General features: G+C 33.3%; 1 protein-coding gene across 1 annotated transcript; it reads right to left on the reverse strand.

Annotated features, from left to right (window-relative positions):
• Positions 1–91,105: 91,105 nt before the first annotated feature.
• On the reverse strand, positions 91,106–243,443 carry MYOM2 (myomesin 2). Its single transcript, XM_003757920.2, has 37 exons — positions 243,328–243,443; positions 231,723–231,841; positions 226,987–227,127; positions 218,597–218,735; positions 218,292–218,449; positions 214,492–214,584; positions 196,393–196,481; positions 196,257–196,307; positions 194,301–194,465; positions 186,407–186,568; positions 181,914–182,055; positions 175,141–175,340; positions 174,333–174,386; positions 163,637–163,764; positions 159,137–159,320; positions 157,719–157,893; positions 153,197–153,318; positions 150,144–150,331; positions 149,031–149,157; positions 140,694–140,872; positions 139,614–139,728; positions 137,520–137,676; positions 137,327–137,433; positions 135,282–135,326; positions 134,618–134,754; positions 127,396–127,540; positions 127,220–127,279; positions 124,026–124,093; positions 121,748–121,861; positions 120,979–121,066; positions 120,370–120,408; positions 109,815–109,920; positions 94,389–94,552; positions 93,848–93,884; positions 92,777–92,799; positions 92,571–92,626; positions 91,106–91,854 (listed from the first exon to the last, which is right to left on the reverse strand). The coding sequence occupies exons 2-37, from the start codon at positions 231,827–231,829 to the stop codon at positions 91,540–91,542; spliced, it is 4,380 nt and encodes a 1,459-aa protein (XP_003757968.1). The 5' UTR covers positions 231,830–231,841; positions 243,328–243,443; the 3' UTR covers positions 91,106–91,539.
• Between the last annotated feature and the right edge of the window lie 350 nt (positions 243,444–243,793).

Here is a 243,793-nt window from a genome sequence, read left to right on the forward strand (position 1 = left end):
GGGAGTTGTTTAATTGCCTGTTCTATTTCTTTTCTGAAATGGGACTATTCAACAATTTACTTTTCCTTGTTAGTCTGGGAAGTCTGTTTTTTTGAGGTAGTCATCCATTTCACTTAGGTTATAAATTTTCATAAAGTTGAGCAAAATAACTCCTTATTATTTCTTAATTTCTTTCATTGGTGGAAAGTTCTCCTTTTCATTTTTAAGACTACAATTTATTTTCTCCTCCTTTTCTAATAGATTTAAAAGGCTTATCTATTTTATTGGCTTTTTCATAGAACCAACTCTTAGTTTTATTAATTAGCTAAAGTTTTTTTACTTTCAATATTTTTAATTTCTCCTTTTTAATTTTGAATTTAAATTTAGTATTTGATTGGGGTTTTTAATTTGGTCTTTTTAGTTTTTTTAGTTGCAAGCCCAATTATTAATTTTTCTTTTCTGTTTTTTCAAGTAAGTCAAGGGATATAAAAATTCTCTTTTACGCTTGGCTGCATCCCCAAATTTTGAAAATGTCCATCATTTTTATCTTGAGGAAATTATTAATTGTATCTATAATTTGCTGCTTCACCCAATCATTCTTTAAGATGAGATTGTTTAGTTTCCAAATTACTTTTTGGTCATTTCCAACTTTTGTTAATGAGTTTTATTATCATGATTCGAAAAGAAAGTTTATTTTTGCTTTTTTTGCTTTAATTTTTGAGGTTTTATGTCTAAATATGGAATTTTTGAATAGGTTCCATGAATGCGAGAAGAAAGTTTTTATTCCTTCAATTTTTCCAAAGACCAAATATAATTTTTTTTATTATATTTTCTTTTAATTTTTTTCTTTTTTGTTTTGTGGTTTGATTTTTAATTTTGAGAGTGAAGGTTTTGAGATTTTCTTTGTTTTGTTGTTTTTTTTCTTGCAACTTTTAATTTTCCCTTTAGGAAGTTAAGGTAATTGGATATATGTTTAATATTAATTTTGTTGTTTATGATTTTTTAGAGGATGTTTTCCCATTTTTTAATTAGATCTTTTTTACTTTTTGTTGATTAGATAAGGATGGTACCCCTTTTTTTGATTACTAAATAAAGATTTTGTCCAGCCTTTTTATTTTACTTATATGATCCTGAAATTGTTTTTTGAAAAAATATTGTAGGTTCTGATTTTTGATCCAGTTGTTTTGTTTTCCCTTTTTGGGGAGTTTCCATTAATTAGGTTAGAATTATAAATTGTATTTCTGCCATCCAAAAGATTGTGTTTACTTATTCTTGCCTCCCAAATTTTCCCTTTTAAATTTTGATTTCTTGTATCCGGGATATTATCCTTTATAATCCCTCCTCCCCTTTGATTTTTTCCCTTCCTTCCCTTTTTCTTTTTTTTCTTTTCCCTTTTCTTGTTTTTAATGAGGGGGAGAGAATTTTTTCTAAAAAAATGTCAATTATTTTTTTTTTGAGTCTGATGAGAGTAAGATTCCAATTTTCCCTCCCCTTTCAAATTTTGAAGATAAGTTTTAGCTTTTGTATGTGGTTTCTTTATCCTTTCCCTTTTATTTTCGCCATCATCCCTTTTTCCATATTTCTTTTTTTCATGTTATATCAGTAAATCAAATTATAGATGTATTCTTTTTATATCCAAAAAGAAAAATTTAAGAGTTTTTTTACCTTTCTGCATCTCTTGAGTTCTATTCTTGGAGATCAAATTTTTTGTTTATTCTGTTTTTTTTTCGAAAAAAATGGAATTATTTGTTTCATTAAATGTCCATCTTTCCCTGAAGAAAATCAGTTAGTGGGTAGTTTATTTTGGCTGTATCTCGTTTTTGGCCTTTTTGAATTATAAGGCCCTTTCTTTTTCCTTTAATGTAGAGGCAGCGATCTTTGGGTGATCCTTTTGGGACTCGGTATTTAAATGGTTTTTTTTTGGCTGCTTGTTTTTTTTTAATTGATAGTTCAAATTTGGCCAAATATTCCTTGGGGTTTTTTATTTTGGATTTCTTTTCAGGTGTTGATGAATTTTTCAATTTATTTTACCTTCTGATTCTATTACATCTGGGCAGTTCTTTTGATGATTTCTTTGTAAAATAGTATCTAGGCTCTTTTTTTTCATCATAGTTTTGGAAAGTCCAATAATCCTCACATTATCTCTCCTAGACTATTTTCCAAGTCTGTCGTTTTAGAAGTAGATAATTCGTGGTTTTTTTCCAGTTTGTCATTTTTTTTGTTTTTGTTGATGATTTTGCCCAATGCATCATTAGTTTCAATTTGTTCAGTTCTAATTTTTTAAAGAATTATTTTCCTTAGCTTTTTTTACTTTTTCTGTATATGTCCAATTGAGTTTTTGAAGTATTGTTTTGGTCTGTGGAATTTTTTTCCATTTCCTATTTTTTTTTTTAGTGAATTATTTTTCTTTTTCCAATTACTAATTTTGTTTCCCTGCATTCCGGGAATTTTTAACTTTTCAATTGTTTTGGGTTGTTGCCCTTGTAAGGCTTTTTCCTTTTCCCATTTATCTTCTCTCCTTTTGAGACTTTTTAAGGCCTCTTCTATGAGAGCATTATGTAAAGGAGGACAGTCTAATTTTGTGTTTGAGGTCCTTCAGGTTTGCTGACCTGTCTTTTTCATAGAAGTGATTGTTCTTTTTTCTTTTTATTCATGTTTTAAAGCCTTTAGGGTAGTTCTCCAGGGGGGTTCCAGCCTCTGCAGAATAGGGAGAAAACCGTTTCGCCCAAAGGGAGTGCTTGGTGAGGTTTTCCCCCAACAGGAGGTGGATTCGAGGCTTCAAACGCTTAGGGGCTGGGGATTATCGCTTGCCCCTAGGCAGAGCGGAAAGTGCACCGCCCAGGCCGGGCCTTGGGACTGTGGAGTTTGCAGCTGAGGGACCGAAAGACAGACCCTGCCCAGTCCTGCCTGATGCAAATCGGCCCTGGAAAGTTTTGGCACCGCCGAGCTCCCCGCGCAGATTGGAGGCAACCAGGGCTGGGGTCCTGCCGGGCAGGATCACAACTGCCCCAAGGAAAAGCCCCTTTCGGGGGGCTGCGCGTGCTGAGATCTGTGCCTTCACCCTCAGTTTGAGACCTCCTGGGAACCAATTTTCTCCCAGTCCGGATCTCCCCCTCCCGAACCTTTTGGGAGACTGCAATTTTTTCGGCTGGTGATTGTTCTACCTTATCTTTAGAATTGTGCACAAGACTATTTTTGAGGCTCGATAATATTGATAAAGAGGGTGGAAAGGTTTGAAAGACGTTGCCTTCTCCCCATCTCTCCCCCTCACAACATTTCCTATACCCCCATTAGACTTGCACAAAGAGGCAGGAGCAATTTTTTTCCGCTAATATTAATAGAGTATGGTCCAAATACTATTTAGCCTCACATGCTTGGGACCTCAGTGCATCAATTCGAGCTTCAGCCCATTACAGTGAATGAGATGAATTCTCCTATAAAATAATAGCAGATAGCAGAGTGGAATAAAAACCAGTGTCCTACATTATGGTGCTTACAAAAATCCTATTTGAAGCAGAGAGATACACACAGAGTAAAGGTAAAAAGTTGAGGCAGAATGTATTATTCTTCAGCTGATGTAAAGATATCTGGTGAAGCAATCCTCATCTCAAACAAAGTAAAAACAAAAATAATTCTAATTAAAAGAGATAAGGAAGGAAATTATATCTTGCTAAAAATACCCTAAACATATATAGGAGCAGTTAGGTGGCACAGTGTATAGAGAAACCATATCTAGAATACAGAAAGACCTAATTTTAAATTTGGCCTCAAACAATTGACATTTACTAGTTTTGTGACTCAGAGCAAATCATTTAACTCCTATTGCCTCACCAAAAAAAAAAAAAAAAAAAATGCCAAACATATATGTACTAAATGGTATAGCAACCAAATTCTTAGATGAGAAGTTAAATGTATTAGAGTAAGAAATAGACAGCAAAACTATACTAGTGGGAGACTTCTATCTCCCCCTTCCAGAAATAGATAAATCTAATCGCAAAATAAACAGGACAGTTTTAAGGAGGTGAAAAAATTTTTTTAGAAAAGTTAGATATGACAACTCTGGAAAAAAATGATTGAGGATAGAAAGGAATATACCTTTTTATAGTGATATATGACACCTTACACAAAAAATGATGATGCATTTAACTATATATTAAGATATTAAAAACATCACCATAACATGCAGAAAGGCAAAATATTAATTCATCTTTTTCAGATGATGCAACAAAAATTTTGTGTAATAAACAGCCATTGAAAAATTAATTGGAAATTAAATAATCTAATCATAAAGATGAGTGTGTCAAAAAACAAACCAGAAAAACAATTATTTCATCAAAGATAAAAATAATAATGAGACAACATGCCAAAATATATAGGATATGGCCAAAGCTGTTCTTGGGGAAAATTTTACATCTCCAGATGCTTATGTGAATAAAATAGAGAAAGAGAAAATCAGTGAATTGGCTATGTAATTAAAAAGGCTAGAAAAAGAACAAATTAAAAATCCTTAAATTACATACCAAATCAGAAATTCTGAAAATCAAAGATGAGATTAATGAAATTGAAAACAAAAATATCCCCATAATTCAACTAATAAGAAACTAAAAGCTGGTTTTATGAAAACAACCAATAAAATAAATTTAATTTGATTTAAAGAAAGAAGAAAGCCAAATTATCAGAAATGAAAAGAGTAACTTCATCTCCAATGTAGAAGAATGTAAAAGAAAACATTGACTCCCCTCAGAAAAACCCTAAAAAATAATTTTTAAAAGTATGCTTCAATTTATACCCTTGTCTCAATTGCTCCACTGTAAAAGCTTTTTCTTTCCTCTTTTATGTGATATAATTATTCCATTCTATCACTCCCTTACATTTTTCCTAATACGTTTCTCAGCCCTTAATTTTTCATTTTTTTAGATATCATCCCTTTGCATTCAACTCACACTCATGTCCTCTGTCTATATATATTTTTTCTAAGTACTCTAATAATTAGAAGGTTCTTATAAGTTATAGGTATCATCTTCCCATATAGGATAGTAAATAGTTCAATATTATTAAGTCCTTTATGATTTCCTTTTCCTGTTTATCTTTTTATGCTTCTCTTGAGTCCTATATTTGAAAGTCAGATTTTTTATTCACTTCTGTTCTTTTCATCAATAATGCTCCAAGGTTTTCTATTTCATTGAATATCGATTTTTAAGCCATCTGATGGATTATACTCAATTTTGCTGATTAAGTGAATCTTGGTGGTAATTCTAGCTCTTTTGCCCTCTGAAATATCATATTTCAAGTCCTTTTATTCTTTAAGGTAGAAGGTGCTAAAATTTTGTGCAATGCTAACTGTAGCTTTACTATACTTGAATTATTTCTTTTTGGCTGTTTGCAATAATTTCTCCTTGATCTGGGAGTTCTGGAATTTGGCTATCATATTGCTGGGAGTTTTCATTTGGGGATCTCTTTGAGGAGGTGATTGACACATTCTTTCATTTTCTATTTTCTGATAGATTCTCTAATACTAGTATATCAAGAAAAAATATATTTTCGTTGAAAATTTCTTGAAAGATGCTGTCTAGGCTCTTTTTTTTTTATCATGGCTTTTAGGTAGTCCAAGTATTATCCACTTAAACTTGTGGGTGCTCTCTCAAAGGAATGAAAAATTTGATCACTGAAACCTAGAAAAATTTCTTGGGATTAATGGGCTAGATCTTTCTCAAGAACCATGCCTTAAACCAAAATCACTCTGGCTCTAATTGAGTGGCCAACAATAGATCCCTGATTTAACTCAAAGTGAATGAAAATAAAAAGTCATTTTGTTTGGGCCTAAAGTGATCAGTGTCTTCTCTCAGATTGATTTTTTTTTGACTAGGTAAAAAAAAAAATGTCATTCTTCCCTTCAATTCTTACTTTGCTTTCATCACTACTGGGTCATTTCCTCAGACTGAGAACTATTATAATTTTTATTTTTAAAAAGACAATGTCTCCCTCTGCATTCCAGAGGCATGTCCAGTAATATTGCTCTGTATCTGACAGATTGCTCTGGAGGACAACATGAGGCTGGATATTTTTGCACAGTCCTTTCTCACTTACCCAATTCACTTGTATATTATGGCACTCCCTTAAGACATGGTTTCTTTTCTCTTTTGGTTTGTTTTATTGTAGTAAGTTTATTTATTTTTAATATGCATTGCTTTATGCATCATGTTAGGAAAGAAAAATCAGAGCAAAAGGGAAAAAACCATAGAAGAGATTAAAAAAAAAAAAAAAACAGAAAAAAGAAGTGAAAATAGCATGTGTTGATTTACATTCAGTCTCCTTAGTTCTTTTTCTGTTGCAGAAGGCATTTTCTGTCCAAAGTCTATTGGGATTTCTTTAATCACTGAATTACTGAGAAAAACCAAGTCTTTCATCATTGATCATCACACACTGATATTGTGTATAATGTATTTCTGGTTCTAATTTTTTCACTCAGCTTCAGTTCATGTAAATCTTTCCAGGCCTTTCTATTTTCAGCTTGTTCATCATCTTTTATAAAACAATAATATTTCATATAGCACAACTTCATCCAATCCTTTTCCAATTCTTTACTACCACAAAAAGAGTTGTTAACAAACATTTTTGTGATGTAGGTACTTTTCCATCCTTTATGATTTCCTTGGGATATACACCCAGTAATGGCACTACTAGGTCAAAGGGGATGACCAGTTTTATAACCCTTTATACATAGTTCCAGATTGTTCTACAGAATGGTTGGATCATTTCACAATACCACCAACAATGTATCAGTGTCCCAGTTTTCCACATCCCCTCCAACATTTATCATTATCTTTTCCTGTCATATTAGCCAAACTGAAAAGTTCAAGGTGGTATCTCAGAGGTGTTTTAATTTTCATTTCTTTAATCAATAGTAATATAGAGCATTTTTTATGTTAATATCATCATTTGAAAATTGTTCATATCTTTTAGCCATTTATCAATTGGAGAATGAGTTGCATTCTTATAAATTTGATGTATTTCTTTATATATTTTAGAAATGAGATCTTTAGCAGAAAGACTGGTTATCAGAAAAATCGAAAGATTTTTTTCCCCTGCTTTGTGTTCCCTTTTAATCTTGTTTTTGTTGGTTTTGTTTTGCAAAAATTTTTTAATGTAATCAAAGTTGTCATTTTGCTTTTCATAATGTTCTCTAGTTCTTCTTTATTATAAATTTCTCGTTCTTCAAAGATCTGATGGATCAACTATCCCTTGTTCTCCTACTTTATTCATGGTATCATCCTTTATGTCCAAATCATGTATCCATTTTGACCTTATATTGGTATGGGATGAGAGACATTTTTTCCCAGTTTTCTCAGCAGTTTTTGTCACAAAGCATGAGTTCTTATTTTACAACCTGGAGTTTAGAGATTTATCAAACACTGGGTTGCTGTAGGGCTTAATTATTATGTTGTGTGTCTCTAATCTATTCTAGTGACCCACTACACTATTCTTAGGAAGTACCAAATGGCTTTGATGACCGCTGCTTTATAATATAGCTTTAGTTTGGTATTGCTAAGCCATCATTCTTTGCATGTTTTTCATTAATTCCCTTGATATTCTTGACATTTTGTTCTTCCAGATGAATTTTGCTATTATTATCATAAAATAATATTTTGGCAGTTTGGTTGATATGGCACTGAACAGGTAGACTAATTTCGGCAGAATTTTCATGTTTATTATATTAACTCAGGCTAGATATGAACAATTGATATTTTCCAATTGTTTAGACCTGATTTTATATGTGTGAGAAGTGTTTTGTAATTGTGTTTATAAAGTTCATAAAGTTCTTGGGTTTGTCTTGGCAAGTAGACTCCCAAGTATTTTATTTTGTCTATATTAATTTTGAATGTAATTTCTCTTTCTATCTCTTGCTAATGGGCTTTGTCAGTAATAGAAATGCTGATGATTTTTGTGAGGTTTATATATATATAATGGACATCCTTGTTTCACTTTTGATCTTATTGGGAATGCATCCAGGTTTTTTCCCATTACAAATAATATTTGCTGTATGTTTTAAATATATACTGCTTATTGTTTTAAGGAAAGCTCCCTCTATCCCTATGCTTTCTACTATTTTTATAGGAATGGGTACTGTATTTCATCATGTTTTTTCTGCATCTATTGAGATTATCATATGCTTTGTGTTGGTTTTTTATAGATCAATATTCATTAGGATGAATAGAGAGAGGCTTGGAGAGACTTACATGAACTGATGCTAAGTGAAATGAGCAGAACCAGGAGATCATTATACACTTCAACAACAATACTGTATGAGGATGTATTCTGATGGAAGTGGATTTCTTCAACAAAGAGACCTAACTCAGTTTTAATCAATGATGTACAGAAGCAGCTACACCAAGAAAGAACACTGGGAAATGAATGTAAACTGTTTGCATTTTTTTTTTCTTCCCAGGTTATTTTTACCTTCTGAATCCAATTCTTCCTGGGCAACAAGAGAACTATTTGGTTTTGCACACATATGTTGTATCTAGGATATACTGAGACATATTTAACATGTATAAGACTGCTTGCCATCTAAGGGAGGGGAAAAGTCGGAACAGAAGTGAGTGCAAGGGATAATGTTGTAAAAAATTACCCAGGCATGGATTCTGTCAATAAAAAGTTATAATCATGAAAAAAATATTCATTAGGGAGATTTGTTGGTAATTTTCTTTCTCTGTTTTGGCCCCTCCTGGTTTAGGTATTAGTGTTATATTTGTGTCATAGAAGAAATTTGGCAGTACTCCTTCTTTAGCTATTGCTCAAAACATTTTACATAGTATTGGAATTAATTATTCTTTAAATGTTTGGTAGAATTATCTTGTTAATCTAAGTGGCTGTAGAGATTTTTTCTTAGGAAGTTCATTAATGACTTGTTCAATTTTTTTTTCCTAAGATGGGACTATTTAAATATTTTATTTCCTCTTGTTAATCTGGGAAATTTATATTTTTTGTAAATATTCATCCATTTAGCTTATAGTGTCAGACATGCTGCCATAGAGTTGGGCAAAATAACTGCTAATTATTGCTTTACTTTCTTTTTCATTGGTGGTAAATTCATCTCTTTCATTTTTTATGCTGGTGATTTTATTTTTTTTTTCTTTCCTTTTTCTGATCAAAGCAATCAAAGATTTATCTATTTTGTTATTTTTTTTATAAAACCAATTCTTAGTTTTCTTTATTAGTTCAATAGTTTTCTTAGTTTCTATTTTATTAATCTCGCCTTTGAATTTCAAAATTGCTAATTTGGTATTTAATTGGCAGTTTAAAATTTGTTCTTTTTCTAGCTTTTTTTTAATTGCATGCCTAATACATTTAATTCCTCTTTCTCTATTTTATTTATATAACTATTTAGAGATATAAAATTTCCCCTAAGAACTGATTTGGCTGCATCCCACAGGGTTTGGTATGCTATCTCATTATTATCATTCTCTTGGTTGATATTATGTATTGTTTCTATGATTTGTTGTAGAATTAGATTATTTAATTTCAAATTAGTTTTTTCATCTATCTTTCTATAGCCTTTTATTGAATATATTTTTACATGTATATATTTTTTTTATTTTTCAAACTTTTTATTTTCAAAACATATGCATGGGTTATTTGACAACATTGACTCTTGTATAGCCTTGTGTTTCAGATTTTCTTCTCCTTCCTCCTATTCCTTCCTCTTGATAGCAAGCAATCCAATATATGTTAAACATGTTAAAATATATGTTAAATCCAATATGTATAAGCATATTCATACAATTGAATATAATTTTTATTTCACTGTGGACTGAATAGGAATCATTTACTTTCTGCCTTTTTGCAATTGATTGTAGGGGTTTTATGCCCTAACATTTGGCCAGTTTTTGTGTAGATGCCATGTACTGCTGAGAAAAAGGTGTGTGTATTCCTTTCTATCTCTATTCAGTTTTCCACATGTATCTATCATATCTAGTTTTCTAGGATTCTATTAGCCTCTTTAGCTTCTTTCTTGTTTATTTTATGATTAGAGCTGTCTGATTCTGAGAGGGAAAGGTTGAGGTCCTCCACTAGAATAGTTTTTTTGTATATTTCTTCCTGTAACTGGCTTAAAATCTTCTCTGGGAATTTGCCTGCTCTACCACTTGCTGCATATACATTTAGTATCATTGCTACTTCATTACTTAAGATACTCTTTATCAAGATGTCCTTTCCCTACCTATCTCTTTTAATAAGATCTATTTTTACTTTTGCTCATCCCATTCACATTTTCAGTTATGATTACCTGCTCTGTATTTCCCTTCATCCTCCTTTTTCCTCTGTATATACTTTTGTTCTCTCCTTCCACTTTGTTCTTAGTAGTGTTTTTTTTTTACCCACTTCACCCACTGTCTTATATCCTATCAACCTTTCCCCCCTTCTCTTACTTTTCTCCCTAATATTTCTGTCCTCTCTTCTATTCTTTCCCTCCCTTTTCTTTTCCTCTTTCTCCTCCTACTTTTTTTTATAGGGAATGATTAAATCATTCCCTCTTAGAGCCAAAATTGATGAGATCAAGTTTCAGAAAATGCTTATGCCCCTGCCCTTTTTCCCCCCATTGTAATGGGTCTTTTGAGTCTTCTACCCCAAAGAGTGATGTTAAATGGCTTCCTGTCCAGAGAAAATTTAAAGAAGAATGCAAAAATATTTTAAAAATCAAATGAGAGAGATTGAGAGAAAAAAAAAAAACGAAGACCATCTAAGAAAAGCAAGAATATTATGAAAAAATGTTAACTAACTAGAAAAAGAGATGCAGAGTTTTAAAGAAGAAAATAATCCTTTGGGGAAACAGAAGAACAAAGGACAAACAACAATTTTTATACTATCTCTCCTGGATCTATTTTCCAAGTTAATTTTTTAATGAGATATTTCACACTGTCTTCTTCTTTTTTGTTTTCTTTTTGTTGTTTTATTGCTTCTTGAAAATTCTGATTTCCAGTTCTAATTTTTATGGGCTTATTTTCTTTGGTGAGCTTTACTACCTCCCTTTTTTTTTTTTTAACCAATTCTACTTTTTAAGGTGTTTTTTTTTTTTTCTTCAGAGACTTTTTTGTGCTTTATTCCCTCATTTGGCCAATTCTGCTTTTCAAGGAATTCTTCTCTCCTTGTTGTCTCATTCCTTTTTTACCATCTGATTTAGTCTGTTTTTAAGATATTGTTTTCTTTGCTATTTTGTGTGTGTGTGTGTGTGTGTGTGTGTGTGTGTGTGTGTGTGTCTTTTACCACGGTATTGACTCATTTTTCATAATTTTCTTGCATCACTCTCATTTTTTTTCCTAATTTTTCTTCTCTCTCTTTTATTTGATTTTCGTAATCCTTTTGAGTCTTCCATGGCCTGAGACCAATTTTTTTTTTCTTATAACCTCTGGATATAGGAACTTTGAATATGTTATCTTCTTCTGAGTATGTGTTTTTATCTTCCTTGTCACCAAACTGTTTCTATGGTCAGATTTTTTTTTCTGTTGTTTGCTCTTTTTTCCAGTCTACTTTTAGACTTTTAATACTTTATTAAAATAAGACTTTGCTTCCATAGTGGAGTGTGCCCTGTCTCAAGCTTCAGCTTCTCTGTTTTCAAAGATGCTTTTAGGGATTGGTACATTTTCAATGCTTTCAAGTAAGTATGATCTAAGAAAAGTGGGTTTATCACTCTCCTACCTTGTGCTCTTGTCTGTAGCAACCACAAATACTCTTTTCTGCTCTGGAATTGTGAGTATGGTCCCTAGTCCACTATGGTTGCAAGCTTTGGTGTGCTAGTGCTTTTCTTCACCATGGGACGGCTACTCAGGACTGCAACCTAGTCTAAGGATGGGCAAAGCAAGAGACCTTCCTCAGTGCTATGAAAGAGACCCTTGTAGTCTCTTTCTGACCAGTTATTTGATCCTCTTACCATCTGTAGTTTGAGAGCTGTAGAAGCAGCTGCTATCACTGCACATACAGTGGCTCCCAAAGAGTGCTCCTGGTTTGCAGGTGCTGGGTCTGCACCGCGGCAGCCTGCTCAGGACTGTGCTCTATTCTCATTCAAGTGCTACAGGCCTTCTGATAACTTAAGTTGTCTTTGGTTGGAAAATTATTTTACACCACACTTTTGTAGAGTCTCCTGCTCCAGGAATTGTTTTATGGTATTGTTTAAAGGTATTCAAAGGGCTTACACAACTAGTGTAAACATTTCTCAATATGAAATAAGAGAGAAAGAAAGGGAAAAGAGAAGGGGAAGGGAAGGAAGAGGAAAGAAGGAGCATGAGGAAGATAATGTGGGATATTATGATATGATATGATTTGCTGGACAGGAGGAGAAGAATGATGACAACTAGAGGGGGACAATAACAAGAAGGAGAAGGAGGGAGAGAAAAGGAAAAGAGACAAGGAGAGAAAAAGTCACAGAGAGTAAAGAAAAAAGAGAAAGAAATAGGGAGGGAAAGAAAAAAGTGACAAAGAAACAAGAAAGAGCTCAGTTCTTGGCACATGGTAAGCAGTTAATTAAAGCTTTTTCTTTCTATCTATCTTGAACTTCTATATTATTCCTTAGATTAAGCCCATTTTCTCTGGATTCATAAATTGCATTCATGGATAAACATGCCCCATTGTGGGCATGGGGAGGTGGGGAAAGGAGGTGGAATTGTATCATGTATGTTTATTATAGCACTTTAATAAATATTCATTTCTAAAAACTAATCAAATTTAGCTGACTAATTTATATTAACTTATAATCATTGAGAAGAAGTATATTTGTGGAGGAACTATAAAACCAAAAGAACAACACCCTAAATCTTCAGGGAACCCTATTGTCCCAAGTCAATAAATAGCCAGTTTTGTTTTAGGGACCCAATCTGTTCCTGCAAGATGGATTAGAAGCAGTAGTTTCAGAGTTTGCTCTATATTAAAATCCACAGAATTAACAAAATAAGAAAAGAACAATGAAAAATGTACGACATGAAATTTGGCATTCAATTGATAGAGAGCTAAGTAAAGGTGTGTTATCCAACATATTTCAATTTCAGGTCAGGTTCAAATATTCTGAATACACATAAGATTATTAGAATTACATATGCCCACTGCTATCACAAAATAAAACTTTATCAAAAATGCTTTTTGTTCCAAATAATGTTTATACCATCAGGGTTGGCAATCAATTTTTGATTCCTAGAATCATATTCAACAAAATGCTTATGAATACCATGGTTAAAAATTCAGGCTCTGATATTAGTTTCCTTTATGATCTGGAGGCCTCAGTTTCCTTGTTTGCAAAACAAAGGGAATTGGCTAGTTATTTTCCAAGGTCCCTTTCACTGACAAATATTATAGTGTTATTTATTTGAAATCACTAAATACTTTGTTGGAGAGGGTTCATTCTTTTTTCGTTAAAGTTGTCCCAATTAGTACCTACTTGAATTATAACTGAATTAATACCATTTTCAATCTCTGCAGCTAGAGAAGAAGTTATTTTCACCTAGTGATTTTTTTCTTCCCTCTTCATTGAACACCAAGGTTACTTACTGGATAAGCAAAAGAGATATTATTGATGAAATGCTCTTGTACTACATCAGTTTGAGTTTGTCAGCTCAATCAATAATTTATGCTCTGGGGCCAAATAAAAAGAGAGAAATTTTCAAGTTTTCATAGACTATCAAACTTCAAACTGTCAGCAACTCCTGCTATAAATCTATTTTAATTTCCGTTTCTTCTGAATCACTTAGCTTCCCAACTGCTGCATTTAAAGACTTAAAAAGAGAATAAAAGGTTAGGAATAGCCCTCAAATATAAAATAGATATTTCAGAAACTCTGAAAATTATGAAATTACTGGATATGAATGTTTACTATTTCTCACCTTTCAATTGATATATGTTTAAGATCTACTTACCACAGCCATTAGCATCTCTCCATTTCTTAATCAATGAAATTTTAAAAAGCTTTTAATTTTGCCTGAAGAGACCAGATTATGAAAAACAAACCACTTACTCCCAGGCACTTAGAAAAAGATATTTACTAGCATTTAGAAAACTTTGCATTTGCTCTGTTCAAATATAGCATAGATAAAATTGTCATCTTCTATAATAATTATTGAATTGAACATTTACATATAAAATTGTATCTTTATGTACGCATATATAAATGTACATATTTGTGACTAGTTAGTTCAATGGCCAAGGAATAGTATGAGTAAGGACAAAGGCAAGGATTCACTACTCCTATGTTTAGCTCTACTGACACAAGCAAGCATTCATAATATTGGTTTGCTATCATGTATGAAGTTCACAAAGGATAATAAGAATATGAATGACTCTGGATAAATCCTCCTGAAAAAAAAATAAACTTGAGATAATGTTTTCTCTATAGGGCAATACCATCTATCCCAGCAGTCATTCAATCAATAAGCATTTTAAAGCACGCTAAATATCTCATTATGAGTACCTCCTTTCACGTTCTTCTGTAATGTTTCTTCATGATGCAAAAATATCCTTTTGTTGTTAGGTGCTATATTATTAAACTCGATTCCCATCTGCTCTCATGAAGCTTGGAAATTTTTCTTGATCAGCCTAGCTATATTGGGAGAGGTTTTACCCAGCCAAATGAGAGAAACAATGCCACAGAAGTATAGCAGTTTAAAATGTTTTATTGCTGCTCTGAAACTAGGAAAAAAGAAACCGATGCAGATGCATGAGTGTGCCTGCATTGCCCCTACTTCTACAAGCAACACATAGTGGCTAGTCCAGAGGGATGAATACTCCAATCAAAGGCTGAAAGCTAGTCAGGACTCCAACTTATTCTAGAATTTTAAACAAAGAGTAGCTATGACACTAATAGGACATTAACCTGTTAGCTAAGGCAGTCTGGACCACTGAGATGAGGATATTATATCAATTGACTTAAAAGGGCCAGTAGCCAAGAAATTTACTCCAACTATGCTATAACATAAAAGCATCTGTTGGGTGGGGAAGAGGGAACATGTCTTCATATTTAGGTTCATTTATTGATAAAAATGTAAGTGATTTACAAAATTACAAATGATGTAGAAAAGAGGATGACTAAAAAACAAGCTAAAATCATGCCATATACAACACTTTCCAATTCTCAAGAAGACAAATGATACAATGGAAAGAGTGCTAGATATAGTCAGTGAACTTGGGTAAAAATCCAGTTTCTGATCCTTACTATCTATGTGAATATGGGCATCTCCTGAGACCTCATGGAAAGCCAGAACAAATGTCTTAAATAATCTTCTTAGAAGAAGTTTTAATGTTTTAAAAGTGTGAGATGATATGGAAGTGTGAAGCTTCCAGGTATTTTATAATAGAAGTGACAAACACATGGTCCATGGCATTCTTGAGGGCTGTCCAAATCAGATTAAAATGTAATTGAGAAATATTAACAAAATACATAAAATACAATAAAACATGGATATTGATAATTTATTTTTCTAAGTCATATATACCTTACATGGGTCTTTTTGTCTGTATCAGAGGTTCCTGTTTCTATATGAAGTTCACAGTACTAGTCTATAAATCATTGCCTTTGTTCATTTTCTAATCTTGAGCCATAATGACATGATGTAGAAATGTAAAGTGATGACTTGAATGAACCATTCTTACCTTGTACTCTGTGATTCCCTTGAGGGTAAGAATTATTTCATTATTTACTTTGTATACACATAGCATAGCATAGTACCTTGTATATAGCTTTCAAAATTAGTTTATTTAAGATAAGTCAGTTTATAGAACTTTTTTACTTACTTGTGTGTTTCAACAATTGTTTCATTATGGTCCAATTATTCCTGTTCTTTGTGATACTGAAAGGTAATATGATTAAATGACAGGTAAAAAGCAATGTTTCTTGTTCTTTGAGAGGCATTATAAAACAAATTGCATTAATACTTTTATTTCTCTGAGGAGATTCTAAAGGCTGGCCTTCCATTTAGTTCCAATTCCTTATGTCTTTTGATTTAAATACATTAAGAATATAAATATTGAGGTCGTTCGATTAATCCATTAGTCACTGTTCAAAGACATTCCAGATTGTTGTTGTTCAGTTGTTTTTCATCATGTCCTACTCTTTTTGATTCCATTTGAGGTTTTCCTGACAAAGATACTAGAGTGGTTTGCCATTCTCTTCTCCAGCTAATTTTATTGATAAGGAAACTGAGGCAAACAAGATTAAGTGACTTGTTCAGGGCCATATAGTTAGTAAATGTCTGAGGCTAGATTTAAACTAAGGAGTCTTTCTAACTGCAAGTCTGTTTTCTATTCACTTCATCATTTAGCTGTCCCCTATTTGACATTGCCAAAGTTAAATTAATTCTTATAGATGGTATAAAAACTGTGATTCTTAGACTTTCTGCTTTTCCCACCATTCTATAATTGTCATTGCAGAAGCTTAAAGGAGTTACACTGAACAATGTTTTATTTTTATTCACATCATGTATCATCATGGCCTCAGGGTTCATCAGCTAGTGGCCAGCCTATCACACATTTCTGCTTTGAATTTCAGAACCTAACAGTAATAAAAGAGATACCACAATAAGAATCTTTTCTAGAACATAACGTGTGGTCATTCAGCCCTGCTTAGAAACCTTCAACGAAGAGAAGCCTTTTAAATTTAAAGACAACCAATTCCATACTGAGACAGTTCTAAATATGAATAGATTGTTTTATTTTCCCCCATATGCCAGGCTGAAATCTGCTCCTGTAATTTCCATTCATTGCTCATAATTTTACTTTATGGAATCTAACAGAATAAGCATTATTTCTCTTTAACATGAAGGTTGATCACATATTTGAAGATTTTTATCTTCCCATCCTATCTACTGTTCCTTACTGTTCCATTAATTCTCATACTGCACAATAGTCTTTCACCATCCTGGGAGCCCTCATCAGAATACAATCCAGTTTAACATTGTCTTCCTAAAATGACTTACAAGAACTGAATGTACTACTTTAGATACTGTCTAACCAGAAGAGATAGCAATAGAATTATCACCTCTCTAATTTGGGACTCCATGCCTCTTCTTGCTAGACTAATCCTTGGTTAATAAGTATATTCTAGAGATTTTTGTGTAAAATTGATAAACCTTTACAGAAATTGAACTTTGCTGGCTTAGAATTCAATTGTCAGGATCATCTCCATAAAACTTGGTGAGACATTGTGGAGGATTTCTTTGTAGGCAACCCAATGAAATATTGATTGTACGTCTTCTATGCACAAAGCATTGTGCCAGGACTGAGTAGGCTGTAAAGATAACATGTATTACTTTGTTCAGAAAACTTAAATCTAATATCAAAAATAGGAAATATATGCAAAATAAAATTTGCAAAAAGGTAGATTCCATATCAAACTATGTCAAAAAAAATGTCCTAATAATTAGTTATCCAAAAATGGAATAATCTGTTTTGGAAGGGAAGAAGTATACCTTCTACTAAATAAAGTCTTTAAGAAAGTCACAAATGACATTTCAAATGAGATATCTATGACGGCATCTTGGGTTAGATTCAAGATCCAGAGTTAATCTCTATGCTCCCTTCTGACTTCCATTGTTTGTGATTGTGTGAAATAATTATAAGGCAAAATAGCTTGAGACACTGTAATACAATAAAAGAAAAGCTGGAGTAAGAAGATCTGGATGTCTTGTTTTTATTATCTGTGTAACCTTGGGCAAGTTAGTTAAGCTTTTAGAGGTACTTCATCTATAAAATAAGAAAGCTGTACTAAATGGCATAACTAAGATTTGTTTCAGTTTTACATCTACTTTCCTATGATTATATTATCTTATAATAGTGCAAAATGCTTTGTGACCCTCAGCAAATCATTTAATCTTTCAGTGGCCTAGGTCTTGTAGAACCAGTGCTAATATGGATTAAAAGAAATTTCCTCATTGTTTCTAATCAGTTCCAGGTTGAGAGTATAAGCACTCAATGCATCACTGATTTATGGGACATATATCAAAAAAGTCTATCTCAAGGGAATGAATAGCCAATTTGTTTTAATAGCCATGAAGATGGTGGAAGCAGAAGCTGTGGAGTATCTAGAGCCAAAGTCAACTACTTGAAGCCATTACCAATCATCCTGACTTTTGTCTTGCCAATGGACTTTAATGATTCTGGAAGAAATAGGGAAACTGAAGACTTTGTACAATTCTGCTTCAATTAAATCCGATTCATTTGCAAGTCAAGAAATCACCCTTATGATATCATTAGTACTCTTGAAAAATGAGAGACAAATGTAGGGAAATCACAGCTCCACTCCACTACCACCACCATTACCACTCTGAAATGATATTATAAAGTGCTACAAGAGTTCAGAGAAAGAGACTATCTTCCCTTCTAGGGAAGACTTCCTGAAGTTAGCTGCATTTCAACTTGTACTTGAATGATATCAACTAGAAGGAATGGGCAGTAAGGAATGGGGAAAGGGATCAAATGAAAATACTGTAATAGAGAGAATGACTTGAGCAAAGAAAACAAAGTGTGTGATGATATGGTAAATAATCCGGAGCACAGGGTATACACAAGTAAATAGCAGAAGTCTAAAAAGGAAGATAGACAGGATTTAGGATGCCAGGTATACACACACACACACACACACACACACACGTAACATACATATATATATATATATATATATATATATATACATATATATGTATAAATTTATTTTGCTTTTAATTTATGGAATAAAACAAGCATTTTGATAACATTGAATAATAAAAAAGATAATTGCACATGAAACTGCAAATCTACCATGCGCAATTTGCTTTTCCCTCCAAACATAAAAGTCATCAAAGAAAATTTTTTTCTTTTTCTTTCTTCTTTTGGTAGGTATTTGACAGGCAGACATAAAAGCAGCAATTTGGGTAGAAATCTTCCAATTGGATTAGATGTAGAAACCACTCCCAAATATCTTGATTGCCAACCACATCATAGTTCAGCTGTTCCTTATCATCTTGGTAAAAGAATGTCAACGTAATTCAAATTCTCATCATTTACATATCTTTTTTACTTGTGAAATTTTTCATCACTCATTCAGAATTGATGGCTTCACAGAACCAAGATAGATGAGTGTGCCAAAGAGAATAGAAATCAAAACCATCAAAAATGTTACCAATAACTCTTTCAAGTTTGAAGTAGTTTTAATTTTGCCTGATACTGACTTGATGTTTGAAGAGACCAAATAAATATTTCATTCCCTTTTCCACTTTTCTTATTCTTTTGCTTTAAAAAACCATGTTGTGTGCATCTGAAGATTTCTTTACCTATATTGGATTTAAAGACCTCAGGCATAGACATTTCCAAAAGATCCTTTATGACAAAATAGGAAGCAGATCACTGAGCATTTGGAACATATATGCAAAAGTTCTAGAGCTACCAAATGACCAGACTTCATATTAATTACTAGGGTGGGGCAGTCATTGTAATAGGTATTGTAAGGAAACTGTAGTCAGTAAATTCACTGAGGAGGAAGAATTTGTTAGCACAGAATAATGATATGGATCCATAGATGCTTTCAGTAGTAAAATTAGTAAACATAGATCAGAGGAGGGAGAGATTTGTAGTGGTAATAAAGAGAGTAGTGACATATTGAAGGACACAAATTATGGTTGAAATGGAGAGCCTTTCAGGATTTTCACATTTGATGATCATTATCCATTTTTCTGGTGATGGGACATGGGGACAATTCCATTATCAGTAAACTCCACCATAAAAAAGTTAGCCAATTAAATATTGATTTGATCATTGATCTTGATTGAAGACAGAAACTTAGGTGAAAAAGGCATATTTGGGAAATAAATGACTAGTTGTGATTATGACATCAAAGAATAGAATGGAATTTTGGGAATATGACTTAAAACATGAGAATGAATAAAGGGAAATTCTTCAATAGATGGAGTACACTAAAGAAGGACAGGTTTTGAAATATAGATAGGCAGATAGATATTTGGATGGATAGATGGATAGATGGATAAATAAAAAGTACATGGATAGATGGATGGGTGGAGCTGGATTGTGATTTTCATTGTTGAATATCCATATTGGTAAAATTATAGTTCAATTTGAATATTTGATTGTAATAGAGAAATAACATGGTATAATGGATAAAAATCTAATCTTGGAGTAAGGAGGACCTAGGTTCATACTCTCCTTCTGACACATATGAGGAATGTGAACAAAGAAACAAACTTTACCTTTCATCCCAAAAAGATTACAAATTTCTGAGAAGTTTCTGATCTATATTAAATGGAGGGAGTTTTCACAAAAGGAATTCCTTACCAATGCAATCACAGGTCAGGACTAAAGTAAGCTTTTATATATATGTATGTATGTGTTATATATATGTATATATATATATATATATATATATATATATATACACATGTATGTATGTATGTATTAAAATGTGTGTCCATATATAACTTTAGCTAATATATATTTGGATTTGATATGACAATAAAGTCGTGGCAAAGTAAGACCACATTATATGATGAAGATGGCACTGATTTGGGAGAAAATATAACTATGCTCTATTACTAAGCTTGTCACATTTTGAGTGCCTTTGGGTGAGGTAGTTCTCCTTTCCAGGTCTCAGTTTCCTGCTTTGTAAAATGAAGAAATTGGACTAAATGATTTTTAGAGTTTCTTCAAAGACACTGTAACTAAATGTACCTTTATAAGATGCAGAAGAAATTTTGTTTGCTCAGTTTTCCTAGAACAAGATGGGGATGATCTTGGACAAGAATTAAACCACATCTTTTAGTAAACTCTAACTAAAATTTAGCATTTCCTACAATTATATTTTTAAACAACTATCACTTCAAGACTGAAAAGAGCCAATTCCTACATGAATTGATGCTAAGTGATTTGAATAGAACCAAAAGAATACTATTCATAGCAAAAGCAAGATTATATGATGATCAACTGTGATGGACTTGGCTCTTTTTAACAACTGGGTGATTCAGTCCAATTTCAATAGATTTGTGTTGGAGAGAGCCATATGCATTCATAAAGATGATTATGGGGACTGAATGTGGATTACAACATAGTATTTTTACCTTTTTGTTGCTGGTTGCTTGCTTTTTTTTTTCTTTTCTCTTTTTTTTTTCATTTTTGAGCTGATTTTTTTGTGCAGCATGATAAATGTGGAAATATGTTTAGAAGAACTGCACATGTTTAATCTAAATTGAGTTACTTGCTGTCTAGGGGAGGGAAATGGCGGGGGGGGGGGAGGGAGGGAGAAAAAATTGGAACATGTTTTGCAAGGGTGAATGTTGAAAACTATCTTTCTAAAAAAATAAATAAATAAAGTCGACTCCTCCAAAAAACTTACCAAGAAAAAAATAAAGTGAAAAACAATACATTTTGATAAAAAGAGTCAAGTCCATCACAATCAATCATCACATAATCCTATTGTTGCTGTATACAATGTTCTCTTCATCCTATTCATTTCACTTAGCATCAGTTCATGTAAGTCTCTCAATACTTTTCTTAAGCCAGCCTGCTGATCATTTCTTATGGAACAATAATATTCCATTATATTCATATAACATAACTTACTCAGACATTCCCCAACTGATAGACTTTCACTCCATTTCCAGTTCCTTGCCATTACAAAAAGAGACCCTACAAATATTTTTGGTATTTCTGGGTCCTTTTCCTTTTTTATGATATCTTTGGGATACACACCCAGTAGAGACATTGCTGGATCAAAAGGCATGCACAGTTTAATAGCCCTTTGGGCTTAGTTCCAAATTGCTGTCCAGAAGGGTTGATTCAGTTCACAACTCTTCCAACAATGTATTAGTGTCTAAGTTTTCCCACACTCTCTCCAACATGTATCATTATCTTTTCCTGTCATTTTAGCCAATCTGAGAGATTAAGAGGTACCTCAGAATTGTCTCAATTTACATTTCTCTAACCAATAATGATTTAGAACATTTTTTCATATGACTAGAAATATTTTCATTTTAACAGAATATTTTCCTACAATTATGATGTTTTTAAACAACTATCACTTCATGATTGAAAAGAGCCAATTCCTATATGAATTGATGCTAAGCGATTTGAGCAGAACCAAAAGAATACTGCACACAGCAAAAGCAAGATTAGATGATGATGAATTGTGATGGACTTGGCTCTTTTTTAACAATTGGGTGATTAAATTCAGTTTCAATAGACTTTTGTGTTGGAGAGAGCCATCTGTATTCAGAAAGAGGACTATGGGGACTGAATGTGGATTACAACATAGGGTTTTCACCTTTTTGTTGCTGAAAAGTGTCTATCATTATCCAATCATTATTTGTCATTTGGGGAATGGTTTGATTCTTCCCCATTGGGGAATGGAATTGATTCTTATAAATTTGAATCAATTCTCTATATACTTTAGAAATGAGACCTTTATCAGAAACACCAGATTTAAAAACTTTTCCCCAGCTTTCTGCTTCCCTTTTAATCTTGGTTTCATTGGTTTTGTTTGTACAAAAATCTTTGTAATTTAATATAATCAAAATTATCCATTTTGAATTTCATAATGTTCTTTAGTTCTTCTTTGGCCATAGATTTCTTCCTTCTCCCAAAATCTAAGAGGTAGACTATCCCTTATTCTCTTAATTTGCATATAGTATTACCCTTTATGTCCAAATCATGAACCCATTTCAGTCTTATGTTGGTATAGGATGTTGTTGGTTCAATATCTAGTTTCTGTTATACAGTTTTACCGGTTTCCCAGAAATTTTTGTCAAATAGTGAGTTCTCTTTGGTTTTATCAAATACCAGAACATTATAGTCATTGACTATTGTGTCTTATGAACCTAACCTATTCCACTCTATTTCTTAGCTAGTACCTAATGGTCACTGTTACTGTATATTATAATTTTTGGTCTGATACATCTAGTCCACTTTCCTTTGCATTTATTTTCATTAAGTTCTTTGAAATTTTTTACTTTTTCTTCTTCCAGATGGATTTTGTTAATTTTTTTTCTGGTTCTTAAAGTCTTAGCAGTTTAACTAGTATGGGACTGAATAGATTAATTTATGTAGAATTGTCTTTTTTATTATATTCGTTAAGCTTACTCACAGGCATTTGTTTTTTTTTTCCTGTTGTTTAGATCTAACTTTATTTGTGGGGAAAGCGTTTTATCATTGTATTTATATAGTTCCTGGCTTTGTTCTGTCAGATAGACACCTAAATACCTACAATTATTTTTAAATTGAATTTCTCTTTCTATCTCTTGCTGCTGGACTTTATTGGTAACATGTAGAAATGCTGATAATTTATGTGGGTTTATTTTATACCTGGAAAGTTTGCTGAAGTTTTTAATTGTTTCAAGTAGCTTTTTAATTCTCTAGCATTCTCTAATTATATCATCATATCATCTGCAAATACTATTAATTTTGTTTCCTCATTACCCACTCCAACTCCTTCAACCTTTTTTTCTTCTCTTATTGTAAAAGCTAATATTTCTAGTGCAATATTGAACAGTAATGGTGATAGTGGGCACTCTTATTTCACTTCTGGTTTTCTTGGGAATGCTTCTAGCTTATTCCCATGATGTATAATGCTTCCTGATGGTTTCAGATGGATGCAACTTATCATTTTAAAGAAAACCTCTTTAATTCCTATGCCTAAACCTCTTTAATTCCTATGTCTTCTAATGTTTTTAATAAGAAGGGGTGATGTATTTTGTCAAATTCTTTTTCTGCATCAATTGAGATAATCATATGATTTCTGTTTATTTGATTATTGATATGGTCAATAATACCAAATAAATCAGTTTTCCTGAATCAGCCCTGCATTCTTGGTATAAATTATACTTGGTCAAAGTGTATTATCCCGGTGATAACAGCTTTTTTTCTAATATTTATTTAAGATATTTGCATCAATATTCATTAGAGAAATTGGTCTATAATTTTCTTTCTCTCTTTTGGCCCTTCTTAATTTAAGCATCAGTACCATATATCTGTATGGCAAAAGAAATATGATAGGGCTCCTTCTTTTCCTATAGTTCCAAATAGTTTGTATAGTATTAAAATTAATTGTTCTATAAATGTTTGATAGGTTCACTTGTAAATATATCTGACCTTGGAGATTTATTCTTAGGGAGTTCATTAATTGCTTGTTCAATTTATTTTTCTAAAATTTTAGTAATTTATTTCCTTATCTGTTAACTGGGGAAATCTCTATTTTTGTAAGTATACATCCATTTTACTTAAATTATCAGATTTATTGGTACCCAACTGAGCAAAATAGCTCTTAAGTACTGTTTTAATTTCCTCTGCATTGGTGATGGGTTCACTCTCTTCATTTCTGGTACTAGTGAGTGTTTTTTTCTTTGCTTTTTTAAATCAAATTAACTAAAGATTTATCTATTTTGTTGGTTTTATTCATAAAGCCAATTCTTAGTTTTGTTTAATAGTTTTCTTTCAATGTTATTAATCTCTCCTTTGTTTTTCAGAATTTCTAGTTTGGTATTTGTGTGGGGGATGGTTAATTTGGTTTTTTTTTCCTAACTTTTTTAGTTGCATGCCCAATTTGTTGATCTTCTTTTTCTCTAGTTTATTCATGAAAGCAACTAAAGATAACACCATTTCCCCCTTAGCATCATTTTGGCTGCATCCCATAAATTTTGGCATATTCTCATTATTGTCATTCTTTTGGATGAAATTATCAATTGTTTCTATGATTTGTTGTTTCACCCACTCCTTCTTTAGGATTAGACTATTTAGTTCCCCATTAATTTTTGTTCTATTTTTCCAAAGTCCTTTATTATTATGTAATTTTTATTGCATCATGATCTGAAAAGAATGAATTTAGTATTTCTATCTTTCTGCATTTTGAGGTCTTTATGCCCTAATACATGGTCAGTGTTTATGTAGGTGCTATGTACCACTGAGAAAAAAAGGTATATTCCTTTCTATCTCCATTTAATTTTCTCCAAAGTCTATCATCACTAACTTTTCTAAAATTCTTTTTACCTTCTTAATTTCTTTCTTTTTATTTGGTGGTTAGATTTATAAGGTTCTGATAGAGGGAGGTGGAAATCTTCCTAGTTTTGCTGTCTATTGCAACTTGCAACTTGCTACTTACTAGAGAAGTTAAGTAATTGGATACTATAACACTTAGTGCTTTAATGTTTAGTATTGATGCTGTTTCATTATCTATGCTACTCTTTAGGAAGATGTGGTTTCCTTTCTTTTCTCTTTTAATTCAGATCTTGTCTGATCTGAGATCAGGGTTACTTTTTTTTTTTTAACTTCAATGGAAGCAGAATAGATTATCCTCCAGCTTTTTACCTTTACTCTGTATGTATCTCTCTGCTTCAAATGTGCTTCCTGTAAACAATATATTGTAGGATTCTGGTTTTTAATCTACTCTGCCATCCACTCCTGTTTTATAGGAGAGTTTATACTATTTGATTCACAATTAAAATTACAAGTGTATTTCCTGCCATCCTATTTTCCCCAGGTTATACTTTTCTCTCTCCTTTCAACCCTTCCCTCTTTTGCTTCTGACCATTACTTTCCTCAATCTGCCCTCCCTTTTTTCAGCTCCCCATTTCTTATCCCTTTTCCCTTCTACTTCTATCCTCCCTTCTATTAACCTCCTTCTTTTCCTTCCTGTCTTATTTTTCTATAAGGTGAGAAAATTTTTTACACTAAACTAAGTATATATGATATTCCCTCTTTGAGACAAAACCAATGAGATTAAAGTTCAAACAATTCTCATCCCTCTCCCTTTTTACCTTCAACTTTTTTACCTCAAGTGTAATAGGCCTTTTGCGGTTCTTCTCCCTTTCTTCTTCTCTCAGTACATTTCTTTTTCCACCCCTAATTTCTTTTATATATCATCACATTAAAGTCAACTTATTGTACATAGATACACTCCTTCTAAGTGCCGTGAGAAAACTATGGTTCTCACCAATTATACACATCATCTTCCTATGTAGCGATATAAACATTTTAACCTTGAAAAAAGTTTTATTTTCTTCACTTTCCTGAAGTCCTTCCAAGGACTTTTGCTGGAAAATTTAACATTCTACCACTTAGTGGTAACTAAGGAGATCTTATAGTGAATTAGAAAATACTATAAGAGAGATTTCATAATCCCCAAGAAATTATTCTTTCTAATGACAAAAAAATTCAGACAGTACGACAATTCAGTGGTGAGGGTCTCAGTTTCCTCATTCATAAAATGAGATGCTCAGACTAGAAAATTATATCTAAGATCCCTTCTAGCTCAAAATCTATGAACTTATCTACCAAAGAATCTCTAAGGCCCTTTTTCTTAAAACCCTATGAATTTGTTCCTAGCACTTCTTTTATCATACCCTTCCAAAAAAGTCAACTCTTTTTGTTTCTAGGCCACCAGGAACCCCAAAAAAATTAAAAGCTAGATTTCAAACAAAACCCAAATCAAATGGTCTTCTGTGGCAATTGGTCTTACTGGGAATGGGGGGGGGGGGAAAGAGGGAAGGTGAAATGAAGGAGAATGATAATTCTGAGGAAATTTTTTAGAATCAAAGGAGATAATCCAAATCCTGGTCCTAATGCTACTTAAATAACTTATTCACTACTCTGGGTCTCAGCTTCCTCATTTATAAAATGAGAGGAGTGGATTAGATGAATTCTTAGGTCTCTTTTATCTCTAAATCTATATTTAAACTGAGAGAGGTCATCCTATGACATGTGTACATTCTAGTCATCTGTGGAACCTAATACTAGAAAATTCAGAAATAAATACTTCCTATTAAGCCAAAATTATGAAGTAAGAAAAATTCATGAGTGACCATTTATGACCTTCCCTCACTACTGATATTCCTTCTCCAATCAAAACACTTCCATTAAGTCCCTTTCATAGAGGCTCTTAGAGAAAAAGAGAAACTTTCTTAAGGTCACATACTGCCTGGACTTGGTACTAGAAGGCAGGTCTCTTGAATTCCAATCCATTGGTCTTTCATTAAAAACCTGGTGATTAGCTCAGTGGAGCTAACCTGAACTATTTCAGAGAAATTGGAATAAAGTCTGGCTCTATATATAGGCTTTTATTGATTAACCTATATTGTTGTTCTTAACGTCCAAATCAATTTCATTTGTAATTTTCTGATGACTGAGTTCAGAAAGAGAAAAAACAGGATGTGGGACACATTTGAAATTTTAAATCTCTAAATATATTATCACATAGCTATTCTATGGAGATTTTTTACCTCAGGAACTATTGAAAAACATTGTCTGATTTCTAATAGTTGTTAGAGAATTTATCATAGATCCTTAATGCATTTATTTTTTTTAAAAAAGAAAACATGATATTTACAAAGTCCTGGTCTATACTGAGCTAAATATCATGATTGTTATTTCCCTCCTCATGAGATGTTGAAGGAATTAAAGTTTCCATTTGACAACAGGAAAAAGTTAGTGAGTCTGGTGAAAAAGAATTCCAGACTTTGGTTTGGCTTATTTTTAAATGTAGATGTATAATTTCTGTGGCATAAGTAATGGAGATTACAGTCTTAGAGATTTACCCTGGTCACCAAGTTTATTTAATAAAAACAGTTTATTAATTTTGTGTCAAAGGCACAAAATTTGGACTCGGGAAGTTCTGACTCTAAAAGCTTCACTCTAACCAGATGATCACTGATTTCTACAATAGCTCTCAAAAAAAGAGACCATTAGTATTTTTAGTCATTGGCTAACTATTTGCAGCTCTTCTTGGTTTTAACTCTATGATATCCTTCTACCTAGAGACAGTCTCCTTTTTCCAGTTACTTTTTCTGTATTATCTTCTCTCATTAAACTTTAAACTCCTGGAAGATACGGACTATCTTTTTTTTATTTGTATCCTCGGCACTTAATACAGTGTCTGGTATATAATAGGTGCTTAACAAATATTTATAGAATTGAATTGAAGACCGGATACTGTCCTGAATATTGTAGCAATATTCTTGCTTCAAGTACTATTCATCGCTGAGGTCCCTTCAGGTTTGATATTCTAGGGATCTATAGAATTGGGAAATAAGTAATATGGTGTCGTGACAAGGTATTAAACACATGGTTCACAATCCCAAGTGGTGGTGAATCAGATTAAAATGTAACTGGGAAATAACAAAATCAATAAAAAAAATTTTAAAACCATAGATAATGTGGTTTTCTAAGTCAATATAAGGCCCACTGAGATCCTTATGTTTAGTTTAGTGAATTCTGTTTCTATTTCAGTTAGGCACCACTAGTATAGCAGACAGAAGAAATATAGGCTCACTGTTGAGAATATCTGAGTTCAAGTTCTACCTTGAATTGCTATTGGTTCTGTGACCATGAATAAAACTTAATTTGACAATAAAGTAGGCAATTATCTAAGCCTAAAAATTATAAAGCAGTTTTGAAATGAGTAACTTCACTTGAGCTCACCTCATGGAGAATTTCTACATTTGAAGCTCCAAATCACAAATTTGGGAAAATAAATACTTAAATATCTCCAGAATACATGTTTGTCCTTCTATAGTACCACATTATATCATTTGACTTATTGAATTGTCTTTCTTATTTAGTTGTTTAAACATATGGAAAGAAGTTTCATATGTTGGAAAGAACAATGGACTAGGGATCTAGAGATGAGGGTTTTAGTTCCACTTTTATCCTTAAATAATTATGTTATTTTGTGCAAGTCATATGACTTGCCCAAGTCCAAGTTCCATCATCTCCAACAGTTTTACCTTTCAATTAAGGAAATAGGTAATTTTCAAGACCATTGTTAGGCCAAAAACTTTATGAATAATGTTAAGCTTAGAACTGAAAAAAGTAAGCTTAACTGAGTAGAATCATTTTTATATCAGCAGTAGTGGGAGACAAAACTAATACATATGTGGGTATCTTTCCATAAGATGGTAGATGTCAAATGTAATATTATACCACATGATTAGACTAAGGGTTCATTCTGTTTATGCAATTAATCAAGTAACAAAAAAGACCATAGAATCTTAGATTTGGAACAGCCATCAAGGATCAATTCACCTCTGCAGAAAGTAATCCTCTTTATAAATACACATCCCTGACAAATGTTAATCAGTCACTTACTTGATAAACACTTTCTAAATACTTACTATGTGCCAAGCATTGGATATAGAAAGAAAAACAAAAATATGAAAGAAGAAAATGGAAAGAGGAGGGGGAGGGGGGAACAGGGCACATGTCAAGAATTAGGCCTGGTTAGATATGCTTCTATCTGAATTCTATGACATTTCTATAGTGTCTATGTGACTATCACTCTAAAACAGAAGTCCTGACAGTCTAATGAAACCTATAGACCCAAAGAAAAATGTTTAATTTTTTATTCAAAATTGAAGAAAATTTTAGATTTTCAATAGAAGTTACTGAAAATTAAGATGTATTTTTCCCCATACAAACTCACTCATACCTTGTTTTTGAAAGACCTTGAACTTCTGTTCTGTTTTCCCAAACAGAAGCTCTATTGCTTTTGCTAATATGGAAGTTAGTTTTGAGTTTCAATTATTTTTCATTTTGAGAATTCGTATAATTTATAAGGATCACTAGAAGATTTTAGTCTGAATTTAGTTCTACCATTTAGAGCTGTGTAACTGAAGGCAGGTAGGTGGCACAGTGAATAGGATGCTGGGCTTGGAATCAGGAAGACCTGAGTTCAAATTCAACCTCAAACACTTAGTAACTATATGTCCTTGAGTAAATCACTTAACCTGTTTGCCTTAGTGTACTCATCTATAAAATGAAATGGAAAATTAAATGGAAAACCATTCCAGTATCACTGTCAAGAAAACCCCAAATGACATCAGAATCATATACAACTGAAACAAATGGACAAATCCTAAAGGCAAACTATCTTCAATTTTCTCATCTCTAATATGGGTACAATAGAGTACTTATACTCTGTAGCTTATAGTACTATTATGAAGAAAAGTGTTCTACAAATCATAAAATACTATGTAAATGTGAATTATTTGTGGGATTGTTTAAGCAACATATGTATGCATGATACCAGGAGAAATTGATAGAAGTTTTAATGATAAAAGTTTGCTATATATTGAAAAAGAGTGAAAATGAATTTTATATTCAAACATACTAAGTCTAGTTTGCTTTCTCTAAAAGGAGGAAGAGAAGAGTAAAAATAAAGATGCTGAATGAGGATTTTCTAAAGACTGGTGATATTTAGGCTCAATTTTAGAAAACTATACTTAGTTCTCTCCTGTTGTTTATGTTAAGTTGTTTTCACCTACATTAAAATACATTTCAAACTGTTTGGGAATTCCAATAATACTCAGAAATAAACTCAACAGCTCAGAAAATGCATTTCAGGTGAAATAACCCAAGCAGGCTACCTCAGTAGGGCTTTATAGAGGAATTACTTTAAAATTTAAAATACAATGAGCCAGTTTAGTACCTATGAAAGCCATTTACTCAATTAAGACATGGGGGAGAGAAATTGAACTTGGTTCTACTTAAATACAAAGATATAATTCATCAATTTCTTTTTTATTAACTGTATAAATAGAGAGTGAGCTTAATATAGTCAAGATCTTAGATAAAAAGGAATGTTCTCAAACTCTTGCAGAGGGCAGCTGATGATAAAGCCACAGGAGCTGGATAATGGGCTATAACAATTCCCTGAATTCTCAGAAAAAAACTTCCAGGCCTAGAAGTTAAGTGAATGTGAGCTTTTATTTAGTGGTCAGAATGAACTAGACACTCATCTCCTGCTGGTACCTGCTGGGATAGAGCAGAACAGCAAACACGATGCTCAGTGCCAACAAGCATGCCATGAGGAGTATAATAGCTTGGCTACCCTTCATAGAGGGGATGATTGACTTGGATTTTCCAGTGGAAGAAAAAAAATTGTCATTTTGTATAGTACAAACAGATATCAACAACAGTTTGTGGCTGTGGACAGGTTGTGGACACGATCCCTTTAAGAACATGACAATTGCAAAGGACAGAGGAAGGTCATTGTGATCACAGCTTTCTTTCCTGCTTTTATTTGTTCATTTTCCTCCCCTACCATTGCTAACAATACTTCAACTCTATCAGAACATTAAGTGTCTCTTGGAAACTTACCAAGAAGTCTGCCATGATATTTAATAGACCTCTTCAAAAAGGAGAGCCCTAAATTTCTCTTTGTCCTTTAAGTTGATTATTTAGAGTTTTCATATGTTGGGTGGCCCAAACACCAGTGAATTTTACTAGTGATTTGAGCATTTTGAGAAAAAAAAAACATCACTGGGATAGACTATGATGATCATGCATGGCTCTACATAGAAGATTTCTTCCTCAGCTTTTCAAAAATTTTAGACTGAGGGACAACTCTGGTATCTCAGACCTACATAATATTTATGGGGTTTATTTTAAAACATGTTCCTTCTACCATCAAAATGGATTTAAAAGCCCAAAGAATAAAATGTGAATGATTATAAGTCAGATAGGGACTTTGGATACAGGCTTTGATCTCAAGAAATAAATAGGACAGGAATATTCCAAGACAGATTTAATGTCTTCAGCAATGTATAGCTGTGTTCTGTAAGAGTTTGACCCTGAGAGATGAAGATTGTATAGAGGAGAAAAGTCAATAGACATACTCAATACTCTAGAGTAGTTATGCTGTATTGACTTTTGAAGTCAATGGAATTAATTTCAGGCCACACTTCTTTTTAAAATTTGTTTTAATGATAATAATAATAGCTTTTTTCTAAATATGTGCAAAGATAGTTTTCAACATTCATCCTTGCAAAACTTTGTACTCCAAATTTTTCTCCATCCCTTCCCCCTACTCCTACCCTCTCCTAAACAGCAAGAAATCCAATATATGTTAAACATGCACAATTCTTCTATACTTATTTTCACATTTATCATGCTGCACAAGAAAAATCAGATCAAAAAGGGAAAAAATGAGAAAGAAAATAAAAAGTGAGCAAACAATAACAATAAAAAGATGAAAATACTATGTTGTCTCCAGTCTCCATAATCCTCTTTCTGGATGCAGATGGCTCTCTCCATTGTAAGCCTCTTGGAATTGCCTTGAATCACCTCATTGTTGAAAAGAACCAAGTCTATCATGTTTCTGTGTACAATGTTCTCTTGGTTCTACTTACTTCACTTAGCATCAGTTCATGTAAGTCTCTCCAGGCCATCTGAAATCATCTCTCATTATATTCCATATCATTCATATACCAAAACTTATTCAGCCATTCCCCAACTGATGGGCACTTTTACTCAGTTTCCAGTTACTTGCCACTACAAAAAGGGGTGCTACAAACATTTTTGCACATGTGGGTCTCTTTTCCCTTTTTATGATATCTTTGGGATAGAGATCACCAGTAGAGACCAGTAGAGAGCTGGATCAAAAGTTACACACAATTTGATGGGCCTTTGGGCACAATTCCAAATTGCTCTCCAGAATGGTTGGATCAGTTCACAATTCTACCAACAATATATTGGTGTCTCAGTTTTCCATATCCCCTTCAATATTTATCATTATGTTGTCCTATCATCTTAGCCAATCTGAGAGATGTGTAGTGGTAACTCAGTTGTCCTAATTTGCATTTCTCTAAGCAATAGAGAGTTAAAGCATTTTTGTTTTGTATGACCAGAAATGGTTTTAATTTCTTTATCTTAAAATTATCTGTTCATATCCTTTGATCATTATCAATTGCTAGTATTATTATAGATTTTAGAAATGAGTCCTTTATCAGAACCCATGGATGTAATTTTTTTCCCCCAGTTTTCTACTTTTTTTCTAATCTTGGCTGCATTGGTTCTGTTTGTACAAAAAGCTTTTTAATTTAATATAATAAAAATTATCTATTAATATTCTCTAATTTTTTTTTACTTTTTCTTTGGCCATAAATTCCTTCCTTATCCACAGATCTGACAAAGGGACTATCCCTCTTTCTCTTATTTTGCTTATAGTATTACTTTTTATGTCTAAATCATGAACCCATTTCAAAGTATCTCAGTATAGAGTGTTAAGTGTGGGTGCCTAGTTTCTGCCATGTTATTTTTTAATTTTCCCAGCGATTTTTGTCAAATAATGAGTTCTTATCCCAGAAGCTGAAGTCTTTGGATTTATCAAACACCAGATTGCTATAGTAATTAACTATTGTGTCTTGTGAGCCTAACCTAATTCACTGATCAACTACTCTATTTTTTAGCCAGTACTAAATGGTTTTGATGACTACTGCTTTATAATATAGTTTTAGGTCTGGTACAGCTAGGCCACCTTCATTTGCATTTTTTCATTAATTCCTTTGAAATTCTTGAACTTTTGTTCTTGTCCTAGTTCTTTTATTGTTGGTCAGTCATTTTTCAATTATGTTTGAATTTATGATCTCATTTTGCATTTTCTTGGCTAAGATACTGGAGAGGTTTTCCATTTCCTTCTCTAACCATTTAATAGATAAGGAAACTAAGGCAAATAAGGTTTACTGATTGGCCCAGGGTCACACTGCTAGTAAATATCTGAGGCTATCTTTGAATTCAGGAAGATGTATCTTCTTGACTATAGACATAATGCTATATTCATTGCACCACCTAGCTGCCTTAAACCTACTTCTATCATATACTTAGTGGATGAGTTATTTATCTTTCCAGGACAGTTATCTCATAAAATGAAAAGATGGACTTGTTAGCCTCTGGGTTTCTAGCTCTAAATCTTTGATGCCATGATTCTATCATCCTCTGATAGATACCACATAAAAATGATATCTCCCTAACTGATCTGAAGGTTAAGGCTCAGTGGTTCAAGTTAAATGAGAGCTAATAGAGCCCTTTTTTTTTTTTCTCTTAGAGATAAGGGTAGAAGTACAGCTGAGGTCTCCAGCTAATGCAGGAAACTAAAAGTATAGATATATTTCACAATCACATGACCACTGAAAGCATAGAAGTCAGTGAGCATGAAATCAATGAGTGCTGCCTGGCAGAGAATATATGCCAGGTGCAACCAGTGGGCAATAAGCCAAGCAGGAACAGTGAGGTAGTGTGACCAGGAAATGTAAGAGGCCTTGCAAAATAAGAGGTGTGTTACATTTCTAATCATGGCTGCTGATCAGACATGTTAGCTACGGGTATCCACTCTTCTCTGATGGTTACCTATGTATTTGTATAAATTGTTATTCATATTAATGAAATAGTCTGTTGGCTTTTTTGTATGTTTTTTCATCAATAAAAAAAAAGCACACATATAACTAATAGTGCCCTTTAATTAGTAAATTAACAGGGCAATGTTATGGTTTTAATTTGATGAAGACTCATAGAGCACCTTTAAATTGAATAATTTGGCAAAGGGAAAACAGACATGCCAATTGAAAATACCCAGTAGTTAGACATAACCAACGTAATTTAAAACAGTGCTTCTACTAAACCCAAATAGAAATAGTGGCTACTCATCTCATAAGAATCTTTTTTTGGGCCACATATTAACTTACTTTTAAAATTTAACATCATGTATGTTTTATTATATTTATTAATTGATTTTACTAAATATTTCCTAATTATGTTTAATTTGGTTCTGGTCTCCCTTAATAATGCAGCCAGCATCATGACAGCCACATTTTTGTTACTTCTGGCATAAAAATCTCCCAGCTTCAAATGTATCCTCCACTCAACTATCAAAGTACATTTTTGACCAGAGTGGCATAGGTGTCACCCTCACAATCAGGAAATTCCAAAGGTTTCCTATTGCCTATAGGATTAAATTTGGCTTAAAAGTATATCGTCATCCGATGTATGTTCTTCCTTTCCAGTCTTGTTAAACTTTCTCTTACCAATCATTTCAGTTATATCTGATTCTTTATGAGATTTCATGGTATTTTCTTGGCAAATACACTGGGGTACTTTGCTATTTCCTTCTACAGCTCAGTTCAGATGAGGAACTGAAGCAAACAAGGTTAAATGACTTGCCCAGGTTTTACACATCTGATCTTTGAGGCTGGATTTGAACTTGGGCTTTCCTGACTCCAGGCCCAGCACTCTATCTCCTGTGCCATTTAGCTGTCTCTTTTAAATATTATTGCTTTCAATATAGTCTACAATCCATTAATTCCAGCTTCCTTTCTGATACTATCTCCTGAATCCATGCATTTTTCACTGACTGTATCTCCTGCCTAAATAAGCTTTGAAGTCTTCCCAATAAGAAAGGAGTAAAACAAGATTTTCTTTTATCACCATTATTTTAAGTAAGATACTAGAAATACTATCTATACCAATAAAACAAGAATAGTAAATGAAAGGAATAAAATTGGGCAATGAAAAAACAAAATGATCACTCTTTGCAGATGATATGGTAGAATACTTGGAGAGCTCTTAACTAAAAAAACTAGTTGAAGCAATAACAATTTCAGCTAAACTTGCAGGTTATAAAATAAATACACATAAATCTCAGGCACTATCAACAAAACCAAGGAGCAAGAGATAAAAAAAGAAATTTCATTTAAAATAACTATAGATAATATGAAATATTTGAGGTCTACCTACTAAGATAAATCTAGTAACTATTTAAATACAATTAGAAAACACTTCTCATAAAAATAAAGACAGATATAAATAATTGGAAAAGTATTAATTGCTCTTGGGTAGGCTAAGCCAATATTAAAAAAATAATAATTCTACCTAAATTTAATGATTTATTTAGTGGTTATTGTCCTTTATTCTTGAAGAGGACCAAAATGACATCTAACAATAGTATATCCAACTGTGGCTTATCAGATCACAATAAGAGCTTGAAATGCTCTACCACAAGGTGGACACAAATAGTACATAAGAAAATTTGGGGTGGATTATCTAACTTTGTGCATCTCATATTTCTTTTGAGCTACTTCAATTCTGCTTTGCTCATAGAGCATAGCATCTTCTCCTATGAGTTCATGCTGTGCTGTATTGTACCTTTGTTTTCCATGTCATTTAATCAATTCTAACGTTCTTAAGAGGGACCTTGAGATGTTCTTTGTATTGCTTTTTCTGATCACCACATAAGTGCTTGCCCTTTGTGAATTCTCCAAGAAATAGTCTCCATAAAATTGTAAGAAAACTTACATTTGGTATTCAAACAATGTGGTCAGCCCAACTGAATTGTTATCTCTGCAGTAGAGTTTAAATGCTTGGCAGTTTTGTTCAGGAAAGCAACTCAGTGTCTGGTATCTTATCCTCCCTGATGATCTTCAGAATCTTCCTAAGACAATTCAAATGAATATAATTTAATTTTCTGCCATAGTCTTATCCAGGTTTCACAGGCATACAACAATGAAAGAGATCAGCATAATGGCTCCAGTTTGGTAGTTAGTTTCAGTATGGAAATCTAAAACTTCTTTTCCACACTTTGCTTTGGAGCTTCCCAAACAACGAGCAAGCTGTGGGCTATGCATGTGTAAACTTTATTTAGTGGCATACCAATTAAATTACCAAATAATTATTTTATAAAGTTAGAAAAAAATTGTAACAAAATTTATTTGGGGAAGGGGAGAAAGGTCAATAATGCCAAGGGAATCAAATTTTTAAAAAATGTTAAGGAAGGCAGATTAGTAGTTCCAGATTTCAAAATTTATTACAAAGTAGTCATCAGAGTAGTTAAGAAACAAAGTAGTACTTGCCATCTAGAGGAGGGGTGGGGAAAGGGAGGGATTGGAACACAAGGTTTTACAAGGGTTAATGTTGAAAAATTATCCATGTATATGTTTTGAAAATAAAAAGCTTTAATTTTTAAAAAAAGAAAAAAGTGGTAAATAAATGAAATAGAGTCAGAATATAATATATAGTAATAAATGACCATAAGAATTTAATGTTTGATAAACCCAATGACCCAAGTTTGGGCAGTAAAGAACGCAAAAATTGCTAGGAAAATTTGAAATCCATTTACCAGAAATTATGCATAAACCAACATCCCATACTGTATACCAAAATTAGGTAAAAATGAATATATGATTTAGATATATTATAGGGTGACATAAGTAAATAAGGGAAAGATAGGAAAATGTACTTGTCAGATCTATGAATAAGAGAAGAGTTTGTGCCCAAATGAGATATGGAGAAGAACACAGGAAACAGTTAATTTTGATTACTTGAAATTAAAAAGTTTTTGCACAAACAAAATTAACACAGCTAAAATTAGAAGGAAGCTAAGAAAAATTTTACAGCAGGTTTCTCTGCTAAACAGACTTATTTCTCAAATACATAGGAAACTGAGCCAAATTTATAAAAGTAAGTGTTGCTAAATGGTCAAAGTATATGAACAGCCAGTTTTCAGGAAAAGAAATCAAAACTATCAACTATAGTCACTTGAAAATATATCCTATATCACTACTGCTCAGAGAAATGCAAATTAAAATAACTCTGAGATACCATATCATATTTATCTTATTAGCTAACATGATAAAAAAGAAAATGACAAATTTTAGGAACATGTGGAAAAATCAAAACATTAATGCAGAAAGATGATAAAAACATAGTCCCTGTCCTTAAGGTGCTTAAAATTTAATTAGAAGAGGAGAGCATTCTGGGAAAAAGGCGGAGTGGATGAGAAAATTCCAAGCCCTCCAGATTTCCCCCTAAACAAGACAAAATTGCAAGTCAGGGCTACTGTAAAACTATTAAACAAATGAGAGTTGGGGGCAGAATAGTGGTCCTCATGAGATAAGGAGAAGAAAGACACCAGGACAGAGGTTTGGCCCTAGTCTAAGTCCTCAATACAGCAAGCTCTGAGCCTGGTGGTTAACTGGATTATAAGAAAGTCAGCCCCAGATATAGGAAATTTCACCTTTTAAATAGTATGAGGAGTTCCATTACTAAAGTAGAGAAAGACTGAGGGAACTTCTGCTTACAAATAATGCCAGACCCAACTGTACTGCAGAGACACAGCTCTTGGTAAGAAGGAACTAGCACATACCCAGTTGTACAGAAGCAGTGGGGCAGGAAAACTTCTGGCTTCAGGCATTTACAAGAGAATGGAGCTCCTTTGGGGGTTCCAGACCAAAGAGAAGTGGAAGAGGACTTGAGACCAGAGGTACCATCTCCCATACCCCAGAGCTAGAGGCGATTACACCAACAATCTGCTACAAAATAAGCAAGCAAATGAAAAAGAACACAATCATGGAAAATTACTATGGGAATACTGGGATTAATCTTCAAAGGAGGATACTGAAATTTTTAAAAGCCTCTCTTGCCCCCAAAAGTAACATCAAATGGTCATCTGCACAAAAATAATTTATAAAAGAACTTCAAAAAAGGTTTCAAAAAGCAAATGGGAGAGTTTGAAGAAAAATTTATATAATATTACATAAATAAGAACAATCCAAGAAAAACCAAGATTACATGAAGAACATCAACCAACTAGAATAGAAGATCCAGAATCTTAAGGAAGAAAATGACTCCTTGAAAACTAGAATTGAGCAAGAAAAAACCAGTGAAATTGTAAGAGACCAAAAAATAATATAAAAATATATAACATAAACAATGAAAAGAAAAAAAGAGAGAATGTGAGACATAAGAAAAACCAGAGATCTTGGAGAACAGATTGTAGAAAGCCATACTTGAAACAAGGTGTTAACTTGGAGTAATTGATAATACAATGGTTATCTAGTTTAGCATGTGAGTTCTCTAGTTCAGTATGATTGATTTAATCTAACAGCAAATAATAGTTCCCTAGTGATATAATGATTGGTTTATACTCAGTATACTGTAATGATGTAATTGTAATAGAGCATATAAACTGGGACAAACACAGCCAGAGATGGACTCAGAGAAGACAGAGGGCCGGAGGCTGGAGCTCAAGCTCTCAGACTCAGGAGAAACTTCAAGACAGAGACCGTGTGGTGGCTCTCCTGCATTCCTCCATTAAAACAAAGACCCACCATAAAAGTAAAAAAAGAGGAAATACCAAAAGAAACGGAAAGAAAATGAGCAAGAAACAGAAAAGAACCTTGATCATAGAAAGCTACTATGGTGACAGGGCAGACCAAAATACAAACTCAGAGAAAGACAGAATGGTCACAGAAGAAATATCAAAGATGAGATAAATTGGTCTCAAGCCCAAAGAGGCTTCTTGGAAGTGCTTGTCAAAGACTTTAAAAGGCAAATGAGATATATAGAAGGAAAAATGAGAAAAGAAATGAGAGGTATGCAAGATAGTCAGCAGTTTGGAAAAGGAAAGGAAAAAATTGTCTGAAGAAAATAAATCCTTAAACAGTAGAATAAACCAAATGGAGAAAGAAATACAAAAGATAACTGATGAAAATGATACATTAAAAACTAGAACAGGGCAAATGGAAGTTAATGATTTTGTGAGACAGCAAGAATCAGTCAAACAAAATAAATGGAAGAAAATGTGAAATATTTCATTGGCAAAATAGCTGACCTGAAAAGGAGATCCAGAAGAGACAATTTAAAAATTATTGGCCTATCAATCTTCCAGAGATAGTAAATAGCAGAAGTAGGATTTGGTCCCATGTCTCTGACACCAAATCCAGTACTCTCCCCACTGTACCATAATGCTTCTTCAACAAAGGTTGTTGCCTAAAAGAGCTTATTGTTGCTGTTGCTGTTGTTGATATTATTGTTGCTTCTGCTGCTATTGTTGTTATTTGTACAATCTTGTTGGGTTGACTTTTTTTTTGGGGGGGGGGAGAGCAAGGAGCATAGCAACTCTTTTGCATTCGTAAAATAAATATTCATTTTGCTGAATCAAGCACCTTAAAAATAATTATTGGCCTACCTGAAGGTCATGAGCAAAAAAGAAGAATCTGGATAGCATTCTATAAGAGGTCATTAAGGAAAACTGCCCCAATATTCTAGAAACAGAGGGGGAGACACTCATTGAAAATATTCATCGATCACCTCTGCAAAGAGACCGCACAAGAAAAAGAACTGGGGTGATAAGTGAAACTATCTCACCAGTAAAGTTAAGCATACAACTGAATGGAAAAAAGGAATATTCAATGAACTGTCAGACTTTCAGAATTTTATTGCAAAAAGACCCAAACTTAATAGAAATTTTTATATTTAAGATCCATGAGAAATATAAGATAAACATGAAGTATTAATTTCAAGGGATTCAATAATGGCAAATTGTTTGTTTTATACATGAATATGTAAAACATTTGTCTAAGATTGTCATTAGCAAATGGGTAGCTCAAAAGAGGTAGAACTGAGTATGATTGGATTCTAAAAAGCAAGACCATGTAGGAAAAAGTAAAAAAGAGAAATTAGGTTATATGAATAAGATACAAAAGCAAGAACTGACAGGAAGCAATTATATGGGGGGAGGAGAGCTTTAGTTGTTCTGGAATCCTACTCATATTGAGAATGGGTTAAAGAGGGAACAATACATATATAACTAGAAAGATATCAAAGTCTTCTAAATTTATTAAGAAATAAGAAAGGGAGGAAATAGGATGGGGGTATGAATAGATTAATAGCAGTGAGATAAATATATATTATATACATTATATATTATGTATACATATGTATACATTAACAGAAAAAAGGGAGGGAAAGAAAAAGAGAGAGAGATCCTTAGAGATGGAGTAGGTTAAAGAATAGCAAAGCAAGATAGCAGATAGAAGAAGAGGAATAAGCATGGATAGTAAATAAGAGATGCACATAAACATAAGAATTATCAGGAATATAATTTATTAGAAAAAAAGTAGGAGTAGTAATCATTGATTTCAGACAAAGTTAAAGCTAAAATAGATTTAATCAAAAAAGAAAAATAGGGAAACTACACTGTATGTCAGCTGTATTCATCATTATTGTACTACTTAAAACACCTAGATAGTATAAGGTTGAAATATTGCTGAGGTGTAGGAAATGATGAGTGGGTGGATTTAGAAAAATATGGAGAGATTTGGACCTAAGAAGAATGATATACACCTTCAAAGAAACAGAGGACAAATCAGTGTAATAAAACATAAATATATAGGAATGTATATATATGTATGATCATAGACATCTGAGTATATGTATATAAATATGAATATGGATATGGATAAGGATATATACATATGTGTGCATATATGTCTATAATATGAATATATAAATCCATCTATGCTTAACTGTAGCCCTTTGGGGGGAGATGGGGGGGGGGTTGAAAAGGAATCTATTGCATGTGAGACCCAGTGCTGAGTAATAAGACTAGAAAGATAAGTCCCTATTTTCTAGATTTGCCTCTATACTAGAGAGAAGGCCAATGAGACATATGACACATAAGTCGCAAGGTTTCTTAAAACTTTTTTCCATTTACAACTCCTTTTTAACCAGAAAAAATTTTACATGACCCTGGATATATAGGTACATAAAATAGGTATACAAAGTGAACTTTTATTGATAAATAATAATTTCACAACCTCACCATTCAGTTACACAACCCCAGATGGAGTCACAATTCACAGTTTAAGAAATTTTGCACTATAATGTACTGTCTCTATGCCTCCAGCCTTCTTTAGCATTCAGCTTCTTAAACTCTGGGTTGCCCCTCCACATGGGTTAGCATAACTGAATGTGAGGGTCACAAATTTATTATCACTAGTAAATGTTGGATTTGTATGCCTATTTTATATACTCACATACCTGGGATCATATAAAAAATTTTCGGACAAAAATGTTTACAAAGGCCTGATGTAATACATAAAATGTTGGGTTTACAATTGGGAAGTCATGGGTTCAAACTCTGCTTCAGGTTTGAACTAATAGCCATGTAACCCTGGCAAATCAGTTAACTTCTCTGATGCTCAGGTTAATTCCTAGATTTATCTAGATTTTATCTACTACTTATCTACAGATTGTGATCTGTGTAAGCCATGGAAATTCCCATATCTGAAGCTTCCTATGATAAAAGAATCACTTATCCTTCCATATTCACATAAGAAAGCAGCAGAAAAGAATTCAAAGTACACTAAAGATAAAAGTACACTAAAAGTACACTAAGCTCTTTTGAGTTTAGGAGATTATGCCTTCTTTGAGGAAATGATCTTTTCCATGATTTATGCACTTTCTGAAGGAATGTCTGGTCCTAAATGACTGTAATAAGATGCAGAAAACAAAGTTCTTTTCAGAAGCTGTTCTATGTTGTTTTTGTTTCTGTTTTTGACAGATGCTGAGTCTTACTAATAAAACAGTAAGTAAATTCATAAAAGCAATAATAATAATAATGAAGGAACTGTTTACAAGCTGAACATATGGATCAGTTCAGGATACAGGTGAGAAACAGAATTTTGACACCAAGATCCTGTTGTTTTTATGATATTTTATCATAAGGTTTCAACCTGGACCCTCTCCCTCTGTGCAATCAATGGTGAGAGTCATATTCCAGTGGTCTTTGTGGGAGAATTACACCAAGAGAGAAATAACAAATGAAAGGCTGTGAAGTACAATTTGTAAAGACATAAAAGTGAGATGCTATGTGTCTAATTGAGCAGGGCAATAATACTATCTTAGACTCCTAACCATAGTGTCTTGAAAAGTAATGATAATTGATGATGATGATGATGATATAGTAATAATAAATTTATAAAGCACTTGACAATTTATAAAGTTATATATGTATATAAATATGTGTGTATATTTATCTAATCTCTTGTTTCTCACATGCATACAAGCTCCCAATTGTCAGAGAGCTTTAAAGTCTTGCCATTAACATCACTTCTTGGGTTAAGACACTTTCTCCAAGTGCTCCTACTTAAATGAACATGTATTGCCAAAAAGGAGCACCTCATCAGGAACCTGGGAAGATGACTCACAAATCTCTCCCCATTTCAACCCAATCTCTACAAAGTGATTTTTCTAAATCACAGGTCTTAACCATGTCTCCTCACAATTCCACAAGCATTAATGATGTCCTCTTACCTCCAAGACCAAAGATTTAACATTTAAAGTTCTTTACAATCCAGCTTGTTCCTTTTTTTAAGGTCTCTACATACACTATGATCCAATTGCATTTCCATTCTTGCTACTTCTCTCAACCAATCTCCCATCATTTGTCCTTTTGAATTGGCTGGACCTAGCACCTGTAATACTTTGCCTTTCAGCTTTCTTGGCTTCCTTTAAAACTCAGTTCAAAACACACATTCTACAGGAGGTTTTTGAGGGTTTTCCTGTCCACCCACACCTATCTCTGCTGGTGACTTCAGTTGTGATTACCTTTCAGCTACTCTGAATACTCTGAATAAACTTGAATTGGGTATTTATTCATATACCCCATTAGAATGTGAGCTACTTGAGGACTGGAACATGGAGGATGAAGGGAGTGGTCAGTTTCCCTTTAATCCCCATACTTGCTATATACTAAGCACTTTGGTAAATGCCTGTTGTAATACCTATTTGAGAACAGAACCCTGAACCTCCCTGATTTCTGAGCTATCCCTGATTTCTATTGATTGCTGATGTCTCCTGGCTGAGAACAGAACTCTGGAAGTCAATATAAAACATTAAAAGGAAGAAATGGGATGAGGCAATGGGAGAATGAAAGAGGGAATCCACACTACAAGTTCTGACAATTCAGTTCAATTTGAATGATGGAATTTCAGAGTTGGAAGAAATTTTAGACACCTAATCTGATCTCATCATTCTACAGATGATGAGAGTAAGAGAACCAAAAAGATATGTCCAAAGTTATACAGTGAGTGATCTGGACAAAAAACATAGAACCCAATTAATCCAGAAGAAGAATGTTACATAATTCTTCTCTTTTTGAGTGCATTGAAGAAGTATAATAAAGTAGGCCCAAGTAGAGTTTTAAGCAGGCATTCTGTGCAGGCAGAAAACATTTAGTGGATGAGGATTCCAAAAGAAGAAAAAAGTTCAAATGGAGAGAAATTGAAGGGAATCCCAAAGAAGGTTCACTTCTTTAATAATAAGATTGCCTTTGCATGTAATTTAAGAAAACATAATAATTTCCATTCGTATGATGCTTTGCAACTTCAAAAGTGATCTCATGTTCAGTGTTACATATTCTCAAAGTAAGTACTTGGCTAACATTTCTTGAATGAATAAATTAAGTACAAAAGTAATTAATTTTATATAAGTTCTGAAAAAGACCAAATCAGCTAAATCTTGAAAGGCTTTAACAGAGAAGCTGTCTTTAACATACTTGAAGACTATGCTAGTTACAAGCTATATTCCACCTCTTAGGGAGTTTTCCTCATCCATAAAATCACAATATTAAAAAAATACCATTATTTTTGTGGCCAGATTTCTAGGGTTATTTTGATCTTTATTCAAGCAAGTCTTCTAGTTTTCTTTCTGAATGATATTATTTAGAAATAGAATATAAGGATATTCTTCACATGACAACTTTTTCACTTGTATCAATAGGCTATGGAAATTGCTTTAGAAAATTTATATTTTCTGATTCTCAGATTCAATCCCCTCTGCTTCCTATCTATTCCCCAAATCAAGAGAATAGTGAAATAAATACCAACCTATGTCATTCTTAGGAAAATCACTGTTCCTTTGCAAATGATATAATTCACCAAAGAAAGGCTTTTGCAGACTGTTTGTAGTGAAAGTACTTTCTCAGTCTCATCAGGTATCAAGCAATTGCTGGGTGACCCAAATAATGCAATTTTAGAATCCTTGATCTAGAATTTGGTGATTATTCACATTTATTCAAAATGTGTAGAATACTGTTTAATGCATTTTAAAATATATTGAGTTTCTATTTAAAGGGTCATATTGGTAGTAGATTTATGGACAAATGTAATTGGAATGTCCTATTCCTGGTATTTATTGTATTGTTATACACATTCAGTTCAGTTAGAATGATGGAATTTCAGAGTTGGAAGAAATTTTAGACACCTAATCTGATCTCATCATTCTACAGATGGTGAGAGTAAGAGATGGAAAAAGATATGTCCAAAGTTATACAGTGAGTGATCTGGGCAAAAAACATAGAACCCAATTAATTTAGAAGAAGAATGTTACATAATTCTTCTCTTTTTAAGTGTATTGAAGAAGTATAGTTCTTGGGGTCAGGAGAATTAGGTTTTAATTGATGTTTGCTACTAATCTGCTCTATGATCTTGGAATTACACATCCTTTAAGTAAAAAGATACCTTAAATGCTATCCAATTTAACTTTGCCTTTTCTTGAATGTTTTCATTAAAGGGAGCTCACTGTTGTGGGGATTGGCCAGCCTTGGAGCTCTGACATTTTACCATATGATATATGGTAAATATATTCCCACAGCTGACCCTTCTCCATCCAGAATCCTAGAATCATAAATCACAGAATTTGGTAATAGAAATAAATCTTGACAATCATCTAAGCCCATCTATTCACAAAAGAAATTTCTTCTATGACACAAATAACAAGGGTCACGAAGCTTCTACCTGAAGACCTCTAAAAAGACTGTCCATTCCTTATTTGTAAAACATTAATTTGTGAGTAAGTTTTTCTTGACATCACTTTTATTTTATTTTTTTAATAACTTTTTATTGACAGAACCCATGCCAGGGTAATTTTTTACAACATTATCTCTTGCATTCACTTCTGTTCCGATTTTTCCCCTCCCTCCCTATTCCCCCTCCCCAAGATGGCAAGCAGTCCTATACATGTTAAATAGGTTACAGTAGATCTTAGATACAATATATGTGTGCAGAACCGAACAGTTCTCTTGTTGCTCAGGGAGAATTGGATTTAGAAGGTATAAATAACCCGGGAAGAAAAACAAAAATGCAAGCAGTTCACATTCATTTCCTAATGTTCTTTCTTTGGGTATAGCTGCTTCTGTCCATCCTTGATCAACTGAAACTGAGTTAGATCTTCTCTTTGTCAAAGAAATCCATTTCCATCAGAATACATCCTCATACAGTATCATTGTTGAGGTATATAATGATCTCCTGGTTCTGCTCATTTCACTCAGCATCAGTTCATGTAAGTCTCGCCAAGCCTCTCTGTATTCATCTTGCTGGTCGTTTCTTACAGAACAATAATATTCCATAACATTCATATACCACAATTTACTCAACCATTCTCCAATTGATGGGCATCCATCTGACATCACTTTTAAAATCTAGGACTTTGCAACTTGCAGCCATTCTTCCTATTTTTATCCCTCTGATTCAAAAGAAAGCAAGAATAATTCCTCTACCACATGGCAGCCTTTCAAATGTTAAAGCAAATTATCATGTCTCCTTTGAGTCTTGTTTTCTCTAGACTAAGCATCTCCATTTATATCAACTGATGGTCATATAATACAAATGTTTCATTCTTGTTTTCTTTCTTATTTTTAATATTTTTTGCTATATGGAATGGCTTTTTGAAGGAAAGAAGAAAAGATATATCAAAATAAATGCTGTTGATTAAAAAGCAAAAGATACCAATACAAATATTTGAAAATGTAGGACAAACATAAAATCCTTCAATATTTTAGAGATGATTGGATTTAGCTATCCTACCAGTTCTGAATATATATTATTGTGTTATCATATCCAGTACATATATTCTAATTTTTCTACAAGAATAATTCAAGATTCTTCATGAAAAGTTTTGCTTTTCTAGATAACATCTAGATAGACTATATCTAGATAATTCTCTTAATCTACTAATTTAGTAAACTTATCTAAAAAGCATGATTCTAACAATATCCTTATATTTCATAATTTGACATGATCTGCTCAGGAAAAGCTATGCTAGCTATCTGTAATTTCAATTTGCCTTTCTAGATATTTATCAACATCTATATGAACTATTTTAACTTTTTCCCAGAAATCCAAGGCAAGAACTTTGGTCTTTAATTTTCAGATACTCCTTTTATTGATCTTATCCTCTTTCTTGTTCTTCCTATTCTTTTTCTTCTTCCTCTTCTTTCTTTGTTTGTTTCTCTCTTTTTTTCCTCTTTCTCCCTTTCTTTTTTTTCCTTCTTTTTCTTTTCCTCCTTTTTCTCCTTTTTCTCTTTCTCCTTCTCCTTGTCCTTCTCCTTCATCTAAACTAGGTGAAAAAACTAGGTACTACCTATGACCTTACTTAGCTTGAATAATAACTTCCTCATATTTATTTTTGTTTGGTCATTTCCACTATCCTTGACAAAAAAAATAGAAGCAAAATAAGATTTGGGCAACTCATCTTTCTTTCTGTTGACTTCTCATTAACCCCTACACTTCAAGAAAAAGTCTAATCCTAACTTTAGTCCTCTATTCTTTCCTAACATAACAATAAAATGTTTAATTTAATTTTGTTCTTTTTAGGTTATCTACATTCACTTTTTACATATTCCAATATGAGTTATGTTGGAAGAAAAAACTCAGAACAAAAGGGAACAAGAATAAGAAAGAAAAAAATGAAATTAGTATGCTTTGATCTGCATTCAGTCTTCATGTCCTTTTTTCTGGATGTAGATGGTGTTTTCCATCCATAGTCTACTGGAATTGTCTTGTAGCACTGAATTGTTGAGAAAAGCCATGTCTACCATAGCTGCTCATCACACAATCTTGCTATTGCTATATACAATGCTTTTTGGTTCTTCTCACTTCATTCAGCATCAGTTTAGATATTTTTAATTGACCTTACCATCTCTAGCCAACTCATGTTTTTTCCTATCATTTCCACCCAAGCAACTATTTCTTTCCTATTGGTAATAAGATCAGATCCAAAAATAAAAATTCCTTTTTTGAGAACCAATAATTAAAAAAAAAAATAAAATTATCATTTCATGATAAAGTAAAAAATAAGGTGATCTAATTTTGGAAAAGAAAGATAGAATCCAGCATATGCCTAGATTTTTAAAGTCCCTGATCACTTTTATAATATGTTTCTGTATCAAGTTTGTGGTCTATTTTCCAAACTTCTCATCCTCTTTCTTGCAATGTGAAAAAATTTCAAGTAGATGACAATGACAATGGATGACAATCCATTTTAGTAAACCTTGAGAGATTCTCTATTATAACTTGAACACATGCCACAAGAAGACAACAGACCTCTTGATAACAAGTTAAGGAAGAGGTGTGTTCCAGAATACCAGCTACTATTATTTTTCTGCTCTTTGTTAAATCCATACTTCATGATCTCTCAGAATCTGATGTTTTCTATGGTAATACTATAGGAATATTTGGTGAACAGCAACTTTTTTTTCCTTTTCAGAGCACCAAACTTTTACTGGTTCTGAGGATCTCAAATCTGTGGTTATGTTTTAATTGTACAATATCATGTTCTTTCTCTTTCTTCTCTGTGTAACCTTCCTACATACTTCAACATTTTAACAAAAATCATCTTCCTTTCACCACCTCAGATACCATTTCCTTTCCCTCTGTCCATAAAAGCTTTGTTCCTACTTTTTTTTAAAAAAACACTTAGTTCTTCCTAACTAACAGAAGTAAAATTATGTATTCTAAAATCCCTTCACCTCCACCAACTGAAAAATCAGCCTAAACTTGGGACACAGATAACCAGCAATGTGGCTTTGACAGAATTATAAAGTCATTGCAACAATTTACTCTACTCTCTGTTCTATTTGAGATTTTCAACCTTGCTTTCAAAAAGTACAATTAGTATATATTTATCTTTCAAACCTATGCGCTTAGGAAAGACTTTCACATGGAATTTTCATCTACCAATAACATGCTATTCCTCTTATTATTTTGTATCAACAACTCCACAGCCATACTCATCTTACTTCAGTCTTCCAATATTCTTATTTTGCCACTTTTCCCTACTTACCAAACTTCTCTATCAATTTATTTTACACTCTTTCTCACCTTGTTGAATTGTGACAACTACCTTATTCTTTTCCTTTCTTGATTCTTCTTTTTCAGAATCTATTCCTTAATATTTATTGATATTCTTTAGTTATTCTTGATTTAGTTATTCTATTGAGAAATAGAATCTTTATCATAAATTAAGCCTAAATATGGTTCATATTTTTCTCAATTTTTCAAATATTTCATCTCTCCAAATTCAAATTCTATTATATTTCAACAGCTCAAAACTTTTCAATTTACTGATATGATTTTCTACTTATTATTTAATTAGTCTTTCTTTCTTCTCCTATTCCCTCTCTCACAATATCCTAAGCAAACTAGATGTCCCTCATCTGTGTTTACTGAAGTTCTACTCATTATATGATACAGCTGAAAAATCACTGGGTCTGAACTTAGGGACCCTAGACTCAAAGTCTGAAGCATTATTTGATAATCACATGACCTTTAAGCAAATTGCTTAATCTTTCTCAGACTGTTTTATCACATGTAAAATTAGTCAGATGGGTATTTCTGACCTGAAAGATCACTCACAGCTTTAAAAATATGAGCTTTTTAACTCATCAGGCCTTATCCAGGCTGAATTCCCTGATCTTTCAAGTCAAGAATAATACCCTAATCCTTCTGGAGTATTTAGTAAGTCACAAATGATGTACTAGGGATTAAAAATGTCTCTCTCTGCCTTGGGCACCAATATTTAGAGGCGTCAGCTCAGTCTCTCCCTCTTAGAAACCTTTCAAAAACACTTCAAAAATAATTTGCCCAGATGCCTTTCAAATAGACTGAAGATAGAAGAAAATTTGGGGAAAATATCCATATTTAGGTGGATGTGCTGGTATAGGCAAGAGATATCACCTAGTTGCTAGAGAGGAAAAGAGACAGTTGGACATAACACATCTTAGGTCTACAGGGGTTCTTGAAACAGAGACCCATTCAGACACACTCAAAAAATTCTTCTACCTTTTTTTCTAAGTAAGTAAATTGCATGAGGCTAAGGAACTACCAGAAGGGGAAAAATATAAGCTGAATGGCCTGCTTCCAAATAGACAATTAATGATCCTATTCTTTGAGAGGAACATCATCTCTTAGAAAGTAATCAAATCATAGTGAATAGTAACTAAAGAGCAGAAAGAAGGCCTCATTTACAAAATAAGTGGCTGGGTGATAATCTATAAGGTCACTTCCATCTTCAAATCTTATGTTAGGAGATGGAAATAGGAATGTTAGGAAATTCTAAATTAGCAAATCTGGTGAAAAAGAGATTAACTTCAAAAACAATAAAGCATTGTTGACTGATAAGCAGGTGCTACCGAGGGTGGAGGTGATGGTGAGAATACCATCACCTTCTAAGAGATGGGAAGAATAGAGAGAGAAGAGAATAGCACAGAACACTTCCAAGAAAGGACAGGAACTGATACCTGCTGAAAGCAGAGATCTGAATGAGGTAAGAATCACTATGTAGAAGATCAGAGTAATAACATAAGGAAACATATTCCTCAGTGGGTATAGTAGAAATATAGGGTACAGAGCACCAGGCCTGGAATAAGAAAAACCTCTATTCAGATAAGGTCTCAAATGCTCATTAGTTGTGCAACCCTGGGAAAATCACTTAACTCTGTTTGTCTACCACTTTCCTCAATTGTAAAATGAACTGGAGAAGGAAATGGCAAAACATTTCAGTATCTTTGTCAAAAAAAGCTCAAATGAGTTCACAAAAAGTCAGACCTGACTGAAATGACTAAACATCAGTAACATTCCTAACTGGATAACTGTTCAGAGGAATACTCTGAGTCATAGGGGTTTTATAGGTCTTTAGGAAAAAACTATCTCACTTTGTGGGAGCAAAAAGTAACCACATTGGTGGTTATATATATTTAGATCCCCCTTATAAAACTGGAAACTCCTTGTGGGAAAGTATATGGTTTTTAATATTTCTAAATAATACCCAGAGACTAACATATGCAGTGATTTAGCTAATAAGCAGGGAATGAGTGGGATGAATGATGGTATTTTAGGAACTGAGTTTGGAGAAATCACTGTGGGCTGTGATAGTCCCAGAAAGCTTCATATATAAGCTAAACTTTAAGTGAGGCCTTGAAAGGTCCTCAATCCCGTGTAACTTTGGGCATATATCTTCAACTTTTTAAGCATCAAATACCATATTTGTAAAAAGAGATTAAAAACATTTTTGCTATCACAATCATGATATCATAAGGTGCTATATGATCTCTTTGAACATGTGTGATAAGAAAAGTATGATAAAAGTTTGCTAAATAACGACTGTCTCCCTAAAAGTAAACTTTTCACCTCTAAAAGATGAGGTGAAAGATCCTATCGTGTTTATAATATTCATCCTCTTCCCCCTTTCTGGACACTGCTATGCCTAGTAAAATGCCTAGAACATAGTAGGTAGTTACATTCTGAGAAATATGCATTTTTACCCTCATACATGGCCTCTCATTTTGGCATTTCAGTGCATCATTGCAGAAGTAGCCTATAAATACAGCGGAAAATGGCACCTTTGAGAATGCTTAAAACAACAACCTAGTAATAATTCATTGTTGCTCCTGTAAATAGCTGATGTGTTACTGTTCCAGTTTGGTCAGAATTATGCCATAAAAAAAATCATAAGATGTGATTTGTGTATAGATAGGTTTTTTCCTCCCATTAATCATATAATATTATTTTTCTTATAGATAACTCCTCAGCTTCATGCTCAAAGAAATACATAAATCTGAAAGGAGTACAAACACTTAAGCAATCTTTGTGTGACAGGACAGAAAAACATGCATATTTATGGAGGAAAGATACAACAAACGAGATGTAAACATAGGTGTAAAAGGCATATAAAAATGTCTATATTTGGGGATTAAGTTTTGTAATTCCCTAAGTCTGTGATACACATACACACACAAGTGTTTTTGTTTTTGTTGTGTTTGTTGTTTGTTAAGATAATATGATTTTAATTAAATTTTGAGCTGATGAAAATCCATATAGGACAATACTTCCTGAAGGAATTGATAATGAGTTCCTCTCATAAAATTCTTCTTTTGAGGTCTTAATTATGACCCCTTTAAGGTAATGACATGAAAAACAGCATAGTGTGATGAATGGACTGTTGGACTTGGCATTATAGTCTTGGATTCAAATCCTACCACTGACATTTATTAGCAGTGTAAACTTGGGCAAGTTATTTAACCTGTTCTATTCTCAGGCAGCTATGACTTTGTTATATTTCCACTGACAGCAAGGTGTCTTCTCTCTTTCTCATCTTATATCCCTCTGATATCATCCTCCACTATTTCCTCCTTCATTCATTTCTAATAAAGAGACAATTCTTTTTGCCACATCCAGCCCCTTTACTTTTATTCTTGACTGAAATTCAATCAAGAATTTCATTTCATCTCCAGCATATGGCCACCACTCCAATTCTTCCTTCCTCCTTCTTTCTACCCCACATACATACCACTATCCTTTCTATCTATAATTTTTAATCACTCCATTATTTAGTGGTTCTTTTTCTACTGTCTACAGTCTTACCCATATCTCCTCTATTGTAAAAACAAAAACTAAATAACTTTTCATTGGATCCTAGCACCTTGGTTATATTTTTCTTCTCCTTCTCAATCATACTCTTGGAAGAAAGCAAATACTATTTTATCTCTTTTTACTCTACCCTAACACTTTTATAGTCTGTCTTCTAACTTTTTCATTCAGATAAAATGGATCTCTTTAAAGATACAAAAAATTTATGATTGCCTTTTATCAGTTCTTATCAATTTTAATATCTCTGTAGTATGATCACCTCACAGCTGTTTTCTCTTCTATGAGTTTTATGGCATTTTCTCTTAATTCTACTATCTATCTGAATACTTATCAAGTCTTTATAGCTAGATCTTCATCTACATCATGACTGGGTATATACCTCAAAGTTCTGATCTTGGTTTATTCTCTCTCTCTGTCTCTCTCTTTTCTGTCTCTGTCTCTGTCCATCTTTCTCTGTGTGTCTGTAAACACACACACACACAAACACACATATTCTTTCAATGATGTTATGAGCTATCATAATTTAATTATCATTTCTATGCAAAAGAATCTCTATTCTAATTGTTTCTTAAGTTTTTTGCCCTACATCATCAACTGCCTATTAGATATTTTAACTGTATTTTTTCATAAATAGATCAATTTCAAAATGCAAAAGAAAAAAGCATTATCATTCATACCCAAAATATTCTCCTATTTCAAACTTCCTTATTAATGGCAATGACATAATTATTCTTCCAGTTACCCAAGTTATCAACCTCAATGTCAGTCTCAACTCCTTACTCTGCCTTACTCCTTATCTGAAAGGTTGCCAAATCTTGCAATTTTTATTTCTATATTTTTGTTTATACCCATCCTCATTCTCTCTATTTTCAGAGCTCACCCTATATCAGACCCTCATCATAACTCATATGGACTATTATCATAACTTTCTAATCCCACTTCTCAAAAAATCAAATCCATCTTTCATATAAGCATCAAAAACCAGCAGTTTTTCTAAAGTACAAAACCTGACAGTATCACTGCTCTACTCCAGTGATTCTATTTTGCCTCTTATATCAAATATAAACTTTTCCATTTAACATTTAAAGTTTTGTAAATTGATCCTTTTCTAAAGCTTCATAACTGCCCTTTATATTTCGTTATACATGATTCAACTCCACAAATTATCCAGTTTAGGTATTTTGCTCTTTTTTGGTTTCAATTAAAGGGCACTCTGTTGCTGGCCACCGGGCCTTTGTACTTACTGTACCTAATATCTGAAATGTACTCCCTCTTCACCTCTACTTCTTAGAATGCCTGGTTTCCTAACATACTCCCTTGATGTACCATCTTCTAAAAAGGTCCTTTCCAATCCCACACTTCCATCTACCCCCAATTTTCAGTGTCTTTCACTCTAAGTATACTTGTAGTATCTCCTCTGAAAAATCTTATATATACATATTTGTCTGTATGTTGTTCACCATTAGGATGTAATTTGCTTGAATGTGTGAATGTTTCATTAGTGTTTAACACAAAGATTGGCACATGTTAAATACATTGTAAACACTGATTGATTATGTACACTAACACATACAATCCTTAACTAAATAAGCATGGCATATGTGGAAAGTGGATAGTAACACATGCAAATATTCAATACTGTGCATTAGAGAAATGATAGATTACAATAAGACAAGAAAAAAATTGAAGGAATTAGACTAGGCAATGAGTAAACACAACTACCACTCCTTGCAAATGATACGATGATATGCTAGAGAATCCTAGAGCATCAGTTTAAGAACTACTTGAAACAATTAAAAATTTAGTTAAGTTGCAAAAATCATCTGCATTTCTATTTTAATCAAGAAAGTTCAACAGGAAGAGATAGAAAAAGAATTGTAAACAATATAAAATACCTGGGACTCTACTTTCTAAGACAAATCTAGGAACTATATGAACACAATTACAAAACACATTTCATAAAAATAAAGTCAGATTAGACTTTAACAATTAGAGAACTATTGCTTATGGGTTGGCTGAGCCAGTATAATAAAAATGACAATTCTAACTAAATTAATTTATTTACTCAGTATTATACCAACAAATTACTTTGTAGAGCTGGAAAAAATAATAAAAGGTCAAAATAATAAAAGGACAAGAGGTGAAGAATGTAAAAGGAATCAATGAAAAAATATGTGAAGGAAAGTGGGTTAGCAGTACCAGATCACAAATTGCATAACAAAGTAGTTACCAAAATTATCAGGCACTGGCTAAGAAATAAAATGGTAAATCAATGGAATAGATTAAGTATATTATACAATACTCAATAGCAAATGACCAATGTAACCTAGTGTTTAAATAAGACAAAGAATCAAAATTTGGGGTTAGGAATTTACTATAGAACCAGGAGAACATTGTACATAGTAACAGTAATATTGTACAATGATCAGCTGTGAATGATTTAGATATTCCCTGCAAAACCTTGATCCAAGACAATTCCATAGGACTTATGACAAAAATTCTTTTGTGCTCTAAAGAAAGAACTGATATATTCTAAATGCACATTGAGACATACGTTTTCAAACTTTTATTATTCTTTTTCTAGCCTGCATTTATTTTTGCAACAAATCTAATATGGAATTTTTTTCAGGATTATGCATCTATAATCTATATCAAATTGATTGACTTCTCAAGGCCTATGATAGGGGAAGGAGAGAGAGGGGGAGACAATATGGAACACAAAATTCTTTTTAAAATTATTTTAAAATTATTATTTATATGGTAATAAAGAAAAAATTAGAAATTAAATGTAAAAAGAGAAAGATAAATGAGAAGCAGTTTGGGGTAAAGATAATAAGATAAAGGTTTGTGGATGAAATAGAACTTGAATTGAGCTATAAAAGATAGGCTAAATAAATAGAATCTTGGAAAAAGCATGCCAGGTATTGTTGGAACATTGTCACATAAGTGGAACTATATTATTACTTTTCATTTGTTCAATCATTTTCAGTTGTGTCTGACCATTTAGGGATTTTTTTTTTGGCAAAGATAATTGAGTGGTTTGCCATTTCTTTCTATACAGATAAGAAAACAGAGGTAAGTATCAGGCCAAGAAGATGAGTCTTCCTGACTCCAGACCTACTGTTTTATCCACTGAGTCACCTAGTTATCTCTCTCTTTCCATAGACCTTTATAAAAGTTAATATGTTTGAGAATGTTGAATTAGGAAAAAAGAAAGTAAAAGTAGGTAGTGTACAATCAATGTTCCCCCCGGGCATTAGTTACTCCCAAAGAACTCTCTTTCTGAAACAATGGCCACATCCACTAGAACAAAATAAATGAAAACAAATAGATTTTTATTCAAGCTGATGCCCATAGTAGAATGAAAGGAGTGGAGAAAATAGGACTCTTTGTGGATATATTGGGTCTGACTCTCTGGTGAGTAAACCTACCCTAGGAATAAATTGCCAGCCTCTTAGAAGTTTCTAATCATAACTCAGCTAAGCCATGAAAGTGGCATTCAGTAAGTATCCTTTTTCAGAGTAATAAATAACACCCTGTTGATATAGTGTTGGTTGTTATCCACATACAGGCATTCCTGAGGACACAAGAAGTGCTCTCAAAACTTGCCCATTGCAACTGCATTGCTGATAATTACATTTAAAATATATTCAGTACCCGATCTGAGCCCAAAACAGAATGGTGCAGAAAAAAGAGCACTTGACATATTAGAGAGTAGGCTTGGATTTCAATCCAGTCATTGAATAATTAGATAGCCCTAATGACTTTTGAGTAAAGGAATGGTGTGACCAAATTTATTATGCCTTAGGAAGATAATTTTGTCAACTGTGTGATTGAAATGGAAAGAAAGCAGGGAAACCGATAAGAAGGATGTTCTTTTCCTCCAAGATAAAGATGAAAGGGGAAATGACCTTTACCACATGTTCTCTCTAAACTTGAGCTCATTTCTATTTTTTTTCTTTTTTGGAGGGGAGAGTTAATGTTATACTGCTTGTTCCTATTCTGTCTCAGTAAATCGCTCTATGAAAAAGCTAATTGTCTAGCTAATTGATATAAATTGATAATTATGTGTATCACCAGTGGGAGATAATGAGCTACAGTATTAGAACACTTCCCTGGCCAATTCCTTTTAACTATCCAGAAACCTCAGGGGAAATCTAGCAGGTGACCACTGAAGACCTGACCTATGAGTAGGAGGTGGGAGAATGACATTGGCGCATGTTTTTCAATACTATAAAATATTAATATAGAGAAAATATCCAGATATTTACATTCAACTTCCTTTTGAGGCCATCATAGAACTAAACAGCCTCAGCTCTTCATGGTATTGTTTCTTGTCTTTTAATAAAAATGAAAGTAAAACCTTGCTATTAGACTGCATCCAACAACATACACATAACTCAAATTTTAATTGAAGTGAGACTAATTTTCCCCACTTATACAGTGAGGATAATGGGATATGTGTGCTGCCCTTTCTTAAAATGAAAGATTTATAGATCATTTTAATAGCATTTTAATCATTTCATTCTGTTTTTTAATTCTGCATATTAATTTAGCAGAGACATATTGGCAGCATTTAAAATCTCTATGAACTTAGAGAGAAACATAAAAACAGGCACTTTCATTATTCATTAAGCTCCAGAAGCTTGTTTGAAAGAATCAACCTGATGTATATGCCCTGAGTATAGAAAAGACTTTCATAATTGAGTCAATCAGAGAAACATTTTTTGAAGTCTTGATTTTATTTTCATTGTTAGTATTATCATTAGTTCCTGCAAAAAGAAAGGTCAAAATAAGTGTTTTCTTTCCTTCATTTTTCCTCAATGTGAATACAGTATCATTTGGTGCAAAGGGCAATAGATTGGAGTCAAGGGAATTATAGCTACTACTTACCTGTGTGATTTTAGGCAAATCACTTCAACAATGGGTTTCATCTGTAAAGGGGGGATTAAACTACAAGATCCTAACAATCTCTTCCTACTCTAAATCTTCCTCTAAATCTGTCTTAGCCTTGTAACAGAGCTTAATTGTTTTTGGAAAAAAAACAAATGAAAGTTTTAAATATCCAAAATTTATAGTCATAAAGACTCAGGCTCAGGAAAGACATGATTTAGCTCTGATCTCATAGCCAGTTAAGTGTCTAAAATAGGATTTGAATCCAAGTTTTCTTGACTCTAAATGCAGTGTATAATATGCCACATTCCACTGCTTCTGTGGCTAGTGAAATGCAAAAATATACAAAAGTGGACTAATAAGACTCAAATAAAGATTTGAATTCCTCCTCCAAAAAGAAAAGCAATCAAAATTTGCATTTACATTCTGCTTTCCTTCCAACAAATGTGTATCAAGTATTATTATCCTCATTTCACATTTAAGGAAACTGAGGCTTTGGACCACACAATAAGTATCTAAGTCAGAGAACACTCAGTAACCACACTACTCCTGCCCAGATTTATAAGCAGAATCTTTCTTCAAAATTGTGATCATTACTACTTATAGTAGGTATCTCTTAACTTAAGCAAGTCTCTTAACATCTCAGTTTCTTCATTTGTAAAATGAGGGGATTGGACTAGATGACTTCTGAGATACCTTTCACCTCCAAATCAATAATCTATGATTCAGAAGCTATTGAACTATTTGTAGTTCAAAGGCAATACTCTTTCCTTATAAAATCCAATCCAATAAAAATACTCATTAAATGCCAGACACTGTGCTAAGTATACTGGGGATACAATTAATTAAAAAAAAAAAAACCCTCTACATATACATATCACTGTCTCACTATAGCCTTTTATTATATCACAGAATACCAGACTTGAATTTAACCTTAAATACCATCTAGTCAAACCTGTCTACTTGATTGATGTAAGGAATAGATTTGTTCAAGGTCATAAATTGGCTCATCTAGGATTGGAAAACTAGTTTCTAACTCTCAGTCCACTGTTTTCTTTACTCCTTATGCCAATACTTCTAGAGGCAGGCTTAGGTTTTTACAGAAACCTAGGAAAGGAAAGAATTTCTACTGCTTAAGAGTCAATGCTAGATCCCTAGGGCCTAATGGGGAGATTCGTGTCACTGATAGTTCAGAGGCTAAAACAATAACTTGCTCCATGTCCCACACTATTCATATATCAATTCAAAACCATGTTTCTGGAAACAGCGTCTTAAATTCACACAGAGGCAAAAACATAATCTAGCGTTTCCTGTGTGTCTCAGATTTGATGTACAGTGCTTACTACTCATAGTTCTGGCAGGATTAGTGTAGCCACCCTGTGCTGAAAGCATAAAATATTCTTTATGGAAATATCTCTTTGGCTGGAGGGAAATGATTTAAATTCAAGAGGAAAATGAGCAAGCTGAACCCTAGGGGGGAAAAAAATCCCTTATCCAGGATATAAATATATAAAAATTCTCCCTGAGTCTCTGACTGGGTTTAACCTTGCTCAATCTCAAAGTAACTTCATGTCCATCTGCTTTACATGTTAGCATGATAAATGCAATAAGAAAAGGTTAGCTGTAATATGATCAAGGAGGAGAAATCTGCTTAGTCCCCCCCAAAAGGATTTTCATTTTATACACTGTGCTAGAGTAAACTAATTACATGCAACATAGTGGGATTTGATCCATTTAAATTTCAAAATCTATATATGTTACCAGTTTCTGTGAACAGCTCCATTTTTTTTTAACTAATAAAAAAGAGTGACAGTAAGTTCTAGTCCTCAAAAACAAAAATATAATTTGTAAATGTGTGCATTTTGACAGACACAAACCACTACCCCCTTTATTGTTTAATGTTCTTATCCTACTCTTTCCTCAAGTAGGTGGAAAAATCCTTGGAGTTCCTATAGATCCATAAAAATTCTTCAGAAAAGGAAATGTTTTCTTTTTTGTTTTGTATCCCTGATTCTCAACACAGTGCTTTATAATGATAAGTGCTTAATAAATTCATTGATTAATTGTTAATAGGGAAGGTTGTTTATAGAAAAGGATATCTTTACAATTGAAGCTATTCTCAACAGTTTTTCCCTTTGCCTGATAGATCCTCACTCAGTAGCCACTTTCAACAAGATTTAAAAAGAAGAAAGAAGGAAGGGGGAAAGGAAGGAAAGAAAGGGAAGAGAGAGAGGAAAGGAGGGAAGGAGGGAAGGAGGGAGGGGGGAAGGACAGAGAGGGGAAGGAAAGAAGGAAGGAAGAAAGAGAGGGAGGGAGGGAGGAAAAAAAGGGAACAAGGGAAGGAGAGAGGGAGGGATAGAGGGAGGGAAGAAGGAAGAAAGGAAGGAAGGAAGGAAAGAAGGAAGGAAGGAAGGAAGGAAGGAAGGAAGGAAGGAAGGAAGGAAGGAAGGAAGGAAGGAAGGAAGGAAGGGACAAGCAAGGGGCAGAATTGCAAAAAGGAAGTCATAACTAATTATTGTAGGCAACTGTTGCCCTTTCCGAGTTATCACAGTTGTTACCTTTCCTTCATTTTTCTTTTTAGTCAAAAAAATCACATTAATTCATTGTGGTGATTTCAGTGGTTATGTTGCTAGCTGTTTTCTCAGTCCCTTTAACCTTTTGTGCTCAATCCCACTAGCAGTTCATCACATCTTCCCTTAGTTCTGAAAATAAAGAAGTTAGACTAATTGATCTCTAAGGTCCTTTCAAATGATGATCTTTGTTTCCACGAACTTGCCCTTGGTTACAATAACATTGCAAGGTCTTTGCTTGCAGTACTCTAGTCATATGTTAATCATCTTTCAGGGTTAAAAGAAAGCAGGAATAGGCTGGTGATTTAAGAAAGTAGCTCCCAGCTCTTTAACTACACACACACACACACACAGAACTTTTGTTTATATGGGTTATATGTTAGTATTTATCAAATTAGAAATTAAAAATGGCTTCAAAACTTTATTAATAGATTTTAAAATAGCAATAAATCCATTACATGTTAACATAAAATAACAAGTTTTTATTCATAGAGAGGTAGTGTGGTGGAATGAATGAAGTTTTCAGTCTTGGAAGCAATGAGACCTGGATTCAAGTGCCATCTCTGATACATACTAGCTGTGTGACCATTCAATATTTCCAATATCTCAATGCTTCAAGCAATTCTTTTAAGACTGCAGTTTACTGACAAATTTTCCATATCACTAACAGCAACTAGCATACCTCAGATGTGGGTTTTTTAAAAAAACTTGTATATTAGTGCAGAACAACGCATAGCCAGATGGCTGAGTGGATAGAGTTCTGGGCCTCGAGTCAGGAAAACCTGAGGTTAAATCCAGCCTTGAAAATTTACTTGCTGTATAACTTTGGGTAAGTCAGTTTCCTTAACAATAAAATGGGGGTAACAACAATAATAATACCTTCCAGGGTTATTGGGAGAACAAAGCATGTAGCACAAGGTTTAGTATACAGTAGATATCTGACCAATCCTTATTTCCTTCCTCATATGTGTGTGACACTATGTCATTACAAAGCACTTTCACACACATTATCACATTTCATACTTTGAACTAAATGATCAATGAAAATACCAATTAAAACCTATGAAACACCACAAGATAAGTAATATAAGTATTTTTATTCCATTTTACTGAGAAAGAAATTTGGGGAAGTTACTCTCAATGACATCCAATTCTTAGTGGGAGAACTGAAATTTCAACCCATGGCTTTCTGACTACAAATACAGTGCTTTTGCTAATACACTATGATGAAAATTGAATTTACATAGTAACTTTTGGGTAATTAATGCATTAACTTAATTAGAATTAAATTCCTAATTCCCTTTCATTTGAGATAAAAGAATGCTGAATAATATTTACAACTGCACCTACAAAGGTCTTTTGAGAAACACACACATTCATAGATCATTGGCAGTACTTGTAGACAAATGAGTGTTCTGATATAACTGATTTTGGAGAACGAATATTCATGTAAGGATAAAATTGGCTAGGGAATACTCTTTGTGTGGGGGCTTTTTGTGTCTGTTCAATAAGGCACATTACACACAGCCTAAGAACTCCTGTACACAGCACTTTGGGGACATTATTAATTGCTATGTCAGGTCTAATAAGCATACCAAAGTCATACCTATCACTTCTCCTTCTCTTTGCATGACATCCTATATGTGTGAACACTTAATCACCACTCCTCTTAAGACTAAGCATCAGGTTACATGGCTTGACTGGAAAAGTCTGCCTAATTATAAAGAAGAAATTGTACAAAAATTCTTTGAGGTCACTTAAAAAGGGCTTAATATTCACCATTAGCAAACTTTGAGATATCAATATCTCAAAGGAATGATTTGCCTTTTCTTTTTTTAAAGCATTTTCTTTAGTTTTTATTTGTATTTACATTTAGAGATCCCTTTTCAAACGTAAAGATCTCCTATAGATCTCCAATCACAATCCCATCCATCCTTGTTCATCCTGTGTAAGTCTTCCTAATATTCTAATGAAACTAACGATGGGGAAATATTGCCCAATGCATTGAATTTATTCAAAGAATTTACCCAACATATTCAATTCACTCCAATAAATATTTACTCAGGGTCTACATCCATTATGAGAGGTCAGGTGGAGTAGTTGATATAGGGCTTACTTTGAAATCAGTAAGATTTGTGTTCAAGTCTTCCTTGTTCTCCAAAATACTTTTGTGAATGTGAACAAGTCTCAGCTTCTTAACAACACATGCAACTGTCCAAGGCTATAAATTATAGAAAAGTTACTGATTTGTAGCAATAGATGGGATTAAATCAAAAGAAATTCAATCTGCACATGTATACTAATATCACCAGAGATACTATCCTGGAAAAATGTGATAGAGAAAGAAATTGGATTTTGTCTTTGCAAGTTCAGATTATGTGCAAATTAGTAGACATGACAATTCTTTCTATACGATTACCTTTTTCACACTGTGTCCTGAAAAAAATGTTCTTTCTCTGCATATTTATCTTCTACAGGTGTCAACATACTAACATTTCTTACCTTGAATACAAGATATAATTATAAAATTAAATTTAAAATATTTATTAAGCCTTCATATAAAATGCAGTGTTTAATCTATTGATAGCTTAGAATTGGTATGAATAACAATGACTTTCTTTTCTGGCTCTGAGGGTCTTCCCCTCCCAGAATAATAATGTTGTGATGAAATACTCTTGTGTCAATTCTTACTTAGAACTTAGTCACTGAATGGGCGATTTGAGACCTGAGAAAGACCTTAATTTAGAAAGACCAAGGCCACTTACTGAAATGGGCCATCATCAGTAGTCGTGACCTTTGTCTAGCCACCAGTCTTTGGACTTCAATGATTCTACAGGAAAAAATGAAGCTGACAACATTACACAGCTCTGCCTCACATATCTAATTCACTCACCAGTCAAGATATCACTGTTGCAATGTCACTGTTCTTTTCAAGAATAGAGAAAAAACAACAACTCTGTTTCAGTTGAGCTTGGAAGGAAAAGATGGCCTCTAAGAAGCCAAGGTAATGAAGGTGTGCATTTCAGTCACTTTGGACAGCCTGTATCAAAGCAAAAAGATGGGAAATGTAGTATAATTTATAAGGAACAGCAAGAACAATCTGACTAGACCACAGAGTACATGAAAAGGAGTCTCCTTGCTCAAAAATCTTCTAGACCTCCTATTGCTATCAAAATATCTAATTTTTTTTATTACAACATTCAAAATCCCAATGCAATCATTATGTTTCACACATATTTATATACATCTTTATATTTTCCAAAGCATCTAATATAGTGTTTTATACAAAGGAAATAAATATTTAATTAAACAGAATCAAACAAAATAGAACCAAGTGATAATTGTTCATGACTTTTCTGTCCATGGGAATATATTCTAAAATCCCACAAACTTCACACACTGTTACTTTTATATTAAAGTTGTTTGGGTGTCATAGCTTGATTAAGGGATGGAGTAGTTTAGAAATAAGAGAGAAGAGGAAAAGGGAAGGCAAAATAATTAGAATTAGTTCCTCTTCTCTGCCCTTCCCCTATGCCATTGCCAGTCAAAATAGTATTTTTTAAAGTAAGTTGCAATACTATATTAGTATTTTTCTATGATTACATGAAGAATCATTGATTACATCAGCACTGAGAATTCCATAACATGAAGGAACTGATAAAATATGATTTACTTCCCTAGTCTGTGAGGGTTTTCTGGACACAGAAACTCAGGAATTTTCCTATGGTAGCACAGCCCAATGCATCAGAGACATAACCTGAGTTCATGTCTTCCCCATGCCAAATCGAATACGCCATCTTCTATGATGCATTCTTTCACATTAGCCTTATAAGTTTGTCAGAATGTGGAAGGAAAACATTGATCATAATTAAAATTTTAAAACATTGATGGACTGCAAAAATGATTTGAATTTAAATTAATTTTGATTTCTTGGTATCTTATCTATTGCAAATGTCCATTTTTTAAATTTAGTATTATATTCAACTTTGCTTGAGTTGGTTATAATCCCAGCTCTTTTGCTTTGCCAAATATAATTCCCAAGAATTGTAGTTTTTCAATGTGAAAGCTGCTAGGTCTTGTGAAATCCTGCTTGTATCTCCACAGGATTTTTTTTTCGTTTTGCTTTCAGTATTTTCTCCTTAAACTGGGAGTTTGAAACTTGGATATGCCATTCCTGTAAGTTTTCCTTCTGGGATTTCTTTCAGGTAATGAATGGTAGATTTTTTTTTTCTATTTCTACTTTACCCACTTGTTCTAGAACTTCAGCGCAATTTTTTTGTAATATTATGTCAAGATCCTTTTTTTTAAATCATAATTTTCAAGTGATCCAACAATTCTTATATTGTCTCTCCTCAATCTGTTCTCCAGATCAGTTATTTTTCTAAGAAGATGTTACTTTCCCCCTATTTTTATCATTTTTTTGGTGCTTTATAACATAATTTGATTCCTCTACTCAATTCTAGTTTTTAAGAAGTTATTATTAAAATATTGGGTCTCTCTCTTTTTTTAAATTGGTTAAAGTTTTTTTTTTTTCATAATTTTCTTGTATTGCTTTTTCCCCCCTGATTTTTTCCTAAATGTCTCTTATTTGATTTTTTAAAATTCTTTTCTAAGTTCTTCCAAAAACAGTTTTGGACTTGCAGCCACTTGTGATATGTGATATGTAATTGTGATAGAATATCAGTGTACCATAAGAAATGATTAATAAAACATAGACATAAAATGAAGAAGAGAAAGAACATAACCAAGAAAGCATTGCATATGGTAACAGCAATATTGTTTTACAAAAAAAACTTTGAGCAAATAAGTCATTTTGACTATTTTAAATACCCAAATTAATTACAAAGGACATATAAAGGAAGATGCTATCTGCATCCAGAGAAAGAACTGACAAATTGGATTATGTATAGAATGATTTTACACAGAAACACACACACATTTGTGTCTAATGGTGGCCACTGGGAGGGTAGGGAAGGCAAAAAGGGAAGAAAATCAGAGGGGAAATTTATATGATTTCATCATATATTTACAAAATGAAAATTTTTAATGAGTGGTCATTCACACAATGTCAAGTTTTACATAATACATTTTCAGTTTCAAGTGCAATTATCTTTTTTACTATAGTATATTATGGAAATAATTATCTTATTCCATAAGCTAAAAATAAAATATTTTTTTAAAAAAATCTCACTTATCCAGAAGGGAATGGAATATGGCAAAACAAGAATTATCTTTTGGTTTGTTTTGGGGGGGATTTGTCATTGTTGTTGTTTTTTCCCTAGCAACTGACACACTGAGTTCTGAGATTATCTAGGGATAATCTGTCCTGATTGGTGAGTGATTGAATAATTTTTTAATCACCTGACATCATAGATGTTTCCAGACAGTACTTCATATTATATCCAGTCATTACTCAAGATTTCAATCCCTACCACTGTCAACAGAAAGGATATGTCAATCTGTTGCCCTAAAACCCTCCTTATGATCCCTGTAACTACCTTGATGAAAAGTCCCTTCTTTGACTTCCACTCTACTATATGTGTTGTTAATTCCTGAGAGAGAGACAGAGAAGAAAGGAAAATGAGAAGGGAAAAGGGAGGGAGGGAGGGAAGGAGAGAGATGTAAATAGATTCTTTAATGGCAGAATCTCATGTGTCTGGAAATTAGTACAGTGACAAACCCATATTAAGGGTTTCTAAGTAGATGAATATTTATAATTATTAATCTGTTTCTTAGATTTAACTTTAAATTATAATTAAATCTTTCAGGAAAATTTTATTTTTCATGCAGGCACAGCTTTATTGACATAACTGAATAAGGAATGGCCCTTTCACACACTCTGCTCTTCAACTGACATCAAGCAAGAGCCATATCTGACATTCACAATACCTTCAAACCAGGTTTATACAGGCTTTGCTCCAGTGAGAATAGCACAACTACAACTGTTTTTGAATTTTGGGGGCCTCATACCCTATGTCCCCCAAAGAACTAGGGCTTCTCCCACTTGCAAACCATCATGAGGTAACCCCACCTGCCTACCTCTCCATCTTTTGTCCTCAGCCATACTTCATGCTTCCAGGAAGTTTTTAAGATCATAGCATTACCTTAAACCCCATGTGTCTTTTCTGGTGCACATTAAGGTTAGATAGATGACCAAAGGGCTTTATAGGATCTCTCTTCATGTGAGTTTGTTGATGGCTTATGAGCTTAGAGTTTTGAGCAAAGGCTTTACATACATAGGGCTTTTCCCCAGAGTGATGTCTCTGGTGTTGTTTCAGTTCTAAATTCCCTCAGAATGTCTTACCACATGCATTACATTCATAAAGTCTTTCTCTAGTATGAATTCTCTGATTCTGAACAAGGCCAGAACTCCCTTGAAGGTTTTCCACACCCTCTTTTCTCCAGTGTGTATTCTCTAGTAGCTGATGAGATTTGAACTTTGACTAGAGATTTCTCCACACTTGTAACATTCATGAGGTTTCTCTTCAGTGTGAATTCTCTGGTGTTCTGTATGATTTTAGATCAAGATGAAGGCTTTTCTACACTTCTGATATTCAAAGGGTCTCTCTCCAGTATGTACACTCTGGTGCTGACTGAGTTGGGAGCTCTCCCTGAAGGTCTTCCCATGCTCATTACATGGACAAAGTTTCTCTCCTATATGAGTTCTCTTATGTTTTTTAAAGCCTGAGTTCCTCTATGAAGACAATTTAAATTGTTTATAAGAAATGATTATTGAGATTAATAACAATATAGGGAAAACTACATATTTCTTTTCTCTTTTTTAATAAAAGCTTTTTATTTTCATAACATATGCACAGATTATTTGACATTGACTCTTGCATAGCCTTGTGTTTCAGATTTTCTCCTTCCCCCACCACCTCCCCTAGATGGCAAGCAATTCAATGTATGTTAAACATGTTAAAATATATGTTAAATCCAATATGTATAAACATATTTATACAATTCTCTTGCTGCACAAGAGAAATCAATCAAAAAAGAGAGTAAATGAGTAAGAAAACAAAATGCAAGCAAACAACAACAAAAAGAGTGAGAATGTTATGTTGTGATCCACATTCAGTTCCTACAGTCCAGTCTCTGGGTATGTAGATGGTTCTTTTCATCACAAGATCATTGGAACTAGCATCAGTCATTTCGTTGTTGGAAAGAGACACGTTCATCAGAATTGATTATCATATAATATTGATGTTGTCATGTATAATGACCTCCTGGTTCTGCTCATTTCACTTAGCATCAGGTCATGTAAGTCTCTCCAGGTCTCCCTGAAATCATCCTGCTGGTCATTTCTTATAGAACAATAATATTCCATAACATTCATATACCATAACTTATTCAGCCATTCTCCAATTAATTGGCATTCACTCAGTTTCCTGTTTTCTGCCACTACAAAAAATGCTGCCATAAACATTTTTGCACATGTGGGTCCCTTTCCCTCCTTTAAGATCTCTTTGGGGTATAAGCTCAGTAGGAACAATGCTGGATCAAAGGATACGCACAGTTTGGTAACTTTGTGAACATAGTTCCAAATTGTTCTCCATAATGGCTAAATCCATTCAGAACTCTACTAACAATGTATTAGTGTCCCAGTTTTCCCACATCCCTTTCTACATTCATCGTTCTTTTTTCCTGTCATCTTAGACAATCTTACAGGTATATAGTAGTATCACAGAGTTGTCTTAACTTACATTTTCTCTGCAAATAGTGATTTAGAACACCTTCTCCTGCAATTAGAAGTAGAAAACTACATATTTCTTTATCATTTATCTATAAATATGTACATAATATGTGAATATATAAATTATAAATGTACATAATCACATCCTTCACTTTTGTAAAAATGTAACATACAAGATGTGATGCAGCTAAGAGGAGAAATTTGAATGGTCTCCATTTCTTGCTCCTCTCTTTTCAAAAGGATTCAGTATTACTACTTTGAACTTCAAATATATGTTTATGACCAGTGATAAATCATGTGATTGTTACCTAAGAGTCAATCTAGAGAAGCTTAACACCACACAAGTCACAAGAAGAAATGGTCAATTTAGCTCCAAACAAATTATCTGAAGATCTTCTATTGTCATTGAAATATTGGAGTCAGAAGCAGTAGCAAGAATGTCCACATTGAGAAAAATTATATTTCTTTAAAATATTGAAGTATAAATGTACATATTATTGCAATTCCTACCAGTCTTCTCTCTCCCATGAATTATTTGATTAGGCCTTCCTTGCCAGAATCATAGTTATAAAATATTACTCCTAGAAAAAGAACCCTCAAATAAACTTTGTAGAAACAAATTCAGTCAAATAGGGGGCCCAAGATGAAGAGAAAGAAGAATCTCCTCATAAGATAGTGATCTTGGAGGATGAAGAAAAAGAAGAGATGTTGAAATTTCATGGTTTTGTAATTTAACTAACAATATCTTACTAATTAGATATTCAGTCCTATGCTGTCAAAGGACTATGAATGATGATAGTGATTTCTAAATATCAACACCAAATTCAACCCTGACTGTCTTATCTTTGTTATGGTCTTGCACTCAGACATAAACTCCAAGAATAATAATGGATTCCAAGAATCATTGAGTTTTGGAAAGTTCTTTGCAGGACAGCTAAAAGAACTTTAGAAGGAAGGCTCTTTAAGGAAGTCCTTTCCTTCTAAACTATAGAGGAGATAAAGGAAGGGCTTTTAAGTCACCAACTTGGCCTTTTGAAAAAGGCATTTGACTTTGATAGGTCTAACCACTCAGGGTCATGTAAGCTTAATGGAAGAGTTGTAACAGCACAAAGCATTAGGTCCAGGAGTAAGTTATTAGATCCAAAGTTGTTCAAGAGTATTTATAGGGTTTGTCAAGTTACATAAGGCACATAGACATAAATTTCATTAAAGGAAGAATGCTGACAGATATATTTCATCAGATAGAATGAGACAGGACACCTGGTGAGTGCTAAGATCTTTTATGTCATGTTGAATAAGTTCCTGTTAAAATTGTCAACCATACCCTTCACTTCTTTTTAGTATTTGCCATAAAGCTGACATAAATGTGGCTTGACACACAGCATTCTGTTCATTACCCTTGCTGACCTGGGACTATTACAGCAGCTAAAATCAAGCTCTCCCTCATTCCATATATTTAAATGTACAGGGAGACCACACAGGAGATGGGAACAAAGTGTCAAATGCCCAACCTTTTAAAAAATGAGAAATCAAATTTCCTCATACACGACCAGTTCTGCCCTTGGGAGAGTATTTAGTGCCAAGAATGACGTAGTTAGGAAGGAAAGCCAGTGTTTAATGGGAAGATGTACCTTTTTGTGGATGAATTTTCTCTTCATTTTTAGCTAAAGAAAGTGAGAGAAAAATGCTCCTTGATATTTACAAAATGAAAAATTTTAATGAGAAGTCATTCACACAATGTCAAGGAAGAAAAGATAGCTTGGAGGGACACCTTAAAGAAATGAAAAGTCAGGTTTTTAGGTATTCAAGATAATCATTATACATTGAAAATCTAGGATGTTAGTGTGAAAGAAAGCAATACTGCTGCAGAAATCTATGTATGACCTTTCCTTCTCCATTTTATGAAATACAGTATTGCTACTTTGTTCAAAACCTTTCAGTAGCTCCTCTTTGCCTACAGAATAAATAGCTAGCATTTATATATTACTTTAAACTTTATTAAGCATTTTACATTTGTTTTCTCACTCAAACTCTCAACAATTCTGTGTAATAGGTAGGATTTTTATCCCCATTTTATAGATAAGTAAGCAGATTGAGAGAGGGTCATATACATAGTAAATGTCTGAGGGAGAATTTGAACTCAGGTCTTCTTGATTCAAAGTTCAGCAACTCCATCCTACATGCCAAAATTATGTGTGTGTGTGTGAATTTTTTTTTAGGTGTATTCAATCCCATTTGGGGTTTTCTTGGCAGACAATAAAGACTCTTAAACCAAGCATTCAAGGTCCTCCATATTTAGCCAATTCTCAGCCTGTTAGTTCTTAGCTTTGTGCATGTCTCTGAAATGAGAGAAAGGTGGGGGAGGAAGAAAGAGAGGAGGGGGAGGGAGGAAGGAAGACAGAAGAAAACACCAAGACAGAGAAAGAAAGAAAGACAGAGACAGAATCAGAGACACAGAGATAGAGTGACAGAAACAAACAGAAACAGAGTGACAGAGAGACACAGAGACAGAAAGAGACAGCGAGAGACAGAGACAGAGACAGTGAGAGAGAGAGAGAGAGAGAGAATTAAAAAATTAAGTGCTTACTATGTGCCAGGTACTGCTAGTTACTAGGAAAAGAGATACAAGAAAACAGAGAGGCTCTGCCCTTAAAAAGATTATATTTTCATGAGGGAAGATGTATGTGTGTGTGTGTGTGTGTGTGTGTGTGTGTGTGTGTGTGTCTGTCTCTCTCTCTCTCTTTCTCTCTCTCAATTATCCCCAAATCTCAAATCTCATAATCTCATTCTATTTTAATCCATCTCTCTTTATAGCTACTAAGGTGAGTTTCCCAAAAGCACACATTTTGCCATATTAGTCTCCTACTCAAAAACAGCAATGGTTCCCCATTATCTCTAAGATGAAATATAATTTTTTAAACCTATTTAAGAGTTTCACAAATTTGCCTTGATCTACTTTTCCAACCTTAATCCAAATTCTTCCTCTTCCTATAGTATTCAGCCAAGCCAATTTAAACTTATTGTTGTTCCTCCTCTATAATATTCCATTTCCTTATATCTCTGTATCTTTCTACTCATTCTTGCCAGTACTTGGAATTATTACTTCTTTAGCTCTCACTTTTGGAATCTTTTATTTCCTACAAAACTTAGCTGAAAACCCAACTTCTACATGGAAACTTTATAAAACTTAGCAGAAAACCCAACTTCTACATGGAAACTTTACAGATCCCACAATACACCCCCCCCACACACACACACACAAATTTCCACGCATCTGGCACACATAAATGTATGCATACATATATGTTGCATATAGTTCAATATGCATGTGTTTTCCCCTCCCACAAATAGAATGTAGCTTTCTTGATGGCAGGTATTATCTAATTTTTGTCTTTTATAACCCCCTCCCCAGTGCTAAAGTAGTGCCTCACACATAATATAAATTAAAAAAAAAAATACTTGTTGATTGATTGCTTAATTAAAATCTACTACCACACACTGGCTCTTATGAATGAATGAATATAATTTGGGGTGCAAATTATACTGGAAAATGTTCATGCTTTAGTGGCATAAGAACTGAATTTGGTAATTGCAGGACTGAGTTCAAATCTGTGCTCAAGCGTCTAGTATTTTTTTGACTTTATATGGAAGTCACTTTCTTCTCTGAACTTTCATTTCTTCATTCACAGTGTAGAGAAAATAGTAGCTGCCCATTCTGCCTACCTCACTGCAGAATTAAATGAGATGATATATTTGAACTTGTTCTATGAACCTGACTGAGCTATACAAATGTAAGCTATTATTATTTTATTGATTTTTATCAAGACAGGATCTAGCTAATTTGAACTGATAAGGAGATAACCTGAAGAACAACTGTGGCAAATTAAAATAGTCAACATCTTAGCAACTGTATTAAGAAGCCAACTCCGCATGACCCCAAAGCAAATGAGAAATGAGATGTTCCGATAACAATTAGAAAAGGGAAGGAAGCTATCAGCACTTTGGTTTGAGGAAAGGCCAGCCAAATCACAGTGTTCGGGGAGGCTGTCCAAATGTAATCAACAAGACTGCTGAACCTGAGATATACCACTTTTTTATAACTAGTGAGCTAAAGCTCTAATTTTAGTTTGGCCTTGGAAAGGTAAGCCTTTATCATGCAGTGACAATGAAGTTTTATGTAACTTTTGAATGTCAGTGTTTGTCCATTACAGAATCACAGCCCAACTTTGAGAGAATTAGATTAACTAAATGTATCAGCAAATAGGATGTGTCATCCTAGCACTATCCTAGTGTCTTACCAATAACCAGTAAAAGTACAGCATATTATGACATTTGGGAGCAACCTCTGAGTATTTTTTTTCCTTACCTAAAAAGGTTTTGCTCCAATCCTATACCAATTTAAATCTGCTCAGAACAAATTACTAAATCCCAACCATATCAAGGTATATGAAAGTGTTACTAATCAGCTACTCAGTAGAAATGGCTTTACACTGAAATTTACAAAACTCTAGTAGAAGTGGAATTGATTAAACCATTTGTCCTAGCCAGCAAGCACTGCTAAAATGCTTCAATCATGGAGCAAACCTAAGCTCTAGAGTTGAGAATAATAATCTACTCAGAAATGTAACTAGACTTTCTGGTGCCCAGAACAAATTCAGCTGTGAATGGTATAAAAACCAGGGGTAAATAGGGAGCAGTGGGGAGAGCAATCTACTTTAGCTGCTGTACATTGATGTTTCTTATCTTAGCAGTGGGAAAATCCATTGCAAATCAATTCAGGGATAGGATGATATTAATTTATTCAAGTTTGTATGATTCAGTCATAAGATAGTATCATCCATATACTTCATTAAACATTTAGTAGCAATGCTATAAATATTGTGCATCCAAAACTATAGTGTTGTTGTGTTTTTGTTTTGTTTTTTTAACATGAGAAATCAATCTACAATTTCATTTTAAACCTTATTCCTTAATCTTTCTATATAAGGTAAATATCTAAAAAAGGGTTGAGAAAATATTGAATTTCTGACTGTATTTCATGCCCCACTCAAATGGTAAATTCAGTATAGTTCCACATTAGATATGATTGCCCTTTAATACTTCTGCAGAAAGGGGGTGTCAGCCTCTTGACATGGAATATGAGAATTGAAAACCTAAAAATAGAAAGTAGGGATTTCAATGAAGATGATAAAGGTATTCTGGGTGAAATGGAAAATACTAACTAATAAAAGCCTAAAAGTGGGAAATGATAGGATAGAGAATAGGAGAAGAAGAGTAATCCAGTATGGCTAAATCAGTTATGCCAATAAGAGTATTGTTAACTAATAATAGAACTTAGAGATCTTGGGTATATACAAAGATTTTTGCCATTATCTGTCTAGAGATAGTACTTGGAATCATTGAAGGGAAAGTGATTGCTAAAGGAAAATATATAAATAAAGAAGAAAAAAGCTAAGAAAAAAAGTTTTAGGAAACAGTCTCATTTAAGAGGCAGGAAAGAATAGAGATAGGAAAATAATGGTCAGACACAGGAAGAGAATCACAAAATTTCACTGTCAGAGGAGAGATTAAGAAAGAGAGACAATAGTCCAAATATTGAAGATAACTCAAATACACTAAAGAATGGGGCAGGCTATTATTTTTGTTGCATTTGGGTTAATAAAATACCTTCTAATTCATTTTGCTAATTACCCTCTTTTATTCCCCTCTCCAATCCTTTACAGTATTGCTAAAGTAGTCTTCTAATTTATTACTGCACTTATAGCTCTTTGCTTCTAAAAAATTTCAGAGAATACCTACCACCTAGCAAACAGAACATAAATACCTTGGTTTTTATTTAGTCATTGGCAATCTGGTCCTAACCATTTTTCTGGCCTTATATCATCCTATTCTTCTTTGTTGACTTTATAATTTTGCCAAATTTAATTCTTTGTAAGGTCATTGAACACCTTAAAGAAAGCCAGTTTAGTAATGTGGTAAAGATGGAAATCAATTTATAAGGGGCTAAGGAGGAATAGAAACTGAGGAAGGGTATAAAATGTGGAAGAGATGCCAACCTGCTTTATTAGAGCAAGATTCACAATGGGAGAATCCATAAATTTGAACCAAAAAAACCTATTTTTAATGTTTTTTTTTTTTTTTTTTTTTTTTTTTTTTTTTTTTTTTTTGCTGAGGCAATTAGGTTTAAGTGACTTGCCCAGGGTCACACCGCTAGGAAGTGTTAAGTGTCTGAAGTCAAATTTGAACTCAGGTCTTCCTAACTTCAGAGCTGCTGCTCTATCCACCATGTCACCTAGCTGTCCCCTTATTTTTCCACAAGATATTTTGTCTAATATGTATTATTTCCTAATGCCATGCATATATGCCATATATATATCACACCGTTTTCTCTTTTGCAAGGTTAAAGGAAAATACTTAACAATGAGTTATAGCAAGTGATTGAACACAATCCAAATTAATTAGAATAGACGGAGTCAGAACTTTCTCCCTAAAATGTATTTTTTGCTTTCTAATGGAAAAGATTTTAAGACAGTTTTTGAAAACTTTGAAATAATTTATTTTAATTTCTTAAGACCCAAGAATAGAAAACATATGAGTCATTGACTCAATAGCTATTTGCCCAATAGTAGGATGTAACTTTCACTAAAATAAATGCTATATCAATCCTCTCCTATCCCTGCCCTTCCTCTAAACTATACTACTTTTTTTTTTTGATAGCTCTGCTATTTTCTCAGGCATCTAGGTTAATAACCTATGAGTCATTTATAATAACAATTACCTCTACCTCACCTCAAATATCTTCTGAGTTACCAAGTCCTATTAATTAACCTACTTTTTGCTTTTATAGCCTTCTTGCTACCCATATGATACAGTACTCCCATGGTTCAGACTTCCATTATCTTTCATCTTGACTTTTCTCAGATATTACCTAGTTTTCCAGTATTCTTAACTCATTTTTGAATTTTTTGATCTCTTCACTATGGCCATAGGAAATTTATCACTAGGAAATATGATATTATTTACATGATCAACCAAGTTACTCAGAATTCTAACAGTATCCTCCGCCTCTCTGATTAGAAGTTGGAATCATAAACCTTTCTATTTAAGGAGAGGAAAGGGGTGAGACAAGATTGACATCCCCTCAGACATCTCATTTCCCACCCAACTCATTTTATATTTTTTTGGCTTCTCCAGCATGTGTGAATGTTGCTTTGGGTACCTTCTCTCCACCCAGATTTTCATCCTTTCTTTTTCTTCCCTAATAGATTATAAGCTCTTTGAGAGCAGGGGTTGTCTTTCTTTTTCATATTTGTATCCTCTGTGTTTATCACAGTGCTTGGCACATATTAGGTAATTAATAAATTTTCATTGATTATTTAGTAATCTCACCATTTCTCCATTTCTAGCTCTTCCCTCTCTGACTGTTTCTTCAAATAGTTGACAAAGAATCTTACTAAAACAGATCTGAAAATGTCATATCACTGCTCAAATAACTTCAATGACTTCCAAATGTTAATCAGATAAAAATACACATTTCTTGGCTTGTATCTTTGAGTCTACACAACTTGCTTCAACTTACCTTTCCAACTTTTTCCAATTCATCTCCTACATAATCTCTATGCTAAAGCCAAACTAAATGTTCTGTAATCCTCCAATACAAACTGCAAACTCCCATGCCTTGAAAATTCTCCACCTTCCCAACAAAACTGCAAGAAAGAGACCTTTTAGGGAAGGTCAAAGGAAATAGAATGTACATATAAATTTGGGATATTTATTATCCCCAAATCATCCATGGAGTCTGTGTATGTGTATGTGTGTATGTATCTGTGTGTGTGTGTATGTATGTGTCTGGGTTTTTTTTTTTTTTTAATATTCAATTTCAGTATCAAAAATGCAAGAGGAGTGGTATATATCTGACACATAGTAGGCACTTAATAAATGTATCTCAACTAAGAAATGGTTTGTTGGTCCCCATAGTAGAAGATGTATTCCTCACATCCATTTCTTAGAATTCCTAGCCTCCTACAAAGTTCAACTAAAGTCAACTAAGTGACACCTTTTAAATTAAACTCCCTTCATTTTGAATTCCTACTGTCAATTTCATGTCAAAGTTACTTTGTAATTACTTTACAAATATTTTTATCTGCCTATTTGGGTAATTATTTTTTCTAAATAGAATAAAAGCTTCTCAGAAGCAGAAATTGAATGTTCTTGTTTATTTTTCTATATACAATTCCTACTATAATATCTATGGGGATAATAATAGTACCTACCATGCCAGATTATTGAGAGGATCAAATGAGATAACATTTGTAAATCACTTAGCACAGTGACTGGAACATAGTAATTACTATATAAGTGCTAGAACTTATTATTATTACTTAATAAATTCTTAGTAATTAATTAGTGATCTATGTGTTCTAGAACTGGGGAAGAAGCGGGGAGAATGCTCGTGAAATTACCTCCTTTGGGCCTTTTGAGATTTCTGAACTCAAGAAATACTTTGAATAAGTAATAAAAATACTATTAAAATTAAATATGATCATAATGTTAAGATTGGAGATAGAAATATATAGATAGATGGAGGTATGGGGAAATCTGATTTAATTCTATCACAAATAGAATTGTGCAATTTATAAATAAAATTAAATAGCTAATTTGCTTCAAGTTTTTGCTAATTGCACTTCTCATATTCACTGAGAGAAGAGTAAAGGAGAATTCTACAAGATCAGTAGTCTAGTTAGGAATATTTATATCATTTGTGTGAAATGCTTTCTTAGACTGTTTCTCTAATTTGGGGAAATTATTTAACTTCCCATTTCCATAGAGTACAAAAGCAATGTCATTTACACAAGTAAATGCAAGACCATTGAGTAATCAAAAATTGAGATTCATTCAAATTTAAATCATGATGCTCCCTTAATTTTTTTCTTTTTTTTTCCTTTTGAAACATTTTAGCACTCAACTTTTAGTCTATATACTGAAACTAGAGAAATGCCATTAAAGGATAATGTAAATAGAAGAAACAAAAGTACTTTCATGTTTTAACATACATTTCCAAACCTCCAAAGGTATTGAAGTGCCATCTTTGTGGAAACTTATCAAACCAGAAAAAGACAGTGTTTTATATGTATATGTGCAAATATGCATTCACATATATGTATATATGACCATACTTAAGCTATTACATATGAACTTATATATTATATCTGTATCTATAAATAAACCAATTTATATATAACTCTTTGTGTATGTGTATGTGTGTTTATAACAAGATGAGCCTATAGCTTCACAGAGCAGAGATCATCTCATAAATGGATAAATCTTCAATAGCATTTCCATTAGCCAGAACTACCCTCTACCTCCATGAAACCCTTTTTCCTTATTTGCAAACTAGGAGTTTGTATTATGTCCTCTCTAAGACTACTTTCCATAAATCTATAAGTTTGTGACAGAAAGAAGAAGAAAGAAGAAGAAGGAGGAGGAGGAGGAGGAGCAGGAGCAGGAAGAGGAGAAGGAGAAGAAGAAGAAGAAGAAGAAGAAGAAGAAGAAGAAGAAGAAGAAGAAGAAGAAGAAGAAGAAGAAGAAGAAGAAGAAGAAGAAGAATGAAAGAGAGAGAGAAAGAAAGAAAGAAAGAAAGAAAGAAAGAAAGAAAGGAAGGAAGGAAGGAAGGAAGGAAGGAAGGAAGGAAGGAAGGAGGGAGGGAGGGAAGGAAGGAGGGGTGGAGAGAGGGAGAGAGAACCTTTTTGATGGAAAATATGAAATCTTGTCTATGACTTAAGAGGACAGGTAACATAGGCAGAGTAGTGCACCATACAGTAAGTAATGATGGATATTTTATTCTATAACTGTTATAATACTTACTCCTTGAGTAAGCTCAAGCTAAACTCAAAGGCAAAAATAGTTTCTTGTTTGTGTTGTTGTTGTTGTAAAAGAATCAAAGGATCATATATTTATTATCATATTATAATTTCAAGATTCAAAGAATCTTGAAGACTTTAGAAAAAGCCTGCTATGTTGTACAGATGAGAAATTGAGTCTAGATGACAAAAAACTTAGATGACTAGTTTAAGGTCACACTTGTAATAGATAGCAGAGGCTGGATTCAAATTCAGGTTCCTTGATTTTAAACCCAATATCATTTGTACTGCATTATGACCCTTGCTTTGCCTAAACTGTCAAGGGTCTATTATATACAAATAAGTGTTGCTTCTGTAGTATCTCTTATTAGTCATTCAGAATATACTTGGAAATTTATAGTAAGAGACAACTCACTACCCACCAATGACCAATTCCACTTTTTGATAACTATTAAACAGATCTTTTTTCCCTTTATTGAGCTTAACCTTTCTCTTGCCACTACTTCTAGAACAAGAAGAAAAGATTGAATATTCTTTTCATATAAAATTATTCATATATATCCCTCATCCTTCTGCTAAATCATCTCATTTCCATGTTAAATATCCCCAAGTTCTTCAAGTGGGTCTTATGTGACAATTTTACAAGGTCCTTCATTGTCTTTGTCGCCCTTTTTTATACACTTTTTCCAAATTTTCAATGTTCCTTCTAAAATGTGGTGCCCAGAACTGTTTATAATATTGCAAATATAGTCTGACTATGTCCAAATACAGCAGGATTATCACCTCTTTGTTTCTGGCCTCTGTCTCTCTCAATGCAGCGTAAATTTACAAGCAATTTTCTTTACTGACTATCTCAACCTATTTATTCAGATTAATCTTACAGTCTACTCAAAACCTATTCTATTTCACACGAATTGTCAATTCTTCCTCTCCAATTCAGTACTTGTCAAATAATTTTTATTTTATTTATTTTAACCTAAATATAGGATTTATATTTATCACAATTAAGTTTACATTTTTTATTATAACTTTTTATTGACAGAACATATGCCTGGGTAATTTTTTATAACATTATCCCTTGCACTCACTTCTGTTCTGACTTTTCCTTTCCCTCCCTTCACCCCCTCCCCTAGATGGCAAGCAGTCTTATACATGGTAAATATGTTATAATATATCCTAGATACAATATATGTGTGCAGAACCGAACAGTTCTCTTATTGCACAGGGAGAATTGGATTCAGAAGGTAAAAATAACCTGGGAAGAAAAACAAAAATGCACACAGTTTATACTTATTTCCCAGTGTTCCTTCTCTGTGTGTAGCAGATTCTGTCCATCATTGATCAATTAGAATTGAATTAGATCTTCTCTTTGTCAAAGAAATCCACTTCCATCAGAATACATCCTCATTCAGTATTGTTGTTGAATTATATAATGATTTCCTGGTTCTGCTCATTTCACTCAGCAACAGTTCATGTAAGTCTTTCCAAGCCTCTCTGATCATCCTGCTGGTCATTTCTTAAAGAACAATAATATTCCATAACATTCATATCCCATAATTTATTAATCCATTCTCCAATTGAAGGGCATCCATTCATTTTCCAGTTTCTAGCCACTACAAAAAGGACTGCCATAAACATTTTGGCACATACAGGGCCCTTTCCCTTCTTCAGTATCTCTTTGGGATATAAGCCCAATAGTAGCACTGCTGAGTCAAAGGGTCTGCACAGTTTGATAACTTTTTGGGCATAATTCCAGATTGCTCTCCAGAATGGTTGAATTCATTCATAACCCCACCATCAATGTCCCAGTTTTCCCACATCCCCTCCAACAATCATCATTATTTTTTCCTGTCATCTTAGCCAATCTGACAGGTGTGTTGTGGCATCTCAGAGTTGTCTTAATTTGCATTTCTCTGATCAATAGTGATTTGGAACACTTTCATATGAGTGGAAATAGTTTCAATTTCATCATCTGAAAATTGTGTTTACATTTTATCACAAATTTACATTTGCCACTGTTAAGTTTAATTTTCTAGATTGCTAAGATGTTTTAGACCTCAATGTTACTGTTCACAAAATCATCCAATCATGTTTAAGGGCTTGGAGCAAACAGAGCATTATGCTATGCAATTGGGGCTGTAAATTGGAGATAATGTTCCTGATCTCATGGAGTTTTCAGCCTTATAGTGAAACAAAGCACTAACACAAATAACTATGATATATAATGTTCTTAAGGAAAGCTAAGTGCTTCAATGGCTAAAGTACCAAGCCGAAGTCAGGAAGAGCTAAGTTCAAATCCAACCTCAGACATATATTAGATGTTTAAAGTGTAAGAAAGAGGATTAAGTTTAGAGTAAAAAATAATAATTTAGTTTTGGTTATATTGAATTTGGAGTGCCAGTGAGATATCCAAATATACATACATACATATGTATGTGTATGTATATATATAAAAATATATATACACATACATGTGTGTATGCATGTGCACACTAAGGGCAGTTAGAGATGAGTGTGGAATTAAAATGAAAGGTCAAGACTGGAGATAAAAATTTAGGATAGATGTTCACAGAAGTGGCATTTGAAGCCACAGTAATGAATGAGATTGCTAAAGGATAGGGTATAAAGATAGAAGAGAAGAGGGCCAAGGACAGATATTTAAAGAACAGACAGTTCTACTCAGTTTTATCCCCTTGAGGATTGGAAGCAACACCCTCCCTTCTTTGCAACCCAAGCACTAAGGGTATCTTTCAAAGGACAGGCTAATTTTGAATGAAAGGGGACTCTTTTCTATTAAGAAACAAAAAGTTGCTTTTCTCAATCTATTTCTAACTTATGTTGGAGATGTTTTTTCTTGAGACATACTATTCTAACTGAAGCTAAGTAAGAAAGGATTCTCCATTTCAAACAGCTAGAAGGTGACTTATTCTCAAGTGACAATTTATGGCAATCCCAAGGATGACTGATCAGGCAGGCCCTTAACAGTGAATAATGAGGAAGCAGAAAAATAAAAGATAGTCAATTTTTTTTAAGGAGTCCAACATCAAAAGAGAAGAAAGATGGTATAGGAGAATAATAATATAAAAATATCAGACTAAAGACTAATTCATTCAGGGAGACAAAACTGTTTATAGATAAAAGGAAAGAAATTAATAGCAAAAGGGATATACATGTATAAAAATGTATGAGAGAAAGAAGGTGACTATTGAATAAGATTCTGGAGGAGGCTAAAAAGAACCTGCTCAACAAAAGATACCTCTTCTGGGACTAAAGCATAAGAGAAGAGTAAAGCATATTTCTGAGAAGTTTGGAGGAAATATAAAATGAAGAAATGAAGAAGGTTAAGAAATTTAACCTTCTTTGATTTCAGTTTTCTCTTTGAAGTATAAATGAGATCTTATGCTACAAATATAGGTCAAGGTGCAAGTAAAGAGGAAGAAAGCAAACAGAACTATGGCTGATAGAAGAGAAAACCAGTAAGATTACAGAATAAAGATTGTTAAGCAGGAACAAGAATATAGCAGGAATTATTCATCACAAAAATATGATGAATAAAACTAACTAAATTTCATGATTTTCTCCAGCAATACTCAGTAGTCCCAGAGCAAGATCAAAAATGAAAAACCCAAATAAACCAAATCAAGTAAGAAACCAAAGATGAAGGTTACTCATAGATGAACATTTTACTTTTTTGGAATGATAGAAATTCCAGTGAAGGAGATATTCATTGACAAAACTGTTGAATAACAGAGAGACAAAGATAATGCGGTTTAGTTAGCTATTCATCCAAGTTTCCAATAATTCACCACCATTCGTTTTTCCAAATTATTCTTAGTCATTATGATATGATAGGGATAAGAACTGTGTCTTTAATATTCACTGATGTAAAGAACTCTCAGATGAAAAAACAAAACTCCATTTACTAGTGAAGATCAGAATCACATCTTAAAGACTTAAAAAGCTGCCTAAAACACTGAGAAGTTAAGTGATTGTTCAGAATATAGCTAGCATGTTTCAGAGGTTAGTAGATTTCAGAAGAACCCAAATCTTCATGATTCAAAGACCAGTTCTCTGTGTGCTATGCTATACTATCTCTCTTGCAATTTTAGAGCTTCCACTTAACCTCTTCTTGTCCAAAAGTATATTATGATTTAATTAAATGTCATGCTAAAAATCCATGCATATTTTATCTGTGACATTTCTTTAATCCTTAGTATGGTAATCTTGTCAAAAAGAGAAATGAAGTTAGTTTAGCATAATTTTTCCTTTATGAATCCATGATAGATTGTGACAATCACCATTTCCTTTTCTAAATGCTCCAAACTGCTATTTTAATAAAGAATTTCAGAGTATCCATTGTTTCCCTTGTTTTCCAACACAATTTTTCAGATGTCACAATCTCTTCATCCCAAGATTCCTGTCAACTTTACTTCAGCACCCTGTTCTTCCTTTCTGCTCAGAATATGGCACAAAACAATTGCACTTGATACTCTTGTTCTTTACTATAAAATCAACCATACTCTTGATCCACCTTCCTTATCCAATTATATTCCCAACTATCCCTACATAAATCCTTGCTTTTTTTTAGGTCAAGCTTTCTTTAATCTTCTACATGCTACAACTTTGTGTATGGTATTTTGACCAGCTTTAGCACTTTCCTTCCTCTTCTGTCCCTATTCAAATTTATCTATCCTTCAAGACCCAGCTCAAATCCCACAAAATCTTGCCTGGTTATTCCTGTTCACATTGATTACTCCATCACCAAAGTCCCACAGAAATGGTGCCTTACATAAATGTCAGGAATTTTATATAATCCCTTCATTTTAAAGATAAAAGGGCTGAAGCCCAGAAAGGTTAAATGAAATTTTCCTTCCTCTTTATTTTTTTCACTCATGTAATTTATTTTAACTCATCTTCATTTTTAAAAATATAAACAAATGAATGAATTCAACAGCACTAAATCTCCTATTTTGGCACACTTTTTAACACATATCTTTTTGTGTTAGTATTTTGAACTGGAGGCAGATTTGTAGAGTGAAAATAGAAGTGGACTTAGAATAAGGAGAAAGGTAGACTTAAATGTCCATTTCATATCAGGAAAGACCTTATCTATGTAATAGCTGCTGAGGAAAGTAAATTGTCATTGGCTAGTTTCCAAAATTAAATTATTCTTGCTAACTAAAGGCTTACAAGTACTATTAGTGCCCCTATTCCCAAATTTCAGTTCCCAAAGGTAACCACTCTTTTTATAGCTTGGGTTATATCTTTCTGATTCCTTTGTTCTCTAAATTAGTAATATAGACTATGTGATCTCTAACATCCCTTCTGGATTAAAATTTTTACAATCATATTGAAGATGTCTTCTACCTGACCTATTTCCCTACTTTTTAGCCTTATAGCACAGCTATTTCTGAAAAAAAAAAAATTAGCCATGTTAGCTTACAAATTGAAGTATATAATCTATCATCATTCTGTGTTGGCCACCAACCATGTGTCTTCAGAAAATTTATTTTTTAGTAGTTTCAGTTAGTTTCTTTCTTTTTTCTCTATGAAAATAATAGATAGATAAATAGATAACTGATGGCTATTGGAACCATCTTTACATCAAAATTGATTGTTGCTTTATTATCGGACAAAGAAGTTTTTAATGTTCCAAATCATCCTGAATAAGCATATCTGAATTGATAAACACACAGGAGTCCATGATGCCAACATTCTAATTTTTTCCTCTCCATCTCATTCTGGTAATATCCCATGGCCCACCTAAATGTCAAGAACTAAGAGGATAAAGTGCCTCATTAACAAACTGAAAAATAACAAAGCTAACATCATAGCATTCCAGAGCCAGATGAAACCATAATGTTAAGGTCATTTTTCCCCAAAATGTGCATTTTAAGATGACAAAAAATTAGACCAAAGAGGTGAAAACATTTGTACAAGGTTACATAGCTAATTAGAGTCAGACTAGAATAGAAAAACCACTGGACTTGGAGACATCAGAGCTTTAAAGATTTAAAAGGTTTAAATCCCTGCTCTGATATTACCTGTGTGACCTTGAATAAATTGTTTATTTTCTCTGGGTTTCAATTACCTCATCTATAAAATGAAGATTTGAACTAGATTATATCTAAGGTCTCTTTCAGCTCTGAAGCCTATGCTCTTAGAATCAATGTCAACTTCCATTTTTCCACTCCTTATAGACTCTAGGGTTAGAATAGTTCTTGGCTATTTCTAATTCCAATAATACTTTTCCATTAATACCCTTTCTGTTTTTATTTTAAGCAAAATATATTGCATATTTCCTTTTAAATAAATGAACATTGATTCAGCATCATTACTGATAAGTAATATATGCATTGATGAGAGGGGGAAGGGTAAAAACTAAAATAAGTAAAGAAAAAACAAGAATCAACAACAACTTATGATATTTATCTTACAAAATGCATATAAGATTTTTAAAAAATTGCTCTCTGGGCAAATTTCTTTTACCTTCCTCTTTAATATAAAAGTAATTTTTAAAAATTCTGTTTAAAAGTATTTGATTAAATACCAATGATTCAGAGTTATACCCCTCCTGACTAAAATGCCGTTTTTGAAGTAAGTGAAAAATGAGGCATGCATACTCAATTTCTAATTCCATCTATCAATTCATAGACTCAGAGAGCTAAAAGGCACCTTATTTTACAGATGAGAAAGCTGAGACTTGTAGAGATGAAGGCACTTGCCTAAGGTCACCAAGTTAGTTTATCAGATACAGACAAAACAAACAAACAAAAATCTGGTTATGAGCACCAAAAAACCTAGCTTTGAATCTTGTCTCTCCCACTTACTAGATTTACTAAACTAAGCCAAGACCCTACATCTCAATTTTCTCACCTGTAAAATGAGAGGGTTAATTTTAACAAATGTAGTTTTATTCAATCCAATAGACATATGTAAGGTTATTATTCTATAGAAAACACAGAACTAGGGCCTAGTGAGAAGGTACATGCCTAGAATTCTTGCTATTCAGAAGGCTGAGGCTAGGGAATCATTAACCTTGGGAGTTCTGAATTGCAGTCAGGGTTAAAAGGGGTGGAATAAGCATTTATATAGGGCTTACTCTGTCCAAGAACTCTTTAGGGGCTTCTTACTAATATTATCTCATTGGAATCTAACAAAAACCCTTATCTGCTTATCTGCACCAAGTCTGCAACAATATGTATGGACTCAGTCTGCCTAAGGTGGAATGAGCTATCTCAGATCAGAAACAAGAACTAATATAAATATCCATGTTGATCAACAGTTGATCAATAGTGGGCTCATCTTTCTATCTATCATACTAGGCTGCCTTCTGAAAAATTATACACTAAGAGTTGTGCTAAGTGATACAAGAGGATGTCTAAAAACAATAGCCCCTGACCTTGGAGAACTCTGTTCAGGGAAGATTAGATTGTGAGCTCCTTGAGGACAGGAAATTGACCTTTTTTTCTTCTTTCCTTGTATGTCCAGGGTTTGGCACAGTGCTTTAAACATAGCAGGCTATTAATGACTGCTGACTTCAAAGAATGAAGAATAAAATAAGAAATGATATGGCTTTATAACTAAAGGACCTTGGTTGGAAATAGTAGTTCTGAAGCCAACTATCAACTATACCATGGAACTTCTCCAACATAATAATAACTTTCAATTACATAATACTTTAAAATTTGGAAAGCATTTTACCCACACTATCTCATATGATTTAAATACATCATAGACCCTGGCTTCTTGGACTTCTAGTCTTCCAACTAAAAGTTGCATAATTAAATTTTCTGGCATTGTTGGACTAGATCTAGATACTACCCCAGCATTCTTCCTACTTGGATATGATTTCCTTATTAGAAAACATTCCCAAAAGAAAATGACAGAGTATAAGAAACTTCCTTCCTATGAAAATTACTAATTTAATATTCAAAGGAAGGAGACCTTGAGATTAATTTCAAGGACTAAAAAGTGCACCTGGGCATAAACCGTCTGAGGAAGGATGAGATCCCCCTCTGCTCAGTTCTGTGGTCTCTTCAGTTTAATGTGAAACTCTGCTATGATTTACTGCCTTGAAAAATGAGGAAGTCTGCTGCATTTGATATGCCTTTTTTGAAACATGGAATATTTAAAATTCATACCCCAAACTTAATATATAGATAGATCATATCTTTTTTTTATGACTTCACTGATGTAATAAGAGCCTTGTAATATCTCACAGGGTATGTTTTATTCCTCCTAATGTGTATCATGTGAAGATTAAGAGGCAATATTATTGCCTTCAAAATGACCTGCTATTTCCTGGAAACAGTAATTTGCTGGACTTGTCCTTGTCACTGGCATAAGTATAATGCCTTTAATAATCTCCTATTCACTAAGTGATGTGTTTGCATCAAAAAGATGGATCTGGTTTGGGCAAGCCTTAAAAACCTTAATAGCTTATTCTTTCAGCACCACCTAGAGGTCTCCTAGAACCAGTAGAAAACAATGAAGATATTTTTCCCCTTTCTTCACAAAATAAAAATAATTTTAAAAAATAACAGAGAAAGTGAGAGGTCTTGGATTAATACTACTAAAGGTATTATTACCTCTGAAGCCTTACTCTAAAAGCAAGGCAAGTAAAATACCACTTTTCTTTCTGAGCGGGCAGGAGTGAAACTGAACTCTGTGGACTGAGGAAAAGATGCTCACTAAAAACAAAGGAAGCTATTAAAAAGTCCAAACATTAAAAAGTGCCAGCCTTCAGTTGGCCTCAGGAAGGCTTTGATACTGAGTGCTCTTTCAAGCAAACAGGGCTTACATCAAAGATGATTCAAGGGAAGCAGGTGCTTAGAGAAAAAGCCAAGCCAGGCCAGTCCAGGCCAGCCTGGTCTATTATCCTGACAGCCAGAGAAGAAACTTTAGAACCTTCATTCAGCATGACCAACTGACATCTTATCTGGCCTTTGGAGAAGTCAGCCACACAGTGTGCTGTGAGGAGTGCCCAGAAAGGGAGGCTAAGGTTTATTTTAGTCCCTTTGGCATCTCTAGCTATGGTTTTAAGAGATTCCCCAATCACCATGTTAAGTATTTCAAAGCAAATAATGTCATGTATATTTGTGGCTGGTCACATGTATCAAATATCTGATAAATATAAACCAGGTATTAGTGGCAAATTTATACTGGAGCAATTAACATTATTTCATGTTTTATCAGGATAGTAAAACATGATAAAAAAAAAAGATACTGTAAACAAACAGGACAGAATGCTAATTTTATTATTTATAATATTTTAAATGTCTTCTTTCTTACAGGAAGTTTCTTTTTCTCTTAGATTGTTGTTGTTGTTGTTGTTTAAAAAGCAAGATTTTGAATGGAATAATAATTGTTAACATTTGCATGCCATCTTAAAGTTTGCAAAAATAATTTACATACATTTTCCCATTTGATCTGAATCTACTTAATCTCCTTTTCCATAGATATATGTACTAAAATAAATGTTTAGAAAATAAATGTCAGAAACAGGGAAGGAGAAACACACAGCACACACACATACAGAGCTACATGCAAATAGAACTGTTGAGTGAAATAAAAGGGAAATGAGAAATTACTAGATAGAGGCTGTCTTCCTAGAATCAATATACTCATAAGGGAATCTTGAGGAAGTGATTAAGAAGGAAGCCTCCTTGCGCTTTCTGTATAACTTTGGGGGAGGTGGGCAAGAAGTGCAGAAAATGTATGTGTGACCAGGGACTCATAGTCAGAAATTTTCTCTCAATCTGCCACCAAGTTGGTAGAGCTGATTGGTTATGACTTCTAAGCTGATGAGGGAAATAGTAAGTCTGATGGATTTTGTGGTATTCACTCTAGCTAACAATTTGAATGTTCAGCTGTTTGCCCTGAAGCCTTCTTGTCTGGACTCTTCATGGGTGTGAGGGTTGCAATAAAGTTCCAGAGCCCTCCATTTCTCCTAGTCATGTATTTGTCTATTGCTCAATCTGACATATCTAGTCCAAATAAATCAGATCATCTAATCCCTCTATTTTATATGAGAAGCAATGAAAGTCCAAAAATTTTGAAGTGAAGGTCACAAAGTTAGTTAGCAGCAAAGCTGGGACTTGTATTTCCGTCTCCTAATTCTCATGTACATCATTCCTGCATCTCTTATCACTGACTGGTTGAATTTAAACAGTATCAGCTCGGCCAATGACACAGTGTTTTGCAAAAATTGGGGGCATAGTTTATTAGACTGATTGCATGTAATTTTGTACGTGATTCACATTGAAAATAATATATGGGGAGAAGAATTAGAGAAAATGGAACGCTAACATAGATTTATCCCTAAATCTTTAAAAATATTTAGAAATGCATAATGATAAAAATATTCATATTCATATTCATTATAGTATTAAGATATTCCCTCTGCAGATATTTCAGAGACCCCCAAACACAGAATCTGTGGAAGACTTTCATTTGTAGATACAGAGCCCAATCAATTTCTCCTTAGTTAATAAATAGATTGAATAGATGAAATAAAAGCCCTTCTCACAATATGCATTTGTAATGAACTTTCCTTATTAGCCTTGTTGTCACAAGGCTACAAATATTCTTTTTTTTCCATGTTATCATCATTGTCAACATACTTGTTTTATGGAATCAATTTGTAAATCTATTTACCAATTTTACATAAGTCATTACAGTTTATGTGTGCATTTCTACTGCATTCCCAGTCCAAATCATTTCATAGAAAAAATATTTGTTTTTATGAAAGCTATATGCTAATTATTTTAAAACTTATTGTAATTGGTTTTAAAGCATGAGTTTCAAGAACAAATTGAAATTCTGGACTCTTGAGAAAAATATTTTAGAAGACTCTCCCTACTTTTTTTATTATAGTTGTAGCTAAAATTTTGTAAATAGTTACATTTTAAAATCATTTAGTCTATTTTAAAATTAACTAGTAGTAATATTTTTGTTAAATAACAACTCCTGAAAATCTCTAGATTTTTTTCATGCTAAGATCATTTAAAATGACAAATATCTACAGTTATAAAAGAAACAGATCACTATCCAAAAGATTCTTATGGCCCAAACATACTGCTGCAGTTATATCTAAGCCAATAGGTCCTTCCTATGCTGAAGAAAAGTAGTTCCTCCAAAATATCTGTCTATAGAAATATTGATCATTCTATAAGAACATGCACATTTCAGTCATAGCTAGTGGATAAAATAAAGATGTGGATGGAGTGACTTCAAAATGATTTTCTTCATGAATGATTAAAGATATCCTTAATGAATATACTTTTAAAAATACGAAATATTTAATTCAACTGAAAATTTTACAAAACTGTTTATGACTTATTGTAGCTGAAAGTGCTAAACTATGAACATAGTTAAAAATCTATGAGATTTCATGAATTTTAGCCATATTTATGAATCTAAGTGAGTCTGTCTGAGGAAGTAGCATAGGCATTTCAACAGACTTATTTCAGGCTGCTAAAGTGGCATAACAGAGTGCTAGATTTAGACTAAGAAAAACTTGAATTAAAATTCTACTTCAGACACTTACTAGCTATGTGGACTCTTCAAACTTCAATTTCCTCATCTATAAAATGAAGATATAAATAGAATGTACTTTCCAAGGTTGTTGTGAAGATCAATATAAAGAGTTTTGCAAATCTTAAGAAGCTATAAAAATTCTAGATATCATTTAATTTATATCTTAATTCACACATTTTAGTCCTCTCACAATTCTGAATCTGTTTGCTAAAACTAATTTACATAATTGATTTATTATAACTTTAAATTATCCTGTATTTTGAAGCAATAAAAATATTCTTTCTTTCTGTCTGTTTCTTTCTCTCTTTCTCTTTCTCTCTTTCACACACATAGACACAGACACACACACAGACACACACACAGACACACACACACACACACACACTGTTAACTTCATGTAACTCCTATGTGTACCACAATTAAATGTTAGGTTTCTTAATACTTAGCATGGCATACTGAATTCAGTAGACATGTAATAAATGTTGGTGGAAAGCAAAATCTCTTCAAATATGGACATGAATATCTAGGTCAGTCCAAGGAATGACCTAAGTTTTTCAGGGCATTGAAAGACTGAGATAGACCATTGTCAGAGTTGAGACCAACTACTAAAAAATAAAATTGAGGCCCACCTCAATGATTAGGTTTTATCTAGTCCATAGACTCAGTCATACACTTGGTGATAAATGATAGTCTTGCCATATGTAGATAAATGAGCAGTGAACTGGTACATTTATTGGTTTGTTCATTACTTACAAATAACACTAACTTAAATGTGCAGAGTCATAATATTTTTTCAAAGGGCTTTCACATATATTGTCTTTTATCATCTCTCCAAAGTCCCATGAGGAAGAGGATATAAATAGTATCATCCCCCCTTTTTTCCCATCCCATTGCATTCTATCCTACTAGTTCAGAGAAGTTAGGTAGCCTTGCTCAGAATCACACTATTTTTAATAGCAAAAATTGGACTAGAACCTCTTGACTGCCAATACAATATCCTTTTCCACTGTACCTGTTGTTCTATTATGTAAGAAAAGAGCAGACATTTATTCTTTGGGAATATTTTAAATGAAACATTGCCCAATGACAATGCAATGAATGAACTAATCAGATATTTTCCCTGTGCTTGATTTTTTTTTTTTGCTATATGCTAAATTTTAACTTTGTTGTCACAATAGTTATATGCCAACAACTCAACATTTAAAGTGATATGTATACAACAAAATATAACAGAGGGAAAATATGAAAATACAAAAAAACTTTAAGAGTTCTATAGTTTTGGGACTGAATTTCTAGTCAAACCTGCTATTTTTGCATTACTTTGCTTTAACAAAAAGAAAATTAGTAAAATTTATTTAGATCAAAAGGGGATCTACAATAAATATGACTCAAAAATTCTAACCTTGGCTGCTATGCCCAAGGAGACCCAGGAAAGTTGCTAACCTATGTAGCAGCAACAAACTCAGCTAAATTCAGCTCTTGCATTGAAGAAAGGAAGAATATGAGATTTTTGCTTATCCTCACATTACCTATAATGGAGCCCTGCTCAGCTGTTTGAGGAATAAAAAACAGATTTAGACCTTAGTATTGTTAAATATTACCTGAAGGAATTAGGGAGGAGTATGATAATCTCTAGGATTTTGATTGCATTTAAAGTTACAGCTATATGGAATATTCTCAGTCACTGGTATAATTGGCATTTTAAAAATAACAGGTTTATTGTGAAGTTTCCATTTAAATACAAGGCAGTTTTATATCTCAAAGGACAGTCTCTCCTGAAAGAGCAAAAAAATGATTCAAGGAAGATTTCACATCATATATATATTTTTAAAAATTCTCTGAAGAAGTTATAAAAAATGAATTCCTTCAATAATGATCATTTCAAATGAACTGAGCTATTCTCTTGATAAATTCTTCACTAAATTAACTGTCATGGCGAGTAGGAAGAATACAGCTATTGTTATGTTTGGCTAAACTACAGAAGTTCTTGACCTTATCTCTATTTGACATAGACATTTTTTTATCCTTCAAAATCTACAATGACATTAACATCTGTTGCTTTCTCAGAAAAATATGATTTGTCTGGATAATTTCTGGTGTCAGTTTCACTGCCTGATTCCAGTCCCTAAAGGGTGAAATGCTGTCTTTAGGTGCTATACAGTAAATGTGATTTACCATCATTTGCCTTCTGGATTGTAAGTGTACTGTCTGCATGCTACCAGCTGTGAAATTGCACAATAAGCCATAATTAAACAAGCAGAGAGAATAAACAGAAGTAGTTAGGTGTGATTTGGAATAGAGAGACCCACAACAAGGTGTGTTTTAAAGCTTTATTGGCCCAAAGCAAGAAAAACAATGTATTTCCAGGTAACTGGTGTTTCCAATGACTTTAAAGGCAAGATTTGGAACATACAATTGAAGACCCTAACTAGCATGGACTATGGGTCTCTACACAAACAAAACATGCTATTGGTGTTCTTAGATGATTGTTTCCAGTAGTAAAATTAAAGAAAAAGTTAATTTTCATTTCACATGACTTTCATTGTCAGGTACATGTCTCTTCCTATTATTTTTGTCAGTTGGTTGATTTTGAATGTGTATATAGAAGCAAGCAGAAACACTCTTCAAAGCATAATCCTAAATCACTTCTCTATCTGCACAGCACTCCACTACAACTTATTTATATACTACTCAGATAAAGCATTTTGCCTTTTGAGCATTCCCCCAGGCTAAGGAGAATGCTTCTCTTATTACTCTGGAATTGAGGAGGATGCTGGTATCAGCTTTGGTTTAGCTGCTTGGGGGGGAGAAATGTCAGGTATCTGTTCACCATGTTTATACACACTCACAGTGACATCTATTTTTTCCCCACCATATTTATTCTTAACATTGATGCTGTATTTTCCTGAGTCCTCGGAGGTCACCCCTTTGATGGATAAGCTGACATACTTGGCTTGTTCCACTTTGACCATAAAGTGTTCATTGAGTTCAATGTCCTTGTCATTCTTGAACCAGATAACTTCCGGATCAGGATTTCCAAATACAGTACAAGTCAAATTCAGACTCTTTTAAAGAGAATGGGTGAATAAAGAAAAGATAGAAAAAGACAAGTCAGATGATATGTCAGATAAATATAGAAATTTATTTTGATTCAAACTGTCCTGATTGGTGAGAGCCTGCTATATAGTTGATCACAGGCTCATCATGCTTCATCATGGCTTTCCATGCCCCATATCTAGTTTTCTAACTCTTGCCCTGGGAATAGTATTCAAAATAACATTAGACTCTAGAAAGGGCTTAACAATCAATAGCCCTCTGACTCTACATACTATATCTGCAATTTCTGACCACCCTAAACAAAAAACATATTCCTATTTCCATTTCATCGCCATTATCTCTCTCTTCCCTCCTCTCTCCCCACTTCTCTCTCCCACTTCTGTTTCTCTTTTTCTTCTGTCTCTCTTTATCTCTTTCTCTGTTTCTTCCTCTGTTTCTGTCTCTTTTCTTCCTTCCTTTTCTCTTTCCCCTTTCCCCTATTTCTCTCTCTCTCTCCTGTCATAGTGTTCTTTCAAATGTTTACTGAACACTCAGAACACCTTAGGCTAAGCTTTCCTATATATGAAGGAATGACAGTCACCATGCTACAACTTTTGAAGCACTCTTGTTACACAGCAAAAAGGAAGAAAAAGGTGGATTGCCTTTAGTATCTAAGTCATTTTCATGTATTCAGAATGGCAAAATGATGAACTCCTTCTGATTGAACAAAAATTATCATTCTTACCTTGCCTTCCATTATAGTTACCACGTCAGGCAACCCACCAATCACCTTGCCACGATCTATGAGATGAAAAGAGCAATTATTCAAATGTCATGAGGAGGAATACTTAAGATTCAACACAAATTCATGCATATGTTAAAATATTGATCTCTAATCAGTACTAACACAGACTAATAATTAGCCATTGCTGCCACTTGAAATGTACTTACTCTTTTCAGCAAATGCAGCTGCCCTAAAGATTGGTGGGGAGGAGAGAAGAAAGTTTTTTTTAAAAAGTTAGTATATTGGCAAAGAAAATGAATCTTCTATTGATTGAGTTTGACTAAGGAAAATGTGAAATTATAATTAAAAAAAATTAAACCTTTTATGATAATACTTTGTCAACTCATTGGCAAAAATATATTTTCCATTTCCTAATAACTCCCACTTCCTGGATTGATGATTCGAAAGCTTTGTCTATCTGATATAGATATATAAGTGAGATGTAGAAAAACTTGATCAATTGTTTGGTTAACAACATAATAATTTACATTTATAGACCAATTTACGATTAACATAGTACTTTATATGTAGTGTCTCAGCTAGTCCTCATAGAAACCCTACGATATGGGTAAGTAATGTAAGTCTTAATATCTCCATTTTATGGTTAAGAAAATGCGAGCTAAAGAACATGAAATGACTTGCTCCCAGAGGCAGAAATAGGCCTTAAACCTGGGTGCTCTGATACCATAGTCTTTATTCCTTCCTCTACCTCAATGAAAATCTCAGCAGAATACAGCTTCTACTATCCTTTACACAAGACTAACTAGAGGATCTTGTTTGCTTTGCAGCCCAAAGATCTCAATAAATTCTTTGAATCTGAAAGCTTGATCAGGCAAATACTTTATCTTTCACTGTTTGTTTTAGATTTAGAGCTTATGTCCTTAGAAACCTCTTAAAATAGAATAATTTCTCTCTTCTCTCACCCTATTCCTTAATCTGAGGAAATGCTTGCCACTCCTTTAAATCTTTAAAAAAAATTTTGAATGTGAATTTCCATAACCCTGTTCTTAAATGCATTTATATTTTAATAACATTTCTCTCTCGTAACAGATAAATCACTGATATACTTTTTCATTGCTATATCCATATTACAGAATTTTAAAACCTAAAAGTTCATAAGTATTTTCACAATCTGGAGGGTGGTTGGTGAGTAGTAAGGGATGAGAGATGAGGAATGGAGGAACCAGGAGTTGGAGAAACTAATTTTGTTTATAATTAATAAAATATACAAATCTTACTTGAGTTGTTGGAATTCTGCAAATGCTTCATCAAAAGCTGGAAAGAAATATTTCATCTTTTAGTGAATTGTTTCAATGTTATATTCTCTCAGCAAAGGTATTTAAAATCCTAAATAGTAAGTTTTCCTTTTTTTAAATCAAATAACAAATGAACAAAAAGATTACATAAATTTAATTTTATCAGTACAAGACCCAAAATTGGTGTGTTGTACATAAATGTCTTGGTAGACTGACTAAGTATTTAAGCATAACTTGCATTTATACTTTGATTTATTTGAGTATATGAGTTTACTGTACTTTAAGGCTTATAAAGTGCTTTAATACATCATCTCCTTTGATCTTTATTATTACCAATGATATAGGTATTATTAGCTCCATTTTATACATAAGAGATTGTGTATAGTTCAGGAAAATTAAATAATTAATCATTTATATGTAGTAAGTCAGAAGCAAGATCTGAACACAAGACTGTCGCTCATGTTGTCCTAAACGAGCCACTAAATATACAATGTTAATATGTTGAATTATTTTAATATCTTACCTTGCCCAGAGAGATCAAGGGACCTTTTATGATTATCTTTGCCATCAAATATCTCAAATGTATATTTCCCTTTGTCCTTTTCAGTAGGCTCACAGATCTGCATCCAGGCCATCTCTTCACTACCTCCAATTCTCATATGCTCACTGGAAGAAATCTTCGCATCTCTTCAGAAATGAATAGAAATACATCTTCAAATTTAATGTCTACTTAGACATGTGGTCTATATGATGTCATATGCAAAATAGCTTCAGAAGAAAAAACTAATTCTAAGCTACTACAAATTCAACCAGATACTTTCCTTCATTTTGGAGAGAAAAGGAGAGTCTGACCTAATTTTATCAGTGCATAGAACTCCTACTATAGAAACTCCTTCCAACAATTATAATCTCAGAGATTTACCTGGTGCTAAAAATTTAAGTGATATTCTGAGGGTCACACAATTAGTATGTGTCAGAAGTAAAACTTAAATATAGATCTTCCTGGTACCAAGAAAAGCCCCCTAATTATTATATCAGGCAAGATTTAATTATTCCTCATAATATTAAATAAAATAGGGGAATAGAGTTTGAATCTTATATCTAGTAGCTCTTTTTGAAAAACTTGTATAATAATTTATGTTAAGTAATGATAGTAATATGCCACAAATTTATATATATGTAAATGCACATATAAAGTGTGCACATATATGTACATATACATAAAGGTATTGTGCAGAGCTTACATTCTATGAGCTTCCATTTAAGTTAGCAAGACCAGCTTAACACATCTAATATTTCTTAAATATAATTTATTAGGAGATGTGACAGATTTGCTATCTTAATTTTTTTTTAATATAAGAGTTGCCTTATTATAGAAAGAAGTATGAGAGTTAGAGAGAAATTTAAAAGAAATATGTATCATCTTTCTGTTTCTGGTTTATGAACAAGATTAAATGATCTTTTAGCCAAAGTTACAATACATTTTTTTAATAAAATGTTAATCAGAATTTAGTATATAGAAGATTCTGGGAAGATGGCAGTGTAGATATGTAAATTTCAAGCTTGTCAGATTTCCCCCACAAATAGAATATCTTTGTGTCTCAGGACAAACATAGACTGATGAAAAATCAAGAAGACTTAAGACAGAACAGAAGTCCTCCAGGTACAACCTAAGAAGATCCAAAGAAAGACCCTATGCCAGGGATTAATCCAAGTGAAGTGCAAACACCTCCAGGCTAGCTCCACAGAAATATCCAATGGGGAGCCCTGGGGTGAGCTTGATTTGACTGGAGCCTCAGCAAGAACCATAGAAACTTTCATCTCTTCTACAGTTTGTGGAGTCAAGGTCTAAGTCTCAAAAGATTGAGGGAACATAGGCTTATTAGGATCATCAGGCTCAGCTGTGCTGCAGAGAAACAGTCCTGGGTGAAAAGGAACCAGCACATCTGTAAGTGCAAGGTAGTGGGGCAGTGGGACACTACTATCTATGGATAGTTGCTAGAGGGTGGAACTTTTGGTTTAGCATTTTAGGTCAGAGGGAAGAGCTCAAGTGAACCTCACAATTAGAAGTGCTTACACTAATACTTCTTATTAAAACAAAACAAAAACAAAAACCTGAACCAGAAAAGAATAAAGAACCTGCCATAAAAACTTTCTATAGGAACAGGGAAAATTGGACTTCATCATCAGAGGAAGACACTGAAGTAAAAAAAGCTTCTATCCCAAAGAATAACATGGCTCCCTGCCCAGAGAGAATTTATAGGAGAACTCATAAAAGAATTTAACAATCAAATGAGAGACATTGAGGAAAAACTTAAAAAACAAAAACCATCCATGAAAAACAAGAAGATTATGAAAAAAGTTTGCCAATAGAAAAGGAGATACAGAGTCTCAAAGATGAAAATAACTTTTTGAAAATTAGAATCAAGTAAAGGGAAGCCAGTAAAGCTATGGAGAACAGGAAAAAATAGAACAGAGTGTAAAAAATATTATAATAAAAACAACAGATTTGGAGAACAGATCAAGAAGAGAACATAAAAGAATAATTGGACTGCCTGAAAGTTGTGACCAGAAAAAAAACCTTGACACAATAATGCAAGAAATAATCCAAAAAATATTATCTATAATATTGATGAGAAAAAAATGGACATTCAATGAACTTGCAGATTTTCAAGACTTTCTATCAACCAAACCTGAACTAAATAGAAAATTTAACATAGAAGAATCAATATCAAAGATCAATTTTGAGGAATTCAAAATGGATAAATTGTTCATTTTTTTTAACTTGGAAAATGTGTACCATTTCTTTAAAAGTGACATCAGCAATAAGGTAGCTCAAAGGAAAGATTGAGGCAAAGTTAAAGTAAAAATAGTAATTATGTTATATAAATGAGTTGAAGATGAAAAATAGATACAGAAGCATTGGGGGGAAAGGAAAGAGGACTCATAGTTCTGAAAAATCTATTCACATCGGGAATGGGTTAAATAGTCAACACTACATATATACCGTGAAGAATATAGCGCTATCCAAAATCTATAAAGAAATAAGGGGAGAGGGATGAGCAGACAGGGGAAGCAAAGAGGAAGGAAAGATGAAGACAGAGGGATCCATGGGCTGAGGGAGATTAGGTAATAAGGCAAGTTAAGAAGCTAAATTAAAGCAGAGTCAGCAGGCATATGTAAGATATGTGTATATGTGTGTGTGGGGGGGTATGTCTGTATATATGTATATATCTATTTGTGTATATATAAATATATGTTTACATATTTATATATATTTAAATATATCCTTTCTTAACTATAGGCTGCTTAGGGCTGGTAGGAGGATGACAGGAAGAAAAAAAATAAAGTAAAAAATGTGTACGACAGAGAACAAAATAACAATTTACAAGGAACTGAAGCTGGACATACATGAATATAATTTCTTCTACTAACATATAGATTTTCTTGAACTGGTAATTTTTTGTTATATATTTTGAATCCTCCTTGATGTTCTGCTGAACACATGACAACATTCTCTTTTGTTTTATTTTGTTTTGCCTTTTCTATTTTTCTTTTTTACTTATTCTATTTGTTTTTAATAAAATTTTTTAAAAAAGAATTTAGTATGCAGAGTGATACGGAGCCAGGAAAATAAGTATTAAAATGATCTCAAAGAGAAATTTATAATTTATATAATGTTATTGTGGCTAGAATTTGAAATTAACCATAGCCTCATAGTTTGTTTAGTGATTAGTAAAATCTTTATGATTTCATGATTCAAATCAATATTACAATAACTACATAGACATCAAATTTAAATGTGTCTATTTCACTATTTTGCTAGAAATCATAGCAATAATGTATCATCTCTATATAGCATACTGTGGTTTACATAGTACTTTAAAATTTGTATTTCCTCATAAAAGTCCTATGGGGAGAAAGCAAGTATTGTTACCATTTTATAGATGTGAAAATTGAGAATCAGTAATGTATTGGCTTTCACAGGGTCACACAAATTGTGAGCGTCAGTGGTAGACTTTAAAAAGAAGTTGTTTGATTCTAAATGTAAAGCACACCAAGCTCATTCATTCAATCAACATCAACAATCTAGGCTCCCACAAAATTGCAAGAAACTATGCTACATTCTGGAATACAAAAGTCGATATGACACAAACCTTGTTTTTAGAGAATTTATGATTTAAAATGATAGAATACTGTAGTATTTTCCTACTAGAGATTGTTAAGTTGCCTCTTCAATAATAAAAATTTTCTAGTGAAAAATGGAAATAGAATATTATATACCATTTGGGATCTCTTTCCTGAAATCTTCTCCTTTCTAGTATCAACAAACTGTTTAACTGTATTAGCTGCCATTCACAAGTACTGATATAGTTCCCTAGTTTCACTATAAATACCAGACATATTTCTTTCCAAATTATCATTCATTTATTCATTCAGCAACCATTTATTAACAGCCCATTTTCTGCCAAGAATGATCAGGCATTAGATACTATGGTATATAGTGTTTAGAGATCCAGAGTCAGAAAGATCTGGTTCAAATCCCTCTTCACAGACACACATTAAGTCTGTCTCTAGACAAGTCAATTTTGTACTCAACATTTCACCTAACTTTAATGCTATAATCCCATGAATTCAATAAGCATTCATTAAGTAGCCATTATATTAATAATTATGCTAGGCATTCAGTATATAAGAATAAAAATGAAATAGTTTCAACCTTCTACTTTGGGAAAACAACATATACACAAGTAATTAAGTATAAAATATATGCAAATAAATACAAAGCAATTTCTCATTTCCAGATAGTGATGACTGGGGAGGTCAGAAATGGTTTTATATAGAAGACAGGATTCAAAGTGATATATGAAAAGAGTTATGACTCTTACAGGAGTCAGCAAGATGATTTAGTGAACAATCACTAGAGCCAAAGAAAGAAAGGACTGAGTTCAAATCCAGATTTAGACACTTATCAGCTTGTGTAGTCCAGACAAGATACTTAACCTCTTGTTTGCCTTAATCCACTAAAGAAGGTAATGGCAAATCACTCTAGTATCTTTGCCAAGAAAAGCCCATGGACAATCTTGGCATGCTATCATCCATAGGGTCCCAAAGAAACAGACTTGGCGGAACAACTTACCAACATGGCTCTTACATGTAGGATCACCTGATGGATGGAGGATGTCAGAGGGAGATAACATGATGTGAGACTAGGGAATGTTTACTTCATTCTAAAAGCATGTGGAATATCCTTAGGAGAATCTATTTGTCTTATATACAGCAAGAAAATCAGATGTAACAACACATATTTCCATTCACAGTTTTCAGAACTTCACAGAATTTAATATGCATCTGCTTTGCCAATTGATCTCAAATTGGTAGAAGATGCTAGGATATATACGATATTACACATAGATCCACACAAAATAAATTTGTGATTTGATAAGGGAATTATTAATACTTGGAGACTTTGGCTTATCAAAAATTTAATGGCAATTTAGGACAGAAATGAGTTAATTTAAAAGGGTATATATGCTAAATTATCATTTGTTTCCTAAAGGATAAGTGCAATAAGTGTTTTATATCCCCTACCCCAGAATAGTGCAAGAGGCTTTCTATTTCTGACACTGATCATCTTGGACTTCCTTCGTTCCTACCACTTTTCCCAAACTAATGGTAGCTGGGACAATTGCAATTTCTGATTATATATAATAGATAGATATGTGTGGATATACATATGTATTCATACATGCATACATCTAAGCACATATACTGGCTATGTGTGGGTTTATGTATGTGTTCATATGTGTATATATACATATATGTATACATTCATTATAGATAAATGACGATAGAGTGATATAGCATAGTTAATTCAGCTTACAAAGCAGACACAGATATTTTGGTGAGGTAGGGATTTCTGTATTAGCTGTCCAAAATTCATAAGGGTCTCAGCTCTGCCTACACCAACTAACTAGATAGTGTGATGGAAATGATGTTCCATTCCCTTCTGTGCAATGCCTGGATATTGCTTTGGGAGTTGTAATGTGGTCCCTGCTCTGCTGGAGAAGGAGATGATTTCAATCATGCCTGGGGATTTGCATTCTATTCTACATACTGAGCCCAGTGACAGTATGAAATACAAAGATTGCCTAAGCCCCCTGTGTTCAAGGTAAGGCTGGTCAGAGTTTCATTTAAAAGAAGAACCAATTACTTTGGTCTGTTTTATTTCATTGCCTCACTCTGAGAGGTTCTCGCTCAGTAAGGTTCTCTTGCTTATCTCACTTTGAATAGATCATAGTCCCAGGGCCAATCTATATCCCCAAACATGCTCTGCTATCAATGTCTACAGATTTTTTTTTAAGTTCATACAGCTGTTCTTTTGTATGTATCTAATATTCTAGAGCTGCCTTAGTAGAGGATGGATAAGGATGGGGAAAAAACAGCTTTGAAATTTTAAGCTGAGGTACACAGAATCATAGGGGAAAAGTTAATAGAGTTTCTATTTTATCACTCATATCTAACATAGCTTTGTTTGAAAGGTGAAACTCATTTGACCCTCAAATTCACCTAACAAATGCTTTTGGAAGAGCTGATAAGTCAAGTCTTTGAAGCACTTGTGTTCAATTTAACATGTATCCTATCCCAATAGGATCTCTTTCACTCACAGAATTAATAAATTTTAAGTATTGAAAAATTATTTTTTCCTGTGCATTTGTGTTACTTATAAAGGAGAAAATGTTGTGAATAGATACATTCCTGATTTGTAATAAATGTATATGTGAGGTCACTTGATAAGACTAATGAAATAGCATTTATATAATGATAAAAATAATTTTCCTATTTATATAGTATTTCTAATTTTCAAAGCACTTTAGAAAATGCCCATTTGAAACTTATAACAACTCTGGAAGGTAGATGCTGTTATTATTCCCACCTTAGAGATGAAGAAACAGGCAGACAAAAGTTATGTGACTTGCTTAGGATTGCATAGCTGGTCCCAAAAGCCAAATATGAACTCAGATCTATTATGACATCTAATTACCTCAGAGATTCAGTCCAACTAATAAACTGACAAAAAAACTGAATTATTTACCATTAAAAGCTTTTTCTATGACAAATGCATCTCCAAACTATTTTTTGGCTGTCATTATTGCATGTAATGTAAGCTTGATTAGGTGAAAAGAATACTATTATAATGCTGATTGTCCACAGAAAAAGGTTCAGAGAATTAAGTTGACTTGCCCAATGTCACACAATTATGAATCCATTCTAATCTTATTCTTCTTTCCCACTGTACTAAAATACCTCTAAATATGTTCAATTTCTTTGATTCTTGCCTGTCAAGTTAGAAATATCATCTCTTGAAACCTGGGTGAAACTTACTATACTCAATCAAGTACACAAGTCCAAAAATATTCTTAGATGCAGAATGGAAATGTCTGGCCTAGCACATGCAGAATAGAAACAAATCTGGGAGTCCTCAAAAACTTACTCCAAGTCAAATATGATCTAAAAGAGTGGCTGTTTTAAGTGCATATGAAATACAAATAGTCACGTGATCCTGAAGAACTTGGAAAAGATCTTTTAGCTGATTTCAGAAATAGCCAAGCCTTTGCCAGAATAGTGTGTGTGATGTTTACTTCCATGTATTAAGAAGGATATAGAAAACTGGAGTGAGAACAAAGAAAAGTGATTTTAGGGAATAAAAAAAAAAAAACAGAATAACAGTTGTTTTCAGACAAGGTACCTCAGGGTACTGCTGTCTCAGAAGTCCTCAAAAATGTGACTGATTTTTTGTCATATCATTTACAGAATCTTATTATTGGAAGGGCTCTTGTAATGCTGGAGAAACTGAAGCAAGACAGAAATTAGAGGTTTTAACATTTTAATAGTGGAGAGCTTTGATTAGTTGATTGTGTGGGACTCTTGTCTCAAAGCACCCAGCATCTAGCAATTAATTCCAGAGACTTTTATAGGGTTTCAACTGTCAGGGAAACAAAGGGAAGGGGGAAGAAACATTTAGTAAGTCCTAATTTCAGGAAGAACCATAAATTCTGTTAAGTTGGTAATGAAGAAGGTGGTCAAGCAGAAGACAGGAAATCTGGGCCAGGAAAGATAGAGAATGCCATCTAGGTATTTGAGATGAGCCATCTGGAGTTTTATGATTCTCTGGTATGCTAGAGTAGCCAGAGCTCTGCAGGCCTAATTATCTCAATCTAATAACCAGGAAGGGTGATAGTGGTGGAAACATAGTATACTAACTCAGGGAAACTGACATATTATAATGCAGGGAAACTGAGGAATTACAATTCAGGGTAACTAAGGAAGGGAAACTAAGATATTTTATCCTCAAGAGGACATTTAGTAAAATTCATATATGAACAAGAATCTTAGCCTGGCTGCCATATATCCAAACATTAGACACAATTTCCACTCATTACTAAGAGTTTGGTAGTAAAAAAAAAAATAATAATAATCAGCCAGCCATTGCCTGAAGACATCAAAGGATGGAGAACTCACTACTTCTTGGAGTAGCCCATTCCACTTTAGAATTTCTAATTGTTAAGAAGTAAAGTTTTGTTTTGCTTTGTTTTTTTCTTGCCTGAAGTTTAATTTTTCTTCTTTGCAATTTTCACCCATGGATCTGAATTCTATGTTTTGGGATCAAGCAGAAGAACTCTAATCCGTCATGCCTTCAAGACAGCTATGATGCTCTCCACTATCTTCTCTTCTAGAAGCTAATAACCATCCCATTAACTTAAATCAGTCCTCATATGATGTCAGTCTGAAGTTCTTCAGCCAGAAACAAATATAGAACAGCAAAGTCAGAAAAACCTGAGTTTGAATCCTGCTCTTATTTTTACTATCTGTGTGAACTTTACAAGTCAAATCTCTCCGGTCATCAGTACTTTTGTCTATAAAATAAGAATTATAGACTAAATGGTCCCTTCCAACTTAAAAATCTATATTCTATAAGCCTATTAATATATTGATTGCCTTTCTATGATATTTGTTTAATAAATAATAAACAAAACAACATCCTTCTCAAGGTAACACCAAGAAGTACTATTTAAAATGTGATCCCACAATGGCAGAAGACTTTCTGGCAGGTCAGGGCCATTGGAGAAATCAACCATTAGAGGCCAAATGACTCATCAATTGCAGAGTAGTAATAACTGAGTCCTTCTCTCAGTGTCAAAACAACAGCATTTCAAATGGCAAAGAGCAAGGAAGTGAAGTCCCAAATGCAAGTTGCAGCCTTACTATTTTCCTTATAACCTGTCATCTTCTTACTTTTAAATTTTTCTTTATTTCTTAATGTATACTCTACTATCTGGCAACACTGACCTTAATATTTCTCTCTCATGACACAATGCACTCCATCTTTAGTTTACATGTCTTTTCAGGACATTGTATATTTTCATCCCAGTTAATTAAATTGCCAATTGATATGGTGAGTCTGATGCATACATCGCCAAAGTCAAAGCTACATTAGTTACAATCCCTATATTTGCTCATGCAAACAACTCTATTTTTCTTTTTCTTGTATGAGGTCTCAGCAAAACACTCATGCTCTTTTTAGCGACCAATTCTGTACTAAGCTCTGGATTGTCAATAACAGATGAGCAATTCTGAGGTTTAGCCATTTCTGGATGATATATTAATTTCACCTTTGAGCAAGACAACAAAATCCTTCTTTCAAAGGCACATTTTTTTTTGCTGAGTTTCCTCACTGTTCCCTTCTAACTCATTCAGAATAAGCTTCCAATACAAGTCTTAAAGTGGCATTTTCAACATTCCTTGACATATTACTTAGCATTTTAAACCAAAGAACAATTGTCCTTGCTTGCGTTAGCATTTCACAAAATTCTCATCATGCTCTATTGATTTAATGTCATGCATTAAGGAAAAACATTCTGGTGTCTGTGTAGTGCACTTTCAACCATTATATCTCACTAATATCCCGATTTTTTAAAGCAGTAGCCCCACAAGGAGAACTCTGTTTTGAGAGGATGGGGGTCTCACATTATTTGTTAATTTGTATTTGTTATACAAATAATTGTTAATTTTTTCTTTCATGAAACTAGTTTAACAGTTTAAATAAATAAGCAAAAAAAAAACAAAAACCCTAAAACACTAAATAACAAGGAAATACTTTAACATATAAACAAAGCTTAATGGATTGCCCCAGGTTTTGGTATCTTCAATTTCTTGAAATTATTTTATATTTACATATTTTATTATAATTTTTCAGACCTATCAAATAGAAAGCATATCTAAAACAACAACAAAAAAAAACCCCACAGAACACAAATATCTCAAACTTGTACCACTTACAGATTTATACTTCATATATGTCATTGTATATAATATGTACATATCGGTTTACATGTACATATTTAAATTATTCAAGGATTTGAAGATTTGAGAATATTCAAAATAAATTAATATAATTTAATATTTACCCCAAAATCACCAAATTTAAGCATGCAGTCTCTAAAGATAAATGTAAAAAAAAAAAAAAAAAAAAAAAAGCTAATCTAGAATATTTGAGATAAAACTTTTTAGATTCATACAATTAGCAGCTATAATGTTTTGAATTATTACTAACATGAAGGTCAACACTATGTAAAGGAAGTTTCACACACATGTGTATATATATACATATATATATATATATATATATATATAACTTTATAGATTTGCTTTTATTTAAATGCATACATTTTGAGTGCCTCATTATCAAAAGCTCTGTGAAAATGGAAACTATCTTCTTTTTCTCCTAAGAGCTTAGCATAGTTCCTGGCACCCAGAAGACAAGGAAATACAGCACTATGTTATAAACATAGACTACTATTACAGTATTTGCTCTTTAAACAGAATATATTGAATGTTTATTCAATCAAAAAAATTTAATTACCCACTCTGTATCTGGCACTGACTGTTATATGTGTGGGGAAACAAAGACAGAAATAGCAAGGTCTTTACTCTTGAAGAATTTACATTATACTGCGGGAAATGTTCCATTCTGGTCCATCACATTCCATTATTCAACAGGCAATATTTATATTTGTATGTGTGTGTGTGTATATATATACATACATACTTGGAGGGGTATGTATATATAAACATTTACTTTAAAGTAAATACAAGATAATTTCTGGAGTTAGACACTAATAGTTTGGATTAGGTAAAGAAAGTCCTCATATAGGATATGAACTCATTTTATGTGAATACATTACTTTGAATTTAAGACACCATTTGGCTGTATATACAATCCAATGCTTGTAAATCTTACATTTTTTTTGCAGGTTTCTGGAACAGTTTCTATATGCAGTTCTCTTATTTTCTCTCTCTGACTCTCTCTCTCTCCCACCCACCCCCCTTAAAAAATACTGATTCTTCCCTTTGAAAGAAAGAGGCCTTGTGGTTGAGCAAGATCATGTGCATAACTGAGTACCTTAGGATCTAGGATATCCTCCCAGGCTTCACTGAGTAACTGTATACTCACAAGTAACGTTATTTGCGCCTTCTCAGACCACATAGCAGATAGCACAGCCAACTTTAGTACTTCCAAGTCTTTCCTATAGCAATTGTTGTCTCTACCTCTCATTTCACATTTACTCTATATTATCTTGTATAGTTAATTAAATCTTCCCTCATATAAATTACTAAATAATAAGGTCAATAAGGAATGTGAACCCTATTTCATAACTCTTTTAATATTCAACAGTGACTAGTAAATCTTTTACACAGGAGCAATATCAAAATGTCTATAGATTGACCCTCTGAAGAAGTATACATCTTGTCCCCAATGAGGGAGATTTCTTGTTTTGGAATATGAATGGTGTGTATAAATAGCTGTGGGAAACTACTGCTAACTGATACCAAGGATTACTTTACTTTGTCAGTATAAAATTGTCATTGCAAAAGAACTGTGCTAAGAACTGGAATCTGAGACCTTCCAGCATTGCCCTGTGTTTAGTCTCCTCATCCCTACCACATATTGATGATAATCCCTACCATTTGTGGCCTCCATGGCAGTGAAAAGAGGGATAAAGGTGAAATACTTTACTACAAATGATTTTCATGTGCATAAATTTACTTGCTCAGTCCTGTAATGCTCTACCTTATACACTACAATTGCTGGCTTTCTTAGCTTTCCTCTATACCTGCCTTACTTATACTCAGTGTTGTATGACCCACATTATTCACCTTCTCTGCTGCAGAGGACTCTGTCATTCATTCTTTTATCTCCTTCCCTGAAAGGATAAACAATTATCATGTTATCTATCTAAACTCCAGTAGGCTCTGAAGCTCTACAAGTCTTTCCTTCGTCTGATTTTTTTATCCCTGTTTGCTTCAGTTTCCTCATCTGTAAAATTAGCTGGAGAAGGAAATGGCAAACAATTCCAGTATCCTTGCCAAGAAGACCCCAAGTGGGATCATAAAGAGTAAGACATTACTGAAAAAACGACTCACCAACAAATCATGAACTCCCTATACTTCATCCTATGTACCTTAAACACTTTTATTTTTAACAGTCCTTTCATTCCTTCTTTTTTTTCTTCTTTCTTTTCCAAAAGTATAAGATTTATGCTTCTGAATTTATTAAAGCTTAAAATTCTCTAGGACTTTTGGGACACCCTGTAAAAATTTTTTGTCTTGGTATTTAAAGCCTTTCACAACTTGTCTCTATTACATCTTTCTAGATTGATACACACTACTTCTCAAAACAATAACAACCAAAATTCTCACATATTTTAAATTCCAAATAAATTTAACAGTTTATTTTCACCTGATATCATCCTGAGATCTCCTGTCTCTGTACATTTATGAAGGCTTTCTTCCCTGGATGAAGCTTGCTTCTTCCACATCTCTACCTATTAAAACCCATTTCTTCCTTCAAGATCAATCTCCTCTGGTAAGTTTTCCCCGATTATCTCTAGCTAAATGGTTTACTCCTCTTCAATTTTTTTTCATGGAACCTTGGCTGAATCTCTTTCACTGTTTTCAAATCTACATTTTGCCATATTTTTGCCTATATTATATCCTCCCTTATTGTGAGCAGGAAGTATTTGTTGTTGATGATGATGATGTTACTGAAGTCCCAGACTTGTATATTCTAAGTACCAAAGAAAAGTTCTAAATTGAATTATTTGCCCTCATGAATTGGGTAAAATGTATATTTTTTCCTTAACAGGGTAAATTAGACACATGTGTTATTAGAAGTTTATTGACTTTTTCATTCCTTGCCATAAATAATAACTAATAATGTTATATTTGATTTAGTAAAGAATATATTTCTACCCAGCTGTTTTTTTTTTCCTTAACATTTTAAACCATCATTTCATGAATGTATATACAAGTTTTACAATGGAAAATGGCTTATGGATTCTGTGATATTAAATCATGTCTGAGAGTGAAGGTTTGCAATATATAGGCTAACCCTTCAGAAGAGCTTTATCCAGAGTGAATATAGTGATATTATAGTAAGCTTCCAATATATCATTTTATTTTTTGTAGTTTTCAAGTATACTGTTGCGTACACATGGGGGTTACAATACTGCTGAGTCACAGAAAAAGTAAGTTATTTCTCCATAAGCAATCCTGCATACTATGCTCATGTCACCACCCAAAATGACATAGATTGTGCAATAAGGAAATTATCATAACTATAATCCAAAGGATTCCCTTTAGTCTAATACAAAGATGGCAAGGATTTGGGGAAGCCATGGACTTAATATAACCTGATGAGGACATGATAGAAGCATGAAACTAATCTATGAATCAGTGGTACACAGAGCCTTGTTATTTGAAACATTTGGTAGCAATTTAGATTAAAGGAGGCCCAGTTGTTCATCCCCAAAATGGAATAGCAGACTACAACTTTGATAAAACATTCTTTGCCATGGGTTTCTGGATGACCATCAAGAGAAGAGAATCTTCTTTAGGCAGGTATAATTGTGTAATTTTGTTTGTTGTTTGTATTGGGGGTAGGGAGTGGTAGATATATTAGATAAACTTCCATAGACCCTTTTTGGTATTAATCAAGACTTGGCAAAATGGAAGACTAGAAATATGAAGCATATTTTTTAACCTTTATTTTGCTATTGTTAACAGACTCCTGATCTTTAAGAAGCACAACTTGTGATTGCCAAGTTTTTGGTAAAATTTATCTTCAGTACTTATAGAATTCTTATGTCCTTCCTTTCAACTGCAGTGCCTCCTCTATGTGCCCAATGTTAACTCTACCCTCTCCCCAGACCCACATGAAAAATATTCACACAAAATGTTAAATATTGGCTAAGAGTCTTCCCAGGAGTGTTGGCATTTTAACAAGAGACAAAGGTAATGTAGAATTACTTTAGGAATCAGCAGAATTGCCTGGAGAGAAATATTTGTTGGATCAAGGACCTTTCTGTAGTACCCCTGGACAAACTGCAAAATTTCAAGGGACCTCAGAGATAATCCAACTCAATACATATGTGACTAAAAATTTCCCCATACAATATCACCACAAAATAATTATTCAGTTTCTTTTTACAACTGTGAAGGTCAATTCATTATCTCCTGAGGTAATTTCTACTTTGGAATTAAGTTGTTACCAAGATTTTTCTTATATCAGTCCTTTTTCCATAAGGTAACTCTTTAAATACTTGAAAGTTGTCCTACATTATCATATTCCCTCTGAATATTCTGTTCTTCAGGCTAAATATGCCTAATTCTTTCAAATGCTTTGTACAGAATCCTTGTAGAAAACAAGATAGCATTATTTAAGTTTAAGCATTGCATTAAAGCTTAATGTGTGTGATATTGCTGCTGTATGAGTTGCTGCTACTTTCCTCTTCCCCCACCAGATACTAGCAGCTTTACTCACTAGAGATCAACAGGTCACCCATTGATTCTAGCTACTCATGATGCCAATCATGATTATGAGGACAGATAACAAGAATTAATACTGATAGGCCCATGTGGAGCAATGTACAATTACAGAATACCCCGACTGCATGCTGATCCTTGAGGTCAGAAAGAAAACAGAATCAATCTACATAGGATCTTGCTCCCAGGTACATCCCATTAATATTTAAAGAAGATGAAAACTTTTAATCAAAGGCAATCAACATCTGTTTTAAGCAACAATTCTAGGCCACATTTTGAAAACAACAATGAAAGAGTAAAAGGAACTGTGAGAATAACTGTAGAAAGTGAATGGCCTCCTATTATTTATTATTTAACTTTATGTAAAAAGTTAAGTGACAGACTTCTGAGGCTGAAAATCTCACATGAGTCATACTTAAATAAACAAAAATTATTAGTACCTATCAATGTGCTTACTTTCCCAATCATATAGAGTACAAAGCATCCATAACTTCTGATACTATGCCTTGCCCTTATAAATCCTTCTTAGAGAAACTGCCTAATGCATTGAAAGCCTCACTTGTAGGTCTTTTAACCTAAATAAAACAAAATTGGATTGTCCAACTTTTTATTCCTTTTCTCCTTACTCTATTAGTCTATCTTCATGAACTTCCTAGAGAATATCTTATGTTTCATTTCTTGCATATAAGTCATTGCTGGTAATGTGCTACAACTTAAAAGGAATTATCCAAATAATACCTTTCATAATAGTCATGTTGGCAAATATACAGCAATTGTCCTTCCATAAAGCAACTAATAAATGCTTGTTGGTCAAAAACATTAGAATATTTAGTTGTACATATATATAACTTCCCAATGAGGTCCTCTCCATTCAATTATATGAAGTATGAGGGCAGATAGAGGGCAAATGGCATATTATACAAGGATGACATCTGGAAGTCAAACTGAAAATTTCTCATTTTCAGTTCTGTGCAGCATTTCCTAATACCAATCCTTTCCCCCATAGGCTATATTGGGGCTACAGCCTATTGCTAATGTGAGATTTATGCACTCATTTACTTACTTGTGATACCAGTTCACTTTCATTTCCTCTGTAAAATATTTCATAAAACATTGCAGTCTTATCCCTTCTGGAGTACAGAGTATCTTTAATGGAGAAGCAGATGCGCCTGCAGAAAAGAACACATATTTAGACCTGGGGAAAAGAATATGTGCAGTGAAAACATTTGCATTAAGGCCAGCTTTTTCAACCATGACACTCTAAAATTCTCATTCACAAAACAAATGGGGATTGTTACATATTTTAAGGTTAATTCCAATGCAAATATGCATTCTTCTATCTTCAAACAAAATTCATTCATCCACTCATTCAACAAGTGTTTACCATGTAGCTAGAAGATACATGAATGCTTTGGAATGCAAAAAATGTAGTTGTGTGCTTTGAAGTTTCACAGAACTATACATTCAACAAATTGCAGAATTTCAAGGGCCCTCAGAGACATCTAGCTCAATACATTGTTGTTACATGTTCTTCATTCTCAAAGAGGACATGCTATCAGGGAGGGAATGCCATGATATACAAGTGAATAGGATTTAAATGAGAGAGGGCTGGGCAAGGTCACCTGCCTCATTTTCTCCTCCAAAGCCTGGGGCTCTGGTCCAGTGGCAATATATAGATAAAAGTGACTGGAAATGTCCTTAGAGAAATGGGAGACCATTTTTAAACTAAGGTCTTCACCAGGTCTCTGTTTGACTGAGCCATACCCATTCCGTGATTAAGGTTAGGTAGCAATTCAGACAAAGAATCTTTTCCTTCACCTAGTCCAAAAAAAAAAAAAAATCTAAATGAATGAATGGTGGATCTGGAAGGGAAAGATGCTTGGTTTCTGGCCAAAGCAGAAATGACTGCAATTAACATTTAATCTGAGTCAATCCGGACCTAAACAATGACCAAAGAGACGTGGCCTGGGACCTATTGGTGGATAATTGGAATCAGACTGATTTTGACACCTCAATACATAGGTTTTATACCACATGACTAAAGAACAGTAATCTAATCTCTATTTACATCTGGGAGGGCAAACCTTTACTCCCAAGGAGATACCTTCCACTTTGGAATTATTCAAGTAGTTAGCAAGATTATCCTTCTATCAATCACTTTTCCATAATATACTTGAAACCTATTCTATATTAGCACCCTCTCAGAATCTTCTGTTCTTCAGAGCAAATATGCTTAATTCCTTCAAATACTTTGTTCAGAATCCTTGTAGAAAATATAATTGTATTTATCTAAATTTAAGCATTATATTAAAGCATATTTTAGGAAACAGCTTCTAGTATAGGAGAAATATTTTCTGGTTTCCTCTCCCTCAACTAGATGTTAGTAGCTTCATCAAAATATTGCCTTGCATTTATTTTTATTTATATTTATACATATTACAAATATGTAAATTTATTTATATACTCATAAATATATGTTATTGAATCATTTTTCAGTCATGTCCAATTCTTTGTGACTTCATTTGGGAATTTCTTGACAAAGATACTGGAATAGTTGACATTTTCTTCTCCAGCTCTTTTTACAGATGAGGAACTGAGGAAAACACAGTTCAGTGACTTATTCAGGTTCATACAGCAAGTAAGTTTCTGAGACAAAATTTGAACTCAAGAAAATGAATTTTCTTCACTCAGGTCTGGTAGTCTATTCACTGCTCCACTTAAGCTTTCCCAATCATAGATATATACACATTATTTCCTCTAGTAAAATATAAATTCTTTTTAAGTATCATATAATTTTTATCTTTGCATTCCCATCACTTAGCACAGCACCTGTGACATAGCAGGTACTTAACAAATGCTTATTGATATTTTCAATGTTTCAAGGAAAAATAAAGTGGTTCAGAGGACTTGGATTTGAATTCTGCCCTTGTCTTACATGACTCTGCTTCGTACTATTTTTCTCTCTGATTAAACTTAACATTTTCAACATTCATCTCAACTTTTTCCTGCCTCTCTGTCTTGGCTTACAATGTCTCCTGTGCCTGGAACATACATGTGAAATATTTCCATTTTCCATGTTTCTTTCCTTCAACTCCAAGCTCAGATGTGATTTTCTGTGAAAAGTTTTCCCAAATGGAAAATTTACCCAATCTACTTCCTGTACTTCTCATAGCCCTTTGCCTACTCCTCTCCAATACTTGGGGTTAATAAAATATTTCATTTTAGTTCTTCATTTGCTTCTCCAAATAAGTGGAAATATCCTGAAGGACACAAATCATGATCCGCTTATAGTTGTATCTCCCAATACAGACTGGGAGTTGTTCTTCACTTATCACAAGCATTAAATAATTATTTTTACTTCAACTGGTTGAACTTGAGCTCAGATTTGATGAGCAAAGTTTAGACAGTCAAAGGAGAAGAAAATGGGATAATAAGCAATAACAATGATGCGATGAAAGGCAAGAAGGTGGGAATATGCATAGTATATTTGGAAGACAATGAGTTGCTTGATTTAATTCAAAAATAAGGTTCACTTAGGGAAGTAAGGAATGTAAAGGAAATAACAGAAAGGAAGAATATGTCCAGAAATCCTAGTTTAACTGTTTACTACATATGCGACTTGGGGGAAGCTTAGTCATATGGCTTTGCTAAGCCCTTTCTTCCTCATTTATAAAGTGAGGGAGAAAACATAAGTTTAAATTATCTCTCTCTAAATTCCCTTCCATGTCTAAATTCTATGATCATAGAAAGAATAAAAAGAATTTGGTAACTGAATCAATATAAGGGATGTACAAAGACTGAGAAAGAGGAGGGAGAATCAATGATTATTCCAAAATTATATTTCTATGTGAGTGGTGGATGTCACAATGTTTGTCTGTCACATTGATAGAATTAAGCAAGTTAGGAATAGGTGAGTTTTGGAAGGAAATGATGATTTTTTTTTTTTTTTTTTACTCTGAAACTAAAGAAATGTAAAGCTGACTAGTGGAGATTTAAAATGTGATGACAAAAGGTGAGAACTGGTAATCTTGACTTGGGTTATTATAACATCACAGAAACCAAGAAAAAGATAAGGTGATCAACAATATTAATGCCAAAGAAATTAAGGAGCATTAGGGTTGAGAAAAGTCTTTATATTTGACAAAAAAGATTACTAAGTTGGTTATCCTGGAGAAAGAGATTTCAAAAGGTGGTGATGATGAAGATTAGAAAGAAAATATAAGCAGCAGGTTTAAAAAAAAAAAACATACATTTTGGAAGCAAGTATAAACAGCAGTAGTTAAAGAAGAGAATATCAAAAATATTAATTTTTTTTCCTTCTCCAAGATGGAAAAACAAATGCAAAAACAGCAAAGAGGTAGAAATCAGTGCCAAGACAGCATAAAAAGTTCTAGTGAGGGAAAAGTATGGGATAAAATTCTTTTGGAAAGAATAGAATAGAAATACAATCCAGTGATCAAGTCAAGGAGTTAGTCTTTAAGAGAAGAAAATACATTCCCCACCCCCATTAGGGAAGATCAAAATATGATCACAAAATATGTATTAACAAATATGGGCTTGAGGAGAAAAGAGATTATCTGAAACATATGTAGGAGAAAATGAATTTAGGGGAGTGATATCAGAAAGGTGAGGGAGTCCAAGTAGGTGGGAAAAGTTTAGTGTTGGGGTGAGTGGAACTGATATATATCAGCTGAAGATTTGATAGAGCCTGTGAATGTCAGGCCATAGAAAGGGAAGGCTAAGTAGATTTAGAGAAGTGGAAGAGATGACAAAAATTGTAGGAAGCACATTCACAAATCCATTATGTAAATATTAATTGTTATTGCTGTTGCTCAGTCATTTCAGTTGTATCCAACTCTTCATGGCCTCATTTGGGGTTTTCTTAGTAAAAATTCTGGAGGGATTGATATTTCCTTCTCCAACTCATTTTCCAGATGAGGAAATAGAGGCAAACAGGGTTAAATGATTTTCCCAGGGACCCACAGTTAGTAGATGTCTATGACCAGATTTAAACTCAGGAAGAAGTCTTCCTGATTTTATGCCCAGCACTCTATCTATTGCATCACCTAAATGATTTTATTTAAATTATAAAATCAAACAAGTTTTTACAAATCAAGTTCTTAGTACAGAGATGGTTATGTACAGTGAACACAAGTCATTCCATTAAAAAAAATCATACCACTACAGAATGGAAGAGAGATGCTAAACTCTGATGTGAAAAAGATCTAAGCACTTTCATAAACAAATAAGCCCAATATGGCAAATGGAGCCAGAAGTGAACATTACATAGGAGTAACTAAAGAGACAGAGAACTAGGATTTTGAAGCATCAAAGTATAATAGAAAAATATAATAGCAAATAAATAAGCTTATACTTAAAATTTAGAAGTTAATTATGTTAAAAGCTAAGAGGGTGCTGTAATGATTTAGTAATTAAGGGACATTGTGACTTTTGTGAGAGCAATTTCAGAGTTTTTTCCCAACTGTATTTGGGGGCAAGAAGGAAAGAAGAACAAGGGGCAAAATAGGAACCTATTCCTTCCTATGTACTATTTAAATAGAGAAGAAAATACTTTCCTTGATCTGAAATTACAAGTGACAGAAAAATTAATGCCAGTGACATGAGTGGGTTAGGTCACAATGTAATGGAATTCCTCTATTAACCTATCTGAATAGAGTCATATATAAGGATCTCACTATAGTCTTAATTTGACATAGTATGTCCTTTTTAATCTCCCCAATCAAAAGACAATCTGGAATGTTCTTTTTTCCTATTTTCCCAATCCCTTCTCCCAAGAAGTGAATGGGCAATGGGAAATAAATGATCTAGAATAGCTAAAGTTTGCTTAGGTAACAGAGAATAAAATCTGTCCCACTCACCTACATTTAGCTGCGACTACTTAACAACACTTAAGACCAAATCACTTAATATCCTGTGGTTCTATTTCCATTTTTGCAAAATGAGAGAGTTGGGTTGGATAATCTCACAGTAGTTAATTATACTCATAGGATTTACAACTAGAAACTAATCCAACCCCCCTCATTCTTATATAGAAAGAAACTTGAATCCTTAGAAAGGATAAGATTTACAGTTATATATAGTAAGTAGCAGAATTGATATCTGAACCTAGCTCCACAGAAACCAAATCTAGGGATTTTTCCATCATACCTAATTCTAGCAGTGCATGATTCTGGAGTGTGACAAAGGATATTTCTTTATACATAGTAGATCTCAACAGACATTTCTTGAATTAATGAATGAAATCTATGAAAATATTAGCTTAAAAACTCTGAAAACCTGACCTATTATATTAAGGGAACATACCAAAAAATTAATCTTTAAAGAACATTTGATAGAAGTTTTGAGTACTTTTTTTCAGGATATAGATTTAAACAGTGCTAGTAAACTCTGTCCATTTCCCTCTGAAACAGAGGAAAAGAAAAGTAATACACATGAAACAGCAAAATCCATAAAAAAAACTTTCTAGAAAATCTCTCAACTCAATATATATGAATGTTGCCAAGTAGTTCCCCTAAGTGCTAATAATAATAAAGCTTCACATACTGAATTAAAATACACTCTATGGAAACATATGGGCTTCATTATAACTAGCAAATCAGTGGGTAATTAACTTCATCAACCACTGAGAAGACCATAGGATGCATTTCCTGAGTAATCAGATTATTAAGTGCCCAGTTTCAAAGAAACATCTTGACCATGGAAAACATTAACTAGTGAAGAGTATTTTTACTCTCGGACTTAATAATCATGCAGTTGATTGTGCAAATAAGTGATTGGAAAAAGTTTGGTAATTTGACATTTAGAGCTGATTGTACAAGACACAACCAAACATGCTGTTTTGTCTCTACAACACTCCCAAATAGGTATGGTTGAAATTCTCAGTGGATCAGTTTTTTTTTTTTAAAACTGAATTCTTATAGCTATTCCTAAGAATGTTTGATTCATCAGATAAGTACAGCCTTTTCCATTTAAATCAGACCACTTACTTATATGATATATATATACAGGCTTGATGAATTTAAATCAGACCACTTTTATGATAGCAGAATCACAAACTTTCAGTAAGGATGATTCTTTCAACATCCAGTTTTAAGATCACTTTTTTTTTTAAAGTCATGACTTTTTGTCCACCTAATTATCCCTTTTTTCAGTTGTGGAAGATTTCTTAGAATTGGCATGAAAAAGGTGAAAATTCTTTAGTTGGAAATAAGGTCTATGACAGAGAGTCATGGAATCAATCCAGAAATCAAGAGACCTACTAGTTCTGTTTACTTAATTATAGACAAATCATTTAAATTTGAGGCCTTAGTTTTCTCATTTATAAATTAAGAGGACTTAGATTAAGGTTAGATTCCTTAACCACATATATACATTCACCTCTAAACTTTATGATGCTAAATATAATGCATTACTTTGATTTTAAATATCTACTTTGCCCTGCAAATGATAATATTAAGTCAAAGTTTTGCTTCCTTCAGATAATGCTATACTTGCTTAAATACAACAAACATTTGGGGGCAATATAATATGGCAGATAGAAAGCTGTCTTCAAGGTCAGGACGACATATTGGTTGTGTGATTGCAGACAAGTTACTTAAGTTTTTGGTATTACAAGTACTCTGACTGTAAGATGCAGAGTAACTGTTGATCTGCTTTTCTAGAGATCTGTCTATAGCAATAAAATCACAGGTCTAATCTAACTCTTCCCTCCCCTAAAAAATACCAGTAAGGAAGCAGTATTTTCTGCTGAAAAGGGTACAGAGTAGACTGAACTATATTGGGTAAAGGTTAATTTCTAATGTGACTTTCTTTACATGTACATAGCACAGTTTTCTGACAGTTTCTGAGCTTTATGAATAGCTTAAGTTGATAAAAAGTATTCAAGGTAGCCAGAAAAAGATGGATAGATTGAGAAGTTAGACAAAATAGTGTTATTAATATTAATAGATTATGTTTAAATTATTCCAATACAATTCTAACATTTGAAATTTATAAATGAAGAGTGTTTCACTACAATATACAAATAATTATAGGATAATATGGCAGTTACAGAGTAATTGTAAATCTGGTTTCTGTGAACCAAGAAAAAGGGAATGTAAGGGAATGTCTCAGAAAATATTATCAAGAAAGCAGCTGTCACTGACCCAATGACATACAGTCATCACCTCATTAGCATCATCATTTTGTATTTATGCTTCAGACAGCTTTATGCACAGTCGAGTGCACAAGGTCTCTCCAAAGGGCACACAAAAGAGTACAAACATGAATAGACAAAGAAAACCACCTAAGTAACTAAACTTCTCAGACCTACATTGCTCTGCCAAGGATGCCTTCCTTGATCTTCCTCCTTCTAAAACAATCATCTGTATTGCTATTATCTAAAAAACAGTTAATAAATATCATCCCAAAGTCAAATTCTTTCTGCTTTACAAAATGACCAATGTGATATATTTCTATTTCATATCTCAATTTCTCTTTTTCATTGATTGTGGTGAAAATATTAAAGCATTAAAAAAAATTTGTATACTCTAAAGAAATAAAAGACATAGAAGTTTTATGTAAAACTTGGACTCGGAATGGTATACAGGAAAAATGCTGTATGCTTCTAACTATAAAAAAAACCAGACTTCAAATCAAGAAAATTGAAAATGAGAAAATGTTGCTGTGTTTTGGAAGCAATTAAAATGCTTACTTTAAAATAACTAAATGCTCTCTTGGAGTGATGTTACTGGATTTAATTTAATTCATCAAGCCTGTATTATATACTTATGATGTATCAGGCTCTAGGTATATCAGAGACAAAATCAAAATAGTCCTTATGCTCAAGGAGCCAACATTTTACTATAGAAGTATCTCCTGATACTCACTATACTCAAGTATAATATTTGATCAAATTGTCATTATTGGGTGATGCTAGATTATTGTTAATTAAAATATGTCAGCTCTTATACTAATATGAGTGATGTGAGTTTTGTAAATCAATATTTATGTAACTTACAACCTTCCAGTGAGGGTGGCATTAATCATCATTACACTTAGATATTTCAAGAGCGATCCAACCTCATTTATTCCCTGGCTAGCTTTAATGTGATAAGCTCCTTTAAAATATTAGAAAATCACTGATTAATGATGAAAAGAGTACTTCTTTGAAACTTGAATGGGATAAATTATGAGACATTATTTTACTTGAGAATTTTGTTTTTGTTTGTTTTAATGTGATTATCTCTCTTGGTATATGCAAAAGTTACCACAAAAGACCTCATGAAAATAACCACTATGATCTAAACCTAGTCTTTCTTGAGTAATTGAGAAAACTATTATTTGGGTATATAAAACCCTTTTAGATGTGAATTAGCTTTCTCAATGTAGTATCATTCAGACTATTGGAACAATAATATCTTTTAGCACTCTAGAATGGTCTTTTAGGAAATGGTACCCTAGTGGCCTACCAGAGTTAATGTACCTTTAAAGGGCTTAATTTACACTCAAAAGGAGGCCTCATTATTCTTGGGGCAGTGTCTGACCCATTAATTAAAAGCCTTCCTCCTCCCAATTCATAGTTTAGAGAAAGTCTCTTTCATTAGGAAATTTAGGGATAAAATTATAGCTACTCATTGCATACGGTTGTTATGAAGTCAAATAAGAAATGTATTTTAAATTAGGCAGAGGGACACACTTAAAGGTAACTCATCAATATCAAATCAAACAAGACTGGAGAAACAAATTCTTGCCAAAAGGTAACCAATGCTGTCATGGCAAATGTCCTAAACAAAGTCTAAATGGAACAAAAAGTTCCTTATAAATGGTGAAAACTTTAAGATAGTTTCATTTATGTATGATGCCCTACTGATTATACCAGGCATCAGAATACTGCAAGGTTGTTCAGTAATGTCTACAGCTTCCCAAAAGCCACTGGTTCTGAAAACCATGAAGGAAAAATTAATTCCAAAATATATATTGTCTACATGATGATGGGTTGACTAGACAGCTCGTTGAATTTTTTCACCAATAGTTAGAATATATCATAATAATCTTCTTTTAAAGTGCCTACCATTTGTCACCTTTAAAGTAAATGCCATTATTATTATCATTTTACAGGTGAAGAACCTGAAGCAAACCCAATAAATAAACAAAATCACATAGCATTTAAGGTGTCTGAAGCTGGATTTGAATTCAGGTCTTCCTGCCTCCAGGCCTAACTCTCTATCCTTTAAACCTAATACATATTCCTTGGACAAGCACTGAAAATATATGAGAAGCCATTCTAAGAACTTAATGGAAGAAAATGAGTAACCTGAATTGCTTTTGAGAAATTGCATAGTATTGTCAGTGATCTCAAGTTGTTTCCTGAAGCAAAAAGCCATTTTTTAAACACCATATTCTTGTGGTAATGCTCCATGGCCCCATATAATCTGACACTACAACCTCAGAAGAATCAAAAATATAGGTAAATTCAAGAATATATTTGATAATTTGCATGGAAGAAATGATGTAAATCCAAGAAATGTGTGCCTGGCAAAAGAAGCGGGTAAAGAATGAATGGCCTATAGACAGCTTGAGTGTTGAAGCCCTTGAATAACAGCTATCCTTGGAATATTAAAAGACCTAGAAAAAGGCCTACAGCATGGTGCATATCCCCAGACAAGGATGTATTGAAGGATATGTGAAGTCATAGATGGGTAATAATCTGCATTGATGAAAGCCAGTTCCCAAACCAAAAGATTATAGAGCTATAAAAGTTATCAAAATAAAAGGAGGATCCCAATGTGACACAAAAAGGACTTTTAAATCAGGAATCCTTGTTCTAATTCTACAAAGCTAAAATTACTTTGGGGGAAATAATTTCATCCATTTGGATCTCAATTCCTCATTTGTAAAATGGGAAGCAATGGGGAGGAGGAGTGAGATAGTCTCTAATTTTTCTTATTGTTCCAATGTTATATAATTTTAAGTATGAAGTACCAAATGATATATCATTCTAAAATTCATAACTAAGTGCCAGTACTTCCCAGTTTTTACTAAAGACTAAACAGAAAGTCTCATTTGTATAACTAATAAAATATGATATTAAGAAATTCCCTTAGCCATGCAAATTAGCACTCTCTACATTTTAATAAGCTTAAAGATTGACTCAGGACACCATAAATTCAAGTCACCTGCCCAATATAGTCTCATAGTGGTTTAAGTCACATTTAGGACTTAAATACATGTCTTTTTGACTTTGAAGACATTCTTCTCTCCTCTATACTATAGTGACTCTAATATATCATAGTTTCTCTTTCTCTGAAATGTTTTTTCTTGCAATTAACCACAAAACAAAAATCTGAAATAATCTTGAAGCAAACTGGATGAAGTGGTTAATCATGGAGGCTAAACCTAATTAGTAAAGTAAAAAAAAAAAAAGTAAAGTAAAAAAAAAGCCACTTAAAATAACAACTCTAAGTCAATTCAGTCCATAACACCAAGATTGAATTGAGTACTTCCAATAGGACATGGGCTGAATTTCATTAACTTTCCTCTTTGCCTCAAATGCCTATCTCAGGATATAATGACTCAAACACCAAAAACAGCCCCCAAATTAGAAAGCATCTACTTACCACAGACTCTACTCATTGCCAAGATCATATCATCATACACTAAAATGGAAAAGGGAAATGCTCCATTACAATGCAGAATTTTTTCAGAAAGCATGAGTTTTTTCATTTAATTAAACTGATACAGGAAATTATCCTGTTAGTTTGAAAAATGGCACATAAAATATCAGTATTTATCCATAAAAGGTCTATGAACTAATAAATCCTTTTTCTGTCTTGTGCCTCCTCAACTTTTAAACAAGGGATAAGAAAATTTCACTTCATATAAATTGAAGTTATATTTAATTGAATTAGTTCACCCCTATTTGGATCATGTTAATAATGACAATGGTGGAGGGAGTTCCAGATTAGTGTTTTCCAATAGCATTATACATAAGAACTAATTAACATAATATCTCCTTCCCCTAAAGCATCAAAACAGCTTTGAAGGTAACAAGCATATTTTTCCTTCTATCTTAATACATCTGACAGAAGAATGTTTCCTACCTAAAAACACAAATGAATTTACTTGAATGGTTTACAGACTAATTCTTGGGAAATAGATATAGTTTATGTGTGTCTGTGTGTGGGGGGTAATCTAGTCGAATAAAGAAAACATTTTAAAAAGATTACCTTTGCCAGCTATTTCAAGGATAGACACATCTTGACCTCTATCATCTTTCAGTGTTGCTTTGTATTCCCCTTGATCCTTCTTGGACAACTACAAATAAAGCATATTAAAGTTGTAGGAAATTAACTCTGAATATCTGAGTAGAAACTAGAGGATCACTTTTTGAGCAAGTATTTATCTACTGGCTAAAATGCCTAGACTAGATGACCTCCAAATTGCCTCATATTTCTAGAGTTCTATAATATTGTCAATTACAATTAAAAACATAGTGTTAAGGACCACGCCTAGGTGAAGAGGCAGATCAATTCTCGGAGAGCCTCCACAGCTATGGATCATAACATCTGAAGGAGTTGCAAAGAATCCTTTACTGCCACAGATATTGCTTGAAATAAATTGGAGGCAGAAGGAAGAAGAGGGAGGTCAGACAACACAACTGCCTCTCAGTGAGAGAGGTTAGAGAACAGCACCTGCCTCTCAGTCTCCTTGTATCATCATCATCCTTTCACATGAAGAGATCTATTCTACAGGTCTAAGTTAGACCTCCAGCAACCACTGGCAGGTGGCTCCCATATAGCAATAACATAGAACTCAGGTTATCTAATATTTTCTTATGAAATATATGTGAAATCCAAAGTCTTATGCAATTTAAAAAATAATGTAGCATTTATGAGTCATTATCTCTAGTATATACTTTTCTTTTTCATTCTACCCTGGTGAGGGGAGAAAGGGAAGTTGTGGGAGGGTGAACATAAGTTATTCAATCCACTATACCTTTGGTATAAGTAATTCACACAATCCCTTTTCCAGATCAGGTAAGGTTTCAGTTTCATAAAGAACATCATCCTTTAGCCACTTGAAAACGGTCTCCTTTTTTGTGTTTGCCACCTGTCCAATTGGAAGCATAAGTCACATTATTTTGGAGTACCTAAGACAATGTGCTTTTGATGTTGAATTACAAATTAGCATGTTACATCCAACTGGCTTTTATATAAGCTGTTGCTTTCCCTTTGTAAAAAAAAAAAAAAAAAAAGAAAATATAATCATTTAAAAATACAAAATAGATGGTATAATGCTTTTATATATGGCATTGTTGATTATTGCTGACTAATTTCATGGAATGATGGGATGAAAACTAAAAGATCTTTTGGCATGAAGTAGAGAGTGTTCAATTATCTCAGAAGCTTTGACTTAGAAGTTTCCCTCTCATTGCTATTAATCATAACAAAATTATATAGAGGTGAAAATAGTAACTCTTCTTCTCAAAGGAGAAGGATACTTAAAACTAAGTTTAATCCCAGTGAAATACTGTTAGGGTCTCCTAGGGCCCCTCCTTATAAAATATCATCAGTTTTCAGACAATTTATTCCTTATTCCCATTTCTCTGAGTTGCTTTTACTTTATCTAGTAAGGTTTTTTTTTTCTTGTCAATAAAACCTTTAGCACATAACAGATATTCAGTAAATAGCGAGTTGATACAATTTTTTTCGATCTTTTTTGTGAGTAACAGCAAAGCACTTTTTTTTGGTAATACATGCACTTTTTTTTTTACATATTTCCTTATGAATTATTTTGGGAGAGAAAAATCAGAACAAAAGGGAAAAACCATAGGAGAAAAAGAAAACAAAAGTCAACATAGCATGTGTTGATTTGCAGTCAATCTCCAGGGTTCTCTCTCTGGATGCAGATGGCATTTTATATCCAAAGTTTTTTGGAATTGCCTTCGATCACTGAACTGCTAAGAAGAACCAAGTCTGTCATACTTGATCCTCACAGAATCTTGCTGTTACTGTGTTTAATGTATTCCTGGTTCTCCTTGTTTTTCTCAGCATCAGTTCATGTAAATCTTTATAGGCCTTTCTAAAATCAGTTTGTTCATCTTTTTTTATAGAATAATAGTGTTACTGTACTTTCCCATACTACAACTTATTCAGCCATTCCCCAATTAATGAGCATCTACTCATTTTCCAGTTTTTTGTTACCATAAAAAGAACTGCTACAAATATTTTTGTTTTTAAACAATGAGCAGGATGATTTCAGAAAGGATTGGAGAGACTTACATGAACTGATGCTAAGTAGAACTGAAGTAAGTAGAACCAAGAGAACATCAAATACAGCAACAAGATTATGTAATGATCAACTCTGATGGGCTTAGCTCTTTTACACAATGAATATCTTAGTATACCTGGGACTCAGAAAGGCTAAGTAACATGGTCATTGTCACTCAGCTACTAAGTGCCAGGGATAGAATTTAAATCTACTTCATCCTGGCTCTGGATTCAGCAATCTATCCACCACAACACAAGAGTATTTTCTCATAGAAGAAATCTTTAACAAAGATACCTTAATATCTTCTCTATTTTTATGTCAAAGCTGTTTACATTAATTTAGAGATACTAAAATTTTACACTGCTGAGCTATATAGTTCTAAAAACAGATTTTTATTCAAACCAAAAACCTAATAATGCTTGCTGAATAGTCTTTGAAATTGATTCAATACACATAAATAAATATGTGACAATGATAATATAAAAGAGAGTGCATATCTCTTTTTGTTAGTAATGAAAACTTATTTTTATGATTGTGTTATTAACCAAAAAGTATTTTATTCTTAGCAAATATGCTTTTTCATTTCCTAATGGAAATCCTATATAAAGAATATAGTCAGGAACATGAAAATATGTTTAAAAAATTTTATGCCCATAGATTTCTTTCTGAATTCACCTGACAAAAAATTTTAAGTAAAATGTAATAAATGAACTTTTACAATGTTTTTTTAATCTTATTTTTACATTTCAAAATAATATATTTTCATTAGGAAACACTTTCAGTTTTAAATCAAGGTACTTATTAGTTGATAAGCATGAAGGATCTTAGAAGGCATAAATAAGTAAATAAATAAATGTGTAATAAAATACCTGTTGATATTTTGTTCAAAATCAAGTGACTCAAAGTATCGCTATTATAAGTAATTGATCAGCAAGTAATATTTTTCATGTAAGATATGTCTTAATGGGTCTTAAAATGAATTTAGCGCATATACATTTCCTACCTTACACTTAAGTCGAACTTCACATTCTTCTGTAACATCCCAATGCAGATACTCTGCAAAATGAGGACCTAAGGAAAAAATTTTTTAAAAATTTGAATTTATACCAAAGAATCAATGTCTATGCATTTATGTCAAGAGGAAAATTGCTGTGCATTTTGAAACCAAGATAATTATTTTTCAGGATAAGTTAACATATTTGCCTTAGTGCTGAGTTTCTTTTGGACTTTGTATTGCCAAGTAGAAAAGTTATGGTCTGATCTCTCATTCTTACTGACATTCAATATCTATTTCCCTTTAGAAAGAATAATCTTGAAATCACTTTATTGTATTGCCTAAGGCATATTTATGGCTGAATATTCAATAACTTAATGCATAAAACATCTAAAATGGTGAAATTAGCAGAGAAGAGATAAACAAGCTTTTAACCTACCACTGCTTCTCACACATCACATTTCAGTGGTAAAGAATTAGCAAATAAAAATAGTTTTTGTATTAATAAATTCTCTTTATACAAAATAATATGGAAAAGTGAATGATGGGCAAATACTAAAGCTTGGTATTACCATAATACATAAAACTATAGATTGAGAAGCTATGGAGGGTGTTTAGTGTTTTTGTTTAATTTTTTATATGTATATATAAAATGTTCTTAATAATATAGTGATTTGTTATAGGAAATTACCTTCAATGTTCCCTAAGTTGCTGAGATCCTCAATATGGAAATGAATAAGGTAAAACAGTCTTGTCCTCCCAAAAAATACGAACTAAGCCTGACTACTAGTAAACAGGTTTGATTTCCATGAGGTATGCTAAATGTAATGAATTCTACTTTCTAATACTGGAATATTACTTCTGTGCATGCAAAAGTGTTCTGGGTATCAAGTACAGAAATAATTTAAAGGAACAACTGGATTATATTTAATACTATATGAGATGATTCAGACCAGTTCTAATGATCTTGTGATGAAGAGAGCCATCTACATACACCCAGAGAGAAAACTATGGGAACTGAGTGTAGATCACAATATAGCATTTTCACCTTTGTTATTATTTGCTTACATTTTATTTTCTTTCTCATTTATTTTCCTTTTTGATTTTGTTTTTCTTGTACAGCAAAATAATTGTATAAATATGCATGCATATATTGGATTTAAGATATATGTTTACATTGTTTAACATATATTGGATTACTTACTATCTACTTGAAGGGAGTGGGGGAAAGGGGAGGAAATTGAAACACAAGGTTTTGGAAGGGTTAATGTTGAAAAATTATCCATGTATATCTTTTGAAAATTAAAAACCTTGACTTTTGATTGATCTGCATTGAAAGGAAATTCTGATAAAAATCATCATCTGGGTCAAATAAGATTAAACAATATTATCCACATATCTATTTTGACTTCTGAAAAAAAAGAGCTGATTGACTGACTTGAACTAAATAAAATAAACAAATTTATATCCAATAAAAATGACTTTCATTGCTTTTTAAAATCATCTAATGAAAATTCTTATGCTTGCTTCTCACTCTGAAATTCTGTGATTTTGTCAAACTTTAGAAATATTTTCTAATAAGTACAGTAAACTTGTTCAGGTAACATCTGGATGTTTGAAGGTAAGCCAGTCTATCTGCAAAATAACATTTTCCTGGAAGTGGCTATAATATCAGCCTTGTTGTAGAATCTTATTTTATTCAAAGTAACTACTCAACAGCCAATTCACTTCAGCCAATTCAGTGCTTAGGGACCATTATGTGGTCAGCACTATATTCAGTATTATGGAAGGTTTATAAGAAATCTAAGATAAGCTTCCAAAAAGAAAAACAAAAACAGAAAAATTCACAAATGCATATGATCCCTGCCCAGAGGGAGGGAACTTATATCCCATTGGGAAGGCATCAGGCATATTGAAGAATCATGAACTAACAATGGAAGGTAGTATAAATTTCCATAAATCCATAAGTAGAACAGCAAAAAGTGGCAGAGAAGTTCAAAAAAGAAAGTGACAACAGAGAACTAGAATGATAAAGCAATGCTACATAGAAAATGTAGGGCTGAAAGAAGACTTTAAGGAATACATAGGATTTAAGTGGATAGATAACGAGGAGTGAAGGCTTCTTTCTCCATAATGATAAAGGCAATCTTTTCACAAAGGAACAAACATGAGTTCAGAAAGCAAAAAAGGAGTAGAAATTTTATGTTGAAGAGCAACATAAAAAAAATGTCTTCTTTTTCTTTCCTCTGTTCCCTTAATTGGAAATATTTTCCTCCCCTCCCATTTGGGATTTCTACACATTTTTTTAATGCCCAAAGTCATCTTTCAAAAGTCACCTCTGCTGGAGAGCTTTCCTGATGCCCTCTATCTTCCTTTAAAGGGTCCTTTTTATAAGTAACATTATATTAATTTTCCCCAGCTCCTCCTCTTTCATAAATTGCAAACCCAATTAGGTAGGAACTGTGTTTTAGCTAAAATTTATGTTCCCAACCCTCATCCAGGGGCTGAATTCTCATCCAGAGCACAGTGCTCTGTATATAGTAAATGTTTAATAAGTGCTTGATACATACACACACACACATATATATATATATATATACTATATGCTAGGAATTATATTAGGCTTCAAAAATACAAAGATAAAAATGAAACACATTGGGGAGGGCTTTAAAACATAGTCTGATAAGCTGGTACTTTATTTTGTCTGAAGAAAGGAAATTACCAGAATAATCATTTTTAGAGAAATTAATCTGGTAGTAATGATTAGGGTAGCAAGAAGGAAGAGAAATTGCAATTAAAGAGACAAGTTAGGAAACTTTTGAAATAATATAGGCATGAGGTGGCTTAGGTCTGCATTAGGGTGGTGGCAGTGGTAGATTAAAGTAAGAGATGAATTTTTAAAAAAATATTTCAAAGACAGAAAGATATAACTTTAAGATTAATTAGGTGGGAGCGGTGAAAGAAAAGAAATAGTAAAAATGAATAACAAATTTGAGGACTAGGACTCTGTAATGTGAAGCCATTTAATCCTCTCCTTGCTAAAGGTAAGTATGGTCCTCTAAAAACATGCAATTCTTATTAAGAAAATCAGATCATTTACATGGTTTTTATTTAGAACTACACTGCATTATATAGGTCTTACCTTGAATAGGACACTCAAATTAATTTGGGTCTTTTAGGGAACACTCAGTTGAACTATTTACCTTGTTTCCTGAGAAATTCTTTTCTTTGGAATTCAGCCTCTTCCAGGACAGCCTTAAATGCTAAAAATTCAGCATAGGGATAAAAAGATGGAAAAAAATTTAGTCATTTAGCTATTTAAGTATATTTGTTCTAAAGTGCCTTTTATGACCATATGTTAATAATGGATGTGTCATACCATCTCCAATAAGAACTAATGAAGATTGATTTTTGGCTTTTCCATCATGGATCTGCACAGTGTAGGTGCCTTCATTTTCAATAGTAAATCGATCCATTACCATCTCAATGATGCCAGTTGATTTATCACACTTAATTCTGTGAGTCTAAAAGCAGGAGAAAAAATTTAGAACTGTACAATGTAACTATATATCTATGAATATATAGATACACACACACACACACACACACACACACACACTTCTACATCAAAAAGTTGCATAATCTATTGAACCTAATAGGCTGTTATAAAAGACTGAACTTAGTCTTACAAAATATTTTGGCTACTCCAGTAGTAAACAAGAAATACAAATTTTCATTCAAAGTTGTCAGATCCAAATGCTTGAAAAGAATATCTTTAGAGAATATTTTATTTGTGAAAATGGAAAGGGGATGTTACGTGGAACACACAATTTGTTAAACTGGGATATTTTCTGAAAGAGGGCAGTTTGGATCATGAATTCTGCCTGACTTCTCTGCTACAACAACAGTCAGCAAAGGACATTTTTACATATTTATACTTTCATTTCAATGTCAATTCAGTAATGATACCGGTAAAATGTCAGTATTTTCACAATAGCAATCTTGAATTGAATTCATTTATGTCCCCCTCAACCCCTGAACAAATCTAAACTTCTCTGACTTATTCTTAAAACCATAGTGTAATTTTTATTTTTTCTATCCAATCTTATGTCCCAATATTCTCCTGTCACATTAAACTGTATTTAAGCTTAGCTTATATTATGATTATTCCTATTTCTGTCTTCACACATCTTCATCTTGACTACAAAACCATCCTTTTTTCATTCTCTCCATTCTTTAAAGCTCAATTATTTCCTCTTTTCTCTGATCTCTAACACTTAGAAATACCACACAGTCTATTCAGTTGAATTCATAAACATTTATTAAATGCCTACCACAAGATGCAACTAAGTGATATTATGGACAGACTGTAGGAAAAAGAGTAAGAAAAATCTAAATTCTGCCTCAGATATTTACTAGTTCTGTGATTCTGGGCAAGTCATTTTTTTCAAATTCAGTTTCATTATCTGTAAAGTGGGCATAATAATAGTATCTCCTCGGTTTTGAAGCTCAAAATAGAAAACAAAGAGCATTTTGCAAACCTTAAGGCTGTATATTGTACTGGGCTGAAACTATGGAATCAATGCACTAAGGTCAGGACTGCTGAGCGCTTAAGGCTAACTTCTGATTGGACAGTACTCTATGGGCATATGCTTGGAAAATGGTCCTTATTGTAGGAGAGACTAGGGGGTGGAGTAAGACTAGCCAGGTACACACTCTCAGAGGTATTAGAGGAAGAAGGCAGTTGGGGAGATTCTGCTTCCATTCTGTTCAATCCTGAGTCTAAGACCAAGAATAAAGATTAAGGACTTTTGCTTATCCTGACTCCGGCTTATTCTGGGGTGTCCTGGTTGCTAGCATGGCCATTATAGTATATGAATGTTAGCTTTTATTAGCTGCACAAGGTATTGTTCCAGGTTTCTTAATTACAAAGACTCTTCTTTCACTCAAAGACCTTCCTTTCTATGAGCGACCCCACAAGTACATACATAAATAAAGGCAAATAAAACAAAATTATTCTGAGGGAATGGAAAGTGTCTCTAACTAGGAGTAGAAATCTCTGCCTCAAGCTCACATTAAAGAATGTTTGATAACTGATTACAGAGCAGAGACTGCCCTCTAGTTGGATAAACAAGGTTCTTCTGATCCCCAGTATTATGGTCCAAAGAGTATTGTTTGAGACTAATTACTATGTGGAGCTTAATCAAATATAAATTTCTGTTTTGGGATTTTTTTTAATAATATGAAGTCCTTTTGAGGTTTGATTTCCTGTAAAGCTGGAAAACCATTCTTCAAACTTAAATTACCTTATTATCAAATATGAATGCAATTCACACATTATGTATTTGTGTGAGATTACTTAGCTTTTTCTATCTCAGAAAAATGAAAATGAGATTGGGATAACTAGAAAATAGGAACAAGGTTCAAAGATGTGCAGGTGATGGGAAGGTTGATGTCGTGAATATTTAAGAGGGAGTATGAAAAATGAGATAGTTATCAAGAGAGACAATTAGATGACTCAGCTCCGGAAATGAACTTTGTTTATCAAGATGCAGAGAAAGCCAGGAAAAGGATGGGATATGAGAGAAGTAATGATTGTTTACTTTAATGTCTTTCCCCAGTGCTTGATTCTTTTGGGCCTTTATAATTTGGGATTTTGAACAAGGGTAAAATTTTCAAAACTTAGAAATTGAATTGTTCCTATTTATGTTCTATTAAGCCTATTTCAAGCATCCTTAAGAAAGCAACCATAGTACCTTATTCCATTTAGGTTCAAGAAAGAAAAATATATAACTCTAACTGGCAACAAGAATCAAACAAAATTTTCAACAGCACAATAGTTTATTGAAATGTATTCAGCAACTACACTGCAGTGTCTGGTTCAGTTTTAGAAAATAATTAGGCTGCTCTCTATTGCCAATATGCAGCAAGATAAAGTTCAATGATTTTATGGGTGCCATAAATACAAGTTTTTATGTGACTTTCACAAAATAGCATCAATCTTCAAATGTAAAAGTCACCTGTGAGTTACTAATTAAAAAAGTGAAATAGGACAACTGCACTTTGGAAAATTAGCTGTGTAGCTGTGACATCAGTTTTAAGGGCAAATAGGGAAAATGTTAATCAAATAGTATTATGTAAATAATGTTAAATTAGGTTAAGTTGCATAGGGTTTAGAGCTAGGATGAAATTCAGAAATGATTTAGTCCAACTCAATTATTTTACAAATAAGGTAACTGAGGCCCAGAGAGAGTAAAACTATACAAGGACACTTAGTTAAATATAGTATTGCATAATAATTTTTAAAAATAAAATAGATGGTAAAAAAAGAATTTGAACTAAGATTCTTTTACTCCATTTCCAAGACTTTTTTTTTCATTATTAGTTAGTATTATGCTTCTAAATAATAGAAAGAAACCAAAGGTGACCTAGAAAGCCCTCACTTCCTCAGGGATACAGTTCTTCTACAAAGAAGTGTGTTTCTTTTGGGAGGCATTAACTAGACTTTAAATATAAGATTTCCATTCCTGAAAGGACTTTACCTTTTTTTTTCTTAAAATGGACCTATAATTTTGTCAATATAGAGAGCTCCCAATGAGGAAATTGCATCCATCTAAGCACAGCAGTACCTTTTCTGAATCTTAATCATTTTAGAGAGTTTCCTGGAACACTAAGATTTAGATGACTTCCAGAGAATCCCACAGTTTTTATGAGACAGACTTGAACCCAAACAATTCTGATTCCATTGTTTGGGAACTTGCTAAATAAGGTAAATCATAAAATTTATATTTTTTCAAGAGTTCTGTATTAGAATCATTTCTACTTCACAGTCTAAACCATGAAGAAGGGTCCTGATAACCCAACTGTGCTTCAACCAGAGATGAAGTATGTTCCATTTAGTTCTATATGGCAGGAGTATGGAATGATGGTAAGGATAACAAGGGTATGATGATGAATAAAATATTAGAATCAAAGACCTAGTTAAAATCTTCCTCAGAAAATTGCTAGCTGTCATTATTCATTTAACCTATTCTGGACTTAGTTTCTCATCTGTAATATGATAAGATGCATTATGTGGTCTCTAAAACCTGACTCCAAATTAATGATTTTAAGACCACTGAATTTAAAGTCAAAAGACTTAAAGTTCAATCCTAGATCTGCCAGTTGTGTGATCCTGAGTAGCCAGTTATCTTTGTAGAATCAAAATATCCTACCTATTAAAAGAAAAGATGTGTTGAAAAAAAAAGAAAGAAAGATTTAAAGAGTTATAATCTTAACTTGGGGTAGATGATATAGAATAGATTAGATAGGTAGATAGATAAATGATAGATAATTGACAATAGAAGAAAGATACATTCGATTTTTATTTTGATTTTTAAAAAATCTTTGCTAATGGAGAACAACTTGTAAGCTAAAAATGAGAGAATAAGCACAATTACCAAGATCATACCCAAGTTAAGTAAAGATACAGTAAAAAAAAATCTGATTGCTGTTTATGAATTTAAATCACTTTACTGAGATGAACTGAATCTTCAGGTACTAAAATAATTGTTGATATGTGGCTAATGAATCACTATGTGTGATATCTAAATTATTATGGAAATTAGGAAAGCTACCATATTGAAAAAGAACAAATGAATTTCTTTTCAAAAAAGAGAAGAAAACAATCTAAAAACTATAGGAAGAAGATCTCTGGGAATTTTCTAGAATAGATCATAAAAAAGATATTTGCTGAAAATATAGTAGCAATAATTTCAGAAAGCCTGCATGGTTTCATCAAGAGGATGTTTCATGGTATTTCCTTTTACAGGCTTACTAAAGTGAAAACTGAGGGGAATGCTATAGATACAATTTGTTTAGATTTTAGCAGAATATTTGATCGACTATCTTGTACTATTCTGATAAAGAAGATAGATAGATGTGAACTAGATAAGCATTGGATTGAATATAATAAAATGAAATTCCATATATAAAATTGTAAACTTAGAGTTGGAAGCAAAAAAAATCAGTTTCACAGATACTAATAAAGCATAGTAGACAGAAATTTGATTGAAAAGAACCTAGGGACCTTGGCTCACTGCAAGCTTAATAAAAATTAGCAAGATCATCCAAAAAGGTTAATGTAATCTTCAGGTACTCTAAAAGAGAGACCTTTTTCAGGAATAGAAAGGTTATAATCTCACTGTACTCTGCCTTCCTCAATCCTCATATTGAATATAATTTCCAGATAAATTACTATCTATCCATGCCTCTTATTCTTGTGAAGGTTATTTTTTGTATCCATCCTTTTTTAGTTCTAGAGCCATAGTTTAAGAAGGATGTTTATAAGCTTGAAAAAAATCAAGAAGATGGTAAAGAGTCTTAAGTCTATATCATATCAGGATTAGTTAGAGAAATTGAGAGTGATTAGCCTAAAAAGAAGGAAAATCAAAGAAGCCATGATAGCTATGTTACAATGTTTGAAGGAATAGGGGAAAATGTTGAACAATGGCTGGAAGATGCAAAGAGATTAATCAAGAATTGATTTCAGGAAAAAATTTCCTAAAAATTAATGTGTTCAAAACTATAATAGGCTGCTTTGAGAGTTAATTTTCTCTTTCCTGAAATTTTTCAAGTACAGACTAGATAACATCCTTTTTTAATATATGTTAAAGAAAACATTCTTTCTAGTATGTGTAGGTTTGATTAGGTTTATTTTAAAGATTGCTTCTAATTCTTACATTCTGTGATTCTTTGATTTCTGATGCCCCTTGCCACTTTATGACTCTATCCTATTTAAAGACGAGTGGCATAAGGTATACAATGCTGAAATTGGATTCAGAAAGACATGAATTTTCTTGCTGTGAGAACCTATAAAATGTTGCTGTGAGAATTAAACAAGATTTTATATATATATAAAGTTTTTGGTAAACTTAAAAGTCATATATTAATAGTAGCTAGCTACTAGCTGGGTGCCCCCGTCAGGCTCATTTTCTTTATCTATTAAATGGGGCTAATAATAACATCTATTTTACAGACTTGTTGTGAGGCTCAAATGACACAACATATAAAATTGTTTTGCAAATCTTGAAGCACTCCATAAAATGCTAGCTATTATCCAAAGATGATAGGTATCTCTTTATAGACTACATGTAGTAATATTATTTTCCAACTTAAAAATTAAAGACTGAATTACAGCAAAAATTAAAGCCTTGTCTTGCAGGAAAAGAAAAGGTGTACTTTTAGCATTCCTTCTCATCATTTCAACATAAATCTTCTATCTGTAATAGCAAACCTAAATAATAAAGGAATTTATAGGGACCAATATCTACAATGTCCCTCCTATTAGGAAAGATTCTGTTGGAAGGAAGTCAACAATAATGATAAGCTAATTGGGCAGAATTGATACCATTATTAAGGATAGACAAAGACATTTGGGGAAAAATAATTTTTCACCAAAAAATATGTATCCTTTCACAAAACCAAATTCAATCTGAATTTTTTTTCCCTATAAAGATTATAAAACATCACTTGGTATTTTCAAACTTAAATAGATCTAGCTTTTAAAGTATTTCTTATTTCTGAAAGATTGTTAAAAAAAAAAAAAAAAACATTGTAGAGGTGCTCCTGGGATGGCAAGATCAGTATTAATAAACAATATATCATGATATTAAACACAGAGGAATTAACCCAGTTTTAGCATGCAGTATTATGCAAAGTTTCTGGTCAGACTACACCCCAAGCATGTCACTCAATTTATTGTAGGAAGGACATAAGATTAAAAGTATCACCTCACCATATGGTAAGAAGTAACCTTAAGACCTTATCCTATATAGACAAGTTGAAGGAATTGGCAATGTTTAGCTTGGGAAAGAGTTTTAAGGGTGGGAAGTTAGGGTGAGGTAGACTGATAACAGTTGTATTTAAGATTCTAGCATATTGACATGAAGGGAAAGTATCAATCTTCTTATTTTTGGCCCCAGGGGGCACAACTAGAATAAGGACTGGTACATACAAAGAGTCAAATTTTGACTTAAAAAAAAGGCAGGGGGAGAGAAACTCAACAATTAGAATTATCAAAGAGGCTAACAGAATGACTCAGGAGGTAGATGAGGTTCCACTTCACTGGTAGTCATCAGGTAAAACACCTATTTTTAGAGTAGTAGAAAGAAATTGTATTCAGATGTTCATTGAATTAGCTGACTTCTGAGTTCCCTATCAACTCCAAAATTTTGGAGATTCTGTGTGATAGAAAGAAATTAGATCTGAGTTTGAATCTCAGATCTGCCACTTAGAAATTGTGACTTTAAAGAAGTCAATTAATTTCTCTGAGTTCTAGTTATGTAATACATAAAACTAGGATACCTGCATGAATGGAATATTAAGAAGTTCAAATAATTTTCAAACGCTTTACAACTCATAATATAATCAAATTATAATTTTTGTTATTTTTTTTATCTAAACTGAACCCACACTCTTATGAGAAGTTTTAATTCATTTTACCAACTTCTACCACCCCCAAATCTGGTATCTCAAAAATTATTCACTGACATAAACAACTGCCCTACCACTGTGAATCCTAGCCCTGGCCAAAAACCCAAAATGCCCATATGTGACCTTACCTCGCTGTCAGAAACTTCTCTGTCATTAATAATGAATCTGTAGCTGGCATCCGGTGATAAGTGCTCAGCCTGGAGCCAGAAACGAACCTGGCCCTTATCAAAAATCTCATAAGCTAGTTCTGATTTCAAAGGAATTGCTACCGGAAGAAAAGAAATCACAAGTCAATAATGCATGAATCCTTGTGAGAAAGAATAGCTGCATTTTGTAGGAAAATATCAATTCTGGTTATTAAGTTTTTGGAGAATGCAAAACCCTGGAGTATTGAATTGGATTATGAAAACTAGAAAAAAAATCAAACTATAGTTTAGCCTGTTGCTTTTAAAGCCTCATGCTGCGTGACTTATGTGTGTGAACATAATCTAGTTTTCTATATATATTTAATACAAAAAGGATTTCATTTGATAGACATCCCACCAGGATTAAGCATGGCCCATACTAAACCCAGATTTCAAAAGACTCCTTGAATGACAAATATTCCTACAAGCTACAGTATAAGCTAATATTTGTTTTAAATGAATAGATTATAAGCTAGTGAGCAAGGACAATAAAAATGAGGCCATTGGTTTCCCAGAGTTGTTCCTTAGAGATCTTCCCACTGTAATATACATGATCTTATTCCATTTATGACTATATATTAGATTTGAAGTTTATAGGCTTACTTACTGGGATTCTTTATTTCATTGCTGAGTGCCATCAGGTGTTCAAGCTCTGAAATTAAGAAAAATTTTGAGTTTTTAATCGATTTTGTCCAATGAACTCAGACATTTTCAAGGAATCTAAGAGAGATCATTGAAATTATAACTTAAAAGTCTGACTGAAATGCAACAGATAATTCATATCAGCAAAATTCCACTTGTAGAGAGAAAGAAAAAATTTTCTAAACTATATTAGAAGTGTAAAGTTAGCAAATAGTTTAAAGTGGAATTTTTACCAAATGCAACCTCAAGCTGGTAGAAAACTCAGACTCCTACTTCCTCAATCACTACATAGTGTAACTAATACAGTATGTTAGGACAAAGCAGAATATTTAATATACATATGAAAAACAGTCATTGAAGATATAAAATATATATGGTATTATGGAAAGAGCATAAGACTTAGAGTGGAAGATCTAGATGTTAATCCTGACACTCCTGACATGGATGAGGATCACGACTTCTCAAGAAGTAATAAACTGGCACATCCAGGTTTTTTTTTTGTTTTGTTTTGTTTTGTTTTTTGAATGGCTTTGAGAAAGCCTGGAGAAAGCTCTGAGAAAGTTTTTAAGAAATACTACATTTATTATTAGATGGATGGTCACATGCAAATTTGTGAAGATTGCTAAAACATGGAGGGATTTTAGCCTGCATCAGTATAGACAATTTTGTTGTTGTTAATCAGTTTTTTTTTTTTTCAGTCATATCTGACTCTTCATGACCCCATTTGGGTTTTTCTTGGCAAGGATATTAAAGCAGTTTTCTATTTCTTTCTCTAACTCCTTTTACAGATGAGGAAACTGAGGCATACATGGTTAAGTGACTTGCCCAGGGCCATATAGCTACTAAGTGTCTAAGGCCAGATTTTAACTCAGGGAAATGAATCCTTCTGATTCCTATTCTCTATTCACTATTCCATTCACTAAGCCACCTAAATGCTAACATGCAAACCTTAAATGATCTATTTATTTCAGTCTAGGTTTTCAGATTAGAAGTCTGAGACAAGCTCTATTCCATCAGAATGCTTCTCACAAATAACATTTATCATTGTGATACTTTTTTTTTAATTAGAATATACTATAATCCATACTATTAATGGCAGAAAACTATCTAATTTCTCTGGGCCTCCGTGTCCTGAACTATAAAGTGAAGCAATTAGACTAGATGACCAGATGATCTCTAAGGACCCTTCTGCTCTTTTGTCTTATGACTAAATGACTGGGAGAGAGGACAGGAAAGGTGAGATGGTCTAGGGAGAAAGGTAGTTTCTAGATCTGAGACTGAGGGATTTACTCACCTTCACATAACTAGTTTGTATTAGGAAAAGACTTCATCTCACATCCTCCTAACTGCAAGGGCAGTCTTACTAGCCATTATGCTATGCTATGCAACCTCTCTGAGAATATAACAAAAGTAGTAAAATATTAACATTATCAGACTATTTTTGGTGTTGAAAATTATGCCTTTTGAGTTGATTTGTCACAATCTGAACACACACTAATATAATTCTAGTTTAAATTTAGGACATTGACTTTTATCCATAAATTTAAGTCACATCAAAAGAAAGTTTAGTGCAGCAAGAAAGGAAACATTTATTAAGCACTGAATTAAGTTCCATAAACTGTGCTAAGCATTTTACAAATATTACTAAATTTGATTCTCATAATAATCCTGGAAGGTAGATGCTATTATTATTCCCATTTTACAGTGAAGGAAACTGAAGGAAATAGTTAAAGTAATTTGCTCAGAGTCACACAGCAAGTATTTGAGGCCATATTTGAATTCAAATCATCCTGATTCCAAGCCAAGTGCTCTCTCCATCATACTACCTAGCTGGCCCATGTATAACTCAGATTTTGCAAAATGCTAATTTCAGAGCCAGCTATTTGAAGAAGCCTTTTTTTTTAATTTCTTTTCTTCTAAACTTCATGTACTTCTCTTTTCCAAAGCCAATCTTTGGCAATGCTATAACTTTAATACTAAAAAGACTCACATATATGCCATAGCACTTACCTTCTTCATCCATTACAAAACTAGATGAAATGCCATCAGTATCACTAACTGAAACAGAATAGGTCCCAATGTCTGATTTTTCTGGATTTTTAAAGTAGAGTTTGGAGCTAAAAAAGGAAAAAAAATAGTAATGTATAATATTGTTAGAACATTTTTTATATATTTAAAAACAAAATACATTTTCAGGACTTACTGATCTCCTTCAGTCTCTATATTAAACTTCTCTGGATCAGCAATCTCTTCATAAGATTTACACCAAGTGAAATGAGATGCATCTGTAACCTCTGGACAATCAAAACTTAGATAGATGTTACCATCTTCATCTACACCTGCACTTATTTCTTTAGTTCCTGAAAAACAAAAATATTTTTCAAGCATCTTAAAGATAGTCTTTAAAACTATGGTGGTGGTGTTTTACTGTGTTCTAATTTTATATTGAATCTGAATTTTTAATTTAACATTTGAATAGAATTGCTCTGATAGATTCATTCAAACATTTGTCCAATGAACATTTATTGAATACCAATAATGCATCATGAAAGATTTTGGGGAAGACACAAAATTTACCTTAGACATGGTTTCTCTTAAGAAATACTTAAAATTTTTGATACTTGGAGCAAATACCAAAAACCCCACCTGCAGTATGAGTCATAAAGAATACCCTTAGATAAGCTAGGGGTATTTGTCACTCTCTTCAAGGGCAAAATGTAAAGAAAGCAGCAAGTAGGAGACCATTATGTGAGAGGAGCTTATTCAGCATGACATCAGATAGCTTCCTATTTTAACTAATCATTCCTGCAAGCTAGCTGCTAAGGTCTGATGTCTCTATACTGCTGAAAGATTTTAAAGTGTTGTCAATGTAGACTACTCTCAAGGATTTAAGTTTGGAGGGGGAAGATAAGAAAATGGCAGACTACAAAAGCAAATTATTATGTGATTACTGTATTAAAAAGCTGTTAGATGTCAAACTAAGTAAAGTATGAGGAGGAAGATAGTTACAACAACTAATATAACTAGAGAGTAAAAAACTTTGCTACACAAATGCTAGAGATGCTTTCAAAGATGAATTTTACAACAGCAAACAAGATTTTGCTGCCAAAATCCTATCAAAAGAAAAACAAGTATGGCTTTATCAGTAAAAATGCTATTAAAAACCATGTATTCCCATGTGCTTTGGCATTGCAATATAAGGAACACTAGAGCTTTCCATCTGACTTGCAGACAAGAATTCATTTATATGGGTTTTCCACCTTTTGGAAGAAAAAACTCCAGGGACACATGAGTTGTCTTGCTTAGCATAATATTTACAAATGGTTGTTATCGTTATTGGATCATTTAGTCATGATCAATTTTCCATGATTCCATTTTGGTGTTTTCTTGGTGATGATAATGAATGGTTTACATTTCCTTCTCCAGCTCATTTTTCAGGTGACAAAACTAAGAAAAACAGGGTTAAGTGACTTGCCTAGGGTTACGCAGCTAGTCTGTGCCTGAGGCTGGATTTGAACTCATAAAAATGAGTCTTCCTGAATCCAAGTCCAATCAATGTTCTATTCACTGCATGACCTAGCTGCCTATAATATATATATATATATATTTATTTATTTATATTTATATATGTATATATATATATAAATATATGTATATACACACACATAGAAAGAGCATGCATATGTTCATCCTAGAACACTGTTCATTATTTTTTCTTTGAAGTGACTAAGCTATCAACATTTCTGCATTAAGGATTGCATTTACCTCAGTATAGATATTTTTCCCCTGATCTAATTGGGGTTAAGTGACTTGCCCAGGGTCACACAGCTAGAAAGTGTTAAATATCTGAGGCCAGATTTGAACTCAAGCCCTCCTGACTTCAGTGCTGGTGTTCTATTCACTGCACAAACTAGCTGCTCCCTCAGTATAGATTTCAATTCAGAAAATCAAGACTACATGAATAAATCTATTTCCTTTTTTACTTCATTTTTCTTGAGGGTTGTTTTTTGAGGATAGATCTATGTTTTCTTTCACAACATAACTTTTTTGGAAATGTTTTGCATAACTTCACATATGGTTTCTTAATGGGGGTTGGGGTGGAGATAAGAGAGAATCTGGAACTCAAAAGTTTTAGAAACAAATATAAAAAATTGTTTTGAATGTAACTGAGGGAAATATTAAATAAATAAATTAAATTACAATAAAAAGAAAAAAAAACAAAGTGCATTTCTTCACAAAACAATATTTTTAAAAGAATTCGAACAGTTCAACAGTATATAAATATTTAAATTCATACCTGGTCTAGCTTCTACAAGCACGGCTTCAGAGGTGTCAGAGGGTTTTCCAACACCACTTGCATTTACTGCTCTAACTTGGAAGACATAGGTCTTACCCTGATGAAGATCAGTGACCTTGAAAATAATGCAACATATGTGTTATCTATATATTTAAGTAAAAAGTAATTTACCTTTTTTGTAAGTATGAACAGTTAATAAAAGTATGTCTGAATCAAAGCATAGAAAAAAAAAGTTTTAAAATAAGACTGTCTCCAAACAAAGACACATGAATCCTGAATAATGAATCTTACATCTTAAAGAAATTATGTGAAATCTGAAGAAAACCAGAAATTGAAGAGTTAACATAAAAACTTAACCTGCTATAGTTAAACATAATCAATTTACTCCTGCTCCTGCATCTACTTCTGCTTCTGCGCCTGCTCCCTAGAATTAGACAGAATGGATAGATAGATTTAGATATAGATATAAAGATAAAGATAAAGATATTGATATCTATATATACATATAGATATTTGTATTCATCCAGGCATTTATTATAGCTTCTATTAATTTATCTATCAATTCACTAAATCATCTATCCATCCAGCTATTCATATGATTATGCTCATTTATACAGCCACTTATCTATTCATTCATCCATCTATGAACTCACTTATTCTTCCTTTCATTCATTCATTGATTCATTCATTAATTTAATAAACTTCCATTGTATAGCAAGGAAACATGATCTACAAAGCTTATATACAAATATACATATATATGTATACATACATATCCTTGAGTTTATCTACATAAATATACAACTCATATCAAGTAAAGTCACAGATTGAAGTGAGGGAGTATATCACAATTTCAAAAATCATTATGAAAAGCCATATGTTTGTAACATGTGGATGTACAAGTCTTGGATTTTAACAAGAAATATTCAGTAGTTCTTAACTTGCCTAAAGGGAAATAATTCATCTCTTGGACAGGAATAACTCATCAGAAATAATTCTTTGAGTAATTTTATTTTGGGGACCAGGAGCTAATTTATTTGTCAGACATGAAATAAAATTTCAAGGCTCACTAATAAATACCTTTAAGTAACGATTTTTAGTTGTAGACTCATTGACAGTAATCCATTCTTCAGAACCTTCTTCTTTATAATCCACAAAATACCCTGTAATAGGACTGTTCCCACTGTACACAGGTTCTTTCCATAGCATAACAAGAGATGTATCCCTGACCTCACAGAATGTCAAGTCATAGGCAGGGCCTGAAATAATCAGTTATAAAAATGAATGAAATCATTCTAAAAAGAAAATCAAAATGAGAGTTTTAGACGAATAAATCTCATACCCATTAAGCTATTATTCATTTACTAAAAGGTATGTGTAGCTGTCCCTCCTTCTAATCAACACCATATTATTTTTTTTAAATTTACATGGAATTTCTACAGGATTGTTTGGACAATATGAAAAGAAAAAAGTATTAAGTAGTCTAGTAATGCAAATAGTGATATCAAAAGGATAGACCAAGTGCTACAACAGTATCTGTGAAATATTAAAAGAACAAGAGGATGGATCCCAGCAGGTTAAGTAGAAGTGGTATGGAATATTATTGAAAGACAACAATAAGAAACAAGCAAGGTAAAGTGTAGAAGTTTTGTATTTTCCATCGTGACAGGGATAGCCAACTCTGATGACATCTTGAATCCCCTGAAGTTCTAGAGCAAGCGTAGGCACTGATATCTGTGAGAATCTATCTCCTGAGAGGGGTAAAAGGGAAATCTAGCTTATTATTGTGTAATAGTCACTGAGGGGAGAGTTGATTTCCCTGGAAATAATTCATTATTTCATGTTGTTCACAAAAAATTTCATATAAGTATCTCATTCAGGAAATATGTGGAGAAAAAAATGTGCAATGTTTCCTACCCATAAGGAAATATTTCTGTCTCACTGAAAAATCATTCAAAGAATGTGGTCACCTGTGTCAGACCTTTCCCTCTTTCCATTGATACATTAAAATTCTCATTGGTTGATTTCCAACATCAAAATAATGACAAATGCATATGACAAGTTAAATCTGATATATATCCATGCATAGAAGTGTAGAATTTTTGCTTATTCTCTTATATTTTGGTAAATTTATCACCTCAATGATGTGAGTATTCCCTCTATCCCCATTCACCTAACATGACTATTTTAAATATTCTCAAAAATTCTCTGTAGGGAGTCTACCTAATATTCCAAGTTCTTCTTCTAAATTATTTTTTTTAACATTATGTAGATCCCAAAGAAGCACATATGCTGTGTATTGGTAATGCTTTCTTCTTAAATGATTGGTCCTCTTACTCCTCTCTCTCTTATTGCTCATCAAAATTAAATCACATTTTGCTCTTTGAGTTGTTATTTCTAAGACAACTTTCAAAGAGGCTTAAACTCATATAGCTCTTTCATTAGATTTTTAATGAGGCAAAAATTAATTTCACTAAATCAGGTAACTACAAAGTGAGAGTAATGTAATCAGTCCATAGGACTGAAAGCTAGCCTAGAACTGATAGTTTTTTTTTAAACTCTCTTCTATTTGTTTTCTAAATTAGAATAAGAATTCCAGTATCTCAGTGTGATATTCTCAAGGGCTATTCAAATAGTGTACATGCTTTAATGGATCCTATAAGCTGAAAAACTTTGGAGTACAACTCCAGGGATATAATATATCTGTCATTTGATTACCAGTTCCTTGAAGTTCAAAGAGGGTGACTAGGTAATGAAGTTTTTGACCATGGCAATAAGTGAAGATCATTAATTAAGAAGTAAAGAAGCTGAAAGTATGACTTGAATAGAAGCAGTGTCAATGAAATCATACATCCTTAAACGTGGAACTACTTAGTACATTAACCAGTTCAATATTAACTTGACTTGGAGACTTAACCACTAACATAATAACAACTTTAGCACTTTAAATATATTAGTTCATTTGCTCTTTATGGTGTCTTGAGAGGTAAATGCAATTATTATCCCTACTTAATAGAAAAAGAAATTGAGGAAAAGAGTAGTCAGGTGATTTGCACAAGACACATACTTGAATAAGACATAAACAACTAGCAAGTGTTTAAGACAGGATTTGAACTCAAGTGTTCCTGATTCCAAGCTCAGCAATCAGAGTAGCAACCACTTATTTTAAAGATTATTTATTCCAACCCACTCATTTAATCACTGGGAACAGAAGAGATAAAATGACTCATCTAAAATTTTAGTCAGTGAGATTATAAATCAGATTTTCTAGCTCAGAAACAAATGATATTTCCATCCAATAAAGCAACCCAATACAAAATTACTTTAACTGACTTTTTTACATGAATTGATTATATCAATGACTTATCTTTATTTCCCATCTGGCAATATTTAAAAATAATAATAATAATAATAGCATTTACAAAGCACTTTAAATTTTGCAAAACACTTTACAAATATTCTCATTTTATCCTTAAAACAATCCTACAAGTAAAGGAAAAAAGGTATGATTTCCCCTTTTACAGAGGAGGAAACAAAGGCAAACAAAGGTTAAATAATATGCCCAGGGTCAAATATCTAGTTAGACCTTACTAGTCACATTTGAGCTCAGCTCCTCTTAATGCTAAATCCTATAGTCTATCTACTGCACAGTCTAAATGTCCATCTAAATGTCCATCAACATGACAATAGATACCCTATACTTAAGGGATATTATTCATGTGGCTACTCCTTCCATGGGTACAAATTGCAATCTTATAATGTGTGATTTTTGTTCATATTTCTGTGTGTGTTCTCCAAGAAAGTTCCTTCCCAAATTCTGGAGTTGCTCTTCAATTGTTTCAGCAATGTCTCACTCTATTTGAGATTTTCTTGGCAAAGATATTGGAGTGGCTTCTCATTTCCTTCTCCAACTTATTTTACAGTTGAGGAAACTGAGGCAAAAAGACTTAAATGTCTTACCTAGGATCACATAGCTACTAAGTGTCTAAGGCTGAATTTGTGCTTAAATCTGGACTCTAGTAGGCACGCTACTTCTTGTACCATCTACTGTCCAGAATTTTGCAGGTCTTTCTCCATTACTTTATATTCTCCAGGCAACAGCATAGCATCCTACCTCTTTACGTAGTAATTCTTGTTTTCACAATGAATTTTTCCAACTGTATATTTCCCCTAATTGTGACACTTCTTATACATATATCAAATAGGAAATATGATTCATTATTGTTGCATCAAATTTTCTTTGGATCAGTAGTAACTTTAATTTCTCAGTTTGTGGATTTCTAATACTTATAACTGCAAGCTATAATTTGGAGAACATTTGCATTTTAATAAATGGGTCTCTACAATGGGGCACATTTTGGAAATATTAAAATGTTACAAACTTTTCAAAATGTAAAAAAATGCTTTTTTCTGTATTCAATTCTGGAACCAACTCATTGTCTAGATAGAAATATATGCTGATACATTTATTAAATAGATTGAACATGCCCAACTACTGGTTATATCTGGATGATAATATATTTTCATACATTTTGCTTTTTGATTTCCTGCATGGTCTGTTGAAGTTTTTTCTTTATAATATCCATGGATTTCATTTAATAGGTCCCAAAATATCCTTTGCTTTAATGAAAAAGCACAATATCTACAAATAAGAGTCTGAAAGACTTTGCCATGGGTAGGAAATACTGTTTCTATTTGGACATTGCTCTAGTCAGCCTCCATGACATAAATATTTAGTTGTTCTTGTTGTTCAATCATTTTACTAGTGTTCAATCTCTCAGTGACTCCATTTGGGGTTTTCTTTACTAAGTTACCAGAGTGGTTTGTGATTTGCTTTTCCAACTCCTTTTTTAGATGAAACTGAAACAAACAGGGTTAAGGGATTTGCTCAGGGCCACATAGCTAGTATATTTCTGATACTACTTTTGAAATTAGGAAGATGAGTCTTCTTCATTCCAGGAATATCACTGTAGTCATTGTGCTACCCAGCTGCCCTCCTGCAAACTTTAATTGATTGTATATCTCTATTTTTGCCTCATTCAACAATATTCAAATGGTCATTAATCAGTTTTCTCTATAGTTACATTTATCTAGATATTTTGTATAATCTTAATATATGCATGAAAGATCCCTTTGAGAAAAGATCCTTAAATGCTATGATTTTTCCTACAAAATAATCTTTTTTTTTAATTCGCTCAAGAAATAAATAAAATAAAATCTATTATTTTCTGCACTTTTCAGTTAGTTGTCATATTGTAAAACTGTGACCTATTGAATAAAACTTTCTGCTTTTCATGTTTTTATCAAAATAAACATGCATTATCATAAATATCTGGAAAAGATGAGAAGATAGATAAATATACAAGTCAATTGTTCTCTTTCTTGTCTTTTGTGTCAGTAATCCAGCATCTTATTTTTCCATTCTTTTGACACCATCTCTTTCCTTAGATAGATTGTGAAAAGATTGTTCAATGCTTTGCAGAGTGTGTCAGTGCCAACAAAGATTTCCTTAGAGTGTGTTTGAGATAGACAGCCACTCTTCTTGAACTAGAATTAGAACTTGGGTGATAAAGAATTATGATACCCTGAACAGTAATAAGGAAATGCAATGACTTTAGTTTTGGATGCATCAGGTTTAAGGTGTCTACAGGATATCTAGTTTGATATGTCTAATAGGCAATTGGAGGCATGAGAGTGCAGGTTGGGAAAAAGGTTAGGGTTTAACAAATACATGTGAGAATCTTTAGCAAAGAGATGATAATTAAAACTATAGGAACTAATGAGATCACCAAGTGAAATAGTATAAAGAAAGAAGAAAAGAGGACCCAAGAGAGATGCTTGTGGAATACCCATGATTAAATTCACTAAGAGTACACTACAGTTCCTCTTTCCCTGCAACCTCTCAAGCATTTATAATTTTCTTATTTTTGTAGAATGTCAAATTTTCTTTAATTTTCATTTCTCAGACTTTTAGTCATTTAGAGCATTTTTCATATAATTGTTAATACTTCATATTTCTTCCTTTTCCTATCATTTGACCATTTATCTTTTAGGAAATGACTTTCCATTATACAAATTTTAACCAGTTCTTTCTCTGTATTTGATTTAAAAGTTGTATCAAAGAAAAATTTTGCAAATAATTTCTTTCCAATTATATGTTTCCCTTCCAATGGTTATTACATTGGATTTGTCTGTGAAATACTTTTTTAATGACACATAATCAAAATTATCCATTTTATCTTGTATAACCCTCTCTATTTCTTGTTTAGTTGTGAACTCTTCCCCTATATAAATATATGTGATTCTATTTGCTTATAATATATCCTTTTAGAGTAATTTTAGTATTTTTGTTGAAGCTTATCTGACTAGGTACTGTAGTATGCTCTAAATGTGATTTCTGCCAGAATACTGCTCACTTTTCCTAGCACTTTTAGACTTCTTTTATTTTTTTAAATGCAGGCCATACCTATACTAGACTTTTTACCACTTATCTTTTTACCCACTCTTACACTGAAGATTCCAAGTATCAGATTATATTAACTGACTTTAACAAAACATTTTAGAGTTTTCAAATCTCTTTACATGAATCAGTCCTTTTGAGTTTCATGACACTGCTATAATGTAGGCATTTCAGATATTGTTATCCTTTTTTTTTTTTTTTTACAGACAATGAAGTTACCCAGAGTCCATAGATAAGTGTCAAAAGCAGAATTTGAACTAGATGGGTCTTCCTGATTCCAAATCTATCACTCTGTTCAAAATACAGTGCTTTCCTCAAAAAATGCATGACTTGATTTGAAGGATTTTACAGTTTCTTCATAGGATTCCTCCACTTAATACTTTTATTTCTAATTGTCAAATGATAAAATAATCAAGTGTTCAAAGAAATATTTCATGTTGTCTCTGAGCAGACAATTTGGCCAACTTTCTCTACCACTTTTTGAGCTTCTTTGAGGAGAACCTCTGCCCTATTTAGTTCTAGTTTCTTTTTGTCTTCTAGTTTTGTTTATCATGAGATTATCAATTTTTTCTTCCAACAGTATTCTTATTAATTGAATAAAGATCTCAAATTTATCTAGAGTAATATTTATAGACAATCTTCATACTTTGGAATACTTAGTACCTTCTGTTACATTTAAATTTTTTTAAAAGTTTTATTAATGTTCTTGCTTATACATTACAAAATTTTACATATTATCCCCCACTTCATACAAGGTCTCTTGTAACCAAGTAAAGCAAATAAGTATAATTAATAATACAATGACTTTATCCGAAAGTATATACAACATTCCAATTCTGTAGAACCTCATATGCACAACTCTCTACTCTTTTTTAGTAAACAGAAAACTATTTTTCTCCCTCCCTTAGCCCTTTGGAAAAAAAAAAAAAAGAAAATTCCTTGTAAAAAAACATGAATAGACAAGCAAATAAATGCCCTAAATGACTGTATACATGATTATATAGCATTCCACATTTTAGAACTGTTACTTCTCTGTTGAAGATCAAATTTCATCACTGGTCCTTTGGAATCATGAATAATCATTTCATTGGTCATTTTTATAACTTTAAAATTGTTTTATAGTACTCATGTTACTGTATGAATTGTTCTTCTAGTTCTGCTCACTTCATTCTTCATCAGCTTCTAAAATTTCCTAAAATTATTCATTTTCATAATATTGACACTATGGTATAAATTGTTCTGCTAGTTCTGTTTACTTCACTTTAAATCATTTCATACATGTTTTTCCACTTCTTTTTACAATCATCCATTTTCTCATGTTTTTATAGCCCAATAGTCCTCTATCAAATTCACTTATCACATTAACCATCATTCTAACACCATCCCCTTTAAAAGTAGAAATAGACCACAAATTGATGGTAGACATTTTGAGGGTTTTTTTGTTTGGTTTCTACATGCAAAAAATTTATCACCTAATAGCAATTTGCTAATAATCATCCTTTCTGTACTTAGCAAGGTCTCTGTGCTTAGCTGTATAGAAAGTAAGCTCAGCTTTATCCTATATCTGTGCTTAAAGCCTCTTTAGCATGACAAGATCTACTAGAACTCAGCCTGAATTGTTATATGTTATAGTTCTGGAAAACCCAGTACACCTACATGTTATAATGAGGCATAAGAATAAGACTTTGAATATATATGCAATGTTCAACACTCAGACCTTTAGTCAATACTGTCAAAGCTAAAGACCATCATGTTTAGTCTTGTTTAAGTTATGCTTAAAAAAAAATACATAGCACTATAGGATTCTTCCATTCAAAATGTCTCATCCCTCATCAGTCAATTTAATTTTTAATTGATAATTTTGAATTAGCAGGATATCTAAATTGTAACAGTAGCAAAGGAAAATTTAAAATAATTTTAATTTTTTTTACAAAGCCGATTTCTTATAACCTTGTGAGAGAAGTACAAGTTTTATTATCTCAACTTTACATATAAGAGAACTGGGGCCAATAGAGGTTAAAAGAATTGTCCAGACTCATATGGTCAATAAGTATGTGAGAAAGGATTTAAATACAATTCTCTCTAGAAATCTTATCTGTATCTTATTTCACCTCCCCAACTTTAAAATTCTTATATATTTTTTTTTAAAAATTCATTAAATCTTCTAATAAATAATGTATTTCACAAAGAACTTCTTCTAAGTCTAAGTGACTCAGGTTCAATTAAGCTATGCCAGCAAAGTACAATTTCTGGCACATTGTAATAAGATGAAAAGGCCCCAGGTCGAGTCCAGTAGTGAATTGTGACAAATTCATTACCAGAAAGGGGAAAGGGGAGAGAAATTACTAATAAATTACTCTGACCACAGAAACTTAGGAAATCCATCTATTTAAACATTGGTGGACGAAATATTCACACTCATGAAGCCATGAATTTTGAAAGAGAAAATATATTGTAATAAAAAAGAAAACTGAAGGTAGAATCAGACAGTTGATATTTAAAACTTCAGTGCTATCATGTACTAGATTTATAATAAGGCAAATCCTGTTGCTGGCCTGGACTTTTCTTTGCTCATATGAAAAATGAGTAAGTTGAACTAGAAATTAGTAAGGTCCTTTTCATATCTAAATCCTAATATCCAAAACTTAATTCTGCCACTTACTATATGTACTGCCTTGGAACAATCATTTAACTACTGGTGACCTCAATTTTTTAATCTCAAAAATGAGGATAATAGACTTTAAAGTTTCTTCCATTGATAAGTACTTTTAGCACTGGAAATCAGGTTTGATTATTTTGATGCTAAAAAAATTCTATAAAATTAAGCTTATAGGATAAATAAGCATCAAGATACAGTTCTAGTATCATTGAGGAACTGTTTATGTTTATGTGGACTTCACAGATTTTAAAGACAATATCAATACTCATAAATCTCATAAGTGACAGAACTCTCTTACCAGGCTCTGGCATTGTCCAAGCTTCACACTTAAAGTGTTCACTGGGATCAGATGGTTGTCCTATGCCTGCCAAATTGGTGGCAGCAATTTTGAATTCATAAAATGCCTGTTCCGTTAAGTTCTCCACCTATTTTGAGAAGAATTTGGAAAAAAGCAACATGGGATTTTAGATTGTATAACAAGTCAATGGAAAACAGAGTGCTTATTTGCCAAATGCTACAAATAATTACCTAATCTTACTGATAAGGTAGGCTGCCAATTTAGAGAAAGTATTGATAGAACATACAAAATAATAGTCTTTTTGCCTACATGCATCAAAGAAAGAGTTGGGAATAAAAAGACTTGAATTGTAATCCCAGGTACATCACAAACTTACAAAAATTACAAAATGTGGGTCAAGTCACATTCAGGATTTTAAGATTTTGACCTGAAAGGGACCTTAAAAACACAGTATACCTTTCAGATTATAGATAAAGAAACTATTAGCCAGAACTAGAAATACTAAAAGTCTTACTCAAAATCAAACAAGTAATAAAGAACAGAACCATAACTCAGACAAATATTCTTATTCCAAATTGAGATAACCCTTTTCTATTACTGCCTCCTTACCTTTCAGTTCTATAATCCATGATTCCTAATCTCTGTGACTTAAAAAATTAACCCAAGTGGTACTTTCTATGAGGATACTCAGGACAGACAATTTACAAAAACAAGGTGAAAAGATTTTGATATTAAATGACTCTCTTGTAGTCTATATTACAACAGGAGAGGCTTAAGAAAATGTCAGTGACCAGTAGGATCTGAACCATGGAATAGCCTGCTTGGTTTGGTTAAAAGAACATTGGCTTGACTTCCATTATTGACTCTGGTACTAATTTATTGTATGGTATCTTTGGGTCTCAATTTCCTCAAAACAAGATGATCTTTTACAATGTTAAAGTATTATCATTTGGTTCCATAATTCCACAAATTGGGGGGGATGACTTAACTGCTCCATGTGTCACATTAATTTCACTGTATTCTGAAATATCTGCCATTAAATGATTGCCAAAAACAAGAAAGACAAAAATGTTTTTTAGACTGACAGAAGGGAAAAATTAAAGAGATACGAACTGTAAAGATCCTTTCTTTGATTGGAGAAGAGTTGACTTCATGCCAATTATGATGATGTGCTTCCCGTTTGTCTATGTAATATCCAAGGATTGGTGATCCTCCACTGAATTTTGGCACCTTCCAGCCAAGAGTCATTGACTGGCCATCACAATTGAGCAGTGTTATTCCATAAGGATGTGATGGAACAGCTAAAAAAAAAACAGATATATGGAAAATTATGAATAACAGCTTACCAATTTTAAGTTCATTCCTCACAACAACCTTGTAACAGCAGTAAGTCTTCAATTGTCATTATCCTTGTTTAATAGAAGAGGAAAAAGAGATTAAAGGAGTTGGAATGTTTGCAGGTCACACAAATCATAAATGCTAGACTTAGAACTTGAACGGCTGACTACAAGATTAGTATTCAAGCTACTAATCTATTACCCCCTTCTTTGCAAACTGTGTAAAGAATTAATATACCTTTTTTAAAAAATCTTGTGAAATAATGAATTTCAGTTCAATAAGGAGATAACTATCCAATTGATGTTTTGTCCTGACCCAACACTCTAATGGCCAGGATAAGTAGTGTTCTTTGTATACACTGAAGTGAAGCCTTCCCTAAATAGTACTCTAAGAATTATATGGTGGGCTGCTGTTCTCCTGTATAATTAAAATAATATTGTAGTCTGAATTCTCTAAGCCTGCACAGCACCTTCTCATGCTGAACAGGAAGAATAGGCTGTCCTGATTTCCCAGTATTCCGAATGGAACATGCCCTCTAGATCAGCTCCTTCTCCTCTAGCAGAGGAAGACAAGTAGACAATAATATGCATACATGTACACACAGTTATACTTTGATGAGGGAGAAATGATGAAGAAGGCTCCAACTCAGAAAGCAAATTCCATTGGATTTCACCCACAAGGCATATTACACTATCTTCACCTCTTGTCATCTTCTGACATCTATCAATTGGCAGCAGGCCAGCTATCTTGGCAAACTGATCAATTATTACAATTCCCAATTCTCCTGGTTGTTGTTTGCCATTTTGGCCAGTGAATTAAATTGGTGGCAAAGAGGAAAAGGCATGGTTTCCATTGTTATTCTCTTTACCAAATACAATTATTTTTAGGAACATATTAGTACAAAGTTCCCGCAATGACTCACTTATGGCGTTTCCTAGACTTTATTTTTTGTCAGTAATCCAAGTGTGGACCATTTCTTTACTTTAGATGTCCTTTAGAGAGTTGCCAAAAGGAAATTTAGCAAAACTCAAACTCCATTCATTTCAATTGCCAAATCTTCCCACATAATTCATTGCATTTTAGGGTTTAGAATTATAGGGAATCTAAAAGGTTAGGTCCTCAGAAAATAATAAAGCAGTAGAGCCAAAATCAAGCCCAAACTCTCTAATGCAAACCCAAGGTTCATAACACTATATCACATAGAATCTCAGGGTATTATAAAATTATTGAATTACTTCAAGACTATTGTGGAAGACTATTGAATTAACAGAAGATCTCTTTTGATGTGAATATGTTAGGGAGAGGGAGGAGAATTAAGGTCCATTGGCATAAAGGATAACAAATGGCTGCTCTATTCTTAATGATGTTTATGTTTCTTACTGCATATGGCTTCCTATTAGTCTGGTATCCTGTGGAGTCTTCAGAATAATTTACATAAGTATTAGTTTGTACCCACCTTTAATCGAGCCTCCATTTACAAATAACCACTATTTACCCAGCAGGTTAAATTGAAATGCTAAAAATTGGTCCCTAATTGGCATATTCTATGTCTTTGAGAAAGTTCTACTTAGAGGTTCCTCTTTCCTCCCATTAACCTGAATAAACAGAAGCTGAATAGAAGTTATTTTCATTACATAATAGATTGTCAAAAAATTGCAATTGATTTATTTAGAAATCACTAAAAGTGATGAGTACAAATATTTTTATGTCTTCTATGGCATACAGGAAACCAAACAGATTAGAAAAAAGACCCTTTGTCTAAAGAGCAACATAGTTTTGCTACCATGTTGAATCAAATTATCAGTTTAAAATTCCTTAAATGTCTCTAAGGATATATAGTTAAGATGAAATAATACCTTTTCCCAATCTGTTTCCAAACTTACATGGAAAATTTAGATGGTAGATGATAAAAATATTCTTTCTTAGAATTCAATTAATTTCCATAAACAATGAAGTGCTGAGGGTAAAAAGATGGTGATAACATAGATCTTGCTCTCCAGGAACTTACAACCCAATAGGAAGAGTAATGCTTATAAAAACAGCTGTAAAATTTGTAGGAGTGAGCAAAGTACCAAGGAGAGATCTAGGCAGATTGCTGTAAGAAACTCAAGGAGGTCTTAAAATGAAATTATTAATAAAATTTATCTCTTGCAAGATTTTCAAAAATCTTATTGTTAATGTGTAAATTAACTCTGATTTGCATATCTGGTCCTGAATAATAAAAGAAATAAATGCAATAAAAATTATGAAATCACTAGAGTACAAAGTACTCTAGTCTCACCTGTCTTTGAAATTTAGGACCTGAATTAATATGTTTAAGTAGCTACATTGATCAAGCTACCTGGATAATTGGCAAATTTCTCCTGCTATGTAGACATAGTCACATAATAAAAGCGCAATTACATGAACGTTATAAACTCACTAGAGTGACAGATTGGAACTCCTCGATTTAAGAATGCCTCAGAAAGTTACTGAAGCAGTGTAATTTTTGCATACATCTGGGAAGACAAGTACATTAAAGCTTCTACTATAACTTTTACTATCAGTACAGCCATTCTGAAACAAATGTGACCTCTAATCATTTTTTCCTTTATTTTTAATTTGCACTTTATTAGCACATTATCATTTCTCCCTCTCACACTGGCATTTTCAGGACAAGTGGCCAATTGATGAGACATTTCAACAGGAATGTATGTTCTCTGTACAATTTACATCTTCCTTTTTCCTCTGGTAATATTCCAAATGGCATCATAAATGTTTATTCATGCAGAAATTAAAACTTATTGAAGAACTGAAAATTGGAGCCAAAGAGCACATGAATTACTTACTGAGGGCAGCCTGGACTTTTATTACATCAGACTCTTGTGAGTTTTCACTAGTCCCAACAGCATTAACAGCTTTAACACGGAAGATGTATTGCTCTCCAGTAGTTAAACCATGAACAACAAACCTGATAAAAACACATGAATCAGTGTTTTGTTTTCAATGTTTTATCTATTTTCTCCTATGCTATGAGCAGAAATCATTCCAAATGCTTCATAAAAATTATTCAGTTCGATTGAAGTGAAATCCACTTTTTGAGTACGTTATAAATAGTATATTACATATCTAATTTATTTTTCCCATGGCAATGATTTTAAGTCTAGTAAAGTCAATACACCAAGATACAAACAGAACATAAAAGCACTCAGTTCTACCAGGTTCTAATGCAAATCAGCTTTTCTCTAAAAATGATGTTACTATACAGTTAATACGGGCCAGAACTTAGGGCAATCACTCTGCCCTCTGAGTGACCTTTGAAATGTCTGAAAAAGAATGGTTACTGTCACTTTCAATGTGACTTCCCTTTTATTTCTACATCTGGTAGATTTGTTTCCCTCTAAAAGCACTCAATGAATAAGAAGAATACTTAGAGATGTTCTTGTAGCCCAATAACATGATTACTCTAGTCAAGCTACTGACCAAAAGAAAAAGATAATATTTTGATATTAAATTGTGTGAGTATGCAAAAAAAGTTTAAGTATTATGAAGTTTTTTATTTAATTTAAATGTATGTAGAGAGACAGACAAATGATAAATAGAAAATAGATATAGAGAGATATTTATTTATGCCATGACTATTTACCTTGAAATAGATGACATATCCAATGAAACATTTATTGCAAATTACTTGAGGGAGGAGGTGATAGTAATGATAAGAATAATACTTTTATCACTACATGGAATTATGCCCTTATTGTATTAATTAGCTAGAATAATTTAAATAACCTAGCATTTATTTAGGGATATAATTACATAGGAAATAGAATATATAATGTATAGCTATAATTAGAAGAATAAACAGAATATAAATATACTTAATAATTTCTTATTTTAGGGTGTTATTCTGAACACTTGTTTTCATTAATAAAAGGAATTTCTCATCTGGAAATTATCTCAAACAATGTAGATTGGCAGCTTGTCTGTCACTTATACTTTTAAACAATTCCTTGGGGTTGTTATTAAACACTAAATACACATATTGACAAATACTACCCAGGGACCAATTTTTCCTTTTAAATATGTGACCTAGATAACTTATAATTCAGCTTCTCTCATTTTTTTGTCCAAAAGATATGATTTGAATGTTGCATATTTAAATTCTATTGTCAAATTCTTAAAAAGATGAGGAAAAAAATAAAAAAATAAATAAATTGAGTCTTGCTATAGGAAGCGAAACTCTATTATAGCATTTTAAAAAAACATTTGTAAGGAAAGTTATACTATATTTTAACATCTGAAAATCTTACAAGGAACAAAGGAGAAACTAGAAAGTAGTTTGGCAGAAACGAGGTTTAGATCATCATTAATGTCATTTCACAATAATTTTCAAAAAATAAATTACCTGAAAATCAAAGTCTTATCTTTAAAAAAAAAAAAAAAAAAAAAAAAAAACGAAACCCTGAAGTTTAAAAAAAAAAACCACAAAACTTTTTATCAAACATCACTGATGAAGGTCTAATATAGGAAACTAACACAACTGTATAAGGAACAAAACCCATTCTCTTTAGATAAGTGTTAAAAGGATATCAATAGCTTTTAAAAGAATGTTAAACTATAGATAAAATTATGAAAATTGAATTAAATCTGTTGGTGACATTGCAACATCGTCTTACTGTTCTGAATTTTAATTTGGATACTGAAAATAAAAAGCTAACTAATTGTTCATACTGGGTGACCCTGAAATCCTACCACTGAAAATATGCTATAAGAGGATCAAAAGTAAAAAAAAAAAGGGCTTAATATATATAACAAAATATTCATAATTATGCTTCATTTTTGTTGTGATAAAGAACTGAAAATAAAGTAGGTATATATCAATTTGAAGTGGCTTAATAAATTGTGAGATTAAACACTCTAATAAAAATAAATGTAATGGGATATAATTATGCAATTAGAAATGTTAAATATGAAGATTCAGAAATATAAGACGATTTGTATGAACTGATGCAAAGTAAAATAAACATAATAACTAAAACTATAAATGACAGGAATATAAAAAGGGAGCCAAATGTTGAATAATTTTTTTTAAATAATGATTAAGAACAGATAATAATACATATCTCTTGCCTCTGCCATGAGGAAAGAAACTAGGAAAAAACATTATGTAACATGCTCACTGTATTAAGTGGTTATGGTTAATTGGTTTTCTTTATTTAAAAAGTAAAATTCTAATAAGGTGAGCTGGGACAGGAGGAGGATATTTTTAATTATATCTGTGACCTCAAAACAAAAGGCAATTTATGTATTTTCATGTATATATGTGTGTGTGTATATATATATATATATATATATATATATATATATACACATATTTCTTTAAGAGAAACAAGTGGTCTAAAAACTCAGTTGAAATATTTTATGAAAAGTAGAATCTTTTGCTGGATCAGGAAAAATGGGTTTCCCATAAGTCTCTTTCCTATTCACAATTTATAGCTAATTTGTGCTTTAAAAAAGAGCCAACTATAGCTGGCAACCTTTGACAGTCTATTACTTTTAACTTGATAACTTTCATCTGTAGCCCTGTTCACACTTGGTAAAGGGAGAGATAGAGCTCAAAACTATTGAGAAGCAGTGCCAGGATCTAAAGTTCTTCGAAGCCTACAAGCATACCAGAAGATTGATATTGATTCTGTGTTAATTTCTGCCTCAAAACAAAACAATATATTACTTGTTCCTTTCCCAGTTATTAATCAAAGTGAGGACAAAATTTGTAAAACAAAAGAATTACAAAAAAACTACATACTCTTCATTTAGGCTTCATTTATTTATTATAAAACTCTATTGGATATCAGAAAATTCTAAGCTATGTGTTTTATTAACTTCATTTATATAGATGAAGTGAGAAGGAGAGAAAGACTTTCTTGCGCAGGAGATATAAAATATTTTATCCAAATGCATGGGGCAGAGTCACTAAGGTAAAGTAGGAATAAAGAGGAGATAAAATCCTGTTAAAGTATCCCCAAACCTAGATACCCCTAGATATTTTTTAAAAGAAGAAAATAATTTGTATAATAATCCCAGGCTGCAAAAAAACAAAGGCAAAGTTTAAACATTCTTATTTCCCTCTTCCAGGAAACTATTTCATTTATTTATTTTGTAAAGAACACCACTTCCCTCAAAGGGAAGCAAAATTTTTGGAAAAGGTAAGCCAAACCCCCAAGGGTTGAGGATGAGCTGCTAAGGAAGTTCTACCCAGAAAATGGGAGAAGGACCCAGTCTAGACAGTCTCAAACAGGTTCTCAGGCTCATAGGATTTGCAGCCGATCAGTCTATTTTGGATGCCAGTTACACTTATGCCCAGGTTTTTTTTTTTTCTTTTTCTTCTCCACTATTTCTGGGAGAATGCTCCATGAGTATAGTTAGTATTTAAGCTCTAGAAAAAGACACAGAGTCATAGATTCATAAATTTAAGTTTGGAAGGAACCTTAAGAAACTTTCTGATATAATACTCTCTCAATTTACAAATGAGGAACCAAGACCTAGAGATAATAAATGGTTCACCAATGACATACAGATAATATGTACATCCCAGAAGGGGTCTTTGAATATATAATCTCTCACTCCAAATATATTACTCTTTCCAAATGACTATTCTGTCTCTCCTTGCTAAGTTGCAACTTTCCCAATGTGAGGGAAAGTTGCAATAGTCATTCTTTCTTCCAGTGACTATAAACGGTTATCTTCAACTGCTTTATAACAATCTAGAATATGAGAATCAGGCAAATTGCGTACTGGGAACATGGGCTTTATAATGATTATACTTTATGTTAATTCCCTTCTTCATGGGGGAGCAGTATAATGGAACTACACAAAAATCCATCAATAAAAAAAGGCTTTTGAAGCTCAGGGCTACCTAACATAACCACAGAACCAACCTTGCTCAACTCAAGGGAAGAACCTGGAGCAGAAGCTATAGACTCAAGACCTTGCTCACAGAACTTTCTAAATGTCCTCCTTCCCGCCTTATTGTGTCTACAGATGTTCTCTCCCATAACTCTTGTTCCCTGTTGGAAAGCCTTTTAGAAACCAGATCTCACTTGAAAAAAAAAATTGATATTTTGGCCTTTTATGTTACAAATGACCAAACACATTCATTTTATGCACCCTTTCAATAAAAATAAGATCAAAACATATCAAATATACATGTCCACCTTTGAAAATATAAATTAATTGGATTACAAATGAATAAGCAAAGTTCGTTAAAATGCCATTTTGCTTCTTGCAAATATGAAGGACATTTCATTACATTACATTACATTAACTTTAATTTCACACAAAAAAACCTGAAAATTTTGCATCATTAGTTACCTGTTATAATCAATGGGTTTGTGATTACAAGGTTCCCATTTATTTGTCCCTGCCACACAGCAGTCAATATAGTAGCCTATTAGGTCTTCCTCATGTTTGGGTTTATCCCACTGAACAACAACAGATGTTTTTGTGTTTCTTGAAGCAAGCACACGACCAGGAGCAGAAGGGACAACTATATGGACAAGAAATAAAAATAAAAATAATTTTATCAATTTATTAACATAAGAGCAATGAATAATAAAAATCTTTTAAATTCAAGTTGATTACAATGTAATGAAATACAATAAGCAAAATTTAATAATTTTCTTAAATTTCTGAATATCATAACTAAGAAAGGTTTATAAGAAATGACAAAAATGTTTTTATTTTGTTTAAAATGCTTTAGAAGCATAGATTGAACTATTATCTTTCTTTAAATCTTCATACATACAGTGGTAGGTATAAGGGGCTTCATCCACATCTCAGCAAATTTGTATGCCCACATTCTTACACAATGAAGCAAGTGTAGTTGGATGACCAATATAAGAATTAGGCTATAATCAGAAACTGTAAATGAAGGATGAGTTTTTTTTTTTCTTTTTTAGAAATATAAGTTCTGGAAGGAATTCTTTTCCAAAAGAAGTTTGCTTCTTTATATTAAAATTTTGTTAATAAATATATGGTTATGTTAATCAGTACATGCAATTGAACTCCATTTTTAAAGTAATCAAACCAACCAATGTTTGCAGGAAAAGTTTCTTCACTATCCACTATCCATTCTTTACTACCTCAGAAATGTGTCATGTTGCTACTTTATGTGGCTACTTAAGAGATAATGTTATTTAAAAATAACTTGCTATCTAATCATTCAAATTTATATACCACTCCAATTTGTCCTTTATATCACTTGTATAGTTCTCTGAAAGTTGTCTCCCCAATTAGAGTGCAAGCTACTTGAGGATAAGAATTATTTGAGTATTTTAAATATCCAGAAACTAGCATAGTACCTAACACATAGTAGGAGTTTTATAAATGCTAATTGGCAAGACTGACTTTGTAGTTTTCAAAATATTGATTTTTTTTACAATAATCTTAGGTGATATGTAATACAAATATAATTTCCATGCTACAGATGAGAAAATTAGTCTACAGTGGGTAAGTTATAGCCACAATCACGCAGTAAGTAAATGGTAGATCCAGCCCTTAAATTCAGATCTCTCGACTAGTGCCCCGATCACTAATATACCATGTGAGTTTTTTCACAAATTTAAATAATAGCATAGCATAAAGCTGTTCTACAGAGAATGAGTACAAAGAAGGAATACAAGGGAAAGAAGTAGAAAAAGAAATGATAGAGTTGCATTTTTAATACTTCCTCAATTTCATGTTATTTTCTGATTGTGCATAGTCTTTGATTACTCACTGTCATAACTTACCAATCATGTCTTGTGCTTGAATTGGTACAGTAATTTCTGAAGGGTCACTGAGGCCATGTTTGTTTGCTGTCAAAACTCGAAAAACATATGGTTTCCCTTCTGCGAGATCAAAAACAGCATAGCGAGGAGATCTCACCGCTGTCTGGGCATTGACCCGTTGCCAACTACCACTACCAACCACAGACTACATCAACAATAAAAACAACAAAAAAGTATTTTAGAACTTGATAACTTTATCAAAATTTAAACACATATATTCATAAGCTTGTATTTTAAAAACCACTCTTCTATTACTTATATTTATCAAATATACTGAAGAGGATTGCATGGAAAACTTTGCCAGACTCTCTTAAAAATATTTTCTAAACCTATTTATTTCTTGGCTAGTCAAATGATATTTTTACATACAATTGTATAATTATTGTTAGCAGGGAGCAAACTTTAAATAGGTCTTTGTTTCTCCTTATTTTTTGCATAAAGTAGACTATGGACAGAGAAAATATTGTACTCTGAATAAAATTATTAACCCCCCCACCCTTTCCTTGCCTTTAGGACTGGGAGAACTGAGTCAGGAAAAACTTGGATATACCATTGAGTCATAAACTCCGAATGCCTTATCTCAATCTTTGCTAGGATAATTCCCCCTCTTTTTAAGTATTGTCCCTCCCATCTCTTACTGTACCATTCCAATTATGTCTCCTGTCCTCAACCTTCTTATCTTGACCTTTTTCCTGTCAGGATTAAGTTATGGTCTTCTCCTCAAATTATGGCTTGTCTGCCCACCCAGTGTCCTTGCCCCCCTTATCTGCCTTTGTTTTCACTATAAAATTGTATACTCCAGTTATGTATCCTATTTAGCTAAATCCTTGCCTCAGTTCCTCAGTGCAGAATGATTTTGAACATGAGTTCCATTTAGTCTACTAGTCTAAATTCTCCATGTTAAAAGATAAAAAACTAATCTCTGTCTTGCCTCAGTTTCTCTGGCATTACAAAAATGGCATACACCAAATAAAAATTAAAGAACTGGATAGACAAATCATATTATTAGCACTTAAAATTAACCAAATATTAGGAAACTGAAAACGATGGCATTTTACCTTTTTACAAATGGCATAAATAAAGGAAAGTACACTATGCTTATAAAATTTTCAAATGACATAATGCTGAGAGAGAGTGAGTCAGATTTTAAAAGATTAAAAGATCCTAAAACTTTAGATCAAATCTAATAAAATAAAATTTAGTAAGGATAAATATAAAGTCTTACAAGTTCAAGAAGTAAACTTTAGAGGAGAGGGTGGACAGAAGCACTGCTTATCAACAATTCCACTAAAAAGTGGGGGAGGGAGGAGAAAAGGACAATTACCTTGCATAATCAATCTAATAAAACTCATTGATAAGATAGACATAGGGCTTTAAAAATAATTTCTGATGAATGAATGAAACAATTTTTATCCAAACCTATAAAAGTTGAAAGTGAAAATCCTTTATAGGGAACAACTAAGAGCAATGACTGTATAACTATTAAAAAGTAGATAGCTAGGAGCTACATTCTTCCTAAGATTCTTCTTTCATTAAAGGTGGGGAATTACTCTCTTTTTATTAAATTAAAAAATATATATATTCACATGGATACATGCTATCAGAATGCTAACCCAGCAGTCTTTACTCTTTCACTCTCAAAAAAAAAAAAAATCTACTTATAACCTGGAGGAAATAAGAGGACAGACAGGAAATGGAAAAGTAAAATTCTAGTCTTTCTTCCAATTATCTAGAAGTTCTTTTTAAAGGAGAATCTCACTATTGATGAGAAAAATAATTTATTTGGGCTTTTCATTCTAAACTAAAGAAAGTATGGTGAAGGTTACAAAGGCACATTTTAGCTTAAGCCCATAAGCATATGCCCTTATATTGTTACTTATCTATTTGTGTACATGTGTGTACATACACATGCATCTTGTCTTTCCAAACAAATTAAATGTAATCTCTCTAAAATACACTGACAATGCCTTGGACAACTTTGTATCTTCCAAAGAATCTAGCATAGTTCTTTGTCTAGAATTAGCATTAATTTGATTGTCACTGATTAATGAAGAGTATGTTTTAAATTAAATTGATAATAATAGAAATGTGTAACACTTTACCTAGGTGTTTAAGACTTTCTCTAACTAATACTCAGTTCTTTATTGCTTATATTTGTATGTGTTTTAATATGGTGAAGATAAACTATCTTGAGTATGGAGCATATCTAAACATTTCAAATTATAATAAACATCACACTTAAAAAAATTTTAAACACTATTCAGTTATTGCCAAGTTTGAAAATGACAAAATTCATTTATATATTGGGAGAGTTATGTTTAAAAGCATGTGCTAAAATGTGATATAAGAGCAAGCCCAGGCCTAATTTTATATTTCTCCATTTAATGATCTAGACATATTTTATGTTCTTTTGCTTTATAAAATCTAGATTGCTTTTAACTCATCTTCATTTTATATTGAACATTACATATGGTTGTCAGAATGAGAATACGGAAATAAAATGATGACATCAATCTTATATTTCTTCCATAGTCAGAATCTTCTTTGACCTTCAAAGCAATCACATATACAGAAAGATATATGGCATTCCCTTCACCAAGATTTTTTTCCTCTTCCAAAAACAGCACCACTTTTCAAGACCTTGTTCAAGTGTTATTTTCTCCATGAATTGGTCCCCTAATGGTCAAGAGAAACTCTTTTCCAGATGGAACTCTGTTACTATTCCTTTGTAATTGTCTTATGGATATACTTTTTTATTTTATAGTTATTTGAATACAAGTCCTTTTCCTCAGTAACTTATAAACTATGATGGCAGGTCCATGTTTCATTTACCTTTGAATAACCCTTCCTAGCACAATACATTGTATTAGGTGCACAACAATAATAGGTGCACAACAAAAGGATATTGAATAATTGAATTAAAATTGATCACAGGCAGATTAAATTAGAGAATTGAAACAAGACCAAATTGTGAGATAAGCATATTTTGTCTTCACTTCTTTTATTAATTTCCTATCCCTTCCATATGTTGAAACCGCTCCCAGATAGTTGCAAAGTATCTCAACACCCCACTTTGACTGCTCTTGTCCCCTAATGCAGTGACCAGCCAAGAGCTATACCATAAAATTTGTACCCTTCCCTTCAAATATACCTTTCAAATATATTTAACATCTACTGGTCATCCTGCCATTTAGGGGAGGGGGTGGGGGGGTAAGAGGTGAAAAATTGGAACAAGAGTTTTGGCAATTGTTAATGCTGTAAAGTTACCCATGTATATATTCTGTAAATAAAAGGCTATTAAATAAAAAAAAAAAACAAAAAACAAAAAAAAAAAACAAAAAACAAATATACCTTTCATATGTCTCATTGCTGCAATATCCTACTCTCCTAGTACTTGACAGAAGGTGGTAATACGCTAATCAAATAAACTAATCCATCTCTCTTAATGTGCTAATTCACTGTTGTGTTCTCATCCCAGATTTTAGCCTTTAAGCAATGATGTTAATATTGAATAATTCATGCACTGTCCAAGGCCAGTGGTGACAATATTTTTCATCAGAAAGTTGGCAGATGTACTTTTAATACCCACAGATATGCAACTGCTTATTTTGTGCAATGGAAATTAGAGCAAATTAGTTTAACATTCATCTATAACCTCACTTCTAATTTGTATGTGATATAAAAGTTCCTCTGAGGAGTAAAAGTTGTATGAAAATCTTGTTACCTTCTCCTCCCTGGGCCTTGGTTTCCTCAATTATAAAATAATTGTGGAGATGAACTAGATGGCCTCTGAGGTTCCTTTTAGAAGATTTATGATTTTATGATTCTATTATATCTTGTGAATAGGAAAGAATAATGAGGCAGTTTTATAACCAACAGTGTTGGCACTCAAGTCAAGTTTTACAAGGTAGTTCAAAGGTAAATGGCATGAACTATGCCCTCAGGGAAAAATTTTTAAGAGAAATTCAGGTGTAGAAGGTAGAGAAACTAGATTGGGAGGTGCTTACCTGGGATGTTGCTTGGGAAAGACACAAACTATTTTGTAGTTTCTTGTCTTAAAAAAAAATTTATTCTTACTAAATTCAATTGTTTCTATATTGATGATGCAATACACATGGCATTAGAACAGTCTAAATTTCAGTAACAGGAGAAAGATCCCATCACTTTTCCCTAGTGTATCTGGGTAGTGAGACAGAGCAAAGTTGGTGATTGGAACTTTTTGTTCATTTCCATAGACGTAATGAATTTATTAGATTTTTTTTCAACTAAATTGAATCTGAATCCTCATCCTTGACAATACCCAAATATGGTATCCTATTATTGCTTTCTTTACCACAACTTCATAATTAATTAACACATAGGAAAAATGACTGGTCCAGTGATTTCTCTTCTAGGAAAACAGTTAAAGCATAGAAGATTGTACAAAGGCTTACCCCACAAACAAATGTAACTACACAGTACCTTCTCAATGAAATACATTAATGGCTCCTTGCCACGGGGAACAGGTGGATCCCAGCTGAGCACAACATATGTTTTGCTGATTTCTGAAGCATGTACATTGGTGGGAGGTCCTGGAATCTGAACATCGCCTAGAGGAGTAATAAACTTAGTGAGTGTTAAACAGTAGATTACCCTGCAGGTCAGCACTTATATTCCAGCTCAGTTTTCTGAGCTCTTTCCTGGAGGTGTATTGCCAGGGCATTAAGGACAACCATATCAGTTTTACAGTTTAATAGCAGGCTTTCACTGCTATTTTTGGAAAGCAGGAATGCAAATTGCAAAGTGCTATTTGGCTTTACTTAGAATCAAGGCAAAATGTATCACAGAAGTTCACATAATTATTTGTATTTTCTCACACGCATTTTATACTTTGTGAAGGAAAGGAATCCATAAATTATTACTTTAAGTTGAATTGGAAGAAAAAAAAATAAAAGCAATAGTTTCACACAGAAAAAAAGTATTTTAACTAGAAATGAAACTTTAACTAAACTGATGATTTGTGCAAAAACATGAGCATTAACAATTTGTGCTTTGCAATATGGAACCATTACAGAATTCAATTGCCCTATCTTTAATGATTCTCTCTGGTTGTTTTCTTCTTGCAGTATGCATTCAATGTTTCTAAAATATATGACACTTTTAAAGCACATTGTTGTTTTTGTTTTTGTTTTTCTGTGTTGGTTAAGTCTTACAAAATTTACCACACTGACCTATGCTTATAAATTTGGGATTCTGGATAGCTATTGACAAAACTTTTTCAATTAATTAATGCAATAGATCATCTTGTGAGGTTTCCAGTCTGTTTCTGTCCTGGTATATTTTTTTTTCCTAACTTAGGTGATCAACAGATACTTTTCCTTTAAATTATGAAAGCAACCAAAGAAATAAAGGTTTTTGAAAGAGGCATGGTTCCTCTAGATTTATTCGTCCTATAATTATAATTTTAAAAGTTAACATTTTTTGAGAAAACACCCCTAGGACATTGTAAAATATTCCTTAATATACAATTGTCATCTTTAAACTCAGCCTCAAAAGAATAGCTATACAATCACATGCAAACAGTATTCCTGAAATGTGAAAGGTAACTTTTAACTTCAAATGGTTTTATTACAAGATTATTTGATGGTATAGATTAGCCATGCTTTTACTGAGAGCCATTTCTGGCAAGTGGGTAGAATTGCAAACCAGGAGTCAGAATGTCGCTGGGATAGTGCCAAGAGGGTGTTGGCAGGGGGGCAAAGGGAAGAAGCTTCAACCACTCCCTTGGTCAGCTTTAAGTCAAGCCTAATTTACAAATAATCTTTTGCTCCTCTGGAACCAAATGAACTACAGAGAAGAAAACCATAGAGATATGATGTACAGAAGACTGACTGATGGAATCTCAAGTTCTATAGAACATCAGAATTGAATGATGGTTCATTGCTAATGTTCTGAACTGCAAAGGAAGCAACACAGCAGAATAAAAGATAAGTCAAACAATAAAAATAAATGTAATATTATTCTCTTCAGAGTTTGAGGTTCCAAACCTCTCCCTATTTTTAGAACTGGTAAATACTTTAAAATTAATACTTTAAAGAAAATTTTAAAAATTTTGCTTTGATGCCATAGTGAAAAGAGAGATCTGACAAATTCAGCTTGGTTAATAGAAATTATTGTACTAATTAATATCTTTAATCAGTCATAATTAAAACAATAAAATAACATGATCTTTTGTTGCTCTGATCATTGTCCCGGTTTGGGAAGGATAGCTTATACCTTGGAAGAATTAATTCAAAATAGCCTTGAGATACTTCAAAAGTAGACTAAAAGAACTATTTAATAGTGATATGTTCAAGGTTTAGAGAGGTAATTAAATGGCACAGTGATTAGAGTGCTTTGCCTGAACTTAGGACTGAGGAAAACTCATCTTCCTGACTTTATATCTGGCCTCAAATACTTACTAGCTGTGTCACCCTGGGCAGATGATTTAACCCTATTAGCCTCAATCTCCTAATCTGTAAAATAAACTAAAGAAAGAAATAACAAATCTCTTTATTATATCTTTGCTAAGAAAACCCCAAAGAGATCAGTATTGGACACAACTAAAAAAAAACAACTGAATAACAATGTAGTAGAGAAGTATAATTAGAGTAGAAAAACACGCCACATCAATGCAAGATAAAAGAAATATGGACAAAGGCTGAACCATTTTACTTTATTTTTTTCCCAATTGTATTTCAATCTAATTCCAGCCCACTTTTCTAAATTATTACATTGACTCTATGTCACATAATATGTTCCATCCCAACTGGACTACTTGCTCCCCATACATGACCTTCTGTCTCTCATCTGTATCTTTTCATAGACTTCTACCACTGCCTAGAATAAATTTACTTCTCATCTCTGCTTCAGGAATTCCTGGCTTCCTCCAAGACTTTATTCAGGTTTTCAACCTCAATAGGAAGCCTCTCCTAATCTTGTTCCTTCCCAAAGTAATTAGCACAGTACTAGGAATATAGAAAGTATTTCATAAATCCTTATTGATCAATTCATTCATTCATTTTCTTTCAGCCTGAGACTATATGGCTGGTTCCACCTTTAGAATTTCAGGTCATATCACCTCACTAATTTCCAGTGGTATTTATGGTCTAGTCCAGCTCTATTTCTTCAAGGAATTTATACCTCATACTTTTCTTCACTTCTACACATACATAGACTCAAAAATATTCTTTAAGGTGGAAATAAAAGCTGACAATTTCATAGCCACACCAATTTAAAATGTTACTATAACACATAGCCCCAAAGAACTAGTAATAAATTTCTTTCTTCCCTTTAGATTTTTCTTATGAGTAAAAATTCATATACAAAAATATATTTTAATAGCAAAGGGGATAAAGGAACTCTTTGGTTATTATGTCTATTTACTTTTTAATCATACTGTGGAAGAAGTCAGGAGCTGTTGTTCTAACTCAATGTAAAAATTGTCAAAACAACCCCAAGAAAGCATAACTTAAGAAAGTATGTAGTTGTACAAAGTGTATTTGAGTATGAGGGCACCTTAAATCTGCTTTGTATTTTGCCATTGACTAGCTATGGTAAACAATCCACTTTCCTCATAAAATCTGTTTGCTCTTCCACAGACTAAATAGGCTTCTCTGCTCCACTATTCCCTGTAGTCTGTCCATCTTCTTGTTTGTTGCTTTCATGACACTATCTATCCATCTCATCTTTTGCCATCCTCTTTTCCTTTTGCCTTCAATTTTTCCCAACATCAGGATCTTTTCTAATGAGTCCTTCCTTCTTATTATTTAGACAAATTTAAGCTCCCATTTTAGCACTTGAATTTTTAGTTAATAGTCTACATTAATTTCTTTAAATATTGACTGATTTTATCTCCTTGTTGCCCAAGGGACTCTCAAAAGTTTTCTCCAGTACCATAATTCAAAAGCACTGCTCAACTTTCCTTATAATCCAACTCTCACAGCCATACAACACTATTGGAAAAACCATTCAACTACAAAGACCTTTGTCAGCAACGTGATGTCTCTGCTTTTTAGTATACTGTCCAGATTTGCTGTAGCTTTCCTTTGAAGAAGATTTTTTTAATGTATTATGACTGCAGTCTCCATCTACAATTATTTTTGAGTCCAAAAAATAAAATCTGACACTTTTTTCTTTCTTTTCCCACTATTTTCCAGGAAGTGATGGGACCAGTAGCCAAGATCTTGGGGGGTTTTGTCGGTGTTTTTATGTTAAGCTTCAAGGCAACTTTTACACTCTCCTCTTTCATTAAGAGGCTTCTTATTCTTTTTCACTTTTTTTCCATCAAAGTGGTATTTGTCTGAATATCTGAGACTGCTGATATTTTTCCTGGAAACTTTGATTCCAGGTTTTTATTCATCCAGCCTGGCATTTCACATGATGTACTCTATATGTAAATTAAATAGATAAAGTGACAATATACAGCCTTGCGGTACTCTTTTTTTCCAGTTTTAAACCAATCAGTATTATACTTGGTTCTAACTGTTGTTTCTCAACCCACAAATTTGTCAGGAGACAAATAAGATATCTGGCACTCTCATCTCTTTGAGGACTTGCCACATTTTGTTGTGATCCACACAGTCAATGTGTAGACAGAAATAGATATTTTTTCTGGAACTACTTTGCTTTCTCCATTATTCAGCAAATGTTGGCAATTTGTTCTGTTAGCTCCTCTACTTCTTTGAAAATTACCCTGCTCTTCTAGTAATCAGTTCACATATTGCTGAAACCTAGCTTGTAGACTCTTAAGCATAATTTTATTGGCCTATGAAATGATACAATTGTTTGCTAATTTGAACATTCTTTAGAACAATCTTCTTTAGGATTAGAACATTAAACTCATCTTTTCCAATACAATAGACACCGTTTAATTTCCCAAATTTGCTGGCATATTTAATGCAGCACTTTAACAGCATCTTCTTTTAGAATTTTAAATAGCTCACCTCAAATTTTGTCACTTCCACTATGCTTAATGTCAACAATACTTCCTAAGGTCCACATTTAATTCCCCAGCTCTAGATGAATAACCAAACTATCAAGGTAATTAGTGATGTTAAGATCTTTTTTATGTAGTTTTTCTGCCTATTTATGTCACCTCTTCTTAATCTTTTCTAATTCTCTTAAATTCTCTCCATTTTTGTCTTTTATCATGACCATTTTGGGATTGAAACATCCTTTAGATATCTCTAAATTTTTTGAAGAGAACTCTTGTCTTTATTATTCTATTGTTTTGTTCCTTTGCATTGCTCATCATCTTATCCCTCCTTGATAGTCTTTGGAATTCTGCATTCAAGTGAGTATATCTTTCTCTTTCTCTTTGACCTTTTATTTCCTTCTTTTTTCACCTATTTGTAAAGCCTCATCAGTCTCTTTGCTTTCTTGCTCTTCTTTTTCTTTGGAATGTTTTATTGGTTCTGTTGTTGCTGCTGCTGCCTTCTACACAATATTTCAAACTTCTATCCATATTGCTTCAGGTATCATATTACCAGATACAATCACTTAAATCTACTTATCACTTCCACTTCATATTCATAAGGGATGATATTTAGGCCTATAAGGTCTGACTTTCTTCAATTTAAATCTGAATTTAAAACTCATGATCTAAGTTATGACTCAGGTCTAATTTTTACTGACTGTGTAGAGCTTGGGCAGCTTTGGCTGCAGAATATATAATCTGATTTTGACATAGATCATCTGGTGATGTCTATGTGTAAAGCTGCTTTTTGGGGTTGTTAAAAGAAAGTGTTTGCCATGACTAGCAAGTTATCTTTTTTAGTAATACCTTTCTTATTTTCAACACAACATGCAAAGATAGTTTTCAGTATTCACCGCTGCAAAACTCCATGTTCCAAATTTTTCTCCCTCCTTTCCCTCTACCCTTCCCCCAGACAGCAAGCAATCTAATATATGTTAAACATGTGCATTTCTTCTATACATATGTCCACATTTATCATGCTGCAAAAGAAAAATCAGATCAAAAAGGAAGAAAATGAGAAAGGAAAAAAAAAGCAAGCAACCACCAAAAAGGTGAACATACTATGTTTGATCCATATTCAGTGCCCACGGTGTTCTTTTTGGATGCAAATGATTCTCTCTATCACAAGTCTATTGGAATTGCCCTGAGTCACCTCATTGTTGAAAAGAGCCATGTCCATCACAATTGATCATCACATAATCTTATTGTTTCCATGTACAATGTTTTCTTGGTTCTACTCACTTCACTTAGTAGTAATTCATATGTCTCTCCAGGCCTTTCTGAAATCATCCTCCAGCAAGATATCTTGATAAAACTCTATTATTTTTTGCTCTGCTTAAATTTATACTCCATGGCCAAATTTGTCTATTATTCCAATGATATTTTAATTTCCTATTTTAGCTTTCCAACCCCTATGATAAATGTCACATTTTGGAATGAACCTTTTTGAGACAATATTATATTTTTCATAGAACTGATGAATTTTGACTTCTTCATCATCAGTGGTTAGAACATAGACTGTGGTGTTGAACAATTTCCCCTGGATTTAAACAGATATCATTCTGTCATTGTTGTGATTATGCTTCAACACTGCTTTTCTCATTTTTTTATTGACTGTGAGGGTCAAGGGATTCTTGCCTATAGTAGTATATGTAGCAATCACCTAAATTCACCCATTCTAATCCATTTAAGTTTGCCAACACCTAAGATATCAGTATTTAATTTTATTGTCTCCTGATTGGCCATATTCAGTGATTTTGATTCAAAATTCTGATATTCTAGGGGTTCCTATGCAAAATTGATCTTTATAGCATCAGACTTTCCTTTTATCACCAGACACATCCATAGCTGACCTTTCTTTCAGCTTTGGCTCAGTATTTTAATTAATTACTACAGGAGCTACTTATAGATGTCATGTATTCTTCCACAGTTGCATGTTGAACATGTTTTGATCTGAGGAGCTCATCTTCCAGTATGGATACTGGATAATAATTTTACTACTGTCCCTGGAGTTTTCTTGGCAAAGATATTGTAGTAGTTTACCATTTTCTCCTCCAGTGGTTTTCTTTCCTTAGAACTTTCTACCATATCCATTCCTCTTGGGTAATTCTTTTCATGGTAGCTTCATAATTTCACTAAGCTATTCTAACTCCTCTAAGACAATAAGAGAAGAGTAATCTTCCTAAAGTAATTTAATTCAAATCATAAAAATTTATTAAAACCCTGCTATATATAAGACATTGTGCTAATTCTTGGGTATACAAAGAGAAAAAAATTCCTTTTCTAAAAGCATTCTTTTTGGATACTTTTGGGGCAGCTAGGTGGCACAGTGGATAGGGCACTATCCTGAAGTCAGGAGGAACTGAGTTCAAATTTGACCTCAGACATTTCCTAGCTATGTGACCCTGGGGGCAAATCATTTAACCCCAATTGCCTCAGCAAAAATAAATAAATGAAGAATGTACTTTCTACTGGTTAGATTCAGTATATACACAGAAAAATAAATATAAGAAATTTTAAGAAGAGATACAGAGAGGAAATTAAGGAGAGAGAAACCATGTCGAAGCTGACAGTTAGATGAAGTTAAAGGAGGACTATGAAAAGGACTATGAATTTAGTAGTTATAATATTATATTTTGGAGAGTTTACATGAGATGATCAGAGGAATCAAAGGTAAAATTAAGGAATTTCTTAAACACCCTAAAGATATGGTAGGCTATTTTTCATTGTTAGTCACTCATCAAATTGAAGAAATTGATCATTCATCCTGATGTCATTATTGTGCTTTAACCATTGGAAGCCCTAGTGATTGGTTGACTGAGACTGGATCTAATATGCTAATGTTTAGCTCTTAAGTGTGCTCTCAGTTCTTGAGAATGAATTCTTTATCTTTTTCACTTTTGTCTTTTCCAGATTGTATGTAGAAATTTTGTCATGGGAGAGAGACATTAGTGAGGAATCTCACTTACTGATTTCATGTTTGTTTCCTTCCTGTATGAGCCTCCTGTTGGTATTTATCTCACTTTCTTTTACATTCTAAGGTTGGGTTTTTTTTGTAAATGTCTTTTCCTTCATTTGATTGTAACTTCCGATTTGTCATATTGAATTAAATATACTCTATCCCAAATAATTTAATTTCATTTAATTTAAATTCTGTTAAATCTCTCAAAGACAAAAACAATATTTTACTTCTTATGCTTACCATGATGAAGCACACATTCATTGAAGCAGATATTACTATAATGATGATGAAGCTTTCCGTGCATTAATATGACTGCTAGTTAATTTGCAAGATCCTAGGTCTAAGAACTATTACCCTATAGTTTTATTCAGAGGAAAAAATAAGAATGTTTTTATTTTAGGACTATTCTCTTACCCATTAGGTCACATTAATTTGCTGAGTTTACTTCCCCTAATAGATTTCTTTCTCTCCACTCATATAACCAACAGTCCATCACCTTTATCTCTCATCTCTGTGTCTTCACAGACTTCCATCAACACCTAACACACTCCCTTCCCCTCTGCCTCAAGGCATACCTAGCTTTCAAAATTCAGTTCAGGTTCCAAACACTAAAGGAAGGTTCTATTGATCTTTTCCCCTTCCACATAGTAATTAGTGTCCTATCTTCAACATTTATAGTGCTAAAAATATATTATATACTTTATAAATGCTTATAAATCAATTCACTCATTCTTTTAGCCTGGGAGCATTATTCTTTACTTTAGAGTTTCAAGGCAAATAGTCAAAACCACCTGCCTAATTTCTAGCAGTGTCAATGGTTTAACCCAAACTGTATTTCTGAACTATAGTCTTGGTTTCTTAATTGGTCATCTTGTTTCCATTTTCCCTTTGGGAATATGCTGCATCTTTCTGGTTGAACTGTAAACTCCTCCTGGGTAGGAATCAATTTTTAAATACCATAAATAAAATACAGAGGATTAAAAAAAAAAACCCTAATTATCAACAATTATCAAAATGTTAACAACAAAAACAAGTTCATGAATCACAGGTTTAAAATCCATGTTTATAGTCAATAAGGAGCCACCAAATTGAGGAGGGGAATGACAGTCAAATTTGTACTTAAGGAATTAAGTACAGTGTGTAAGATGAAGTGAAGTGAGGAGTGACTTGAATTAGGAATTGAATTAGGAGGTGGTTGCAATAATTTGGGCAAGAAGGACAACCATAACTAATGATTGGTGATGTAGAACTGGAGGTCAGGGGAGAAATTAGGACTGGATATATAATACAGATCTCTGAGACATCTGAATAGATATTATAATAAAACCAATGAGAGATGATGAGGTCAGAGAAAGAAGAGCACCCAGGATAGAGCTTTGGGGAACACTTACAATTTTGATTTTGAATCTTTAACACCTAGTACCTAATGCTTAATAAATGTTCATTGGATTCAATTCCTACCAGTCTATTCAAGGTAACATATGATTATTCTGCTTCCTCTCCTCACTGATTCAAGGTCTTTAGGTAGTTATGTAGTTAGTGTTGGATTTGTCAGGAAGATATTTCATAAATACATAACCACTAAGTGACTCTGCTTGAACAAGTGATTGAATGACCCTCAGCTTCAGTTTCCTTATCTGTAAAATAGATTAAAAATAGCACCTACCTCAGAGTTATGAGGATCAAATGAGAGAACAGATGTAAAATGCTTTGTAAACCTTAAAACTCTATGTAAATGCCTACTATCAGTGTTTTTAAGATAGATCTTCCTTTCACTGACCTTACTTAAGGACCTATTTTTACATAAAGTTAATCTATTATAAAAATATCTCACAATATATTCAAAAGATTACTGATTGCTTCCAGATTATATACATTCAGTGCTCAGTTTCTGAAAAGCCAACTGCCAGAATCTAGGTTTTCATTTATTTTCCTGTTCACTTATTCTCCTGCCACTAGATATTTCAAATTGATTTCTGTGCTTCTTATCCTTTACATATCATTGAAATCAATACTGATAATTTGCAGTCGTGTTGCCCTTATGATTTACAAATCATATTTCCTAGAACAATCCAATACATGAATTATTATTCCCAGTTTATTGAGGAGGAAAGCTGAGTTTAAGAGAGATGAAAGAGTTGCCCATAGTCACAAAGTGAGAGAGCATCAAAGTCAGTATTCCAACCTTGGTCTCCTGGCTCTAGGTTCAGCATTCTTTCTACTAAACCACAATTGTTTCTTAACTAGTACTCTAGAACTTAAGAGGAGGGAAGAGAATACAATTCTCTTCTGAGAGAATCTTGGAATTATCAATATAATACTCTTGTGGGGATGTATTGGCATCCTCATTACTGTATGAACTATCTCTAGGTGATACTATAAATAAAAATAAGAGAACAGAAGCTACTATTTGGTATATGATAAGATGACCTCCAAAGAATGTGAAACAGAATCATTGATGCCCCTCTGGAAGTGAGCTTTGGAAGAGCAAGCCCAAAGCCTCCATTGTTTTAAATAAGTAGTTATAATTTTTGCTTCAGCTTAGGTACACATTAAATTCAATCCTTTTTCAGTTTTTAGCTATTGAACTTTTAAAAAGACTAATCACAAATTCAACTAAAATCTTTAGCACTACTGATCAAGAGGCTCCGGTGCTTGTGTTTCATGTCTTTTCTCTCTCTAGATATATCTGGAAGGTACAGCAAGCAGAAAAAATATCATTAAAAGCCACATTCACATTGAAAAAGAAATGTGAATAGTCTAATTAAGAAGCCTACTTCAAATGAAGATTAAATGCATGTCAGAACTGTAGTCTGCAAAGGACTAGAGATTTATATTTTACCGTTAAAGTCTCCTTGGACCCCCAGTGGAATGAGTATGTAAGGCTGACTCAAAGTTACCTACAAGCAGTCACATTGGAGACTATATGACTCTCTTTTTGCATCATCACCAAATGAAAGCAATCCACTCAACAGTTAGTTAGATTCCTATTTTTATTCCCTATTACAGCCTTGCATGTTTTTCCCCAACTCTATTGACATGAGGTTTACAAGCTTCATTGACTGCTTTTTCCCCCTTTATTTATATAAAAAAATTGATGTTGAAGGGAATTTTTTTTTCTACAGCTGTCATGGTTCTAATTATAATCTTAAATTTCTTAGATATAAGCAGCTGAAATTACATCACGAAGAGATACATACCTTCAAGGTCATCCTTATAGATTACAATTTCTTTGTCTCCCTCCAAATGAATTGCTGTAGACAGAAGAAGAATAATTCTGGTAAATTCTTAAACAAAAGATTTTATAAAGAAAGATGAAATTCTTCAAAATATTTTTGCCATGTCTGAATGACCTTTCCATTATGTTATTAAAACTACCCATTCCATTGCAATAGGGTTTGACATCCTTAGAGTTTGTCCTTACTGTAACCCACTTTTCTACCATTGATCAAATTACCAATAGGCATACTGGTATAACACAAGAGAAAATACAGTTAACCACTTAGAATAATTGAGTAAAAGTCCAGTGAATTTTGAGGATTCAATGTCAGATGAAATTACATTTCAGAAATGTCACTTGGTTACATTGGTTTTGGTCTAGTTTCTATGATCTGAAAATATACCACCAATGGCTAAAATTTATTAAGAGCTTAATTCTAAGCCAAGTGAGACTGTGATTTAATTAATTTTTTTTCCTGACAAGTATTATTAAGAAGGTTAAATGCTTTGTTTTCAGCAATGTAAATGTTAACCAAGCTCTATCCATTAACTAAGTAGCATCCATAGGAATACTAGAAATTTTCAAAATGAATGCTGTTCTTAGGCTCAGGTTTTGAAGTTCTCATGACTTGTCAATGGTAGAAGAGGAAAAAAATGAATAAAGATATGGATAAAACAAAGAAAAAAGATTATACCTATACAGCTGTGTAGTATATGTATGCACATACATAAGCATGCACACACATATACTTTCCAATTACCATAGGATCTTTCTAGTTGGTTACTTACCTTGTAATCTCTTGAGATCAACAGGATCAAGAGCTGCAACTGCCTCAGAGACCCGAGAAGGTCTACTAATTCCAGCATTATTAATTGCCCTTACACGAAACATGTAGGATCTGCCTTCAAAAAGTCCACTTACAGGATATTTGCAGACTTTCACTGGTGAATCATTGCACTGAATCCAATTGTCAGTTCCCACTTCACACCTTGCAAGTTAAAAAAAAAAATCTCAAATTCTAAACATCTAACAAATATGCACAATATACAAAATTATTTTAATGATTAAAAAATCTATCAAATCAATAAGGTCTATTCCAAATAAATTTATACATGGGTACAAATGAACTTAAAGATGTACAGAAAACTTTATATAACAATCCTTTTTTTAAGCTTTACACTTTTAGAAAAGATCAAACAAGTGCCTGTCTGTAAGCCCAATTAGGCAAAACCATTTCCAAAAGTTGGTAATTCAAATCAATCCTTTTACTACCTTTATTCACTTGCATTGCAGTACTCACAGAGCCCAAGGGTGCATCTGACCTGTTAGTTTGCATAAACTCTATAATGGATTTGTGATCTCATCAATATGACTACCCCCTACAAAGATATCTAACACAAGTTCCTCTCTATCTTTTGACATTATAATAGGATGAAAGGAACATCTCTGTCACTATTCATTAATTAGACCTTACTCTCACCATGTTACTGGCTCATTTTTTTTTTAATTACCAATTTTTCAATTGCCCATTTCTCTCCTTAGATCATTTATATAACTTCTTTAAAATTCCTTGCTCTTAATGTGTTACAACCTATTCAGAGCCACCACAAGACCTTACCATTGCCTTTTGGGTAATCCTCAACTTTAATTCTTCAAAGAATACATCATTCCTTAACTTAAAGCCAGATATTTTCATTGGAAAAATACTGATATCAAAAATATAGATCACTATTTTAATGAGAAGTTTGAAATAACTAAAAGAACTTTAGAATTTCCTAAAAGTAATACAGCTATCTTTACTCTTCCTGTGTAATTCTGGAGCCAACTATTTACTATTTGCAGCATGTGTGCATGTAAGTTTGTTTACACACATACATATAAACATGATGTCCTAAATCCCAACATGGAATATTCCAAAACTTGATTCAGGAGATCCAACATTATCAGCAAAACGATCACTTTTAGGATCTCACTGTTATGAGCCAAAACTCTGAACTTCAAACAAGGATTCTTACAAGGTGCTAAGTCAGTGGAATTGATAAAGACAATGGTTATCTAGTTTAGCATGGTGATTAATAGTTCTCTAGTTCATTATATGTACTTAGTACTTAAAATAGTTCCACAAGATTCACACCTATGATAATGGAGTATATAACAGCCAGCAAGGACTGGACGAGTTTCATTCCACCTTCAGTCAGGCTCCTGATGGCTGTCCTAGGGGACTGAGAGACTCAGAGATAGAGCCACAGAAGACAAGCAGACTGGAGGCAGGAGCTCAAGCTCTTGGAGCCAAGGAGAGACAGCTTCATTTCCATCTTCTAGCCTTGTGGTGGCTGGCCTGTCCTCCTGCATTTTCTCCACTGAAAGTCCCCTCTGAAGGCCCGAGAAAATTAGCTGAGCACCAGGTGAAGGAGACAATAAAGACTTTTGGACTTTATCACCTGGCTACTCTTGTGGTGATTACTCTACTGAAAAGAAGGTTGCTTCCAAGACCTCCAGAAAATCAAACAAAGAACATTACACCTCACTAGAGGAAATATAAGGTATCCCACTTCAATTAAAATCCTTTACTAAATCTTCTCTTTGTCAATAGAGAATATCTTCAGTGATGAGAGGTTTTCCTATTTTATGTCTTACTTTAGTCATTAAACTATGACTAATTTTAATTATTTATGATTTCAATAATTCATGAAATTTTGGTACATGCTTGAAACATATTGTCAAAGTAAAGTTTTAAGGGGGATTCTTCTGTATTGAATAAAATCCAAGTGGATTTTATAGTCAATAAACAACATACTTAGTAAGTTCTTGCATTCTCCACATCTTTCAGTCATTTATAAAACATCAAAATGAAGTTAATTATGAAGTATCACATTTAAAAAACTCTTCTTTCTAACACTCTTATCCAAGATGACTTTGATAGATATTTAGATTATTCTGATAAACTAGAAGGATAGCTAAAAATTTAGATGGATGAATATGAGTAGCTATTTACATTCTCTTGGATCTTTGGTAGTAACATTGGGCAAGATTTTTTTTTTCTATTCCTCTGATATCTTTTCATCCTTCAGATATCACAAAATGTAATGCTTTCATTGTCTTAAATTGTGGTACATCCTAGGTGATTCACCTTTGTATATAGTTTGTCTTATTCAGTTTCTTTTCTCATCTTTGGGTTTTCTTCAATGTCACTTCCATTTTCTCTATATTGATTCTACTGTCTTTCCTGGTCAAAAAAGTTTGTTATAAAAAATGCACAAACATTTTTTATCTGATTTTTTTTCCTCTGTTGCCCTACTTCCAGTTTCATCCTAAAATTCCTTCTGGATGATCTGGCTTAGTTGGGTCTCTGGCCAAATTTCCCTTAAAATGTTTTTCCCCCTTTTCATCACCTCTCCTTATTTTATGAGGCAATACTGCTCATAACCTTCTCTCATTCATCTTTACAACATTTTAAGACAAGTTTATATTTTATGTTAATGTTGCTTCTGGCTTACATATCTCTTTAATCAAATAGTAAATGAAGTATTAGGTGTTCTGAGCAGATTCTTTTGGTTTCCTCATTATTTTAATTGTTCTATAACAATTAAACTCTTATTATTTGGTTTTAATGTTAATATTAATATCCTTTTGGTTTGATGTTAATATCCTTTTTCCAATCCATTTTCCTTTCTTAAATATCAACAAAAACTTTAAATAGATTGCACTGGCATTATTTTCATTAAACAACATTTTTTCCCATTTAAGTTTTTCTTATTAACTTTATGATACTCTTTATCTTTGTCTAAACAAGTTGGTAGTCTATATACAAAGGGCTAATTCAGAAAATGACTTCCACATTAGTGATATGTCATTTCCTGATTACTGAATATGTTTCAACTAAGGTATTATGTAGTGGTATGTCCAGAAATTTCTATTTTTTCTCCCTGGAAAAAAAATTCATGATGCCTACATTTGAGGATTCAGTGTAATCTACAAGTTTTTTGGAACTTCTATTCCATACTCCAGAACTGTGTTTTTAACACATTTTTCACTATATTCATCACTGTATTGCAGTCTTAGTGCATCAAAGTACATTTTACTTTAATTCGAAGAATGCTTTTTATTACTTCATAGAATTGCTCTGCTTCATTCTCTATAACAATGCGATATGACCGTAAAATCATGTCCCTTTTGCATTTATACACATACTAAGACAAACTATCTACTTCTTTATTTGCCCCTCCACTCCTAAGGAGATATTGTGATCAAACTTTCTATTACCTGAAATTCCCTTTGTCTCTTTTTGTCATTTATAGTGAGAATACCAATATTGATGCATTCAATTCTTCTGATCATATGTCTATTTGTTAGTCACTGGGTTAAAAAAATCTCACATTTGGAGCATTAACAGTAAAGTTAATGTTTATACTGACATTCTGCTTCCATCCCTATAGAAAGAGAGGGTTAAAAACCATTTTGCATTTTTCTTTGTTTCATGGACTGCTATAGCCAAAGAATTTATTACCAAGTGGTCAACTTACAGATAACATGCTTCTCTCTACTCGGCTATGCTAAACCTCAAAAAAGTAAACATAATGTATTATTAGAATAGTGATACAGTGACTCAGAAAATAAAATGATCTTCCTCCTACAAACACACACACCAACCATTCTAGGATTGTAGAACTCAAAATTGGAAAGAACCTTTAGGTATTATCTATGTCAATCACCTCATTTTATGAATGAGAATATCAAAGCCTGGATAGGTTAATAACTTGTCCAAAGCTGTATAGCTAATACATGGCCAAATCTAGCACTCTTTCCATTCTACCATGATGACTCCTTTTTTTGTTTTAGAGATAAGGAAAATGAAAGGAAAATTTAGCCAAGATAATACTAGTAGAACTAGAATTTATAACAACCCCCCCATTTCCTAATACACTGTGCTTTTAACCATCTTTGTTGCTTAATTAATATTAATTCTTACTAGAATTCAAAATACAGCAGCTCCTTTGTATAACAATAACTCCTAGCTTTTCAGAGTGTTCCTGAAATACAAATTACCAAGCCTTTGACAAGTATTACACTGTAATGTTTAACAAAATTAGCATGCCCATCAGAAACTGAAAAACTGAAGTGAAAGGGTTATCAGCAACTATTTTGTAAGTTTTTGTCCTTGTGCTCTATCAATTTTAGGAAAATTCATTCATTTTCTAAAAAACGCCCAATTTTTACAGAACAGGGATATATTTGAATTCAGAATTAAATATTCCAGCTACCAATAGACATTTTTAAGTACCTAATAAGCACCAGACAGAACACTGACATAAAGACAAAAATACAACAGTATCCAAATCCAATATGTTCCAGGTGCTGTGCTAAGTCTTGGAAATACAATATTTTTGAAGTCTGTGGTCTCAATCTGTTTTCGTCTAAAAAGCAAAACAACACATAAAAAGGAAACAGGAAAAAAATGAGGAGTACAATCAAATAGCAGGGTGTACTTGGATTCCATAGTACATGAAACCATGTAGGGAAGCAAATGTGAGATGGACTAAGCTAAGCCTAATTTATTCCCTCAGTCAAGGAAAGTATTGGGGTCAGTTTAATACTCTGCCTTCCAAAAGAAAGGAGGCTAAGGAAGGAGAAAGCAATCAAGGGTTGAGTTAGCAACATGATGATAAGTTTAGTGATAAGTATACCCTAGGTAGGGCATATCGTTCCATGGAGTTGAAAATAGGCAGGATTGCATATGTAAAGTGCAGTGTATCTGTCTTCAATTTAGCTAATATTTATACAATACTTTAAAGTTTGCAGAAAGTTTTATATTATAAAATTTGAACATTTTAATCACAACAGCACAAAAATCTTGTATCGTAGTTGCTATTATTATCCACACTCATCATTTGAGCAATGAAAGAGATTAAACAAACAGAACAAGAGAGATTAAACAAGTTGCCCAGAGTCACATAGTTAGAAAGTATTTGAAGAGTAACTTAAATTCAGTCTCTGACTCCAAGTCCAGTGCTCTGTCCATGTGCCAATGCACTTTCTAGGAGCTCATACTTTTTTGGAGAGACACATAACTATTTAAGTTATACAGAAATCAATGTAATTGTGGGGGAAAATAAGAACAATTGTGATCAGGAAAGTCTTGATGTAGAACGGGATCCTCCTTATATCATATTACTCTACATACTCTTTGATTCAGGGGCACTGTCCTACTTGCTGTTCCTTAAACAAGATACTCATCTCTCAGCTTTGGGCCTTTTCTCTGGCCATCCTCCATACCTAGATTGTTCTCCCACCTCTCTGCCTCTCATATTCCCAGGTTTCCTTAAAGTCCCAAATAAACTCCCATTTTCTACAATAAATCTTCTTCAATCCCTTTTAATTCAAGTGTTATTCTCCATTATTTCCCATTTATTCTGTATGTAACTTGCTTTGTATAGAGTTGTTTGCATGTTGTCTTTCCCACTTGTAAGGTTGTAAAGGTCCTTGAGGACAGGAACTATCTCTTGCCTCTTTTTTGTACCTCCAGTGCTTAATGCAATGCCTGGGACATAAAAGATACTTAATAAATGTTTATTGAGTGACTCCTAGCTAGGTCATCTTTTCATGACACCATTCTGCCTATGAAAACTAGCCAAAAGATGATAATTTTTCTAAAACTAAATGATTAGTTCAATATTTGTATAAAGTGCTAAAGCTCTTAAAAAACATTGAAATCATTCAACATAGCAAGAAAAGAATTGAGAAACATAACCTAAACTTGTAAACACATTAATCAGGTATCACACATAATTATGCCTGAATTTTGAAAGTTCAAGAAAAGACAGTTAAGTAACAAGTCTTTAAAAGCAGCTCTTCCTTTCTGTCTATAAGAGATATTTTAATATTTTAGAGATTCATAATTTCATCAGTCCTTGTTCCCTCTTCAAATGCAGATAGCAAACTTTCTATAATTTAGTCCAAAGTACTATTCAGCAGTTTTGATCAAACACACACACACACACACACACACACACACACACACGAGAGCACATGCACAAGCACACACACAAACACAAATACTTTATCCAAAGTCATAAGCAGTTATCTAGTTTGATTTTTGTAAAACAGAAATATTTTTCATCACTAGATCCACATTCAAACTATGTATGCTCTGATGGAATACTCTTTGAAAATCCTAGGTTAACTCCATGTTACTTCAAAATAGGATTAAATTTTTACTATACATAAATATATGAAGCTTTATTAGGGAGATTTCAGAGGAATCAAAGACGTATGTTTGTGAGTGGGGAAGGTTAAAATGAGACATTCTCTAGCTTCCTCAGACATTAATACTACATACACAAACAATGTGACCATGTTGATGCAATTTATTGAACACGTTAAGTCATTAAGATTGTTCTCTACAGGAAAAAAAACAAACACCAAACCATGGGGTATCATATATTCAAACGAAGTGGCAAAATAAAATTAATATGGGATGTAATATTCTAATATAATTTTCAGAAGATTATTGATAAAGTTTTGGATATCATTTTAGTCTCAGGAAAATTTGATGTCTACTCACCTATCAACAAAATAGCCAATGACTGGACTCTCACTAGTAGTATTTGGTGGTTTCCATGTCACAATAACATAATCTCTATTGGCATCATGGCACTTTACATCCATAGGGGCTCCTGGGGCCCCAGTAACTAATGCATCAGCATCTGGAACAGATAGGAAATAAGTATATTTCTGGTCATATCAAAAGGTTAATTGTATAACCCACTTACAATGCAATCTTCCAGAACATAATTAATTTAATAGTCATAGTCTTAGAATAACCACAAATCACTAAGCTTGGAATAATAATTTTGTTGCTTTAATATAATGGCCTGTGATTTAGTACTCACAAATGCATAGCATTTATTTGAGAATTTCATGTAAGATTTTTGAAGGGGAAAATTACTCTGCACATTTTCTAATGTTACCTCTTAAGCAAATTCATTTCCGTACCTATGTTGCTGTCACTATATTTGGTAAAAAATTGAATTCTATCATAAGTGATAGATAAAAATAATTGCAAATCCCAGTTACCAACTTGAAAGTTTCATAAGAAAACTTGGAAGTCTTTATTTCAGATCTTCAGTTGATAAAGCTCACACAGTCTGTACTTTCTTCCACAAACACCCAATTCCATGACCACTCATCATTTGATCCAAAAAGTAAAATGGAAAATCACACAAGCATAAAATATAATATTTTCATTTCTTCTGTTTACAGTTAGAATAAAATTGCAGTGAGAATTAGGTTTTGTTGTTTTTTTTTTGTTTTGTTTTGCTTTTGTGCTATAGTTTGCCAAGTCAAAGCACAACAAACATCTATTCAGATACTTTTCTTTTTCGATATCTCTAAACCATTCTGAGTTTGTTCATGTTTTATGGAAAGAAAGCTGATTAGTGTTTGGGCCAATTTCACTCTTCTACTTCCTCCCTCATTAGGATCCTCTTTCTTTCATTTTATTCATTTTAAATTTTGAGTCCAACTGTGCTGAAAGTCAAAAGATATACTTCAGTGCACTAATTCACTGAAACATGCATACTTGGTCTAGTCTAAAATGTGTATTTTTACACTTAAATCTATGGCTATATTATGCATACTTAACCATATAAACATTATACAGTTTCTTGTACTATTCCCTTCAGCAGATTAAAAGCTTAAAATATCTTAGTGTTGAGCCAGCTATTTGCTCTTTCATTTAAAATATACAGCAAAAAAATAATCTGAATAGTTCTACTCCTCCATATTTGCATTATTTTCTTCTTCTTGATGGTGCTGAATAAGCAAGGCAATTTAAACTATGTCACATTGATTACATTTTATGGGTCGGAGGTAGGAGGGAGTCTTGCCATCAGCTATGTACACAAAATAAAAGGTTCAATTTAATGTCTGCCTAGCCAGTCAGTAAAATTGCCCAACACTGATGTTACAAGTTTATTTTCTCTTGTTTTGTTCAAACCAAAGTCATTTATTGCTAATGAGTTTCTTCCTTTATACTATGTTCTGGATGTTCATATAAAAGGTAAAATGACCTAATATTGCTGTTCTTGTTGTTGAACATTGAGGAAGACCCTATAGGGATAGCAAAAAGGCAGAATGGATAGAATACAAGAAGTGAAAGAAGTCTCAGAAATTTAGGAAGATCAGAGGTAAAATCCAGTTTCAGATACTTATTAGTCACATAATATTGAGCAAGTGACAACTTCTGTCTGCTTTAGTTTCCTCTTATAAAATGAAGATAATAAGAGTACCTTCCTCCCAAAAATGTTGGGAAAATCAAAGGAGATATATAAAAAGCACTTTGGAAACCTTACACCATTACATAAATGCTAGCCAACTAGTAGCAACAGTAGCAGCAATGTCATCATCAACCTCATCTAAGAGTTTATTGTAAAGAAAGGCTTATTAAAATCCTAGCCCCTTCTTTCTTCCCTTACTTACCAGTTACTCTAAAAGAGAAAACACTAAATGTCCATCAGGCAGTTCGATGTGTTAAAGGAACCTTATAAAGATATGAGGCTGAACTCTCCTGATTATATAAACCCAACAATTTACATTCTTCCAAATGAATTTGAGGCTGCTATGACATTGTCTTTCTCAAGTCGCATCCTCCTATTCTCTTTCTCCAAAGAGCAAGAAAAGTAATAAGACAAGAGAAATTGTACAATATGTGTGTCTGCAGACACAACTGCATATCAACTAAACAAGGGAATAGAGAATGTGACATGGTAAAAAGGACAATAGATTTAAAACCATCAGAACCATTCAAGCTATGTCCTTTTACCTCTCAGTAAGTTTCCTTCTGTGTAAAATAAAAGGCTTACATTAAATTATCTCTGAGGCTTCTTCTTTATCTAATAATCTATGTGTTCCATGTTAGGCAAAAAGGGACATTGGTTGATACCCAGGGCAAAAATGTTGAGCAAATCTTAAGGTCCCAGAGGCTGGGCAGAACCTAGAGAGAAATAGAAAAAAGAAGCAGAGACCTAGGGCACAGATCTGTTATAAAGTATAGAAAGCCTCAGGAACAATTGTCTAAAACTCAACTATTATTGGCATCCTTTAAGTAAAAAATAGTCAAGGACTTTATATGGTGGTTAGCATGGAAAGTGTGGGCAATAGGGGACACAGAGAGGTGGAGCTACTTGAGATACATTGAGTAGTCATGGAATATATCATTGTGACCTCATTAGTAGATAATTTTTTCTCATCATATATATTTTAGCATACTTTGTCTTATCCCTTTTACCCATTTTCTGTCCTAAAGATAGCTGTATGCTGGCTAGCTATTCCCTAAATTGGACATTCTATTTCTTTTCTCCATGTCTTAGCCAGACTCTCCCATGTGCCTAGAATTCTCCTCTCCTAAGTGTTTTGAATCCTTAACTGCCTTCAAACTTCAGCTCATATGTTACTTTCTATCCCATGTTTGTCCTAGACTCCATTTTTTTTAGAACTCTAGCCTTTTCAATCTACCTTTTACTTATTTATCTGTGTATCTAATGCTTTGACCAACATAAGCTCCTTGTAAGCATGAACTATTTGAATCTCCAGTCCAGCACAGTGCCTTGCATGTTATAAGTATGACACAAATACATTGTTTCTTTATATTCAGCCAGAATTGTAATAGGAAGGAATTTGAAAGAAATATTGAAGACCTTCACAATTTAAATAAGAAAGGCATAATAAATGATGAGACATCACAGCTTAGTGGATTTTAGCTATGTCTTGGAGTCAGAAAAACTTGAGCGCAAACCTCCCTGTCTCTATGACCCTGGGCAAATCAGTAAGTACCCCAGCAACTTTTTGTAAGATTCTTATAATATACATGTTATTGGAAAATTCTAAAGTTATGGGATTTGGGGAAAATTCTGTATTTGAAAGCTATACTAATGACTATCTTAATCTTCTCTTATTGACTATATTTCCCAATGATTTATTAAAAAGTAACATGCCATACTTTTACATACTTTTGTTGAGAAATAGAATATTGCATATAACAGCAGATATTTTAAATTGCTGATTGGTCTTGTTAATTTGCTTTGGGAGGGCAAGGGAAGGGAAAGAGATTCAAAGGAAAAATGTAGATTATACAAAAATAAAATGCATCAATAAAGAAAGTAGGAAGCATTCAGACAGATCTTCAATATACACGTACCCTATGATTAATGTTCCTTACTTCAAAACATCCTAATTCTCTACAACATGCTATTATGGTTAATCATTGTTTTTGTAAAGTAATCTACTTATGGTAGAATGTGACAAATATATCTCTTGTAGTTTATTGTGCCCAAGTAGCTTTTTGGCAAGTAGAACTACCAGGTTAGAATATCATTTACTGTTATTTAATACTGTGACCATTAGGTCCAGTCCCTAAAGTATAAAAACAATAGTGAACATCTCATGATTTGGGTCTACTGCCATCTTTATCCAAAATTGTCTTTTTACTTCCAGTTGTCAGTTGATCCTATTTGGTTAGCACCATTATTTTCTTCACCTAAATGAATAAAGGAATAAGGCACAATGATGTGCCAATACCCAAGAAACATTTAAAGAATCAGGAGTCTGCTGCAGTTAGTGGACAAATTCCTCATGGGAGATCAAGAAAAAAAGGTAAATAGGAATCCCTCAAGATGAGAAGGTGCAAAGGAAACAATGTCCTTTAACCTGGAGCCTATGAACTTTTCTATTGTTATAACAAGTGTATTTCCATGTAAGTAATTTCGTGTGTGTGTGTGTGTGTGTGTGTGTGTATGTGAAATCGGATTTATACTTACATATACATTTATACTTATATATACTTTATATATATAATTTTTATTTATTTTATATATATATATACACACATGTGAACATTATACATATATACATATATATATATATATATATATATATATATATATATATATATATATATATATGTATACATATATAATCCACAACAGAAAAAATGTTAAGGAACTCTTGTAAATACAGATCCATAAAATAAAGATGAAAGTAAGACAATAAAACCAATACCTTTTACAAACATAAAAGCACTGTGATCAGTCACGCCTCCTCTTGAAATGATCCTTAAAGTATAAAGGCCTTCATCATCCTTATTCAGGTGGCCAAATGACAGTGACGCTTGTCCTTCTCCAAAGAACATTTTTGTCCACTTAGATTCTTTCAGCAATACATCTGGAAAAGCATTTAGACTTCAGTTTGACATTGGCTCCCAGTTTTCAAATTCCCCCAAACCAAAAAAACAAAACAAAAAACACTTAACCAGCAAACTGTTAAGCCCATTAAATTAATATTTTAAATTTTAAAAGGCTTGATTTCTCATTTTTTCTTTTTCTAAAATTAAATATATTTCCACATTTAAAACTTCAAGTAATTTTCTTTAATATTCTAACAAATATGTAACACAATATAACAAAAACATAACTTACAGGCTTATCAATATACCCATAGAATCATTGCTAGGTTAAAGAAAAACACTATGGGAAAGATATTCAAAAAGTTACAGAGAATCACTTGCAAGTAGAACTACCATAAGATAGCATTTTAAACAAATAATAGCATCATTAGAACCACAATGTCATATGGCCGAAAATGAAAGCACTTTTATAATAGAGAAATAATATCACTTTGAAGAAAAGAAGTCATGAATTCTTTTAGTGTGTACTTTATATTTATAGTATTGTGCTGTGCTTTGAGAGGAAATGTAATATAATGTATCAAACACCATCTTTGGGGCAGGGAGATTTGGGTTCAAAAACTACTTTTGACCTATGATCACATAAGCTCTTGGTACCCCCAAGCAATTCTCCAAGGGTAGAAGTTACAAATGAGCTAACAAGATATACTAGGAATGGATGGTAAGGAGAATTCCTGATACAGATTAAATACAGAATCTAAAATTAAAAAATCAAAAAAAAATTATATCATATTTCCAAATCTCTTTGTTTAAACACACACACACATGCACATACACACATGCACACACACACATACACACACACCAAATACACAAACATATGTGAATATATGCAGCAAAAATGTATGTCCCTTGAGAGTTTGGACTGTTTTTGTTTGTTTGTTTGTTTTTGTCTATTAAATAGAATAGATCTCTCACATGTATTACTTTTATTCTGCAATTTCAGTATTAATGTGTTTTTCCTATTTCTAGAATGACTTTGGAGGGCAAATGATTGCTGGAAATATATATATTTACAATGTAGGATTCCAGGCCCTCCTAACCTAATTTGCTGATTTTTTTTCATTTTTCACCTTTGAAAACACATAAGGTTCTGTCAGACTGGACAATCCAAGAGTATCTTCTAACACTTAACTGACTGCATTAACATACTTGTCCTGGAATATTACCACTCTTCTGAAATCTTCTTTGGCCACTGCCTAACACAGTGATATGTCTCTCTAATGAATTCATAGTTCTTCAAATCTCATTTTCCATTGAGTCATACATTAACTTGTGTTGTTCAGTCATTCAGTCGTGTCCAACACTTTGTGATCCTGTGTACCATAGCACACCAATATTGCCCATGGAAATGGTTTGATATTTCCTCCTCCAGTGAAATAAGACAAAGAGAAGTTAATGACTTACCAATTATACAACTAATAAGTGTCTGAGTAAGTGGGCAAATTTGAATTCAGTTCTTCCTGACTCCAAAGCATTGAGCCACCTAGCTGCCTCCAACATTGCTTTATACCATCATATATGTATATAGATGTAGATATATAAGCATATGTATAAATAGCATGCATGCATACTACATGCATATGTAATGTGTGTATATATATATATATATAGATAGATAGATAGATATACACACACACACATATAGACTGTGTATTTTATAAGTGTGTATAATTTCCTCTCTACATCAGAAGTTGAGGGTAAGACATATTTTTTTTACTCCCATTGCATCTTTTATTCCTAAACTTAGAACCTTGTCCACAGTAGCTGATAACAACAACAATAATAGTTAAACATTAATATTACAACATGTTGCCAAATACTGTACTAATCTCTTTATAATATTGTATCATTTTATTATTAATAAATGTTTAATTGGTTGATATTGAATTAACATTTATGAGAAGCAGCAAATTTTACCATAAATTATTGGCTTTTAAGTTAAATAACTCGAGTTCAATTCTTGACTTTGCTATTTACTGTGTAATCTGAGGCAATCATTTTTATCTCTAGATTTTCATTTCTTCATCTATAAAATGAGAGCTTTGGAAACAGTGATATGTACTATCCGTTTTGACTTTAAGTTGTATGATTATTTTTGATGAATTATATATTTTAAATTTCAATAATATTTTATTTTTCCAATTACATATGAAGATGGTTTTCAATTCATTTTTGTAAAATTTTGATATCCAAATTTTTTTCCCTCTCTCCCTTGTATTCCCTCTCTCTGGCAGTAAGCTACCTGATACAGGTTATATATGTACAATCATTTTAAACGCATTTCCATATTGGTCATGTTGTGAAAGAAAAATTAGACAAAAGGGAAAAATGAGGGGGGAAAAGCAAAGAAAAAAATAAGACACAAATAGAATGCTTCAATTAATATTCAGTCTCCATATTTTCATAGTCTCTGAAAACAGATGGCATTTTCTATCCCAAGTCTATCAGAATTGTCTTGGATCACTATATTGCTAAGAAGAGTTAAATCTTTCATAGTTGAACATTACATAATTTTGTTGCAGATATATACGCAATGTTCTCCTGGTTCTGCTCCCTTCCCTCAGCTCAGTTCATATAAGTCTTGCCTGGCTTTTCTGATATCATCCTACTCATCATTTCTTATAGAATAATAATATTTCATTACATTCAAATACCATAACTCATTTAGCCATTACCCAATTGGTGGGTATCCCCTCAATTTCCAATTCTTTTCCACTACAAAAAGAGCTGCTGCAAACATTTTTGTACATGTGTACAAGGGTCCTTTTCCCTCTTATATTTTCTTTTTTAGAAACAGACCCAGTAGCAACACTGCTGGTTCAAAGGATATACAGTTTTATAGACCTTTGGGCATATTTTCAAAATGCTTGTCCAGAATGACTGAATTAGCTTACAACTCCACCAACAATAATGTTATATATATTTTAAAATTAGTACTAAAGAGTTAATCTAGAGATAATTTTGATAGCTAACATCATCAGTGTAAAATAATAATAATAATAATAATAATAACATTTACATAAAACCAGGTTCAGAAAGCACTTTATACATTTTATTCATTTTATCCTCACAATAATTCTGTATGGTAAGTCTCTATCTTAAAATTAAATTTTAATTAGTTAAAGAATTAAAGAAACCCAACTTTAGAGAAGTTAAATGCTAGGGTTACACAACCAAGAAGTATCTAACAGTAAAATTTGACTGCAGGTCTTCTTGACTATAAATCCAGTACTTTATACAATAAGGTTGTTTTTTTCTTAAATATGATGTAATTCAAGTCAAGTGACCAAAGCAAGTCACATAGGAGAGAGTTGTTGTTTTTTTTTTCAGTCAGTTACCTCTGCTTCCATTGCTATTTTGTGGTAAATAACTTCCAAGAGTTCTGAGGCTAGTAAGTATAATGTCTTCTATTTTATATACATATATATATATATGTATATATGTATATAAAATAGAAGACATTATACTTACTACATATAAATGTATATATATAAATACATATATATCTTTGCTTCTAGACAGGGTTTGGGGATAGGAATCAGGTATTTCCTTTTATTGAAAATATCACCACTGCTATACTCTGAAATGAAATATATAAACTTGGGAAAAGTCACTCAAGCTCAATTTTCTCATCTATAAAATGAGAGGGTGAGATTAAATGGTCTCTTAGGTGTCTTTCGGATCTATGACCCTAACCACTATGGAGAGGAAATATATGTGTGTCTGTGTATTTTCATATATATATAAACACACACACATATTCACACACATATCTATATGTAGATATAGATATGTGTGTATGAACAATGTACATCTGATTTACATGATTCATTTAAGAGTGTAGGACAGAGTCATCTAATTCACATGTTTCTCAGGAAAATAATCACCAGTACAAACTCTACATCCTGATAGATTTATCTGGTGAGAATGCTTCTTTGTGTTCCAATGCAAACAAGTCCTTAATTTGGGAGAAGTGAAGTATTTTGAGCAATTGGATGAAATGAAATGATGATACCTAGCCATGTATTGGTATCAGCTGAAAGAATTAGGCCTATTGGTCTGTTCATAATTGGGCCTATGCATACCAAATAAGGAATTCCAATAGTGAGCAGAGAGTTTCTGAGTTATTTGAATAGAAAGTTTGCTCCTTAATCAAAGGGTAACTAGGGAAGGTAGGTAATAAGGCTAGAGAGACTATCCTCTCCCTTGGTGGGAGTAGGGAAATGTCATCCAAGGGTCTGGGTGGATAATAAATAATACTTTCAGTCAGGAGCTAAAAAAAAAAAAAAAAAAAAGACTAACTTGAAACACCAAGGAAATGGAGCTTTTAGAGAGCCTGACTTCTTCGGAACTAAAGAAATTAGAGTTATGAACTCTACAGAGGCACCAACATTCAGTACCCAGAAAAGAGAGTTATCCTTCAAGGAATTTCTTAAATGTTTTAATAAGGAAGACAAGGACTTCCATTACCTGAAGCCATGATTGACTCTCTGGTGACATGAGATCTTTGAACTTGAGCTCATTTCTCCCTGGATTCTACTTACTTATGGGTATGCTGCCATTTTGAAATAATGGTGTTTTGTACAAGCATCTTAATATACCACCTCAGAAAATAATCCTTTTCTAAGAGTCATTTAGATCAGGATAGCTGGTACTCAATGGGTTAAAGATCAGAAAAGGATTTGTGATCAAAAGAGCTATAAAAATAGACCCAATTCCTCAGGATTACCCCTAGAATCCTGAGAAGAGTAGCAGTCATTGTCTTCTAGAAAAGCAGTCTGCTAGAACAAATGGAAATTAGAAGAGTAAGCATTGAGGAAATGTTTTAAAAAAAACACCTTAAAGTTCACAAAATTACTTATAACAAACCTAACTTCCCCTTAAGTACCTGATATTTATCAGAGAATATCATACTTTTATAAATATCTTCTGACTACAAACTATAAGTATAGAATTCCACATGTATGTAGATATTCAATTCAGCATATATTTATTAATGCCTGCATAAGATTTAGCATAAGAAAACCTGATTTGTGAAGTAAAAGCTGATAAACATGAAAAATAGACATTGTAAATGATTTGCAAATGATCCATGTTTCTGTGATAGTTGTCAATGCCAAATTATAGAGAAAGAGAGACAGATAGACAGAGAGAGAGACACAGAGACACAAAGACACAGAGACAGAGACAGACAGAAGAGAGACAGAGAGACAGAGAGAGAGAGAGAGAGAAAGAGAGAGAGAGAGAGAGAGAAAGGATTTTCCTTTCCTGCTCATGGAAAGTTCCACATCTGTACTAAAGGAAAATACTTTTTTTTTACACTATTAAAATTTGCAGCCAATGTTCAAAGTAAAACAAGACCAGTTCATGGCTTATCATTGGCACTGAGTTTTTTAAGAATATATAATTTTTAATGATTTGAAAGCCAGAACTATGAATTGAGGCCTCAACCTGAGAACTATAATAGTTTTATTATTACAACATCAGCAGCCATCAGAAATGATATCCAAAGTGACTTTGAGTCAACCAAAAAAAAATGATTTTATTGTAAATACTCAGTTTGTTGGAACTTTTTCTTATATGACTGCTTTAGTATGATAGCCTCAGAGGATTGATCCATTTTAAATTGTGTCTTTAATATCAGATATCCAATTTGCATAGTCCATTTCTCCATACTTTTTAAAAGGATTTCACTCAACTGACTGACATTGCCTCTGGGGCTTAGTTTCCATCAAGTGGCTTGCAGCTTATTAATTTTAAATAGTAAAAATATCCTCTTGCATGTTAATGACTAAGAACAAATCACAGACAATTGTCCTTATAGCTTTGCATTTAAATAGCAAAATCTTTTGGATTTTTTTTAAGATTTTCTATCATTATGATCAGATCTGATGGGCAGCTTTTGTGGGCAAATTATATTGAAATATCGCAAGATTATAACCAGAAGTAGAGTGTTAAACTTCAGTAAATTTTCACATAAAGATATTCTACTCAAATTGATCAATACTAATGAAATTCCCTTGGAATTTAAAGTCCAGGTTCTCTACACTTAAAGTTAAAATTTCAAAGGTTGACATCAGTATCATTTTGGGTATCATGGGGATTTTTCCTGTCCAAATTCTATTTTAACAAAATCTGTGTTTTCTCTACTTCTCAAATTCCTATCAAATTATGCTAGAGATCCAGGAGGATTTTCCTTTGATACAAGCAACTTGTATATTTAATATGAAATTATTGTCATGTTTATAACTGTCCTAACAAAAAATTCTATAAATTAGGGTACCCTAAACATTTGTACTTTTGTATCTCTTTATTTTTGCTCATACTGTTTCTCCTCCCTGAAAAAAAAATACTTCCTCATATTAAAATCTGTTCCATTAGTCTGAGTGACTCCATTATATCCAGTCTTTCTTGTCTTCAGTGGTCAGTTTGTTGAATGAGGTCAAATGTACTTTGATTCTATTCCCTCATTCATTGCATTACCTGATAACTGCACATAACCACATGGGCTTTCCAATTCATCTCTTTTATCTCTAATCTTATTTTCCTATGATGCATGGCAATAAGGAAACTACTAAGAGCAATGATCCATTCTCTTTTGGAAACATAAACCTATCTGAATTGTTTTTGCTATTAATTTGAAAAGTTGCCTATAAAAAGAGGAGGGGAAGATGGGAGGTGAATTTGAGGCTTAACCCTCATTCAATGAACTTTTGCCTTGGATGTTACAATTTTCATTGTTATAATTCAATCATTTTTGTTGCATATGACTCTTTGTGAACCCATTTGGGGTTTCCCTGGCAGTTAATCATTTCCTTTACCAGCTTATTTTCCAGATGAGGAGCTGAGACAGAGTTAAATGATTTACTCTGGGTCACAAAACTAGAAAGTGTTCAGATGCAGTAAATTGGATGGAGAAATAACCAAGAGAAAACAATGCTCATGGTAAATATTTCCTTTATCTATCTAAGAGCAACACCTCAGGAAAACCACAGAAGTAGGGCAGATTGGTTTTGATCTTCAAAAACCTGCAAGCAAAACCTATATTTCCTACTACTATTCCAGGGAAAACAACAGTACTATTGACATCATTTTGACTCAAGGTGGCTGTTAGGGTGATATTCTTAAGTAGCAACAGTAATTTCTTTCTGGGAACCTATCTAAATTCAGAATCCCCAAAGTTAATCTGTCAACAATTCCTTTGGATAACTTTCAAGGTCAATTACATTACTGCCAAATTCTATCTAGTCATTCAACATAGCTTTGGCTGCCTTCAGCTAATGGTGTAGTCAAATATTTATCTGAAAAAGTAGTTATAATAAAGGAGCTGCAAAATCAATACAAATGAATCACTTTTCATTTCCATGCATAGAATTCAGAGATAAGTGAGAAATTGTCCAAGTAATCTCCTTTCTATAGATCACATGTTCAACTTTAAAAAAAAAATTTACTAAAGTCCTCCCGTGATGTCTCAAGATAAAATGGACACTGGGTTCTCTATAACAGAGAAGTGCAAACTGTACTGTACCAAGTTGGAAATCTATTGAGAATAGACCCTGGGATATGCAACCATCTGAAAGACAGCCTAGCCAAAGCCAGAGATGCTTCTTATCACTCAAGAGTTGGCCATCAGAAGATGTCTGTTGTTTAAAGAGATGTTCACACTAACAAAATCTCAGAATTCAGAGAGACAGTAAAGCTACTTACTATCTCTGTACCATTCAACCCGAGGCTGGAGTCTTTTCAGATCAGGAGTAACCACCAGGGAGCACTTGAGAGTAACAGTTTCACCTTCTGTTTTAAAGGTAACTCCAAACTTTTCCAGAAACTGAACATCAAAATGGGTATAAGGAATTATGGATGACAAAGGCACTGAAAAAAATAAGTAACAGGCATCTGTAAGAATGACAGGCAATCCAAGTAGATTTTTAAAGCAAGGCATGAGCTACACAGTTTAAAATACTTCATTTCACTCTTAATTATTATTTTAAAAAATTATCTGCCACTTGTCCAAAGTGGCACTTTTACTGCTTCCAAAAGAATCAGAAAACAATCATCCCTCAATAACCTGGTCTAAAGAATGGAAGCAAGGAAAGGCATGTGAGAGGTTATTTGGTATAATTCATAGAAAATCAACCTTACTGGGAATCAGATAACTTCACTCTGCCACTATTTAGTTAAATGACCTTGAATAAATTACTTAATATCTCTGGGACTTGTTTTTCAGGATTTGGAAAATAGATAAATTCTAAGGGCCCTCTATAATCCCCACAATTAAGATAATCCTCAAATCAATTAATTTTTATTTGGCATAGGAATATAGTCAAGGGGATACCCTAAGACATATTCAAACATTTGCTCACTCACCATTTCTACATGTATGATAAGTATTTGAGAACCAAAAAACTACTATATGAATATCAGGAAAGTTTATGAGTTGACAGCCTAAAAACCTACAACAGGACATAAAAGGCCATAAGATTATAAGTTATAGGATAATAGGATAATAAATTTAAAAGGGACCTTACAGGTTATTGAGTCCAACCCTATCATTGTATTGACAAGGAAATAGAGGCACTGAGAACTTAAATGAATTGTCAAAGATTATACAACCAGTAAATGTCTGAGACAAGATTTAAACACAGGTCTTCCTAACTCTAAGTCTAGTCTACTAACCACTATGCCAAGACACTGGTAATTCATCCATATGATTTAGAACTAACAATGTACAAAATCTATATAGCAGCTATAATGGATAATTTTTACTGAATTTTTTTTTTGGCTTAATTGTAAATGCAACTGATGTATTCTGTGAAAGTACAAGATATTTTACTTCAGGCTCTTCCCATACAGACCTTTGGTTTATAATATCCAAACTATGAAATTGGGATAAAGTCAAAAAACCATTTAAACAAATACAAACATTTTCATTTAGAGGCTAAATTGTACACAGCTTATGAGTGATCTCTCACTCTCTTCATTCATGCTAGTATTGATTTTTAGACATTTCCCCACTAGGCTATAGGTAACTTTCACAATTCACAAAAATCACTGTGTTAGAAAAATGGTGGTTCAAATTTCATGGACTAATGAGGGGAAGCTATTCATGTGATGTTGTTAAGAATAAGTTTGACCCAACCTATCTTCCTAGCCCCTGTAGACCAACAAAATCCAAGGGATGACTTTGAATAGCCCACAGCAACAAATCAAGAAAAATACCTCCATTTGGTCCTCCTATATATGCTGCTTTCCCCTATTTGAAAGTACTTGAGATCAGGGACTATCAAGTTTTTTGTATTTCTACCTCCCGCACTTAGCATAAACTTTGATACATAATAAGTACGTCATAATTTTTTAATTCATTCATAATAGTATTGGCCTACCCTAGCAAACACAATGAAAAGAGATTTCAATTTAAATATATAGTAATAAGAATCCTTTTGTCTACAGGGTTTTTTTAATCATATTTTTAAGAATCATTTAATCCTGTCTCTCACACAATTGGAAGAAAAGCTAATTGAATCTTGGATTGTATGAAAGCCATCCTTGAAAAACTTTAGAAATGTATTTCTACTTGATATCAGATAAAATGTTGACTTGTGAAATAATTATTTCTATACAACATTTAAAATCTTCCCAAAAAAGGAAAAATAAAACACTTACACCCAATGGGGAGTCCCACAGAATGGTATGGTTCTTCTTCTCCTCGGAACCCTGCAAAACAATTCATCAAAGATTGTCAAAAACAAACAGGAAAGAGGGATAGAAAAGGCATGTCTCTTCCCACTTTAATACTTACTCCTAACAACCACAGCAGCATTTGTAGAGACTTGTCCATGGACATTGGTTGCCACAGCTGAGTAAGTTGCAGTATCATCAAAATTTGCTCTGAAAAAATCAGAGAACAATCACAATAAAACAAATGTTAGAATATATCATAGACCTGTCAGCTAATGATGAATGAATCAAATTGATTAAATAAAATGTTTTTTGGAGAGTAGAATATCTCACCTAGACCTTTTATACTGATGATTCAAAGTCAAATTCAAGAAAAAAAAAAAGTCAGGTATATTTTTCACATAAGAAAGCATCTCACAACAATAACAACATAATAATAATAATTTGTGTGTGTATATATATATACATACATACATACAAATGTATATAAGTATATAAATACATTTATACATATATACACAAATATATACATATATTCACACACACATAATTAGCATGGGCAACTGTAAAGGACTGAAACTCTGAGTTGAAGCACTGAGGACGGACAACAGAGCACTTAAGGCTAACTAGCGATTGGACAATACTCTATTAGCATATACTTGGAAAATGGCTCTTCCCACTATTCTGTGCTGGTTCAATCTTTTGGTGCATACAGAGAAGTGTGGGAAGGATTAGGGGAGTGAAGTAAGACAAGCCAGAGCCACTTTTGGTGATAGACTAAGAGAAAGGAGGTTGTGGAGATCCTGCATCCATTCCCTTCACTTCTACCCCTAAAGACCAAGAATAAAGACCAAGGACTTTTGCTTATCCTGACTCCAGTTGATTCTAAGGCATCCAGGGTACTAACTTGGTCTTCACATTTGGCGCCCAACGTGTGGACCAAGGACCCTAATTTCACTGAAGAAGTCCCTGGTGACCAAGAAATAGGGTGAGTATTTTAATAGACAAATAGGGAACTTACTTTGTTAAGGACTAAACTAGTAACCTTTTCTAACTGAAATGGGGGAGATATTAAGAAAAGATTCTCCCCCATCTCCAGCCCCACCCCACCCCTGCCCCAAAGGGTACTATAGAAAGCATACTTAAGTTGATTTATGGGACAAGGCTTAATTATAGCTTTGTTGCAGATCGCTAAACTCTTGGGTACATTAGAATGCATGTTCCCTTGGTTCTTAAAGGAAGAAAATATAGGGCCAGATAATTGGAAACTAGTAGGAGATCAACTATGTTAATACTACAATGATAAAGGTCCTGGTTCAATTTCCAAGGAAACATTCTATATATACAACATAATACAATTGGCCTTAAAGAATCCTGCAAATCATAGAAAAAAGAAAAAACAATCAGAACAGCCATATGAGGAAATGTGAGGAAAAAGAGGAAGACAAAGAACAGATTAATAGCAATATCACCAGAGGGCATGAGGAGTTAAGTGAGGATGAAGGGCGTGGTGAAGGGCATGGTGAAGGGTATGGTGATTCTAGCTCTTTACAAGGCAGCTTCAACTCCACCTAAACCAGAACAGATTCTTGACACACCCCTGTGATGACCACGTATTTTAAAATCAGCCTGATTCAGGAATTCAGGTTAAGGGAAAATCTTCAATCTTTATTCTCAGTAGAGGTGAAGAAGGATCAGAGGTAAAGGGGGATTGGAGGTAAAGTGAGATTAGCAATGTCAGCAGCTGCATCAAGAAGCCAGTCAGACCAGAAGCCACGAGACCAGAAGCCACCAGAGCAGAACCCTGCCAGCAGTCTCTCTCCACCTCTCTTCCTGCCCCTCTGCCTCCACCCACCAAAATCATCATTTCTTGCATAGGGCTTGCACAGAGAGTGGGCGGGGGTCATTTTTTCTCCAAGCATATATATTAATAGCGTATGGTCCAATTACTATTTACCCTCATGTGCTTGGGACCTCAGTGCATCAACTTAAGCCTCAGCCCATTACAGACCCCCATCAACTTCACCTTCCGGGATGGAGGGAGGAGGAGTAGTGGGAGGGACAGTGATATCACCAGCAGCTCCCCCTAGCAATCACACCCTCCTATGACTAGATTGCAAAAGGCACAATTTAAAGCCACAAAAGAAGGGCAAGATTTAGCTGATTTGAAAATAGGAATGTATTCTGTGATTCAACAGTTTAACTCTGCAGGTCAAGGAAGCAGAAGATACACTCCTTTTGATATAGAAATCCCCAAAGACCTGAAAAAGGCTTGCAGTCTTTCTGGGACTACATCAGCTTATGTTAAGATGTTATTACAGAATTTGGCTTATGAAGTCTTAACCCCTAGGGACTGGAAATCTATAGCAAGGATATGCTTAGAACCTGGACAAAACTTGTGGTGGCTTTGTGAATATAGTGAGCTCTGTAGGATACAAGCCGAACAAAATACTTAAAATGCAGTTCATGCTGCAATCACCTGTGACCTACTAACAGGTGGAGGTTCCTATGCAGACATCACAGTACAGATTAATTATTCCATAGCAACATATGAGCAAATTGCTGCTAATGCTATCAAAGCATGGGCTTCTCTCCACAATAAAGATGACAAGGGTGAGGACTTCACAAAAATACCACAAGGGCCAAATGAACCCTTTGTGACTTTGTGGGACGTTTGCAAATAGCTATCACAAGAACTAATGGTGAAAATGTAGTAACAGACATTTTGATAAGGCAACTTGCTAAGGAAAATGCTAATGAGGTTTGCAGAAGAATTATACTAGGACTGCACAAGGATGCTCCTTTAGAGGAACTCATAAGATGCTCTGCCACAGTGGGCACAAATCCCTTTTATAGCCAGGCTATGATGCAGACTTCCCAAGATCCCAACATGGAAAGACAGGCTCCCTTCTGGCAAGGGACTCCCAGAAAGGAGACTCATCAATGCTTTCAGTGTGGTAAAGTAGGGCATCTGAAAGCTCAATGTTGACATAGAAATAGAATGAGAAAACAGGGTGGGAGAACAAGACCCAATACCCCATGTCCAAAATGCAACAGAGGTTTCCATTGGGCCTCAGAATGTAGACAGATTCAGAGAAACCTGATAAGGGACCCAGCCCCAGGGCCCCAGGCAAAAAACACTTGGGGCATGATGGCAGCCAATGGTGCACCCAAAGAGTGCCTAGAAGTCCAGTACCCAGACATGACCAATCAGCCAGGAAGCCATATGATGGGAGAAAGAGATTATACAATCAATCAGCCAGGAAGCAACCTGATGGGAGAAAGGGATTACAGTTAAGGAGAATAGAGTTGTATGCAGCTGGGACAACTGAGATACCGCCTGGAGAGGTGAAATCTGTTCCTCTCCAGCCTATGGATCCCTTGCCTCTAGGCACAGTAGGCTTGACCATTTCACCTCATTTTTGTGTGTACAAAACAGTGTCCATTCACATACTTATGTGGGAAACTGGGGAATGTGTAGATAATATCCCAGTCACTAATACAGGTAGACAGTGTGTGACTTATCACCCAGGGGAAGTAATAGCATCAGGTTTACTCATACAGAATCCAAATAAGCAACCTGGTGATAGTCACCCAGATTCTGATTCCAGACCACAAAATCCAGGAATATACTGAACAGCAGCTATAACAGCTAACTGACCCATGCTCATGATCTATATAAATGGCATACCATTACAAAGATTGGTAGACACAGGTGCAGCTCATACAGTCATTAGAGGTGCCAATTGGCCCAGTCACTGGCCAAAGATTAAAAAAGACCCCTACATGTCTGGTGTAGGAGGATCAATAGCAGCTGAAGTTAGTGCTGCCCCTATGAGATGGACTTTTGAAGGCTAATCAGGAGTCTTTACTCCTTTTATAGTTGAAAAAATCCCCATCAATCTGTGGGGAAGAGACGTTTTATAGCAATTAGGGTTAAAAATGAATACTTTGGTTTTTTAAGCAGGGCTGCTGTTGAAGGCCTGCCAACACTTTCACCTGTTCCTATCCAATGGAAAACTGATACATCAGTGTGGATAGAACAGTGGCCCTTAGGTAACAATAAAATTCAGGCCTTATTAGATATAGTACAGGAGCAACTTGACCAAGGGCACTTACAACCTTCTCTAAGTCCTTGGAATTCCCCAGTGTGTGTTGACTGATTTAAGAAAGGTGAATGAACAGATGGAAACTATGGGAACTCTTCAGCCTGGACTTCCATCTCCTACTCAATTGCCTAGAGAATGGCCTCTCTGAGTCATAGATATTAAGGATTGTTTCTATTCTATCCCTCTGGATAAGGAGGATATGAAAAGATTTGCCTTTTCAGTGCCCAGCATTAACTTAGCTGAGCCTTATGAAAGATATGAATGGATAGTTTTACCACAGGGAATGAAAAACAGCCCCACTATGTGCCAAATGTATGTTGCTGCTGCTCTTGCTCCAGTAAGAAAAGCATTTCCAAAAGTTATGCTATTACATTATATGGATGATATATTGGGATGTGCACCTGAGGAACAAATGTTAGAAGCATGTCTACAAAAGACCATAGAAACACTAACGAACTACAAATTGTACATAGCTACAGAAAAAATTCAAAGACATGCTCCTTTTCAATATTTAGGATATGAAGTATACCCTAAGATGCTTACAGTACAAAAACTGTCCTTAAGAACAGAGAAGCTAAACACTTTAAATGATTTTCAGAAATTGATAGGAGATATCCAATGGATGCAACCAGTGTTAGGCCTGACTACCTATCAATTACAACCATTATATGACATTTTAAGGGGAGTCACTGCTTTAAACTCATTACACCAGCTTACAAAAGAAGCTCAAGAGGCTTTGAGAAAAGTTGAACTGGCTTTATCCAATGTGGTTGAAAGAATCACTCAAAAACCCTTGGAAATATCAGTTTTTGCCACACAAGAGGCACCCACAGCAGTCCTTCATCAAGGAGACAGTGTGATAGAGTGGATGAAAATCCACACAAACACCACTGGCATACTCTTTAATCTTCAAGGAGAGACAGAGACATTAAGATGCCCTCCAAAAACAAAAGAAAGGGGGAGCCAGAGGTAACCCTAGCGAACTTCTAAATCTAGCTCTTTATACTATTAACTTCTTGATTTTTGACAAAGACGCACTGGCTCTGGTAGACAGGTTTTATAACCCACTGGAGGGACAGTGTCCATTGTGAGCAGCTCCACTATCTTTAGATAATCGCCAGGTGATGTGGAAAGACCCAGAAAGTGGTAAATGGAAGGGACCAGATAGGCTAACTGCTTGGGGGAGAGGGTTTGCTTGCATCTCTATAGATGGAGAAGGAATCATATGGGTGTCAACGACCTGGATTCACTTTGTCCATTGCAGAGAGATGGATCAGACCCTTAAAATGAAGGAGAAGACCCAAGAAACATCAGGTGGTTCCATTGCTGACTGTGCCCACCATTGAAAGAGTGTGGCAGTTATGGCGTTTGACTCATGGACATCGAAAATTTTTGGACTTCAAAACCCTCAGGAATCATTGGATTCTCTGAGATATGATAAGATTGTTATAGCACTTGAAAACCCTCAGGAATCAATGGATTTTATGAGAAATGATTAGACTGTTGCAAAAGTTCAAAATCTGCAGGAATCATTGGATTCCCTAACACATAAAAAGACTATTGCAGGACTTCAAAAACTTGTGGGGATCATTGGATTCCCTGATATGTGAAGCAATGGACAATAGATTGGTTTGGGACTATTTCTTGGCTGCTGAAGAAGGCATATGTGTGACTGTTGTTTACATACCCTCCTTCTAGGACTTCTTGCAATCTTTTACAATACCATGTTGATTTATATTGTTTGTTATATCACTACTTGCATGCGCAATTCATGATGGTGTGACCACCTGTGTTCTAAAACAAAAGAAAGTGGGAGATGTAAAGGGCTGAAACTCTGAGTTGATGCACTGAGGATTGACAACCAAGTACTTAAGGCTAACTACCAATTGGATAATACTCTATTAGCATATGCTTGAAAATGGCTCTTCCCACTATTCTGTGCTGGTTCAATCTTTTGCTGTATACAGAGAATTCTGGGAAGGATTAGGGGGTGGAGTAAGACAAGCCAGAGTCCCTTTTGATGGTAGACTAGGAGAAAGGAGGTTGTGGAGATCCTGCATCCATTCCCTTTACTTCTACCCCCGAAGACCAAGAATAAAGACCAAGGACTTTTGCTTATCCTGACACTGGCTGATTCTAAGGTATTCAAGGTGATAACTCGGTCTTCACAGTCAATCCTTTCATCTTGCCCAGTGGTATGTTTTTATACTTGACAAATTAAGATAGTTACATAGTTTGTTAATTCCAAAAAAAAAATCCAGATTATGTTCTAGCTTCTTCCCCCCTATATTTTAGATTGCTTATTCCAGACTATAGGCTGACTGTGGATTAATGAAAATGAAATGAATGGTTGTCTCTCTATTTGGAATTTCACACAAGTAATAAGTATCTTAGGATTTAAATCAAGCTTTCCTGATTCCAAGTCCATTTGTTGACTCTTGACTATGTATTAAATGAATGAAAATATTTATTAAATCCTTACTAATTACAAAACATCGTACTAAGATCTGGATACATAGATAGCAAATTTGAGACTATCCCTGCTTTCAAAACCTAACATTGTAATGGAGAAAGACAACATACAAAGCAAGTTTCAGCTAAAAGTCATATGAAAAAGTCTTTGCTCCTTAGGGCAAGTGAAAAAACAGATGGTAATGTTTCTTTATTAATTTCATTTCTGCTGTTGATACTACATTTATTTCTGATGTTGAAGGATTTGTGCTGATTTGTGAAAGCTGAGAAACATTTGTAGGTAGAACTATCTTCACGAATTTTGTACTAGTAGTCTCATAGTGTATTGAGTACATAAAAACTTGACACAGCATAGAAATTACTTACAACTAGGCCAAGGACATCTAAAATGGAGCAATAACTCATTAGGGTTATAACCATGTTTGCATGTATATAGTAGTGAATTCGGCCAATAGCTTCCTTGGGTTTATTTAGAGTTTTTCCATCTTATTATTAGTAATAATAACTTACAATTATTTAGAGGTTTTATAGTTTATAAAGATCTTCTTTGACCACCCCTTCATAGCTTCCATGGTCAATAGTTACAAAAAAGGAAAGTCTAGATACCTAACTATAGTATCTCAAGTACTGCATTCTATATAAAGCCCTTGCTGAACCTGACAGCTATTTTGTCAAAAAATTATCTTATATTTGCTTTGTATGTATTTTCTGTGTGCTGACATATGTACATGTCTCTCCCCCAATAAAAGCCTTCCTTAATGCATGTGGTTTCTAATGATTTTCCTTCATAGATTTCAAATAATACCTTGCTTTGTACCTCTCTAAAGGATTTATCTTGTAATGTTATAAATGATCTTTGAGGGCAAAGATTATTTCATTTTTTCCTTCATATTCCTAGCATCTAGCAATGTGTCTGATATATCATATGTATTTATTTAATGCCTACTGATTGATGGATGGCTACAAACCTTCCAAATCAAGTGCCACAAAGAGAAGAAGTAAACATGTTTTTAGAGAAGACAAATACAGGTAGACATAGTTACAAGTGATAGGAAAAAACAATAAGCCTTAAGGCTTTGTGATTGAACTTACTGCTGAAAAATTTGAGATGCTCCTGAAAACAAATATCAACAGACATTTCCAGTTTGTGATGGATAGGAGCAGCTGTAAAATAACCAAAATCTCAAAGGACTTAAAATACTGTCTGTGGGAACTTTAGTTTCCTGACTTCTGTAAGATCCTCATCTGATCAGGGCTGGAAGAATCTAGCTCAAATCTACTTCTCTGGCATCCTTATTTCCTGGATTGGAATGTCCACCCACACAGGATGTTTTCTGGAACATTCAGACTCATCATAAATTTAAGCATCCCTTGCATTCTGTGATGATTTAATTTTCACACATGGATGTCTCTGTGACCCTCAGTGTAGTTGCTTCAAGGATGTGGCACTAATTAGTCATTTTGTCCTTCATTGATGCATTCAAATAAACATCTAAGTGCCTATGTGAGCAAAACAACTGCTAGAGTAAGGAAAAATTATAAATAAGACCATAAGCTCCATGAGGACAGGAACTGCTTTACTTTTTTTCTTTTTATTCCCAAATCTAAAATGGTGCCTGGAACATAGTAGACACTTAATACGTGATTTTTTGATTAGTCAACAATTTGCCTTCATGGAACTTCCCAGTTAAGAGGAAGAAAAACACCAGAAAAAACAATCATACATAATACCAAATGGGTCCTTTAGAGCAGAGATGGATGGCAGACACAATTTCTTTTTGAAACATGCAGCCCATAACTGCCTAAACTACATTAAAATCAATGAAAACACAATAAAGAACAGATAATATTGCATTTTAAAACTTAGTCAATATACAGACCACAGGGATCCTTATATATGACTTAGTGGCTCCTGTATCTATCTGAGTTTGACACGAGTGCTTTAGAGAAACACAGAACAAATTTTATGAGCTCTGTCAAAAAAGGTAATTGCGGCAAATGGGCATTTCTTAGAGAAAGAGGTGGTACTTGAATTGAGCTTTAAAGTTTTAAAGATCCAAGATCTCCCCACTATAATTTTTCATGATTTACACATAAAATATAAGTAATCATGTTGAAGTAGCTTCTACTACCATGGGATATTTTTCAAGTTTTCTGTCTGCCAAGAGAACACCAAGTGGAAAGTGAGGTCATCCTAGCTCTTATTTTCTAATACCAATAATACAGAGCTTTAAAGGACCTTAAAAGATCACACAGATCAAATTCCTCATTTTATAGACAAGAAAACAGTCAGAGTAATCAAGAAATTTAGCCAATATCTTCTAGTCCATAAGTATCAAGCCACAATTTGAACCTAGGTCTTTGGATTCCAAGTCTAGTGTTTTGTTTTGTTTTTTTTCTACTTGTCACACCATGTAGGCTCATAATGCTCCAAGAGGAAAGAATTCAGATGCCCTTATGTTAGTCTTATTAAACTCATTTCTGCCATAGTTCTACTTGGAGTGAAAAAAAAATTCCATTACCCAAGAGCATATGGTATCTTAGCACACAAGAGGAATAAAGTCTCAGGGATTTGCGCCCTCTAATAAGAACTTCCCTACCTCTCTCACAGAGTTTAAGTGCATATGTGAAGTGTCATTGAAAGCCATCTGCTCTCCTTTAATTGCCACAAGCTCAGGGGAGAGATTTGGTATGACAGGTAACCAGGACCTAAAGCTACAGAGGTTTAAAAATCAAGGTCATCATCTGGTTGTTCACCTTGATGGAAAACTGGCAGCAATACAAAGTACAACTGCAGCCAACCCCCACTAGAAAGCACTTTGTTTTTGCCACTAATTTAGTTATATTGCAAGTAAAATCATTTCCCCAGGTACTCAATGATATGCCAGCTCTCTCATTACTATATAATAAACTACAATGCAGTTGTTAGCTTTGTCCTCCAATGTGATAATAACTGGGTTCCATGATATCTGAAGTGGAAACAATCTTAGAACTTATTTATCATGAATTCATTCAAAGATTCAGAGGTAGGAGGAACCGCAGAGGTTTTTTGTTTGTTTGTTTTTTAGTTAAGAAGGTTATTTGTCTAAACTCACATAGGTGGTTAAAAAGGTAAAATTTGGATATAGGTCATCTAGTTCAATAAATATTTATTAAATAATTATGCCATGAATAGAATTCTGTGCTAGAACTCTGGACTAATAAAGATACAAAGTTTAAATAACATGTGATTTTGATGCTCTTGAAGGTAAAAGCTTAGTAGGGGGACAGACACATTTATAGACAATTGTATAACAATACAACATAGAAACACATAGCAAAAATAAAAACTTTAGTGGGTCCAAGAGGTAAGGTAGAGAATAGAAGAAAAGAGTGGACGCTTCATGGAGGAAGTGAAATATGAGTTGGCTTTAAAGGACAGAGAGGAATACAAAGATGAAGAAAGAGTATTATCCACAGAATCAGAGAGTTATAGAATTTGACAGTAAGGAGTTGAATTGAATTTATTAACTAGTATCAAAATTTTAGAGTGAAAAATGAGGCATAAACAGAGACTATGGATCTGGAAAGGCAAATTGATGGAATGATTTAGGATTATGGTGAGCAATGGATTCTAGAGGAAGGAGGCAAAAAGAAATAGAAAAAAAAGGTAAAAGTTCAAAAGAATAATGACAGATTTCAGGCCTGTGGCGCTGGAACACTTTTGAGTGATACTGAGGTCAAGGGTATAAACATCCCTGATTGAAGAAGAGTCAGCATGAAATTCATATGAACTGAAGAAGATGATAAATTAGGAAGCCAGGATGTCTGAGGGAAGCCATGACACATGTCAAAATCCCCTATTTGAGTCAAGGAAGACTGAATTAGGAACTGAACTCATTGAGAAGGAGGGAGTACAACGTTGGGATCAGTACATAACAGCCACCAGAATCTAGAAACAGTAGCATCCCTAGAAGGAATAAGCTTCAAAGAGAGAGAGCTTATCAATATGCATTATATATTAATAACAAATAGCTCTTATTCCAAGAGACTTATATATTTAAGAAACTATAGTCTCTTGGTACTAGAGTTCTGAATTCACTGCTAAAGGGATCGTCATCATCATCAATAAACATTTATTAAGTACCTACTATGTACCAGACACTTTTGCTAAGCATTAAAGATTCAAAATGAGACAAAATATACTTTCTATCCTCCTCCTACTAACATAGATTATTACCTTTTCTTCATCTTAAAAGTCTTAGAGCCACCTATCATGAGTAGAAATGACTTGGGGTAAGAAAGCCAGTACGTGTCAGAGGAAGAACTTGAACCCAGATATTCCTCATTCTGAAGCTGGCTCTCTAGCCATTATGGTACATTGCCTCTGTCATAAACTTTATGACTTATGAAAAGGAATTCCTCATTATAGAGAAGTTTAAATTTCAATTTTCAGATATCAGGGGCAACTAGATGGAACAGTGGATAAAGCACTACTAGCCCTGGAGTCAGGAGGACCTGAGTTCAAATTTGGCCTTGGATACTTAAGGCTTCCTAGCTGTGTGATGCTAGGCAAGTCACTTAATTGCAATTACCTTGCAAATTTATATTTATTTGTGTGTGTATACATATACATATTTTACAGATATCTCGCCACTAAAAATAACCTAAAATGCTATAAATTATGCTTAAGTCTCTGAAAGATAAAATTCCACATATAGAATACTATCTCATTTAATCCTCACAACAATTCTCTAACGTGAGTACTATTATCATTCTCATTTAACAAATAATAAGGCAAATAACTCTAAGACATTTAACTTTGCCCAGAGACACACTGTTTGTGAGTGTCTGAGGGAGGTTTTGAACTCAGTTCTTTCTGAATCCAAATCCTACATTCGATGGCAGTATGAGATATTGCTTAGACTTTTTTACTTGGAGCTAGAAAAACCTTGGTTCAAATCTTACCTCTGGGTTGTAAGTAATGTACTTAAATTTAATGAGCCTCAAGTTTCTTACTTGTAAAATGAGGATAATGATATCTCTTTTATATACTTGTACAGATTAAATGAGATAATAATGTATCTAAAGCACTTTTTTTTTTACCCAAAAGTTTCTATAATTGAAATAGCTACTAGTACTACTAAAGCACTCTACAAAAATAAAGTATTAAAGGTAGTTTGACATGTAGATTGTGGTAGTTTGTCCTTCATTCTCAAAAAGAACCAGAACATCAGGGAGGTGATGCTATGACATGCAAATGAATTAGATTTAAGTGAAAGAAAGTAGAATACAGCAGTTGCAGTCATAAGAGCTTGGGTTCAAATTGTCCCTAAATACCAGTTTTATGTACCTGGACAAGTTACTTAAACTATCTCAGATTCACTTCTCCTATCTGTAAAATGGCAAGGTAGCGAATAGTACCAACCCCACAGGGACTTAGAAGGATCAGTTATGAGATAATATAATGCAAAATATTTTATAAACCTTAAAGTGATATCTATCATCTAATATCAATTATTGTGTAAAAGTATACTATTATTACTGTTGTCATTTTTACATGAAACAACTAGCCAATGTCTGCTTCTACTTTCACAAAGTTATGACACACACCTTCAAAGAAGTCTAAGATTGGAGTAGAATAAATTCTCTGCTCTACAATTGAAAAGTTCAGAAAGGGAACTAATGTTGCTACTGACTAGCTCTAGGATCTTGAGCAAGGAAGTTCCTCACTCTAGTCCTCAGTTTCCCAAAATGCAAAATGAAGACTTGGGTTAACTGATGTCTAAGTGTTCTTCAAGTTCTTCATTCAATGATCCTGGTATCATCTGACTGTTTTTTCCCTTTGTTATCACCAAAGAAGCTACAGGAGTAAAATGAAAAAGGGCTTTTACCTCAGCTTTCACTGCATTGTTCAAGCAAACAAGTTACTCTTTAAGAGTTCTAAGGCTTGAACATTGTATTCTCAATATTTTTCATCTGGGGTTGAGAAAAAGCTCAAAAAAGCAGTAATACTGGTGCTGAACCAACAGATTTTTTTATATCTACTTGTATGTATATAGATTCCCTCTTTCTGCAACCCTCTCCCCCTCAGAATACAAGTTTCTTGAAGACAAGAACTATCTCATTTATATTTTTGCATTCCCAAAGCCTAGCACAATGACTAGCAAAAGGTAAAGGCTTCATAAATGTTCTTGATTCATTAAGAAAGAAGGAACAAAGCCAAGCTTATGTTTGCATGAGCCAACTGCCAATTACTCTGTCTCCAACCAATCTGGGAGAATCAAAACCCTAACTTTAGAGTTGCCATCAGAAAACACCTTCATTTTTAATAAGATTAAGGAATTAAAGTGCAAGAAAAAGATGACCTATTAGTTAGCTAACTCATTAGCACTAATTAGTTTGTTTAAGTTCTCAATTAGCTCCTACCCCTGTGTAGAAAGCAAAGTCCTGAAGGAATAATACTAAAGAGCCAATGAGCTGAAACAATGGGAATAATGAGGTGGATAATCTTTAGGTATGGTTTCCAGAAAAGAATTATGAAACATGAATGGTAACCCCTTCAAGTAGAAACTGAAAAGGTTGACCTGAGATTAAAGCATCAAGAAACAAAAAGACTCATTTATGGCTACTAAATGACTAATTCTACACATTTAAGTGTTACTGTCTTTGGTGATGAGGGATGTTAAATTAAGAAATGGAAACTATATTGTTGCTTTCTGTATCGAATAAAATGTGATTTCCTTTCAAACAAACAAAGATCCAAGGAAGAAGAGAGAGTTGGGAAAATTTAGGTAATGAGTTGTTGCTACAGAACATGAGTTGTTACTACATTCCTAGTGGAACATTACTATAGGAGCCAACAATAGAAAGGTCTGAAAGAAGATAGAGTGCCTTGGAAAGACAATGTGCTTTCACTTTTGCAAAAGAAGGCACATCACAAAATAATTTCCCCACTTAAAATTTTTGTTTATACATTTTAAGTAGAAAGGTTCATTCCCACAGAAACTTCCTTTGATATTTTATATTTCCCCTTTCCCTGCTCACTTTCCTAATCCATTCTGCAAAATAGGGTCTGTTTGGGCATCATTTATGCTTCCAGAAAAGCATTTGACCCTCAGAATTTTGGTCTAGCCCTTATTTTAGAGCATAATAGATGAAACTGGGTTTGATGCAAGAAAACCCAGATCCAACTCCTTTTTCTAACCTTGAAAGTGAGAAAATTACAACCTCTCAATCCTTCAGGCAATTCTATAAGATTCTAACTTGCAGAGATAGTGCCAATTTTCACTAGTAGAGGAAGTTTCCTCCATGTACCAATAACAATATATTATATAATCACAGGTCTGGTCTATATCCCTGGCCCTGTCATTGGTCCTTGCCCAATCGTGTGAGAATTCTCAATTGACTGATTAAGCAATTGATTGCTTTCCATTTGGACAAATTCCCAGAAAAAATTCTTTGGTCTCTATTTATGCAGATTTATTTGAGACTCCTTTAAAATCCCAGCATTGTAGCTAAGAGGCTCACAATCAACTCAATGAGATAAATTGGTGTTAATTATTATACCTATGTTAAATTTAGGAAACTATATTATGAAGAGATTTGAAAAAAGTAAAAGTTAATGGTTTAGAGATAGAATAAGACTTGGTGTTCTTCGATTTTGAATTGTGTCATATTATATCATGCTGAAGATTTAAAATTTTGACTAAAATGAAAATGTTAATATTAACAGTTAAATATGAAGTATAAGAACATTAACCAAAGTAACCAACAATATTAACCAAAGCTACTCTACATTTGTAAGGTGGGAAGTTATCACTGGAAAGCATTAAACTATTTGTCCTAAAGACTTCATAAAAATGTGAGAACAAATAAAAATTCTTTTAAGATTGGGAATAACTTTATGAGCCCCAAGAGAAAAAACATAAGACCATGTGAAATAGTGTCAATTACAATGTTAAATGCATGTGATTATGCTTCCTTTTTGGCACTCCAAGAATTTTTCTACCACAGCCAAAGGACATTCATAGGAATAAATGTCACACTTGCATCAGAAGGAAAAATTAATTCCCTCACTAGTAGGCAATGATAGCCAACACATTTCAAGCCATGCAAAATGGTCATAGATCAGATAGACTACAGCTCAGTAGTTTGGTATGAACAGCTGAGAAGAGCCCAAGAACTAGTGATATTCATAGTGATTCTATTTCTAAAATATATTATCATATCATATGCTGAGAGATACAAAATGTTTATTAATTTTGAAGACAGAACACAAAGCACAAAGTTGCTTTAGGGAGTTTCTAGTAACCTTTCAGATATCTTTGGATAAATATTTGTTTAGCCACCAAGTCTAATATTACAGGGAAGATTTTTGTTGTCTATATACAGCATTTTGAAGCATATCTGAAAAATGAATAATTTCATCCATAATAAAATATTACTCAATTTTACATAAGAAATTCAGACACGAGTCTGGAATAAAGAAGTTGATTTTTTTATTATTTTGTAAACATTTGTATTATTTTATTTTTAAAATAAAAATAAACATCAAATTTTAATGTTTCATAAGAAAATTCACTTGTTTGATTATTTGTGTTTGTATTAAATTTTTTAACTGAAAAGAATGACAGTTAGTTCTGGCAGCAAGGAAACTGAGTCTGAAAGAGTGACTTGTTTAAGATCATATAGGCAGTAATAGTCAGAAGCAGGACTTGAATACAGATTTTCTGATTCTAAGTATAGCACTCTTCCTACTGTACCATATTGTGTTATATAAAAGGAAGTACTTTTTTTTTTTACTACTTACATAAAAAGAGAAACAGGTTGCCTTGCATAATTCTGAAAAGAAATGGGTCACGTAGCCCTCAATAAGAAAGGATTTTTTTCTAAAAACAGAAAATGAGTTTATTCCACACCCACATCCATCCTCAAAAGATGTTGGATATTTTCAACTTAGGTTTCATCTTAATGGGGCAATGGAATCACTAGCTAATAGCTACAAAAGACAAGCCTTAGGCACTTTTTTTTCCTTTGCCACATTGAGAAGAGTGCTTTTTCTTCTACAGTTTCCACTCTCCCACCTCCCCCTTCTACTTGATCTCAAAACTGCTGGACAGCAGCTCATATACTATACTGAAAAAAAGTATGTGAATGAAGTCAGAAGGCATGCTAATGATCACTGAAAACCCAACCCCAAAGCAACCCGATTAATTAGTTACAAGAGGATGGATTTATACTTAGATCCTGACACTGGATTTTTTGTTTTTGTTTTCATCCAACTTGCTCCCATGGGCAGGTATTTGGTAGAGATCAGTCTCCAATGGGGAGAAAAAGGGCTACAACAACTTAAGAAGGTGAATGAATGAGACAGAAAAAGGTAGGGGAAAAAATAGAAAGATGGCAGGAAAATAAAAGAGCTAGAATGCCAGAAGAGTAAGGAGGATAGAATAAGAATGACAGACTATCCTCCAGAGCACAAGTTGACAATTTCTGTTCTATTTGACAGGCATTAAACTCCTAATGTAGCTAAGGAATTGCCCGTGAAGTTTGATAAAGACAAAATTAAATGAGATATTGCTCATGCCCTTATGGGGCATATAGTCTAGCAGAGTGATAAAGATATATACATAGATGTACTGTTACATTAGCTAACATTCTTTGGCAAATGCATTAGAAGAGAGTTAAAGGGATAGATGGAGTAAATCTTGTAGGTAAGAATCAATATAAAGAAATGCTAGTGTGGGAAAACTTTCTTTTTAAGCTTGAACTTGAATGCCTTAGAGGATTAAAAACATTCTTGGGATATATTGATCTGATTCCCTCACATTTGACTTTCATAAAGTAACATTTAGAATTATTGAATACATTTATTTAAATATTCAATGAACCTCACTATAATCCAGTTATCTTATAACAGTTTTCAGATGACATGGCAAAAACTTATTTGTATATGTATGTTTGTTCATACACATAGATAGACAAATAGATAGGTGAAATGATAATAATAGTAACAGCTGGAATTTATGTAACATTTTAAGGTTTGCAAAGCATTTTGTGCATTATAATTTTCAACCTGTTTTTATCTCTTTGTCAATTGATTCTAACAACAACTACCCTTTATGAAAGGCAAAAGAAGAATTATTATCCCCATTTCACAGATTAATCTCAGTGGGACTCAAAAAGTTATCAAACTGTGCATACCCTTTCATCCAGCAGTGTTACTACTGGGCTTATACTCCAAAGAGATACTAAAGAAGGGAAAGGGACCTGTATGTGCCAAAATGTTTGTGGCAGCCCTGTTTATAGTGGCTAGCAACTGGAAAATGAATGGATGTCCATCAATTGGAGAATGGTTGAGTAAACTGTGGTATATGAATGTTATGGAATATTATTGTTCTGTAAGAAATGACCAACAGGATGAATACAGAGAGGCTTGGAGAGAGTTACATGAACTGATGCTAAGTGAAATGAACAGAACCAGGAGTTCATTATATATTTCAGCAACGATACTATATGAGGATGTATTCTGATGGAAGTGGATTTCTTTGACAAAGAGATCTAACTCAGTTTCAATTGATCAATGATGGACAGAAGCAGCTACACCCAAAGAAAGAACACTGAGAAATGAATGTAAACTGTTTGCATTTTTGTTTTTCTTCCTGGGTTATTTCTACCTTCTGAATCCAATTCTCCCTGTGCAACAAGAGAACTGTTCTGTTCTGCTCACATGTATTGTATCTAGGATATATTGTAACATATTTAACATGTATAGGACTGCTTGCCATCTAGGGGAGGGGGTGGAGGGAGGGAGGGGAAAAATCGGAACAGAAGTGAGTGCAAGGGATAATGTTGTAAAAAAAATTACCCTGACATGGGTTCTGTCAATAAAAAGTTATTAAAAAAATATCTCAGTGGGACTGTCAATCAATAAATAGTTATTAAATGTTTACTATGTGCCAGGCATTTTGTTAGGTGTTGGGGATTCAAAAAGAGGCAAAAGACATTCTTTGCCCTTAAGAAGCTCACAATTCAATGTTGGGAAATTTATATTATATACAAATAGTTATCCCAATACAGAATAAACAAGAAATAAGAAAAGTCTAAGCTCAGACAGCTATTAAATGCCAGAACACCAAGAATAAAAACATATATTTTTGATTCTTAATTTTGGACATTCTGATCACAGTAACTTTTAAGCAAAAATTAATTTTTAAAAATGCAACTGTTGAAGCTCCTTGATGTAAGAAGCCTGAATAAGTTTTTTTTTGCACTTAGAATTTTTCAAAAGGACTCTTCCTAAGGGCATAGGAGTCAGTTAATGTTTCAGGACTTAAACAAATTAGCTGTAGTTGGAATCCATAGTGGTTTTTACATCCCAACATCATTATCTCCACTTAAACTATTCAAATCTTTTGTTCACAGAATGGTGTCATAACACAGCTGCCCATTGTGCATTCCTTTGGCCTCACACCCAGGATATTCAAAGAGAACCTGCAAGCATCAATTAAAGTTACTCCTGAACCCATTTAAAGGTGTAGGACAACACTCATGGATATTTGAGCTTTGGCATTTCTTCCATTTCTTCCTCACAGCTTCTATTAATTATCCAATGTTAGGCAGTAAGCAAAAAAATACTATTCATATGAACACCTTACCTATTTATCTCCAGTGTTTGTACTCCATAGTTGCTTTCAATCCTATACTTTCCTGGTTCACTTGCTTGGCAAATCAAACTATCATTCTTATACCTAAAATATAGAAAAGAGATTTGTTTTTAAATGAGTGGCATAGTTTTCCTTTTCAGTTTCTGATTCTGCCATTACTATAGCTTTGCTGATTTTGTAAATATGCTTTTAAATATCTCATATTTTAACAACATGAAAACATACTATTAGACATAAAGTACATGTTATATTTTTCGAAAGCAAAGAAATATACCTGTGGCTAACCTAAGCAAATCATCCCTAATTTACAAATGAGTTTTGTTCCATGCTAGTGATTTGAAAGTCAGGTCGCATTTTTCAATAGAAATAATGTTATAAATGGTAGCCAGGTTCCTATGTCCCCAAGCCCATTTAATACAGATTGCTACTAAATAAACTGCTTGAAAGTAAGGGTCATTTCATTTTTTTTTGGCCTGGCACATAGTAGGCACTAAATAAATACTTGTTGACTTTAGGGTATTTATACACATATCTGTGTGTGTGTGTGAGTGTATACATATACCCCCACCAGGATCAAATTTGTAGATGGCAATGGCTCGATAAATAGTGGCTATAAATAAATTACCAAAAATGACTTGAACAAAAAAAAAAAAAATCAAAGAAAAGATATGATCAGAGATTTGAATAACCAGAATGAGAGATAGATTAGGCATGCAGGAACAGTGAATAATAATAGCCAATCAATGGCTTGAGTCCTACATTGGCCTCCATGAAATATATTGGAAAAAAATAATCACATCCTCTATGAACGATTTACAAAAGGACCTGTATAATAATTGCATAGGATAAGAAGGTATGGTTGGATTGCACTGTTCATGGGCCAAAGGTGTGGCCACATTTAAAATGACAAATTCACAGAAGTATGTAACTGAATAATCCTATTTATAGCAACATGGAACCTAAGGAACATTTAGATCACTATTTCTTCACTCAATCATATACTCAGAACTGGAAGAGACTAAAAATCATCTAGTCCATCACTCTCATTTAACAGATGAGGAAATTGAGCCCAGAGAGTTCATCTCTTGAAGGGTTCAATACACACCATGCATAGATGATAGAAATTAAATTCCCTCATTTTACAGATGAAGAATCTGACTCCATATTAATATTTCCAACTGAAACAGCAAATTTACAATCTCTCATATATAAATCCCTCCTAAATGATTAAGTTCCAAAATGTATATATCTTCTTAGAAGAACTAATAAATACCATATAGCATGCCAAAAATTATTGATATTTCCTAGCCATATTCTGCTTCCTATTTTCAACTATATGAGAATTAGAGTTGAAATACAGATATCTAAGAGTGATATAGTTATTGGATCTACTCAGATATATGCCATGTATGTAATGTCTAATTCTTCTTATCATCTGTGGAATTATGTATGTACATATATTTATGCATGCATATGATCACATGTGTGTATAGATGTGTGCACATGTGTCTGCACGTAGTGGGAGGAGACAGATTTAGCTAGCTGGCAAGGTAGAGCACTGCACTTAAAGTCAAGAAGACATAAGTTCAAATCACTCAGACATTACTAAATATGTGAAACTGGACAAGCTAATAACTTTTCTTATACTAAATTTCTTCATCTATAAAACAAAGTGGTTAGACTTTCAGGGATCTCTGATATCCCTTCCACCTCTAGATTTATAACGTACATTATGGGAACAAGATATATGCATATCTACATAAACTTATGCATACAAATATATTATATTGCATGTATGTTTCTCTACATGTATTCAATATATCTGTGAGATATGTAGTGAGGAAAACACTATTCAGAAAACATAGGTTTCAGTTCTAGCTTTGTCATTGGCTAACTGTACGAGGTTATTTCCCCTGCTTTTGGGTCAGATTCTTCATCTATAAAATGAGGGAATCTAATTTCTTGAATCCTTTAAGACATAAACTTCTATGTACATCTATTTGTAGATATGTATACATACACATTGCATTTCATTTAATATGCATATAATATGCATACTTAGTACAGGCATATATGTTATATATACATGTAAACACATTTGTATGTGTATATAGGATCTGGTTCAGGGAGCTTAGACATTTGCAAATAGGTCAATCAGTCCTATATCTCTAAATGTATAAAAATTATGAAGGTTAATCCAAAGTAATTAAAATCACAATACACATTAGAATCTAATGATAACAGAAATGTGTAATAATTAAGCAAATTAGAAGTCACATTCATTTCAAATAAACAAGAAACCCATTTGTGAAATTTTCAGATTTTAATACCTTAAAATGAAAGAGAATAATATCAAATTTTTCTCTCCATTCATATAGAAATATTTTTTATCTAACTTAAAGTCAGAATCAATATTCTAATAGCTTTGATATTCCTAAAAAATCTCTTCATGCTTATACTTACACAAGGATAATCACCCTACTTGTAAATTTTCTCAAAGGAGCCATAATATATATAGTATGTTACATTAAAACCTTAATTACCTAGAAAGAGGAGGGAAAAAATGCTCTGGTGAATTGAATATGTACAGTATGATATACATACATTCAATCTTCCAGTGTTATGCAATAATAATAGATGCTTGACATACTGAACACTAGACAATTAAAACATTAATAAGTGAAAGTATTTGTCATTATGTAGAGATATCCCAATTTAGGAACTCCATTCTCTACCACAGATACAGTTTTCAACTAGCAGTGATTTAGCAGTTTTGACACTTGAGACATATGGAGATTAAGGGAATTGAACAGGATCAGAGACAAAATATAAACCCAAATCATACTAACCTCTAGTCCTTCATGTCAATGTGGTGGTGCTTCCATGCTATGGTACAGTGTGAAGAATGTGTTTTTGAATGTATTCTGTTTACTAACACAGGAAAGTGACAATACATTTTTTTTTGGGGGGGGGGAATAGCAAAAATATGAAACAAAAAAGTTTGATACCTTAAAATATATTATAGAATACAAAAAAACCATTTCATTCAGAAGAAAATTCATATTAAATCAATTTTGTCTCCAAAGTAGATATATGAGAATGAGAGTGGGGGACCATGGATATAGAACACTGTATTTAACACCATACTTGGTTGACGTTATTAAGTTCCACTGAACATTTTTTTCTTTTTTATTTTGTTATAAGAAATGGCTCTCTAGAAACAGAAGAGAAGAGTGTTGTGCTGGCAGATGAAGGAGTTATAGAAACAAAAGCTTTCAATTAAATTTTTTGAAGTTAACTCACAGTCAAAACAATGCATTCCCTGAGCATTCTGGTTACTGTTGAAAGTTTACTACAATGCACTATGTGGTCCAACAGAATTAATCCCATGGTGTCTAAAGACTTGGATAATGGAATCATTCACCACATAAATGCCAGCCTACTAAAAGTCCACTCATTTAGATGCTTGTCACTTATAAGAGCCTGTTCTTAAGTGGATGACCCTGTAGGGAATCATTTAATAGAGTTGCACTAGAATAAAAATGTTAGCACTTATTTAGAATTAGTGTATTGGGAGCTTTGAAAAATATATCCTGTGTCCACAGTTGCATGAAACCCTTTATGTGGGAATTTCATTTCAGGAGGGGAATGGGAAAATGGTTAGAAGTCAAGTTTATGCTCTATCTCCAGTCTGATCACCCTTTGAGCAGACAGACATGATCCCTTAAGGAAAAACCATTAACACCCTTTTTGAGTCAATGGAATGTAAAAGTATAAAATAAAATACTGACCATTGTACCACAGGAGTAGGAAATCCTTGTACAGTGAAGCAAAGTTTCACATTCATCTTTTCCCAGACAGTGTGGGACCTAAGCCGCACCAGAATCTCTGGAGCTCTACTTATCCTTTCCTCACATGCATGTCTCTCCCAGGCCATCTTATCTTTCACCTGTTAACCAAGAAACAAAGACAAGTCAGCAGAAAACTGTAAATGGTCTCTGATATGAATTTTAATTTCCAAGATAAAAATCACAAAACTGGTATGTCACCGGCTATTTCATTTATACTTATAAAAGGAAATTTAGAGTGCTTTTACCATCTCTTCAATTGAATATTTATCCAATTTTTCTCTAGCATGAGATCGAGCCAGACGCACATCTTCTTCTATGAAACTTAGTTCATTAAGAAAACGTTCTCTCCTTGCTTCTCCATAAGAAGACAGCAATGATCGAGATCTGTAAAACAAAAAGCACTTTAATTGGGGGGACAGGGGACATGATACAGTATGTTGTTGCTCTTACATAATTACAAATGATGGAAAGGTCACTGCCCCTGGAATCAACAACTTTGAATTAAAATTCTCTCTCAGGCATTTACTCCCTTAATGATCTTAGCTAAATCACTTAACCTAAGTTTCCTCATATGTAAAATAAGGAGTTTGAATTAAATTCTAATTCTTGATTTATGATATGTGTCCAGTTGATGTCAGAGAAATTTTGTGTTTTTGCTGTTTTAGTGATTTCATTTTAATAATTTCATTTAATATTTTCATTTCAGTGTAATAATCAATACAGTAATAAATGCAAATTTAGAAATATTTCTTTTTTTTCTTTTTAATGATCTAATTTGAGCAAAGTATCTTTTTAGCTCATCATCATCATACACAGATTGATGTTTGATGAAACAGAGCAACAGAGGGTCAAATCTCCACTCTTCTTTTCATCATCCATATGGTCTTGGGCAAGTCACGTAACTTCTCTTGGCCTCAGTTTCCTCATCTATATATGAGGGAGTTGAATAAGATAGTCACTAGTTAGGTATAGCATTTCAATAGATTGTCATCTTTGTTAGGACTTTAGATTAAATCTGAGACTTCTGAATGAGCAGAAATAAAAGTAAAAATAGGTCTGCCTTGTGTAAAAGTCAAAACCATAAACATATGGAAGTCAAAGAGTCAGAATCTGTCTAGTTCAAAGGCTTATCACTTGCAATCTACCTATATGGGAAATTTGGAATTCTAACACTCTTTCTCTGTGTCTGTCTCTTTCTGTTTTTCTATTTTCTGTTTTTTACTCTCTCTTTTTCTCCCTCTTTCTCTCTTTTCTCTCTCTTTTTCTGAGTGTTATCAATAATAATCAGTTCAGTCTATAAATGCATAGCATCCAATTATCAGTAACATTCATCTTGCAAATTTCATCTTATATGCATATAATCAAAGTTAGATGCCATTAGTTTTGACCATCTAAAATTATTTAGATAAGGAAATATGCCCAATGAGGTTAACTGACTTGCCTGAGTTTACAGAGCTAATAAGTATCTAACTTATTAAGACATGGTTCCTGACTGCTTTGTATCTTATATCTACTACAGGGATACAATACATACACAAATAAATATAACTTAAAATAGACCATATATGAGTGCACAAAATCCTAGGAGAAAACTAACAAAAGAAAAGAATATTTCTGATAAAAGGAATTCAGGTGAAGATTCATATATCCAAACTTGAAGAGACCACTTGCATGTCTAAGATGCTATGGCTAAGAATATTCTGTCTAACAGAATGTCATCATAGTATTTAGTTAAAACTATAGGATGATGAACCCCTAACTGCCTTAGTACCCATCAGTTTTAGATAAGGTATAAGATAAAGATCTTTCCAAGAGTTAAAGTTCAAATCCAAATTTGCCTACGCCAAAGTCATAGTCACAGGAAGTGCTCAGTTCTGAAGCTCAAGAAACACATCTAGTGGCTAAGATGGTAAGATGGTTCCTGGGCCAAGTTGAGCCCATATTTGTGCAGGAAGGGTGAACTGCAGAAGACAGCTGTCTACATAATGTAATATGATACTGATACTCAAGAGTTGACCACTCAGAAATATCTTCCACACTGTCCTAATTGTTATCTCTTAAATTCTCACTAATGATCTGTTCTTTACATAAAAGTATAGTCTCCAGAAAAACCTCTTCTAAAGTATATATGCACTACCCATGAAGGCCATTCATTAATAACCTTTAACACATTAGTGAGTCTTAATTTATCAGGTTAACAACTAGTCACTTGGCAGAGATCTTTGCTGTAATGGAATGGAGCAGTGACTGCTATTGAAATATACTGTTAGGAAAGGCTGGCCTTCAGATATCACAGAAATAAGTATGATTTGTTTTAAGAAGGATCAGAAGCCCTCACCTGCACTAACTAAAAACTCTTTTCTATCATGTGGATTTTACTTTTCAATGTCTTGAGTTTATTCCTAAGCCAATAGCACCACCAAACATTTTCATCTTGTAATGTTCAATTTTTTTTTCATTTTAGAATTTCTCCCTTGAAGCACTATTTTCCAGCACATTCAGATATCTATTCTAAATGTAGAAATGTAGTCTAATGTTACTGAGTACAAAATTGCTTCACCCTTCATCTATTTATTCTTGAACACAAGCTCACAGGAATAACTTGCATATTTATTCTCAATACATTTTTTCCAAAATAGAAATAAAAGCTTCTAAGGGATATGTATCTTACAGCAAAATAGTCACATTCATCAGGTCAAATCCTTCTTTTTAGTATTTCAATACATCAAATAATAAGCTTTCTCTTAAATTGGTGCATACCTGTATGTTCTTCATTATTTAAACAGATGCAATTTGTCTAATATCTTGGATTAATAACTACCAGCAGAAATATAGATAAAGTTTTATGCTAGCAAAAGCAGTGAAATATTCTCATTATGATAAGAGTTTGAATTTTCTTAACATCTCCAATAAATTTTTTAAATGTTATTGTTCTTTCATATAAATAATGCTATTATATGAAAGTATGTGAGCAGGCACTAAAGTGATACCTCTACATATTTGAAAGTCCGTTATACAAAATCCCCAAATAACTAAAAAAAGTATGTAACTAATGAAAATAAAATGAGGCTCAACACAGATCTCTGACTTAGTCTCATTAATTAAGTAATATAAAAGTTGAATATCAACTGAAGCAAAACTTACACTCTAAATAAATATTTACAAAACACACAAATTACTTGAATGATCAATTGTTTCACAAAAGGATCCTTCAATTTCTGAAATGAAACCTTCAAAGGTATTATAAGCGACTCAAAATGCAATTCAATTTTTAAACCTCTTTGAGGGTAAAACTTTTGAATGAAAAAAGGTACTTCTGTCATATGGTAGATTCATTCTTCACAGGATAAATAAGAATACAAAATTCCATTCTCCAATTATATGTTTTTCATTTAGACTTTATTTTTTTGACAGAGAGAAAAATAAAAACAAAACACCACTGAGCTTAATAAGTAGCATGAGATATATAACCTTTAAATCTTTGGTATGGTGACTTGAATAATTATCAGTCATCACCAGCTGTTGTGTCTTGACCTAACAATAATTTGAGCACTGACATTTTCTCTAAACTGTAGTGTTCATACAACACCTTCCCTTTTGGAGCTAACTCTGTTGAAATGTGAGGCATGATTTGTCTATAGCATCTTTCCATATTCCCTTAATTTATACATGTAGAACTTTGTCCATGGAAAATTCAGTTTCTCACAGAGTCTTGTGTTTAGACTGTCTCTTCTGGCTTTTCCATTATCTTTTGAGGGAATGGCTCAAAATTGAGCTAAAAGCTATATGGTTCTTTTAGCTGTGTTTTTCCAACTCTTGGCATATAGCCCACATGAGCAGATACAATCTACAAAGAATAAAAGACAGAACTATCAGCTAGTTCTAGAAATGTGTCAGTTTACCTCTTTCACATTTTTGCAGTTAGTGCCTTTGTAAGCATGGCATTTTCTTGTGCAGTAATCAGTTATGTGTCATTTAAAAAAGGTTCCTTTAAAGGTTTTTAAAACAATTAGCAGGATTCTGTCATCAATGTTCACTTCTGATGGATAGCCATTTTATTGAAAGGGACATGTCTAGAATCCTATGACTCGTTAAACATTTTTCCCTCTTATATTACATTTAGCCTGGATTATCCCCACAATCAGGTAGTGACTTCCTGGAGTTAGGAAGACTCACTTCCCCAAGTTCAAATCTTCCCTCAAACACTAACTGTGTGACCCTGGAAAAATTACTTAACCCTATTTGCTCCAGTTTCCTCACCTATCTGGAAAAGGAAATGGCAAAATCTCTTTAGTATCTTTGCCTAAAAAACTCTTAATGTGGTCATAAAGAATCAAATATAATTGAAGAATTACAACTGAATATCTCCATGATCAGAATCTCCAAAGTACAGAATTTCAAAGCTAGAAGGGGTATCAAAAGCCATCAGGCTCAACTCATAAATAATTCCCTTTTCAATATACTTAACAAGTGGGGATCTAGCTATTGCTTATAAACTTCCAATGTCAGGTGAAACTCCAAAGAAATCTGATATCTAGTTAATTTTTATATAGCTCTAACTGTTGGGAAGCTTTGTTACCAATGATGATAATGTTGTTGTTGCTAATGGTGTAGATAGTGGTGAAGAGAGGGATGGGATGGCAGATATTGGTGTGGTTTAAATTTCTCCTTACTTTAGGCCCAAATTTGTCTTTTGGCAACTTACTCCCATTGCTTCAATTCCTGCTTATTAAGATTTAGCAGAACAATTTTTATTTCTCTGTTGTGTGACATGCCTTAAATTCCTGAAAACAGCAATCATGCCCATACTCTTTGCAATCTCTTCTCTTCTCTTCTCTTCTCTTCTCTTCTCTTCTCTTCTCTTCTCTTCTCTTCTCTTCTCTTCTCTTCTCTTCTCTTCTCTTCTCTTCTCTTTTCTTATCTTCTCTTCTCTTCTCTAAGCTAAGTTCTTTCAACTAGCCCTTAGATGGCATGAACTAAAGGTCCTTAACTATCACAGTTTCTTCCAACTTTCTTCACTTTGTTTTTCTAGCTTACTAAAATAGGATTCTCAAAACTTATTTTAAAATTCCAGATATGGTGTGATGGAGACTGGGAGAAGCATATCTTGCTTTCCTTTCCACGCCATACCTCAGCCCCCAAAACTTTTAATTAAGCTTTAAAGTATATCGACTTATTTAACTATCAAGTCCTGGAGCTACCTTGTATTATGCTTATAATCCTTTTTCTAAGACATTAATATCTAATGATAACAATAATTATAGCTAACATTTACATAGTGCTTACTATGTTCCAGACATTATTTTAAATGTTTTATAATTATCTAATTTGATCCTGTTATCATCCCATTTTTACAGAAGAGAATACAAAGGCAAACACAAATTAAATGGCTTGCCCACAGTCTTGCAGCTTATAAGTGTCTAAGACCAGATTTGAATTCATGTCTTCCTAACTCCAATCCTGGTGCTCCATCTACTATGACACCTAACTACCTTTAACTAGTAATGTCTCACATCATCTTGTATCTATAAATTTCTGTGTTCACAAAATTTATGTAAGGTGGCCTTCTCTCAGTGTCTGATTTTTCTACATAACAGTTAACTCTGCCTTAAGGACCAGGGATATAAGCTCAGAACTAGTTATTTCATAGGAATATTTTCATCTAGGAGAATTTTTCTGTATATTTCTCTCATGGGATTTCCTCAATTATGTAACATAACAAGCTTGTAAAAAGAAATAATAAAGCAGAGAAAGATAGAAAATCCTGATAAATCACAAATAGCAGCTGGGGCTGCAGGGAAAACAGTTGAAAAGAAGGCTTAACAGAAAGGATAATACAATATAACACAATTAGCAGTGTATGACAAGCTAGGCTATCAGAGATTCAAGAACGCTTTCGTAAATTTCAAAATACCTCATCCAAATTCAATTCCCTTTTCCCTGAAATTTTACCATTTGAGATTTATTATTTGGCTTTAAGCTTTAATTCCTTTAAAAATGCACATTATTCAGAGAGAAAAAAGACAGTAGTTTAATATTTCATAAATGAAATGTCTCCATTTATTTATTCTACAAATAGAATCCTTGAAGGAATGCAGAGAAGACAATTTAATACTGAAGAAAGAGCATTGAATTTGAAGTCAAAGGATCTGAGCTCAAACCTCATCTCTATTGCTTACTACTGATATGAGTAAGTCACCTAATTCTCTGGGCTTCCTTTTCTTCATCTGTAAAAACAATAGGATTTTCACTCGATATTTGTGGTTTCCAGATCATAATTCTATGAAGAGTCAATGCAATGTAGTAGAAGGAGGTTCACATTTGACATCACAGGTCCATAGTTTTTCTACTTGAGAAAGCTATTTCTCCTTACTTGGGATCTCATTTCCCCTGCCTCTTCTGTAAAATGAGCATGTAGGAGAACATGATCATTATGGTCCATTCCAATTCTAAATCTTATAGACCTCAATATCATAGTAGTTTCTTTATCAGAAATGCACCTTGTACTGCTAGAGATAAACTATGTCATGAGTCTTAAAAAAAAAAAACAAACAAACATGTAACTATATTTATGAAATGCTGTTCTTGGTCAGCATCTATCACACATTTCATAAATGCTTGGTTCCAGGGCCAGCCCAGAACAAAACTGTGAAATAGTTTAAATTTATCTATGGCACCCTCCCAACTTGCTTTTCAGTTGTCCCCAGTTCTCTTGGAGCCCCATCCCTTGACACTGGAAAACACCTCTCTTGAGTCCCATCCTTTTAGGGATTGACCTTCAGATAACTATACAGACTCTAAAGTGATTTGATAAACAAAGCCCTGGTAAAAATGAGAAATGGGGATGAGGATATGTGAAAGTTCTAAGAATTCTCCAACCCCCTCTGTTTTGACACTTGTAAAATAAAATAGTTGATTGTACAATCTATAAAATCCCTTTTATGACTTGAGACAACAATTTACTTAATATCTTCAATTTATTTCAAATTCTCTAATATACATTTGAATAATCTACCCTGAGAGAAATACCTTGATATAGACTCTAAATAGAATTGGACCAAAAGTCAGAAAACACTGAGGTGCTCTATGTTTTACTATAATCTGCTACATGATCTAATTACTCATTTGCCTTCTCTGTGCACATTTTCTCATCTATAAAACTAGAGGGTTGAACCAAGGTAAGATAGAAAATAATCTGGCATAAGGGGAAAAGTCTTTGTGAATAGACCACTCCTGACTTTGCTTCTTGGTGAGCCAGCCAAACCATCATCTGACATGATCTCCAGGGTCCCTCACAGGTCTAGTATTTCATAATTCTATAAACAACTGAAAGTGTTATTTGTCTCAAGATCATTTACATTCTTATTATGGGATTCTTCTAAACTTAAAGTGATCCATAAAGCATTTATTTAGTACCTTCTATGTGCCATATGAGATTAGGTCCTGGGCATCTAAAGACAAAAATGAAACAATCATTGCCCTCAAAGAGCTTAAATTATCCTAGAAGGCAGAAAGTCTTTTTAAATAATTCCATAAGGGCAAATCTTGTTTCTATATAAGGCTATTATCACTTATTAAGAAGGTAATGAAAATCTCTATCATATGTAAAAGAGTAAAATATTTAATGCATTCACAAAAAGAAAACCTTGTAAAAATTCCCATAACCCACTCATAGTGCAAACCTCCCTCTTCTTCCAATTGCTAGTCTTTGATTTTTCTTCAGCCAGAACTTCTAGCCAAGCTCTGAACTAGATCTTATCTCTGAAGCTATACTTCCCACATGAAGACTTTCTTGATCCACTTAACTGCTAGCATCAGCCCCTGGAAGAAGGGGAAGATGCCTTGTATTAATTTTATGTAAATGTACATGTTTTCACCCCTACAGAATATAAATTCCTTGAAAGCAAGGACTGTTTTGGATTTTTTTGTTTTGTTTTGTTTGCATCCTAAGCACCTGCTGCAATGACTGCTACACAAAAGGTACTTAATAAAGGCTTACTGATTGATAAAATTCTCAAAAACGGTAATTCTGCTTTGTCTTTCTGGTCCATACCATTCTACTTAATTTCTTTGTGTCCTAATATATTTGGAAAAGGATAAAAAGAAACTGTAGACAGGCAGTAGAAGACAGAATATTTTCTCCAGAAGGTTTATTTGCTCTTTACTGCTTGGCCTCAGCTGGTTTCCTAATTATTTTTGCTGTTAGGGTCGGGTGGTTGGAAAAGAGTAGTTACTTTGTTTTAGAACCAGAAAAGCCACGAACTCTTAGGGTCAAAGAATATGTTATAAGTACTTAACATCTTCAATTACATTTAAAATTCTCTGATATACATTTTAAGTAATCTGATCAGAGAGAAACAGCCTAGTATTGATTAGAAAAAGAACTGGACTAGAAATTAGGAAACATTAAGGTTTTGTCAGTGCTTTGCTAATAACTAGCTGTGTGATTGGTTTACTCATTTGCTTTTTTCTTCATCTACCAACCAAGAGAGCTGGACTAAATTAAAGGATAACTAAGGTTCTTTAAAGCATTGTCTCTATTTTTTGAAACATTGTTTTGAAGCACTGTTCTTTGCAGGTGAGAATAAGAAATACATAAGTGTGTGTATGTATATATGTGTGTAAGTATATATACCTTCTTTTGCTTTCTTGTTCTTCTTCAGAGGTGTTTATCCTTTTTTCACAAAGTCTGCATGTTGTTCCTCCAATTGATGTTTTGCTAGAAGCTTTCTGGGAAGATGACTTCTGGATAGAGGAAGACTGAGTGGCAGCCCGCCTTAAAGAAAAATTTTAAAAAATCATAATGGATCAAAGCAATTATGAAAACATAATCTTCCTTACCAAAAAAAAATCTCTCCATGTAGAGATAGGGCCTCTATTCCATTCTCTGGACAAATAGACACTCCATTCTCTCCATACCTTTGGAAAGACTGACAAAAAGGAGCTAATATTTGTGAGTATCCCGACTCTGCTCCATCTGCAATAGGAAATTACATGGACTTCAAAATAGAGTTTATCAGTTAGGAAGAAAAAACTTAAGGCTGGGGGAAATCATTATACAGTAGAACACATAGATTGGGACTCAGAGAACTTGAATTCAAATCTTGGCCCTGATACTTGTTATGTGATCTTGGTCAAATTATTTAACTTATCTAAGCTTCAATTCTCTCAGATGCAAAATGAGGGAGTTAGATCATACTACCAATGTGCCTTTTACATTTAAACTGTGATGTTAACTCTATAGTTACAACCATCTCTAAATCTCAGATATATAATACTATGACCTCTAGGATCAAAAACATAAAAACTGATTGTGGAAAGGAACTCATCCACATACATATACCTTCACCTCATAGAGAGCAAAGATACTAGGTCTAAATTTTGTGAACAACATTAAAGGACCAAAGAGCAATGGAAATATGGTCTGTCAACCAAACCTCAATCCTGCCACCAATAGAAATCCATGAAATTCATATTCCACAAGGCAGTAAGATTTGGAGGAGAGCATTTTCTGGAATTCCTTTACCTTATAAGAGAAGAATAAGAAAATAGGGTACTAGGAACATGAGTTTCTATACCCTCATCCTAAAGCGTGGGCTCCTAGGGAGAGACAGGATGAATTTGAGGAGAGACTGACCTACTTGAGATCCAGAAACACTCTGGCTGAAAAGTTGCCACAGTAGATAGCTAGGATTAGAGTAAGGAATTCCTGGGATTCAAATCCAAGCCTTTCCTCTACTTCAGACAAGTCCTTGGCCCCGAAAACTATTAGGGTTCTGTTTACTTACACACTTGCAAGGTAAGATGTATTAGAAATTCTTTATCAGGTACAGGACAGACTAGATGGACACTGAGGCACCTGCCAGCTTGGGTCCTGTGACTTTGGGTGCTGTTTTTACACTACCAGTCCTTATTTTCTCCATGCTCAGTTCATGCCATATTGAGCCTTTAAGCCCAAAGCCTATAAAGAGTTATCTTTTGATACCCTTGAAATTGTCCATTGTCACTGGCAGCAAATGTGAATCTGCTGATTTGTTTTCTACATGGAATAGTAATACAAACATGACTGCGATGAAATCTTTCTAAATATAGAGTGTTTTGTTTTGTTTTGTTTAGCAGATATAGACTTATCCTAAGTAGCTAAAAGGCTTCTTTCCCTGTAAGCCCTGCCATCTTTCATCAGGAACATGTGAGTAGTGTAAATCCTATTATCTCTGTCAAGTATCCTGATAAGTTATAGCTGTCAAGAATGTGGGTAAATATGTCCATGGGGGATTAGAGTGGCCACACACTCCAATGAATAGCCTAGGAGCTGTTAACATAGGGAGTGAATGTGCAGACAAGAGGACAATGATAGCCAGCGGCCAGGAATCAGCTGCCTACAATTTCAGGTAGAAATATTAAAGTTAGCATCAGAATCTCATTCGTCCTGGTGATGCTTACACTTTCTTGCAAGTTGACCAGAATCAGTATTTGTTCAGAAATGATCCATAATATATTGGGAAAGGAGTTAGTGAAGCTTTTCTGCCTTTGGAAGATTTAGAATTTCTTTCCTTTCTTGCTTTCTATGTAATTTATGTAACTTCCTAGGGATTCTATTCATGAGGTCCAAAGCCTAGTCTATGCTTTGGATCCTAGGGTCCTCCTAAGGGTCCTCAATCTACGACCCGCAGGCCAGATGTGGCAACTGAGGACATTTATCCCCCTCACCCAGGGCTATGAAGTTTCTTTATTTAAAGGCCCACAAAACAAAGTTTTGTTTTTACTATAGTCCGGCCTTCCAACAGTCTGAGGGGCAGTGAACTGGCCCCCTATTTAAAAAGTCTAAGGACCCCTGTGTACATATATCTGCATTCCCCAAGAGAGTAAATATCTCATAGTATATTTATTGATCAGATAGATGTTTGAGTTACAAGTGCAAGCTTAGAATGAAAAAAAAAAAAAAATACACCCCTCCATTCATGGTACAAGGCAGTTAAATATTGGCCAAGCTGTTCATTACATATGATACTCCATTTCCCATCTCTATGCTTTTACACTGGCAACACCTGAAATGTTCTCCCTCCTCATTTCTACTTCTAATCCCTGATTTCCTTCAAGACCCAAGGCAACTGATCCCTTCGTGATCCTCCTCCCTATGAGTGCCAATACCTCTAAAGTTACTTTGTATCTATTTCAGATGGATCTTCCACATGCCTATATGTGAACATATTTCTCCCTCTTTTGAATATAAGCTTCTTGAGAGTTAGAATGATTTCACCTTAGTCTTTGTAATCCAAATGTTTAATGCAATGCATGGCACATAGTAGGCTGTCATTTAGGATCATAAGGTCCTGGAAAGGATATTAACAATCATCTAGTTCAAATCCTCAATTTTATGGCTAAGGAAATTTAAAACAGGAATAGTTAAGCAACATGCTCAAGATCACCCTAGTCTTAAGAAGAATAGCTAGAACTCAACTCTTGTTCTTCTGTTGCCAAATGGAAAACTCTTTTGCTGCACTTTCCTGCCTCAAGCCAGTCAAGATCACTATAGGAATTATGAATTACAATGTTATACCCCATGGTTATTTATCTAGTGAGCGCTTGAGACCCTCTTCTTTCTTGTTTCTTCCCATATTTGGAGGAGCAAAGTCTAGTAGGAGAAGAAAACCTTAACCAAATAACATGAATACAGAGTGAACATTATTGGGAAGATGACACTTTGGGAAAGAAATAAAGAAATAATGGAATTTATCTTATGCCACTGTAAAATCTTGGACTCCATTCCATTTCTGTTCTATATACCATTAGTTTCCCTTAACAAAATAGTCCTCTCTATTTTACTCCTATTTTTATAGTGAATTTTAAAAGAAATATTGAGATCATCTGTTAAACCAAGGTGTTAGATTAGATTATATTTAAAGTCTTTTCAAAATACAAAACTCTATCATTCTATTATGGTGATGCCAAGGAGTAAAAGGAAGCTCTTTTAAATTCAGTAGGCACATCCTATAACATCCAGACATCCAGGACCTAAATTAGCAAATTCCAATCATCAGAACATGGTCAAGTAGATTAGTACCAGACTTGGAGTCACAAAGATTTAAGTTCAAATCCAGCCTTAAATTTGCATTTGTGTGACCCTTGAAAGTCCATATCCTTATCCATAAAAATGAACTAAGAGCAGAAATGGCACAGCATTCCATTATCCTTGCCAAGAAAATCCCCAAATGAAGTCATTTTGAGTTGGACACTACTGAACAGATGAACAATAACAATCAATTATGAATATCTAAATTCAAATCCAACCTCACAAATTGGGTGAGTCTGGGAAAATCATTTAACTCACTCCCTCAGTTTTCTTGTCTATAATATGAGAATTATATTAGCATTTACCTCAATAGTAAATAAGGACAAAATAAGACAATATTTGTAAAATGCTTTAAAAAACTTAAAAACACTATGTTAAATGCTACTTTTTATTGTTATTGCTAATAATAATACAATATAATCACATATTGTTGTTCTGTTATTTCCCTCATGTCCAACTCTATGACCTCATTTGGGGTTTTCTTGACAGACTTATTAGAGTGGTTTGTCCTTTCTCCAGCTTATTTTACAGATAAGGAAACCAAGGGAAACAAGAATAAATGATTTCCCAGGATCACACAAGTAGTAATTGTTTAAGGCCAGACTTGAACTCAAGAAAATGAGTCTTCCTGACTCTAGGTCCTACACTCGATATGTCCACAGTATCACCCAGATGCCCACAATAACATACAAAATAAAATTTTATAAAATTAACAATATCTGACACTTACATAGCACTTTAAATTTTATAGTATTATTAATAATAATAACCAATAATATCTGGTATAGTAGAAACATCACATCGATGAATCTAAAGTCAGAGGGCTTGGGTTTAAATCCCACCTCTGAGGCTTATATATAGAAGCTCCAGATTCCCAGAATCTTATCACTTTCTGAGATTAACTCTCTTTTACATGCTATCTGTATGTTATCTGAGGCCACTTGACAATCTTAAGCTCAGTTTCCTTGTCTATAAAATGACAAGGCTTCTGAGATCTTTTGTACCTATAGATCACTAATCTATTCTTATCTCAAAATCTTAACTAGTAGAAACTGAATTTTGTTGCTATGCTATCTACCTTCTCTCCATAGTGCCCTGACCCCTTCCTCCCCCCACCCCCCGCCCAAAAAAATGCTTAGAATTCCAGCAGAAAGAGAATTATATCTGGCCTGACTCCCTCTTCCTCTGCTTTGCGACTTTATTGTCATCCTCTCTCCTTTCAACCTCTAATTACCCAAATTACATTTTGAGGACCTTGGGATAAACTTTAGAGTGGTTTCCAGAGAATTTCAACTTACTTTTTGGCTGCATATTCTTCCAGTAAATACCGTGTCTGAATATTGCGATATGACTGGTCAAAGTGTTTGTGTCTCTTCTGGTAGAAAGGGACTGACACCGATGACATTTTTGCTTCTTCCTGCAAATGAGGAATGATACTTTATTGTTGCTTCAATTAAGATTCTCAAATGTATCTATGATTCTCTACTCAGTTGCATAACTTGCATTATAACCATAAAATAATAATCTAGTTAAAGGTCCATTATGGAGGCTTTAACATAGCTCAAAGAACATCCAAAGATTAAAAGTCATTAAGACTTTTATATTTCCTTAGAATTTGGCTTTCCCATCTGTAAAATAAGGCTGGATATGATCTCGGGGAATTCCTTTCAGCTTCATTAATCAATGAGTATCAGAAGATAATTAGAATTTTTTTTAAAAAAAATAGAAAATGGTAGTATCTTAATGATTGAGGAAATTAAGGGAATTAGGTTAGCAAGTGGTTAATTGTGGGAATTGAGTAAGCCACATTGATTCCATATTGTAACTCAGTTTTGGAGCTAAGGTAACTTTCTTTTCAATTATGGCTTGAATCTTAATCTTATGAAAAAACTTTATTCAATTGTGGGAATTGGGAAAAAAAAAAACCAAAAACTTTATTGTATTGTTTGAACCTGAACCTAGCCTGGCATGGCTAGGAAACTGGACTACTTCTACCTGTTCTTTAGAGACTATTAAGAATCTAGGTTATGATGATAAGAATCAGATGCAAAGAATAATGTAAAAAGTTTTCTCACAATAGTACATCTCAAGCAACCTATATGTATTAACTGAAAATTCTTCCCATTCTAATCAGTCAGTTATTGTTTTCACGTTCTTTTGATTATTTACAGACACTGGGGAGTGGGGCACCTCCTTTTCTGATTTCAGGGAACTACATCTGTTTACTCTCCCCCTCTCAACTTGTAAAGTCCCTAACCATTCATCCAATTAGAAATCATATTGTGCACTATTTTATTATTTCCTTTTAATTAAATGGCCTTAGTTGATTAATTGTTTTTAATATATAAAAGTCTGTCTGACCCTGTATTCAGGGTCCAGGCCTAAGTTGAGAAGGTCTGGTATCAGTTTGTTAGACAATAGCCATACATTGCTTAATAAATTAATATGCTTGGAAGACCAAACTTTTATTTCCTCTGCCATTTCATCTTTCATCCACTACATGAAATAAATGTCATTGGAATCTACCTTTATTGCCATTTATAGATACTGTCAGGCATTCCCAAAAGGTCAGCATATAGCTTCAGATGATAGCAAAAAAAAAAATCTAACAACCAAAGAAACTGAACTTTGAAATATTGGGTCAAATTATTTTGGGTAGAACATAATTGTCAAAGTGGGAAGGTAATCTGATGAGACTGTTTGATGACAATGCATTAGGAGATACAATTTATGTCAGACAGATAGCTAGTAAGTATAGCTAGGACTTAAAGTCCTCCAGACTCCCAGATTAGTACAACTTCCATTACACTATGCTGATCTCACTGGCTTACTGTTGCTTATTAATCACTCAGCAAATGGCTGTTACTTTGTGTTCAAGACTGGTCTTAAGACACACATGCTCTATTACCCATGTGAAATCTGATTTTTTTAAACTCCATTTGAGCCACAGAAATGTGATGAACACAAAAGGGCATTATACCTTTTGAAGCAAAAATGGCACATTTCATTCTCTCTTAGTCATGAGCTCTAGGTAGAAGAAAAGGGACAAAAAGAGGAAGAACTGGGGGAAGGGAAAACAAAAATTATCTTCTGAGTTGTTCTCCATTATGTAAAGATTACTATGATTATCTAGCAAATTGATCCTTTCAGTTAGGATTTTTCATATGGGTCACTGACCATTTCCTCATATTACCTGCTGAGATGCTCCAAAAATCTTTGTAGTTGTAGTTATTTAAAGTATTATCAATGCATTTTCCCCCTTATTTCAATTTTTTCTGACAAATTCTTTTACCCTACTCTACATAAACATGCACAAAACATATAATCAGAGCCTTCTTTTGTAACAAACAAACAAAAAGTTCAGCAAAACACATTTGCTATGTTTTATACACTATTGATAAAATAAAAATACCACTAAAAATTATAAAACCACAGTAAGCTCCAAATAGTTATGTGACCTAAATGTGAAAGACTATACAATAAAAATAAGATTGGAATAAAATTCAAGAGAATATTTTTCCCAAATATGAAAAGGGAAGCATATTTCTGACAGAGTATACCATATAATTCTCTACCTCTCAAAAAAAGAAGAGGCTATTTCCTCATCCCTTTTCCAGGGCCAAAACTAATCATTATCATTATCGACTTCAGCATCATTTTATTATTTTTATTATTTCTTAAAGTTTCTCTCTCTTTTATCTTTCTTTCTCTCCATATATATGCATATGCATGTATATATAAATAATTTCCATAGCTCTAGTTACTCACTCTATATCATGTCATACAAGATTTCCCATAATTCCTTGGATTCTTCATATTTATCATTTATGTTATGTTACAACTAAAGTTGTAGTTAAGTAGTTCCTCAATAGTACTTAAGCCATTCCTCAATCAATGGACATACATTTTTATTTCTAATTATTTAATAATACAAATTGATATTTCAGTGCTTATGTCTTTTAGGGGCACATGTCTAACTGTGAAATCTCTGAGTCAAAGAAAATGAATAGCTTAATCACTTTTCTCAAATAATTTCAAATTGCTATTCTAAAATGTTAAAAACAATTCACTGCTACATCAACAATGTATTGGTGTGCCTGTTTTTTTATAGCACTCCCAACACTGATGATTTCTTTTTATCATATTGCCAGTTTACTGGGTATAAAGTGAAATTTCAGAATGTTAAAAAAATTTTGTATTTATTTTATCAGTGATTTGGAATGAACTGTATGGCTGTTAATGATTTACAATTTTTTCAATAATGTGAACTGTTTGTTCATATTCTTTGATAATTTATCATACTTCTTAATGATATATTTATGTATATTTCTTATATATCTTAGAATTTGACCTTTATCAGAGATATTTGATGAAAATATTTTCCCTCTTATTTTTCCAACTTATCCTAGATATACTCATTGTATTTATGCAAAAAGAGTTCAATTTCACATAATGAAATTGTATGTTTTATAAATTGTAGCTCTTATTTGGTTAAGAATTCTCCCTAATGTAATTGGGAAAGATATTCTCTTGCATTTTAGTCCAATTTTTTTCTGTAGTGTTTTACATTTATATCTCATATTCATTTGGAACATACTGTGGTTTAATAATTTTTTTCAACTATTTCATATATAGAGGAGTGAGAATATAGAAAGCTTAATAGGATTGTTCCAGATGGTATAAAAGATTTTTGACAATGCCAGCATTAATTTGGGGTGCCATATTTTCAGGACCACATTGACATACTGGAATCTTTCCAAAGAAGGGTAAATAAGATGGTGAGAGGAATGACAATCATGTCATCTATTGAAAGAACTTGGAATGTTTAACCTGGAGAAGAAAAGATCTAAGGAAAACATGGAAGCTGTCTTCAACTATTTGAAAGACTATCATATTAAAAATGGATCAGAATTCTTCTGATTAATCCCAGAGAACAGAAGTCAAAGTAAATAAGTAGAAATTGCAGTAAGATTTAGGCTCAATATGAGAGAAAACAAACAAAACTGTTTTTGGAAATTAAAGCCATTGAAAAGTGGGATGGACTACCCAAAGATATTAGAATTGTTTTTGTTTAGATGAGACCAGACTTATTTTCAATTGTTGCAGACTAAAGAACTAAGATCAAGAGTTGGTAGTACTTGAGCAGAGAGTAGGTCATCCAGTTTGAGTGATGTTTTGGGTTTATTTGTACATCAGGTTAACAGTTATAATAGATGGTCTTATGTGATAAGGAAATCAAAGAAATAAAACTACTCCAGTCAAGCTACATTAGCAATGGCTAATATATAGTGCTTTACATTTTATAAGGCACTTTCCATATTATCTCATTTGATGTTCACAACAACCTTGAGAGTTAAGTACTACTATAAGCTCCATTTTACATGAGGCGATACAAGTCTCATGAGAAATCAAGTAATTTGCCCAAGATCATATAGTTAAGAAGTATGCAAGGAATAATTTGAACTCAAATCTTTTTGACTCCTCAACACATTATCTACTACTCCAACTATACTTTCCAGGATGAAGTAGCTAATGGTACTACTATATCCTGCTCTGAACCACACCTGAAGTATTGAAATGAGACTTAGACTTCATATTTTAAGGACATTAATAAGGTGAATATCTAAGAAAAGCAACCGGTATGGTGAAGTGGCTTATAAATATGCTGGGTGAAGATAATTGAATTTAAGATGTTAAACACAGAGAAGAGAAGACTTAGCAGTACTCAGAAGTCTGACCCCTGAAAGGGAGATTTGTTTTGGTTGATCCTAAAGAAATGAGTAGAAGTTGTTGAGAGGGAAATTTGTTGAATCTTTTATAGAAGAGATTATTAATGTAGTACAGGTTGCATTAGATGGCCTCTGAGGTTCATTCCAAGTCTAAGGTTCTGTGATCAGAAAAAAACTTGTATTGATTTGACATATCTTTTATGTGATCTTTATGTCACAATGAAACAGAACAGTCTCCTAATATTTGAATTAAAATGCATTGTACAAGTAGTTTCTTTTCTTCTCAGCAGATTTACCTTCTAAACAGAAGGCTACATAATTAGAATGTAAAAAGCACCAGATTCTGAATCAGAGCACCTGGGTTTCAATCTTGCCTAAGTCATGAATCATGTCATTTATGTTAACAAGCCAGTTTGCTGGGTCTTAATTTTCTCAGCTATGCTGAATTAGATGACTTCTAAATCTATGATCTCATAATTACATTTTGATTATTTTATGATGTAATATAAGTGTTCATTCCCTGGTGGCAGTGGAAAGGAAAAGGATAACCCAGAACTGCACAGGATAATTGGGGCCAGGCCAACTTTAAATTTATAATTTGTATCAGAAAAGTCACAAAGTGTATATAACCCAATGAGATTATATTTAGTTTCCCATTCTGAAGGCAATATCCATGGTAAAAGGTCAGCATTATTCAAGCCTTCTGGAAACAGCTGATTAGGTACCCTTAAAAAAAGCCCTACGATACCTCCCACAGGCAGGCACATAGTCAGCACTCAATAAATACTTGTCAACTTAATTTGACACTTGTTTAGTTTCACAAACAATATGTGGACACAGTTATTCAAATCCATGCACAGAAGCAACGTATGTGTTTCTAAGCGATTAAGGGAATAGAGCTACATTCAAATAAAGATTCCTTTTATTCCTGGACCCACTCTTTGAACAAATTATCCATTTATTCTTTAACTTGGTTTTTACACAGGCAAAGCACTAGCTTTAAAGTGTCCTTTGATGATTAGAGTACAGCATGTCTTTACATCCTTAGAAGTAAGGTTTCATGAGCTAAATATAACCTAAGTTCAGTTCTAATCTTTGAGCTTTATGGTTTAGGCTCAGGTTCTATGGTTTCCAGACCTTGTAGGAGGAATTCTTAGTAAGGTACACTTTGGCTTAGCTGGACTTATTAAGATTCTTTCAAAGTCTATTCAGTCTTTCTTTGGCAAATGTGCCTATTGCTCTTATGCTTCTTTGCTGGACTTTTCTCATTCCTATGCCTCATGATGAACCACACTATAGCACTGACCTCATCCTGAATTCCTCCCAAACATCCTGAGTCTGCTAACACACAGCTGCTGCTCCTATCATTTCTACCTCTCAGTCTATCCTCTGCCAAGCAGGACTTTAAAACTGTGTCTATACAAACCAGTCCTTGCCATGGTGACTGATTCCACACCCAGCCAAGTGCTATGATCATCTTTTGGAAAAGACATCCCTTGTGGTAAAGAACATAAAATTATCATTTTTTTAATAATTAGAAGGGATCTTGGAGAACATTCAACACACATTTCCTTGTTTTTCGGGGGGGGGGGGAGAATTGGAACTAACAGAAGGAAAATGGTTTGCTCAAAGTCACACAGTCAGTTAGTGTCAGAGCCAGGACCAGAACTCAGATCTATTGACTCAGAACACAATGGCCTCTTCACTACATCACACTGACCACATACAGAACTACCTAATTTCAGTTCTGATGACTAATAATGGAGAGCCACAGAATGATCCTGCCTATGAGAAGGGACTATTCTGCCACTTTCCATACTTTCTTTTTATCATTTGTGCCTCCTCCCCCACTAAATCCCTTTCTAACTACTCTTTTTCCTATTGAAGCCTCCTTTACCCCCAACTCTCTTTTGCAGGGGGGAAAAATAATTCTAGACATGAGACTGTCAGTTGTCTGGGTCATCGGGATTTTTTCTCATTAAATAGTGACAGTAGTTATTTTCTAATACAGGATGTCCCAAAAGTCTTAGTGTAGTTTTAAGCTTTAAAACCTTTTTAAGGTAAAATAATTTTTTAAACTTTAATAGCTTTGAACTGCACTAAAGCTTTTGAGACATCTTTATCATTGAACTTTATGCATTTTTCCTTTCCACAAACATTTCAACAAACATATTTGTTGTCTACCACTTGTATAGAAATCGCAGTGGAGAGAAATAAGATATGGTTTTAACCCTCAAGTAGTTTACAATCTATTATACATATACATATACATGTGAAAGATTCAAATAATTAAAATCCTAGCCAGCATTTACATTGTGCTTTATGGTTTACACAATAGTTTACAAATATGATCTACACAACAACCTTGACAGGTATGTTCTACTGTTATCTCCATTATAAATATGAGGAAATTGAGGCAATACATACTAAATGAGTTGCCTAGGGACACACAACTGGTAAATGTCTGACTCAGCATCCAAACTCAGGTCTTCTTCACTCCAACTTCAACTCTATATCCACTATGCCACCTAATACTATGCCAACCTATATCCACTATGCCACCTCACAACTAAACTAAAATATAAATTAAACTGATACATATTTAAAAAAAGCAAAGGGTAAAGGTGAAGTTAGGAGGAAGTATGTCTAGCTGAGAAAATCAGGTTGGCAATCATACTGCCACAATCCTGGGGTAAGAGGGATAAAAAAAATCATCTAATATGATTTAGTCCTAAAAAAGCCATTTTACAAAAATGGGTGATCCAGCCTTTGCTTGAAGATCATTAGTGGAAATGAACCCATGACCTCCTGACATAGCCCATTCTACTTGTTAAAAAGTCAAGTATTTTTTTAAAAGTTGTACTTTTGTTTCCCTTTAAAATAACCAAAATCTGTTTCTTCATAATATCTGTATATTGCAGTTTATTCTACCCTTGGGCACCACGAAGAACCCATATAACTCTTGTAATAAGCCTTCAAGTATATGAAGGCAATTATTATGTCTTCACTGGCTTTGCCAAGGTAAACATACCTAGTTTTTTCAAACATTTCATAAATGGCATCATGCAGGTAGTCATACCTGAATTGGATCATGAAAAAGATAGGAAGGATTTCAGCCAATTAGTGTCATTTATAAATGACCTCTTGGAATCCAAAATGTTAGTATGGAAAGGAACTTTTGTGCCTATCCAGTCTAAACTTCTCAATTTTTCAGACAGGGAAACTGAGACATAGAATACTTACATGATTTGCCCAAGTTACATATTTCCTATACAGTGGAATCAATATTAAACATTTCATCAACTAACTGTTCTCAATAGTTGATGACTATAACATTTCATTCTGATGTGATAATTCTTTACCCTGCCAGGGTCTTTCTATAACTGTCTCTAGGAAACAAACTGATTTTAAGGTACATAGATTATTGCAACTTTTATTTTTGTATGTGGGGTGCTGAGGAAGTATATTTCCTATTTGCAATAGATTTTGTTCCTTCTATCAGAAAGGTTTTTTTGGGGGGAGGCAAAGCAATTAGGGTTAAGTGACTTGCCCAAGATACATAGCTAGTAAGTAGTAAGTGTCTGAGGTTGAATTTACACTCAGGTCCTCCTGACTTCAGGGCCCGTGTTCTATCCACTGTACCATCTAGCTGGACCAGAAAAACTTTCCAAAAAAATCAATTTTTTTCATTCCAGAGTCAGGAATTGAACCCAAGCATAAAAAACACATTGGTATGTAAAACCTCTAAATACAGTAATTTTTATACTTCATCCTACCTCTTCAAAATTGTCTCTAAATTATATTTTTAAAAGAAACATTCCTATATTTAGGCATTAGCTATTCTAGCAGCTTCATCAAAATTATAAGGAACAAAAATATAGTGCAAATAGGGAATGTATCTCCTGGGCACCTTAAGTAGAAAGGGAAAAAAAAGGCATAATAACATGGGGGTTTTGGACTCAGATTGCTTCCTAGAGACTCTTAAAGAAAGTCCCAGTCAGGTTAAGGAATTACAACACCAGAATGAAATGTTACACTGTCATCAAATATTGAAGACAGTTTGTGGATAATCTGCTTAGCATTCATTCCACTATGCAAGGAATATTTTGAGACCAACTCTCCCATGCCATCTAAAGAGAGAAGACAAGAATCAGGAGCAATGGGTGAAAGTTATGGGGATGGTAGATTTCAGCTTGATGTAAAGAACAACTTCCTAACAATTAGTTATGCCAAAGTAGAATGATTGCCTGGCAACATAGCATATTTCCCCTTCATCAGATGATTTAAAGTAAACTACTTATGCAGAATGTTGTAAAGGAAATTTGTGTTGTTATAATTGGATAAATGACCTTTGAGGTCCCACTAAATTTTGATATTCTCTGGTTTTGTGATTCTGTGAAAGTATTTTGATAAAAAATTTAAGGGAATTGCTAAGTATAATAATTGCATTTTTTTTCCTGAGGCAATTGGGGTTAAGTGACTTGCCCAGGATCACACAGCTAGGAAGTGTTAAATATCTGAGTTTGAACTTTTTTTTTAACTCAAGTTTTCCTGACTTCAGAGCTGGTGCTTTATCCACTGAGCCATCTAGATGCCCTGAATTGCTAAGTATTTATTTCAGTTTGATGAGTATTAAAGAATCATTCATGATCCTTCATGATTGCAACCATGTGGGAGAACTCCTAGAGTGGCAATTCTCTCCTCTGATACATTATGACTTAAATCATAGTATTTTAGACTTGGAAGGAACCTTAGATGTCATCTAGATCAGTTTCTTCATTTTATAGAAAATAAAACTGAGTCCAATGTCACAAGGGTGCTACCCAAGACTGAATATGAACTTGATCTTATTGAATCCAGTCCCTGGTTAGTATAAAACTAAATACATGAATTTCAGTAAACCCACTGAAGGCCTAAGTGAAAATATTAATTTGTATCTAAGATAATCTATCTACAGTGGATAATAAATATTACATTTCTGTAAAAGTTTGAACTTCAAAAAGGAAATTTCTTACACTCATCCTATAAGGGAAGTATCTTAATTAGGATTATTCTCAATTTTCAGGTAAGGAAAAATTCACAGTTGAAATATTGTGATGTTTATATTCACAGAAGGGGCAGAACCAGAATGTAAACCCAGTTGATCTAACTTAATTCCAACATTCTTTCCACTATACCAGAGGTCACAAAAAGTGAAAATTTTAAGACTATTTTCCCAAAAATATCATAGAAGTGTAGTAATTTTATGTAAAAAAAAGGTTAAAAATAATATTTTAAAGCTGGAAGAGACCTGCAGAGGGCCCCTAGTCCAATTTAAATTGTGGATGAGGAAACCAAGACTGAGAAAAGGGATATAATTCCCACAAGGTCATGGGTAGTAAGTGTCAGAGCCAGGATTTTAATCCAGGATTTAACCATGACTCCCAGGCTCCTTCCACTGTATTCTACGGCTTCTCTTAATCCTCAGTGATAAATTCCTTTGGGATTTGATGGTTGGCATCAGGAAAATGACATTTTCCCAAATATTTCTCAAATATTTTTTCAAATAAATTATCACTAAAAAAAAGCTTTTGGAGCCATGCAATGGATAGTTTCAGTAATTCTTAAACAAAGTTACTGTATTGTTGCTATAAAGAAGCTGAAGTTTAAAGGTAAATCATGTATTCCACTTAAATGCTCAAGCAATGAATAATTGAGTAGAGTGTAAGACAGAGTAATTTATCATTTTCAGAAGAGGTGCACTTTTCCAGTATCTAATATAATGCTTAGACATTTCAGAAACCAAATAAATTAAAAGTTGCTACACATTATATGTTATATGATAATCATCCCTGCAGAGATTTTTTTGCATTAATTAAATCAAAGCCATTAAGAGTTACTGCAGCACAGATTGCAGTCTGGAGTCAGGAAGATATAGATTGAAATCCTATTTTTCATATATGCTATCTATGTGACTCTGACCAAGTCACTTAACCTTTCAAAGGCTCAGTCAGCTCTCAAAAACTATATATAGTGAGTTATAGATCTGCAACAGTAGAAAGAATTTTCACACCAGGTATTTCCCACATTAAGGAAATCATAGGTCTAAACCAAAAATAAGAACAAAACCATATACACACAACAAAAATGAAACACCATTGAGTCCACCTTAAGTTAATATTTATGTAACTCTAAATGTTACTATCTATTACCTACTAAATGTAGTAAAATATACTATCTACTAATGAGATTTCACAAGAACATCTTTTAAAATTTCAATTATTCTCCTTGCTCGGTAAATACAACCATCTTTCTAACCAAGGAACAAAACGTATGATGCAAAACTTTAAGTGCTTCCAACCTTTGCAACCCATATTATCCTTGATTAGTGTCCATTCATTAATTCTGTGTGTAATCATCCAATTCCAGTATCCCTTTTAGCCAGGTATATTTCCAAGATCTTACTTAAATTAGACAAAGGTTCTATTAAAATAAATTTCCTGGATATTTCAGAAGGATCTTAACTAATCAAAAAGAAAGAAAAAAAAGAAAAATCAGCTATCTGACAAGTCTTAATATGGCTAAAGTAAGTACTCTTTTCCTGCTACCCTAAGTAAGGAGTCTCTATGAAATGTTCTGTATTTCTTTTTTCTTTTTCTTTTTGTCTGCTTTCTCATCATATGTCAAAGAGGAATTAATCTAAGACTTCAGGTGGGCAGCATAGCATTCTACTTTATTTCCACTCTGCATTCTTCCAAGGAATTCTTTCATTCAGACAATTGCAGAAAAATTTCAAGTGTCATCCATCTGTTTAGAACCACCTGTAAGTACTATAAAGGACGCAAGTTCCCCAATTAAAGGTATAGAGTACAAATTACTTTAGAGAGCCACTGGAATGTTGAAATAATAATGACCATCACTGTGGAATGTAAGTAGACAAATATTTATTTAAACATGGTCAAAGAGTTTCTATTCCCCCAAAGGACCTTCAGAACTTCTCTTTCTATAATGAATAAAACATTTCTAATAATGTCTCCCATAAATGCTTGAAACATGCATACTTCTAATCCTTGTTACCCTAAAACTGGTAATTTGTCATTACAAGAGACTTATACAAAAGCATTCACCCAAATTATCATTTGTTCCTATACAAATCAACTTTGGGAAAAAGAGGGGAAAAGGAAAGAAAACTTACCTACTGAGAAGTTTAAAAAGAAGTTAAAAAAAAAGAGAAGAGGAGATCTTCCCCACCCAGCTCACCAAGCTCTAGCTGAGGAAAACAAAAATAATTTCTGTCTTGAAAGCTCCTGCCCATTCCCTCCCCATTTATGGCCAGGGAGTATGCTATATATAGAATAGAAGGATATCTTCTCCCCAAATTGAAATCTACTTAATAAATTCTAGAGATGATCTTAAGTAAAGAAGGTCTTTCCAATCCCTAATTATTAAAAGTTTCCCCCAAGTTGAACACACCTCAAAAAAGGGGAAGGTTGAAAGGAAGAAAAATAAATCATTACTGTACTCAGAACATACATGTTCTTTCTTCTATAAAAGATTATAATAAGGAAAGGTAAGTTTTTTGGGGGGAAGACAACGTTTTTCTAATTTTTAAACTTTGTTAAATGTGAATTCACTACTGGGTTTTAAATTCTCTAAGTCAA

This window comes from Sarcophilus harrisii, chromosome 2, assembly GCF_902635505.1.
Source record: "Sarcophilus harrisii chromosome 2, mSarHar1.11, whole genome shotgun sequence".
Lineage (NCBI taxonomy): Eukaryota > Metazoa > Chordata > Mammalia > Dasyuromorphia > Dasyuridae > Sarcophilus > Sarcophilus harrisii.

What these genes read in the sequence shown, in the direction of transcription:
- MYOM2 (XM_003757920.2), bottom strand. Translation starts at nt 231,829, where the DNA reads ATGTCATCGGTGTCAGTCCCTTTCTACCAGAAGAGACACAAACACTTT. An exon ending in CCTACTCCTGTGGTACAATG is followed by an intron (nt 214,585 to 218,291) that starts GTCAGTATTTTA and finishes TCTATATTTTAG; the next exon opens with GTATAAGAATGATAGTTTGA. An exon ending in AAAGTGAACTGGTATCACAA is followed by an intron (nt 94,553 to 109,814) that starts GTAAGTAAATGA and finishes TCATTTCTGAAG; the next exon opens with AGATGCGAAGATTTCTTCCA.